Source organism: Bos indicus, chromosome 12 (assembly GCF_029378745.1).
Source record: "Bos indicus isolate NIAB-ARS_2022 breed Sahiwal x Tharparkar chromosome 12, NIAB-ARS_B.indTharparkar_mat_pri_1.0, whole genome shotgun sequence".
NCBI classification, from domain to species: domain Eukaryota; kingdom Metazoa; phylum Chordata; class Mammalia; order Artiodactyla; family Bovidae; genus Bos; species Bos indicus.
The window spans coordinates 24,435,894-24,724,251 of NC_091771.1; the positions used below are offsets into that span (position 1 = coordinate 24,435,894).

The 288,358-nt window shown below is 40.2% G+C and overlaps 6 protein-coding genes, 2 long non-coding RNA genes and 1 pseudogene across 27 annotated transcripts; 5 read left to right on the top strand and 4 right to left on the bottom strand.

Moving 5' to 3' along the window:
• Positions 1 to 680: 680 nt before the first annotated feature.
• Positions 681 to 65,904, bottom strand: LOC139186195 (uncharacterized). The gene is made up of 3 exons (XR_011569731.1): positions 65,743 to 65,904; positions 49,660 to 51,036; positions 681 to 1,070 (listed from the first exon to the last, which is right to left on the bottom strand). It is a non-coding gene; the product is annotated as an uncharacterized lncRNA (long non-coding RNA).
• A 101-nt stretch (positions 65,905 to 66,005) lies between these two features.
• Positions 66,006 to 105,499, top strand: SUPT20H (SPT20 homolog, SAGA complex component). 12 transcript variants are annotated; one of them, XM_070800174.1, is made up of 26 exons: positions 66,006 to 66,137; positions 68,337 to 68,433; positions 70,919 to 70,954; positions 71,613 to 71,671; positions 72,128 to 72,194; positions 74,637 to 74,766; positions 75,762 to 75,865; positions 77,171 to 77,287; positions 77,404 to 77,457; positions 78,867 to 79,006; positions 83,504 to 83,660; positions 83,753 to 83,809; positions 85,599 to 85,670; positions 85,954 to 86,111; positions 87,946 to 87,972; positions 88,487 to 88,519; positions 89,068 to 89,185; positions 89,783 to 89,885; positions 90,057 to 90,215; positions 91,921 to 92,227; positions 92,692 to 92,846; positions 95,556 to 95,611; positions 97,529 to 97,666; positions 102,693 to 102,798; positions 104,130 to 104,233; positions 104,991 to 105,499. In XM_070800174.1, the coding sequence occupies exons 2-26, from the start codon at positions 68,431 to 68,433 to the stop codon at positions 105,126 to 105,128; spliced, it is 2,598 nt and encodes an 865-aa protein (XP_070656275.1). In that variant the 5' UTR covers positions 66,006 to 66,137; positions 68,337 to 68,430; the 3' UTR covers positions 105,129 to 105,499. The 12 variants fall into 12 exon arrangements, with proteins under 12 accessions (XP_070656275.1, XP_019826939.2, XP_019826937.2 ...); XM_019971380.2 differs by lacking the exon at positions 66,006 to 66,137 and adding an exon at positions 66,239 to 66,401 and having other exon boundaries at positions 89,786 to 89,885; XM_019971378.2 differs by lacking the exon at positions 66,006 to 66,137 and adding an exon at positions 66,240 to 66,401.
• Positions 93,686 to 95,261, bottom strand: LOC139186173 (protein SPO16 homolog pseudogene; annotated as a pseudogene).
• Positions 105,411 to 114,742, bottom strand: EXOSC8 (exosome component 8). 4 transcript variants are annotated; one of them, XM_019971386.2, is made up of 11 exons: positions 114,630 to 114,741; positions 112,688 to 112,724; positions 112,389 to 112,452; positions 111,314 to 111,387; positions 108,875 to 108,920; positions 107,910 to 108,015; positions 107,782 to 107,827; positions 106,920 to 107,016; positions 106,215 to 106,335; positions 105,901 to 106,007; positions 105,411 to 105,624 (listed from the first exon to the last, which is right to left on the bottom strand). In XM_019971386.2, exons 1-11 carry the CDS (start codon positions 114,644 to 114,646, stop codon positions 105,509 to 105,511), a joined length of 831 nt encoding a protein of 276 aa, XP_019826945.1. In that variant the 5' UTR covers positions 114,647 to 114,741; the 3' UTR covers positions 105,411 to 105,508. The 4 variants fall into 4 exon arrangements, with proteins under 4 accessions (XP_019826945.1, XP_070656282.1, XP_070656283.1 ...); XM_070800181.1 differs by having other exon boundaries at positions 107,910 to 108,033; XM_070800182.1 differs by lacking the exon at positions 111,314 to 111,387 and having other exon boundaries at positions 107,910 to 108,033; positions 112,393 to 112,452; positions 114,630 to 114,742.
• Positions 114,743 to 114,957: 215 nt separating this feature from the next.
• Positions 114,958 to 142,380, top strand: ALG5 (ALG5 dolichyl-phosphate beta-glucosyltransferase). Of its 6 annotated transcripts, none has more exons than XR_011569730.1 (12): positions 116,272 to 116,404; positions 119,882 to 120,053; positions 120,447 to 120,493; positions 120,829 to 120,897; positions 121,438 to 121,530; positions 123,091 to 123,204; positions 125,996 to 126,028; positions 128,112 to 128,171; positions 133,020 to 133,171; positions 137,820 to 137,889; positions 140,044 to 140,129; positions 142,182 to 142,380. XR_011569730.1 is itself a non-coding variant. In XM_070800180.1 (12 exons), the coding sequence occupies exons 2-12, from the start codon at positions 118,555 to 118,557 to the stop codon at positions 142,295 to 142,297; spliced, it is 966 nt and encodes a 321-aa protein (XP_070656281.1). In that variant the 5' UTR covers positions 116,324 to 116,404; positions 118,521 to 118,554; the 3' UTR covers positions 142,298 to 142,380. The 6 variants fall into 6 exon arrangements, 5 of the variants coding, with proteins under 5 accessions (XP_070656280.1, XP_070656279.1, XP_019826946.2 ...); XM_070800180.1 differs by lacking the exon at positions 137,820 to 137,889 and adding an exon at positions 118,521 to 118,578 and having other exon boundaries at positions 116,324 to 116,404; XM_070800179.1 differs by lacking the exons at positions 116,272 to 116,404; positions 137,820 to 137,889 and adding an exon at positions 114,958 to 115,279.
• A 9,182-nt stretch (positions 142,381 to 151,562) lies between these two features.
• SMAD9 (SMAD family member 9) lies at positions 151,563 to 217,872 on the top strand. The gene is made up of 6 exons (XM_019971390.2): positions 151,563 to 151,700; positions 190,833 to 191,469; positions 198,537 to 198,794; positions 202,405 to 202,626; positions 211,714 to 211,970; positions 214,395 to 217,872. The coding sequence occupies exons 2-6, from the start codon at positions 191,058 to 191,060 to the stop codon at positions 214,536 to 214,538; spliced, it is 1,293 nt and encodes a 430-aa protein (XP_019826949.2). The 5' UTR covers positions 151,563 to 151,700; positions 190,833 to 191,057; the 3' UTR covers positions 214,539 to 217,872.
• A 7,337-nt stretch (positions 217,873 to 225,209) lies between these two features.
• RFXAP (regulatory factor X associated protein) lies at positions 225,210 to 235,174 on the bottom strand (the record flags this gene model as incomplete). The annotated part of the gene is made up of 3 exons (XM_019971391.2): positions 225,210 to 226,678; positions 229,007 to 229,114; positions 234,491 to 235,174. Coding segments are annotated over 3 exons (903 nt in total), but the record flags the coding sequence as incomplete, so codon positions are not given.
• LOC109566964 (protein SET-like) lies at positions 230,787 to 232,261 on the top strand. The gene is made up of 2 exons (XM_070800554.1): positions 230,787 to 230,828; positions 231,154 to 232,261. The coding sequence occupies exons 1-2, from the start codon at positions 230,787 to 230,789 to the stop codon at positions 231,745 to 231,747; spliced, it is 636 nt and encodes a 211-aa protein (XP_070656655.1). The 3' UTR covers positions 231,748 to 232,261.
• A 42,970-nt stretch (positions 235,175 to 278,144) lies between the features above and the next one.
• On the top strand, positions 278,145 to 280,658 carry LOC139186135 (uncharacterized). The gene is made up of 3 exons (XR_011569638.1): positions 278,145 to 278,961; positions 279,142 to 279,222; positions 279,768 to 280,658. It is a non-coding gene; the product is annotated as an uncharacterized lncRNA (long non-coding RNA).
• The last annotated feature ends 7,700 nt before the right edge of the window (positions 280,659 to 288,358 follow it).

Genomic DNA, 288,358 nt, shown 5'->3' on the forward strand with positions numbered 1-288,358 from the left:
ATGGCAACCCACTCTAGTATTCTTGCCTGGAGAATTCCATGGACAGAGGAGCCTGCTGGGCTTCAGTCCATAGGGTCACAAAGAGTCAGACATGACTGAGTGACTAACACTTTCACTTTCATATAATGCATGATAGTAGAGCTGAAAGAATTTCTGAAGAGATCAGTGTTAGAACTTCAAGGAATTAAATATTCAAACATTTTATACTAGGGAAAGAAGATAAAGAACAATGCATAATGTTAGATTTGCATTTTTATGTTTTTCTCAAGAAGTTTCTAACTTCACACCTTTGGATTTGTTATTCAGTCTAACTCTCTTGAAATAAATATATTATAATTCTGATTATTCAAACTATTATATTGAACTTGTGAAAAGCTTCTGAAGATGATGTATGACTTACCAGTTAGAAAGTGAATTATTTCTCAAAAAAAGAATTAGCCCTCAGCCACTCTAAACTGAAGATTACAATGTGATCATCTGAGTCACATACTTGAGTTTGAAATATTATCAAATTCTGGACTAACAAATCAGATGACTATTCTAAACTCCATGTTCATAAATATATTTATGATAAAAAAAAATGGTGACCCAAATATACCTACACACGTTCAGAAAGTTCATGGGGAAGATACACTTTTAAATTTGTTCCTAGATTTTACAAGGATTGAAGTGGACCTCTCCAGAAGGAACCACCTTTCCATTTTGGGAGGTCTTCTTCCAGCTGCGTCACCTCACCATTGAGATCATACCTTTCTGTATGTGACCTGAATAGAGCAATGGCACCACAAGACCAATTTCAGCACAATATCACATCCACAACAAACAAAGAAACAAACAAAAATTGGATAAAAGTTGTTTTGTTTTCCTTTTTGTCTTAGTTCTCTTTTCTCTGTTTGTTGCACAACAAAGTACCCCAAATTTACTACAAAGTACCACAAAAAACGAAAATTCTAAATTCACTCACAATTCCGTAGTTCTGACATCCAGCGTGGTATGACTGGGTCCTCAACTCAGTGCATCATGAGGCAGAAATGAAGGTGTCAGCTGAGCTGAGTTTTCATCTGGAGGCTCTGAAAAAAAGAAAATCCACTTCTAAGCTCATTCTATTGTTGATAGAATTTAGTTCCTGAAGGTTTTACGACTGAAATCTCTGTTTCCTTGTTGGCTGCAGACCAGGGCATCTGTAACTTGTAGAGGCCTCTCACTGTTCCCTGACAAGCGGCCCTTTCCATAGTGAGGCACTGGTTTCTTTAAGACCAGCAGAAGTATGTCTCTGTTGCTCTGAAACTCTGTGTTCTGAAACCAGCTGGAGAAAACTCTCTGCTCTTAAAGGGCTTCCCTGATTAGTCCAGGCCCACCCAAGATAATCTTTCTTTTGCCATATGTATAATCACCTCATCATGTTCACAGGTGCCCCCTTACCCCCAGGGGAGGGTATTATATATGGGTGAGGGTCGTTAGAAATTATCTTAGAAATCTACCTGCCAGTTTTGTTTTAATTTTATTCACACTACAGAGTTGGTGATGCTGTCATGACACATGTACTGTCATATGGCCAAAAACTAGCCTCTCAGAAACTTCTCAACATAATAATCCTCCATCAAACATGGCAGTAATTGTTCTGAAAACACAGTAGCTGGAAAGACATCAGCTGGTAAAATCAGGATCTTACAAAAGAAAAGGCGATTGGGGGAACTATGAAAAAGTCATTAAGTGTGTTAGGGTCAGTGTATTCTTTATTAAGGCATTTGCTTCCTAAACAAACTATATTAGTTGACATTGCTGCTGCTGCTGCTAAGTCACTTCAGTCGTGTCCAACTCTGTGCGACCTCATAGACGGCAGCCCACCAGGCTCCCCAGTCCCTGGGATTCTCCAGGCAAGAACACTGGAGTGGGTTGCCATTGCCTTCTCCAATGCATGAAAGTAAAAAGTTAAAGTGAAGTCACTCAGATGTGTCCAACTCTTAGCGACCCCACAGACTACAGCCTACCAGGCTCCTCCATCCATGGGATTTTCCAGGCAAGAGTACTGGAGTGGGGTGCCATTGCCTTCTCAGATTAGTTGACATTAAGCTGTTTGAATAAACAGTTGTTCTGACTCATCTTTGATTATTCAGGGAACAAGTCTGCATACATCATGATTTGCTAAGATCTGTAAACTTTGGTTGGTTTAATTTGCTTATAAAATTTTATGCTTTTATAAAGTTTTTAAAATCAACTCTTGCAATCTTATAAATCTAGTATCTTTTGCACTTGCAATTTCCTTTACTTATTTTCCCAAGTTACAACAAAGTGCTTGTGTTGCTCCTTAGCTTAACACATTTTTGGGGGGTCTGGATCTGATATTGTATCAATATCACTGCATTAGTCTCAGTGCCTGTATCTTCAATAAACGCTTGTTGAAAGACTGACTGAATGAATAAATGAATACTGAGAGGGCACAGCATAAATAGATGTCTCTGCTGCTGCTGCTGCTGCTAAGTCGCTTCAGTCGTGTCCAACTCTGTGTGACCCCATAGACGGCAGCCCACCAGGCTCCACCGTCCCTGGGATTCTCGAGGCAAGAACACTGGAGTGGGTTGCCATTTCCTTCTCCAATGCATAAAAGTGAAAAGTGAAATCGAAGTCGCTCAGTCGTGTCAGACTCTTCACGACCCCATGGACCACAGTCTACCAGGCTCCTCTATCCATGGGATTCTCTAGGCAAGAGTACTGGAGTGGGTTGCCATTGCCTTCTCCAGAGATGTCTCTACTCTTTCCTAAATCTAAAGGAGAAGGGAAAAATAATTATCACACTCTTTGTTTTAAAAGAGTTGGACTAAACTGTTTATAATATATAAAAATAGATCATGAATTTTTAATTTGGGGCATATTTTTGTTTATTTCAGAACCGCATCTAACAGTAGTGGAACTCCTCAGGTGTAAATGAAGAAGGGGACGTGTGATGTTAATTTTTTGTGTCAACTTGGCTGGGCCACACTGCCCAGATGTTTGGTCAAGCGTGTTTCTGATGAGCCTGACATTCACATCAGTGGACTATGAGTAAAGGAGATTGCCCTCCACAATGTGGGTAGGTTTAATCCAATTAGATGAAGATCTGAATAGAACAATATCTGACCTCCCCTGAGCAAGAAGGAATTCTGCCAGCTCTCCCCTGGATCTCTAAGCCAATAGCCCTGCAGATTTTAGACTTGCCAGCCTCCATGATCACACAGGCCGATTCCTTAAAATAAATCTGTCTCCATTTCTGCACACACATGCACACGCATATCCCTATTGGTTCTATCTCTCCAGAGAACCCTGGCTACCGCAAGAAGCCTCAAGGAGGCACACCCACACTCTCAAAGTGGGAGCCTGCTCCTGTTCTCTAGGAACCCTCCCTCCCTCACAGCAGCTGGGGCTGTGCTGCTGACCCACAGTCACCATCTAGGCTGGACTGTCCCTTTGTCAACTTGACATCACAGCCATCCTCTCCGGAAGTCTCTTCTGCATCCACAGAAGAGAAACTGGGAACTGCATTTCCAGACTCCACTTCCTTGTATAATTACAAGTTAAGAGTCTACCAGCAGCAGGCATTAGTGTGAGCTCTAGGGGACAGAAGAGATGGAGAGGCTGTTACCCTCTGGAGGCAGCTGCAGATAGACACATGAGCTGACATGAGGATCAAAGTCACTTGAGCTTCTTTCAGAATCGTGGAAATCACTTCTGCCGGATGAGATCATCTGTCCAGCTTTCCTGCCCTTTGCCCCCACAGTGCTTCAACAGTTACATAAGCCTCTATTTCCCTGTATTGAAACTCTTCCTATTCAGAACACATACAACGACTCTGTGTTCTGACCAGACCCAGACTCCATCACTGATACATTCTTTGGAATTAGAAGGGGAGGAAGCTCTTCATTGTCCCATTATCCTAATGTATCAGATGGGGTATAATCACACTGAACTCCAGAAACAATCATAACCCTTTTCCACCCAGAAATTCCCATGACTCCTATGAAAGTGAGTCAACTCCTCATCCTCCTGTCTAAATCCATGGGCCTGAGATCCCTGGGCAGAAGCAGCAGAGCAAGAATGAGGTGATTCCCCTGGAAACATATTTTCCATTACACATCCCTTGGAACAGCAGGTTTCAACGTGTCTTCTATGATCGCGATTGAGACACTAAAACAGTTCTTCCCAGAATGAAGAAGATGAACTCATAGTTCCACCTTTAAAAATAAAATTTCTGACAATATTAGAACAGTTTATGCTTCTTAAATATCTGTGTGCATTGTGTCTGATTTCTTCAGTACCACTTCATAGGCATCCTCTTACGACAGGATAAACCTTAAACTCTTAACCTAGCTATAACAAACCAGTCCATCTGGCCTCTGCATACCATCGCAAACTTCCTTCACTCGCTCTGAATTCAGGCCTCATTAGCCTCTTTAAAAGTCAATCCCATTCCTTTTGGTCTTAGGGCCTTTGTACATTCCATTCTCTCTGCCTGAAAAAACTCCCATGGAGTCCTAACCTCACACCCTTTGTCTCCATAATTTCTACTCACTCTCCAGATCTCCTTTTAAACATCACTTCCACAGGCAGGGTACCTCATCCTGTTATTTACACATATATTATCCACTTTGCAGTGCTTGTTACAACTACAATTGACTAATTTTAAAATCTTTCCTCCCTTCGAGACTAGAGCTTCCTTGTGTGGTGTTTTCACCATGGTATCCTTGGCACCTGATGTGTGTTAAGCAAATAGACCTTAAATATGTGTTGAATAAAAGAAAAAAGAAAGGGAGAGAACAAGTAAGAAAGAAATGAAAGAACAAATGAAGGAAAGGAAGGAGGAGACCTGATGGTTATAATGAAATTCACCATAAATCAGTGACATTTCAGGTAGAAATGTAGAAAAAGGAATCTATGGATTGACTCCAGTTCAGTTCAGTTCAGTCGCTCAGTTGTGTCTGACTCTTTGCAACCCCATGAGCTGCAGCACACCAGGCCTCCCTGTCCATCACCAACTGCCGGAGTCCACCCAAATCCATGTCTATTGAGTCGGTGATGCCATCCAACCATCTCATCCTCTGTTGTCCCCTTCTCCTCCTGCCCTCAATCTTTTCCAGCATCAGGGTCTTTCCCAATGAGTCAGCTCTTCGCATCAGGTGGCCAAAGTATTGGAGTTTCAGCTTCAACATCAGTTCTTCCAATGAACACCCAGGACTGATCTCCTGTAGGATGGACTGGCTGGATCTCCTTGCAGTCCAAGGGACTCTCAAGAGTCTTCTCCAACACCACAGTTCAAAAGCATCAATTCTTTGGTGCTCAGCTTTCTTTAAAGTCCAATTCTCACATCCATGCATGACCACTGGAAAAACCATAGCCTTGACTAGACGGACCTTTGTTGACAAAGTAATGTCTCTGCTTTTTAATATGCTGTCTAGGTTGGTCATAACTTTCCTTCCAAAGAGCTAGCGTCTTTTAATTTCATGGCTCCAATCACCACCTGCAGTGATTTTGGAGCCCCGAAAAATAAAGTCAGGCACTGTTTTCACTGTTTCCCCATCTATTGCCCATGAAGTGATGGGACCAGATGCCATGATCTTCATTTTCTGAATGTTGAGCTTTAAGCCAACTTTTTCACTCTCCTCTTTCACTTTCATCAAGAGGTTCTTTAGTTCTTCTTCACTTTCTGCCATAAGGGTGGTGTCATCTGCATATCTGAGGTTATCGATATTTCTCCCGGCAATCTTGATTCCAGCTTGTGCTTCTTCCAGTCCAGCGTTTCTCATGATGTACTCTGCATAGAAGTTAAATAAGCAGGGTGACAATATACAGCCTTGACGTACTCCTTTTCCTATTTGGAACCAGTCTGTTGTTCCATGTCCAGTTCTAATGGTTGCTTCCTGACCTGCATATGGATTGACTGGACAGGAAAAAAGACCTTCACGGAAGGATACAGAGTGTTCTTTCTGGCAAAAAATTAATGTCGTGCTGGATCACTGAAAGAAAGCATGTTCTTTTAAGATGGTGATGATGACAGAAACTGGTTCCGTTTGCAGTCTGGGGAAGGTAACTAAGTCTTTAAGGAAAGTAGGCGGACATGGTGGGCCAGCGGAAACCGCACTACCTCCATTTGTGGAAGCATTTGGCTGCAACTGTTCCCAACGGAACTCCGGGGACTGTGTCAGTGCACAATGGCTCCAGGCTTTTCTGGTTCCTGGCAATATAAAATAGCCTGAATCAAAGGACAGGAAACAAAGCAGACTGGACTGTTCTCCCCTGTGCACAGAAGTAGCCACTTGCCGCATGAAAAGGAAAGAAATGGATACATTATGACGCCCACTCAGAATATAATGAGAGGAGCTCCTCTGTTTGAATCAATTTGTTCAGCAACATCTACTCAAGTCCTATACGGTTCCTCTCCAACTTCTTTATTCTACCTTTATAACCACCCCCTCCCCCACTAAGAGTCAACATAGTAACTTTTCCCAGGGATTTGTGTGCATGTGTGTGGGGTGGGACACACATATAGGCAGAACAGTCACAATGAGATAAAATCAAATGAGGTCAAAGAGAAAGGTCAGGTCAAGAGGAAATGGGAGAAACACAGTGAAGGGTTCATTTCTTTGGAACTAGATTTATGGATGCTTGCCAGTGCTGCACAACTGCTTATTGTGTGGAAGAAAGGCAAAATGTGACAGCAAGACATTTCCACAAGTAAGACAATAAGAGAGTCTCCCTCTTTGAGGGCTTAATGCACTGAAAAATAAAAACAAATTCAGTTTTACAGCTTTAAATTATAGGAAAGACAACTGAGTGAAAAAAGAGAAATAAAGCTTAAAAATGATGTGTACTGAGGAAAAAACATCCAATCCATGCTACATAGAACAAACGTGCTGCACTCAAGGCGTGTAATGTTCTAAAGTGCAAAGCTTTTAAATTTTTCCAATTATCTGGAGATGAAAGAATCAAATGTACACATATGGATACACAAATAAACATTGATTTTTTTGTTGCTGTTCATCATGAGCTTTTTTGCATCAATTTTTATTTTTAGTTATTTCTTGGCCACACCCCCAGGCATGTGGGATCTTAGTTCCTCGATCAGGGATCAAACCCATGTTCCCTGCAGTGCAGGCAGAGTCTTACCCACTCCAGGGAAGTCTCACAAATACACTTTGATGTCACAAGAAAAATAAGGGGAAACTCAGCTTCATGAGGATTTTTATGAGAATTCTTGACCATCAGACTACATTTCAGCTTTCAGAACTGTATTCTCAAATTGATTGCTCTTTCCTAATTTTCTTACATGACTCTGTGTTAATTCAGGGCATCACTTGAGTCTTGATCACCTTCATTCATAAGTCTGTACAACCTTCCAAGATATTTTCTCTGCTAGGAACCGTTTTCCTTTCTTTATAGTAACTGCCATTATCTAATCTATTTCTTTATATGTTTCAGTTCCTTAATATTCCCCAAGCCATGATAAGTCATCTTTCAGAAAGACCAGAGGAAAAAAAGCATTTAAAATTTTTCTTTAAATATCTATTTATTCCAGGTTACCTACACATCATTTGGAAATTTTGTCCAGAAGTCCCACTTATAGTAATTATTCTTTTTTTTCCCCCTCAAACCATGAAGTCTGGCTTTGTCTGTAGTTCACTGTGCTGTTGCCTCTGATGCAATATTGTGTAGACTGATTAGGCAGAATGATTGATCCTCTCCTAATTTTTACCCATTGTAATAAATAACTTTTTCAGTTTCCGTCAGTGGGCTAGTAGAAATACATGGAGGAAATATAATTGCACATTTTTTTCTTCTGTAGATCACAGCTTTTCCCATGTTTTTGGTAACAGATGATTTTGAAAAACGGACACTGAAACACACTGTTCCCAACCTCTGGTGCAACTTTGCACTATTTTTTTAAAAAGCCCTGGAGGAATTATTCAAAGAATTAATGCATCACTGTATGTTAATAGCAGTTGCTCAATAAATATGAATAAACATGTCATGAATGGATTAATAAATTAAGATAGAGAGAGAGAGAGAGTGTGTGTGTGTGTGTGTGCGTGCGTGTGCATGTGTCTTTGTCTGTTTGGCAGCTATAACAAAATACTATAAGCTGGGTAGCTTATGAACAACAAACATTTTTTTCTTATGGTTGTGGAAACTGAAAAGCCCAAAGTCATGGTGCCTGCAGATTTAGCATCTGATCAGAGCTCATTTCCTAGATGATCATTTTTGCAATAAACTTACAGGACAGGAAAGGGACAGGGAAGCTTCCTAAGGCCAATTTTAAGAGCACTAATTCCATTCTTGAGGGCTCTGCTTTCACGACGGTATCAACTTCCAAAGGCCCCTACCCAATACCATCACCTTCTTGGGTTAGGATTTCAACACATGAATTTGGGGTGGGCTGGCGGGGAACACAAAAGTTTGATCTAAAATGGACAGACCAAGAGCTACATAACAGATGATAGATGGATAGGTAGATAGATAGGATTTGCTAAAAATCCAAATGCCTGGGACAAACTTATGGAAATAGTGATTAGGTAGGTGAACCTGAGAATCCACTGACTCTAATGACCCTTCTGGTCAAAGATAGAAAGATATAGGGAGAGAACCACTCTCTTTGGTAAAGTCTCTGAACACACACATCTAACTTTAAGGGCAAAAGAACTATGAAAGTGAAAGTCACTCAGTCGTGTCTGACTCTTTATGACCCCATGGACTATACATGGAATTCTACAGTCCAGAATACTGGAGTGGGTAGCCTTTCCCTTCTCCAGGGGATCTTCCCAACCCAGGGATAGAACCCAGGCTTCCCGCATTGCAGGCGGATTCTTTTACCAGCTGAGCCACAAGGGAAGCCCAAGAATACTGGAGTGGGTAGCTGATCCCTTCTCCAGTGGATCTTCCAGACCCAGGAATTGAACCAGGGTCTCCTGCATTGCAGGCAGATTCTTTACCAACTGAGCTATTGGGGAAGCCCCAAAAGAACCATAAGCAGTAAGAAAAAGTGGCTTCCCTCAGAATACATTCAGTTCAGTTCAGTTCAGTCTCTCAGTCGTGTCCAACTCTTTGCGATCCCATGGACTGCAGCACGCCAGGCCTCCCTGTCCATCACCAACTCCTGGAGTTTACTCAAACTCATGTCCATTGAGTCAGTGAAGCAACCCAACTATCTCATCCTCTGTCATCCCCTTCTCCTGCCTTCAATCTTTCCCAGCATCAGGGGCTTTTCAAATTAGTCAGTTCTTCCAATCAGGTGGCCAAAGTATTGCAGTTTCAGCTTCAGCATCAGTCCTTCCAATGAATATTCAGGACTGATTTCCTTTAGGATGGACTGGTTGGATCTCTTTGCAGTCCAAGGGATTCTCAAGAGTCTCCTCCAGCACCACAGTTTGAAAGCATCAATTCTTTGGCGCTAAGCTTTCTTTATAGTGCAACTTCCACATCCATACATGACTATTGGAAAAACCATAGCCTTGAATAGACAGAACTTTGTTGGCAAAGTAATGTCTCTGCTTTTAATATGAAGTCTAGGTTGGTCATAGCTTTTCTCCCAAGGAGCAAGCATCTTTTAATTTCATGGCTGCAGTCACCATCCGCAGTGATTTGGGAGTCCAAAAAAATAAAGTCTGACACTGTTTCCACTGTTTCCCCATCTCTTTGCCATGAGGTGATGGGACCAGATGCCATGATCTTCGTTTTCTGAATGCTGAGCTTTAATCCAACTTTTTCACTCTCCTGTTTCACTTTCATCAAGATGCTCTTTAGTTCTTCTTCACTTTCTGCCATAAGGGTAGTATCATCTGCATATCTGAGGTTATTGATATTTCTCCCGGCAATCTTGATTCCAGCTTGTGCTTCATCCAGCCCAGCGTTTCTCATGATGTACTCTGCATAGGAGTTCAATAAGCAGGGTGACAGTATGCAGCCTTGACAAACTCCTTTCCCAATTTGGAATCAGTCTATTGTTCCATAGCAGTTCTAACTGTTGCTTCCTGACCTGCATACAGATTTCTCAAGAGGCAGGTCAGGTGGTCTGGTATTCCCATCTCTTTCAGAATTTGCCACAGTTTGTGGTGATCCACGCAGTCAAAGGCTTTGGCATAGTCAATAAGGCAAAAATAGATGTTGTTCTGGAACTCTCTTGCTTTTTTAATGATGCAACGGATGCTGGCAATTTGATCTCTGGTTCCTCTGCCTTTTCTAAAACCAGCTTGAACATCTGGAAGTTCACAGTTCATGTATTGCTGAAGCTTGGCTTAGAGAATTTTGAGCATTACTTTACTAGCGTGTGAGATCCCTTGGTATCGCTCATTTTCTTGAAGAGATCTCTATTCTTTCCTATTCTATTGTTTTCCTCTATTTCTTTGCACTGATCACTGAGGAAGGCTTTCTTATCTCTACTTGTATTCTTTGGAACTCTGCATTCAAATGGGTATATCTTTCCTTTCTCCTTTGCTTTTCACTTCTCTTCTTTTTACAACTATTTGTAAGGCCTCCTCAGACAGCCATTTTGCTTTTTTTTTGCATTTCTTTTTCTTGGGAATGGTCTTGCGCCTTGTCTCCTATACAATGTCATGAATCTCCGGCCATAGTTCATCATTCACTCTATCTATCAGATATAGTCCCTTAAATATTTCTCACTTCCACTGTATAATCATAAGGGATTTGATTTAGGTCATACCTGAATGGTATGGTTTTTCCCTACTTTCTTCCATTTAAGTCTGAGTTTGGCAATAAGGAGCTCATGATCTGAGCCACAGTCAGCTCCTGGTCTTGTTTATGCTAACTGTATAGAGCTTCTCCATCTTTGGCTGCAAAGAATACAATCAATCTGATTTCTGTATTGACCATCTGGTGATGACCATGTGTAGAGTCTTCTCTTGTGTTGTTGGAAGAGAGTGTTTGCTATGACACTCTCTTGCGTTCTCTTGGCAAAACTCTATTAGCCTTTTCCCTGCTTCGTTCTGTACTCCAAGGCCAAATTTGCCTGTTACCCCAGGTGTTTCCTGACTTCCTACTTTTGCATCCAGTCCCCTATAATGAAAAGGACATCTTTTTTGGGTGTTTGTTCTAGAAGGTCTTGTACACTGGGGGCCTAAGAAAATCAGCTCTATGAGCCCTCCAACAGATCCTAACACAAAAGCAGAGAGAATCCTTCAGTCTCATTGCCCATTTCAGCATGAATCATCTCAGTCTGAGAGCTCTGGGCCATGGTCTTTGGAAAAAAACTAGACTCAGGAGCACATTCTGCCTGGAGTGAGGAAATCACTGCCAAGTCAGTGGGGTTTGGGGAGCAGCCCCAGCAGCCACCACATTCACCAAGGACAGATTTAGGTATGCAGTGGAGTGGCACAAGGTTGTAAAACGCTGCCCAGCTCCTGGAAACACTCTCTGGGAGTCACAGGAAGGCTTAGGAGGACTGTCTTGGGGTTTGAGCACCTCTTCTGAGCAGAGGGGGGTTAGGACTGGAGTGATAAATTATATACGTGCTCAAGAAAAGAATCTGTGAAATATTTCTCTGAAGAAAGTCCTTACTTTTACTCCTATCCCATACATAAGAAAATAACAGTTTTTAGAAGTAGTATATCAGAGTCAGATAGATAGATAATCCATCTTTGCATTAGGATCATGCAAAAATAGCTCCTCTCCTTTTTATAAAAGACATTGTTCATCTGGATAATAAATAAGACAAATAAAAGACTTTTCTTTTCAAGTAAAATGTAAAGTAGCATGTCAGAAAAGATTTTCTTAGTTAAAAACCAGATGAACCTATGACTCCCTGGTCTGAATAATTCAAGAGGAAAATTATCTTATATTTATCTCCTTTTCAATTTCAGTTTTATAATCTAAGTTGTCCACAAGCCAACTATTTTGGTTATGTTTGCTTTTAATAAAGCACTAACATTCATTTGTCATTTCTCTAATGTTTCAGACTATAGTTCACACCACTTAAAGGTGAAGGGGGATATTTAAAGCATCGATGTGGGGGGTGCTATTTCTAGTTCTCTTCCTCACACTCAGGCCCACTGTTTCAACACAACCTTGCTCCACTCCAGCTAGTCCATATCTCTGGCCTCACCTTCAAAGCTACACTTCTTGAAAGCACTGTGAACACCATCGCCTTCATTTCCTCACCCTTCATTCACTCCTCAACCCACTCCAGTCCGGCTTCTCCTACCAAAACCACCCTCCCAAAGATCATCAATTATCTCCCACCTCCGATGACACCATTTCTCTGAAGAATTTTAGAACGCTGACGCACGCTGACCCCTTCTTTCTCTCCTGCTTGTATGACTCCACCCTTTTTCCTCCCCAGCCACTCCTTTCCTACCTCAGAGTTCCCATCTACCAGCCTTTACATGTTGGATTTCCTCCAGTTTTTAGTCATAGGTCCCTTCCTCCTCCCACCCTACAGCAGTGACTGCACTCCCAGATGCCTCGAGAGTGAGGCAGGTAATGGAATCCGGTGAAACAGATCAGGAAAAACCCTCCAGTGAAGGAAAACTCTACCATCTGAAAGGGAAACCCAGCCCCAGTTTATCATGGACTTGCAGGAATGCGACGGAAATGTGGCTTCCTAGCTTCAGTTACTAAAGAAACATCAACTCCTAATTACTTATTGCTAGTGTAGACTTCCTTTCAAAATGCTAGCATCAGAGATAGTCACTCAGTCATGTCCAAATCTTTGCAATCCCAGGGGCTGTAGCCCACCAGGCTGCTTTGTCCATGGAACTTCCCGGCAAGAACACCGGAGTGGGTTGCCACTTCCTTCTCCACAAAACTCTAGATATATACATTCAAACACCTACCGACTGTTTTCTTCCAGATGTGTCAAAAGGGTTTCATACCCAACACGTCCAAAACAGAATTCATGATCTCCCAATGCAGTTCTCTTGGACAGCAGACTCGTTTTACTCTCTAATTGGCGTCATTATGGTTACTAAAAGCTACGTGCTGAGTACAGTGGGGCATCATTGAGCCAATTATTAACAACATATTCTCAGATCACTTAAAGGACATGTTTTCAGAATGTATCTATATATTACATATGCACATGAATATGTGCATAAATATAAATTAGAGCCTTGCATGTATGTTATTAAGTATCAATGTATTACAATTATTAATATTTATATTAATGATTATATTAATATATTGATAATTAATGTTATAGTAGTGGTTAATAATACATTAATACTGTAAATATATCAATATATTGATGGTTATAACTTATCATATAATATTGTTATTAATATGATTGATATATTAATATTAATATATAACACATATATAAATCACTTATATATGTAAAATACATGCATCAGTATTACAGAACAAGTGCTTCCAGAATATAGTAAAGAATTATGTAAGAAAATATTGGTAAGACTTGGAATTGACTCTGAGGAGAGTAACTTACACGACAGTCACAGTGAGAAAGGTTTCCACCCAATAGAGGGCTGAATATTTTACCTACAGGGCTCATCTGATAGAAGCAGTGATGCCCAGCTGTCCCTTGGTGACGGAAAGACTTCTTCCCTTTAGTTGCAGGAGTAGATAACCTTCAGTTCTTAACTCTTTTTGAGGACTGCCTCAGTCTAAAACAACTGCCTCACCCAAGATCCAGTGATTGGTCAACACAAGAACATCAAAGTCCAGCCCTCTGGCCCAAATTCGTGACCACTCTGGTGGCCCGCTGCAGCCCGAGCTGGCCCTGGGTTGCTGGGAAGCATTCACGGGGACTGCACGACAGCTTGACTTCTCCCTCTGCCCCGTCCTGCCTCGCCTCTCCCTCCCTCAGGTACTGGTGTGAAGAGCACCCTTTGATAAATGACCGTCACCCTAATTCCTTCTCTGAGTTTGCATGTGAGGAACCTGACCTGCGATTCTTGCCAAATACAGAAAGACCTGCTTCCTAGAGAATATGGGCCCATTGCCGGAAATGTCCAAAAATGGGACAATTATTTTTAAATGCTACAGAAAAGGTGCATCGAGTGGATGTTGTCTATACATAATTTTATCTTCTAAGTTTTGTACATTAGAAACCATACAGCTAATATACTTTGTATGTAGAGTATTTTACAGCTTGTATATTACTTCATTCAAGCACAAAACCAGATAAAGTAGGGAGAGTATCAGCTCCATTTTACAGAAGAAGAAACTGAGGTTCAGAAATATTATTTGGCCCGAAGTCATATATTCATCAAATACATGATCTGGTGCTTGAACGGCGTTTTTCTCAGTTCTCAGCTTACAACCAAGGTTTCTTTCACTGTGTTAATTATGAGAAAGAACTATGGGTTTTCATAAAAAGGACTGTCTAACCAAAAATTATATTAACTTTTTAATTTGCTCTGCTATTGCCAGTGTTTTAATGAGTATTTTTTTTTTTTAATCATTGAAAATGCAGCTGTGTTTCTACTTGCCAGGTATAAGTAATTCCTTCCAAGAATTTTGATGGGATCTTTGAGACTTATAGGAGTCCTTTATTATTTCATTTGGTTCCACATGAGAGCCTGCCTTTCTGCCCAGTTGTATAGGCATGTCCTATGACATACCTGGCAGCACACATTTCACAGCCTCCAGACTGCCAGGACCAAAGCCAGAGGTCTTGGAGCACAATTTTGGATGTTCATAAGAACATTGCAATAGCAGATGAGGGAAGCTTTGTACCAAATATTTCTGAAATTAAAAGTTAGCATATAGACTCTATCCTAGCACCCTCCACGCTGGACAAAGAAAAGACTAGCCCTTTGGGTTGCTGGAACTTAACACTGCATGGTCAAAAGACACTTGAACAAAGACTGGCAAAGACCACAGTCATCTTGAGAGTTACATTAGAGTCCCGGAATGGGCAAAGCATTGGACTGCACTCTGAAGAGAGGCAATAACATCTTTCTCTAGCTTCACATTATGTCCTTTGAAACAACGGTATAATCCAAATTAATCTGTGTGCATGCATGATGTCACTTCAGCCATGTCTGACTCTTTGCGACCCCATGGACTGCAGCCTGCCAGGCTCCTCTGTCCATGGGATTCTCCAGGCAAGAATACTGGAGTGGGTTGCCATGCCTCCTCCAGGGGAGCTTCCCAATCCAGGGATAGAACCTGCATCTCTTATGTCTCCTGCATTGTCAGGTCAGTTCTTTACCACTAGTATCACCACCAGGAAGCCATTTACCATTCTAGAGGATGTGAAAGATAATCTCACTATTCTTACAGTTTTAATAGATGTGTTTGTGTCTCCTCGTCTGTAAATTGTCTCTATGTGCCCTTAGGTCATTAATAGGGTGATGGTGGTGATGATATAATGACAAAACCTACTGCGTGGGATTTGGAGCAGACACTCTCAGCTGAAGTAGACTAATTCATTCAGCATGTATTGTCTCAATGTCCACTCTACGCCAAGCTAGTTACAGTCTCTGGACGTGAGTGTAACAAGGTACTATAAACTTTATGAGTAAAAACAAACAAACAAACAAAAACTCTATGGGGTGCTTTTGGGGTACAGAGGGTGATCAGTAATATATCCAGACAGGAGGAAGAAGTTTTATAATCCAAGTGTATATTTATAGTCAAAGTATACATTGCTACAGTTTAAGCCAAGTTAAGGGCTTTGCAGGCATTATTTCAATTATCCTAGCTGAAATTTTGTCTGGTAGTATTACCTCCTCTATGCAAATGAAAAAAGTGAAGTTCATTTTTTCTAGGATCACTTGGCTTTTAGGTGTCAGACCCAGAATCTGAGCTCTTAAATGATGTTTGACTTGCTATTTCTAAGATCTATACAATGAAAAATATTCCATTGGAAGTCATCTGAGAGCTTCACAAATTGTACAAAAACCAATCTGTGAACTATGAAAACGGAGCAAATCTCATCTAGCATAGCAGCAATAACTCTAGCTGAAAAGAATTGGAGGATTCTTACAACGTACTATGTACATGGCAACCTGTGCTATAGAGGAGAGGGACTGTGTCCGAAACTTTACCCTAGAGTGGGCTTGCCTACTAAGGAGTCAAAGGAGATAACCTCATTGACTATAATTTTGAGTTTCCTTGAAGAGCAAAAGAGAGTAATAGTTTAAGGGGCCAAGAATCAAAACTGCTAAAGAAGTTGTGGTAATAATCAAAATGCACATTTTCCAAACATACCAGAGTCCAGAGGCTTAGGAAAATAAGCAAGTCAAACATTAGTAATCAACATTATTCTAAATTCATTTAATGCAAACGATTTGTCAAATAAAGTGAAAATAGTCTAGCTGTGCATAGCTTACAATCTCTTGAGGAAACCAGAGAAAGAAAGCCAGGAAGACTTTCCCAGAAATAAATCAAAGCTTTAGCAATGATATTCACTACTGAAATATGGGACAAAAGTATGAGGCCAAAGAAGAGGCAGAACTAATTTAAATGGTTTCTGTCAGGAGCCAGAGTTATTGTAAATAGATTTGAAACGGAGAATTAAAAGGCTATTACAGAAACATATGGCTTATAATACCACATGCTATTCAAGGGAAATAGAAATAAATAAAGCAGTTCAATTCTCTGTGCAATATAAAATATTTCTGTAGGTGGAGTAAAAGAATGAGGTATGATTATACTACTAATTCCTTCCAGTTGCATAAGGCACTCCACCTCTATTGCAAACCACCAGGCAGAGGCTGCAGTAATTACAACTGCTTGTCAGTTATCTACCTACCCCCCAGAGTCACTGAAAACCATGACATGATTAGAAACACAATTTTTTAACAAGTGCTGATATATGAGAGAAAATGTTATATATGAAAGATGAGCCCAGATCTTTAGAATAGTGGAGCTATTCTGTATGAAACTATCATGGGGCATACATGTCATTTTACATTTGTCAAAACCCATATAATATACAGCACTGATTTGTGGCTCAGTCACTCAGCCGTGTCCAAGTCTTTGCGACACTTGGACTGCAGCACACAGGCTCCTCTGTAGGGTTTTTCAGGCAGGCAAGAATACTGGAGAGGGCTGCTATTTCCTCTTCCAGGGGATCTTCCCGACCCAGGGATCAAACCTGAGTCTCCTGTGTTTCCTGCAATGGCAGACGGATTCTTTACCTGGTGTGCCATCAGAGGGGGATGGGGTGAAGCTCATACAAGTTTGCAGGTTCATCAGTTGTAAACTATGGACTTTGCAGGTTCATCGATTGTAACAAGTGAACCAGTCTGGTGGAGGATGTCCCTAGTAGGGGAAGTTGTGCATGTAGGAGCAGGGGTTATATTGAGTTGGCCAAAAAGTTCATTTAGGTTTTTCCATAAGATGTTATGGAAAAAAAAAAAAAGAAAGAACTTTTTGGCCAATCCAATATATGGGAACTCTCTATACTTGCCACTCAGCTTTTCTGCAGTGAATCTAAAACTGCTACAAAAATTAGCCTTAAAAAAAATTAAGAAGAAGGCTAACTCACTGGTCACTGACGCACGCACAGAGTCCGTAGACAACACCTTAAAGAAAAAGGAGGATGAACAAAACAAATTCTGCAGCTCCACCCTACTGCACTGGAGTTGTTTGTTCTGTTACGCCAAGATAGTGGAATACCTCCACCTGCCTGCTCCTTCTACTCCTCATGCAATTTGCACAGAGTTATTTGTTTTTGAAAACATATCATCAGTGTGTCCATTTCAAAAGGAAATATTTATAGAATAACAAGTTAGTAAAAGCCATTATTAAAAAAGTTTAATTACAAATTTGAAACTTATCTGTATTTACTCTACCAAAGTCAGTCTATAACTATGTCCCTTTTGTAGTGAAGATGAGCATGGCAAGCAGAAATTTTAGCATTCACAGAAAAAGCTCAAAGCTGTGTGATGGGGACATACATGAAGGATCATGATATTATTATCTACTTTTGTATCTGTCTGAAAGTCACCTTAATATAAAGTGTTTTTGTAAAGGTTCAACTAGAAAGTTAAAATATATACCTGCTTAATGGACCAATAACTCTACATAGGGCCATTTGCTTGCTATCAGATTGCATTATTATAGTTGCAGAAAAAATATTTTATATTATATAGCATCAACATTTGAAAATTTAGCCTAGTGTTTAAGGATATGAATCCAGAAATGAGATTGTCTTCAGGTGCATTTCACCTGTTCTGCTGCTTAGCTGTTGTAACCTTGGAAAAGGAATGTATTCTACTTATATTCCAATCTCCCCATTCAGAAATGGGGATAATACTACCATGGGTGATTGCAGAATTAAATGACATTAAAAAGTACCAAATCAGCACAGCATCGAGCTGATAATAGGTGCTCAATTAGCTATTATTAACATTCCAAAATTCTCTATTGATATTAATGATATCTAACACTGACAGAAACACTAAAGGTAATCAAGAATTCTATTTTGTAGGTGGGGAAAGAGATATCAGAGATTCACAACTCAGCTTAAAAAACTCTTCCCTAGTCTAGTGTATTTCTAGGTTAAATATTTAGAAATTACAGAATTTACAGACATAGAAGACATTATATATTCCTATCTTGGCCTTTGAAAGTGAAAGTGAAGTTGCTCAGTCGTGTCTGACTCTGCGACCCCATGGACGGTAACCTACCGGGCTCCGCGGTCCATGGGATTTTCAAGGCAAGAATACTGGAGTGGGCTGCCTTTCCTTCTCCAGGGGATCTTCCCAACCCAGGGATCGAACCCAGGTCTCCTGCATTGCAGGCAGACGCTTTACCGTCTGAGCCACTAGGGTAACCTAAAGAAAGTTTTGCCACTGGATTAATCAATCAGTTTTCAAGACCTCCCTGGCTTTTACCTCCCACCATGTCTTCTACACTGGAGAAGGAAATAACAACGCACTCCAATATTCTTGCCTGGACAAGTCCATGAACAGAGGAACCTGACAAGCTACAGTCCATGAGGTTGCAAAGAGTCAGACATGACTGAGTTGACCATCACTCCCACCCACTCAGGCCTTCTGCACAGGTGTATGGTCTCACACATAGCCAGGGATATATGGATCTAGGGGACTTCTCCAGTCTCTCCCGAGTGGATATGTGGAGAGGTTTTCAAGACCCTCTATGGCTATCTCGGAGAAGGCAATGGCAAGCCACTCCAGTACTCTTGCCTAGAAAATCCCATGGATGAAGGTACCTGGTAGGCTGCAGTACATGGGGTCACTTCAAGTTGCACGCGACTGGGCAACTTCACTTTCACTTTTCACTTTCACGCAATGGAGAAGGAAATGGCAACCCACTCCAGTGTTCTTGCCTGGAGAATCCCAGGGACGGCAGAGCCGGGTGGGCTGCCGTCTATGGGGTCGCACAGAGTCGGACACGAATGAAGTGACTTAGCAGCAGCATGGCTATCTCATTTCCCAGATCTCCCAGTTAAATTCCAGGCTAGTCCACCAGTCCACCAATTTGTTTCAAGCTGTGCTACAGCCTTAGTCTACCTGAGTCATTGGTCTCCCCTATTCCTTTGCCTCCGAAATTAAGACTTCACTGACAACACTCCTGGATGTGAGGTTTCCCACCCTCAGCTCCAAGCCAAGTGAGCCCCCTCTGGCAAAGAATCGTCTGCTGTTCTGGTTCTGCAGAGCCCTCTTCATTTCTGCTGAGATTCACCTTGTGGGTAGGAGTCGATGAGAGAAGCCCCATGCAAGAACGCCAGAGACTCCCACCATTCATAGCTGACATATGGTATTTTTGTCATGAATAAACTTCATCTCAATTTGTTGTATGCCTTCGGTCAATCTTAAGAGCCCCGAAATGGTGATTTTTTATCATTTTGTCTAGTTTTATTGTTGTATAATGCTTTATCCGAAAACACAATCAGAATATACCTTGTTTTATCACAAAAAGTAAATAGTAGGGAGTGACCTAAATTGTCTAACTGGTAACGATCATTATTCACATTTTGTTTTGGGGATCACAAAAAATATATGCAAAATAAAATGTTCATCTAATCTCAATAAAATATTTGCCCTTTTCTATATAATGTTTATAATGTTCATATTTTTTCTATAGAAAGTATACGGGGGCCCATGTCTATATAACATTTCTATTTAATACCTATATTTTTATGTTTCCATATTATCTTTATGATTCAATAGAATGTTAATGTTCATCTAATCTCAATAAAAAATTAGCCCTTTCTTATATAATATTATGTGAGAGTTGGACTGTGAAGAAGGCTGAGCACCAAAGAATTGATGCTTTTGAACGGTGGTGTTGGAGAAGACTCTTGAGAGTCCCTTGGACTGCAAGGAGATCCAACCAGTCCATTCCGAAGGAGATCAGCCCTGGGATTTCTTTGGAAGGAATGATGCTAAAGCTGAAACTCCAGTACTTTGGCCACCTCATGCGAAGAGTTAACTCATTGGAAAAGACTCTGATGCTGGGAGGGATTGGGAGCAGGAGGAGAAGGGGACGACAGAGGATGAGATGGCTGGATGGCATCACTGACTCGATGGATGTGAGTCTGAGTAAACTCCGGGAGTTGGTGATGGACAGGGAGGCCTGGCATGCTGCGATTCATGGAGTCTCAGAGTGGGACATGACTGAGTGACTGAACTGAATTGACCGAACTGAATAGTTAGATTATTTCAGCTCTTCAAAAAGCAAGGATTCTGAAAGCTGGAAACGAACAATAATCCATTTTTCTGAAATTCTCTTTCATCTAAAGACAAGTCCTTTCTAAAGGATGATTAGAATCTGTTTTTTAAGCAGGATTTTAGAGATGTACTTTGAGAGTTGGGTAAGATGAAAAGTCTCTGTTAACATAATGATATTATTACATTATAATAACCAGGTTGAGACTCCAAAAACAGGTATATTTGACTACAGAACCCATAATTATCAAAGGTACTTGTGGTCTGCAAGAGACACTCTCACCTAAACAATAGTGCTAAAAAGAAACTCACTAGGATTAAGTGCAAACCCATGTCTATCTATTCAGAGTGCACTGAACTGTAGTTTGACCAATTCTCTTATTTTCTGTGCCATTATCCTTCCTGACCATAGTCAAACCAATAGCAAGATGAACCCATAGAATCATTAAGGCAGGCTTAATTAACGTCACCTGTACTCAACCCCATTCCTTTTGAACATCTGACATAGCTATAATCTACAACTTTTCTTTTCTTTTAATTATGGGAAATAACTTTGTTAGGACTTGAGGACAATTAGCTGAAAGGCAACTGAAAGATATGTGTGAAATTATGTTATGAACTCTTGCCATGCAATTTTTCTCATCTGTGAATAAAGTAAAATAACTTGCCTGAATGTGTTTTCATAACAATCTGCTAACAAATTGAATGGTCTTAATAAAAACAGTAACAGCCTGAAAGAAAAAGCAAAAGAGAGTATACAATTCTTCACTGCTTGTAGTGAAGTGAAGAAAGTGAAGTGAAGAAGTGAAGAAAGATGTCAAAATTTCAACATCTTCACAGGAACCAAGAAGAAACATAATGGCTTTTAGGGCTTAAATTGCACTCTACATTCCCAATCTAGTAAAATTGGTATTTAAAAAAATTTTTTCCCACATAAACATACTGCAAGTTTCAAAATGAGAACAGATGCAGAGCAATAGAGAGAAAAATTCTTTCATGAAGAAAAATCTAGCACATTGCAATGAGGCCCTCTGCTGCCATTTTCTTAATACTACACTGCTGCTGCTGCTGCTGCTAAGTCTCTTCAGTCATGTCCCGACTCTGTGCAACCCCATAGACGGCAGCCCACCAGACTACACTAAAAAGCCTAATTTCCAGTGGTATCTCATTGTCTTTGCAGGAGCCAATACTTCAACAAAGCTTCAAGGGAAAAATGACTTAACTTCTTAAGCAAAGCTTAGTCATTCCCAAGATTTTTAAAAATGGAAGTGACAATTCTAGGTAATGCTATTCTGAACATAGTGTCAGCCACATAAACCTCAGCTAAATCCCTTAGTGACAACATTATTGACTTAAGAACCGATTTTCACTACTTCTTTTGTATTCTATTTAAACGTTTCCAAAATGAAATTATGTTCATGCCAAATGGCTCTATGAAGTAGTCTAACCAATGCTATGGCTAAAAAAAATTTTTTTATAAAGAAATCCTTGTATTTGAAAAGGCTATCCCCTAGTAAAATATCTCCATTTGTTGAGAAAGAGTACCAAGGAGTCCAAAAATTAACTCAAAAACTTATATGAGACTAAAATCAATTGCATTTGACTGTAGTTTTTGAATTGCCAGGACCAGAAGTGGACTTACGGGAAATGAACAAAGCCTCGTGTGCAGGGTCATTGTGAGTGTTGGGTGAGGCCAGGAGTTATGAAGCGCCCTGGGTGAGTGGGGAGGAGAAGCCCAGTGATCAGGTGGCAATAAGGAAGCACGTTTGTAAGTATTTCTGGTACACTGCCTCAGATAGATTAGAAAAACAGAAGTTGAACCTCCAACACTCAAGTAAATTATCTTGATTTCTTTTCCTACACTAAATATGTCATGCTTATTTTTATGTTTATACTTTTATCTTCATTTTCTTAAAGAAAGCCAAAAAGTTCTATAAGCTCAGGACCCAAAAAACCTGAATCTACCCTAGGCAGTACAATTTACTCAATACAGTCCACCCAGAAAATGTTATTTCACCTTTCATGGGATCATCTTGGATTCATATGGACCAAAAAAAAAGGTTTTAATGACAATTTTTAAACTAAAACTAATAGGAGTTTAAAAAGGCATTGGTGAAATACTTCATACAATTTTTTTAAAAAAAGAAATAAAATTAATAGCTGCCCAACAGTGAAGCCACCTAGCATTCAGGAACCTCTAGCTATTGATATCTATATAATGATTAAGTGTACTGGTTGTGGAGTTGGGCAGTTCTGGATTTCAACCCTGAATCAGTTGGTCTACATAGCCATGTCACCTTTAGCGAGTCAATTGAAAACAATAGTTTTAAAAATTGCAATGAAAGGTGTTGAATAACTACTTGTTGAAGAAACAAGAACACACATCAACTCCATACACTGTCCAGAAGACTTTCAATTTAGCAAATGTAACAATTTTTAAAACTATTTGTTGCACATCTTTTAGAGGAAAGGTATTGGGCAAAAGAGTCAGTTCAGTTCAGTTCAGTCGCTTAGTCGTATCTGACTCTTTGAGACCCCCATGGACTGCAGCATGTCAAGATTTCCTGTCCATCACCAACTCCCGTAGCTTGCTCAAACTCAAGTCCATCGAGTCGGTGATGCCATCCAACCATCTCATCCTCTGTCGTCCCCCTTTTCTCCTGCCTTCAACCTTTCCCAGCATCAGGGTCTTTTCCATTCTTTGCATCAGGTGGCCAAATTATTGGAGTTTCAGCTTCAGCATCAGTCCTTCCAATGAATATTCAGGACTGATTTCTTTTAGGATGGACTGGTTTGATCTCTTTGCAGTCCAAGGGACTCTCAAGAGTCTTCTCCAACACCACAGTTCAAAAGCATCAATTCTGCACTGCTTAGCTTTCTTTATAGTCCAACTCTCACATCCATACATGACTACTGGAAAAAACATAGATTTAAGTAGACATACCTTTGTTGGCAAAGTAATATCTCTGCTTTTTAATATGCTGTCTAGGTTTATCATAGTTTAGTAAGAAGGAATACTGGAGTTTATGCAAAGAATTGTTTGGATTTTTTTTTTTTACTGGGATGTGTACTTGTATTTGATGAGATTGGGAAAGTCCTGCCTGGAGCAGAAAGCATTTAAGGATAGAGCCTGAAAAATTATCAAGATTAGACCTGGGTGATGGAAAAGGTGGAGCAGGCTGGAAGCATTTCAGGCTGAGACAACAATAGACTAAGCCAAGACCCAGAGACAAGAAAAGGCAGAATCTAAGGCTTCTGGGAAAAGTCAGCAGCCCTGATGCCTTAAAGTTTAGAGAACTTGTGGGAGGCTGGAAACAATTCAGGGTCATATCACCACTTTCATTAACAAAGCACTTCAATCTGGAGATGCTTGCAAAATTCCTATTCACTAAAAATCCACACAACCAGCACTATAAATTATATTTGGCTTTAACTGATACAATGTCTTTAATTAATGCAAAGAAATTTGAGATTTAGGATTGCTAAAGGAAAATTAAGTTAATCTAGTTCCAGTGTTGAAAAGGGATTTTATTTTTTAATTTAAGCTTTCATCCAAGAATGGACTATGGGTAACTTACAAAATATTTCTCTCATGTGGAACACATTTGCATTTCAAAGTCATTTTAAAGCCATTTATTGGAGAATTGAAAGGGAAGGAAGCGTAATGGGCACTGGGTTAACTACTTTCCTAGGAAGTCATTACGAGGAAAACTGTTCTCAAGACAAACAGCAACAAAGATGGATGAGTAAATGAAGCTGCCATTTTTGTTGCTATAATACAAAAAAAGTAATGGCCTTGGGTCAAAATTTGAGATTCCAAGTTGGCTTCTGCCAGTTGTCAGTGGTGTGAACTTGGGCAGTTTAACCTCTCTAAGCACTGGTTTCCACCTCTGTAAAATAAGAAGCACAATCACAATAATAAACTTTCCAGTGGTGTGCTGCATTTTATTGTACACTTTCAACATGGGATTCCCTGATAGCTCAGTTGGTAAAGAATCTGCCTATAATGCCAGAGCCCCTGGTTCAATTCCTGGGTTGGGAAGATCTGCTGGAGAAGGAACAGGCCATCCACTCCAGTATTCTTGGGCTTCCCTTGTGGCTCAGCTGGTAAAGAATCTGCCTGCAATGCGGGAGACCCAGGTTCGATCCCTGGGTTGGGAAGATCGCCTGGAGAAGGGAACAGCTACCCACTCCAGTATTCTGGCCTGGAGAATACCATGGACTGTGTAGTCTGTGGGGTCGTAGAGAGTCGGACATGACTTAATGATGTTCACTTTCACTTTCTGTCACTTTCAACCCACTGTCTTTGGATTTGATCATATGATGTGTCCACTGGAATGTGATGCTTGTCCCATCTCTTTGTTATTACAACAGTGTGCCTGTGAGGAAGCTGCTCTTTCAGTTGGAATTCTAAAATGACGAGGACATGGGAAGCAGAGATGCAGCTGATCTACAGCCTACACTAAATGTAAATGTTCAATCAACTTTGTTGTTGTAAGTCACTCAGATTTGAGGGTAAGCCAAGTAATATGCTGTGCTACCCACTTCACACACGTGTTACAAAGATTGAATAAAATAATATATTTTAAAGCACCTTGTAACTTTCTATGCCCACTCATACCTCAAACTATCTTCTTCTTTCCCTTCAGGTTGCTGCGGATCAGAAACTTGTGATGTGACAGAATAAGGAAGAATGGGATACCAAGTGTCAAAGCTGCACCTCCCTCTCCTGCCTCTCTGCCACTGCCTCCTGAAATTCAATGCTACTGCCCCATTAGCAGTATACTCAAATCCTGTCCCATCTGCTTACCGTACCTCATAAAACAGAAGAATCTTGGGTTTTTTGTTTTTTGTTTTTAGTTTTTAGTTTTGATGTGAATTCCCATGAGAATAATGAAGCGGGGATATCTTTCAAATGATATAGGCTTTCATGTTAGTGCTTGCCCCAATTCTTCTGAGAAAATGTTCAGAATCACTTACATCTGGTTTCCCTTTGAATTTTGGTGAACTCTTACGCAATTCTTTGTTTAGCCAGAGTTTTATCAGAACTTCTCTATGGAACCCTGTTTAACTTGAAGGATCCCATGGTGGGTGGGGGGAGGGGAGGAAGGGGCATTTAAAAGATACCTTTAAAAAAAAAAAAAAAGACATTTCAATTTCAAGTTAACTAGCAGTTTAAAAAAAAAAAAAACTTTGAGTAAATTCAACAAGGAAGTAATAAAAGAGATGGCAGAGGAAAAACCCAAGAGATGGTACTATGATTCTCAATAAACCAGGAAAAGATGAGGGCTAGGGAAGTAGGTGAGTTCATGACTGGGCAAGAAAACAAGAAAATCTACCCCCCCACCCCCGACAAGCCCCTGGGACTCCCATTTCTGTGTGAGGAAGTTGAAAGAACACAAAGTTCAGAGTTACACAAGCCTCAGTCACACAGCTCAGTTACACAGCTGTGTACACAGCTCATTCACAATCTCTGTACAACCTTAGGCTAGTTATGCAATTTGAGACTTACCCTCCTTATCCAGTAAGTTAAGGGAAATAACAGCTACTGGATAAGATTGCTGTTAAGTAATAAATGGATTAAGGTGAGTGGAGCACTAAAATAGCCTTTGGACAGTAACAGCTTCTCAAAAAATTCCCATTCTTGGCTCTTTGACATTAACTCTTCTCTCCATACCCTGAATCAATCTTCAACAATCCATGTGCAATCCGCCACAGGTATACATGTGTTCCCCATCCTGAACCCTCCTCCCTCCTCCCTCCCCACACCATCCCTCTGGGTCGTCCCAGTGCACTAGCCCCAAGCATCCAGTATCGTGTGGAACACATGTATACCTGTGGTGGATTCATTTTGATATTTGGCAAAACTAATACAATTATGTAAAGTTTAAAAATAAAATTAAATTAAATAAAAAACAAAAACAAAAACAATCCATGTGCAAGTCCTTTTGTGTCCAGGTTGGGAATCTCTTATAGAGTACTAAGCGAAAGTTGCTAAGTCGTGTCCAACTTTTTGCGATCCCATGGACTATATAGGCCATGGAATTCTCCAGGCCAGAATACTGGAGTGGGTAGCCTTTCCCTTCTCCAACAGAGTAGTAAAAATGACTTTAATCTACCACATAAAGATGGATGATAATGAAACATTTTATGTTTTAAAGTTCACAGCATTTTTTTAAGTATGCACACATTTATATGTAGATATTTTTCTTAACATATTGATATCTTTACACGGGTCACCAAAAAAGCACTTATCTGAAATACGTAGAAATAAAATTACACATTTTCCAAAAGCATATCATCAGTTGTCTGTTTATTTGACTTTCAACTCTGAAATCCCCAGGAACTAGAAAAGTGAGAGATGGAGCCCTCACTCATCAAGAGGTCATACTGAGTGATTCCAAGGAATAGCAGAAAACCTATACTGAATCCAAGTTTTTAACTGCCAGGTTTTTAACTCCTGGCCACAGTTCCCAAGTATGATATAATTTAGAAACTTGGCGTAGGCACAGGATAATCATGGAATTTAGAAGTGTCCCTCAACATGTAAAATTTTAATGAAAAACCCAGAAAAGTCATAAATTATCATAAAGAAATTCAGAAACAAACAAAAAATTTACAAAATGCTAGGGGGAACTTTTTAAACCAAAAAAGAGGAAAAAAGGAAGGATAGCTGTTTGATTCATGTGTAGGTTGAATGGAGGGCTTCCCAGGTGGCTCAGTGGTAAAGAACTCACCGGCTAATGCAAGACACATTAGTTCGATCCCTGGGTCAGGATGATCCTCTGGAGTAGGAAATGGCAACCCACTCCAATATGCTTGCCTGAGAAATCTCATGAACAAAGGACACTGGCAGGCTACAGTCCAGGGGGCCGCAAAAGAGTTGGACACAGCTTACCGACTAAACAACAAGTTGAATGGAATCTTCCTTGTCCCTTCACCCTCTTCCTGTTCTCCAGGCATCTCCTGCACCAGTGATTCCTGAGGGCCATTATGCCACCTATTATGAAGATGGAACAGCCAAGAATGGTGCTATATTTCCAACCCAAGTTGATCACAGAAGTTTGAAAATACACATTTTTCACCCCAATCCTACAGTACAAGCATGACTACCCACAACAGTTGCACACATAAGGACTTGTTCATATAAACCCTGGGGAAAAAATCCCAAAGGCTTCCTGCTGCATTTCTTTGAACCCATTTGTTGACTCTTAGTCTGATATTTGACTTGAAAATTGTAGATAAAATTAATTTTTACTGCAAGTCTCATATTTACCCCTCAAATCCCTTATGGTCAATCTCAGTTATCCTTGTCACAGAAAGGAGAATGCACACAGGAGAATCTATCAATTCAGACAAAATAGGTTTCCTCTGCCCCTATTAACATTTAACCTTAGACATATTCTGATAGATAAACACCTATATGGGCATGAGTGTTGTTCTCCATGGTCAGGGAAATAGTTCCAGAATTAAACAGTGGAGAGAAGAGCACACAGTCATGTTCCAGCACAGTTCATTCACATCTTCATTTATTCATTCAGTATTCATTTATTGAATACCCACTACAGGCCAAATAATGTTCTGGTTGCTGGGGTCATATCAGTGAACAAAAAGACAAAAATCCCTACTCTCACAGAATCTGTACTCTAGTGGGGGCAAATAAATAAAAGAAACAAGTAAATTAAATTACTTATAATTGTGGTGAAAAATAACTTAGTGAAGGGGATAAGGAGTATTGTACACAGTTACAGACATAAATGCATTGGAAAAGGAAATGGCAACCCACTCCAGTGTTCTTGCCTGGAGAATCCCAGGGATGGAGGAGCCTGGTGGGCTGCCGTCTATGGGGTCACACAGAGTCGGACACGACTGAAGCAACTTAGCAGCAGCAGCACAGACATAAATAGGGTAGTCATGAATACCTCGCTTAGAAAATTCCATTTGAGCAAAGACATGGAGCTGAAGGAGCATTTCAATAAGTGCGAAAGTTCTGAAGCAGGCACAGGCTAAGAGTATCAGAAATGGCAGGGCTTCCCAGGTGGTGCTAGTGGTAAAGAATCCACCTGCCAATGCAGGGGACGCAAGAGACACAGGTTGGATCCCTGGGTTGGGAAGATCCCCTGGAATAGGCACCCCACTCCAATATTCTTGTCTGGAAAATTCCATGGACAGAGGAGCGTGGCAGGCTACAGTCCATAGGCCACAGAGTCAAACACAACAGAGCAACTGAGCACAAGAAGGCTGCTAAGGCTAGAAAGTAGAGCAACAGGGGGATAAGGTCAGAGAACTGGAAGTAGAGGAGAGGAGGTAAAGAATGAGATGAAGAAAGGTTACAGGGTTTTAGGCAGAGGAGCGGCATGACCTGATGAAGGTTTAATGGAATCAGTTTGGTGTGTGGAAAAGAGCTTGAAGGAAGGAAGGCAAGCTTGGAAGCAGAAATCCCATTCAGTTTCTACCACAAAAATCTAGGTACTCAGGTGACCGTGGTTAGGATCAGGCTGAGAAAGAATAAGAAGTTATTGGATTCTGGATGTACTTGAAAAGTAGAGCCAATGGTGTTCTTTATCCATATGGGGAAAAAAAAGATAAAGATGCCTTACTGATGTTTGGACTGAGTAACCAGCAGAAGACAGTCACTGTAAACTGAGATGGAGAAGACCTAGGCAGGGTGTATTAGGGGCAGGGCAAGATCGGGAATTCAGTTTTGTGTGTTGTTATATGTTTGAGATTACTGTGAGATATAGATACCTAATGAAGCCTGCTGACTGCTAATACCTACAGGGATACCTAACAGGCAGCAGTCAACATGGCTGACTCTTCCTCTACAGCGATGTAGCTTTTCTACCTCCAGGGGTCCTTGATGGTCTCTCTAAATACTTTTACCTTTTCTCACTTAGGGGATTGAGACAGCACAGAACTTTTCATTGCTGATTCCATCCGTGAGTCAAGATTTCCTTTATGCTTTGCTTAGGCAATACTGTGAAAGATAAAACACAGTAAGGGACAAGCAGGAAATTCAATTATCCTGGAAATAAGTCAGAATTCTATAATCACATGCAAAAAATAAAAAACCTAAAAGTACATTGAGAAACCAGCTATGGCTGAAACATGGTGACCATTAAGGCCACTGTTCAGTGTGAGATATTTGCATAACTGATACTTTATAAGATCAAACTTTTCCCTGCCTTTATTATTAAATTAATGCATTTCAGCTGCTGTGTCCTGTGGTTTACAAATCATCAGGAGCTTGGAAAATTCATGGTCATATGAAGAGCCAAAAAACATGACATTTCTCAAATTAAAAACTGATCTTAATAGGAACAAACATAAATATGATGAGCAAAGAAGCAAACCACAAACAGGTTTACTGCAGATCTGTAAACTTTCCACTAGGGCCAAGTTCCAACAGGGGTGATGCTTTAAATTAGATGACAATTCTAACATTTGAGTGGGTAAAGATTTGTTCTAACATTGAGTATTTAAAGACACAGTGTGCCATTGTTAACTGACTATATTCCAATACAAAATTTTAAAAATTTAATAGAAAAAAAAAAGATATACAGTGTGGACCCTGCCTGCTAGTAGAGTACATTCTAAATCTTAAGAGTAAAGACATATATAAGTATATATATCTTATATAATATATATTTTGTTGTTCAGTCACTCAGTCGTATCTGACCCTTTGTGACCACACAGATGGCAGCACACCAGTCTTCTCTGTCCTTCACGATCTCCCGGAGTTTGCTCAAACTCATGTCCATTGAGTCGATGATGCCATCCAGCTATCTCACCCTCTATCGTCCCCTTCTCCTCCTGCCTTCAATCTTTCCCAGCATCAGGGTCTTTTCCAATGAGTCAGCTCTTTGCATCAGGTGGCTGAAGTACTGGAGCTTCAGCTTTAGCATCAGTCCATCCAATGAATATTCAGGGTTGATTTCCTTTAGGATTGATACATAACATATATATCACATATAATATATATCATATGTATAACAAATATATCATATATAACAATATATATAGAGAGAGAATTCTTGAGCACTGTCATTCTATCTCAAGATAAGCAAAAGTCTACCTTTCCCATACCTATTAACACTTCTGAATAAGTGGTACGGAGCTACTTCCATTCAGGTTTCAAGTAGATTCTTTCCATTCCTTTGCTCGTTTATTTGAAGAAACTCCCATCTGAACAAGATTACCCACTCTTTCCATTGTGTAGTTATATTACTTAAGGCAGAACTAATTACAGGTTAATGTAAGCAGTTTTTACAATTAGTCTCATGTCTGAAAAGGCAAATCTTGGAGTCTGAGAAATTTGTTGCAGATTCCTAGACGATTATTATCTCCAGACAACCTCACTACTTGTGGTTAATGAGTCTGTTTTATTCACTTCAAAATAAATGTGGATCACAATTGCCATTTTAATAGCTCTACAGAAGCTAAGAGTTCAGTCTCTGAGGCAGTAGCCCCATTCCAGGCCCAGTTCTGACTCTTCTGAGCTGGGAGACGTTTGACAAAGTTACTTAACATCTCCGTGTTTCAAGTTTTATTGTGTGTAAACTGAGGTCAGCAATAGGACCTATCAATTGGCTAGTATGTGGATCATATGATAAATGACACTTGGCACTGTGACAGGCAAATAATAAATGCTTGGTAAAAAGCCCACCCCTAATTTCTGTGGATGTGAGAGTTAGACCATAAAGAAGGCTGAGTGCTGAAGAATTGATGCTTTCAAATTGTAGTGCTGGAGAACATTCTTGAGAATCCCTTGGATTACAAGAAGATCAAACCAGTCAATCCTAAAGGAAATCAACTCTGAATATTCATTGGAAAGACTGATGCTGAAGCTGAAGCTACAACACTTTGGCCACCTGATGTGAAGAGCCGACTTACTGATGCTGGGAAAGACCGAAGGCAAAAGGAGAATAGGGCGACAGATGATGAGATGGTTGGATGGCATCAACCGACTTCAATGGACATGAACTTGAGCAAACTGGGACATAGTGAAGGACAGGGAAACCTGGTGTGCTGCAGCCCATGGGGTCACAAACAGTTGGATATGACTTAGTGACTGAGCAACAACAACAAGATCTGTGGGGTCTGGAGAGGACTATAAATGAAGATTCTTAAAACTGTCAAAGAGACCTGAAGCCAAATACTGATCAAGTTGGTGAAGTAGGATTTTATTCAGAAACTATTATAATCGAGGAAAAGGAGACTTCAGTATAGTATAAGAAGGATATGCAGTAATTTATAGCCAAAGAACAAGATGAGGAGGTCAGTCGATGAAAGTTACTATGAGGAATCAGACATCAAGAGTAGGGGGATTCTTGTTAAATCAATATAACAGGATTCTTGCTGAAGGCAAGCCAGGGAGATCATATATCAAAGGTAGGGAAATTATAAACTGACTTAGAAAGATTCTTCTTGTCTTTGTGTGCTTAGCTTAGTTTACTTAACATAATGCCTTCTAGATTCAACCGTGTTGTCCCAAATGGCAGGATTTCCTTCTTTTTTAAGGTCAGATGTATACCACATTGGAATATATTTCCATTGTGTTTACATATACCACATTTTCTTATTCATTCATTCATCAATGGACACTCAGTCTGTTTACATGCCTTTGCTATTGTGAATAAGGCTGCAATGCACATGGGAATGCAGAAGAACGAAAATTCAGAATCCTCCTATATTGCCATCCTGGTGATGTCTTTTCTAAAAGGTTAGTAGTTGCCCAAGTTAGAATTAAGTAGGGTTATTCATTCCCGCCTCCTCAATCTTACTACCAGGTAGCATGTTACAATGAAAACAAGTCCCCAGGTGAATTAAACCATCCTCTCCAGATTCAAAATTGATCAAGAAATATAGAAAAAATATAGAAATCAAAATATAGTCTTTATTATTATTGGAAAAACAACATTGGGACCTCAAGCAGTACTGTGTAAGAATGAGGTTTGACATTTTATTTTAACTTGACAACCAGCAGGAAGAAATATCTAGGCAAAGAGTTTCAAATATATTCCTGTCCAAAGAGAATTTACAAAGTTTAAATACAGAGAGGGTCAATTTTATTAAGATCAATGAGGTCACAGTCAGTGGGTTAATTATCACAAAGCTGGTGAGCAAATTCAATTTCCTAGGACAAACATAGCTTACAACTTTAGTGAGCGAACACAATTTCCTATAGCAAACATTTGAATAAGCTTTGAGATTAACATGGTCATAACATTATAGGTTCAACATGAAATCAACAATAAAATTCTGTCCTTCCTTAATCATTCTTATCTGAAGTGAAACAGTAAACATCGTAAACTTACACTTTGAATTCTTAAAGCACTTATGTCAACAATGTTTATTCTGATGCTGTTTCTTCCATATTAAACAAAGCTGAATTTACCTGCTCAATTTGGACCATCCCAGGCTTGTCTAATATGCTTCCTTTCAAGGAAAAGAATATCACAGAAGACTTGGAAACAGAAGGTGAAAAGAAGAGGAATGGGTAAGAAGGAAAGAGACAGAGGAACAGAGGGAGGGAGAACTCTAGCAATCCAAAAGCTACGTTTACACACAGAGTCCCCTTTTCCCAATGTCATCAAAAAGTAAAGTCATTTCCACTTCTAGGCATAAAAGCAGTTTGGAGGAATGGAGAAGATGGAAGCTTGCTTCCAAATGAGTGCTTCTGTGTGTGTGAAAGTGTGGGTGGAAGTTCCTGTTTATGACCCAAAGGAACTTCTGGAAAGGAAAGAATAGCTTCCCTGGTGATAATATTTCTCAGGCAGAGTATGGCAAATGGGAAGAGGAAACCCATGATGGAATCTCAGGGAAAATAAAGAATAGAGAAGCAGCAAAGGTAAGGGGCAGCCAGAAAGATAAATCGAGAAATGAGGGTGGTGTCTCAGAAATGTAAATCAGACAAATATGGACTAGAGAAAGTTTGGACAAGGAGAAAACACGTTCAAGCTACCAATAAAGACCATGTGTTGTGAGTCCCTATGTATCAGGCACAGTGGGACACGTGCACCTCAGCCAATCCTCCAAATAAGAGGTCGTCCTACTTCACAGAGAAGAAAAGTAAGGTTAAGACAACTTCAGTAACTCTTAACAAAGTTGGGCTTTGAACTTCTTTCTGACCATGGGGTCTATTGGGTCTTCACCATGTTGTAAAGCCTCTAAGAATGGGGAATTTGGCAAATTCATCATCTTCATCTTATGCATCCTTGGGGGTCTACTGAGGCCATTACTAGACTCTCTAGCGCTTGCTCCTTTCCAGTTATCCTACAGCTGCTCCTGTCATGACCTGGCCTATCAACTCCACTGGGCTTCCCATGAGTCCCACTGCCTGGAGTTGATGTGTTGCTTGCCCAGTGTACCGGCTATTTATTGCCACATAGAGAATAGCTTTTAATTTTATAGTTTCTGTGGGTCAGGAGTCTGGGCTGTCTCTGGCTTCAGAACTCTCCAAGGGCTGAAATTAAGGTGTTGCGTTTTTCTTAAATTCCTCTGTAATTGATGAGCATTTATTGGATGTCTCTCCTCCCCCCATCTCCCAAACACCTTTTTTTTTTTTTTTTTTTTTGCTTTAATGTTTCTATCCTACCAATAACTTTAAGCCTACCTGAGGTTGCTTTCAGCCTCTCATCATTTCCTCTCAGGAGCCCCACTTCCTCCATTCCATGGAATGCCACGGGGGCTGCTAATCATCAGACATCACCTCTCTCGTCCCGGCAATATGGACAAGATCAGACCTGTCGATCAGAGACACTTCTGCTCCCTAAGACTCAATGACTGGTATACTTAACTTCAGGGAAGATCACTTGGAGCCTTCTTTGTCTTTAAGGGACTGATTTGTTGTTGTTCACTCAGTCGTGTCCAACTCTGTGACCCCATGGACTGTAGCACACCAGGCTTCCCTGTCCTCACTATCTCCCAGAGTTTGCTCATGTCCACTGAGTTGGTGATGCTATCTAACCATCTCATCCTCTGCCACTCTCTTCTCCTTTGGGCTTCAATCTTTCCCAGCATGAGGGAATGAGTCGGTTCTTCCATCAGGTGGCCAAATGGATTCATAAAAAGTAGAATACTCCAGGGTAGAGTTATAAGAGCTATTTTGATCCAAATATACGTGAAACCATCTTTCCTATCATTTGAAAAAGAACCTGACACAGAAATACAGCCAACAGAAAGAAAAATAGAGCCAAGAGATGTAAAAAATAAACAGACGCCTGACAACATTATTTAAGTAACTGGGGACTGTCATGTCTGAAGAAGTGAATCCCTGAACTTTTCAAGTTATATGAACCAATAAATTATCTTCTTTTCCCTAAGATGGTTCAAGTTAGATTTCTGTCACTTGTAAGAAAAACAACCGAACCAATTTATCTCCATTTCCACAGAGCAACTCCACAGTCACTTTTAGGGAAGGGAAAATATTTTACTGCCATTATGTGGCTCAGTGGTAAAAGAATCTGCCTGCTAATGTAGGAAACGTGGGATATATGGGTTTGATCTCTAGGTTGGGAAGATCTCCTGGAGTAGGAAATGGCAACCCACTCCAGTCTTCTTGCCTGGAAAATCCCCTAGACAGAGGAGCCTGGTGGGCTGCAGTCCACTGGGTCACAAAGAGTCAGACACGACTGAGCACACACACCACCATATATTTTACAGTATCACAGAAACTATGTTCTTCCTTTTTGAACCTCAACCTGCTAAATAACTGTGACGAGCTTCTCACTGGTGGCTCAGAGGTTAAAGCGTCTGCCTGGAATGCGGGAGACCCAGGTTCAATCCCTGGTCGGGAAGATCCCCTGGAGAAGGAAATGGCAACCCACTCCAGTACTCTTGCCTGGAGAATCCCATGGAGGGAGGAGCCTGGTAGGCTACAGTCCATGAGGTCACAAAGAGTCAGACATGACTGAGCAACTTCACTTTCACTTTCACTTTTTCACTTTATTTTATTTTTAAACCTACACTGCCTTCAGGTATCTGTGGAGAGGTGTGGTCACAGGTGCAGAGTGACTGGCTTGTTCCCAGCACAGAGGTAAGCCCACCTTCTATCTGTCAGCACGGCCATTCTCACTGTTTCATGGTTAGGCCGTGACACACACACAAAACCTGTATATTAGTGGCCTGAAACTTAGAGGAAAACCACACACCACCAATCTCAACTAATAATCATCCCTTCCCAATTTCCTCATTCCTATCAAAGTTACCCTTTCTCCTTTGCCAGCTACCTTTGATCTATTATTATGGTCTGTTGCTTCTTTTTTCATGAGGCCTCTCAGGTGTGATGCTGTCTTTTTATATTCACAGTCACATCCTTTTAGGGTCTGGTTATAAGCACCCTCAGTCACCCTTCATCGCATGGGTCCTGGGAATGTGCTAAAATGTGTTCCCAAATCCACTGCTGCTGTATTCCATTCAGGTTCCTCACCACTTAGCACTTCCTCCTTCTCCTCTCACCTACCTCCAATCTCTCACCTCCATTCTCTTTTTTGATCCTCTTCTATTTTTTAAATATCCATTTATGACACTATCCTATGTGGGGTCTTCCCTGTCAAAATCTGTTTTTTTAATTTTTCAAAAAGAAAATCATGTTTAGAAAATGCAGATGTTATATTAATTACACAATTCCTAGGAGCAATTTTATGCTGAGTGAAAAGGAAAAAAACTGTGTGGTTTGATATTTTAACTTGATAAAAAAAAAAGCGCTTTCTAGGTTTCACTGTTCCAATGTATTAGTTAAATAATACACTAAGTGCTTCCATATGACAATGACCTCATTTCTGTGAACAAATAAACTGACCTAAATACATGCCAAGAGAGCTTGCTCAACTAATCCATGAATGTTGGATCACAAAATATAATGAAACTCTAGCCAAGAAGAGTAGATGCTGAGAATATAAAATACTGTATATAGTCCAGGTCATATATAAATGTGGTTTATTATTTCTAAATCCTCTTTAAACAATTAAAAAATAAAAAAAACAGGAGTGTGCTCCTGCGAGAGTCAATCAACTGAAAGGTGTTTTTACCACATTTTAAAGTTCATTGTCCTTCAAGTTCATTCTACCTGAAGAAGTAGGTGTTTTGAACAGATACCCTTAAAAACTCTTGCCAGAAGTCTCACCAAAAAATAGTTAAGATACATAAATTACCCTACATGTATGAGCCACCAAACTCTAAGAATAGTTATTTGCTGAATCCTGAGATTCTGATTTTACAGTCTTCTTGCGAACTTATTTTAAATGGTATCTCCCCATTGAAACAAAAAAAAAAAAGAATACTGAATTAACTGCAAAGGCTAAATTTCAGACTATGAACAATTTACAAGGTCAACAATATGACTTGCAAGGTAATCACCAAGCAAATAATTTGACTTCACAGTCTACACAGTTAAGATTATTGAGGTTCATCTTATTAACTCAAACCAGATCTGAACATGAGGATATTTACAGTCTTTGTTGTTTTTATTTACCCACTTATTGTGAAATATTAATGAGGAGCACTACCTCAATGAAGAGGAAATATTCTAAGTTCTAAAACAATCTGGCTCCAAGGGTTCTGGAAGAGGAACGGGGACCTATCCCTTTATTTTGAAATACTGGAAAAGTTGATCCTGTTTCTCCGTTGTGTGTAGACTTTAGAAACTAGATTTAACATCAGTATCTTCAACAGAAAATTCCATAAGTGATGAGATAATAGCCATTTTCTCACCTCCCTCATTACCAAATATTATTTATTACTGACCAGCTTCTCTAAAAAGAGCACTGTTCCAGGCATTGAGGTGACAAAGAGGGAAAAGGCATGATCCCAGATGCTCACAAAGTAGTTGAGGGGTTGTGGGACATGCACTTTTTTTTTAAATCCATCAAATCTGTAAGTAAATTCTTTAGGATTTCCAAGGAAAAAATGGTCACTCAAGCCTTTAATCTCCTGGGGACTCTATGAAAGAAGTGAGATTCATGCTGGAGCTGGAAGGATACATAAGAATTACTCAAATGGAAAAGAGAAAGTGCATTCCAAAATAAGAGAAATGGTATAAACACAAGAAATTGGAATGTGTGGGGCCAGTTCCGAGAACAATGAGATGACCAATTTAGGTAGAATGGAAGAGAGAGGGGATTTATTTAATACTTCTCTATTTTTTTTTTTTTTTTTTGCCAGCACTCAACTAGAAACTTGAAATACAACTGATAAATAAAAGAGTGTCTATGCTCTAGAAGAGCTATAATATAGAAAAATCTATATAAAAAATTTGTCCTAAAATTTTATACATTTGTGGTGATAGTGTGACATGACCATACACAGAAAGAAATAATCAAATCTTTGTAGATGGCTAAGGAAAGGCTTCTTAGTGATGGTACTGATAGAACTGGGTCATAGGAAATATACTAGGATAACCACATGTGCAAAGTCAGAGGCTGTTCTAAAACTTTCTTAACTTAAATGGATCTATGTCATACGTTTAAAGCTCTCAAAACATAAAAATTCTGCAACTTCTTTTGATAGTCCATTCTAGCATTCAATAGCCTTACAATATTCTTGCTTACAAAATTCTTTTTGCTCACCGTGTTGATGCCTCTCCTCTGATACAGCTCACCCTGGAGTATTTTATAACTTCTGGTTTATGTGTCTCCCATTCATAGTAACCTTTTCTGTATGGGACAGTTAAGCGGAAAGATAAATTGCTTAAAGCCCAAGACAGACAATATTAAGTCTGTGACTTTGATACAGAAAAATACCTGATTTAGCACCAAAATACTGGAAATTTACCTTTGTTTGGCTTCCATGGGCTGCTATACAAATATGGAGAACATTACTGCTTTGGGAAATAGGATTAACTACAATTCAGGTGCTTACATACTCCCCAGTGCAAATATAAACAGCCAGAGGAGTTTCCAAGCACTCTTTACAGGCTATTTTATGTCCCACTTTAGTTTACTCTTTGTAATCCCTTCTGAACGTACTCAGACACCCCATTAAACAATAACAAAGATTTTTCTCTTTCTGGTAGATGGAATCTCTCTCTTGCCATTGATAGACTACAAACATACACAAATCCCTTTAAATTTTAAGATAATCTTACTGCTTAAGAGTCAACCTCCCCCAACTATCTTCTTAATAGACTTGGTGTATTTTTTTTAATACTTGGTCCATGAGCCCCCAATTTTCTTACAGTAATCACACTCCTGGTTTTCATGTACTCAGAGAAAGAACGTTCCCATATTTTCCAAAGAAAACATCTTCTTTTTTGTTCACATCCCCATATGAATGGATCCATTCTACCATATATATTTAGAATTTTATCATAGCTGATTCTTCAAAACAGAAGATCCCCTTTTCATTCTTATGCCTACAGTACAACTTCTGGTACATAATAGTGCTGTCTAAATAGTTGTTCGCTGAATTAATTAAAGAAATAAAATTAATGAACTTACATTGTTATGTGTAACACTATTTTAAACCTATAGTGCAAATATTAAAATTAAAAGCTCAATATTTTATAAATTTCAAAACCATTAACAAAATAAACTATGTCTAGAATTTTGAGCTTTTTTGTGAAAAAGTTACTTGAAAGAGAAAATACCAGTTTAGTTTTACTTTCTGGGAACTAGGAACCCTGCAGAAATGGGGCGGCGGGGAAAGTCTGTGCACATTGAGTGATCTGGTATCTCCCTACCTTCAGTGTTCCAGGAACTGTTTTTATCTTAAAACCAAATAACATTTTTGACAAATTTATAACTATTAGCTCATCTGTCACTAATCAAAATGTGCCAAGGAATATGGATAAGATGTTTTGGGGCAGAGCTGCTTTCCCAAGAGACCTGGCAAGAAGGATGGTACTGACGAATCTATCTGCAGGGCAGCAATGGAGATGCAGACATAGAGAACGGGCTGTGGACACAGTAGGGGAAGGAGGGGGTGGGACGATAAAAGCAAGTAGCACGGAAACATGCACATCACTGTATGAAAAAGGGATCGCCATTAGGAATGTGCTGTATGACGCAGGGAACTCAAATCCCGTGCTCTGTGACAACCTAGAAGGGTGGGATGGGCAGGAGGTGGAAGGGAGGTTCAAGAAGGAGGGGGATGTATACATTCCTATGGCTGAATCATGTTAATATATGACAAAAACCAACACAATACTGTAAAGCAACTATCCTCCAGCTAAAAATACATAAATTTAAATTAAAAAAATTTTTTTTAAATAGAGGAGCCTCAGGGCAGTTTTCTGTGCTGCTAATCCTTCCTGTTTCTAGAAGCCAACTCTAGAAATGCTATTTTCTTCCCAGCATTTACAACTCCTGTACTGGCTCCATAGTTCCTGACTCAAGCTCATTTCATTATTTTCCTAGGAGTTAGGTACACTCAGTAACTTTGGTTCTAGGTTTCTGCCACCCAGATTATTGTCTATTTTAGTTCATTATGTGTGCTGTGCTTAGTCGCTCAGTGGTGTCTAACTCTTTTCGACACCATGGACTGTTTATGGTCTGCCAGGTTCCTCTGTCCACAGGGATTCTCCAGGCAAGAACACTGGAGTGGGTTGCCATGCCCTACTCCAGGGGCTCTTCCCAACCCAGGGATCGAACCCAGGTCTCCTGCATTGCATGCAGGGTCTTTACCATCTGAGCCACCCCCTGCTTCTAATCTGGTGGAGCCATGTACTGTGCTGTGGTTGAAATTGCTCTATGGGAGTAGAATGCAAATTTAGGTTAGTGAAGAGAACTCAGTATGACAGATTCCTTCCAGAACCGACGATAACATGTTTTCTGAGAATTTTACTATTAACAAAGCGTTTTCAGAAATAGATACCTAATTCAATGCTTTTTCTTTAGAGATGTGCCTTCATCGTGTCTTTCCAAAGATCTATTTATTTTTCAGAAAAATAACTTTTCCTACTCTTTATTTCATGCATTACACAATACATAACTAAATTATATCACTGCAATCACAAATACAAGGACAAAAAAGACTGATTCACGGTAAGAGCATCACTTGTCTTAGTCACCTTGTGAAGTGAAGGTTGCTCAGTTGTGTACAGTTCTTTGCAACCCCATGGACTATATAATCCATGGGATTCTCCAGGCCAGAATACTGGAGTAGGTAGTCTTTCCCTTCTCCAGGGGATCTTCCCAATCCAGGGATCGAACCCAGGTCTCCCACACTGCAGGCAGATTCTTTACCAGCTGAGCCAAAAGGGAAGCATTAGTCACCTTGGGATGCCATAAAAATACCACAGATTCAGTGGTTTAAACAATAGAAATTAAAAATAAACTTTTAAAAGGCAACAGAAGTCTATTTTCTCACAGTTCTGGATGCTAGGAAGTTCAAGATCAAGGCACAGCCAATTCAGTTTCTGGGTACAGCTCTCCTCTGACTTATAGATGGACAACTTCTCCCTGGGTCTTCATAGGTGAGAGGAAAGATGAAGAGAGAGCTCCCTGGTGACTCCTCTCATAAGAACATAAATCCTATCAGATCAGGGCTCCATCATAGCCTCATATAACCTTAATTACTTCCTCACTCCAAATCTAGCCACAATGAGGGGGCTTCAACATATGAATCTGGCATTCCCTAAAGAATCTGCCCACAATGTGGGAGACCTGGGTTTTATTCCTGGGTGGGGAAGATCCCTTGGAGAAGGGAATGGCAACCCACTCCAGTATTCTTGCCTGGAGAATTCCATAGACAGAGGAGCCTGGTGGACTACAGTTCCTGGGGTCTCGATGAGTCAACACGACCGAGTGACTAACACTTACTTACTTAAAGAGGTTAAATACAGAGTTATTAAATGACTTAATAATCCTATCCCTGAATAAATCCCCAAGGGGGCGGGGGAAACATGTGCACCATAAAACTTATACGTAAGTGTTTATAACAACATTCATCAGAATAACCAAAACATGAAAACAAACCAAATTACCCTGAACTGGTTAATAAATAAATGCAATAGATCCATAAGATGGAATATTCAACAATAAAAAGAAACGAGGGAACTTCCCTGGCAGTCCAGTGATTAAGACTCTGCGCTTCCACTGCAGGAAGCACCAAGATCCCCCATGCAGTGTGACCACAAAAAAAAAGAAAGAAATGAGGCTGGGACTCTACAAGGATCCAGCAAGGGAATTTGAACAGAAGCAACCAATGAAATAAGATGAAAACCCAGTTCTTGCAACCACCCAGGCAGCTCTAGGTCTCATTGGTCCCGCTTTACATACAGGTAAACAGAAGCTCAACGGAGAAGGCAATGGCACCCCACTCCAGTACTCTTGTCTGGAAAATCCCATGGATGGAGGGGCCTGATGGGCTGCAGTCCATGGGGTCGCTAGGAGTCAGACACGACTGAGCGACTTCACTTTCACTTTTCACTTTCATGCATTGGAGAGGGAAATGGCAACCCACTCCAGTGTTCTTGCCTGGAGAATCCCAGGGACGGGGGAGCCTGGTGGGCTGCCATCTATGGGGTCGCACAGAGTCGGACACGACTGAAGCGACTTAGCAGCAGCAGCAAACAGAAGCTCGAAGTGGTCATGGTACAAGATGCCATAATGAAGAAGAGCCAGAATCTAAACCCTGAGCTCTCCAGGTTAGTCCATGCTTTTCTACCCCTATAAGATTGTTCACTGGAGAAAAGATGCGATTCTAACAATGTACTGCTGTTATCATACTCATCTATTGTTTTGGTGTAAGGTTTGGGGCCAGTAATTTATCCTAACAGTTACACTGCTGAGTTAAATTTCTCCCACTTGTGAAAACCCAGACAATGCATAGCAGCAACCCCAAACAAAACTCTTAAAATGATTAGACTGAGGAACTTCTGTGCACACAAGGCTACCCATAGCAGGGCATGACATAGTGCTGGAGATAGCACCGGGAAGCAGCCCGTCCCAGAGAGGAAGCCGCCTTGGGCTGCCACGGCAGCCACGGGTAACACAAATTTACTTCTTCCTCTCCCTCACGGCTCAGTGCTTGGTATTCCACGTTTGGTTTCACCAGTATTTTCCCTTCTGTCCTATATTTCCTGTTTTTCCATTTTATCCGGAGTACTATATTGAGTTAAAGCAGCATGTAAAGTGACTTGAACTTCTAGGGTAAAGGAGTATTTAAATCTAAGAAACAAAATTTTAGCACAGTAATAATGGTTAAACATAGAAAAATTATATTGCAAAAAAAAAAAGTATTCAGTCCTTCAAAGTGACATTCGTATTTCAGTCAAGAAAATTTACCCATAAATTCCTAAAGAGGACACCTTATAAACATAATTTTTTTTACTCGTTTATAAAACTTCAGTCTAGATCCTTCATGAAGCACTTATTTTTAAAATAAAGTCCTGACCTCTAGTGGCTAAACTGAATTAATTCAATGCCCGAATCTACTGAACAATCTTGACATCAGGAAGAGAGACAGCCGGACATTATAGCCTCTCATTAATGTAATGTAATAGGCAAAATACAAACACATCCATCTAGACTCAGATCTAATCTAATAGCAGGCTAGGGGGAATAAACAGATGATAAACATGTTAAACAATATTAATCTAGAAACAGAAATTCTACCTCGCAAAAGGCCCAATCCGTTTTCTTTTTTTTAAAACAAAGAACATGAAAAAAAAGAGACAGAACTTCATAGAGAGAGGAGCAACCCCACGTCCAAGGAGCAGTGGCTGCATGGGCACAGGAGGGCCTAGAGGAGCTACTCCACGTTCAAGGTCAGGAGGGGCGACCGTGAGGAGATACCCCTCGTCTAAGGTAAGAGAAACCCAAGTAAGACGGTAGGTGTTGCGAGAGGCATCAGAGGGCAGACACACAAACCATAATCACAGAAAACTAGTCAATCTAATCACACGGACCACAGCCTTGTCTAACTCAATGAAACTAAGCCATGCCCTGTGGGGCCACCCAAGACGGACGGGTCATGGTGGAGAGGTCTGACAAAACGTGGTCCACTGGAGAAGGGAATGGAAAACCACTTCAGTATTCTTGCCTTGAGAACCCCATGAACAGTATGAAAAGGCAAAATGATAGGATACTGAAAGAGGAACTCCCCAGGTCAGTAGGTGCCCAATATGCTACTGGAGATCCGTGGAGAAATAACTCCAGAAAGAATGAAGGGAAGGAGCCAAAGCAAAAACAATACCCAGTTGTGGATGTGACCGGTGATAGAAGCAAGGTCCAATGCTGTAAAGAGCAATATTGCATAGGAACCTGGAATGTCAGGTCCATGAATCAAGGCAAATTGGAAGTGGTCAAACAGGAGATGGTAAGACTGAATGTCGACATTCTAGGAATCAGCGAACTAAAATGGACTGGAATGGGTGAATTTAACTCAGATAACCATTATATCTACTACTGTGGACAGGAATCCCTTAGAAGAAATGGAGTAGCCATCATGGTCAACAGAAGAGTCCGAAATTCAGTACTTGGATGCAATCTCAAAAACAACAGAATGATCTCTGTTCGTTTCCAAAGCAAACCATTCAATATCACAGTAATCTAAGTCTATGCTCCAACCACTAATGCTGAAGAAACTGAACAATTCTATGAAGACCTACAAGACCTTTTAACTAATACCCAAAAAAGATGTCCTTTTCATTATAGGGGACTGGAATGCAAACGTAGGAAATCAAGAAACACCTGGAGTAACAAGCAAATTTGGCCTTGGAGTACAGAATGAAGCAGGGCAAAGGCTAATAGAGTTTTGCCAAGAGAACGCACTGGTCATAGCAAACACCCTCTTCTAACAACAAAAGAGAAGACTCTACACATGGACATCACCAGATGGTCAACAGCGAAATCAGACTAATTATATTCTTTGCAGCCAAAGATGGAGAAGCTCTATACAGTCAGCAAAAATAAGACCGGGAGCTGACTGTGGCTCAGATCATGAACTCCTTATTGCCAAATTCAGACTAAAATTGACGAAAGTAGGGAAAACCACTAGACCATTCAGGTATGACCTAAATCAAATTCCTTATGATTATACAGTGGAAGTGAGAAATAGATTTAAGGGCCTAGATCTGATAGAGTGCCTGATGAACTAGGGACAGAGGTTCGTGACATTGTACAGGAGACAGGGATCAAGACCATCCCCATGGAAAAGAAATGCAAAAAAGCAAAATGGCTGTCTAGGGAGGCCTTACAAATAGCTGTGAAAAGAAAAGAAGTGAAAAGCAAAGGAGAAAAGGAAAGATATAAGCATCTGAATGTAGAGTTCCAAAGAATAGCAAGAAGAGATAAGAAAGCCTTCTTCAGTGATCAAGGCAAAGAAATAGAGGAAAACAACAGAATGGGAAAGACTAGAGATCTCTTCAAGAATATTAGAGATACCAAGGGAATATTTCATGCAAAGATGGGCTCGATAAAGGACAGAAATTGTATGGACCTAACAGAAGCAGAAGATATTAATAAGAGGTGGCAAGAATACACAGAAGAACTGTACAAAAAAGATCTTCATGACCCAGATAATCACGATGGTGTGACCACTGACCTAGAGACAGACATCCTGGAATGTGAAGTCAAGTGGGCCTTAGAAAGCATCACTACGAACAAAGCTAGTGGAGGTGATGGAATTCCAGTTGAGCTATTTCAAATCCTGGAAGATGATGCTGTGAAAGTGCTGCACTCAATATGTCAGCAAATCTGGAAAAGTCAGCAGTGGCCACAGGACTGGAAAAGGTCAGTTTTCATTCCAATCTCAAACAAAGGCAATGCCAAAGAATGCTCAAACTACCACACAATTGCACTCATCTCACACGCTAGTAAAGTAATGCTCAAAATTCTGCAAGCTAGGCTTCAGCAATACGTGAACCGTGAACTTCCAGATGTTCAAGCTGGTTTTAGAAAAGGCAGAGGAACCAGAGATCAAATTGCCAACATCCGCTGGATCATCGAAAAAGCAAGAGTTCCAGAAAAATATGTATTTCTGCTTTATTGACTATGTTCAGAGTTAGACTGGTTCAAATATGCTTGCCTGAGGAAAGGAAGAGAGGGGCAGAGACAGAAAGTCAAATTCTACACTGGGGACTGCTGTGTAACTCTTCTTTCCATTCTTGCTTTTTTTTTTTTTTCTTTGCTTTCTTTCCTTATCAGGGTTATCCTTAGGAGAAAGTCAGACACAGTGTCAGGTAAAAACAACCAGGTACTTCAGTGCCAGGTAAAAAAAAAAAACTACGGTTTTTCCTGCACCAATGAGAACTGAACATGCTATGCAATCTTCATGCCAAATCCATAAAGTGTAGTCTTTATGGCCTCACTGAGATAATAATTCAAGAATGAGAGTCATTCATTGTAATTTAGAAACGCTTCTAATGCTTTTTAAGTTTCATGGCATGTAAGAATCCATTGAGGAGTTAGAAAAGGAGACTACTTTTAATCAAATCAAAATTTACCAAGTTTATAATAAAATAAGTACCTTGAGTTTAAAGGCCTAAAAGATCTAAGTTGAATATTCATTAAAACAATGGCAACTGTAAATAGTTTTTTCAAGCACAAAATCTTCCCTCAAGACAATTAGCAAGCCTTGTGCCTCTGCAACCAACACACATACTTCTCCTTTTTCTTGGTTTCAACTATCACCTTATGTCAGTTATTAATAAATTAATCATTATTACTTAGAGACTCTCTTAAAAGTGTGATGACTTTCCCGACCTGGTTGGGGCTGTGGAACTGTCCCAGGTAGGCTCCAGCCACGGAACAAAAGCCTCCTTTAGCAATACCATTATCCTTTTACCCCAAATGCACAATGCTTACTTGGGGTAATTTTTTAAAAGATATATAAGATCCAGATTTTTTAAAGGAGAACAATTTGAGAAAAATACTGATGGAGTATTCGCAATTCCATTTGTTGCCACAAGATGTCACCTGTATACAAGAAAACTCTCCATGTACAACAGAACAATTTAAATTGTATTCAGAAAAATGTTCTGAGGCTCTAATTTGTAAGGACACCAGAATGTGCATTCTGGATGATGAAAACATGAACACAGCATGGTTCCTGACCTCAAGGGGCTTAAAATGCCACATAGAAACAGACGTGTGCTCAAACAACTATACACAATGCATGGAACACACAAGGCAACGCCAGAACTGCTGCTCCTGCTGCTGCTGTTAGACGCTTCAGTCGTGTCCGACTCTGTGCGACCCCATAGACAGCAGCCCACCAGGCTCTGCCATCCCTGGGATTCTCCCGGCAAGAACATTGGAGTGGGTTGCCATTTCCTTCTCCATTGCCTGAAAGTGAAAAGTGAAAGTGAAGTCGCTCGGTCGCGACCGACTCGTGGCGACCCCATGGACTGCAGCCCACCAGGCTCCTCCATCCATGGGATTTTCTAGGCAAGAGTTCTGGAGTGGCTTGCCATTGTCTTCTCCACATGCCAGAACTACAAACTGTCAAAGCAAAACTTCCCCCAACAAAGCTAAAAAGGGTAGGAAGACTTCACTCAAGACTGTCTAAATAGTTACAAGAGATCAGAACACAGTCTGAACTCACCTCTACTGAAATGAAGAATCGGAAAGTTGTTTTGGTGGCTTTTAAACATTTTTCATTATAGTAAAGTACACATAACATTTACTACTATAACCTATTTTAAATATATAATTCAGTGGCACTGAGTACATTCACAGTTGTTGTGCATCAGAATTATCTATTTCTAAATCCCGTGGATGGAGGAGCCTGGTAGGCTGCAGTCCATGGGGTTGCTGAGTCGGACACGACTGAGCAACTTCACCTTCACTTTTCACTTTAATGCATTGGAGAAGGAAATGGCAACCCACTCCAGTGTTCTTGCCTGGAGAATCCCAGGGATGGGGGAGCCTGGTGGGCTGCCGTCTATGGGGTCACACAGAGTCGGACACAACTGAAGTGACTTAGCATAGCACAGCATAGCATAGAACATTTTCATCCTCCAGAATGAAACTCAGTACCCATTAAACAATAAATTTCCCATTCCTTCTATCCCACAGTCCCTGATAAACTGTTTTATTTTCTGTCTCTATACACAGTTAAATAGAATTTAACTACTTTAGGTATCTCATTAGAAGGAATCATACAATTATTGTCCTTCTGCGTTTGGCTTATTTCACTTCGTATAATGTTATCAAGTTTCATCCAGCTTATAGTGTGTGTCAAAATTTTATTCCTTTCTAAAGCTGAAAAATATTGTTGAATATATACACCACAGTTTATGAATTTATCTGTTGATGGACACTGGGTTGTTTCCACCTTTTAACTGCTGTGAATAATATTACTATAAACACTGGTGTACAAGTATCTCTTCCAGGCTCTGCTTTCAGTTCTTTGGGGAATATACCTAGAAGTGAAATTGCTGGATCACATGATGATTCTATGTTGAACTTTTTTAGGAACCACAATACTGTTTTTTGGGCTTCCCTGGTGGTTCAGCAATAAAGAATCCACCTGCAATGCAGGAGATGCAGGAGACACAGGTTCAATCCCTGGGTCGGGAAGATTCCCTAGAGGAAGAAATGGCAACTCACTCCAGTATTCTTGCCTGGAAAATCCAATGGACAGAGGAGCCTGGAGGGCTACAGTCCATAGGGTTGCGAAGAGTCGGATGCAACTGAGCATGCAATATTGTTTTCCAGTACATCTGCGCCATTTCACATGCCCACCCTCAAAGTCCAGAGCTTCTGATTTCTTCACATCCTGACCAGTACTTATAATAATTTTGATTTGGGGGGGGGGGGTGATAGCCATCCCAAGGAGTGTGAAGGTGGTATTTCCCTAATGATTAGTGATGTTGAACATCTGCTGTATATCTTTGGAGAAATATCTATTCAAGTCTTTTGCCCATTTTTTTTTCAAGTTTCTTATAGCAATTTGAGTTATAGAACAGAAATTTAAGTGGCTATCTAATTGCTTTGAATACAAATATCATATTATTTCACTGGATTGGTATTTACATAAGATTAGTCCTCTTAATAGTTGAAAGAAGCTATCAACACTAAAGAAACAATTAACAGTTTATTTCTGATCCTCTGAGGCACATGCTAGTAAAACTACTCCCTCTTGGGAGGAAAGTACTTGTCCATATTAGGTAAACTGTCTAAAGGAGCCAAATAATGATTTTAAAAGGTCAAGTAATAATTGAATGATAAATAAAATTTTTCCATAGCAAGTATGAGTTTGGAGTGTTTATAAATTCCCTATATATATATATATAGCAAATGGCCAATAATTTGCTATTTTCTAAACCTAAATGTATTTACCTAACATGTAGCTAGTTATTAGAGCTCACAGCAGTATTTATGACATGAGTGTTGGCTCTGTAGGGGTATATACCAATATAGTCTTTATGGCATCATTTAAAACTTTAAAATGTAGTATATCAGGATATGAACTATTGAGTATCATACACACTCAGAGTAACAGCTGAATAATTACAGGTTACACACATCTATTCCCTCTTAAGGATATAGCTAAAAATCAGTCAGAAATGTTGCTACTTGTCATAAAATGTTTTCCTTTGTTTTTGATCATGGAACTAGCCACAGTAGATGCTGAGGTCAGTGATAACAGAAGTATATTTGTTTTCAGCATTTTCTCCAGGTCCTTCTTCATCATTTGCAGGTCTTTCAAATAAATGTACAGATCTCTATAGGGTTGACAGACAATTACGTCCATGGGCTGTGGGTACTTCACATGGTGGGAGGCACTATGATTTCTCTGCCAAGATGTGCTTAGTTCCAGTATAGTCACTAAAAGAGTAAACATGGCTAAGTCTTCAAAGAACCTAAGACGGGCTTCAATATTACACTGATGGAAGTACAAAGGTGCAAGGCCAAAATAGCTAAATATACAGGGGAAAACAATAGTACATGTTCTCAAGTAATGAAAAAATATATCAATCTATCACACAATTTTTTCTGCATTTGACTTTCAGTTTTTATAAAAACAGAAATAAAGTGCAGATATCTTTAAAGGCAATTTAAGAAACTATTGCAAACTCATCTTAGGCACTAGTCCTGCCATCGCCTTCATTTTATTTTCTCATTCTCTCCAAACAGCATTCTCTTGTATTTCCTCCATACACAGACAAAACAAAAAATCCCTTACATACCTTCAGTTCAGTTCAGTCGCTCAGTCGTGTCCGACTCTTTGCGACCCCATGAATCTCAGCACGCCAGGCCTCCCTGTCCATCACCGTCTCCCGGAGTTCACTCAGACTCACATCCATCAAGTCAAAAATGCCATCCAGCCATCTCATCCTCTGTCGTTCCCTTCTCCTCCTGCCCCCAATCCCTCCCAGCATCAGAGTCTTTTCCAATGAGTCGACTCTTCGCATGAGGTGGCCAAAGTACTGGAGTTTCAGCTTTAGCATCATTCCTTCCAAAGAAATCCCAGGGCTGATCTCCTTCAGAATGGACTGGTTGGATCTCCTTGCAGTCCAAGGGACTCTCAAGAGTCTTCTCCAACACCACAGTTCAAAAGCATCAATTTTTCAGTGCTCAGCTTTCTTCACAGTCCAGCTCTCACATCCATACATCCATACATGACCACTGGAAAAGCCATAGCCTTGACTAGAAGGACCTTTGTTGGCAAAGTAATGTCTCTGCTTTTGAATATGCTATCTAGGTTGGTCATAACTTTCCTTCCAAGGAGTAAGCGTCTTTTAATTTCATGGCTGCAGTCACCATTTGTGGTGATTTTGGAGCCCAGAAAAATAAAGTCTGACACTGTTTCCACTGTTTCCCCATCTATTTCCCATGAAGTGATGGGACCGGATGCCATGATCTTCATTTTCTGAATGTTGAGTAAGCTCTCATAATTCCAAATGCCCTTTGAAACAATCTCTTGCTTGATAAAATGACACAAATGACGATCCAGAAGAACAAGAGTATAGGAATCAGAAGAAAGATCCTTTACCCGTTTACGGTGAAGGATATTGTAAAGGATACAGAAGAACAGCCAGATGAAGAGGTACACAGGATGGAGTACAGAAGGGTTTTAGGCCCAGGACCAAGGAATCGAGGTGGCCACACCCTCCTGGCACGTGGATGCATTCACCAAAACCAGAAGCTCCTCCTTTGGCCATTTTGCAATTAAATTGTTTGGGGTTTTTTGGTGTTAAGTTGTAGGAGTTCGTACTATACTCCAGATATTAACACCACATCAGATGTGTGATCTGAATAGTTTCTTCCAGTCCACGAGTGCCTTTTCACTCTATTGACTGTTGATTCTTTTCAATCCTTTGAAATACAGACGTTCATAGCAGGAAAGGTTTCAAGAGCTGGGATGAGGACTTTTTGATCACTTGTGTTAACTGGCCATACCCAAAGGAAGAGTACATCTTCTTTTATCTTCATGATTGTGGATGTTTTACAACCTGGAGCTAGGCAGCCTTGCTAACTCTCCCAGCAGGCACCTTCCTACTCTCCCAGCAGACAATGGGAGATGGGACCGTATCTTCCTTGATGACTGCATTTCAAATGGATGGCTGAGGGAGAGAGGAGGTTAAAGGCTTTTTTAAAATGTGTATCTTTGCAGGTTCCTTAAAAAATAAAAATAGAGTCACGTACGATCCAGCAATCCCACTTCTGAGCATATATTCAGAAAAGATGAAAACTTTAACTCAAAAAGATACATGCACCCCAATGATTTTAACATGGTGAAAATCTGGTCCTACCAGTCCTTCTGCATTTATTAGCCTTCATACTTCTTTAAAAGGAAATGCCGCTCATGAATTAATCGGATCCCTTGAGGTATTATAAAAACAATTATAAAAATAAGATAAATGCTTAATTCTATTTATTTACCAGTTTTCATTAGTATTAGTAACAGGAGATATAAGTATTTCTCTGTATTTATTACTTTTTTTTGATGTGGAAAATTTTTAAAGTTTTTATTGAGTTTGTTACAATATTCCTTCTGTGTTATGTTTTTTGGGGGTTTTTTTTGGTCACAAGGCATGTGGGATCTCAGCTCTGTGACCAGGGATCGAACGCGCACCCTCTATACTAGAAAGTGAAGTCTCAACCACTGCACCGCCAGGGAAGTCCCCTGTATCTATTATATTGTATAATATGTTAAATGGCAGAATTAAGCAAAAAACTAAAACATAATGGTTACCAATTGAGGGAAGGACAAACAGAATGAAAAACTGGAATGGAAAATAAAATTTCTGACTTCAATTTTATTTTGTAGATTTGCTTTGAAACTATATGATTATTTTAAATACTTACAAAAATAAACTATAAAATAATTGCTAAGAACCCCAAAATTTTCAATTTCTAAAAGCAAAAACAAACACCTCTGTGTATCAAGTTGCTGATAGAGATAACCAGAGAGAAATTATTTTAAACAACTTTAAAAACTCATAATTTGTGTATATATATTCCCAGTAGTATACAATCTAAGGTCAAAAAACCTTCCATAAAAATCTTTAAATGTCCCAGAGATCATCCTGTTGATGGTAAGCATTTCTGTTGTCATTCTGAGATGGCAGCAAATGTTACATGGGATAAAGCAATCATGATTTTGATGCAGTTGGGGACCAATATCTTCAGTGTGAGAAAAAGGCTATCAGATCTAGGAGCTAGAGTTTAAATAAAAATCTTATAGTACCGAATTTTTTATATGACAAATCTTGTTTTATTACCTCCCTACCTTATTAATGTTTTTATTTAATTAAGCCTAAAAGTATAATAATAATTTTAAGGCACTGTTCTATACAACCATTTATCTACCAGGCTTAAGCTCTGAAATACATTTTTTGGACATATTAAATATTTAGTACAGGTTTGAAGTTGCCTCCTTTTTTTTTCAAGGAATATAAAATATACAGATAATTGGGTTTGTGTATAAACAGAATGTACTTGGCTTATTAATGTAAAAAGGATTTAAAATTCTAACAGAATTTTATTTTCTCCTTTTATTTACTTACTTGTAAATGCTGCATTTTGTATCTCTAAAAAATAAAGTCCATTTTTTCTTATTCTCATAACGAAAAAATCCCTATTCCATCTAATGTCACTGTATTAGTTTGCCACAGCTGCCACAACAACATACTGCAGGCTAGGAGATTTAAATAACAGGAGTTAATTTTTTCAGCATTTGGAGGCTGACATCCAAGATCAAGGGGAGAGCAGATCTGGTTTCCTCTCTGGGCTCTCTGATTGGCTTGCAAATAGCCCCTTATTGATGTACCCTCAGAAGGTCTATTGTTTGTGTGTTGGCAGTCATACTGGATTAGGGCCCACCCTAACAACCTCATTTAATTTAAAGGCCCTATCTTCACAATGTGATTGTGAGGTACCAGGCATTAGGGCTTCAATATATTAATTTGGGGAATGGCACAATTTAGCCTGTAACAGTTAACAGTAATCCCTTAGTATTAATATCACATAGCCAATTCACTGGAGAAAGCAATGGCACCCTACTCCAGTACTCTTGCCTGGAAAATCCCATGGATGGAGGAGCCTGGTAGGCTGCAGTCCATGGGGTCGTTGAGTCAGACACGACTGAGTGACTTCACTTTCACTTTTCACTTCCATGCATTGGAGGAGGAAACGGCAACTCACTCCAGTGTTCTTGCCTGGAGAATCCCAGGGATGGTGGGGCCTGGTGGGCTGCCGTCTATGGGGTCACACAGAGTCGGACACGACTGAAGCGACTTAGCAGCTGCAGCAGCAGCAGCCAATTCACATCCAATTTTCCTACATTTTACTACACAATGCATTGGGCAGAGTGGAAACACTGTCAGACTTTATTTTTCTGGGCTCCAAAATCACTGCAGATGGTGACTGCAGCCATGAAATTAAAAGACACTTACTCCTTGGAAAGAAAGTTATGACCAACCTAGACAGCATATTCAAAAGCAGAGACATTATTTTGCCAACAAAGTTTCGTCTAGTCACGGCTATGGTTTTTCCTGTGGTCATGTATGGATGTGAGAGTTGGACTGTGAAGAAGGCTGAGCACCGAAGAATTGATGCTTTTGAACTGTGGTGTTGGAGAAGACTCTTGAGAGTCCCTTGGACTGCAAGGAGATCCAACCAGTCCATTCTGAAAGAGATCAGCCCTGGGATTTCTTTGGAAGGAATGATGCTAAAGCTGAAACTCCAGTACTTTGGCCACCTCATGTGAAGAGCTGACTCATTGGAAAAGACTCTGATGCTGGGAGGGATTGGGGGCAGGAGGAGAAGGGAACGACAGAGGATGAGATGGCTGGATGGTATCACTGACTCGATGGACGTGAGTCTAAGTGAACTCCAGGAATTGGTGATGGACAGGGAGGCCTGGCGTGCTGTGATTCATGGGGTCGCAGAGTCGGACACGACTGAGCGACTGATCTGATCTGATCTGGGCAGATTGTATTATCATGCTGTTGCTTTAACCTGTTACCCTGTGACTCTTTTTCTTAGTATACTGATAATTAGACCCAGGGGCTTGATTCAGTTCAGTTTCAATTGCTCTTTCTTGTGAAGATATTTCATAAACAGTAATAGTATGGAGTACCCTATGTCAAGAGGTATATAATACTTGACCAGCTCACTTTTTGTATTGCAAAGATTGATAAAATATTGTCAGCCTGATCCATTCCTTATAAAGGTCCCTTTCACACTTCCACTAATGGAAACCATTAGTTATTATTTCCTCAGTCATATCCAGTCTATTAATATGTCCATCAAAGGAATGCTTCATCTCTGTTGCATTTTTTTTTTATCTCTACCATTTCTTTTTAGTTCTTTCTTAGGATTTTCATCTTTCTGCACACATTACCTATCAGATCTTGCATGCTGTCTATCCCTTAGAGTTCTTAGCATATAAATCATAGTTTATATATTGAATATTATATATTGAAGTACAGTTTATGTGTTGTTCATTATATTAGTCACAGGTGTACAATACAGTGATTCATTATTTTTAAAGGTTATACTTCATTTATAGTTATTATAAAATGTTGGCTATATTCCCAGTGTTGTACAAAATATTCTTGTAGCTTATTTTGTCCATAACAGTTTGTATCTCATTAATCATAGTTTTACATTGCCAGTCTGATAATCCCAACATCCATGTCACATCTGGTTGTGATACTTGTTCTATTTCTTTAAACTGTATTTTTGGCCTTTCAGTATGCCTTGTAATTTTTCTTGATAGTCAGAAATGATTTAGTGGATAAAAGGAACTACCGTAAATAAGCTGTTAGTTATGTGGTGGTGGGACTTCCCTGGTGGCTCAAACAGTAAAGCATCTGCCTACAATGTGGGAGACCCAGGTTCAATCCCTGGGTTGGGAAGATCTCCTGGAGAAGGAAATGGCAACCCACTCGAGTATTCTTGCCTGGAAAATCCCATAGACGGAGGAGGCTGGTAGGCTACAGTCCATGGGGTCACAAAGAGTCGGACACGACTGAGTGACTTCACTTAGCACTTATGTGGTGGGGAGGTGTGGGAGGGGAAGCAGTCTACAGCCCTTTGATTAGGTCTCAATCTTTTAGTGAGTCTGTGTCCCTGAAGTGTTTTTCAGACTTCCCAAGTGTTTCTCAGACTCCCCTGCCCGTAGGTGAGAGAAGACAGCTACAGTAGATTGGATTCAGGTATTTCCTTTCCCTCAGGTCAGCTTCTTGTTTAGTCACTAAGTCATGTCTGAATCTCTTTTGACCCCATGACTGCAGCTCACCAGGCTCCTCTGTCCATGGAATTTTCCAGGCAAGAATACTGAGTAGGTTGCCATTCCCTTCTCCAGGGGATAAAACTCCATCAGATCAGGCTCTGGTTAACTAGTTTCCCCTGCGGGCAGCTCTTGTTAAAACAACAAAGAGACCTGGTATTTTCATCCTACCAGCTTGCCTTATAGATTTCACACCTGCCAGCCTCTACAATTGCACGAACCAATTCTTTAAAATGAAGGGATGACTAGCCAGAGCAATTAGGCAAGGAAAGGAAATAAAAGGCACCCCAATTGTAAGGAATAAGTAAAACTTGCTCAATTTTTAACAGACGACATGATTTCATATATTAAAAATATTAAAGAACACATACACACAGCACATACAACTATTAGCACTAATAAATGTGGCAAGTTTTCAGAGTGCAAGATCAATACTCAAAAATCCATTCTTTTTTAATACATCAACAATGAATAATCTGAAAAGAAAATTCAGTAGTGATTTTATTTATAACTGAATTTACTATAGTTTGGTGACATGATGCGAAGAGCCAACTCACTGGAAAAGACCCTGATACTGGAAAAGATTGAGGGCAGGAGGAGAAAGAGGGCAACAGAGGATGAGATGGTTGGATGGCATCACCAACTCAATGGACATGAGTTTGAGCAAACTCTGGGAGATGGTGAAGGAGAGGGAAGCCTGGCGTGCTGCAGTCCATGGGATCACGAAGAGTCAGACGTGACTGAGTGACAAAACAACAACTAGAGACTAAGTTGTGTCCCCCAAAGTTCAGATGTTGAAGCCCTATTCTGCAGTGGGATTGTTTTTGGAGAGAGGGCCTAGTATCCTTACAAGAAGAGTTACCGAGGATCCCTTTCTCTCCTTCACCATCACGTGAGGAGAAGACAGCTTTCTACAAGCCAGGAAGAGAACTCTCACCAGAAACCAAGTCTGTCAGCATCTTGATATTTGGACTTCCCAAGAAGAACTGTGAGAAAGAGATTTCTGTTGTTTAAGGCATCCAGTCTGTGGCATTTTGCTACAGCGACCCTGAGACTAAGATAGCATTCAAAAATGAAAAGAAATATACAGGAATAAATTATCTAAAGAGATGAAAGACTTGTACCCTGGAAACTATAAATATTGCAAAAAAATTAAAAAGGATCTAAATAAATGAAAAGACATCATGTTCACAGATTTGAGGACTTAATGTTTTAAGATAACAACACTTGTCAAAGAGACCTACTGCTTTGATGCCTAATTCAATCCCTATCAAAATCCCAGTTCCTTTTTTTTTTTTTTTTTGCACAAATGAAAAAGCTGATCTCAAACTCATATAAAATTGCAAGGGGGCTGAAGAGCCAAAATAATATTGGAAAAGAAGAACAAAACTGGAGCACTTACACTTCCCAATTTCAAAACTCAGTACAAAGCTACAGTGTGGTACTGGCATAGGACAGACATATAGAACAATGGAGTAGAATTAACAGTCCAGAAACAAACCCATACATCTATGGCAAACTGATTTTTGACAAGGATGTCAAGTTCATTCATTGAGGATAAGAACATTCTCTTCAACAAATGGTTCAGGGACAACATGCAAAAGAATGAAATGGAATGCCTGCCACAGAACAGATACAAAAATAAACTCAAAATGGATTAATAACTTAATATAAGAGCTAAAGCTATAAAAATCTTAGAAGAAAATAGGGATAAATCCTGCAGAACCCAAACTAAAGTGATGTCATACTGGGGACAAAATGGAGGACAACAAAGATGCATTAAAGAAAAACAAAACATTATCGAATGTAATTGGCAAGAATTTACACCCTTCTCAGAAATCGGCAGAGGATGCCAGTCATCCTCAAAGACCAAGTCTGTTCATGCTATCTTTGGACTTCCTTGTTCCCCTGACACAACTACCCTGATCCAAATAAAGATCAGCTGAAAAAGTCAAATTACTTCTGCATATACCCTATATACACACTTTCGTCTGTGAGGAACTCAGAACTCCCATAGCCTGGAGTTTCTTGGCTTGCAGGTTGAAACCCTTGGGATAAACTCACTTTCTGCTTTGTATAAAATAAAATACAAAGATGGTTTTCAACAATCCTTATGACCTTGGATTTGGCAATGGATTCTTAAATATGACACCAAAATCACAATTCACAACAGGAAAAAAAAAAAAAAAACACATAGACTTCATCAAAAATTTAAGTTTGTATATCAAAAAAATATCAGAAAAGTGAAAAGACAGTCTACAGAACTAGAGAAAATACTTGTAAATCATATATCTGATAAGAGTCTAGTATCTAGAATATACAAAGAACTCATAATTTAGACAACATAAGGACAAACAACTCAATTTAATAATGGGCAAATGACTTGAATAGACATTTCTGCAAAGAATATAGACAAATGGCCAATTAGAACATGAAAAGACTGCCAATATCACTGGCCATCAGAGAACTGCACATCAAGACCACAGTTCAGTTCAGTTCAGTTGCTCAGTTGTGTCCTTGACTCTTTGCAACCCCATGGACTGCAGCACACCAGGCCTCCCTGCCCATCACCAACTCCCGGAGTTTACTCAAACTCATGTCCACCGAGTCAGTGATGCCATCCACCATCTCATCCTCTGTCATCCCCTTCTCCTTACACCTTCAAACTTTCCCAGCATCAGGGCCTTTTCCAATGAGTCAGTTCTTTGCATCAGGTGGCCAAAGTATTGGAGTTTCAGCTTCAGCATCAGTCCTTCCAATGAACATTCAGAACTGATTTCCTTTAGGATGGACTCGTTAGATCTTCTTGCAGTCCAAGGGAGCCTCAAGAGTCTTCTCCAACACCGCAGTTCAAAAGCATCAATTCTTCCACACTCAGCTTTCTTTATAGTCCAACTCTTACATTCATACATGACTACTGGACAAACGATAGCTTTGACTAGATGGATCTTTGTTGGCAAAGTAATGTCTCTGCTTTTTAATGTGCTGTCTAGGTTGGTCATAGCTTTTCTTCCAAGGAACAGGCGTCTTTTAATTTCATGGCTGCAGTCACCATATGCAGTGATTTTGGAGCCCAGAAAAATAAAGTCTGTCACACTTTCCATTGTTTCCCCATTTATTTGCCATGAAGTGATGGGACGAGATGCCATGATCTTCGTTTTCTGAATGTTGAGTTTTAAGCCACTTTTTCACTCTCCTTTTTCACTTTCATCCAGAGGCTCTTTAGTTCTTCACATTTTGCCATAAGGGTGGTGTCATCTGCATATTTGAGGTTATTGATATTTCTCCTGGCAATCTTGATTCCAGCTTGTGCTTCTTCCAGCCCAGCGTTTCTCATGATGTACTCTGCATAGAAGTTAAATAAGCACAGTGACCGTATACAGCCTTGATGTACTCCTTTCCCTATTTGGAACCAGTCTGTTGTTCCATGTCCAGTTATAACTGTTGCTTCTTGACCTGCATACAGGTTTCTCAGGAGACAGGTCAGGTTGTCTGGTATTCCCATCTCTTTAAGAATTTTCCAGTTTGTTGTGATCCACACAATCAAAGGCTTTGGCTTAGTCAATAAAGCAGAAGTTGATGTCTTTCTGGAACTCTCTTGTGTTTTCAATGATCCAATATCAAAAAATTGATGGCAATTTGATCTCTGGTTCCTCTGCCTTTTCTAAATCCAGCTTGAACATCTGGAAGTTCATGGTTCACATACTGCTGAAGCCTGGCTTGGAGAATTTTGAGTATCATTTTGCTCAATTGTGCAATTATGTGGTAGTTTGAGCATTCTTCGGCATTGCCTTTCTTTGGGATTGGAATGAAAACCTACTTTTTCCAGTCCTGTGGCCACTGCTGAGTTTTCCAAATTTGCTGGCATATTGAGTGCAGCACTTTCACAGCATCATCTTTTAGGATTTGAAATAGCTCAACTGGAATTCCATCACCTCCACTAGCTTTGTTCCTAGTAATGCTTCCTAAGACCCACTTGACTTCACATTCCAGGATGTCTGGCTCTAGATGACTGATCCCACCGTCGTGATTATCTGGTATGTAATCAAAACCTTCTGAATCTATGCCCTGACCAGTAATGCTGAAGAAGCTGAAGTTGAATGGTTCTATGAAGACCTACAAGACCTTCTAGAACTAAAACTCAAAAAAGATGTCCTTTTCATTATAGGGAACTGGGATGTAAAAGTAGGAAGTCAAGAGATACCTGGAGTAACAGGCAAATTTGGCCTTGGAGTACAGAATGAAGCAGGGCAAAGGCCAATAGAGTTTTGCCAAGAGAACGCACTGGTCATAGCAAACGCCCTCTTCCAGAAACACAAGAGAAGACTCTACACATGGACATCAGCACATGGTCAATACCAAAATCAGATTGATTATATTCTTTGTGGCCATAGATGGAGAAGCTCTATACAGTCAGCAAAAACAAGACTGGGAGTTGACTGTGGCTCAGATCATGAACTGAACCTTGTGCACACCAGGACCCAGGCGATAGGAGCAGTGACCCCACAAGAGACTGACCCAGACTTGCCCATGAGTGTCCAGGAGTCTCCCGCAGAGGCGTGGGTTGGTGTGGCCTGCTGCAGGGTTGGGGGCACTGAGTATAGCATGTGTGCATGGGACCTTTTGAAGGAGGTTGCCATTATCTTCATTATGTCCACCATAGTTTGGCCTGAGGTCAAGTAACAGGGAGGGAACACAGCCCTGCCCATCGATAGAAAACTGGATTACAGATTTACTGAACATGGCCCCGCCCATCAGAACAAGACTCAGTTTCCCCTTTAATCAGTCTCTCCCATCAGGAAGCTTCCATAAGCCTCTTATCCTTCTTAAACAGAGGTCAGACAAACTGACCACATCACAGAAAACTGACCAATCTGATCACATGAACCAAAGCCTTGTCTAACTCAATGAAACTATGAACCATGCCATGTAGGGACACCCAAGGTGAATGAGTCATGGTGGAGAGTTCTGACAAAGTGTGGTCCACTGGAGAAGGGAATGGCAAATCAGTTCAGTATTCTTGCCTTGAGAACCCCATGAACAGTATGAAAAGGCAAAAAGACAGGACACTGAAAGATGAACTCCCAAGGATAGGTGCCCAATATGCTACTGGAGATCAGTGGAGAAATAACTCCGGAAAGAATGAAGAGACGAAGCCAAAGCAAAAACACCACCCAGTTGTGGACGTGACTGGTGATGGAGGTAAAGTCCAATGCTGTAAAGAGCAATATTGAATAGGAACCTGGAATATTAGGTCCATGAATCAAGGCAAATTGGAAGTGGTCAAACAGGAGATGGCAAGAGTGAACATCAACATTTTAGGAGTCAGCAAACTAAAACGGACTGGAATGGGTGAATTTAACTCAGATGACCATTATATCTATTACTGTGGGCAAGAATCCCTTAGAAAAAATGCAGTAGCCATCATAGTCAACAAAAGAGTCCAAAGTGCAGTACTTGGATGTGTTAGGTAGGTAGAATAGGGAAAAGGAGTTCAAAATGGCAGTGGCTAAAAGACAAGGAAGGTCAAAGGAAGGTCCGAGGACCAGAGTGAAGACTTCAGGCAGAACAAACAGGACTCCTGGCTAAGCCCAATTTGCATAGGGCAGGCCCAGGTGGAGGAAAACATATAAAAGGAGGAGCCAAAGCGCTTTCTCATGGACTCTCTCTCTCCTGAGTGCCTGCGCGCACTCTCTCTCTCTCTCTCTCTCTCTCTCTCTCTCTCACTCTCTCTCTCCCTCCCCTGCACGCTCCTCCACTCTCTTCTCTTCGAGTCTTGGATTCTCCTGCTATCTTCTAACTAAAATGGAGCTGTAATACTGATTTGCCTAAGAGCTGTAGCACGGTTTGTCCAAGACCTGAGAGCTGTGATGCGCCAAGGGCTTTAATGTCCGTTGCTCCAAATTTTTGTTGTGATGAGACAAAGAACTGAGGAACATACACTTGCGTGACAGATGCAATCTCAAAAACGACAGAATGCTCTCTGTTCGTTTCCAAGGCAAACCATTCAAGACCACAATGAGACCACAATTTCATACCCACGAGGCTGGTTATGCATGTGTGCTCAGTGGTGTCCAAGTCTTTGCAACTGTATAGACTACAGCCAGCCAGGCTCTTCTGTTCATGGGAATTTCCAGGCAATACTGGAGTTGGTTGCCATTTCCTCCTCCAGCGACCTTCCTGACCCAGGGATCCAACAACCCAAGTCTCTTGCATGTCCTGCATTGGCAGGCAGAGTCTTTACCACTGAGCCACCTGGGAAGACCCAAGGATGGCTTTCAAAAACAAAACAAGACAAAACTATTGGTGAGGATGTGGAGAAATTGAAACTGTCATACATTGCTATCAGTATGTAAAACACCTCTGCCACTGTGGAAAACAGTTTATTGATTCTGCAAATATTTAAGCATGGAATTACCACATGACCCAGCAGTTCCATTCCTGATTATTGACAAGGAGTGTTTCCTTGACTTTAGTCAGGGTCCTCTAAGCTCTCTCAGCCTCTACTTTAGTATTGGTCTTGTGGGACCTGCATCAACTAGTTGTCATAAGAATCAAGTCAGGTCGGTTTAGAGAGAACCCTTACCAGGATAACTTATCATCCTCAACCTGGTCTGCCTTCAATTAAGAAACCTGTTAAAATGGTTTGGCCAGAATTTAGCCCTTATATATAGTGTTTCATTTTAGGAAATTTCCACCCGCTGGCTATAGGGCCTCACTTGTTTATGATGTTTTTAACTGACTCCAGTTCTATACTAAGGTCTCTTTTCTCTATTGCAATAATTCCTAAGTAAAATCTGCTTTGTTTTTATTCGCTGATTGAATTACTGTCAGATTCTGGTTTTCTTCAACAGTATATACCCCAAAGCATTGAAAACAGGGTTTAAACAAATACTTCCACACACATATTCATAGCAGCAGTATTCACAATAGCTCAAAGGTGCAAATAACCCAAATGTCCATCGCTGGATGGATGGGTAAATTGTGGTTGCTGCTGCTGCTGCTAAGTCGCTTCAGTCATGTCCGACTCTGTGCAACCCCAGAGACGGCAGCCCGCCAGGCTCCCCCGTCCCTGGGATTCTCCAGGCAAGAACACTGGAGTGGGTTGCCATTTCCTTCTCCAATGCATGAAAGTGAAAAGTGAAAGGGAAGTCACTCAGTCGTGTCTGACTCTTAGCGACCCCATGGACTGCAGCCTTCCAGGCTCCTCTGTCCATGGGATTTTCCAGGCAAGAGTACTGGAGTGGGGTGCTATTGCCTTCTCTGTAAATTGTGGTATATACATACAAATAAGATGGAGTATTAGCCATAAAAAATAATGAAATACTGATATTTGCTATAAGGTGGATGAACCTGGAAATCACCTTTATGTGAAAGCAGACAGCACAAAATGATCATATAAATCCATTTATGTGAAATACTCAGATTAGGTAAACCCTTATGAAAAGGCAAAATGATAGGATACTGAAAGAGGAACTACCCAGGTCAGTAGGGGCCCAATATGCTACTGGAGATCCGTGGAGAAATAACTCCAGAAAGAATGAAGGGATGGAGCCAAATCAAAAACAATACCCAGTTGTGGATGTGACTGGTGATAGAATCAAGGTCCAATGCTGTAAAGAGCAATATTGCATAGGAACCTGGAATGTCAGGTCCATGAATCAAGGCAAACTGGAAGTGGTCAAACAGCAGATGGCAAGAGTGAATGTCGACATTCTAGGAATCAGTGAACTAAAATGGACCGGAATGGGTGAATTTAACTCAGATGACCATTATATCTACTACTGCGGGCAGGAATCCCTCAAAAGAAATGGAGTAGCCATCATGGTCAACAAAAGAGTCCGAAATGCAGTACTTGGATGCAATCTCAAAAACAACAGAATGATCTCTATTCGTTTCCAAGGCAAAGCATTCAATATCACAGTAATCCAAGTCTATGCCCCAACCAGTAATGCTGAAGAAGCTGAAGTTGAACGGTTCTACGAAGACCTACAAGACTTTTTAGAACTAATACCCCAAAAAGATGTCCTTTTCATTATAGGGGACTGGAATGCAAAAGTAGGAAGTCAAGAAACACCTGGAGTAACAGGCAAATTTGGCCTTGGAATACAGAATGAAGCAGGGCAAAGACTAATAGAGTTTTGCCAAGAAAATGCACTGGTCATAGAAAACATCCTCTTCCAACAACACAAGAGAAGACTCTACACAGGGGCATCACCAGATGGTCAACACAGAAATCAGATTGATTATATTCTTTGTGGCCATAGATGGAGAAGCTCTATACAGTCAGCAAAAACAAGACCAGGAGCTGACTATGGCTCAGACCATGAACTCCTTATTGCCAAATTCAGACTGAAATTGAAGAAAGTAGGGAAAACCACTAGACCATTCAGGTATGACCTAAATCAAATCCCTTATGATTACACAATGGAAGTGAGAAATAGATTTAAGGGACTAGATCTGATAGAGTGCCTGATGAACTAGGGACAGAGGTTTGTGGCATTGTACAGGAGACAGGGATCAAGACCATCCCCATGGAAAAGAAATGCAAAAAAGCAAAATGGCTGTCTGGGGAGGCCTTACAAATAGCTGTGAAAAGAAGAGAAGCGAAAAGCTGCACTCAAGACGCCAGCAAATTAGGAAAACTCAGCAGTGGCCACAGGACTGGAAAAGGTCAGTTTTCACTCCAATCCCAAAGAAAGGCAATGCCAAAGAACGTTCAAACCACGGCACAATTGCACTCATCTCACACACAAGTAAATTAATGCTCAAAATTCTCCAAACCAAGCTTCAGCAATACGTGAACTGTGAACTTCCTGATGTTCAAGCTGGTTTTAGAAAAGGCAGAGGAACCAGAGATCAAATTGCCAACATCCGCTGGATCATGCAAAAAGCAAGAGAGTTCCAGAAAAACATCTATTTCTGCCTTATTGACTATGCCAAAGCCTTTGACTGTGTGGATCACAATAAACTGTGGAAATTTCGGAAAGAGATGGGAATACCAGGGAATACCAGGTGGAATACCAGATGGAATATCAGGGAATACCAGGTGGAATACCAGGGAATATCTGCCTCTTGAGAAACCTGTGTGCAGGTCAGGAAGCAACAGTTAGAACTGGACATGGAACAACAGACTGGTTCCGAATAGGAAAAGGAGTACATCAAGGCTGTATATTGTCGCCCTGCTTATTTAACTTCTATGCAGAGTACATCATGAGAAACGCTGGGCTGGAAGAAGCACAAGCTGGAATCAAGATTGCCGGGAGAAATACCAATAACCTCAGATATACAGATGACACCACCCTTATGGCAGAAAGTGAAGAGGAACTAAAGAGCCTCTTGATGAGAGTGAAAGAGGAGAGTGAAAAAGTCAGCTTAAAGCTCAACATTCAGAAAACAAACATCATGGCATCTGGTCCATCACTTCATGGGAAATAGATGGGGAAACAGCGTCAGACTGTATTTTTTGGGGCTCCAAAATCACTGCAGATGGTGACTGCAGCCATGAAATTAAAAGACACTTACTCCTTGGAAGAAAAGTTATGACCAACCTAGATAGCATATTCAAAAGCAGAGACATTACTTTGCCAACAAAGGTTCGTCTAGTCAAGGCTATGGTTTTTCCAGTGGTCATGTATGTATGTGAGAGTTGGACTGTGAAGAAAGCTGAGCACTTAAGAATTGATGGTTTTGAACTGTGGTGTTGGAGAAGACTCTGAGAGTCCCTTTGACTGCAAGGAGATCCAACCAGTCCATTCTGAAGGAGATCAGCCCTGGGATTTCTTTGGAAGGAATGATGCTAAAGCTGAAACTCCAGTACTTTGGCCACCTCATGTGAAGAGTTGACTCATTGGAAAAGACTCTGATGCTGGAAGGGATTGGGGGCAGGAGGAGAAGGGGACGACAGAGGATGAGATGGCTGGATGGCATCACTGACTCGATGGACGTGAGTCTGAGTGAACTCCGGGAGTTGGTGATGGACAGGGAGACCTGGTGTGCTGCGATTCATGGGGTCGCAAAGAGTCGGAGACGACTGAGCGACTTCACTTTTTTTAGAGTCTGAAAGCTCTTAGGTTCCAGGAGTGAGAAGAATAGAATGTAATTATTAACAGGAATGAAGAAAATGGTTTGCAACTAGACATTGTTAGTGGTTTCACAACATTGCGATTATACTACATGCACCGAATTGTGTATTTAAAGATGTTTCATTTTACGTTTTTTGAGTTTCAATAATGTATTTTTTTAAAGCTTATAACCCAACAGCTGAAGTTGTTCAAAAGTGAAGAATTACAATCAGACACTGCAATATGCGCTGGTTATTCCGCTTCTGAAGGTTTAGAACTCTTCAGTGAGGTGTTTTGTTTTTTAACATTGCATTCATTGGCACTTGACTGGTACACCATCATAGACTGCAAGGCCGGCACCAGTATAGGCAGAAATGGTGTCGTTCCCTAGCATGAGAATGGACAGAGCAACAAGGAAAGTTCGTTACAAGCTTCTTTCACTGTAGTACTTCAACCGGGCTTCCTACCTCACAAATAGTCAACAGGCTACCTCGCCTTTTAAGGACCTGGACGCCGGGTCGGCGAAGGCGCTCGTGGACCTCGCCCTGTCACCGGGCTCGAGTCACTACGGGGCTCGCGGGGGCGGACCCAGGCGGGAGCATCCCGGCGTCGAGCCCGCTGGCCGCGGCCCAGTCTTCCCACCTCCACCACTTCCGCCCGCGGCCAGCCGCCCGCACCGCCCAGCGCGCCAGTCGGAAGTGTGGGCGCCGGAACAGGCGGTCGGCGGGGCTGCGGCGCCGCGCGGGCCAGAGCGGGGGCGGGGCGTGCGGGGACAGCGCGCAGCAGCCAGCACGGGGCCGACGTCTGTGCGTCGCGTTCTGGCCGAGCGGAGGGCGAGGTCAAGAGTTGGCCGTCTGCACAGGTGGGCCGCGGCGGGAGGGCAGGGGCGCGCCCGCGGCGGGCCGGGTAGGCGCGCGAGACTCGGGGCGGGGTCAGAGGGGAACGAACGGCTTCCTGAGTGGCTTTTCGCCGCTTCCGGGGCCTGGCGCCCGCGCGAGGAAGACGGTGTTCTTGGAGACGCGGCGGGCCGGGCCGAGCCGAGCCGAGCCAGCATCCCCCTCGGCGGTCGCCTTCGTCTCCTCTCGTGTTTTTCATTTTAGTGTTGACGTTTGGTTTGCAGCTACAGGTATTTCCAGAAATTCGCTAGAATTTGGCGTAGCGCTTTTTGTGGGGAGGGTGGCGGGGCGGGGGCGGGGTTTTTGGTGTCCATATTGAATAAGGCTGTCAGCTGGGCTGTGGAATTGGGGCGTTTTTCAGGTAAAGTCCAAGTTGTTAACAAAGCTCGAGCAGTTACAGGAGACTCAGGTCCATCAGGGAAGTCAGTGGGATTGATGGCGGTATTTAGAATTGGATTGATGACCGATCCTCGCCGTGGTTCCTGGGAGTTCAGAAATAAACTTGGCGAAGAGCCACCCCTGGAAGCCATCTCCGATAACCACCACCGGAGAGGGGCAGCGCGTATCGTAAATAGTCTCTGTTAGGACTCGGGATAGAAAGTGATTAGCGCGGTTTTCCGAGTTAGATTGAGTACAGTGAAAAATGGTTGATAACCATGATGTAAAAATAGATCAAAATTAAGACAAAGTATTAACTTGAGCAGAATCAAGTCCTTATTTTAAATGCTTTTAAAAATTCAAAAACGAGTGCTGGGTTGAGTGGTCTGAAGGTTGTTAAGATTTAATAATAAAAATCTGAAGATTAAAAAGAGGAGTCTGAATTCCGGTCTAGTTGTGTGATCCTGAGAAAATCACTAGTTCTGAGAGCCTTATTCTGTAAAATGGCTACGATAATAATTACAGTGGTATTCTCACCGTTCTAGTAGATTCTGTATTACGGTCAGAATGTTTGGATTTGTAAGTGGTTATGGGGTTTTGTAGTACTTAAATATTTAAAGTCACTAAGCCCTCCTGTCCTCCATCCCCCACAGTTTAGTGACAAGAGATCTGATTTTAAAGTCATCACATTTTGCCTGTACCTAGTGTATCTTCATCTTTAGATTCAGTGGTCAGAAAAATTTCACCTTAAGTTCATGTTAAATCTCGCATGAACTTTTGTAGAATAGGATTAACGTCTTATTCATTTGTGAAATGTTTATTCCTGGAACCTGTACGGTGCTTGTCATTTTTGGTGGGTTTGTGAATTTTTTCCTGTCTTCTACCTTCTTTTTCAAGACTGACCTGGCAAAACTTAAGCTTTGGGTTCACCGAAAACAAACCAAAACAATTTTACATGGAAAATGCTGTTTTCTGTTGCTTAAAGGTGTGCTCAGTTCTGTATAGACACACGGGGTGATTACAAGGAGTTAGGTAAAGAATTAGATTACAAATAATCTTGATTTAGCATCACTTTCAGAGCAAACAGCATCTCTGTGAGAGGCAGAGAAGATCTAGCAGTAGACTTCAACATTGGCAGCGCTTTTGAATTGCTTAGGGAGAGTCAAAAATGCTGACCGCTGGGCCCTAATCCAGACCAATTAATGAGAATTTCTGGAGGAGCGTGGGTATCCCACCTGTTAACAGTTTCCAGGGATACTGTGTTGTGCAGCCAGGATGAGAGTTTGTGTATTAGAGGAATGAGGTTCTTCTAGAGTGTGTCTTGTTTGCTTGGAGGGGACAAGCTGGAAGGACTGGAGCTACATTGGACAGTGTAGCCTGAGGCATTTGGGAGAATGTTAAAGAGGACTTTTACCTGCAGGTGTGATGAAATGTTTTGATTTGTAAAATGAACTGTGCAGTGACCAAGGCCAAAGGGCAGGCTGTTAAAATCCTGAGTAACAGCAGTGACTGTGAAGAAAGAAGAAATTAAACAAACGTTCTCTCCTGGATGTTAAATATTTTTAACAAATTGAGTAATGATTTTAACTTGCAAACTTTTTTTTGCTCTACCTAGTTAAAACTGTGTTTTCCAGAATGAGTGAATAGACTGTCAAATGTGAATTTGTGACTGGTTATTTTTAAAGTGTCATACAAATATACATACTTCAGTTTTCCTTGTTAATTACTAAGTAATCTCATATGTTGATTTATGTTAATTTAGGGGTTTTGTCATTTTTGTTTTTCAGTACTCTTAAGATTGATTTCTAAAGATATGGTTTTCATCCAGCTTCATCAACGCACATAAATTTTCTCCTTTTTGGACTCCTGTTTTATATCACAATGGTGAGCTACAAATCAGTATGTTAATATTCTTAGAATATTCTCTTCCTTCAAAAAATATCAGTATGAAACAAATAATCCTGATAGCTACCCTAGTTACTCTAACTGGGAAATTACTTAGCAATTGCATGCAAAATCTTAAAATATGAAGCTCATCTCTCAATTCAGTATTATAATCATATCCAGGTTACACAGATAATCTATCTGTCCTTATTCTTGTGAAGTAGTAAAAAGAAAAAATTTCTTGCATAGAATTTTCCAGGCAAAAATAATGGAGTGGGTAGTCATTCCCTTCTCCAGGGGATCTTAACCAACCCACAGATCGAATCCTGGTCTCCTGCATTGCAGGCAGATTCTTTACCATCTGAGCCACCAGGGAAGTCCTCTATTTACCATAGTCCAAATCACTGGCAAGAACCTTGGGTATAAGTATAAATAGTTTTGGGGGTACAGGTTTCTCATGTTTTGAAGTTCTTGTTAGTACAGATTTTTTAAAAAAATTAACAAGAAGTATAACCTGCTTACTGCAATTAACATTTAAACAGCATTAGGATTAGCCTTCTAATGGCACATTTCTGCTTACCACTTACAGTCACTAAACATATGTAGGGCTGGGCGTTTAACTTTAAACGTTAAAAAATTAAAAACGGAAGAAAAAGATCACTTTCTAATGTTATAAACAGCATTTGACAGAGAATAAATGAGCACTGACTACCCTGTTGAATAAACTTCAGAAAACATGTGTCTTCTCTTGTTGGGATCTTGCCTGTGTACCCTCGCCTTTTTAGAGAAAAGTGGAGCTATCACAGTGGGGTTCTTACCTTATATTTTGCTTTCATATTGTCTTAAGTATTTGAATGCAGTAGTGAATAAATGATAACTGGCATTTACATATGCAGGTATATCTCACTAGACCTTTTACAGTTTTGATATCAGAAGATTAAATATTTGAGAAGAGTGGCTGTTTGAAATGGTCTTGGAATATACATTTGATTGTGTTTTATACTTTTTTGATAAGTTATAAACTTACTCTATAAGGTTTTATAGCCAAAATAAAAGAACCTTGTGTTTTTGTGAAGAGTATATATTGGAAAATAGTTTATGCTCAAGAATCTAGTTTTGAGTTCTTGGGGAACAGTTTCACTGAATTCTGCCCATGAGATTTTTTAAGTAAATTGTTATAAATTTAACAATGTTTTGAAGTAATGGCATATTTCAGACTTTCTTTTACCTACTCCATTTAGATGCTTGGTAATGTACAGGTTCTATTGCTCTTCTAAAAGGCTGGTGGTTTTTGTAATATTAATTCTCCATCCTTATAACTAGGATGACAGGGTCACTTCAACCTTCATGATTTCTGAAATCTGGCAATATATAGTCTTACTCCTGCCCTCTTGGGATTTTGATGGGTACTAGGAGTTTTTACTCCATGGAACTTGGTAGATTGAATTGTTGGAGAGTCCAAAATAACAGAAAAATATGAAAATTCTTTGCCTCTCAGTGAAATTAAAAGTGATTGTCATTGTGAATGAAAAATGGTTTATCTCTGTGTGATACCCAAACCACAAAACTAGAAAGAAATTATTGGTGGTATATTGGCTTAAGTTTTTTTTAATCTAGTATTTTTTATTCTTGGGTATCATTACAAAAGAATACTGTACAAATAAAGAAGACAGAGTTTACCCTTATTAATCTCTCTTGCCTTATAAGACAGGTCTCTGAGAAATCAAAGAAGGATGGGGATCTACTAGTAGATCTCAAACTACATGTAATAATAATACTGTATTTTCATCAGTTCTAAGGTGCATCTGCTTTTGCTTTTACATTTTAATTACTGAATTGATAATGTAACTATGATACAGTTAGTGACATCTTAAACTTATTATTGGCAGCATACTCTTCTTCCCTAATGTTAAATAATAATTCAGGCATGTAACTGATGGTATCTTAAATTCATTAAAAATCGGTAAAGGTAGCCATCATTTATTCTGTTTCTTCTAGGCACTGGCCTAGTTTCTGTTCATAATGTTAAGAATGTCTAAGTTGATATTAGGCACCAACATAATAGCCCCCTCAGTTTTTAGGATTCCTAGCAGCTTAAGGGATTTCAGTTTTTGCTTCACTTTAATTGCATACCTGATGGCCAGTGTATTTTCCTAAATGATGCTCTTAAAATGCTGAAGTTTATAAAATGGTAATAGTTGCCATATCAAACCTTCAGCCCTGTATCAGCTGTACAAGCATGACCAGAGAAAATCATTGTAACATTTCTTAACTAATTTGTAGTCAGAATCAGGTGTCTGAGATAACCATATTTTTTCCTGTAATATGTCTTGAGCATGCAGTGGGGTGGGTGGAGGAGAGAAAGAAAGGAAAATGTTAGACCTATTTTAAAAAATAAAACACTTAATTAGAAAATGTTATATGATATTGTTATTTTTGTGTGAAAATAACTAATATAATAAAATACACCATTTACTTTTTACAGCAACAAGCTTTAGAACTAGCTTTGGATCGTGCAGAGGTGAGGCATGACTAAGTTACATATTGAAATAGTGTTGTCTTTAATTGACAAAACTCAGTTTCAAGAGATTTTTGTATGTGACTGTCCAGGGCATACATTAATATTAGGATGAGTATACTGTCTGTAAATATATATATAAGGATACCAGATGATGTTTGAATCATCTATTACTTGGAATGCTCAGATAGTAATGCTGTGGAGTAAAAACTGAACAGTATTGTGAGTTAAATGTTTGAACAAGGACATAGAGTTTCTGAAACTCTGTTTTCTGTTTTAACAAATTTTCTATTTGCTTAATTAAAGGGGAAATAGCTCAAATATGTAGAGTCTTTGTAATTGGGTATGCTATATATATTCTGAACAACTATAAAACATTGAAAATATTATTGACTGTGAAATCACAGTGGTGAAATGGTATGATTTTGCTTATAACATGCAAGTAAATATTGAGCTAAATTTTACTGCAGTTTAAATTTCACTTGTTTATTACACATATTTAGAAGTTTAGTAGGTTTCCCTAAAAGGTATGATTTAATATGCATGCAAGACTTGAATGACTGAATAGTCTTTAGCCTTACACATGATTTAAATATACTTAATGCAGTTGTTCATGCACTAAGCAAAAGGCCAGCTGTTTTCTTAAACTTTTCTTTTTTAGTATGTCATTGAAAGTGCCCGGCAGAGACCTCCTAAAAGGAAATACCTATCTAGTGGAAGGTATGAATACTTAATTGATGGTAACTTAGATATGCTGAAATGTGATGATAGCCACCATTTATTTCTTACTAGACACTGAGCTAGAAATGTTGTATCATGGGTACTTTGCATATACAGTTGACCCGTAAACAGTGTGGGTTTGAACTGTGCAGGTCCATTTATTTGCAGATGTTTTACAGTAAACACTACTGTACTTCATGGTAGAATCTGTGGATGCAGAGGAACCACAGATGCAGAGGGCCAGCTATAAGTTACCTGAGGATTAACCTCCATGTTGTACAGGGGTCAGCTGTATTAGTAATTTCTAAACTGATGTAGCAGCAGCAGCCATGTCCAGCCTCTTTTCACCACCCAGTTTTTGGGAAATTGTGGGGGGAATGACAGGAAGATTCAAAATGTTTATTTTATGATTATTATATTCACAATACTTTGTATGTTGTTTTTATTTTATTTTAGAAAATCTATATTTCAAAAACTTTATGACTTATATATTGAAGAATGTGAAAAAGAGCCTGAGGTTAAGGTAAGTATAATTTTTTTATATTATTATGGCTTTTGAAATATAGTGGAAGAAGGGAAGTTTGAAAGAATTAGATTTGAAGCAGGTAACGGTTTGTATTTTTGTTAGTGAACAAATATAGTACTTTCTAACCAGACTACCTGATTCTGCAGCTAAACCAGAGCTCTGGCTAATCTGGTACCAGGCAGATAGCCTACTTGGGTAGGAGAGGTGAGCAAACTCAACATGTTTGCTGAGTAGCAGACTGTCTCATTGGGAAGTTAGAAGAAGCAAAACCACCATGTATATTGTCTTTTGCTTCTTTTTCTTCCTGAGAAGTTATCTGTAGACCAAAGATCAGGAGAAAAGTAACCTATCTCCTCATGGTAATTTGCACTGGAAAGTTAAAACTATTGCAGGACATGTAGGAAATTTAGATAGACAATAATAAAAGGTGAATTTGGTCACAAAAATTAGTTCATGGCCAAATTAAATTTATTTTTATTGAGCATGAACATATGGGCAGTAGAAATATAATAGAAATTGATTTCTTGAAATTTTTTGGACCCTTGAGTTATAAGGGCCTTAAAGGCTCTAGTGAGCTTCTGTTGTGTGTCTTTAATTTAAAAATGAATACCTCTTAGGCAAAAAATTAGTGGAATTCTAACAGTATCTGTTTTAAAATATTTAGGAAAAACATGGTTGTGAAACCATGAGTTTTATGGCATGTTTTCCATACATTTTATTGGGGAATAATTGACCTACAATAATTTGTGTATGTTTGAAGTATGTAACACATTTTGTAAGTTTTGACATGCATTGTTTTAAAAAATATTGAGTAAATTTGAAGATCTAACTGGCCTTATTAAACGACTCATGAATTGGACAGCATCTCATCAGACAGAGATACTCTGAGGAGTTAACACAACATGGAAGAGGTATATTGTTAAGGAGGGCAGGACAAGGAAAGAAAGTCTGAGTTCACTGGAGGAAAGTAAAACTTGAGGAGATGCTGGCTTTTCGTTGGCTAAGCTACAGGTGTTTTCCATTGGCTGGGCTGCAGTCCTTTCCCACTCACTGAGCTTATTGCTGGGCAAGAAGAAAGTCTTCCCCTAGTTGGGGAAGGAAAATAGTTGCATTTCCTGTTTAGGAGTGCAAGGTAATTCTCTTCCTGGTGGGATCAGTAATTGATGTCTTCCCGGGGGGTAATGGATGATGAGTGGTGGAGCAGGAGAGTTCCCTCTGCAGGCCTTCCCCACTCGAGTTTTAATTGAGGTTTCCTTTTATTAATTTTCACATTATACACCCATCAGTTATCACCACAGTCTGTATGATGAGCATACATAGAACTAAGGTAGGAGAGATACATAAAAGATTCCAGATTGGTGTTGACAGCCACTGTCCACCAGCCAGATCTGGCTCACGGCATGTTTTTGTAAATGAACTTTTACTGGAATCCAGCAACACCCCTTGTTTTATGTCTTGTCAATGGCTGATTCTGAGATAATAGCATAGTTGAATAGTTGCAACACAGACCTTATGGCCCACAGGCTAAAGTGCTATGTGGTCCTTTAAGAATAAAGATATTTTCCAGCTTTGCATCACAGTGGTTAAAAGTTGCTTTGCTTTGCTTTTTAAATATTTATTTATTATTTTCAAAATACAGTTTTTTGTTTCTATGTTGACTATAGGTTAAGAATTCATAATTTTTGCATATGACTATATATATACATGTTGAAAATAAGGTACTGTAAACAGGCTTGTATTTTGAGGTCATGAAAAATATTCTATTAACTGATAACTTTTCACAAATAAGATTTGATGAAAGAAATTATTATAAGTGGGTTTCACTTTAAATTGTATGAGTTTCTAAAGAATGGATTTTGATGTATATATGTTTCCTGATAGTTTTCTGTTTTTTGGTTTTGTTTTTAGCAAAGTGGTTTCTAGGAAGCTGTTCAATTCAATTTACAGAAAATTACTTAAATCACTTTCATCCTCTTAACTAGTTGCATATCTTTGAATTTAACATTTCAGCTAATTAGAGCTGTTGAGCTTATTTGGATCTAATTTAGGCCATAAAATGTTTAAGAAATGTGCTCTGTAACAGTACAACCAAAGAGAATGCCTCATATTATTTATGCACATTTAAACTTAATAGAAACTAACTATACATTATAGCCTCTTTGAAAAAAAATTACATTTAATGGTTTTCCTTTCTAAATATTTTTAATATTTGCTACTTGTGTACTCAGGTACATATATTTGTATTTAGGTGGTTTTATTTTATGGATCACTTTTTCTTGGTGATATTCATTTGCATAAAACAGTAATAGATCAACATTAATTTTATATAGATGTGGAAGGAGCATCAAAGATTAACTAACTCAGGTCTAGTTTCGTTAAGTGATTGCATTATTTGAAATTATGCTGGATTATTTTCATGAGCTCTGCCTCTTTCTAAAGCAGAAATTAAGAAGAAATGTGAACTTATTAGAGAAGCTTGTTATGCAAGAGACATTGTCATGTTTAGTGGTCAACCTATACCCAGGAAATGAGGGATATTCTCTGATGCTCAGGGGAAAAAATGGATCAGGTAAGACCCTCCAGAGGGCAGCAGCCACGAAACTGCATCTGCTGGGCAGGATGTGTTGTCTTTTAGAAAGAGCCTTCACCCTGCTGAATGATCTGTCCTTTACATCAGTGATGCCTTGACAACAGAAAACTTTGATTTCAAATTTTCTTCTTTATGATGTTTTGTTACAATATGAGAAGTTAACTCTCCTGTGATTAGCCTTGCTGAATTTGAGAAATATTCTAATTGAGAAAGGTCTTTGAAATTAAATCATAAAAGATGTAATTTTAAAATGTGTCAATTTCCTTTCATTCTGTTGCTGTTAATGTATTTAAGATGGTGTAAGGTGTTTTAATCTGTTTTTCTTCTATGCTTTGAATATATTTTGAGTGTGAAACTTTCAAAGTTAAGCAGACTCACTACCTTTTGAATAGTCTTCAACATCTTATTCTGATTAATGTGAATGTCAGAATAGAATTCTAAAGTATTAACACTCTGAGATTTCACCAAAGAGGCCTTTAAATTTTGATTTGGTGATGATACTATAAGTTCTGTAAGGAACTTACCCAGTTAAAGATTTTTAAGGATTTTTTTTCTTGTATTGGTCGTTAATTGTAAACTGTAACACCAAGAGAAGTTTGGCTTGTAAGTAGTCATTTTTCGAAGCTATACCAGATTATCAGTCTGACTTCCAGATTAGCTTAAGGGAGTTTTAGTTAACGGTTGGAATTTTATCACACTCTGATTATTGAACTGCTGGCTGGGATTTGTTTTGTGATTGTTGTGCCAGATGTTTTCCATAGGATGTTAGGTATTTTTCTCTCTTCCAGTCTAAAACTGTTTATATACAGTTTATCAAGATTTTTATGAGGTGATTTATTTTTTAGATAAGTGAAGGACTTCAGCAGAGCTTTTAGTTTTATTCTCTTTATTTTTATGAAAAGTTACTTAAATTATTGCCTAAGCTTTTTGGTGAGCCTGATCACTTTCAGAAACTTTTATGTTTAAAAATTAAGATTCTGAGACCATTCGACTGCCTTATGAAGAAGGAGAATTGCTTGAATACTTGGATGCAGAAGAATTACCTCCAATTTTGGTTGATCTCCTAGAAAAATCTCAGGTACAAAATTTTTCTCCATAAAATGTCCTTAGATTTGCCAAATACATGTTGTTTTGTGATAAAGAATATTTCGTTTTATTCTCATTAGTTCTTGGAAAGGGAAGTGAGACCTAATATATATATGCCTGTATGAAAATTGATATATTGTGGGATATTTATCCTTTAGGCTATATACTGAAATGTATAGATGTAGTTGATTAAGCTTCCAAAACAAAAACAGAAAACAACAACAAAGTTCCCTGCTTAGAGTTCTCCAGTGTCCTCTCACGGTACAAAACCCCTGTGTTTGTATTTGTCTTCACCTCCTGGTTCTCATCCCCACTCACTACACTCCAGCCACCCATTCCATTTTTATAGATTAAAACACACCAAGCTTATTCCTATCTTATTGATCTGCTCTTCTATCTGGCCCTTTGTTGTGATTCAAGTCTCAGCTGAAAATTACTCAATCAGAGAGTTCTACCTGAGCACACAGTCTGAGTTAGTCACTCCCTGTTTTATTTCCTCTGTAGCATTAGTCTCTCAAGTTACCTCATTTTTGTTTACATGTTTATTGCCTGTCTTTCCACACTGAGAGCAAGTTACCTCACCACTTTATCTGTGAAACTTCTTGGATATTTGGATAGTGCGTAACAGGTCACATTGTAGTAGCTCAGTAAATATTGGTTAAAAAGCACGAGCAGAAAAATGACTGATAACATGGAAGTCACAGTACTCACTCGAGTTCTAAATGGTGAAAAAAAAAAAAAACACAAAAGACCAAAGCAACTGTAGCAAGTGATAATTTGCAAGACTTGAGTGATACAGTTCCTTACCTTTGGACTTAGAACTAGAAAATAATATCATTAGCAGGAGATTATTATTTGAATTAATGTTAGCTTTCTTCCTGTTATTAGTGAAACCTGTCTCCTGGAAGTTTTAGCAGAGCAGATATAGCAGTTGTATCTGTAAGCTGCAATTCTGGCATGGTTTATTAACAAATTTATAACAGTGACAGTGTTAGCAGAGTACAACAGTGACCCAGTGAGTGTCAAGAACAGCAGTTCCAGTGATCTGTAACATTAATAGTAAATAAATGCCAAATGTCATTCTGTAACTAGGAAACAGTGTTAAACTGCTTCCTGAGTCACAGTGATGAACATAAAACAGTTCTCTTTTCAAAGAGTTTATGTGATGGTTAGTTCACCAAGGAATTTTGAGTATGTAAATGGTCAGAAATTCCATTGCATGGGAATGCTAAGAACCTGAAACACTCAATATAAACCTACGTACTTAGGTTTACTTAAATATTTTCACTCAAAACAGGTTAATATTTTTCATTGTGGATGCGTCATAGCAGAAATACGTGACTATAGGCAGTCCAGTAACATGAAATCTCCTGGTTACCAAAGTAGGCACATTCTGTTACGTCCAACAATGCAGGTAAGGAATGTTTAATTCAGAAATATTTCAGATTTCATTTTGAGTTTTACCTATTCAATGTTCTCATGTGTTCTCATGCCTATATATTAATATTTTTTAATCATTATTTCTTTTAGACTTTAATCTGTGATGTACATTCAATAACAAGTGATAACCATAAGTGGACCCAGGTTAGTTGTTGTGTTGTTTTTTTAATCCCAAACAGGTAATATATAGGATGAAGCAATGCTTACTAAGTTAAGCAAAAGATATTTCCTGCTCATAATTTGATTTATGAGTAAAGTATCTGGTTCATTATGAGCTCTACAAAGATGCGTTAATCCTGCAAGAAATTAAACCAATTCAGTTCCAGTTGCTCTAGGACATGGTAAACTAGGGTGAGGTTGACCTAATCTACCCAGTGTGAAACTTCGTTTTTTTATCCTCTCTCAAGTAGAATCAGAAAAGGCAGTGGCACCCCACTCCACTACTTTTGCCTGGAAAATCCCATGGACGGAGGAGCCTGGTAGGCTGCAGTCCATGGGGTCGCTAAGAGTCGGACACGACTGAGTGACTTCACTTTGACTTTTCACTTTCCTGCATTGGAGAAGGAAATGGCAACCCACTCCAGTGTTCTTGCCTGGAGAATCCCAGGGACGGGGGAGCCTGGTGGGCTGCCGTCTATGGGGTCACACAGAATTGGACATGACTGAAGCGACTTAGCAGCAAGTAGAATGTTTTGTTTGCACAGTGGATACAAATACATGCTGATACTCTGTCATCTTGGGTTCTAAAGCACACCTAACCTGTGTTTTTGCTGTCTGCACTGGGTAGAGCCCTAGGGACTGACCTCTTACTCAAGAGAATAGCCAGTTAGTCCTCCAGTGCTGATTCAGTGAGGTGCCCATTCACAAGGGTGTTCACTTATTTCTGTATTACTATAAAAAGGAATAGTTACTAAAGAAAATGTCAGTAGTGAAATTTATTGTAGCTGTGAAATAGGATTATAAAATAAGATTCAGTTCATCAGTAACTGTTAAGCATTGTGTTGTAGTTTGGGCTGTAATCTTTTCATTTATAAGGTTAAAAGCTCTTAAAGGAATGTTCAAACAAAATTGTTGGTCATGTGGAGGTTCCAAGGGTATTGATTTCTAACTCTGACAATTGGTAAATAAAGTGAGAGGCTATATCCTTTATTGTACCTTTTCAAGGAAAATTCTTCAGAAAAATATCATTTTCATTTGAAAATGTCATCAACCTGAAAATATTAATGAGTCTAGACAGCTGTATTTCTTAGATGTGAAAAACCTATAGTCTAAACAAAGACTCTCTGACATCTAGGACAGCGCCTCACATATTATAGGTGCTTAGTAAATATATGTTGGGCTAACAGGCATTCTTACAGCTTGCCCACTTTGTCCAAATTGCTGAAATTCCATTAGTGATGTCATGCTGTTCAGTTTGTAAAGTTTACACCCTGAAGTTGGTACTATTCCTTGGCAGAAATACTCCCAGGAATATTTCTAGATTAAGTGATATATATGATTTGAAAATCTTAAATCTTAAAGCTAGTATTGGTATTTACTCTTACCCATTTCAGGAAGACAAACTTTTGCTTGAGAGCCAATTGATTCTGGCTACAGCGGAACCACTGTGTCTTGATCCTTCCATTGCTGTAACCTGCACTGCAAACAGACTGCTCTATAACAGGCAGAAGATGAACACGCGCCCGATGAAACGGTAATCACCTTTGTGGAAGGATAAACCAAAAGAGAGCTAGAGAGAGAGCTCTGAATATTGACATTTATGGTATCTTTTCCCTCTACAGAGTAAAAGTGTAAGAATTAGGGGTTTTTTAATACTCTGCTTTATTTTGAAATGATGTGCTCTGTGCATTCTTTTGAAGAACAAACTCCCTATAAATTTGGACTCTTTGATTGACGATGATGGCTACTCCATTGCTTTTGAGGGATTCCTGCCCGCAGTAGTAGATATAATGGTCATCTGAGTTAAATTCACCCATTCCAGTCCATTTTAGTTCGCTGATTCCTAGAATGTCGACATTCACTCTTGGCATCTTGTTTGACCACTTCCAGTTTGCCTTGATTCATGGACCTGACATTCCAGGTTCCTATGCAGTATTGCTCTTTACCGCATCGGACCTTGCTTCTATCACCAGTCACATCCACAGCTGGGTATTCTTTTTGCTTTGACTCCATCCCTTCATTCTTTCTAGAGTTATTTCTCCACTAATCTCCAGTAGTATATTGGGCACCTACTGACCTGGGGAGTTCCTCTTTCAGTATCCTATCATTTTGCCTTTTCCTACTGTTCATGGGGTTCTCAAGGCAAGAACACTGAAGTGGGTTGCCATTCCCTTCTCCAGTGGACCACGTTCTTTTGGATGCAATCTCAAAAATGACAGAATGATCTCTGTTCGTTGCCAAGGCAAACCATTCAATATCACAGTAATCCAAGCCTATGCCCCAACCAGTAATGCTGAAGAAGCTGAGACCTACAAGACCTTTTAGAACTAACACCCAAAAAAGATGTTCTTTTCATTATAGGGGACTGGAATGCAAAAGTAGGAAGTCAAGAAACACCTGGAGTAACAGGCAAATTTGGCCTTGGAATACAGAATGAAGCAGGGCAAAGACTAATAGAGTTTTGCCAAGAAAATGCATGGTCATATCAAACACCCTCTTCCAACAACACAAGAGAAGACTCTACACATGGACATCACCAGATGGTCAACACCAAAATCAGATTGATTATATTCTTTGCAGCCAAAGATGGAGAAATTCTATACAGTCAACAAAAACAAGACCAGGAGCTGACTGTGGCTCAGATCATGAACTCCTTATTGCCAAATTCAGACTGAAATTGAAGAAAGTAGGGAAAACCACTAGACCATTCAGGTATGACCTAAATCAAATTCCTTATGATTATACAGTGGAAGTGAGAAATAGATTTAAGGGCCTAGATCTGATAGATAGAGTGCCTGATGAACTAGGGACAGAGGTTCGTGACATTGTACAGGAGACAGGGATCAAGACCATCCCCATGGAAAAGAAATGCAAAACAGCAAAATGGCTGTCTGGGGAGGCCTTACAAATAGCTGTGAAAAGAAGAGAAGCAAAAAGCAAAGGAGAAAAGGAAACATAAGCATCTGAATGCAGAGTTCCAAAGAATAGCAAGAAGAGATAAGAAAGCCTTCTTCAGTGATCAAGGCAAAGAAATAGAGGAAAACAACAGAATGGGAAAGACTAGAGATCTCTTCAAGAAAATTAGAGATACCAAGGGAACATTTCATGCAAAGATGGGCTCGATAAAGGACAGAAACGGTATGGACCTAACAGAAGCAGAAGATATTAAGAAGAGATGGCAAAAATACACAGAAGAACTGTACAGAAAAGATCTTCACGACCCATATAATCACGATGGTGTGACCACTCATAGAGCCAGACATCCTGGAATGTGAAGTCAAGTGGGCCTTAGAAAGCATCACTACGAACAAAGCTAGTGGAGGTGATGGAATTCCAGTTGAGCTATTTCAAATCCTCAAAGATGATGCTGTGAAAGTGCTACTCTCAATATGCCAGCAAATTTGGAAAACTCAGCAGTGGCCACAGGACTGGAAAAAGTCAGTTTTCATTCCGGTCCCAAAGAAAGGCAATGTCAAAGAATGCTCAAACTACCACACAATTGCACTAATCTCACACGCTAGTAAAGTAACGCTCAAAATTCTCCAAGCCAGGCTTCAGCAATATGTGAACCATGAACTTCCTAATGTTCAAGGTGGTTTTAGAAAAGGCAGAGGAACCAGAGATCAAATTGCCAACATCTGCTGGATCATAGAAAAAGCAAGAGAGTTCCAGAAAAACATCTATTTCTGCTTTATTGACTATGCCAAAGCCTTTGACTGTGTGGATCACAAAAAACTGAAAAATTCTGAAAGAGATGGGAATACCAGACCACCTGATCTGCATCTTGAGAAATTTGTATGCAGGTCAGGAAGCAACAGTTAGAACTGGACGTGGAACAACAGACTGGTTCCAAATAGGAAAAGGAGTACGTCCAGGCTGTATATTGTCACCCTGCTTATTTAACTTCTATGCAGAGTACATCATGAGAAACGCTGGGCTGGAAGAAACACAAGCTGGAATCAAGATTGCCGGGAGAAATATCAATAACCTCAGATATGCAGATGACACCACCCTTATGGCAGAAAGTGAAGAGGAACTAAAAAGCCTCTTGATGAAAGTGGAGAGTGAAAAAGTTGGCTTAAAGCTCAACATTCAGAAAACGAAGATCATGGCATCCGGTCCCATCACTTCATGGGAAATAGATGGGGAAACAGTGGAAAAGTGTCAGGCTGTATTTTTTTGGGCTCCAAAATCACTGCAGATGGTGACTGCAACCATGAAATTAAAAGACATTTACTCCTTGGAAGGAAAGTTAGGACCAACCTAGATAGCATATTCAAAAGCAGAGACATTACTTTGCCAACAAAGGTCCGTCTAGTCAAGGCTATGGCTTTTCCTGTGGTCATGTATGGATGTGAGAGTTGGACTGTGAAGAAGGCTGAGCGCTGAAGAATTGATGCTTTTGAACTGTGGTGTTGGGGAAGACTCCTGAGAGTCCCTTGGACTGCAAGGAGATCCAGCCAGTCCATTCTGAAGGAGATCAGCCCTGGGATTTCTTTGGAAGGAATGATGCTAAAGCTCAAACTCCAGTACTTTGGCCACCTCATGCAAAGAGTTGACTCATTGGAAAAGACTGTGATGCTGGGAGGGATTGGGGGCAGGAGGAGAAGGGGACGACAGAGGATGAGATGGCTGGATGGCATCACTGACTAGATGGACGTGAGTCTAGGTGCACTCCAGGAGTTGGTGATGGACAGGGAGGCCTGGCATGCTGCGATTCATGGGGTCTCAAATAATTGGACACAACTGAGTGACTGAACTGAACTGAACCTATAAATTTAGAGTCTGTTCACCAAAAAGAAATTCTGAGCAGAGACGAGTATAAGAATAAAGAATAATTTATCCCTTCCTAATACCAGTGTAATTTTTGTTAATGTTACCTTTAAAAAAATCAATTTGTAATTTCTTTTACAGATCTGGGGAAAAGCGATAATAGTTTTAGAAGTCAGTTTATAACTAAATGCCCCTTTATAACATGGTAACTTGTCTTTGAATATTTTAGCCCTCTCAATAAAGTAAAAGAATACATATTAATTTAGATTGCAGTTATAGTTGGCTCATCATGAAGTTCTCTTTGACTATTTCCATTGTCCACTTTGGATCTTCAAGTTTGAAGGGGCTGAAATAACCTACCCATTTTCTAAATTCTCTGTTTTACTGTTGAAGTAATATATGCTGAGGAAAAGGTGCAGCTTTGGAAATAGTGAAATAAGTCCATAGAGAATCCGTCAGCAGTCCCATAAAGTGCCCTAGAACCTCTTTCCACATCTCTCCACACCCACCGCCAGTACCTTAGACCAAACCACTGTCATCTTCATCTTGACTTCTGTGATAAACGCCTTCCTACCTGGTCTGACTGCTTCACCTTTGCTCCCTTTTGGTCTGTTTACCACGCAGGCAAACCAAAGTAATGTTTTAAAAACCTCAAAGCAGATCATGCCACCACTTGCTTAAATTCCTCTACAACCATCCCATTGTACTTTATGTTATCATTCATCTGCAAGGAAGGCCCTTGCCTTGCTCTTTGACCTCATTTCCTGCTGGTGCTCTAGTCCCACCTATGTTTTTCCTTTTTGAAACAAGCCAGCTTTGTTCCTGCCTCAGAAACTTTTAAAATTCTCTGCTTCAAATACTCACTCCCTTATCCCTCCACAGGTGGTTTCTTCTTGTCATGTCTTGGCTCACACATTTTCTTCAGAGTCCTTCCTGCCCTCCCCTAGTGTTGCCCTCCGTATCACTTACTCCTCCCAGGACCCTGCTTTTCACTCGTACTCTGCTGTTATCTGGAGTGATCTGACCTGTTCCTTTGTGAATGTATATGTGTCTTCTCTTCTTGACTGTCAGCTCCATGGGAGCAGGAATTGTGTTCGTCGTGTTCATTTTTATTTCACCAGTGCCTGGAACATTGCTTGGCAAGTGACAGTGTTCTACAAATATTTGTGATTTAATTACACATTTTTTAAACCGTATTTATTCTGAGTTTCTTTTATTAGCTTGGTGTATCAATAATTCTAATCTCTTAATATTTCAGATGTTTCAAGAGATATTCCAGGTCCTCTCTGAATCGGCAACAGGATCTGTCTCATTGTCCACCTCCTCCTCAGCTAAAATTACTTGATTTCTTACAAAAAAGAAAGGAAAGAAAAGCAGGTCAGCATTATGACCTCAAAATTTCTAAAGCAGGAAATGTAAGTATGTGTTTTTAAATGAAGCTTATTATACCAAATGCCTTATTGTGCATTTTAAGTATATTTATTTATACTGTTTTTAATTTTTTTAGTGTGTAGATATGTGGAAACGGAGTCCCTGTAATTTGGCTGTACCTTCTGAGGTGGATGTAAGTCAGTTCATGAATTGCACTTATTTTCATATGTAAGATTCCTAAATCTCACTAATAGTATCTTATACTTTGGGAAAATGAAGATTCTTATTACCGCTACTTTTCTCTTTTAATTTTATTGAATGAAAGATTCTTTATGTAGTGCTTTATAGTTTTCGAAATTTTATCACACATGATTTTATATAATCCCATAATAACCCCCTTTTTTTCCCCTAGTTTTAACCACTAGTTCATTCTCCATGTTTGTGCAAAAACACTTCTTAAGTCAACTGTGCATTTTCAGAAGCTGGTCTTTCATATTATTTGTCTAAGTTATGTAACTCCTTAATATAAATTTGTTTTAGAGCAGGAAAAATAAGCAAGGTATTTCCAAATGTGTAAAAAAATGGTACATATTACATAATATGCATAAAATGCCTCTGATTTTTTTTTCATAATATTTTGTCATAATTTCCTGATAATACTTCTCATTGGTTAAATTTAAAAATTAACAATACTGGAGCAGTGGCCAAGGTTCTCATCCTTGAGTAGTAGTCTTTGCTGGTCTATAATGTACATGAACTATAAATGAGCAAAGAAAGAGATCTTTTGATAGGAGGTCCCGTATTTCTTTTATTTTCCTATTTCTCCTGTTTTTATTATTCGTTAAACTCTGTAGAAGTGGTTAGTTATTTTAACAGATGTTTGCTCTGTGCATACTTCCTTGGCTAGCACATGTGTAGATCTTATTATCTGTAATTTAAAAAAAATTTTCAAAAGCACAAAGCCAGAAGCATTAGAAGTAGACTATATACAACTCAAGAAAGTAAGCCACATTATCTTTCAGTGTGTATCTATCTATACACCCCTCAAGGAACATGGCCTGAGAAGAGATGTTTGGTGCAAATACCAAAGGGAGGAATTGACTTCAGAGGGCGATCTGGGTATATATAAAGCAGCGCTTCCCAAACCTTTATGTACATAAGAATCATGTGGGTTGCTTCTTAAAATGCAGATTCCAATTCGGCAAGTCTGGGCTAGGGCCTGGTCTCTTGCAGTACTTGACAGGCTTTTAGGTTGCATGGTACTGGGCTCTGCAGACCTTGCTTTGAATAGAAAAGCCCTAATACAAAGTTTCTCAGTCTGACTGATCAGTTGAAACATCTAGGATACCAGTTAAGGCCCCACTTCAGTCCAACTTACTGAGTCAGGTCTCCAGGGGAGGGACATGGGAATCTGAATTTTTACCAGATGCGCAAGTGAGTCTATTACTCTTAAAAATCGTGGTTACCAGAAAGAAGAGAACTTTCAGTTCATGGAGTCTGATAGAAAATACATGGAAAATATGGTTTGAGTTTGACGAGAAAATGGAGATTTACAAAAATTTTACCAATTTTAATATAATTTCCGTAGTCTCTTTCTAGTTTTGTCCACACTGTTACGTGACAATTCCAGTAAAGACCCAGCCAAAAGAAAAGATCCTGGTCCTGCTCACCTCTCTGACATCCCAGTTTTCCTAAAAGACAAATATGATACCTACTTATGGAGTAAAAGGAAGAGGCATTTGTGTTTATTACATTTGTTTAATGGCAAAAGAGATCCTAATTTTGTTTTATTGTAAAACCAGTTGGTCTAGTTAAATATACATCAGGAGAATTTGAAACTACTTAAGCATAAATAGTTGATGTTATTAGTGATTCAAGAATTCTTGTGCTAAAGAGCATATTGTATTAAGTTACTTAGGTTTTTGTCTATTGTCATAATACTGGTTTCATTATATCTGATGTCTCTTGATTTGGTTGCTTAGGTGGAAAAATATGCCAAAGTAGAAAAATCTATCAAATCTGATGACTCACAACCAACAGTCTGGCCAGCCCATGTAAGTAACCATTGCAGGCTCCGTTTCTTTTGATGTTGTTTCTAATCTGGGATCTGAATTTATTACTTTGGGATCTCCTTCTGTTTTTAAAGAATGGCAGGCGGATTCTTTGTCACTGAGTCACCAGGAAGGCCCTTTTAGACAGTTTTAAATAGGTCTACAGACTATGTTCCATGTGTCTTAATTGCTAGATATAAGTTAGTGTGTTATTTATTCCTGGTTTTTGTTAATTCTGATAATGTATTTTCGGAAGAGGGTATTTATTTGGGATGCTTTTTTTCAGGATGTAAAAGATGATTATATATTTGAATGTGAAGCTGGTAATCAGTATCAGAAAACAAAGCTGACCATTTTGCAGTCACTTGGTGATCCACTTTACTATGGTAAAATCCAGCCATGTAAAGAAGACGAGGAGAGTGACAGTCCAATGTCGCCATCCCAGTGAGTTCTGTTAAATACATGTATTTGACCAAGTAAACCATCAAGAGTTTATTCAGTGACTACTCATGAGCTTTTGATGAATAAAAATTTCCCTTTTTTGTTAGTTAACTTCAGTTAGATTTGGCAGCAGACCTCAGTAAACTTAAATTGTAGTTACCATTGTTGTCCATGAGTTCTTTAAAATAGTAATTTCTTTTTTAAAAACTATGCTTAGTTATTTTTATATTTGCTATAAAATCTATGCCTGTGCTGTTCCTTTTGATATATTTATATGCTGCCACTTACGACTTTGAGGGGCTTCCCTGGTAACTCAGACAGTAAAGAACCCACCTGCAATGCAGGAGACCTGGGTTCGACCTGAGTAGGGAAGAGTCCCTGGAGAAGGGAATAGCAACCCATGCCAGTTTTCTTGCCTGGAGAATTCCATGGACAGAGGAGCCTGGTGGCTACAATCCATGGGGTTGCAAAGAGTCAGACATGATGGAGTGACTAACACTTGCACTTTCACTTATGACTTTAACCTCAGTGAGCATAAAGTGCTTCTGGCAATAATTGGTTTTAAGTGGGAAGCAAGGTTACTGTAACTGTAAAAGCTGTTTAAAATGCTTGATATTTCAGCACTGCCTGTAAGGACACGGACTCAGTGCTTCATGTAGTTACTGGCTCTATAAATATGTCTACATGGGACTTGCCTGCAGTCCAGTGGATAGGACTCCATGCTACCATTGCGGGGCCAAAGATTTGATCCCTGGTGATGGAACCAGGATCCTGCATGCTGCGCGGTGTGGCCAAAAATAATAGAAAGCAATAAGTATAAAGTTGGTCCTCACTATCTGCAGGGCACTGATCCCATGACCCCTTGGGTACCAAAATCTGCAGATGGTCATGTCTCTTACATCAAAATAGTACATATTTGCAACTTACGCATATCCTCCCACATACTCTAGTTTACAATACCTAATACAATGTAAATGCCATGTAAATAAGTAGTAAATACAACTTAAATGTTGTGTAAATAGTTGCCAGCCCATAGCAACTTCAAGTTTTACTTTTCAGAACTTTCTGGAATATTTCCGCCCCCCACCCCCCAAATATTTTCACTCCATGATGGCTGAATCTGAGAATACAGAATCCACAGATATAGAAGGCCAACTGTAGTTGAACTTCCTAAACTTATGGGTTGCATATGTTTACTACAAGGTATCCAGTATTTAGTTTTGTTTTCATGTTTTATTATTAGTTCTCTTCTTTTAGTCAAGTTGATGGTGTTTTGAAAAGAAGGAAAAAGAGAACCTGAGCAGAAAAAAAAAGCAAGAGCCAGCTCTATATTAAATCATAACAAAATACGAGTTGAAATTACAGCAGAAAGATGGATTTTAAAGAATAACCTCACCAATACCTAAGTAAAAGTCATTAGGAGAAAACAGTAGCAGTCAGGGGATCCTCAGCTACTATTTTGTTTATACTTAGTAGAAAGACCAGATATTTTGATTAGCCATATTTTTTTTAACTCTTCCCTTTAGAAACACATGTTGGTCATTTTAAATAGTTAGTTACTAACTTTTCTGAAACACAGTGAAATGACATATCTCTCATTTTAAAAAAAACTGGTTCAGAAAGCCAACTGATTATATATTTGTTTGATAATTATAGAGAATTGAATTTTTTGCCTTTTGCTTTACGACATTGCTGCAGAAATGCTCCATGGCTTATTACCTTCCAGTCATTCTCCCATATTCATAAATTACTTGATTTAATAGCTATGAAGTTAAAAGTTTGAGCTGCATTAACAAGTTTTTTCTTCTTTTTTTTTTTTTTACATTTTATATTTCAGCTTCTCCACAGATGATCATTCAAATTGGTAATTAAAAAATAAACAAACTCACTATTTTAATCTGTTAAGAAATCATATAAATGTCAGATCCTTTTAAGAGAGTCGGTAAAGACTTTATTTGAGTTGGTGATAAACTCTTCTTTGTCAAAATGTAGTCTAAGGTCCTGCTCTGTAAACATTAATAATGACTTCCAAAATCAAAAGTGTAAAGCGAGAGGAAGGCCACAGGCCTTGCACAAGGTAGGTCAGTGACTTTTGCTGTGGGACAGACACTTGTAAGGGTGTGTAGCACTTAGCAACTTTCAGCCCCAAATAAATCTCCCTTAAATTAAATCAGCCAATTTATTCACAGAATTATTTTGTAATGCATGCAAGACTTGATCATCTAATATTTTTTAATGTGTTTTCAATATTTTTTTCATGATATCTTAATAGATTTTAATTCTATATTTAAAATTACTAAAAGACTTCAAAAGTAATCTCGGGGCTCCCTAAAACAAGTCTATTTAATACTTTTCTCTTTTCTTAAAAAACAATTTAGGTTCATTATTGGATCAAAGACTGATGCTGAGAGGTAAAAATATTTGTATCTTTATTTTTGATTGGATAGGTATGATAAACTTTACTCTTGTAGGATAGAGAATACTCCGTTAGGAGTCAAAGCTTTGATTTTAATTATATCTTAGGTATTCCTAGGAGTTTTAAATAGAATTAAGAAAGTAACAAAAGGATAATGTTTAAAATACAGCTGTATTTTAAATAAAACTTAGATATATGTATAGTAGCTAAGGAAAATGAGTTTTCGGTAGTACTTTAATCAGAATATAAGTCAGAGTCAGTGGTTAATTCTTTTGGCTGCTTATTGGTGGAATAATACCTGTAATTTTATATTAGAGACAAGATACTGAAAGGATCTTTTAAATTGTTAATTAGCAAAATGTTTTCAGTTTTAGCTTGTTACTGAACATATTAAAAGACTGTGCTTTTATCAAAGATAAATTGTCTTAATTTTTGTGTTATTTTTCATAGAACTTTTTTCATTAAGTTATTCATTTCCTATGTAATAAATTTGTTTAAAATAGAGTTAGCTAATCATTGCTTGTTTTCCCCCTAATATTTCAGAGTAGTCAATCAGTACCAGGAATTGGTCCAGAATGAAGCCAAATGTCCAGTGAAGATGTCGCATAGCTCCAGTGGCTCAGCCAGCTTGAGTCAGCTTTCTCCAGGGAAAGAAACAGAAGTGCGTTTGGTTAACTTTTTTGTGCTATTACTTTTTCCTGCCTGATTGTTCTCAAGGAATCTGAGAAATATTAAGGACTAGTTTTTGAGGGATTGTTGCCATCCAGTCGCTAAGTCATATCTAACTACAACCCCATGAACTGCAGCACACCAGGCTTCCCTATCCTTTACCATTTCCTGGAATGTGTTCAAACTCATGTCCATTGTTTAGTTTTGTATTTACTTTTAACTTTAATTTTCTTTTCATGATTTAACTTTATATAATGGAAATTTTCAAATGTACACAGAGATATAAAACAAAAAGCGTAATGAACATCTGTGTATACTGATCACCTGCCTGGCTTCTACAGCTGTCATTTTTCTGGGGAAGATTTAAGGGTGAAGCTTTGCTGTCATCTTACTCTGCTCTTCTCCTTCAAACTCTTCACCTTTTTACTCAGAAATATTTCTCCCTTTGTAAAGGTGCAGTCTTTTGAAATATGTGTAATACCTAATCTTTTTAAACTGTGTTTTCATCCATAAGTTACAGTGTTTTGAATTTGTGAATTTCTGAGTTGACATCATTTTAATGAGTATGCTTAATATCATTGTCTCTCAGCAGCCTGAGACCGTGTCAGTTCAGTCTTCAGTACTGGGAAAGGGAGTGAAACATCGACCTCCACCCATCAAACTTCCCTCAACCTCAGGAAATAGTTCCTCAGGTATTGCATTCCTTAATTTTCTATAATCTAGAGTAAGAAACAGATGATCATAATCCATTTATTCATATTTTGATTTGCTCAGAATTTTTAATTATAAATCTAAGAAATAGCAGAATTCATCAAATCCTAAATTGTAAACCTAGCAAATAACTTCTATATTTTTTTCCCTAGGTAACTATTTTACACCACAACAGGCCAGCAGCTTTCTTAAATCTCCAACTCCTCCTCCTGCTTCTAAGCCACCAAGTCTTTCTCGGAAGTCATCCGTGGATCTTAATCAAGTTAGCATGCTTTCTCCAGCTGCCCTGTCACCTGCCAGTTCATCACAAAGTAAGTTGTAACTTAAATGCTTCATTAACTCTTCATAAGCTTTTGCATTAGTGTTTCTTAAGATAGTTCTTCCAGTGAAATAGTGAAATCTGAATGTACTGTCTACCCAAAATGTTCAAGTTTTAAGAAGCTTCAGGCAGATCTCTTGTTGACTGTATGTATTATGTGTTTATTGTAATTGTATTTGTTTTTCTGTATTTATGTATGCAGCTTGTGTATACCTTTCTTATAGACTTGCAACCTACACATCTCCTGAAAAAAATAATCTGATAGCTAAATGTAGCAGTAAGATTCCAAATTATTTTTTGTAGCAGTGTACCTTAGGACATTTTACATTTTATGTAAACTATGCAGCTGATATGGAAAAAAATGTCATGTGAGTTGTTGCTGCAGTCCTGTCTTCGTAAATGTAAGAAGTAGACTGAAAGCTAGTTTTTTTAATAATACCCGTACACTCTCATTAATTGCTGTCAGTTACTAAAATGTGGGATGATCATAAAGCATTCTGAAGATAATAAAATGTAATTTTTACTACTGAATACTTTTTTTTAAACATCAAGAATAATTGCTCAAGAATTTTAGCATTAGTTTGAATTTCTTCAAATTAACAAATATCTGAGATATTTAGGTACCAACTTGCAAATAAAAAAAGCATTCCAGTTTTTTAGATTTTTTAATAAATGACGAATATGTGCTGAAAGTTTTAGTACACTGCACAGTGACAGGGTGGTCTTTGCATTAGATGTAAACATCTTCATCTTGATAGCTCAAAAGGTGTAATTTTTCTGCCTTCTTGTTTTGCACAAAGAAAAAATTTATAAATTTCCTGAAAGTCTTATTCACACTTTTTATGTTGTGGGTATGGATTATTATGTTAATCTACTGCACACAGTTGTTACTTTAAGTAAGGGTTGAGTGACAGCTTCTGGACATTCACATTTCTTTCCTTTCTTTCTGCAGGACATGAAAGCTAAAAAAGAAAACACCTCAAGAGCTTTTGGTTTTATTTTTCTGGTTTTGTTTTTTTTATTTTTTTATTTTTTATTTTTTTTAAAGTTGATAAACTGTGCATACTTCATTCACAACAGATTTTCTATACATTCTACATTTAAACCGAAGTACACAGTTACTGTTAAAGATGCAGTATTATCTATCAAATACTTGCTTTATTACTGTGTTTTGTAAAATTTGTCTGTCAGGGTAAACTTGATGTGTTAGGAATTAAATATGTATATTTAGGTGCCAAATACAATAGTTAACTGTATGTGATTTATTAAATATGTTCAGAGTTTTATCTCAGACTGTTAACAGAAAATAAGCAATATTTCTAAGTGATGTCCTAAATTAGTGAAATCATAAATAACAAAAATTAATTTGAATTCCTTTTAAAGTTTTTAGGCCAAAGATAGCATGGTAGGAAACTAACTTTTAAATGGGTTTTGTGATAGAATACGAATGTATATTTTTACTGTTACTGTAATAGCATCTCTGATGGCATTTGTAGGTGATATACTGCATCCTTAATTGTAATTGAGTGTAGCAACACTCAGTATCATGTGTAGAAATTAACACTTGCAGTTAACTGCTTTTAAAAAAAAAAAACTGGAACAGACTGTCAGTGCTAAATAAGATTCCATTAACCTTATTTGAAAAAGGACTGGCCATTTATAACAAACTAGCAATTTTTATTTTTCTCAATGAGCAGGATCTGGAACTCCTAAGCCATCTACTCCTACACCAACCCCTTCATCGACCCCACACCCTCCTGATGCTCAGAGCTCAACTCCTATTACCCCTTCAGCTACCCCTACTCCCCAAGATTCAGGCTTCACCCCTCAGCCCACTTTGTTAACTCAGTTTGCTCAGCAGCAAAAGTCTCTGAGCCAGGCAATGCCTGTAACGACCATTCCTCTTTCCACCATGGTAACATCTATAACTACAGGAACCACAGCCACCCAGGTCATGGCAAACTCTGCTGGACTTAACTTCATCAATGTAGTGGGCTCTGTTTGGTAAGTTTGCATCGAAGCCCTGATTTTTTTTTTTTTTAAGATAATCTCACCAATCTAAAGAAATTATTTGTGAAATTAAAAACAATTTGTATATTGTTGAAACTGAAAAAAAAAGGTTTCTGCGTAACTAGTATTTATCTCAACAAGTATGTTTGAATTTTAGGTAGTAATACATCCATTATAGGCACTAAGGTGGTACTACTGATTTCACGTTGACAGCAGCTTAGATTTTTCCTGTTTATCCTGTGTTACCATCTTTTAATCCATTGATGAGTATGTTACTCTACCAGATAATATTTTAAACCTTAGTAGACACATAGTACTTAATTTTTGCCAACCTCGCTGTTGATATGTAAGACGAAGTATCTGTGTTTGTGGAGCAGTTTGTTTTTTAATCCAAGGATTTATGTAGTGGATTTTTCCTTTACAGCACTAGCCTAATGCTTTGTCTTATTCTCCTGCAGTGGAGCTCAAGCTTTGATGAGTGGTTCAAACCCTATGCTGGGCTGTAACACTGGTGCCATAACTCCTGCAGGAGTAAACCTGAGTGGCCTTCTACCCTCAGGAGGTCTGCTACCAAACGCATTGCCGGGTGCAATGCAGACAGCCTCTCAAGCAGGTCAGAATATTGGAAATAATAATCTCTAACAAAATTACACTCCATGCTTATGTTAAAATGTCATTTAAGTGATAAACATTTAATATCCTTTTTAAATGAAATATTATGTTGAATATATTTCCTATCAAAAGCTTTTAAAATTCTGATACTTGAATTAAAAACCATCTGGCTATCAAATTCTCTGAAGAAACTTGGTAAGCCTGTAAGTCTCTGCAGATTTTATCTTTGACTTCCAAACATTATTATAAAAGAAACTAATGGTTACCAGTGTAGTCCTGCTCCAGGTAAAAGAAACATATTTTGAAAACATGTAAGCAAGAAAAGCAACATAGCGTGACATTTTAAAGCCTCAGTTCTGAAGCCGGACTGCCTGGATTGAATCCTTCTTGTGCAACCTACCATAACTGCATAATCATAGCAAAGTTACCTTTGGGCCTCATTTTCCTCATAAATAAGAATAATAATAACACTTTACCTCACAGTTGTGAAGATTACATGGATAAATACAGATGAGGTGTTTATGCCTGAGACGTGATAAACATTCAAAAATGACTGCTGTCCCCATCATTAGTAGTAGTTCATTGTGGTGGTTGTAGTAATGTAATTACATGTACTGGGAAAATGTTGTAACAACTTGTGCTACTTTTAAAGTTCTTTAAGAGAATGTATCCTAGAACAGTCTCATTTCTTACTCAGAAAAAAAAGATGAACAGAAAAACAAACTCAGCATAGTAAGAAGAACTGACTATAAGTTATGAGAAACTTTCTATGAGTAGGAGAAAGAGAACCCAAAGAATATAATTTAAATATGTTTAAATTAAACATTTATAGTTGATAATCTAATTTGGGTTAAATGTATCACTACTCAGTTTTATCTTTTGAAGTGTTTTCCACACAGGACTTTGCTCAATGATGTAAGCTTTAGTTGTTATCATTCTGTAGCAGATGCTATCTATGTATGATTTGGAGGTGATCTTAGCTATGGTGCACATAAGGTTAATCGTATTTACTGTGTTGTGTACTGGAAGTATCCATAAGTTACTACCCAGGAATCTCTGCTGAATCCTGAACATCAGTTTCCATTCTTCAGGTCCATGCAGGGCAGCAGACAGAACCAAAAAACTATTTTGGTAGATGTTAATAAACTTCTCAATTTTGGCTAGAAATGTTTCTTTAGCAGACATAAAGCATTCTCTAGCATCCATCAATAAAAATGCAACTCCAGAAAGAGAAAATATAATTGATCCATTTTCCGCTGAATCTGAATACTGAACCTTGTGGCTTCGATTTTCTAGAGCAGCTGCAACTTCATAACTCTTAAGAGATGAGCTAATAATAATGGTGGTTGTCCATTTTATTTTTCCTTTTCCATCAACTTTCAGCCATCTCTTTGGATCAAATCAGCTTCTGGTGGTGCCAACAATATATTGCAGTGATTTTCTGATTCTAGCTGATATTCTTATTTTACTGTGTATAAGTATGCTTTAGTGGTAGGAGCCCTGGAAAATGGAATCAGTGTTGAATTTGGGATATTACATTTACATATAATTCTTCTAATTACTGGTAGCTCCAAATGCTTACTGTAGGGCCTGGAAGAAGTCACTTAATAGTTCCCCCTAAACCTCAGTTTCATCTGTTCTAAAGCCAGAGTAGAAGTAGCTAACTTAAGTTGTTACTTGCAAGAAAATAAATGAAGTGATATGGAAATGCCTTTAATAAGCTATAAAGCATTACCCAGATGTCATCCACCCTTAAAGGGAGTTATCTTTTTTTTTTTTTTTTTTTTAATGAGAATTCCTGGAGAGGCTATCCATATTGTCACATTTTTTTTCCATTTTTCAGACAAGCCTTTCATACTGTCTTTTGTGCGTTATCTACCCTATATCTTTTTTAAATATAATTACCTGCTTAGAGGACTAGTTACCTTTTAAACTAGAGTTCAAATTGGTATATTTAGTGAGGAAGATATATACATACTTGAAGACTGCCATCAGCAAACTGTAACACACAGTTCAAGCTAAGAATAGTTTTACATTTTTTAAGGTTTGTTTTCTTAAAGATACGAGGAACAATAAGGGACAGAGTCTCTGTGGCCCACAAAGCCTACTGGACAAGTTTGGCAACGCCTGCTTTAGGATTTGGTCTGTGTTGTGTCACAAATTTGGGGGAATAAGTTCAGAATTAACAAAGCATTGTTTACTGACTTTCAGCTTGATCCTTACACACAAAATTTGGTGTTCTTCAGCATTATTAATATTAGCATTTGCACTTTAAGAAATAGCACAAAGCACACTGGTTCTCAGAGACAGGATTGTTCCCACATACTGTTTGGCACTGAGAAATATAAGTAGATACCAATATGTGAAATGTGTTTGCACAGTAGTGACAGTCTTATCATACCTGTGGTATCTGCATGCTGCTAGATTACTTTTCCAACCAGTAGTTTAAGTAGTTATAAAGAAGTCTCAGTTTCTGAAATACAGAATACAAGGTATATCTGGTGCTTCACATCTTTGAATAAGATCTCGTTATCAACAAATAGTGATGAAATTGGAGGGCTGGTTTTAAGAAAATTTTAAAGTATAGAAAATACGCATGCCTGTGCAGAGAGTACTTAAAATGTTGTATTTTTATATGCTAAAGTATAAAGTACCTCCAAATATAATAAAGTTTTAATTTCCTGTTTTAACCATGAGTTTTATTTAATAGGTGTTCCATTTGGTTTAAAAAATACTTCAAGTCTCAGGCCCTTAAATCTACTCCAGGTAAACCTGAAACACTGCTTTTGATAGTTTGTTTGTTTTTTTAAGTTTCTTATAGTGCTTTTTATTTTTTAACCATGTATGTTTGCACATTTTAGCATTTGAAGTTCTGAGGTTGTTGAGAATCATCTAAAAGTATGATTAAGTGGATAAGCAGGAAAAAATTGGTACCCATGTACCACACTTCTGTTGGCTCTGACAGCCCTGCCAAATTAAGAACTATTTCCAGAGGGGAGAGTTCACAGCTGCCAAGAAGAATAACTTGCCTACAGTAGTAGCAGCAAATACACTTAGAAATTAATTGTTCTGTAACAGATTTTTTATGTACATACATAAGTATTGCTGTTTGCTTACAATAGATTTTATACATGAATAGAAGCTTTTTAGAGAAGGTATGTGTGTTCTTTTCCTGAGGAGAATATGACTTAACAGCACAGTGCCAGGCAGGTGACTGTTCAATCGCTATTAAATAGTCATGCAGTAAATGTCCATTAGGTTACAGTTTGTGTCGAGTGATGAGACTTTTCTTATACATTTTCTCAGTATTAACATATAAAGAGAAAATGTAGGTAGAGAATATTTAGTACATGTTGTGAATTTAGAGTATTCTGGGCTGTGCTTGGTCCTTTAAGGATCGCACTCAGTGTTAAGCCTAGTAGGTTGGAAATGGATGAGATTGTCTACAGAGAATTGTTAGAAAAGGTAGACATGAAAATAAAGATTTGGAGACACAGAATGGCAGAGCTAGGGATTATTGGAAAATAATAATCACATCCATCCAACCTGATATTCAGAAATAATAAATCAGGAAATACATTTAGAACTAAAACCTAACTTACTTCCTGTACAGCATGCAGACAGTGTCAGTATTTACATACGCATCGCAGAATAATCCACTTATAATATGGACACATTGGGATAGCTTGTTTAGCCTGCTTTCCTGCGTTTTGCTGTAGGGATTTCTGTAGGGATCAAGCTCAGTGTTAAGAGTAGTGGCATTCCTTAATAGCACTGATAATAAGGGCAAAAACCTCCTTACAAATTATATTCTGCTACATTTTTATTATCTAACTAATTGAGAAGGAAACACTTGACCTGTGCTTTGTCCAGATTTACTTAACAATGAGCTCTGCTGGGTGTAGAGCTTTTGACGCTAGACACCTCTTTTTTGACTGTACAGATCTAAGAGTTTCTCACCAGGTATTTGCTTGGACTTTGCCCCAAAACTTCAAAGTGCTTTTAACTTAAACCTCTATAGAATAAAATGGAAAAACATTTGTTTTCTGATGCATTTGGAATGCATAGTTTTCGTGTTTAATATGGAATTTTCTGGATGCTTCTTGTAAAAACATTTTTTTATTATTAATTTAGATTCATAATGACAGAGTTTGTAATGTCTCCAAACTAAATATGGGCATCTAATGCATTTTCTTTTCAGCTTTGGACTTCCTGGCTATGTTATATAAAAACCCATGCACCTCTGGATTTGGGCAAAGCTAGACCAAATTTAGGGAAATGAGCTTTTTTAACATATATCCCTCATTATCACTAGCTTTTTTTTATACTTGCAAATGCATTTAGTGCTGTTTTGTGTTGATGTATAAACAGTTAAGCCAAAGCAGTATGTTTATTTAGACAGCTAAGTATTAACTTGAAGTAGAAAGATTTATGTTTGAGATTACTAATGTATTTGAGAGCCAGAGTAATAGCACTTGAAAATTGTATTTAAAGAGATTGTCCCTTTTTTTTTTTTTTTTTAAAGAGCAGGGAGTTTGTTTTGTTTTCAGTTTTGTTGACTTCGTTTTCCTCATCCCTGGAAGACTACCTGACGGGTAGGGAATGCCCCAGAAACATTTGTAGAATAAGGAAATTTAAATAATCCAAAATTGCCTAATTATTTCTTGCTCAAATTCTTAATAGCTTCCAGGCGGCTCGCTCATTTTTAACACTCTGCAGCAACAGCAGCAGCAGCAGCAGCAGCTCTCCCAGTTTACACCACAGCAGCCTCAGCAGCCCCAGCAACCCACAACTTCTAGTCCTCAACAACCTGGGGAGCAGGTATGTCCTTTCTACCTTCCATATGATATCATAGAATTATATCTTTTTTTGGTATGTTTCAGGCCTATTTCAAGTGTTTTTAGACTGTTTGAACAAACTTTTCATATGCTTTCCTTTCTTTATTAACAGCAGTAGCTATCAGTTATCAAGGCCTATTTCTAACTCTCACAACAGGCACACTGAACAGATGATGTCACTTCCATCTTGCATAGTCTGCAGTAGACTCAAGTGACCAGCGCGCTCACAACAACACAGCGTCAGAGTCAGGGTTCACATCCAGGTCTTTCTGCCTCTATGATAGGCCATGTATTTTCCACCCCATTGTCATCTTTCTGTTTATAGTATTTTGTTTCTGTTAGAATAGAGAAATTCTTTTTATTGTGAAGCTTAAAACAGAAAATAGACAAAAACGAACACTCTGTATATTGCCAAAGAGAAATTGAATAAGAACTGCAGTAAAGTAGTAAAAGGAACTTTACTTTTAAAATGTTCAGGGTTTTCTGAACATTTGCTGCACTTTGGAGTCATCTGGGAAGCTAAAAAAATACTGATTCCTGAGTCCCACCTGCAGCATTTCCTTTCAGTTCAGTTCAGGCGCTCAGTCATGTCTGACTTTTTGCAACCCCATGAACTGCAGCATGCCAGGCCTCCCTGTCTATCACCAACTGCTGGAGTCCATCCAAACCCATGTCCATTGTGTCGGTGATGCCATCCAGCCATCTCATCCTCTGTTGTCCCCTTCTTCTCCTGCCCTTAATCTTTCCCAGCGTCAGGGTCTTTTCAAATGAGTCAGCTCTCCGCATGAGGTGGCCAAAGTATTGGAGTTTCAGCTTCAACATCAGTCCCTCCAATGAACACCCAGGACTGATCTCCTTTAGGATGGACTGGTTGGATCTCCTTGCAGTCCAAGGGACTCTCAGGAGTCTTCTCCAACACTACAGTTCAAAAGCATCAATTCTTCGACTCTCAGCTTTCTTCACACTCCAACTCTTATATCCATACATGACCATTGGAAAAACCATAGCCTTGACTAGACGGACCTTTGTTGGCCAAGTAATATCTCCATTTTTTAATATGCTGTCTAGGTTGGTCATAACTTTCCTTCCAAGGAGCTAGCGTCTTTTAATTTCATGGCTGCAGTCACCATCTGCAGTGATTTTGGAGCCCAGAGAAATAAAGTCAGCCACTGTTTCCCCATCTATTTGCCATGAAGTGATGGGACTGGATGCCATGATCTTCGTTTTCTGAATGTTGACCTTTAAGCCAACTTTTTCACTCTCCTCTTTCACTTTCATCAAGAGGCTCTTTAGTTCTTTGCTTTCTGCCATAAGGGTGGTGTCATCTGCATATCTGAGGTTATTGATATTTCTCCCGGCAATCTTGATTCCAGCTTGTGCTTCGTGCAGCCCAGCATTTCTCATGATGTACTCTGTATATAAGTTAAATAAGCAGGGTGACAATATATAGCCTTGATGTACTCCTTTTCCTATTTGGAACCAGTCTATTGTTCCATGTCCAGTTCTAACTGTTGCTTCCTGACCTGCATACAGGTTTCTCAACAGGCAGGTCAGGTTAGCTCACTATTAAACATATGAAATGTTCACCATCAGTCCTTCTGCCAAAGATTGCCCAGTCAAGTCTTGGTTGGATAATGCTCATCCCCTATTAGACTTCTCAAGAATGGTGTACTTAAAACTATTTATTTTTTGGACACATGTATATGTATGGCTGAGTCCCATTGCTGTTCACTTGAAACTGCCACAGCATTGTTCATTGGCTGTGCCCCAATACAAAATAAAAGATTCTTTAAAAAAAAAGAGAACTAAGTCAAAAGAAGAAAAAAAAAAAAAAACAAACAAAACCTCGTTTTATTAACACATGAAGGATTACTTAGCTCGATAAAAAATTCTTGATTTGTACTTTTCTTTACAAAATTGTGGTAAAATACCTGTAATACAAAATTCACCATCCTACCCATTTCTAAGTGTGCGCTTTGGTAGTGTTAGATATATTCTTACCGTTGTGCAACTAATCTTCAGAACTCTCTCATCTTGCAAAACTAAAATGGTATACCCATTAAGGAATTCCCTATTTCCCCCTCCTCCTAGCCTACTTTTTGTTTCTATGGGTTTGACTACTCCAGGCACCTCATACGTGAAATTTTACAGTATTTGTCTGTTTGTGACTGACCTATTTCATTTAGCATAATATCCAAAAGGTTCATCCATGTTGTAGTGTGTGTCAGAATTTCCCTTCTAAGACTGAGTAGTATTTGATTTATATATCACATTGTTTATCCATTAATCCATTGATGGACATTTGGGTTGCTTCCACTTTTGATGGAAGTCTGAGTTACTTTTTTTTTTTTTTAGTGAATTTTGCTTTAGGTGTGAAGTGTTAAGAACTCCTCTCTGGCTTCTCTGCCCAAAAGAATCCATTTTAAATCTATGATCCATTTTCAGTTAATTTCGTATAAGGTGTGAGACATTGGTCCGGGTTCATTTATGGGGGAAAACTGTTGGCCATTTGCTCCAGCGCCATTTGTTATAAAAGCCATCCTTCTCAGTTGAATTACTTTTGCACCTTTGTCAGAGGTCATAGTAAATCTTAAAATCAAAGGGAAAATCCTCTTGTGTTCTTCTTTTTCAAAATTGTTTAGCTATTCTAGATCCTTTGCTTTTCCTTGTAAATTTTGGAATCACCTTGTCTATATCTCCAAAAAACCTTGCTGGGATTTTTAAAGGAATTGAGTTTAAACCTATAGGTCATCTTGGGAGAGGTTTACCATGTTTATGTGAGTTTTCTAGTCCATGAATATGGTATGTCTCTAGGCTAAAATCAGCTAGTTTTCAGCATGCAAGTCCTGTATGTGTATTATAGACTTACACCTAAGTTTTGTTTTTGTGCTTTATCCATTTGGCGGGTGGCGGGGGGGAGGCGGGGATTGTTAATGGTACTGTTTTTCATTTTCTACATGTTTATCACTAGTATGCACAATTGGTGTTGACCTTGTGTTCTGTGATCTTACTGACCTCACTTATTCTGTTTTTTCTGTAGATTGCTTAGGGATTTTTTTCTTTCAGTAATAGTCTTGCCATTTGCAAATAAGAATGGGTTTTTTTCCCTTTATTATCTGTCTGTCTGTTTCCTTTTCTTGATCTAATTTGCTCACTAGAAACTAGTATTGTGTTCAAAGAGTGTTTTAAGCTTTTTAAAAAATGTTTTGATGAAGCTTTATAGAAGCAGTATCAAAAAAACAAGCAGCCCTATCAAAAAATGGGCAGACCTAAATAGACATATGTACAACAAAGATGTACAGGTGACCAACAGGCAGATGAAAAGATGCTCTTAACATTGCTAATGATTAGAGAAATGCAAATCAAAACCACAATGAGGTATCACTTTACATCGGTCAGAATGTTCATCATCAAAAAGTCTACAAATAATGCTGGAGAGGCTGTGGAGAAAAGGGAGCCTTTGTGCACTGTTGGTGGGAATGTAAATTGGTGCAGCCACTGAGTTACTTTGCTGTACACCTGAAACTAACACAGTATTGCAAATCAGCTATACCTCAAAAAAAGATAGTTCTGATGAAGCTTTCTAGATGCCTTAGTAATTATTAATACAGCATCAAATAACCAGTTCAGTTCAGTCGCTCAGTCATGTCTGATTCTTTGCGACCCCATGAATTGCAGCACTCTAGGCCTCCCTGTCCATCACCAACTCCCGGAGTTCACTCAGACTTATGTCCATTGAGTCAGTGATGCCATCCAGCCATCTCATCCTCAGTCGTCCCCTTCTCTTCCTGCCCCCAATCCCTCCCAGCATCAGAGTCTTTTCCAATGAGTCAACTCTTTGCTTGAGGTAGCCAATGTATTGGAGTTTCAGCTTTAGCATCAGTCCTTCCAAGGAACACCCAGGGCTGATCTCCTTCAGAATGGACTGGTTGGATCCCCTTGCAGTCCAAGGGACTCTCAAGAGTCTTCTCCAACACCACAGTTCAAAAGCATCAATTCTTCAGTGCTCAGCTTTCTTCACAGTCCAACTCTCACATCCATACATGACCCCAGGAAAAACCATAGCCTTGACTAGACGGACCTTTGTTGGCCAAGTAATATCCACTTTTTAGTATGCTGTCTAGGTTGGTCATAACTTTCCTTCCAAGGAGTATGTGTCTTTTAATTTCATGGCTGCAGTCACCATCTGCAGTGATTTTGGAGCCCCAAGTCTGGCACTGTTTCCACTGTTTCTCCATCTATTTCCCATGAAGTAATGGGACCAGGTGCCATGATCTTTGTTTTCTGAATGTTGAGCTTTAAACCAACTTTTTCACTCTCCTCTTTCACTTTCATCAAGAGGCTTTTTAGTTCCTCTTCACTTTCTGCCATAAGGGTGCTATCATCTGCATATCTGAGGTTATTGATATTTCTGCCGGCAATCTTGATTCCAGCTTGTGCTTCTTCCAGTCCAGCGTTTCTCATGATGTACTCTGTATGTAAGTTAAATAAGCAGGGTGACAATATGCAGCCTTGACGTACTCCTTTTCCTATTTGGAACCAGTCTGTTGTTCCATGTCCAGTTCTAACTGTTGCTTTCTAACCTGCATACAGGTTTCTCAAGAGGCAGGTCAGGTGGTCTGGTACTCCCGTCTCTTTCAGAATTTGCCACAGTTTATTGTGATCCACATAGTCAAAGGCTTTGGCATAGTCAGTAAGGCAGAAATAGATGTTTTTCTGGAGCTCTCTTGCTTTTTCGATGATCCAGCAGATGTTGGCAATTTGATCTCTGGTTCCTCTGCCTTTTAACCAATACAGAATCAATTCTGAAAATTAGGTTTCTTGCTTTTGAAATACTGTTTATTCTTGCTAATTCTAAATACCTTTGAAGGCTTTTCCTTGTTACTGTTTTTATAAGACTGAGTCTAATGTTGATTTTTAATACGGGAAAAAATACCAGTCCTTCCCACTAACCCAAAATTGGTTTTTTTCTTTTTGTACATGTCATATATTTTTTTTTCTTAATTCAGGGTTCTGAACAAAGTTTGACAAGTCAAGAACAAGCCTTATCTGCTCAGCACGCTGCAGTTATTAACCTTGCCGGAGTAGGAAGTTTTATGCATTCACAGGCAGCTGGTTGGTATCTTCATAACTAAGTAATGTTGAATTTATTAAAAGTATCTCTTGGGATCTCACCACTGAAACTTTTTCATTTTTGCAAGCAAAAACAAGAAAAAATTTCACTTATATTTAATGTGTGAACTATTGAGACACAGATTTTTTTCATTATTTTGATAAAAGTGCTTTGACCTACATTATTAATAGCAATTGTTTACCTCATGCTATATTTTGTTAGCAAAATTTTGTACAATTACCCAACTTAGTAGGATGCTTCCAAGCAGTTGACTCTAGTTTATCATGGTTATCTAGACTGCACTTTTCTAGATTGCAGTTTTTTGTCTCATTCTAGTAGCTTATAGTGCATGAATTAGGACTTAATAGTCAAGTAGCAAAGCTTAAGACAATTGTTAAGAAAAAAGAGAGATATACTAAATGACTGCTCACCACTTCTAGTAATAAATGGTGAATCAAAGATTTACCTTTAGTGAAGATTATCTCATCAATTTAAGACAGCAGTTATAAGTTCATATTTAATTAAAATCAGTAAGTCACATGTCTGCGGAATCTGAGATAGTGTGTCAAGACTAATGAGTGAACTTGTGAATATTTTGAATTATCACTGGGCTTACTATGAATTCAGTATAATTTCCAGTGTCTGGAATAGCTACATAAGGTTCTAATTTAGAGCTAGTGAATTCCCAAGTGGAAATTCATTATTAATAAACCTTTACCCTACAAACTATAAATTTCCTAAAATGGCAGTAGTGTAATTTTAATGGAAAGAACGTTTGTTCCAGACTTGCCACTAAATTACCTTGTAGTGAGTCCCTCAGACCATTGAGGCCTGCAATTTCCTCATCTGTACAGATAGTTGAACTTAACACCTGATCCCACTCAGCTCTAAAAGGTTCACCACCTCTGTTGCTAATAGTGTGGTCTGATAGTCATTGTACTGTCTTCTGGCATTTGTCTACCAGTTTTGTCCTTACGGTAGTTTGGGTTTCTCCCACTGCATTTCCTACTTGACTGGTTGTATTTTAAACTTGGCATAGTCAGCATTTTGCTAGAAAGCCTTCTCAGGGAAATGGCAGTGAGATGCAGGAAGAGAGAGGGCACAGTGCTCCGGCCACATGCCCTCCCCTCTTCGTGTCCAGGAAGTCCTGCAGGCAGTGGTTCCCCTCAACTAACAGGATACTGTACTAAATTTATTCTGAAATGTCTGTGATTTGATACTTAAGATTAATCATACTGATACTTTTCTATTTCATTTTCTGTGTTGTCCTTTTCTAACCCTGGTAGCCTTCAAACTTTCTGACTGGCCTGCTTTCCCCTTCTCCTCTCTGTAGTGTTGTCTCAGCTTGGCTCTGCCGAGAACAGACCTGAGCAAAGCCTTCCTCAGCAGAGACTCCAGCTCTCCTCTGCCTTTCAACAGCAGCAGCAACAGATCCAAGTAATCCAGCAACTTCACTCTGCTTACATTTTTAAAGACACTTTGCTCCAAAAGTACTTCAAAATACCTTACTTCAGTTTTATGTTACTGTCTTTTGAGACTATACAGTAATTGGTAAATAATTTAGCAAATTTATTTAAAAGTCTGACAACTTTAGCAAGTCAACTTGGAGCACTGCATCTATTTTGTACATTTAAGTCATACTCTCTGCCTAATTTAAAATCTTTCTTGAAGTGCTGGTGGCACATTAACATACATTTTTAGATTCCTTTATATTTTGAAATAGTCATTTGTAAGTGCCAATGGTTAACTCCTTAATACTGTACTGCAGAAAAAGGCAAGTATACCAGTGTTCCTATTTGTAAATTGTCCTACCTGTTTTAGAAAGGTGTTATTCCATTCTTAGGAAGTCAGAATAGTATACTTGACTATCTTTAATTTGCAGGGTGGTTTTATACTGCTATAAACTATCATACAACACAATGGTAACTGAAGTTGCTGAGTTACTGCAATATAGACTGGCCAGGCAAAGTAACAGAGCTTCTTCTCAAGTTTAAAAGCCCTGTCTTTAAAGCCCTCAGCAGGCTTCTGTACCACTGGTGCTGTTTGACTGTGCATTGTCTCGACGTGGTATAGTCCCTTTTTGTTATCTTGGTGCTCTCTCCCTTTCAGTTTTGTTCTCATCACTCTCAGGAAAATCATCTTTCCATACCTACCTACGTTTAACCTAACTAGATTTTTTTCCCTCTCTTTGCAGCAGTTACGATTCTTGCAGCATCAAATGGCTATGGCAGCAGCAGCAGCACAAACAGCTCAGCTACATCGTCATCGGCATACAGGCAGCCAGTCAAAAAGTAAAATGAAGAGAGGCACGTCAACCACTCCAAAATTCTGAGTCTTGAATAGTTTTCCTTTTTAAAAACATAAGAGCATTGAATCAAAAGGATTCGGAGTTTCTACTTCATTTTTGTTTTTTAAAATGTGTCAGTATTTTACATTGTTAGACATACAAACTTTATACAGAAATTTGATTTTTAAATAAAAACAAATAGTTTTTAAATAAAAACAGGGAAATGGTTTAACAAACCATTAGGGTTGGTTTGCCTAAGTCATTGTTTCTTAAAAATGGTTTCACGGTACATAATACAGAAGTGACCTGAGAAATACTAGAAACATCTTTCAAAAGAATGTAGTTTGGTATTTATTTAGTATAAAAGGTTTGTGCACAGTGTAACAAATACAGTTTTTATAAATCTGTTTTGAAAACGTGGTTGCTCATTTGGGTTTCATACTCTTAAATACTTCATCCATCAGTTTTTTTACTTCTTTGTGTCTTGTAACTGCTCGGCTCATACAGTCTTGAAGTTTAGCTCCAGTCAGTCCACTTCCACCTGAAAAATTGTGCCAACACTTAATTCTTACATGACCTATATCATGTCAAGTTAGAAAACAAAATTTGAATAATATAAACCAGTGATATGGTCTCAAGATTTGTAGGTATGTATTAACAAGACCTCCTGAAGTTTAAGAACCACTAACATATAAGATGCAAGGCATCTTGAGTAAATAAAACATCCCACATTCCATTTGGCCCTCCCTAATGTAAGGAAGCTCACTCTGGATTTTCATCTACATGTTTAGTACTGAGATGGAAGAAAAGTGCGTGCCTGGTTTGTGAAGACAACAGAGCCTGCCTTCCTCGTCCATTACAACTGTTAGGGTTCCAGTTGCCAGATGTTCCTCCTCTTCAGTAGGATCAACTATAAGCAGAGTGCTATTTTAAAAATAAAAAGGTATACATTATCAACCCATTAGACACATTTTATGTTAGAAAAGTAAGTTAAACTTACTACCTGCATTTTAGCTTAGATGGGAGCTAGACAGAACCGGTAGAAACCAGAAAAGCTAGTAGCAAGCTGAAGATTGTACTTGTAAGAATCTTTGCCCTTCAGTTAAATACACAACCTTTTGATTAACTTACTCATCAAACACAGCAAAGGAAGTTGCAACTGGATGAGTTCTAATATTCAAATAACTTTTCTTCTTTAAATTAACTTCTGCTAAAGCAGTTTCTTCATTTATAGTAACTTCAGGCAACTGTACTACAAAAAGGCAAATATGTTAAGTCAGTTTCTCACTCCAGTTAAACAGGGCATTCTATGCTTGATTAATTCACTTTTCCCTCTGTTTAAACTTGTCCAGAAGTATTTTTTGTTTTAAACTTTATTTTGTATTGAGGTATAGGAGGGCACGGCAACCCTCTCCAGTAGTCTTGCCTGGAGAATCCCAGAGGAGCCTGGTGGGCTGCAGTCCGAAGGGCTGCACAGAGTTGGACGCGACTGAAGAGACTTAGCACTCACACTCACACAACCAATTAACAAACAATGTTGGCACAGTTTCAGGTGAACAGGGAAGGGACTCGGCCATACATATACATGTATCCATTCTCCCCCAAATCCCCTCCCAGCCAGGCTTCCACATTAATACTGAGCAGAGTTCCATATGCTATACAGTAGCAGAAGTATTACTTAACAAAACAAAGCAAATATGGTGGATACAAATACTGTTTTTCTTTAATTTAGAAACATGTGGATAGATAAGTCCTCACAAAAACCTTTAGAAAATTTTACCAAAACAGAACACTGGCGTTTAAGTAGGAATATTCCCTTTTATTAAAGTTGCTTACCATTTTTTAAAGCTGCTAACAAAGCAAAGGTACAAGCATCCAAAATGTTTCCATCATGGTTGAGGCAAATGAGATCACAGTACAAAACCCAAGCAAGCTAAAACGGAGTTGACAAAGAAATTAAAGCTTTCTGATAGGTATAATGTGGTATTTGTTTCTACTCACAAACCACATCCTTGGTTAAACAATCAACTTTTGAAGCAAAAACTTAAATTAACCTTTATAAAGTAAAAAAGTGAGCAAGTTTGGTAAAAGCTGGCTTCTAACTACCAAAAGCTGAACAAGTGAACATCTCCATTTCCCCTCAAGGGAGCTACAGATGTAGGAGGAATTTCCATTCTTACTGCTAAATTAGCAGATGAGGGAATTGCTTCTGAAAAGCCCAAATGAGACTCAAAATGTGTTCTACCACAGAAACCTTAATACATGAAATTTTTAGGTCTCACACTGCTTAATAAATCAATATAATCAAACATGAAAAGCCTCTAGGTACTTGTCAATGTAGTTCAAAGTTTTCAGACAGACTTGAAATTTATAATGTGGATTCACCTTAAACATGTTAGCTGATCAGATATTAACCATCTGCTGGAAAAAAATTTTAAATGACTGCATTATTAGTTGAAAAAAGATTACATCAGCTTAAAAGATAGTTTCTAGCCAGGCAATGAAGTAAACAAAATTTACTGGGTTTTTTGGTGAACTATATCTAGATAGTTACAGAGTAGGAGTGATTTTTTTTTTCTTTAATTCCATCTAGAAACAAGATATCTGTATTTAAGGCTTCTGTGTTTTTTATATTTTCCCCACCCCAAAAAACACTTCAGAATTAATAAAAGCTCACAGCTTCTTTACTCCCTCTTACCTTTCCTGAAGAGATGCATAAGTCTTCTTTCTGAATTATCTGTGAACTTGATTTAAAGACAGCACAGTAAACAAAAGTTCAGAAACTCTAAAGTGAATGACAGTCAAACTTTATCACGATAATCTTACTTTTCAATGACATCTGCAATGAACTGGCTGGCCACTTGGGCCTCTTCTCCAGGAGGGCCAGACCGAAATCTCGAGGAACACAGAGGTGATAGATCCACATTAGGAACTGAAAGAAACACTGCAGCTGTGAACCAAATTTCACCTCTGGTTTAGTTTCAAAGGTGTTATCCACTGCAAAGGCAAGTGGAAAGCATATAACACATCAATTACATTCTTTTCCATTTTTCGTGAAAGTCTTGCTGCTGCTGCTGCTAAGTAGCTTCAGTCGTGTCCGACTCTGTGCGACCCCATAGACGGCAGCCCACCAGGCTCCTCTGTCCCTGGGATTCTCCAGGCAAGAATACTGGAGTGGGTTGCCATTTCCTTCTCCACGTGAAAATCTTAGGCTTAGATAAAATTTATATTTTTTTTGACTTTTTCTGCACAAAAAAATACACTACCACACAGCACCCCAAGCATCTATTTAAGACTTCCTTCAATTGTAAATTATTCACAAAAGTTTTTAGGTTTCTTTCAAAGTACCCCAATCTGGAACAGTATATAGCCTCACTAATCATACCAGCTGTTGTGCATTTTTAAAATGTTGGTTCCCACCATAAAGAAAAGATGGTCCAAGTTAAGAAAAAGAAAATCATAGTGGTATAAAGTAAGTTTATGAAAATAGAAAAGTTCGCAATTACACCCCTTTGCCTAAGAGTCAAAGGTTGATGCTTGATGACACCTGTATAAACTGATCAAACAAGTTTGACAAAGGTATTTACAAAATTCTGTACCTTGCTGTTGTACTATCTTCTTTTAACAATTTCAATATTTAACAGGATTATTTAATTTACACTATCTTCTAACATACATACATTAAACTTTTCAGGTCTGAAGCTTCTGAATAATTTTCAATTCACCCACTAAGATTTAACTATAATAGTAATAAAGTATTTATTAAAAAATTACAAAACCATTTAACTTACCAACATATCCTTTATCAGGGGCATCTGTTGGTGGTGCTCCAAATTCCTAGAAGCATATAAATGTTTCCATGTGAAAGAAGCTACTAGAAAATTGTGAAGACAGCAATCAGTCAAGGAAGGCTCTACCAAAGACCATCTTAGCTAGTTGGCAACATCACGAGCATCCACTGTGCCTGGGAAGGTGGGTCAGGGGCTCTGGAGACATCAGCACCACTCGCACTAGCTCCGCAAGGCAAGAAGGCGGTATGGCAAAGCTGACTAGTGCACCTCAGCAAAATGACCGGAGGTTCTTAAAAGTTCTGCCCCACCTCTCTTCTCCCTACTCAGTAGCCAAGAATCTGAATTTAAACCCCAACCTCAAATGAGACAATATTAAGCCCCTAACCTGGCAAGTCTTGTGAAATGTCACCCCACCTTTATTGGGGAAGAATCTCAACTTAGCCTGAGTAACTCAGAGCTCAGTGTAGTCAAAGCAGAGACTTTGGAGTCAGCTTAAACTGAAGTATCTGGAGAGAAAAATTTCCAGTGACTCTTCAGAGGATTGAGTTCAATTCAGTCGCTCGATCGTGTCCGACTCTGCGACCCCATGAATCGCAGCATGCCAGGCCTCCTTGTCCATCACCAACTCCCGGAGTTTACCCAAACTCATGTCCATCAAGTTGTTGATGCCATCCAGCCATCTCATTCTCAGTCGTCCCCTTCTCCTCCTCTGCCCAATTCCTCCCAGCATGAGGGTCTTTTCCAGTAAGTCAACTCTTCGCTTGAGGTGGCCAAAGTACTGGAGTTTCAGCTTAAGCATCAGTCCTTCCAATGAACACCCAGGACTAATCTCCTTTAGGATGGACTGGTTGGATCTCCTTGCAGTCCAAGGGACTTTTTTTTTTTTTTTTAAACTTTACAATATTGTATTAGTTTTGCCAAGTATCAAAATGAATCCACCACGGGTATACCTGCGTTCCCCATCCTGAACCCTCCTCCCTCCTCCCTCCCCTACCCTCCCTCTGGGTCATCCCAGTGCACCAGCCCCAAGCATCCAGTACCGTGCATTGAACCTGGACTGGCGACTCGTTTCACACATGATATTATACATGTTTCAATGCTATTCTCCCAAATCTCCCCACCCTCTCCCTCTCCCACAGAGTCCATAAGACTGATCTATACATCGGTGTCTCTTTTGCTGTCTCGTACACAGGGTTATTGTTACCATCTTTCTAAACTCCATATATATGCGTTAGTATACTGTATTGGTGTTTTTCTTTCTGGCTTACTTCACTCTGTATAATAGGTTCCAGTTTCATCCATCTCATTAGAATTGATTCAAATGTATTCTTTTTAATGGCTGAGTAATACTCCATTGTGTATATGTACCACAGCTTTCTTATCCATTCATCTGCTGATGGGCATCTAGGTTGCTTCCATGTCCTGGCTATTATAAACAGTGCTGCGATGAACATTGGGGTACACGTGTCTCTTAAGAGTCTTCTCCAACACCACAGTTCAAAAGCATCAATTCTTCGGTGCTCAGCCTTCTTCACAGTCCAACTCTTACATCCATATATGACTACTGGAAAAACCATAGCTTTGACTAGACAGACCTTTGTTGGCAAAGTAATGTCTCTGCTTTTTTAATCTGCTATCTAGGTTGGTCATAACTTTCCTTCCAAGGAGTAAGCGTCTTTTAATTTCATGGCTGCAGTCACCATCTGCAGTGATTTTGGAGCCCCCCAAAATAAAGTCTGACACTGTTTCCACTGTTTCCCCATCTATTTCCCATGAAGTGATGGGACCAGATGCCATAATCTTAGTTTTCTGAATGTTGAGCTTTAAACCAACTTCTTCACTCTCCTCTTTCACTTTCATCAAGAGGCTTTTTAGTGCCTCTTCACTTTCTGCCATAAGGGTGGTGTCATCTGCATATCTGAGGTTATTGATATTTCTGCCGGCAATCTTGATTCCAGCTTGTGCTTCTTCCAGCCCAGCGTTTCTCGTGATTAAACTGGGCAATTCTGAAAGTACCCAACATAAAGTGCTAGAAACAGCAAGTACTCAGTAAATGGTAGCTCTTACTCCCTCAGACTTTTAAGCAGTTTTCTACCCATTTGCACAGATTAAATGCCATCACTGTATAAAAATGTGTCACCAAAAACCTCTTAAAATTTCTCAAATTACAACCAAATTCTTTAAAAATTAAAGGCAGTGAGGATTTTTTTAAAAATTGTTTCATTTCAGCAGATTTGCAAATGTTCACAAATTATAATTAAGTCATTAAACTTGGGTTGTATTATCTAAAATTCAAAGGTGAAAACTTGGGAAATGAAAATAAATACTAAAATACCTGACTGCCTAATCAACAGTAGAATTATAGATGTATATTATAATCTAATGTATATGAAGCTAACTTAGTAACTCAAATCTTGGTAATAAGTATATTAAACCTACCGCTTTAATTCCACAAATTACTGTAGTATTTCCCAGCTTCACTAAAGCAGAACCATCTGCGGTACCAATCGAACCTGAAAAGTATTTTAAAAAAATGAAAAAGTTTTCTTCTTTTACGTATGATTTTTGTCTCTAAATATCTAAGTTGTCCATGAAAATGTACTCCTTCCTTGAGTCTCTGTAAAATTACAGTTGACCCTTGAACAACATGGGCTTGAACTATACTGGTCCACTTATACAAAGATTATTTTCAATAAATACTTCCATAGTACTACATGATCCACAGTTGGTTGAATCTAAGGATGCTGAACCTTGGATATGGAGTGCCAATCCATAACAGTAAGATTATACTCGGATTTTCAACTCTGTGAAGGCCGGTGCTCCTAACCCTCTCAGTGTTCAAGGGTCAACCAAATTGTTTTAGGATTATTATTCATTTTCTTGATTTTGAGTGAGTCATTTGTCATTCAATCACAGGGCTGTTATAAAAATTAAAATCTCTTGACAGAAAAATCACTGTGATCCCTTACACATGGTAGAATTTATCTGAAATACTGTTTAAATGGCTCAGAGGCTAAAACCTGGGAATGTCATATGGGTAAAATTGGAAAATTCCATGTTTGCAACAGAAGATTTAATAAGTGTAAGGTATAGAAGGAAACCAAACCTTACAACTTTTGAAGGAAGGGGGGAAAACACTTCAGAGTTACTTTAAATTTAACATGAACATAAAAACTGAAAGGATGTGCTTAGTTGCTCAGTCGTATGCGACTCTTTTGTGACCCCATGCACTGTAGCCTGCCAGGGTCCTCTGTCTATAGGATTTTTCAGGCAAGAATACTGGAGTGGGTTGCTATTTCCTTCCCCTGGAGATCTTCCCCACCCAAGGACTGAACCTGTCTCCTGCACTGCAGATAGATTCTTCATGCACTGAGACATTTGGGAAGCCCACTAGTGAGAGGAGAGTGAGTTAAAAAAAACTCTACAAATAAAAACTTGCTATTAAGAAAAAAGATTCTATTTTCAGAACTGAAGCAACTTCAACATTCTCTTTTAGAATTCAATGTACTCTCACCTACGTTGACAGTTGTGGTTCTGAATTCACCAAGTTCTCTTCCATCAGGACGGCAATTCTCTTTCTAAGTAAATATATGAAAGTAGATTACAGCTACATGTATATCTTACACAGACCAGGGAAAACACACTGAACCTCATTAATTCAAATAAATTAATCTGTATTACTTTAAAACTGTCTTTTAAAAACTGAAGTATACTTGACACATTAGATGTATAACATAATGATCAATACTTGTATTTATGAAAAAAGCATATGATACCATTATCGAAAGGCATCACATAATCACCTTTACTTACCAGAAATCTCCTGTAATACTCCAGAGGTTCCACAGTTCTGAAAGACATGTGAAAAATATGAGATAAATTATAAATCAATATAAATCCAGAAACAATAATCTTAATGGTGGGGTGATGGAGCAGAAATCTCCAAAATTTGTAACTAAGTTTCTGTTATGAATTCTAGTTTATATTGCCACATGTTGCTAATTATAAAAAGTAGCTACCTTTGCAATAACAATCACACTCAAAGACTGACTTTAATTCTGCTTTAAACAAGTGTAAGTAAGGAGACCAAAATCCTAGGTCTCTTTAAAAAGATAATTAATCCAGGTGTGCATCACTCACACTTTGATGCAGGAATACTTTGTTAGTAGGAAAAAAAAATTACGTATTTATTTTCACTATCCCGTGACTTAAATTTAGCATATTCTTCGATTACGAGCATAGGCAATAAACCACTATAATATTAGCCCTACCTGCGACTTCAACAACTACAGATTAAATGTTTTTGTTTTTACTTTATAGTTGCCTAAGGTAAGTGTAAGGCGTATCATTACTTTGAAATTTCAGGAGTTACTTTAGACTTCCCACTAGGCCTTCTCTAAGAAAGTTAATTTCAAAACAGGTATTTCACTGTGTCAAAAGCCCAGAGTTTATAAAAATACATGGTCGTTTCAATATAACTGGTTTCCTTTGGAATCCTATTTATTTTATCCATTTAAAACTGGACTCAGAATGAAAAGCTATAGCCTTCCCCAGAGAGTAGCACCAAAAACGCTTAAGGAAAACCTTTCTAACAAGGCAGAATCCTTTTACACATAAACTACTGGGCAGGGAAAGCAGGGTGCCCTGAGATTTTGACGCAAAGCTTTTTACAAGATTACAAGTGTCAGATGTGCAGATGACACCACCCTTATGGCAGAAAGTGAAGAGGAACTAAAGAGCCTCTTGATGAAAGTGAAAGTGGAGAGTGAAAAAGTTGGCTTAAAGCTCAACATTTAGAAAACTAAGATCATGGCATCCGGTCCCATCACTTCATGGGAAACAGAAGGGGAAACAGTGGAAACAGTGTCAGACTTTATTTTGGGGGGCTCTAAAATCACTGCAGATGGTGATTGCAGCCATGAAATTAAAAGACGCTTACTCCTTGGAAGGCAAGTTACGACCATCCTAGATAGCATATTCAAAAGCAGAGACATTACAACAAAGGTCCGTCTAGTCAAGGCTATGGTTTTTCCAGTGGTCATGTATGGATGTGAGAGTTGGACTGTGAAGAAAGCTGAGCACTGAAGAATTGATGCTTTTGAACTGTGGTGTTGGAGAAGACTCTTAAGAATCTCTTGGACTGCAAGGAGATCCAACCAGTCCATTCTGAAGGAGATCAGTCCTGGGATTTCTTTGGAAGGAATGATGCTAAAGCTCAAACTCCAGTATTTTGGCCACCTCATGCGAAGAGTTGACTCATTGGAAAAGACTCTGATGCTGGGAGGGATTGGGAGCAGGAGGAGAAGGGGACGACACAGGATGAGATGGCTGGATGGCATCACTGACTCGATGGACATGAGTCTGAGTGAACTCCGGGAGTTGGTGATGGACAGGGAGGCCTGGCGTGCTGAGATTCATGGGGTCGCAAAGAGTCGGATACGACTGAACGACTGAACTAAACTGAACTGAACTGAACAAGTGTCTCCTGGGCAGCAAAGTCCACTACACACCAAGCCTAGCGTTCGCACCGGGTACCGGCTCAGCACAGTCCTTCCTATCGCCCGCCTCAGTGTGAAGAAGATGCGCCCTTTCCCTTCAGAAAGGGAGACGTTCAGTTCTCCCGCCCAACGTCTGCTTCTGCGGTGGAAACAAATGGGAACCAGGTTGGGTGGCCTCCCGATGAGAAAATCCCAAGGGTAGAGTAGCCACCGACCGGTAGGCTACAAACTCGCGCCCGCCAGCCTACCGCACTCACTTGAACCCAGCCGCCATCTTCCGCCCGCGGATCTGCGCATGTGCCGCGTCTGCGCCTGCGTATCACCGCCGCTCCGGCCCGCGCTGCTTTTTCGCTTCAGCACTTTCAACATTGATTCTGCTACCTTATATCTAGAAGGCAGGGTTGTATGGGCCAGAGTAGAGGTAGAAGAAGTGAGGACGGTTTCCCGCATGGCTTCGCTTCGACAACCCTCTAGCCAGACGCCCCTTTAGGTTTTCTTGAGCTTGACGTTTTCTAGCGAATCGGCTTTTACGGAAGTTACGAGTGTTTGTTTAGAAACAGTTTGATAGTTCAAGCGTGCGTGCTTAGTCTCTTCTGTAGAATCAGACTTTTCGCGACCTGATGGACTATGACCCACCAGCCTCTTCTGTCCTTGGAATTCTCCAGGCAAGAATACTGGAGTGGGAGGATCTTCCCAAACCAGGGGTGGAACCCATGTCTCCTGTGTCTTCTGCACTGAAGGCGGATTCTTTATCGCTGAACCACCAGGGAAGCCCACCATTCAAGAGTTTCAGAGAAAACCGACCTTATAGCAAAGAATCAAGTGTTGAGCGTGGAGCATTATTCCAATGTTTCAGCGTCCTTTTCCCCTCCTCCTTAGGCTGAGCCCTGGGCTTGCCTTCTTCCAGGTAAAAGCCTCCTGCTCGAGCACCGAAAATTTAAAAATTCAATGCGTTCGTTATCCACGTCAGGTTACATTACGCAGCTGCCAAGAGTGGGCTCCAAACAAACAACTTTCGTTGTGGCCTGCGTCGTGGCTCAAAACCTCCACTCCACCTCCTTCCTAGAAAGGGTTGCCGATAAAACGCAGGGCATCCGATTCAATTTGAATGTCAGGTGAACAAAGAGTACACGCAAAATTGTTCATGTTACTAGTTGTTACCAGAAGCTGGGGGAGAACTGGGAAAGTTTTAGAAATACACAGTAGTGATTGTTGGAGGAAGCTGTGAATGCAATCAATGTCCCTGTAGTAGACACATAAACTGGTTAAAATGGGAAATTTTATCAGTATTTCAAAGTTAATATAACAAAAGGCTCTTAAATGGGTGAATTTTATATTTTAATAATGCTGTTATGTCCTGTATGATGAAATCAAGAAGTTCACCTAAGTTATTTCCTAGTTTTTCTCCTGTGACTAGGCATGTTGTATTATATAACATATCTTGAGCATTCCTGACAGACTGTTAACTGTCTATTTATCAATGGCAACTATTTACTGGTTGAAAATGGGAAGCAATAATATTCACATGACCAGTTTTCTCTTAAAGCCATTTCCATGATGACGATGGGACCCAATTTTTTTATTTCAGTCACTCCTGGCAAATAACAAATTTGAAGAAATAAAAAATACCTGGAATAAAAAAAAATAATGCTGTTAAAAACCGATCCGTTGCTATCTGAAATTCAATTTAAGTGGACATCCGTTTATTTCTCCTTGCTGATTCTGACAACGCTACTGGGTTTGAACAGAGGAGCTCGCACACAACATAGTCATTCGTCCTGTCACGCGGTGGCGCTGTGGGCATCGCGGGTCCCCGGGCGTGACCGGGTCTGGCCGCGAGGTGACGCTGTGGGCGGCGGGCGCCCAGCTGGCGTTGCCTCTCTGCGGGCAGGAGGCGGGGCTGCGCGACCGCACTTCCGCGTGTGTGTAGGCGCGGGATAGGGCGGCTGGCGGCCCGGCATGGAGGATGGCTCCGCTCTTGCTGCAGCTGGCGGCGCTCGGCGCGGCGCTGGTCGCTGCGGCCCTGATTCTGGTGAGGAGGGGATGGGGACAGACGCGGGCCTGGGCTCACTGCGCGTCTGGAGGCACGGCCCCCAGGCATCCTCTCCTCCGAGCTGTCCGCTCTTTGACGTGTCCTTGCACCACGTTTCCCCAAGCCTAGACCCCAGAATTTCACACCCCCTTTCCTTCCGTTATTTATTTTTATTTTGGAGCTCCTTCTCCCTGCGTGCTGAGAACCTGACACTTGCGTTCACTGGGACATGCCCACCCTGTCTTCTCTTAGTCCCCTGGTTCCCGGACCTTCTGCCCATCCGCCCTCTCAGCCCTGACCTCTCCAAGATTCCCTCCCGGGTCTGCAGTTCTGGCCCAGCCTGGGGAGGTCCTGAGCCCCCCCCCAGAAAGTGTGTGCTTTCTAGACACTCTCTTTCCTGGTATAGTTAAGCAAATAGAAAGTGGTGACAGGACTGACCAAAGCCAGCTATTAGCAGAATAGATAAATCAGCGGATCAAGAAGACCAAGCTGGTCAAGGCTTGGTGTTACCGTATGGTTAGGGGTCGTTATGTCCCAGAATTCAGCACCCTAAGTTTACTGCATCTGCACGAAACAGTACAATGGTATTCAAACTCAGATTTTCTTTTGCCACTACTGTGGAAACACAGAAACGTAACACTTCCTGATCCATAAGTAGAAAATTTGCCAAGTGAACTTTCTTCCATATAATTTGGAATGGGCCCGCCATCTAGTTAGTAAAGGGAGAGATTTCCGCTTCCTTGACGTTGAGATTAGCAGCCTCGGTAGTAGCATTGCCAGGGAGGCCACTGGGCCAGCTTCTCAGAATTTACAGCTTAGAGGTAGTTTAGGTAGAGAACAAGCAATGTATCCTGACATGTTTAGTGTTTGTGTCTGCGTGAGTGAAGAGGTCTATTTTCCCTTAGTCGTATATGGAGATTTGTTGGGGTTTTTTTTTCAGGTTTTTGGTGGAGCAGAGTGTGACAGAATCCTAGGTTGAATCTGTCTTGTGTTGACCCTGTTAAATGTGCACTTCAAGAGGTTGTACTAGAAGTTTTTGATCCTAGTAGCTCAAAGTGATTATAAGAGCTTCCATTTATTGAATACTTCCAATATGTTGGATATTGTATTCAGCTTTTAACCAGGATTATCTCTTTTGATCTTTAAAACAACATCTGACAGAAATGTTATCATTAGTTTCCCTTGACTGGTGAGGAAGCTGATGTTGGAAACATGGACTCATGAAGGCAAATGTCACCCAACTAGTGGAACTTCACTTTTTTAGATGCCAGAGCAGGGAATCATTACACATCAGTCTTGTTTCATACATAATCTTTGCACTGTCTCTTTACCCACTTCTTTTCTGAGTTAATTTTGAAGCAAATCCAAGACATAACATTTTATCTGTAAATGTTAAGCATTTTTCTCTGAAGTTACGACCCCCTTCTAAAAACATAATCACAATAAGGTTATCGCAGTTTTAAGTTTAACGTTGTTAAGTGATTTAAAATACACTGTTGGTTCAAATGCCTTTGTATTAGTATAACTGGTTTGTATTTGTATAACTGGTTTGTTTCATTCAGTATCCACACACACACAGCACTAGATCAGTTTGTCTCAAGTCTCTTAAACAATTTCTCTCTTTTTTTTTTTCTTGTCTCTCATAAACAGTCATTTGTTCTGTTGAATTTCTCACAATCTGGATTTTACTAACTGCATCCCTTAGGTGACTTTTAACATTTTGCTCTGTCCCCTGAATTTCCTGTGAACTCCTGGTTACAGCTGCAATTTGATGAAATGCATATTTGTGTTTTAATCAAGAGAAGTGTGTGAATGATGCTGATCACTCCTTTTGTGTCGTATCAGGAAGCATGTGATGTCTGATTTTCTTTGGTGTCTAGTGGGATTCACAGCTTCAGGAGTTACTAGCTTGACCCACCAATCATTAACTTTGTCATTAACCTAATGGTTTTAGCAGCCATTGATGATCACTGCCTAAATCCACTGTTTCATTGGGGGTTGCAGAGTAGAATATTCTAATTGTATCTTTCCTTCATGTGTTACCTAGAATTTTATAATGAAAAAAACTCACCCTCAGCTATTCAGTTATCCTAAAATACCTTTCATATTTTAAAAGGTAAAGATAAAAGGCAAGTTTTGAAAATAATGAGATGGTTCCCTGGCTTCTTACAAAGGTGATTAATTAATTTTTTATTTTCAGTATTGTTAAGAACCCATGATATAAAGTTTTTCCTGTGTTTTGATACACTGCGCTAGTTACTCTTTTTGAAGCTTCAATTCTTCCCTGTCAAGTTGGAGCCTGTCAAGTTGGTTACTTTGTCATTATGTTTGTAGCTTCCTAGCCTGACTGCTATTCCACTTGAATCAGCCATTTCTCTTAGGAGCATTGGTTACTTTTAGTAGGAAATTGAATTTAGTAACCACAATCCGGAGCTTGGAGTACAGAGCAGGAACTCTTTAACCACTAGGCGGCACACTGCCTTCGTACTCATGCTAACCAGGAGCACATTCAATTTCAGTATGTTTCCAGTGGGATGTTATAAATGGTCATTGAATTACAAATGAGTTGCATTCCAAAAGTTGGTAGGTTGATTGTTTTGAAAGCAGAAAGTATATCAGTAGAAACAGTGCTACAAAGAATGGTTATTTCCAAAGCCAGCTCCCTAGTGAATCTGGAAGAGGGCTATATAATGTTAGCAGTTCATAGTGCCTATAGGCTCCAAATTTGATACTTGACTCCAAAAAACTCTGTGTTCTGAACTGAAATCTGGGATGAGTATATATTCTTCAGCTTTTTTGTCCTTATTCTGGGGCCGGCAGATGCTTTCCTTGCAACCCTGGATCAGCCTGGTCCTGAGTGAGAGGTCTGCCCTCACCCACAGCCTCTCCCTGTAATGTGTCCTTTGTCACAGAGGCTCTGGGGGGAGTGGGGCAAGGGGTTGGGTTTCAGGGCATCTCGGGGTAGGTGTCACTTCCGTAGTGACTGTTCCTTCTTAGATCTGAGATGACAGAAGCCTGGGGCATGACAGGACACAGAGCGCCTCCTGGGCTTAGTAAGGGAAGAAAGGACAACAGTAATCAGTTTACAAGAGGTGAAGGCTTGGAGTTTTGAAGTCACCTCCAGAGCATTGTTAATGGACTAAAAACAGTAAATATTTCACCTCCTGGGGGAAGCATCATGTAAACGATGTATTCTAATGTCACTGTTAGTCACTCAGTCGTGTCCGACTCTTTGCGACCCCATGGACTGTGGCCCACCAGGCTCCTCTGTCCGTGGAATTCTCCAGGCAGGGATGCTGGAGTAGGTTGCCATGCCCTCCTCCAGGGGATCTTCCTGACCAGGGATCAAACTCAGGTCTCGTGCATTGCAGGCAGATCCTTTACAATCCAAGCCACCAGGGAAGCCCCTATTCTAACATAACAGGTGTTTTAAAAGGTCACCACAATGCAATCTCTTATTAACATATCTGCTTTTAGATTTCCTTTGTTGCATTTATAACTGCTACAGAAATGCCACAGCTTCATCGACATGAAGAAGAGAAGTTCTTCTTAAATGTCAGGGGCCAGAGGGAAGCCTTACCCAGCATTCAGGACTCACCTACCAAACAGCTTTCTGTGGTCGTGCCTTCATACAATGAAGAAAAACGGTGTAAGCCCTTCTTGATTCTTCTGGTAAGGGGTAGTTTGGGAAGAAAAGGAAATTGAAAGTCTGGACTTGGCCAGAGCCTTGATACTTGTGGGATGTAGAGAGTGTGCATGGTTGGTGGTTGTGGATTAGACGAGAAAGGATGAGTGTGGATTAGACGAGAAAGGAGCATCCAGTCTGAGGCTGAAGTGTTGAAGAGAAGTGATGAGCAAGAGAGGAGCAGAAGACAGATGTTCCAGATTGAAATAGCCTCTGGGGGGACAGCCCGGGAGGGCTTAGTTAGCCAGGCTTCTTTGATACATAAGCTGTGTGCTGGGATAAAGTGATTTCCAAAAGCAATTTATATATGTGTGTGTGTATATATATATATATATTTTTTTTTTTTTTTCCTTTAAGTGCCTGTAATGATGGATGAAGCTCTGGGTTATCTGGAAGACAGACAGGTATCATGTTTTCTCTGATGTCTAATTAATACTAGAACGGGTCACCAAGCTGTGAACCCCAGGCTGGATCCGCGATGAGAGGTGGTGCCGGCCATTCTCAGGCTGTCAAGGTCCTGGCCTCTGTGCTCAGCCTGTTGCCTTGGCCTTTTTACACGTTATACACTTTGTACAGTTACATTCTGTAAGTGTCCTTTGTACACTTAAATTTATATTCATATTTATACACATAAACAGTAAAAAAAACACTAGTAGTTTTTTTAGCTTTCTTACAACTTGATTAGAAATCTTGATGTCGGCCATGCCAAATGGTGGTATTTTATTTTTGCTTTTTGCAGAAACAAGATCCCACCTTCACTTATGAGGTGATAATAGTTGACGATGGCAGCAAAGACCAGACTTCAAAGGTAAGTTTGCTGAGGAGCCAGCAGAGAGAAAGAGGTTGAAGACTCAGAAGAGGACAAGTCTGGTGGGATTCTCTGCTGTGAGTAAGGAATTCAAGGAGAAGATTTGGGGGAAATGGTGTAGGATACAGACAGCTTCTCTGGGGAGTAAGGTTGGCTGCTGACAAGTAAACAGGTCTTTAAGCAGTTCTGGGAACCCAGTCACAAATGTGTAACAGTCAAGGAGCACGTGGCTTTTATTTTTATTTTCTCTAGAAGCTCTGTAGCTTAGGCAGAGGAGTCAAGAAAAAAGAGACAGCCACTACCTGCTCTGGTGTCTCCTCTGCAGGAAAGGGAGCTGTGACCTCAGCAGTCAGGCTCGGATCTTGGCCCCAGGAATTCAGCAGCTTCTCTAGGCCACCAGAACCCGCTGTGGGTGTCACCCGGTCACAAAGAGGCAGCAACTAGAATATCAAGTGTTTAAGCCAAAATCAGAAACCCAGTTTCTGTTACTGTCTTGGAATTCAAATTTGTTTTAATTCTGACTTTTATGTAATTTGACAGGTAGCTTTTAAATACTGCCAGAAATACGGAAGTGACAAAGTGAGAGTGATAACGCTGGTGAAGAACCGTGGAAAGGGCGGAGCGATTAGGATGGTAATAACGTAATTTCTACATTTTTATCTGAAATATGAAGGTATTTTGAATAGCCTCTTTTGTCGATTACAGCACATGTATATTCTGCAACTTGGTGGTTCAATACCAGCCTTTCAAGTAAGGCTGGTAAATTGCTTTTAATAATAACTTCTTACATATATGTATATATAATGTGATCATAATAAAAAGAAAATATCATGCCATAGCTATAATGTGCTGGGTGATTCAGAAAGAAGTATTCATCTTGATCTAGCAGTGAGGTGGAGGCCCTCAGTGGTAGAATCAGGAGGGTCACCCACATTCAAGAAACCCCCTTATCGTGTATCACTGAGTTACTCCTTTATTATTATTATTTTTTTAATCGCAAACATATAGCTACAGATTTTGTAGCTTGTAATGTTTCTCTTTTTGAAAACTTAATATATGATGTTCAGATGTTAAATACAACTTTTTATTTCTGCTTTTTCACCCATATTCTAGTGAGTATGATAAAAAGACATCACATTTACTAATAAGTGGCTTAATGGTGTAGAATAGATGATCCAATTTCTGTCTAGATTTGTATGTGCTGTGCTGTGCTTAGTCACTCAGTTGTGTTCCAGCTCTTTGTGATCCCATGGATTGTAGCCCACCAGCCTCCTCTGTCCATGGAATTCTTCTGGCAAGAATACTGGAGTGGGTTGCCATGCCCTCCTCCAGGGGATCTTCCCAACCCAGGGATCAAACTGGGATCTCCTGCATTGCAGGCGGTTCTTTGCCAGTTGAGCTACTGAGGAAGCCCCCTAGATTTGTATATGTGTGTCTTATCTATAGGCACACTGTTAAGTGACAGTATATTTATACTTAAGAAACAATGTGTTCACTCAAATGCACCGTGAAATTAAGAGTTGATGCATAGTTTCTGTGTGAAGTATGCACTGGTAGGGCCATATTCTGCCCAAAGATTGATCAGTTCACAATTGGGTGGCATAAGTTTGCTAAGTGTCAGATGCCTAAAGTAATGTTTGAAGATATCCACACTCCCTAAATTTTAGTGGCATTCTACATTTCTTTATTGAACAATTAATTTTAAACATTTTAGATCCCATAGTAAAAAATACCAAAGCTCTGTCATGTTATGATGCATTCCACAGCAAAGCTGTCTCTATTATATTTGTTCAATCTCTCCACAAATATCTTCTCCATATACTCCTCTAAGGAGCCCCTGGTCCCTGTTAAGTGCCACTGTACTTACATAATACAGATATAATTTTTATAGAAGGTATTTTACATTTTTATTCTTACTGGTGCAGCATATCTTTATCCAAATCTATTTTCTCATCTCGGTATTTTCCAAGGTATTAGTAGTATGACCTCACAAAGTTTTTAAAATCATGAAGTAGACACTGGATACTTCTGGAATGATCTTATCAATTGTTTTCAGGGAACTTTGGCCTCCTGCCATGTCATACCTAATATTTCTTTCTTGGATATTTTAAGTAAAGCAGAACAAATTGCTATGTCAGCAAATTTAACTTTGATTTTAAGCAACTTTCTTTTAATTGAAATGTTGACATACAGGGTGTATTCAGTTCTCGAGGTAAAAAGATCCTTATGGCAGATGCTGATGGAGCCACCAAGTTTCCAGATATTGAGAAATTAGAAAAAGGACTGAATGATCTACAGCCTTGGCCAGTGAGTATAGAATATAGTTTAAATGATATTCAGTAAAGAACAGAGGGGGCCTAAAGTAAAATCAAAATGGTGTTTTTAAGTTAAACAGTTGGGGAATTTTTTTTTTTTGGGGGGGGTGTGAAATTCCTATATGCAGTCCCACAGAAGAGCTAATTACTTTCACTGATTTTCTGAGAGTCACTTCACAATTACTTATTTAATATTCTGTCCATCTCTCTCAATTTTAAATTGCTTTACTCCCACCAGAGTTTTAACATTTATCATGCATATTCAGCTAAATCTTTTATGTAAAAGCACAGATGGACCTTTCTAGGTGGAGATATGAAATGACACTGGATCACAGAATCTTATTTTTATGAAACAAAAACAAAATACAAGCAACAACTACTCGAAAAAGATTACGTGTCTGTTTGTGCCACAATTTCAAAAAGTGGACGTTGACTTTCACTCAGCATAACGCATCTGAGATTCATCCCAGTTGCTGTGTATCAGTGATTTGTGCCTTTTAACTGCTAAGTGGTATTCCATTGTGGGCTGTACCACAGCTTGTTTATCCATTCAACTGTTGGAGGACATTTGGACAGTTTTCCAGCATTTGGCAATTATGAATAAAGGCAGTATCAACATTTGTTTTAAAAGAAAAAAAAAAGTAAAGGTTGAGGAAAGAAAGAAAATCCTGGTGCCATTTCTAGCCCTTAAAAGCCATTTAGAGAAAAGAGATAACTTTACCATATTCTGAGCTTTTTACCAAATACTCCTGATCTAGAAAGATTCAGACTTTGAGGATGAGTTAGTGCCTATGGACACCATTCACTGACACACTGTATCCCAGGATTTAGCAGAAGTTCCTAGGGCTCCCCATTGTCAGGGCTTCAAGCTGGGTGTGGATCCATCCCTCAGAGGAATGACAAAAATCGCACAACAGCAAGGCACCCAGGTAACCCAACAAAGCTGCATAGAACTTTATCTGTTTTCCATGTGTCTTCTCGACTTTGGCCTGTCAATAGTTATTTCAGATTTTAAATAGCAGATTTCTTTTTCTTATCATCCTGGTCATTTTCTGCCAAAGTTGGGGAGGATCCAGTTACGACATGACACTGTTACCTAACAGATCTTGCCACTGCACCCTGACTCCATCCTTACACTGGTGCCTCTGTACCTCTTGAGAGGTGTTACCTCTGTCTCTGTATTTCTTTTGCTTTGTTAAGAAATGGAAATGTGGCTCTGAGTTTATTACACATCAGCATGTTCAATTTCAGTTTCTCAGGATACAGGCTCTTGTTCTATCTTTCATGTAATTGGTACTCCCTTTTCAATCCATTTGAGCCACAAAGCCCATAAGCATGCCTCACATGTATCTCCTTAAACCCTAATGAAAACTGACTAGAATATTTCTGAAAATACTGAAGCCGGAACATGAATTGCAAAGTAGTCAAGTTCTCTAATGAACACACAACTGACTCACTAGATGGCAGAAGTTAACTTAAATGTCTTTCACCACATTGGTTTGACAGGATTGCCAGCATGTTCTTCAGTGGCTTCCACTGGTCTCTCTATTCTTGGCTGGTTTTATTTTTAATTGCAGCAATAAGAAATCTGCTGCTCCAGCTGACCCTTGAACAACAAAAAGGATGTAGGAGTGCCTACACCGCACCTCCCTCCACCCGCCCGGGTCAACCCTGTGTTGTTCAAGGGTCAGCTGTACTGATTTCTTGCGTATCCTCTTAGAGTAACCAGGGCACATGTTCTAGGCTAATTATTCTTACCTGGTGAACTTTAAAGTTTCCTACAGTCCCTTCTCTGAAGATGATTATTCTTTTAAGGTTGTGAACTAAATGTGTATAATGCAAGTAGAGCTTTATATGACAAACAAATGAAATAGGGATCTACAGTTCCAAGTAGTTTATCTTTTTTTTTTTTTTTAATGTAAAGCTTTTCAGTTTCCTAACCTGTAGTGTCCTACCTCAATAAAATTGATCTTATAAAATAATTTTTTGAGCAAAGTATATGATGACCACTTGTTTAGTAGTTTGGCCACCTGATGTGAAGAGCTGACTCATTTGAAAAGACCCTGATGCTGGGAAAGATTGAGGGCAGGAGGAGACAGGGATGACAGGATGAGATGGTTGGATGGCATCACCGACTCAATGGACATGGGTTTGGGTGAACTCCGGGAGTTGGTGATGGATAGGGAGGCCTGGAATGCTGCGGTTCGTGGGGTCGCAAAGAGTCAGACATGACTAAGCGACTGAACTGAACTGTTCAGTAGTTTAACTATTCTAAATAGAATCAACTGGGACTAGCATCAGGGAGTGATTTCTTAAGCCAGTTTTGTGGGTTTCCCCCCCAGACTGGGGTAAATAGTACTTGAGAAAGGAGAGCAAAAGCAAAAAAAACACAAGGAAATAATACAAATGTTAGCAATGGCTGCTTTTAGGTAGCGAGATTATGCATGAGTTTTTATAATAAGTTTTTTTCCGTATGCATGTAAATTTATATGTTTCCCAATTTCTTTACAATGAACACTTTTTTTTAAATTTATTCTGATTAATGGTTCAAAGTTCAAATAGTATAAGAAGGTATGCAGTGAACCTCGCTCTGCCTTTCTCAGTCACCCAGTCACTCTCAGAAGTTAGAGTCATCCATTTCCACATGTCCACCTAGAAGATGGGTGTTGTATTCTTTATTTTTTAAATACACCCTGTGCATTGTTCCTGTTGTTTGCATTTCACAACCTATTTGGGAGAGTGAGCCATCTGTGTACATCAGAATCCTTCTTATTCTTTCACAGCTCCATAGCCAGTCCCTTTGGATGGACGTACAGGTTTGCTTCTTCAAACAATACTGAAGTGTTCAACCTTAGATCGGTGTCATTTTACACATATGCAAGTTTATTATGGGAAGAATCCCTAGCTGTTAAATTGCTGCATCAAATTATGTACATATTTGTAATTGAGGTAACAGTTTTCAAATTGCTGTCTATATAGAACGTGTGTGTACAATATGGTAAAACATTAATAGATTTTATTTACATTGCTCTTGGTATAAGTATGATTGCGGTAGGAATCTTCTCAGTGATTTAAAAGGTATTTCCACTTCCTATTTTTGTGAATTTGTGTTTATAACCTTCACCTCTTTCCAAATCAGTTGTTGAGTACTTTTCTTAATAATTTGTAGGAGCACTTTATTTGGAAATTACCCTTTTGTCTGTAATATAAATTGCTGTATTTTGCCCCAATTTATTTGTCTTTTAATTTTTAATGTGGTTGGATTTTTCTTGTTTTGCCACACAATAATCTTTAAGATTTTCTTGTCAAGTTGATAAATTCTTCTGGGATTTGTATATTTGTGCCTTCCTTGGGATCATTTGGAGAAGGAAATGGCAACCCACTCCAGTATTCTTACCTGAGAAATTCCATTCACAGAAGAGCCTGGTGGGCTGCAGTCCCTGGAGTCACAGAGTCGGACGCAACAGAGTGACTAACACACACACCTTAGTTTTTCGGGCTCCCTGGTAGCTCAGCTGGTAAAGAATCTGCCTGCAATGCAGGAGACCCTGGTTGATTCCTGGCTCAGGATGTTTCCCTGGAGAAGGGAAAAGCTACCCACTCCAGTATTCTTGGGCTTCCTGGTGGCTCAGACAGTAAAGAATCTGCCTACAATGTGGGAAACCTGGGTTCAATCCCTGGGTTGGAAAGATCCCCTGGAGGAGGGTGTGGCAGCCGACTCCAGTATTCTTGCCTGGAGAATCCCATGGACAGAGGAGCCTGGCAGGCTACAGTCCATGGGGTCTCAGAGTCGGACACGACTAAGTGACTAAGCACAGCATAGCACCTTGGTTTTTCTAGCTTCCCTGGTGGCTCAGTGGTAAAGATTCCCCCTGCACTGCAGAAGACATGGGTTCAATCCCTGGGTTGGGAAGATCTCCTGAAGAAGGAAATGGCACTCCAGTATTCTTGCCTGCGAGATCCCATGGACAGAGGGATCTGTGGGGACTACAGTCCATGGGGTTGTGAAAGAGTCAGACACACTTAGTGACTAAACAACAACTTTAGTTTTAATTATTTTTAGCTTTCTAATGTAACTTTAAATCCTCTGGCACTAGTCTTTTCTCACTCTTAGAATATTCTTGGCTCTTCTTGGTTCTTTATTTTTCAATATTAACTTCCAAATTAGCTTATGTAAATCAGTGAAAAAATATTTTTATGTTTCTATTGATATGGCTTTAAATTTAAAGGTTAGCTTAGGGAGTTGCCTTTTTAATACTGTAATCACATCCTCTCATCCATGGTCATGGTCTGCCCTCTGTGATTGGATATTTTTCTTTCCTTTGGTTGCATTTGTATGTTTCCTTTATTTAGATCTTGCTACATTTCTTGTAAAGATTATAAATTTTTCCTTTTTATTCGTGTTATTAATATTGTCTTTGCTTCCATTATGATTATCTGATCATTGTATCTACATATAAGACTAAAATATTATACACATATTCATTTTGTGCCCACTCATCTTTTACATTCTCGTAATACATTCTCTTATTCGTAATCAGTTTTCAGTTGATATTCTTGGGTTTTCCATAATGCAGTGATTACATATAAAATCACACTATCTACAGATAACCCTTTTCTTTCTAATACTACTAGTTTTTCTTATAATTATATTGACAAAGTATTTTCAGTTAGAAAAATCGCTTAAATATATGAATTCTGAAATAATCCATGCCTCTTATATTTAGAGGGAAAACTGTCATCTCAGTAAATACAATTAGACTTCTTTAAGATTCCGAACTCCTCAGTAAACCTTTAAAGATATTTAACATTAAAAAAATAGTTTCTAAAAAATATGATATTTACATTGAAAGCAAATGTTTTTATTAGTGATACTGATTTCATTGCTTCTTCCTTCAGGATCAAATGGCTATCGCTTGTGGATCTCGAGCTCATTTGGAAAAAGAATCCATTGCTCAGGTGAGGCTTTCATCAATCATGCATCCTTTTTTTTTTTTCTTTCTTTTTTACATATACATTAGCATGAAATAAGCTTAAGCTTTCATAATTAATCTCATAAAAATGAGGTTCCTTTCAAAAGGAAATACTAGCACATACAGGAATTGATTTTTTTTTTTTTTTCTTTTTCATGAGTGTAAAGGGAGACTATAGACTTCACTTTGATTTAGGATGCAGGCAGCTCTTTTTTGAAGACACAAAGAGCGTCCCCATTCAGTTATAAGGCAAATTTCTCCAAATGATGCGTTTTGGAACCAATGAACTTGCCTTTAGTTTTTCTCATGTCAGCACACTGAAATACTATATTTTAAATTTTATTCAAAGTTTAAATTTTTAAAACCTGTTTCCCTTAGGAAAGCAACATAACTTCACGTGAGTAAAGTTGTGCTGCCCTTTTCAATATATTAAAAAAATCAGTGAAGACATTAACTTCTTCAGGTGGTAATTTACAGATTAGACTAAGAAGCTGGAGTGACTTCAAGGAAAAAATATAACAAAGAATCATTCTATGCAGTGTTTTTTATTTTAATTCTTTTTCATGTAAAAATGTAGACCTAATGAATCAGGCTCAGTAATTATCCATTATATTCTTTTATGTTCATCTGCTAGAGTGGTCACGTAGATTGAGCATAAAGCGGTAGTTTTCAGAGGAAGGTCATAATCATCTGGGGCGCGTTTTCTTTGTGTTTTTCTTTAATGCACTTTCCTAGGCCAGTCTCAGACACTAAATCAGATTCTAGCCAAGAGTCTGCAGTTTTAAGTTTCCCAGGTCACCCTATGCAACCAGAATTTGAGAACCAATGGAATATAAGATTGACCCTTTCCCTCAGTGATTCTCAAATAGGACATGAAAAAATTCTAATTCTTTCCCAAGGTATACTGATAGCAGAACCATTAAATCCCTTAAGGATTTTGCTCAAATGTGAAAACTTGAACTCTCCTTTTTTTTTATTTAAGAAATAAATTATTGTATCTTCTTCAGCATTTTGTCCAAATATAACTCTGTAACCCTATGAAATCCTACTGGTATTTGGAAAAGATTAATCTGTTAACCATAGAGAATATCAAACTCCTAGAAGTTTAGTGCTGAAAGAAGTTAGAGGCTAGCTAGTCCAACTTCATCAGTTCACTGATACACAAGAGATAAGGAAAGGAAAAGTGTATGTGCAAGATGTTCAGAACATGACTTTTAATTGTGAAATATTAGAAACTATAAAATATTGTATCCTGATGCTAGAAGCTGTATATATTTCCCCTGGATGAAATGGCATACAGCAACAAAATAGATGCTAGTGGGCTTCCCTGGTGGCTCAGCTGGTAAAGAATCCGCCTGCAATGTGGGAGACCTGGGTTCAACCCCTGGGTTGGGAAGATCCCCTGGAGAAAGGAAAGGCTACCACTCCAGTATTCTGGCCTGGAGAATTCCATGAACTATGTAGTCCATGGGGTCACAAAGAGTCAGACACGACTAAGCGACTTTCACTTCACTTCACAGTGGAGACTGTATAATAATGTAGGGAAATACTAAAATGTTAGGTTGTATGAAAAACAGTATGATACTATAAATGCAGTATACTTGTTTGTGTAAAAAATCTATTCAAACAAAAATACTTAATGAAAACAGACATATTAATTTAAGGGTTTTGTGAGTAAATTTTTTCCTTTTTTAAAAAAAATATATAAATGGGGAAAAATTATAATCAACTTGGAAAGGAAAAACATTGGAGAAATAGGAAGCAGTTGAAGTAATCTAGAAAAGAAATGGTTGGGACCTGTTATTGTTTGTTGGCAATAGAAGGGAATTATGGTTTTTGGTTTTGTTTTTAACGATGTAAATTCTTTTCACTTCCATTAGTTGAAAACTCTTTGAATTTTTTCAAAATAGTATTTAGAATGGGATTGTGCTATGATCTGGACCTTCTTCTACTTAGTGCTGCTTTTAACCAGTCATCAAGGGATCTACCCCAGGATCTCTTTTCTCTTGTCATCTGTCCATCCCTTCCTCCGTCCCTAAAACTTAGTGACTGACATAGTGCTTTGGGGCTCTATAGAACTGGCAGCTGCTCCAGAGAGAAAGGGTAAACTGATCAGCAGTTATCCACTGGAGCCACTGTGTATAACTCCTGCTGAGTAGGCTTGTAGTTCAAGTCCAGGTGAGTCTCATAGAAGTGTGTCTGTCATAGAGAAGGTCATCTCCAAGGGGCAACACATCCATTGGCCACATGTCCAGGAAACTGCGGTACGACCATCCACTTCTTGGACACTTGGGTTCTTTTAATGTCCTATAGGTGATGCAAATCCTCCATGGTGATCGATCTGTGGACAGTGAGAAAGTTACAGGAGTATTAATTAACACAGTAAACAGCAACTTTGGTAGCTAAACTGTGTAGTTTTCAGACTTACCTTTCCTAAACACCTTTATACATATTCTCAGTTAATCCTACCATCTGTTCTGTTGCCCTCTTGGAAGACAAACGTGCATGATACAGCATCGGTGGGGTCATTTAAGCATCCTTAAATGTGTTCATATGCCCATATGTTCTGTGTAACAGTTGAAACAGTTGTGTTTATACTGTCTCGGTATTCTCAAATTTATCATTTTTAAAGGATTCAAAATAGAATCCATTACTGCTTGTTTGATCTCTTTAGGTTATATTTTGAAGAGTCTTTGCTTAAATCTTGAGACTTCTTTAACTTCTCTTTTTAAGATAATAAAATAACCAGTCAGCTTTAAATTTCACCTGAATTCCTTATGTTTCATAAATATTAGAAATTATTAATATTAAAATAGTAAATATTTTAAAATATCTACTTCAGAAGTTCATATAATGCTCTCCTATGACTTTGTTTCCTTCTTTTAACTAAATAGGTCTGTGTTTTTATATGTCTTCTAAACTTTAAGAGACTTTTTCAAGTTTTAAAAATTAAAGATCCTGTTTATATTGTTACGCTTTTCAATATGTTAGAAACCAAATAACTTAAAGTCCTCATGTGAACTCCACATGTTTGTGTTTTGTTTTGGTTTTCTTTTAGATAGCCATTATCCTAAAACAAACAAAAATCTTCTATTAACATCCAAGCAAAAGCAGTCATGAATATTTTTATTTGGCTCCTAGTAAGCTCATCTCAGTCACATTAAAAATCATTCAAGAACTTGTTTATAGGTATTGTTTTTCTACCTTTTAATTTTTATTTTTCTGTCTTTCGATTTCTATTTGTTCCTTTCCTGGGCATAAGTGCTCTTTTGGAGGTTTAGTCAGCCAACCAGTCTTTATTGGAAATATTTTAAATGGAAGGCACTGAGCAAGCTGTTGTGAGATTCCCAGAGTATGTTAAGATGAGGGTTTTGCCCTATCTGCTTAGTGAGGTAAGACATACTTACATCAAAACGTAACTCATGATTCTAGGTGACCAGGGAGAAGTGTCAGAGCTTTCCAAAGACTTTGTTTCAGTACCATCTAGATAAGTTTGATATTTTATTCTTCCTTCCCTTCTTGTCCTATTTAATACACAAGTGAAATTCGGTCAGGAGGTTAAAGTGAGCTTTCAAACCTCCTTCCCTTATTAAAAGCATTTATTAAGTGTCTGTTACTTCCTGTACCAAACACCAGGCTAAAGACTTTAATATTATACCATTTAATCTTTAACTTTGTGAGGCAGGCATTTTTATTCTAGATGAGGGAAGTGGGATTTAGAGAGTGGAAGTAACATGCTCAAGGTCAGCCTAATTATTAATGGAGCCAGGATTCAAATACAGGCCTGCTCAGTGCAGTGGCTTTTCTCTTAGGTCATCTTATGTGACTGTTGAGTCATGATTTTGTTCCTTGGTGATAGAAAAAGTCATGTGAATGAAGAACGATCCTAAAGATTACAGTAATGAAAAAGAAAAGCCAAAAGGAGGGAAGGACCTTGATTTACTAGGATGAGATATTATTTTGCATAGACTTTTACTGGGTTTCTTACGTGCATATGTAATATATCATTCCATGGGTTTCTATTACCATAATTATAGAAAATTTTAAGAGATCTTATCCTTTTTTAATCCTAAATGTGAAAGTCTTGACTGCCAAGATAATTACTGATCTGTTTTTCTTATGCTTTTAAGTTTTCATTGTTTTAAGAATAAAATACATGTTGTGTTACTACTAATAATAAAATTAATGACTGCTAAGAATAGGGAATACTTAGACAAAAGACTACTTAAATTTAATTTCCAAAATATTAAAGAACTTAGCCTGTTAAAGTATATTTTATCAAAAATATCTGTCATACTTAATTAGGGAGACTGGGTATTTGTTTCAAACTCCTTGATGGTCTGTGGCTTCTGCAACACTCTTGCTGACCCCTGCTGTTGTATTCTCATTAGCCAGGTATCAAACTTCAGGTTAACTTCATTTTTCATTTTTCCAAGATATTCTGGTAACTCACCTTTTTTGAAACTAAAATATGTTTGGGGCACAGAGGCACAAAAGACAGTGGAGGAGATGTTCCTCTTGCTCATAGCAGCGCCCCCAACTGCTGTGCAGGTTTCTGAAGCCTCAGCTCTCACAGTCACTGTGGTTCTCCTTGTCTGACTAAACCTCCAGGAAGGAAGGAACTACTTCTCTAGCCCCTGCCCAGCTCCAAGCAGTAGGCATCCTCAGTGTCTAGAATAGACTTCACCAGGGCAGCTAATGGGATGGTGGTGTTCATGTGTGAGAGCTACCCAGTCAGTTAAACATTAAATTGCAGTTCTCTGCAGTCAGATTGTTTTCAATGTCTCCTTTATAGATAAATGCAAAAGTCATTTATATTTTGTCTTTGTTGCAGCGTTCTTACTTCCGTACTCTTCTCATGTATGGGTTCCACTTTCTGGTGTGGTTCCTTTGTGTCAAAGGAATCAGGGACACACAGTGTGGGTTCAAATTATTAACTCGAGAAGCAGCGTCACGGACGTTTTCATCTCTCCACATTGAACGATGGTAGGTTCCTAACCGGCATGTGTCTGGTATGTCTTCTTATGCAGCAGTTACTCCAGCTAATGGGAAGCAACCCTGTATTCTCATAATGAACCTCCAGGTTTAAACAAAATTCATACTTATATCTGTAAACTTAATCTGTGCCTATACTGGTTTGGTTCTTATTTTTAAAATCTCAAATCCCATATAGGGTATGAAGTTATATATTCACCTTAATTGTAGACAGTATCAATCAAGAGGCCTGAAAACATCCTATTTCCTTAAGCTTCCTTTTTTCCTTTGAAGAAAAATTTAGAAATATCAAAGCAGAAAAGGGTATCTAGTTTCTCTTTTTTCTTTGACAGGAGTGAGTTCCCTCTCCTGCCTAAGGCCAGTTCTTGGGTCCCTGCATCCCCTTCCACCTTCTAAGAACCCAGGCCTGTTCACTTACTTTCTCTCTCGTGTCTTTAGCCTTTTCTCTCAACCATGTTTTTCTCATCAGTTTTTTCAAGTTTAAATTTCCCTCACCATTAGAAAAACATGGTCTCCATTGACACCAGCCACCAGCACCCCTCCAGCCCCAGCCCTCTTTCCTTCCACAGCCAACTTTCTCCTGGAAAAATGGTCTGTATTCATTGTCTCCATCTTCCTACTTGCCATTCCTCACCTGTCCCCCCATCTAGACATCTCGTTACCCTCCTATCATTAAATCCAGCTATCTTATTTAATATGACTACTTACCATCTTGATGAACCATCAGCAACATTCAGTACTTCAGAGCACTCTATCTTAAAATACACTGTTCTCTCAGCCTCTCTTCATCCCAGACCTCACGTCAGCTCTCAGCCTGTTTAGGGACTAACAGTATGACACAGAAGCCTGAAACCTGGAGTCATTCTAACTGTCCCTTCATTTCTCTTCCTCTTCACCACCATCAGTTTGGTCATTTTAATTCTGAAACTCCAGTTTCAGAATTAAAAGCTCCATAGAACATCAGTTACTGTGCTGCAGCCAGGAGGATCTCTTCAAAAATTAGAAATGATCAGACACAGCTCTTTGCTTCCCATTGCCTTTGAGTGCCTTCCCTGGGCCTTGAGAATGATAATGATATCAGCATCAATATTTATTTTATAATTTTGCCCACCTGAGTCTCCACATGCAGTTTCTTCCCTTCTCACCACCCACTGCCTCTCCGTCAGCATCCACTTATCCTTCAGATCTTCCTTAGGACAACCTGCCCTCACTCTCTGTAGTAGACCAGATGCCCCTACTGTATGCTGTTGGAGCACCATAAACCTTTGCACCTGTCACATCTGTAGTGTTTTATTTGTGTAATGTTTCTTTTTCTCTATTAAAACATAAGCTCCACAAGAGCAGAAAATCCTAGTTGGTTGCACACTTTAAAAACAAAAAAGTAAATGGATTAGCAATGATTAAATGTCATAACATTTATGACAGAATATAAAATATTAACATATGGTATAGTTCACTAAGAGAGTGCCTGACCCATCATAGCTACTCAGTAAATATTGTTGTAAGAATTAATACTCAGTGCTAGTTCTGGGTTCTGTGTGAATTCTGTTTGTGGCAGGAGTCTGCATAATTATTCCAGTAGATATTCACTCATGTAGTCTATATAACTTTCATGCATGTGTTTGCAAATATTTGTTACCCCCTAGAAATAGATGTCATCTAATCTTCCCAAATAACTTTAAAGAAACTGGAGTTTCAGAATTAAAATGTTTTTAAATCCTTTTTCCCTAGGTTAAATTTGCTTTTTTAAGTACTTATATTTGGTCTTTTAATTTAAATGCATGTTTCTGTTATGTTGTTGGAGAAGAAAATATACTGATAGTTAATGGACTTCAAAATCAGAGACTCTAAGAAGCCACTCCAGAAACACACCTCTGCTGTAGGTATTTTTCATTAAGCGGTTATGTCCAAATCTAGGGTTAAAGAGCTAGGTTCTTTGTAGTTTGAAAGGAAGGATTTAAAAATGGAGAGCAGTAGGGTTTTAGGCTTGATGACTTTAAAATCATGAAATTTCCTTGTCAGGATTGTTCTAAGGCAGCACTGTCCAACAGAAATACAATAGAAGACACAAATGCAAGCCATATGTGTAATTTTAAACTTTGTAGTAGCCACATTAAAAAGTAGAAAGATCAAATTTAATGTTATCTTTAGCACAATATAAGCATGGTCATTTTGGCATGCATTCAGTATGAAAAAGATATTGAACTATTTTACGTTCTTTTCTTTGTACTGTGCCTTGAGAGTGTAGTACCTGTCGGTTCAGGCCAGCCACACGTGGATAGTGGCTGCCCTATTGGCCAGCACCATTCCCAGGTTTTATGTGTTTTTAAGTTAAAGAATGTGTTTTGTTTTTTTTTCTTCTGTAAATTTTATGTTCATGTGCACGCCTTTCTAATTACTTGAGATTTGATTGACTTAAAACTTTAACCTCTCACATCTCTCTTTAGGATCCAATAATGTTTCTTTTGTACCCATAAAGGAGAACCATCAAATAGGCATGTATCAGCCTGATAAGCAGTAATGTCTCATTGTTTTTATTTAAACATCTCTGTTCTTAAACTTCAATCAGGAAACACTATAGAGCTGATGTGGGTTTTTTCTTATGCAGTGTAAGTTTTAGAAATTAAATTGTGCATCTACTCGTTTCCATGTAGGTGTCACCTTAGACAGTTTTCTTAAGAGGACTTAGTCTAAAGATTCACTGAAATTTTTCTCGTAACTTTCAGAAAATCCAAGTAGAGTTTCTAGGTGTTAGAAAACATCAAGGTATAGTACACACTGTATTGCTCAAGTTGAAAGACTGCAGCCATCTCTTTGATTCAGAATTGCTTGAGTATGAGTAGCATTAAATGTTAAATATAAATATATATAATCTCCATCCTCTGAACTCTACCTCACCTGAAGTCTTCCCAGTTAACGTTAAGGTATAATTTGACCCCGTTTATGAGTAATTTTTGAAATGGATTCTTTGTACCTTCTTCTAGTAAATAATATTTTTTATTTTTAATCAGTGTTATTCATGTTTATAATTTGAAACCATTCCGTCGGGTTTATAAGAAGTCTGCTGTCCTTGGCCCCACCTCCTTTTGCCCCCCTGCCCCCGCCCCGGTTCAGCTCCCTCCTTGGCCCCACCTCCTTTTCCTCCCCCGCCCCGGTTCCGCTCCCTCACTGTAGCCACGGTCATTTCTCTACTGCTTGCTTGTGGCATTTGCTTCATGCTCAGAACAAAGTGTCTGCATAGCTGCGTCTCAGTTTTTCAGTTTTAGTTATTACTTTCCAAAGTAGGAAGTGAATGTTTAAGTATTCTCTTAAATTCCTGTTTACCCTCCACACTTACGTGCCTACTGAAGTTTTAAAGTAATTTTGCTCAGCTCAGCGTTGATTATTCTAGCTGGGTAAGGAGAATTCAGATTTGATCTGTAGCGTGCCATGAGATTATAGACCCATGTAATTGTAGTACTTTTTGTTTTTCCTGAAGGTAATAACTGCCTGGAGCTTTTTGTTGGCATTTCTTGATGGATCTGACATTTCCTCATGCTCACTCTGACAGGAGCGTGAATTCCCAGAGGCATCAGATTATGCCTCAATTCCATCCTTTTCTCAGAGACACCTCGTCGGCTCTTCCTTTCTAGTTGTTTCCTGGTCTGCTGCAGCTCCTGTCCTCCATCTCGTCCTCCTTGGCTTCCCCCCTATTTTAGTAGAGCGGATCCTCTATGAAACTTGCTGAAAATGTGAAGCAGGCACTGCAAGACCCCGCGTGCGGAGACGTGCCTTTACTCCACCCTCATGCTCGTTTACCATTTAGCTGGAGAAAGAGTTACAGGTTGGAAATCATTTTTCCTCAGGATTTGGAAAGCGTTGCTCTGTTTTCTTTGGCATTCTGTGTTTCTGTGGAAAAGTCCAGTTCTGTCGATAATGTAATCTTGATTCTCTTCTGTGGCATATTGTTTCCACCCCGCTTTGGAAGCCTTTTTTTCCTCTAGAGTGTTTTGAAATGTCATGATTCAGCGACTTAATATGGCTCTTTTCCATGCATTTTGTTGAGAACTCAGTGGGCCTCTAACTCTGGAAACCCATGTCCTTTGTTCCTCAGAAATGTCCTTTAATCCTTTCTTCAACAATTTCCTCTCTCTTCTCATTTGTAAAACACATGTAGAACTTCCCTGTTGATCCTCTAATTTTATTTTCTCTTCTCCTTCCTATTTTTCTATTGAGGTTTCCTTGATTTTACCATCTAACCTTCCTTTTGAATTTTTATCTCTGCTATCAAAACTGCAATTTCCTACAACTCTTGTATTCCAGTATTCATTCTTCTCTGTTTTACGACTATAGTATCTTCCGCTACGTCTCTTAATGTCTCATTTAACACTTTGAGATTTTCTTCTTTCCGTGCCTTGTTTCTTTTGCTCCAGTTTTTTTATGTTTATTTCTATCATTAAAGTTTACCTTCAGGTATCTTTAGTATGACCCTGTAAAGCTCATCAGTAGCTGTGTGCATGGTCAAAGAACTCTGACCAACTGGTAGATGTCACTGTGGACTAAACGAGTGGGGCCACTTTGTATGGGTAACTCCCAGCTGTCACTGTGTTTGGGGGCTGGTCATTTTCACTAAAGTGAGATCCTTCAATCTCCTGCCTAGGACACATGAGCCTGGCTGCCAGCATTTACAGAACCAGTTGGAAGAAAGGAGAATCTCATACAGATTTTCAGTGAGTCCTCCAGTTTGCAGCCCACTGCACCTCCACTTAACAGAGGTCCCTCGAGGCCCCTGATGCCTGAACCTCAGGGGCCTCTGTGACCATTAGCTGCTCTGGGCTTCTCCCTCTGCCGCTGTCCACTCTGCCTGATTACTTGTGCAGCTGCTTTCCAACATTCATATGTTTGGTTTTTTTTTGGCTACTCTCATCATCTTTTGTTCTTGTCTTACTATCCTTTCATTGTCGTTTTAATTTTAGTGGTCTTTCAGGAGGGAGCAGGAGGGTATGTGTGTATCTGCCGTTTAACAAAGTCAGCACACTCTTCATTCTCCAGAAATAGATCTGTTCATAAGGGAACAGATATACCAGGAACTAAGTCACAAAAGAAAACACAGCGGCTTTGCCCTCTCCACACTTAAAAAGCTCAAGAAGTCACTTAGTTGGAGAATAACCCTTCTCTTTATTATCCAGCTAGAAGGACTTGGTATTTTAATTATAATGTTTGCTTTGGTACTAGATTGGTCTTTTATTGATAATAATGGTAATGTGTTTTGTTTTAATAAACACCTCATATCTAAAGTGTTTAAGGGGTGAAGGCTATATAAAAATAATAGTTTAGAAGATGAATAGCACTTTCAGTTTTTTTAATATAAATTCAGTTATTCAGCTGCATTTTCACCCCACTCCTTTTCATTCATCATTCTTGTGTTGTGCCTTTGATGAGTCAGTGATTCTGTACTGATATCCTTGGAGAAATATTTAATAATCTTGATCAGATTATTGAATATCATTAGAACCAACTCAGAAGCCCATTAGGTAATTTTTGGGTTTTGTGTTGAGAGAGTGAAGGATTAAGCACACAGCTTAATATTCAAATTGTTTCCTTCTTTCATGAGTATCACAATTCTATTTAACGGAAGTTTTACATAGTCCTTTTAGAAACACAAAGAACACTTTTGTAGATGGTTTTATCATCTTAAGTAAATATTTTATTAGGATAAGAAAAAGCACTACATGTTTTTAAAAAAAAAAGTTTTCGTATTGAATTATCCAGACACTTGGGATTTAAACTAGTTGCATAATGGACATTGGTAGTATTGCAGCCAAGAAAACAAAACTCCAAATTCAGATTGCTTGGGATCAGGGAAATCAAATGGAAATGGATTTGAGGCGTTTTGCTATTTGTGCTAATATTTTAAAATCAAGCTTGGGAAGTTTGAAGTATGTTCTGTGCAGTCGAGAAAGTGGAGTGAGAAGAGGGTGTTAATGTCTCAAGAATGAAAGCAAAACAGTGAAAGACTTGAGTGCCTTTAGAGACAGGCAAAAGCACGGAGAAGTGCAGCACAGGGAGTGGTACTAATGCCAGTGCAAGGAAGCAACTGGTGGAGAATGCTGGAAGAATCCAACATATCAGGATTCAGAAATGTTAAGGGAAGCAGATTTGACCCAAATCAAAGGACTGACTGAAGAGGATCTTTAAGAACCTTTCACAGGTAGAAGGAAGGCTGAGCTGGGAATTGAAACTGGAGATGATTTCTCTGTACGTATGTAGTTATACCCACCAGGCCTTTCACACCAGCCGAAAGTGGCTTTTCACTTGTGCCAGCTGCCTCTACTGTGCAGTCCGGGACAGCACTGGGAAGGGGAAGGCGGAAGGTAGGCCACAGGGACTCTGTACTTGGAGATGAAACCTTGGTTCTTGGATGGTAGAAGAACATAATCAAGCAGCTCTAAAGTGATTGAGAACATTCCTAGTGCTTCTCAGTGGTTGTTTTATCAGCTCTCTTAATCAGTTTAAAATGCTATCAGTTCTGTATCTTGAGCTAGCTAAAGCTGGGATGTGAAAACCATCAATCTTAAAAATTTCTCTTGGATTAAATTTTCTCTTAGACACCAAGAGAACATTTTTACCTCTGCGCGTTTCGGCATTGTGAGAGAGGCCATATTTCTCATTTAAATGTTATGCAGTGACACACAACATTTTTATTTGCCTTGAAACTCCTCCACTCCTTGACTTTTATTTGACCTTACATTTATCTGACCTTCACTTTTACAATATAAGCTTTTATAATCTGCCATGTAAGCTTCTTTAAAACATGCCAAGGTAGAGATTTAGTTACACTCTGTTTGTCTTTTTAATAAATAGCCATATATTTTCTATTTCAGGGCATTTGATGTAGAACTGCTTTACATAGCACAGTTCTTTAAAATCCCAATAGCAGAAATTGCTGTCAACTGGACTGAAATTGAAGGTGAGCATATTGTTTATGTTACAGCTGATCTTAAGTCAGGGGAAGACCTAGACCATACAGTTGCCCAGTGACGTCAGCTGGCTTTCCTGTCACCCCTCGCCCCCCTTCAGGGCCCGCTCAGCTGTCCTGACTCAGAGAGGCAGTTTCACAGACAGTATTGCCTACTGATCCCCACTACCTGCCTCCAGCTGGCTTACTGCCTTCTGGATTTTTTTAGTCTCTTTTTAGGGTCTTCATTAGGCCTACTGGCTTGCCTAAGAAATTCAATAAAAACTTGTACAGTAGACAGCATCGTGATGACTTCGGGCTACAAGCAAGGTGGATAGTCTTGGAGTAAACTTTACTTTTTATAATACCTTTTTTTTAGTATTGTGTTATATCATTGCTCAGTGAGTTTAGAATACCTGCAAACCACTTTGCAAAGCTAAATGAAGAATTATAGCTGCTTTTACTCCAAATATCCATAATCCATTCACAGCTGGTTTTTAGCTAGTATCTGTATATACATCCAAAAATGTAAAGATCTCTAAGGTTTATAATAATGTGAAATCTATCATAATTCCTGATAATTTTTATTCAGAAGTGCTTAAACAGATCTCACTGTTTAGAATTCAAAATATATTCTAGTGTTCTCCTTTGCTTACCTTAGAATGATCCCAAATTAATTCACCGTGTGGGAGGAGCATTACTGGAGACTTTCAGTTACCTCTCCTCCAGGTGAGCATGGCTTCCTCTTGAAAAGTCAGTGTGGTATTAAGCAAATTGAGATGTTTAGGGACAGAAAAAGCTTAAGAACCAGTCTAGAAACCATACAAACTATGCACACCTCTGGGAGTCTTGCTGAATCATACTGAGTTTACAGCGGTTTGACTCCTCTCCATGGTAGCAGCGCAGACCACCTGGGAAGGGAAGCAGGTGAGAGGATGCTCAGACCCGTTGTGATCGGCTCCATCGAAGTGTCTGTGTTGCTCTGTGCCCAGCATAGACTCTGTGGGAAGCTGAAGTGGGGGAAAGTACACTACGTTTCAGTTTAGATCATTTGCTCACTTTGCATTTCTCAGGTAGCTGAGTATTAAATCTCATTAACCATTTCACTCAGTGAGCAGGTTTTGTGTTCATCATCTGCAGACCCCTCTGCTCGAGACTCCCTGCTCGAGCAGGGGCCATCTGAAATTCTCAGTTTAGAGCCTCCCAAGTTTTATTTCACATCAAGGTGTTTTGTTTTTATTGTTTTTAGAGAAACCATTCACTTTGGTTTTAAAGATGTTTAACTGTCTTGTCCACAATTTAAATAAAATTACGGTGGATATGTTAACTTGATTGTGGTAATCATTTCACAGTGTATCTGGGTATCAGATCATCGCACTGTGCACCTTAAATACATTTCAATTTTATTTGTCAATTATACTTCAGTAAAGTTGGGCAGGGCAGGGGGGAGAAAAAGAGAAAGCCAGAGCATTTGGCCTTAAATCTGGAAACTGTCAGTGACTGTCCTGTGGTCCTGACCAGGTCACTTTACCACCCAGCACCCCAGTTAACGGAAGCTGGAGGGGAGGGAGGCCCTACTGCTGACTTACTTAAAAAACAATTCCAAGGGGTAAAATAAAGGAATCTAAGCTTTAAAACACGCTCAAGGGGGCAAATCTCATGGAGTCAACTGGGCTTGACATATTGCCATTTGACAACCACTGGACAAGAAGGCGGCCTAGCTAAGATGTATTTCTTTTATCTGATTTAGAATCTTTAGTAGAAATAGAGTAAAATTTGGATTTCTGTCTTGGCTTTCTTATTTCAGATTATTAATCTGTACTTGTATTATGTACAAGGTGTGCCCAGTTCTCTAGTGCATGAAACTGAAAAGCAGTGTGTACAACATGAAGACTTACCCCCCAAAAAATCATTTTTACATGTACAAATTATATTTTACATACAGATAATACAAATTATGGTGACTAGAAGCTCACAAAGATGGTGTAGGTTGACTTCTAAAATACAGTTCTGTTACATTTTCCTCTGAAATTATTTTTATTTTTAATTACTTTTAAATTACAGGTTCTAAATTAGTTCCCTTTTGGAGCTGGCTACAGATGGGAAAGGATCTACTTTTTATACGACTTCGATATTTGACTGGTGCCTGGAGGCTTGAACAAACCAGGAAAATGAATTAGGTTATCTGCCATCTTTGATTGTATACTTATGTATCAGTGTCACATTATTTCATTTAAAATTAAAATTTTAAAGCTGGAATAAACCTGTGTATTGTCTGCCTTTTAATAATTTTGAAGAATTTATTGTCAGAAGTAAAAATCTTTATACCTCTTTTGGAGAAAAATTTTTAAGGTATTTATAGCAAAAGTCAGATTTCCTTTTGCTTTAGCAATTTTGTTAATTTATTAGTAGGTCAATTATTATGATTCTGACAAGTATAAACAGAAGATACAAGCATTCTTATTCTAAAATGTCTATATAATTCTCATGAATTTAAATATAAACAGTAATCATATAACAGTGTTCAGGGATTTAAAAATAAATATTTAAATGTATATAAATTTATATTAAACTCATATTTGATCCTATTAAAAAGTATAGGAAATTGTATTTTAAAGAAAGGATATAGGCTTGTTCACAAAGGTATCCACGTGCTTAATACTTTAGTCTTATTTATCTTCTGCCTAAGTTTTCTTATATATACCATACTTTCTTACCTCCTGTCAGCCTTTCTCTCTTGAATTTTTGTTAATAAAAATTAGCAATTCTCTATTAAAAGAAAGTTTTATGATATTAGTAAATATTTACTTAACATCAGAACCCTAATGTGTTTTTAAGAAGCTAAAGACTAAAAAACAGCCATTATAATGATCCCCTGAAACTCAGAATTTGATTGTTTCTGATGTTTTAGAGAAAGTAATGATAATACCTACCATTTATTGAGTGTTGACTATCTGCTGACCACTGTTGTAAGCACTTAGTACATAATCACTCACCTAACTTTTACAAAAGGAGATGAAACTGAGGCACAGAGCAGTCACCTGCCCAGCTCACAGTGCTAGGAGATGGAGGAGTGTGATTCCAGCCCACAAAGCCCGGATCCGGGGCTTACGCTCTTTCATGACCGTGCTACTTCAGTTTCTGAAGGTATGATAACTGGGGACGTGTAAATAGAAAGCTTCAGAAGCACATTAAATACAGCATTATAAGTTATGTGGAAAAGTAAATAAGCTAAAAATGACTCCAGTAGTTTCAACAACAGTGATACTGTTACATCTGCATTAGACTGGAAGCTCTCATAAAACAGAAACCATTTCTTATTCACATTAGTATTCTCACGGACTTCCCAGGCGGTCCAGGGGTTAAGAATCCATACTTCCATTGCAGGGGCCTGGTCGAGGAACTTAGATCCCGCGTGTCACTCAGCGTAGCCAAAAAATAGATAAATAAAAATAAATGTTTTTAAAAACTAGTATTCCCAGTACAGTGCTTAGCATAAACACTTAATTATTTATCAAGTGAATAAACAAATTATTCACTACCAGGTTTCGAGAACCTTTAAATCACTTAAATAGAACAAGAACAGAACAAGTCACTTCAACAGAACAAGGCTTATGCAAGTAGAAATGAGAGAAAACAAACAGAATGACCTTGAGCATTTATAAGAATTTAAAGTTATAAGCCTTGAGCCAAAAATAAGATCCTTAATGAAACTATAATAAGACAATAAAATAATTTATTGCTGTTTGCAAGTTAGTGGTAAAAATGTGTTTGAAGCATAGGGGAAGTTTCAGGAAAAGTGTCAGTACTTTTTTAGGCAGCTCACCCCCGAGCACTGTTACAGGCTTCTGATATGCTTGATATGAAGCACAGGTTCACCTAAGCTAACAGTGTGGTACAGACTCGGAGGCACTCTGTAAGAGAAAACATGTATCGTATATAGGTATGGTTTTCCACATTGCAGAAATGACGCAGGCTTAGACAAGTGGTTGGCCCGTGATCACACATAGCCAGTGTCCTGCTTCTACAAAAATAAAACAATAGGAAACATATATGGGTGAGATTAAACTGAAGACACAGTTTCATTATAATCAGACATTACCATTTACTTTCAACCGTCCGACTGTTCTTACAGAATATGTATGTATACATGAGTTAGACTCAAGATTATGTCTGAATGTCTCTTGCCATCTGTAATGCTGTATCTGTGTCACCGTGTATTTCCACTGTTCATAGTTGATTCCCCAGTTCTGTTTTCCAATTTGTTTTCATTCACTTGTAATAGCCTTGCCTTTTATTTGTGTGTCTCCACAGCATCCTAAATTGTGATTGTTCAGTAAAGGTTCCCCAAATGGTTAGATAATGCCACCATTACAATTCATTTGCTGAAGAAAAGAACTACATGAATGAAGTTATCCATTTTATCGACAGCTAAATCCCCTGAAGTAGTCTAATGGGTTGCTTTGTTTTTGTGCAAACTCAAAAGCACCAAATCTACAAACTAATGATTTTAACATGTCCATCCTATATTGGACTCATTTACAATGCTCTGATTTTGAATTAAAACTCATTAGTATTTTGATGATCTCAAAAAGCAATACCTTACAGATTTGATCCTTTAGACAATAACTGCTGTTCTACAACCAAACACTACAGAAAAGAATGGTAGCCTCACACCTGCCGACAACGGCAAAGGCTGAGTGAGGAGCCTAGATGCACACCCTCATAAGGCTGGAATCAGGCACCTGGACACCCTGACCTGGGCGATGTCACAGAAGGCCCAGCAGCAAGCAGGACTTTCACCCCCAACAGCCAACCCTTAGTCTTCACCGGGGGTGCCTGGACTTGCGCTCCCTCACTGCTGGGATGGGGTCAGAGGAGGCACTTCCTCCCGTGGCTGAGCAGCAATGAAGCCACCCCACCGTGGTGACAATGAAGACCATGTAGTGAGCCAGAACTCCTACCCCTACCCAAGTGTAATGAACAGTCCCCCTTCCTTTGAGTGTCAGTGGGGGCCAAGTGGGGAGCCCATACGTACACCTGCCCCAGCAGTGTAACAAGATGGTGCTTCTCCTTATCAACCAGAGTAGCATCTGCTAAAACAAAAGGTCTGAATAAGATCCAGAGTCTCACAACGTAATAAAAAATGTCTGTGTTTCAAAAGAAAATCACTCGTCAAAGCAGGAACCAGAAAAACCTCAACTTGAGTGAAAAAAGACGAGATGCTGACACAGATCACAGAGATGTTAGGATTCTCTGAGAAGGATTCTACAGCAGCCATGATAAAGCTTCCACGTAATTACAAACGGGCTTGAAATTAATGAAAAAATCAGAAAGCTTCAGCAGAGAAACAAACTCAGCAAAGAAAAAGAAGAGACTGAGAAGAACCAAACGGAAATTTTAGAACTGAATAAAAAGCTTTGTGGATAAGCTCAACAGTAGAATGGGAGTGACAAAAGAATCAGTAAACTCAAGATAGCACAATAGAAATTATTCAGTCTGATCAAGAGAGAGAAAATAGAATAATAATAAAAAAAAACTGCTCAGTGAAACTAATAAGATCTAACAGTATTATCAAAAAAAAAAAAATACTAACTGAAAACTCCTCAAACTTGGTAAAAGGCATAGAATCTCAGAATCAGATTCCTTATAGGATAAACCCAAAGAAATCTATAACAAGACACGTGGTTAAACTTTGGAAAACTAAAGACAGAACAAATCTAGAAAGCCACCAAAAAAAAAAAAGAAGAAGAAGAAGACAGCATCCCTATAATAGGGAAACAATCAGAATGACTGGATTTACCATCAGAAAGTATGCTGGTCAGAAGGATGTGGCACACTATTTTTAAAGTACCTAAAATAAGAAACTGTCAGTGCAGAATCTCAGAAAAAAAATAATAACCTTCAAGTATAAAGGGGAAATAAAGACAATCTCAGATGCTTAAGAGAACTGGACACCCACAGACCTACCCTAAAACAATGGCTAAACAGAAAACATCAAAGGAAGGAAACTTGGAACCCTAGGAAGGAAGAAAATACATGGTAAGAATATTGATGAATACAAAAGACTTTCCTTCTTTTCAAGAGTTTTATATTATGTTTGATGGTGGAAGCAAACACTATAAAAGTCTGATGTGGTTCTAAATGTATATAGCAGAATTTATAAGACAGTTTATTATAGATGAGGGAGGGTAAAGGGGCAAAAACAGAGGTTACAGGCATTGCAATCCCCTAAGCAATCTTCTGACATCACAGCTGGGAAGCTATGACCCACTGCTGGAGAATCAGTAAGCTAAGTGTGCAATTACAGCCCAATCTGTCTTTTTTAAGATAAAAAGTATTAGCAGAGGGTAACAGGTTCTCATACTGAAGAAGGTAGGGTAAGCGTTTGACCCAGTATTTTCCACTATGATTACTATTCTCTTTCCATTAAAGAGAAGAGAGAATCAAGATTATATAAAGAAAGAAATGAATCGAGATTGTAAAATTTAAAATCCTGTTTCAGTTCATTCAGTTGCTTAGTTGTGTACGACTCTTTGTGACCCCATGAATCGCAGCACGCCAAGCCTCCCTGTCCATCACCAACTCCCAGAGTTCACTCAGACTCATGTCCATCGAGTCAGTGATGCCATCCAGCCGTCTCATCCTCTGTCGTCCCCTTCTCCTCCTGCCCCCAATCCCTCCCAGCATCAGTCTTTTCCAATGAGTCACTCTTCACATAAAGTGGCCAAAGTACTGGAGTTTCAGCTTTAGCATCATTCCTTCCAAAGAAATCCCAGGGCTTATCTCCTTCAGAATGGACTGGTTGGATCTCCTTGCAGTCCAAGGAACTCTCAAGAGTCTTCTCCAACACCACAGTTCAAAAGCATCAATTCTTTGGTGCTCAGACTTCTACACAGTCCAACTCTCACATCCATACATGACCACTGGAAAAACCATAGCCTTTTTAGTGAAGTCCCATACAGTTTTTTAAATTTCTCAAATACCTGTGCGTTCACCATTGCAGATGATTAAATCAGTGCACAACAGCTGAGTTTTAGCTGCAATTACATCACATTCAATGTTTTTAAATGACCATTTCAGAAAACATACTTCCAAAAAACTGAAACTTATTTACATTTCTTATAGGAAATATATGTCAGAAATTGAAATTTCATTAAAAATATGGTTTCTTGCACATCATTCTTCCCTCTGGATAGACAACAGATGTGGATGGATACTGTTCAGGTGAATCATGAGACATTTTTCCAGTGATGAAAGCTGTGTGCATCACAGTTTTCTTATCTATGAAGTGATAAGACAGAGATAGTACACGAGCTGCCTCCCTATAGGGTTACTTCTGAATTAAATGAAATAATGCAAGCCTAAGCTTTAAAAAGAAAAGTTTTATGGAAATGTAAAATAATACATATGCACACATCAAAAAGAATATTTTTGTACTTGGTAAATGCAGAATGGCTCAGCAGTGAAGAATGCACCTACCAATGCAGGAGATGCAGATTCTATCCCTGGGTGGAGAAGATCCCCTCAAAAAGGAAATGGCAACCCACTCCAGTATTCTTGCCTGGGAAAACCTATGGACAGAGGAGCCTGGTGCGCTACAGTCCATGGGGTCGCAAAGATCCAGACACGACTTAGTGACTAAACAATAATAGATGCAGAATAATATCTCATATTTTATTGTTTGTTTATGACCTTTATTCTAAGGTAATATGACTTTTTTTTCCCTCCACCCAAACTTCTCTCTTAAAGAGGAAAGCCAAAAGTAATGAATCTGTTTTCTTCTATGCTTAACTATTTTCAATAGAGGTCTCAAAAGTAGACTAAGGCTTACCAAACAATATGCAGTATGATAGAAGCACAGACACGATTAAGATCCTTTATTAATCTTAAATTCTGTATGAACATGAAACATTATATTTGTACAGAAAATGCTTTCAGAGATGTTCTTTTAGTCTCATTTAAAGAGTTTTGAATATCTCTTCTATTTCTCCTAGGATTCATTCCATCAGAAGTCATCTATAAATTAAAAATAAAGAGCAGTGTGTATGTGATAAACTTTATCAAGCCCTTATAAAAAAGAAAATGTCACAGAGCATGGCAAAAAGTCAACCTGTTGATAAACACCAGGGAGAAACTTGCATCTTCCAGCCAGGCAACTTGCTGGTCTAGTGGGCTCAGCCTGTCCTTTAAAATAGAAAGGGAGAAACTTTTCCTCATCAATTTGAGTTAAAGGCAAAAACTTGACTTGAAGCGTTTGGTTAAAGGGATGGTATTAGGAGGTGGGGCCTTTGGGGATGATTAGGTTTAGATAAGGTCATGAGGGAACCTGAGGTCACATGGAAGCCCCCATGACAGAGTCAGTGTCCTTACAAAAGAGAAAGAGAGGAGAGCTTGCTCTCTTGGGCACATGAGGCTATAACGCAAAGACAACCATGTGCAAACAAGGAAAAAGGGTTCTCACCACACACCGAATCTGCCAACACCCTGATCTTGGACTTCTAGAACTGCTGTGAGAAATAAATTTCAGTTGGTTAAGACACCCGTGCTTAATAGCAAAACTCAACCATAACTCTGTGATGCCTTAGGATACTGCCTTCTATTTCAGAACATATTCACAAAGTTCCCAAATCAAAACTAAATTTATCTTCATCTTAAACTCCTGCTATTCAAAAAGAATGGGACCCCATAGAGTTCTGGAGGGATCAGATGCCACAAAATCAAGCACCACAACCCACAAAAATGATACTGAAATAAGTGGATGATATTTAAATGAAAAAGTCATTATAACTGGTTTGGAGTGTATGTAAAATATACCATCAAATAATTAACTTCTACATAAAAATAAGAATAAACCTTATCCTTACTATAAAGGTAAGTTTTGTGAACTATATGACTCTCTCTCCAAGTCCTTCAACGTGCCCACCGCTTCCCCAAAACGACCATGAATCGCCTCTAACTTCACCCCTCAACACACACACAAACACACAATTATTTTAGATTTTCAAAAAGAAGACCAGAGGCAGGCATTGGTACAACAGATGTACAAAGCAGGATCTTTGCATCTATGGTTTACTGCAGACTTGGTCACGACCTTGCACTGTGCTGGGCATATGACAAGTGAAAAGAATGAACCTTCTCACGGGTGAGGGGGCTACCCTACCACCAGTTTATGGGCTGCAGAAGCTCACGTTCTGCCAAGTTCTTGTAATTCAGAAAAGGGAGGGGGGTTTCATTTTGCCATGGTTTTCAGGTTTTGAACCAAAATCTTACTGGCATTTCTACCAAATCACAACCCATGACCTGTAGTGTAGTTTTTTGGTGGAAGCTGTAATGCGTGTGCATGCTCACCCAGTCCTGTCCAACTCCTTGTGATCCCATGGACTGTAGCCCGTCAAGCTCCTCTGTCTGTGGAATTTTCCAGGCAAGAACACTGAAGTGGGCTGCCATGCTCTCCTCCAGGGGATCTTCCCAAACCAGGGATCGAATCCGTGTCTCCTGTGTCACCTGCTCTAACCAGCAATACAATTGCAGCCAAACAAAAAATCAAAAGGAGAGAAATAGTGTTTAGATTTCCTGTTGCAAGAATATTCAGCTTCTGAAAAATGGGGTGTCAACTCTGAGCCTTCCTTCCCAGAGTTAGCATTTTCTCCCCCAGATCTGATTGTTCAGGGGGTCTAAAGGATTATTAACCTGCTCTCCTAGGTTTAGGGGATACATGATAGGCATGGAATAAGTGACAGGCTAACTTCTGGATGCCAAAATTTCTTGGCATGTAAACGAGAATGTACAGAAAACACAGACTCCACATACTCAAAGAATCTGCAGAAGCAAGTCCTGCCAAGAGCCCAGAGAACTCGGAGAACCTATAAAGACTGTGCTGGAAGCCCAAGCCAGCACTGCAGAGGTTATGGCTTCTTGCTCTGCGTTGAGTCCTCTGCCTTGTCTAATGCACCTAAGGGAAGAAAACAGTGGCTGGGTCATTTCTTAACAACATTAAAAAAACAAATAAGCTACAGGGTATCAATTCTGAGGATCTAATTAGTTTACCTGCAGTAAAATGCCCAGGAGGTGCCATTGGTAGCAGTCCAAAGGTTCCCTGGACTTTCACACCCAGAGCGATCTCAAACTTAACACCTAGCCTGGAGCACAGGTGTATAAAGATGATTCAAGTGCTAACACAAATGCTGTTTTACACAGGGTCGTTGCTCAGCGGACAACAGTGTGATAATGCAAACATGGCATCTGCCACAGGAAGAAAGTGCAGTGCTTTGAGGACAAGAAAAGGCAGTTCAATTCACGGCCTTGTGTTTCAGGGGTATCAGGACCTTGTGGAGGACCGATTTTCCTACATACAGGAGCAAACTGAATACTGTCCCTTGTGGCTTTATTCTCCTTTCTAGTATTTTTTCATCCCTGTAGTAAATGCCTTCTCTATGAAGAACCGCTGGCTGATGGGGGTCAAAGGCCATCAGTAAGCTAGTGGCATTTCTTACACATATTCTGAGCGGGTTCGAGGGGCCCACTGCTGCTGCTACTGCTAAGTCGCTTCAGTCGTGTCCGACTCTGTGCGACCCCATGGACTGCGGCCCACCAGGCTCCTCCGTCCATGGGATTTTCCAGGCAAGAGGGCTGGAGTGGGGTGCCATTGCCTTCTCTGAGGGGCCCACAGCGACCTCCAAAGGCAGGCTATCCAGGGAGATAGCCAGGCCGTGAGCAAGGAAGGTTGTCCATTAACCCATTAACGTTGCTCAGTGCCCATAAGGTTGTACCTTTATTAGATTAGATAACAGTATATATTATAGGCTAGGCTGTTAAGCAAATAAATACGGGTAAGGAAACGACAACCCACAAAATTACATACCTAGTTTTAACCACCACTCACCACTCTGAGTGAGTCGATTTTCATCCGCTTATGCAGGGGCAAACCAGTTACTCTGGCGCTGTCGGTTGGGGGTAATGACCCCCTTTACTCTTGCAAAGCAAGTAAGAGACAAACAGCAAGGAACAGCCACCCTCGGGGCCCAGAAACACTTCGGGAAGAGCCACTTGTTGGGGGTGGCGGTTTCCAAACCGATTTGTCGGTCCCACACCTCGAGTTCTGGAAACGGTACTCCGGCCTCGGGCTCCAGGTGGGGAGGCAGGACGTCTCGGGGAGAGAGACGCGAGGTGCCCCCGCCGCCCAGCCGAGGGGGCCGAGCCGCGGACAAGGGGAGTCGGGTCCCACGGGAGGACGAGGACGCCGCCCGGGGGCCCGGGAGACCCCGCGCCGGGACGTCCCCGAGGCGCCCCCGCCGCGGGCTTCCGCGCACGTGGCCGCGGGGCGGGCCGCGCTCCCCCTCCTCGCGGGCTCCCCAAGCGGCTCTGGGCGCGCGGCGGCGGCGGGCGGGGGCGGACCCGCGAGCAGGGCTCCTGGCGGCTTTCCAGGTCGGCGCACTAATACGGGCGATGAGGCTTCGCGGCTCCAGTCTGACTGACGCCGGCTGGGGCCGCCGCCGCCGCCGCTGCTGCAGCCGCTGTCTCGGTCCCCGCCGCCGCCGCCGCCGCCGGGCCCTGCAGGCGCTGGGCGCGCGCAGCCAGGCAGTGAGTGCAGCTGCTCCGAGCGGGCGGCCGGGGGACCCACCAAGGGGCGGGGGGCGGCCAGACCTCCGTGGGTGGGTCGGTGAGGGGGGGCGATGAGTAGCTGCGCGGGGACAGGTAAGAGATGCCCTCCCCGGCGCGCGCCGGGCGTGTGAGTGTCTGGACGCGTGTGCAGCGAAGTTTTTCTTCCACAGGGAAGGGTCTGGCGTGTGGCCGGGGCTCTTTGTGCTCCCCGTCCCTGTGTCTCCTTGGTGGGGCCTGTCTGAGGTGGGGCGGGAGGGGACGGCTCCGGGGAGACGGCCGCGCGGGCCGCCGGCACCTGGGACCTGTCAGCGAAGGCTCGGCCCGCCGGCGTGCGGGGCTGTGGCCCGGGGAGCGGGCAGAGGTGCGCGCTAGCCGTCCGTCCCCTCCACCCCTTCCCGCCCCCGGCCCGGGGACAGGCTCCGTGGAGACCCAGACTCGCAGCTGAGTAACCGTTTGCCGTGGCCGGAGGGCTTGGGGAGGACACTGGAGAAATCGGGGTGCATGCAGGGCAGCGAATGTGACTCAGCTGGCCTCCTCGGCCTCCTGTCTCATACCGTTTTTACTCTGCTTACCTTTGAGGCGCGCGAAATGAGCAAGGGAAAAAAAAAAAGTTAGGAATGTTGTTCAAGTGTCTCTAGGCTAACGCTTGGATTGTGTTGGGAGCCGGGGTGTTTGTCTTTTTCCTTCGCCTGCCATTCGGTGCCAAGTCTCCGCAGAGGGGAGGGGGGCGAGGTGGGGAACAGATACAGGAGACGAAGTGACGCCAGCATTGTGATGGGAAGCAGGGGAGTGCGTTTTTATGGATGGCTAATCGCTGACAAGTCTTCCCGTTACTATTCCTTCCTCCTCCCACCCTTGACAGTGGAAATTGGAAATGATGGTTTAGAAATACTCCGTTGACTTGTTTCTGGGCGGGAACTGGGTACTCGTGAGAAATAAGCTACAAATGAGGTAAAATCGAGTTTGGGAATGAAATTGCACGTAAATTCTTTACCCAGTAATTCACAGTCGGATACACACCCACAGGTCACTGTGGATGGCTTTGAACGGATCCAGTTTACAAGTACCATTTTCAGTGGCTTGCCAGATTTCTCGGATGATCTTTTGGAAGCGTTGCTGAACAGGAATATAGAGGATAGCTGTAAATTCATAAGGCACTTAATAATGCTAGCTCCTTGGCCATAACTGAGCCAGACATTTGAGGCATCCTTCTGGGTGGGTGATAAATTAATCCTACAGCGTATCTTCTGCCTTGGGATTCCTGTCGCTGTGAGGGAATGCCATTGAATGTTTACATTGTAGAAATAGTGATCTATATTTAAAAAGGAAGTAAAAGTAAAACCCAAACACATTCTTCTAACTCCAGATAGACAGTTCAATTAGTAAGTGCCCCTATGTTTGTAGGAAACCATGAGCAAGATTTTGGACCGCTTTCAAGTTTGTGGTTATCCAAGAAGGACGCTGCAGATAAGAAAATGATGTAATCATTTATAAATAAGGAGTGTTTAAAATATATTATGATAGAAGTTGCAAATAACATATCAGAAAAGTAACTTTTAGTGACAATGATCGCCTTCATTGATGGCAAGACAACTGTCTTTAGCGGACAGCCTTCAGCCTGTTAATCTATTCTGACACAACCAACTCCCATTTTTATGCTTGACTGGCCATCTTTGTCAGAGCTGTTTTTTGCTTGGGCTCTGTGGTTTCAAGCTATGTTTAAGAAAATGCCAACATACTCTTGATCTGAGCAAACTCATTTTTATCAGTACAGCGTTTGCTAAAAATCAAAGATACAAACAAATTTTAGGCTAAACCTCTAAATACTTTGTAATTCTCACATCTTTGTTATTTGTTAAAGTCAGCATGAGCTATTTGACTTTGCTTCTTTTAAAATTTTCTTCTTTTTTGATATATTTCCATTTAATGAGTAATCAGAAAATATTCACAAATGTCAACTACTACTCTCTGATTGCCCAAGACCATGCATGGGATGAGACAGAAAGGTTTTTGTTGTTAATGAAACATTGCTAAGGATTCTAGAAGTAATAAACAACTGGTAAATTTGTTTATCCTTTCTAATCATGTGGTCAGTTGGAGGAAAAAACTCTGTCCAGAAATTATTTCATAAAGATTAAAAGTCAATTTCAATTTTACAAACAGTTTCATTCTTCTTAAAGAGAGTACAATTTTCCTTTGCTGTATTTGAAGAGTTGGTATTTAATAAGTGGTCACCATAGCACTTAGGCAACTAACTAGTTTATATCTGACATCCCCTCTGCAATAAATGAAACAGCAATTTCATCATGTTTGGCTTAAGTATGTTGGAAATAATACTTATACACAAAATGTACTCTGATATAAGGAAAGCTAAAAGTTATGAAAATGAAGAAGTGTTTTTTCTTAAATTTGGAAAACATACTACCTTGAATTTTAAAGCTCTAACGAGGCATAGTGCAGATTTTCTGCTCATCACATCTAACATTTAGTGAGAAATTCAGAAGCGGGAAATAGTCTGGAATGAAACTATAAATGTAACAGTACATCGAAAGCATGAGTCTCTTCAAATAGTTGTAATTCTAGGCTGTTGGATTTATATTTCCTTGGTTACTGTTGCCAGTGAGTTGAAAAGTTATTCTAAAAGGGGGAAAAAAGCAAACAGTAAATTTGTGAGTGAATTTAATGGTATGAGCACGTTAGAACATTGACCTAGTGAACTGTCCATGACAAGAGTAGGGGTATAACAACAAGAAAAAAATAAATATCTTTTGGATATAAACTAACCTTTAAAAATAGTCCTATAAAATTATGTCTCTCAAGAAACGTGGGCTAACTAGAGTTAAGATTTCAAGATGTTTGTTAGTGTTAGAAACCATCAGACCCATAGAAGCTGAGTGTTCTTGCCAGTGGCCCACAGCCTGACACTTGCCACCCCAAACCACCTGAACAGCACCCACTGCTCTCTGTGTCGGCATTGAGCTGACCCCAGACCAATTTCCAGGCTTATCTTCTCACTTCTTCCATATTTTATGCTGCAGTTAAAATAAAGAATTGTGATTTCCCCTGCTCATTGCCCTGGCTTTCCGCTCCTCTGCACGTGTCCTCACGCCAAGGCCTAGATCGCCTCCCTCTGCCTCCTCACCTCTCGCCAGATCTACAGACCTGCCAGCACCTTCCTCATCTTTTACAGTCCTGTCCAGGTGCGTCTTCCTTTGACACCTAATGGCCCTTGGCATTTTGCACCCTTGTATCTTGCCTCTTGGTGAATTCCTCATTTGCTAATTTCATTCTTCTCCTCAGACAGTCCTGTCAAAACTTTACGAAGGAAGGGACCTTGTTTTATCTATCTTTTCCATTTGTTTCATGCCAACTACAGTGCCCTGTCTAGTGCTTTGTCAATAAATATTAATTCAATGGCACGTCTTTCACTGAACCCATGGTCTGAAATAAAATCTGTAAAGGAGTTTCCTCTAAATGATAGGTGTTAACGGTCCATCTTTACGAAGCCAGTGTTGAGCTGGGGCTGAGGACTGAGGACCTGTGGAGAGACTGTGGAAAGTGACCCCACCCCCTACCCCTGGCCAGTGGAGCCTCTTTCTCCTGAAAATTGTGGTTGAGTGTTAGAGTCAGGAAAGCTTCTATGATACTCTTATTGCATTAGCAATTTTCCATATCAGATTCACTACACACACAATGGAAACCATTTAGCAAAGAAAAACCCAGATTTTTAATGTGATACGGCTACCACAATGAAACCCTAATTCGATTCCACAGAAAATTGCTAACACAATATGCCGACCCCCTTCCCCCACCAGCAGTAGCCACAGAAAAACTGTTTTTAGTGTATATGTTTCAAACTCTGCTCACAAAAGAAGCTGACTGCTGCTGAGATGAGCTTCTGTTTTGATCAGGTTGGATGTAGAAGGGGTCTCATCAGGCTTGTCAGAAGACCTGAATCCCCTTTCTGTCTATTACTCATTACGTTACCAAAAGATACTAAACCCCGTCTTAACATGCATCACGTTCTGTTTAGTGGTTCGAATTAATAGAGTTAACATAATGTAAAAAATACAATTTGTATATAAATATCATGCCTGTATAATATAGTTGATTATACAGTTTTAATTGGGAAGTCTAATGAACTCAAAACCAGTTTTCTAAACTCAAGAGACCTGAAATAAAGTTTAAATGCAAAATTTAAAGTGAAAAATGCATGAATATTAAGATACAGATGATAAATGTGGATGTGCAGAGCTGTATCATGTCAGAAGTCCTAACCACCAAAGAGCTGTCGGTTCTCGTGCTTCATTCCCTAAACCATTTTTAATTCAAAGACAAAACTTTAATCCATGAAATCAGTGTAAAGGAGTTCTCCAAAGTCCTGATTTTTCCAAAAAGACAGCTTTTATTTTCTTTTTTGGTGGGGGTAAATACTATCAAAATCGTTCTCTCTCTCCCTTCTGATTATCTGATATCACTGGTGGGGATTATTTTTATATATAAATTTCTCTTAGGGAAATTTAATATTTCATATCCGATGACTTCCTTTTTCCCCCTTTGTCACGTTGCCTTTGAGGAACTGTACATAGGAAACATGTATTCTTCAATCACACAGTGGGTTTAGGGCTGCAGTTGTACAAAGCTGTCTCTGTTTACAAACACTGGGATTATCGGGGATGGCCATCTACTTTCCTTCGCACTAGACAGATAAGAGTTCACATGTGCTCTAGGGGCCACCCAGATGTGTTGATGGCCTTGGGGATTCGTCCTGAAGCAAATGAGAAGGTTTGGAAGTGGTGGAGGTGTCAACACTCTGAAGGAGCAACGGCTTCACCTGATCGATTCTGAGAGCACCTCCCCAGCCGGGTGGGCAGTGGGGCTCCTGCCTTCATAAACCCTTCTTAACCCATGAGATATCTTCTTCCGTGTAGCCTAATATTTTTCATTTTTTAATCTGTTAAACTGCTTGGAAGCTGATCGATTGTAGATTTGCTCTAGTTAATGTGTGTGTGTGTGTGTTTGTTTTTAGAAACTACAGTCCATTGTGAAATAGGTATTTGAGGCAGTTTATCAAAAGCCTGGAAGGACTTTGTCCTAAGCACTTATGGGCTTTGGAAGGTTTAGAGCAGATTTGCAGATTTTTTTTCTTAAGGAGAGGGTGATGGATAGTAGAGTTCATCTAAAGTGGTACAAGTTGCTTTCTGAGTTGTTTAGTTGCTAAGTCATGTCCAACTCTTTATGACCCCATGGACTATAGCCCGCCAGGCTCTTCTGTCCATAGGTTTTCCCAGGCAAGAATACTGGAGTGGGTTGCCATTTCCTTCTTCAGGGGATCTTCCTGACCCAGGGATCGAACCCATGTCTCCTGTATTGGCTGGCTGGCTGGCAGATTCTTCACTGCTGAGCCACCAGGGAAGCCCTGCTTTCTGAATACTTGTATCTAATTTAATTGACTTGGTAGTACCACATTTCAGAAAACAACTCGGATAAAGATGACATATTCCATCAGAATTCTCCATCTCTTGGTAGAATATTTAATATCTCCTGTTAATCACACTTCATTATAAATCCATTCATTCATCTTACCTTTTTATTTACTAAGACTCACACTTGACAGAATTGGAGTTCTGTAGGAAGAGTAGGTCATTTAAAAGCTGGTGCATTAGGACAGGTGCAAGGATTGGAGGCACCTGAGCTTGAGAGCAGAGAAGGCAATGGCACCCCACTCCAGTACTCTTGCCTGGAAAATCCCATGGATGGAGGAGCCTGGTAGGCTGCAGTCCATGGGGTCGCTAAGAGTCGGACACGACTGAGCGACTTCACTTCCACTTTTCACTTTCATGCATTGGAGAAGGAAATGGCAACCCACTCCAGTATTCTTGCCTGGAGAATCCCAGGGATGGTGGAGCCTGTTGGGCTGCCGTCTATGGGGTCGCACAGAGTCAGACACGACTGAAGCGACTTAGCAGCAGCAGCAGCAGAGCTTGAGAGGGTGCAGCAGAAAGCAGGTCGGCAGATGCCAAAGGTGGACATCACCTATTTGGGTTAGTTTTAGCAATATTAGAGGCCACCTATACCAGGAGTACAGGTGAATATTCATTGGAAGGACTGATGCTGAAGCTGAAACTCCAATCGTTTGGCCACCTGATGCGAAAAACTGGCTCATTGGAAAAGACCCTGATGCTGGGCAAGATTGAAGACAGGAGGAGAAGGGGACAACAGAGGATGAGATGGTTGGATGGCATCACCGACTTGATGGACATGAGTTTTACCAAGCTGTGGAGTTGGTGATGGACAGGGAAGCCTGGCATGCTGTAGTCCATGGGGTCGCAAAGAGTTGGACACAACTGAGCGACTGAACTGAATCGTACCAGGAGTGGAGAGCCTCTTGGTGGGTTGGCCAGCGAATTTATCATCTCTCAGGACATCGTTTCTCTGGGGAAAGGAATTCCAATTTTCCGATGACCACACAGAAATGAATATGACTTGTTTGTAAAGTGGGACCGCCAGGGGTTAAAGACATGAGTGATTATTATTAATGATATGAGTGATTATTAGAAGCCAGTGAGTGTGAAAAATGAGAAAATGTGTTACGTTAAAAAGATATGCTGCCCCAAATGCTTTTCTTTCCCTTGTTGACACCTTTATATCATTCTTGCCCTATCTCCTAGTGAAGTGAAGTGCAAGTCGCTTAGTCGTGTCCAACTCTTTGTGACCCCGTGGACTACATAGTCCATGGAATTCTCCAGGCCAGAATACTGGAGTGGGTACCTTTTCCCTTCTCCAGGGGATCTTCCTGACCCAGGAATCAGACTGGGGTCTTCTGCATTGCAAGCGGATTCTTTCCCAGCTGAATTACCAGGGAAGAATCCATTTCTATTTCCTAGGAGTAGTTGGATTTCATTTTTAGGAGCAAAAGTTGAATGTGATGTTTGTCAAAGACAAACCCTTGTGTACATATATGCTTTCCTTAGGATTTATTATTTATTTTGTGTTTCCCAAGGCAGTTGTTAGGTGTTGGATGCTTGCAAACAGTGACAGATTGGTGCCTGGGTGTTATTTCAAAGGAGTGTTACCTTCTTTGTGTGATAATTGAACTACATTGACTGCAAACAGTCATTTAAAAAATGTTTTTAAATACTGTATTGATTATGTTTTGGGGTCTTCTTAAAATGTGATTTGTGGCTGTAAAAGTTGCTCTGGAAAGTGGGACTGACACATTTGGTCTTTCACTGAGTGTTATTTTCTCTATGTCTCTTGTACCTATACTGCCTGTGAGGCCCCAAACCAGGCCCTCGGGACCATATAAAAAGGTGACCACATACAGTAACATAACAAAGTAAAACTCTGGTCTCCAGGACTTCTTAGCCTAATGAAGAGAGAGAGAGGTCAGGAAAGCAAATATCAAAATGTTTACCCAAGACCTTTTATACCAAAAATTGTCATCTGATTTTTGTATTCTGATTTCTCGCCTCTTTTTCTGGCTAAAATTCCATTGTAACTGTGTGTGAATTTTGAGTCATTCTTGACAAGGATAATTAGGACCACAGTATGGTCCTTACAGTCCAAAGCCCCATATAAATAAAGAAGGCTGAGTGCCAAAGAATTGATGCTTTTGAACTGTGTAGTGTTGGAGAAGACTCTTGAGAGTCCCTTGGACTGCAAGGAGATCCAACCAGTCCATCCTAAAGAAAATCAGTCCTGAATATTCATTGGAAGGACTGATGATGAAGCTGAAACTCCCATATTTTGGCCACCTGATGTGAAGAACTGACTTATTGGAAAAGACCCTGCTGCTGGGAAAGATTGAAGGCAGAAGGAGAAGGGGACGACAGAGGACGAGATGGTTGGATGGCATCACCGACTCCATGGACATAAGTTTCAGCAAGCTCCGGGAGACGGTGAAGAACAGGGAAACCTGGCATGCTGCAGTCCATGGGGTCACAAAGGGTCGGACATGACTGAGCAACTGAACAGCAACAGAGGACCGTAAGCAGAGATGAAACAGAAGGCATCATGGGAGTAGTGATGCTGTCAGCAAGTCCCTGTGAAAATCTAAGGATGCTGAGGGCATCCCTGGGCCTGGAATTGCACCCCTGTGTCTTTCAGGAAAAGGACACTTTACCACTCTGATTTCCCCCGTTATCCTCTGCTGTCTCAAGAGGGAGTTTGCATGGCCCCTCCTATAGGAAACCTTCCTCAGCCCTTTTAGTAACAGTTATAATAATGCGCCTGTCACCTGTCTGATGACAATGTGTTTAGATTTCTGTCTCCCTCTGAATACTGTAATGTCTAGAGGAAAGGTACCACGTTTTTATTTTGAGATACTCAGCGCCTGGCACCATGTCTGGTTCCTCATCACTATTTGATGAATTCAGTTCTTCCTTTGACCTTGTCCTTTTCTTTTCCCCTAAGATAGATTGGTGCTTTGTAGAGTAAAGGAAGAAAGCGTTTGGATTTTAATCTCCAGGCACAAGAGAACGATTCCATTTTAACCTTTGGTCAAAAGAGAAGTACTTAAGTGTTTGAACAGGTGAATCGCATACTCAAAGGGGTTTGAAGGAAGGTGAAGACCAGTTGTAGAGGCATGGTGCATGTGAATTAGCCCACATTAGGACCCGGTGAAGCTGGTGAGTTGGTTGATACACCATGATTGCCTTGGGCCATTAAAAATCTGCCTTTCCCCAAACTTCAATGCATAACACACCTCATTAGTGATTCTCCTCTATTGGTTTTTAATCTCATCCTTCAGGCAGCCTGTGGCCAGGAAACTCAACCTCCCACAATACGCACACATCAATAAAACGTTTTAAATTTCCCACGCATCATTATTAAAAACACTTGAAATGATCTTCACAGACACTGAACACTTTGTGAGTATTCAAGTACAGGTTGATGTTCTCTGTAATGTCACCTTAAGTAGACAGATGATTAACCAGAACAGGAAGGAGGGAGTGCATTCTATAACTCTGCCTTTTGGAAGAATTTATTGTATCACATCAACAAAGCAGTTGGAGAAGGCAATGGCAACCCACTGCAATACTCTTGCCTGGAAAATCCCATGGACGGAGGAGCCTGGTAGGCTACAGTCCATGGGGTCACAGAGTCAGACACTGAGCGACTTCACTTTCACTTTCAGCAGTTAGACTAATAGTATACGGCCTAATAATAAAATAGTTACTATTAGTGATAAAACTAGAATTTACCTTCACTCATGCAACATTTATTGTAGTACAGACCTGGTGTGAAGCTGTCCAGACCACAGCCTGTGCCCTTTAGAAGGAGCTTGGCATCTCTGGGGAAAACAAGCAACATATAAGGTGTCAGGAGTGAAGGTCAGTGTCAGGTGATGGGGAAGCCCAGGGGCGCTGTGGAGGCTGATCCATGTTAGTGCCCAGGCCTCAGGGATGGTTTCCAGGAAATCTTCCAGCTCGGTTTTTAGTGAGCAGAAGGCAGCTGCATACAGGCCTCCTGGGGAGAGGGAAGGGAGTCAAGGGCAAAGGGCACGAGGATTGTTGAGGCTGGAACATATAGTTGGGGAGGCCAGATTGTGACGAGCCTGATTTGAAACAGTGCCAAAAGCATCAAATCATACCCCACTCCACAGTAATATTTACTGTTATGTTTTTATATAAAATAAGTAAATACTTACTGAGAGGAGAAATTTGGATAAAACTCTTTTTAAGAGCCAACTCACTGAAAAAGACTGATGTTGGGAAAGATTGAGGGCAGGAGGAGAAGAGGTCAACAGAGGATGAGGTGATTGGATGGCATCACCGACTCAATGGACATGAGTTTCAGCAGACTTCAGGAGGAGATAGTGAAGGACAGGGAAGCCTGTCCTTCAGCCGTGCTGCAGTCCACGGGGTTGCAGAGTCGGGCACGACTGAGCGACTGAACAAGAAATTTTAAAGCACAAACAAAGCAGTTTTAATCCCCACTGCTGTAAACAGTTCCTGGCCATTTGGCTGCAGACTCACAGCAGGGTGTCACTCAGGACTGGGAAGGACATCCCATGAGAGCCCCACGGGGAGGAGGCTGTCACGGGGGTGGGTTGCTGGGGGCGGGGAGGCACAGTCCATGACAGCTGCCTGGAGTGATTCGGACTCACTGAGGATGTCTAGGACGGGACATACTCAGTAGGGCGTGGCAGGGCCCAGCTCAGGATCTGGTGACCTGTGGATTCAGGAAGACGAAGGGATAGAATTTCTGTAGGACTGTTCAGGGTCAAGGGTGGCTCCTGGTTCCTAGTATAGACTAGTGGTTAGAGAGTGGTGCTCCCAGCAGGGAGAAGAACAGGGCTTTAAGAGACCTGCTGCTGCTGCTGCTGCTGCTGCTAAGTCGCTTCAGTCGTGTCTGACTCTGTGCGACCCCATAGACGGCAGCCCACCAGGCTCCCCCGTCCCTGGGATTCTCCAGGCAAGAACACTGGAGTGGGTTGCCATTTTCTTCTCCAGTGCATAAAAGTGAAACTGAAGTCGCTCAGTTGTGTCCGACTCTTAGCCTCCCCATGGACTGCAGCCCACCAGGCTCCTCCGTCCATGGGATTTTCCGGGCAAGTGTACTGGAGTGGGCTGCCATTGCCTTCTCCGTTAAGTGACATAAGAGGGTCTAATTCTCTCTCTCTCTTTTTTTAAACATTAACTTTATTTTTAGAGCAGTTTTAGATTTAGTCGCTAACTCATGTCCGACTCTTGTGATGCCATGGACTGTAGCCCGCCAAGCTCCTCTGTCCATGGGATTTCCCAGGCAAGAATACTGGAGTGAGTTGCCATTTCCTTCTCCAGGGGATCTTCCCAACCCAGCAATCAAACCAGGGTCACCTGCACTGCAGGCAGATTCTTTACCAACTGAGCTATCAAGGAAGCCCAGGAGCAGTTTTAGGTTCACAGCAAAACTGAGTGAAAATTGCAGAGATTTACCATATATATCTGCTTGCACAGCCTCCACGCTGCTGATATCCTGCACTGGAGTGGGTACATTATCACCGCAAGACCACAGTTTACATCCGGGTTCACGCTTAGTGTTGTGCATTTTATGTGTTTAGACAAAAGTGTAATGACCTGCCTCCACCACTGTCCTACCCTACTGAACAGTCTCACTGCCCTGAAAATCGTCTGTGTTCTGCTTGTCACTTCCTCTCTCCAGCACCTGGAATAGATCCCATTTCTGCATTTGGATGTACTGCTCTGGGGGATTCTGGAATTAGCAGTGTGTGTGTGTGTGAAAGTGGTTCAGTCGTGTCCAACTCTTTGCGACCCCGAGGACTGTAGCCTGCCAGGCTCCTCTGTCCGTGGGATTCTCCAGGCAAGAATACCGAATACCGGAGCTGGTTGCCATTTCCTTCTCCAGAGGATCTTCCCAACCCAGAGATCAAACCTAGGTCTCTTGCATTGCAGGCAGATTCTTTACCTTCTGAGACACCAGAGAGTTAGTGGTAGTCATGTATTAATTTTTTTAAAACTCGTTTTTGAGTCAGCAGGCCCTTTCATCATGGAAGCCTCAGGAAGTAAAGGCGAGTGAAGCAGGCCTGCTCTGGTGGAAGGTGGTGTCCACCCGGGGCGGGGCGGGGGACAGAGAATCGTGCATGCCCCCCTCCCTCCCCTGGTGTCTAGCTCCTACCACTCCCCCTCCCCCCTTGTTGCTGTGTCCGAGGCTCCTTCCAGTCTCCAGAATCCTGAGGAACCCCCCTTGGAAACTGCACGTAAGCAGCTCTGCAGCTCAGAGGGAGGGGCTGGTCGTTCCCAGACACACTGACCTCAAACTCTTGGGCTTTTAGAGATCTGATGTCTGTTTCTTGATACATTTTTTTGCTTTGTTTTTTGTTGTTTTAGTTTTCGATTGTTTGCTTGTTTGCTTTGGTCCCCTTCCTCGGGGTCATGCTGCCAGCTTTGATGTCACTTTGCTGTCCTACCTGCTGGTAGCACCTCCTCTTATCCATTTGCAGTTCTGATTCGCTGTAAGCTTGCGACTCCTAGAAACATGCTCATTTAAACCGGGTCGAGAATAGTAGCGAATAGGTCCTGCATGATCTTTTTTTGTGCAGGCTTGATAACACATGTGTTTTGGCAGGCAGGCCTCTTTTTCGCTTGTTGCTGCTTCTCAGTTATGTTTTGTACAAAAGCAATTACTGGATAGTCAGATTTTGTGCAGATTTCACTCCGTCTCTGTCAGCGTCCGTCTGTCTTCTAACCTTCCCTCTCCGTCTGATCCTGGAATTATATAAAAAGTATATATTATGGGCTCAAGAATTTCTAGACACCAACTTTGCTGGGTGAATAGTAGCAGTTGAAGCTGATTAGGAAGGAAATGATGTCATAATTTTGGGGGGAGGGGGGCTGTGTTGGGTCTTAGTCGCTGCATATGAGATCTTTAGTTGCAGCATGTGGGATCTAGTTCCCTGATCAGGGGATCAAACCTGGGCCCTCTTCATTGGGAGCACAAAGTCTTAACCACTGGATTACCAAGGAAGTCCAAATGCCATACCTTTAATTTCTAATGAAATCCTGATATGAGATAGTAGAGATAGTGTTTTTTTTAATGTGAACATTTATCTTCCTTTCTACTTTTTTCCATTTCTTTGTCTCAGATCCATTTCTTAGATTGTTTTTCTTTCCTTTCCCCCCATCTTTTGGACACCTTTTATTTCTATAATGAGGTATGCAGAAAAAATTAGCATAAGTATAACTGTTAATGTAATAATAAAAAGAGTGTCCTTCTATAGTTTGCAGTTTTCAAATTGCTTTTGTTCACACATCCTGTTAGTATGAAAGGTAAGGCCTACTGTTTCAGTTTTACAGAGGAGAAAAATGAGATCAAAGTGGTTAATTATTTAAAGGTCTCAGTTAGCTAGCAGTGGAGCTAGCATTCAGATTCAAGCGTTCTCCCACTAATTCCTGTGTTTTCAATTGCTTACATCATGTAGCCTCTTGTTCGTGGAACCACTGGTTAAATTGTGGGCCCTTCCAAACTTGAATAATAAGGTATCACACTTGTGGGATGGTGTACTTTATTTCCAACTATATGTGGACAGTGTAAAGGATATAGGTTGGAATGCTAGAAACTTATGCCATCATCTTCCCAAAGTAGTGTTGACATTCTCTTATAAATGTTGAGAATTGCTTGCTCTTAAAAGTGTTTGATCTTGCTCTTAATGTTCAGAATACTACCTAAAAAATGGATAGCATTCTAACTCTACCTTAAAAGTGACCTAGCCATTAGGTATGTTCTTTAGATTCCTTCTCTTAACCTTTAAAACAAAAAGGTAGTAAGTAACTTAGCCAGAAAAATCAAGTTTGTTCAGGAATAGCAGAAGAATTGCAATTAAGGACAAACAAACTATAGAAAATTGTAGGCAAGTCTGGAGACCAAAAGAGAGGAGCATTCTTTTATTGAGGAAATGAGGAAGTTGGGAGGGGCTGTTTTGAATGAAAGTTCATTGGAGGAGAGCAAGAGTTTGGGGTTGTGGCAACTTCTCATTGGCTGAGTTACAGCAGTTTCTCATTGGTTGGTTTGTTGCTGGCCAAAGAGAAAATCTTCCTTCTTCCTGCTGGGATATATAAACTAAGCTGCTTGCTGGTATGTATAAAGTAAGCTGCTCAGACTTCCTGACTCCATTGTGAATGAGGTTTTCTTTTACTCATTGTCACGCCTCTTTGATGCTCTAATGCCTGTTCCACTTCCCTTTTATTTTATTTGGCATCAATAAAACACCAAATAGGTCATGGAATAATAATTCCATCTCCAAAGGAAATGACAATGAGCATCAATAAAAATGTATCTTGTCCCTTTAAAAAGTATATAATTCTAAATCTCCAACAATTCTAATTCCAAAATAATTCTGAGACTGAAATTTAGGAAATGATGTCTAACCAACATTGACATTCTAGCTGAAAAACCAGACTTGGAATACCAAGAGAGCTGTGTCTCAGGGATTTAAGTGAACATAGATCAAGACTTCTCAAAGGCTTATTAAGCTTAGGTTCAAATGACATCAGCTTACCTTAGTACTTTCCATCATGACTACAAGGCTGCCTGGTATAACCAACATCTTGGTTTAAGCGAGATACAGCACTTTTTGTTAGGACCTTTGTTTTGTGTGAAATTCAGTATTAATATCAAAAGAAACCAAGCTACTGTTGGAGTTCTGTTTTAAAGTAAGATTGTTTGTATGCTTTATGCATTATTAGGTTTTGACATATTTGTGGGCTTTTATCAGATGAGGCTCAAGCAATCATTATGTCACTTCCTCTGAGCCACACTATACCCGATGATGATTAAAAATACATATATTTAAGTTAACTTCAAATATTCTTATTCTTAGGTGTGGTGTTTGTTGTGGTTTAGTCGCTAAGTCACGTCAGACTCTTTTGCGACCCCAAGGACTATAGTCCACCAGGGTCCTCTGTCCACGGTGTTCTCCAGGCAAGAATGCTGGATTGGGTAGCCATTTCCTTTGCCAGGGGATCTTCCCAACCCAGGGATCAAACCCACGTCACCTGCACTGACAGGTAGATACTTTACCATTGAACCACCAGGGAAGCCCACTTAGGTGTGTAGTATAAGATAAATTTGTTTAACCCAATAGTCTTCCCATGCAGTAGATTCTATTATAGTTCTATTCCAGGAAGGATTATAAAGTCAATTTATGGAAGAATGAATTTCAAATCGTGTGAACCTCCCAATAGATTTGAAGTCATAGAGTTTCTGGAATATTAGTAGGTTTTAATACAACTTTACACATCAGACATGATAGTGCATGAAAAGGAATTCATATTTCTGCTTTCTTTCAAAATGCTTACAGTTGTTGAATCTGTGAATGCTTGTATAATTTATTATGAGTGAAGAAGTTTTATGGTTTTCACTATGAGAATAACTGATTCCAAGAAAATAAAGCTCAGTAATACCAATTAAGGGAGTCCCAGGTGTCGCTAGCTATAAAGAACCCACCTGCCAATGCAGGAGACATAAGAGACATGAGTTCAATCCTTGAGTCAGGAAGATCCCTTGGAAGAGGGCATGGGAACCCACTCCAGCTTTCTTGCTTGGAGAATCTCATGGACAGAGGAGTCTGGTGGACTGCAATCCATAGGGTCTGAGAGTCAGACACGATGGAAGTGACTTAGCACACACACACACAGTATAAATTAGTGGTAAGTAAACTTGCCCTTGGTTGGTTTTGAGAAGGTAGATCTCGTTTTAAAAAATAATCTCTCTAGAGATAGTTCCATATTTTCCTCTTATTCTTAGCATAGAAGGAAATGTTATTTTTAAAACAGTACTTTCCTCTCCCCGGGCCCAACTGCCACTGTCAGAGAAAATTGATATGTTTATATGATTCAGCATTAAGTGGAAGAAAGGATCTGAAAGGCAGGCAGAATGCCAGGACTGCACAAAACTACAGCTGTCCTGCAGTGAGTGTGGCTATTGAAAGGTGAGGAACCTCCACAGTTGGGCCTGGGCTGTATATGAATATTTTCCAGCATTTTATGTTACCAGGAACCCTAGTTTCTTTCAAGGCTTCTACATACCAATGGCACATTATTTTTCATCTCAAAATTAGAGTTTTAAGAAACCGTCTAATTTTGGACTTTATTTGTAAAATCCCTTGAAGGTAGTGATGAAGCAAACTATCATAACATTTTGAGTAAGATTTTTCTTCTGATAAAATATACATAAAATTGACCATTCTGACCATTTCTAAGTATGCAGTTTAGTGGCGTTAAGTGCGTCTACATTGTGCCGTCACCACCACTCTCCATCTCCAGGACTTTGCCATCCTTCCAAACTGGAGTTTATTTAGTACTCTTCCCATTAAACAGAAACTCCCCTTTCCCCTTCCTCGTAGTCCTTGTAACTTCTGCGAGCTTGCCTATTTTATTTACCTCGTGTAAGTGGAATCACAAAATTTACTTTTTGTGCCTGGCTCATTTCATTAGCATAACATCTGTAAGTTTCATTCATGTTGTCGTGTATGTCAGAATTCCCTTCCTTTTAAAGGTCGAATATTCCATCATACACACACACACACACACACACACACACACCACAGTTTGTCCATTCATCTGTTGATGGACACTTAGGTTCTTTCCACCTTTTGAATACTGTTAATAATGCTGCTACAAGCAATAGTTTGAGTACCAATACGTGTCTCAGTACCTGTTTTCAGTTCCTTTGTGTATGTACCTGGATTGCAATTACTGGCTCATATGGTAACTCTACGTTTAATTTTTGAGGAGCTGCCAACTGTTTTCCGTAGCAGCTGAGCCATTTTCCATTCCCATCAACAGTGCACGAAGTTTCTATTTTTTTCACATTCTTGCTAATGCCTGTTAGTTTCTGTTTTGTTGGTAATGTCTATCCTAAAGGGTATGAAGTGCTATCTCATTGTGGTTTAGATTTGAGTTTCCTTAATGACGAATGATGTTGAGCATCTTATCGTGGTGCTCATTAAGTAGCACCTTATTGGCCACTTCTATATTTTCTTTGGAGAAAGAAAATATTTGAGTGCTTTTCCCACTTTGAATTAAGTTGTTTGGTTTTTTATTGTTGTGTTCTTTATATATTCTGGATATGAATTCCTAATCAGATATATATGATTTTCATGGAACATGATTTTTAATGGAAAGAGTCTAAAGAACTACATATATGTAACTTCTCCCTATTGTGTATATACTTTTCATATTTAAAATTCTGTGGAGTTTCACAACATACAGTCATAGAAGTAACAGAGATCAGATATTTAAAAAAATTCTTTGTTTCTAAAACCCACTAGTCTTAGATCTTAACTTCAAATGAATCATAATTAGTTTCTGGCAAGTATGCGAGATAACAGTCTGAGGTGTGATTGACATTCAGTGACACAGCATTTGTCCTGCAAATGAAATTTGAAGGGCCATTTGGTCTTTGTAGCTCTAGAAATTTGGATCACTGAAGAAAAACTAGCTGCCACCCCCTAAGTCTGTTTTTTTCCCCCTCAGTGTTCTCAAAAGCTTTCATCTGAAGCAAGAGAGCTGTCAAGTAGGTGCATTAGAAATAAGAATTTCAAAAACTTGGTTCTGGTTCTGCTTTTGACATAATTATATGTTGACAATTATTTTAAACCAAGTTATTGAAAATCCAGCAAAACTCTTAATTGAAAAATAAAGATTTTTTAAATATGTAAGACCTTTTGAACAGGATAAGGACAATAGTTTTAGTCTTACTTATATGAGGAATCAAAGGAAAAAACAAACAAACCCAAAACAAAAAGGCAAGCTCATAGATACAGAGAACAGATTGATGGTTGCCAGAAGTGGGGTGAGGGGCAAAATAGGTGAAGGAGGTCAAAGGTATAAGTTATAAACTAAATGTCATGAGATGTGATGTATGGCATGGTGACACATGATCATACTATATTTTACTACATATTTGCAAGTTGCTAAGAGAGTTCAAGTTTTCATCGCATGAAAAAAATTATATGACTATATGGTAACTAGACTTACTGTGTTGATTATTTTGCAATATGGACAAATACAAAATCATTATATTGCTCTCCCCAAACTAATATAATGTTATATTTCAGTTATACTTCAATTAGAAAAAAAAGGGATATTTTTGGAAGAACAGAGGAGAGAAAGGGGTAGGAATAGAGTAGAATGATCAGGAGTCAATGTCAAGAAATGAAAGTCTAGGTCAGCATTTCTCGGCCTTCTCTCTACTGCCTTTTGGGCTTGAATAATTCTTTGTTTATGGGGTGCCGTCCTCTGCTTATAGGATGTTTAGATCACCCTTGGCCTCTACCTACTAGATGCCCGTGGCACCTGCTCCCTCCTGTCTGGTCATGACAACCAGAAATGCCTCCAGATATTTCCAGATGTCCTGTGGTGGCAAAATTCCCCCACCCCCTCCTTGAGAACTACTAGTCTAGGGTAGTAAGAGCCTGAGTTGAGTTCTAACAGCAGGATGTGATAAAAAGAGGAAAACAAATGGAATTTTTAGTAAACAAAATTTCCAAAAAAAAAAAAATTTCCAGTAATTAATATTTATTAAGCAGCTACTATTTCCCAGGTGCCAGCACTAGGTGACACAGTCGTTTAACACAAATACTAATAAAGTGTGTATTCAATGCAGATTTTATGCAAGGGATTGGAACTACAGAGAACAAGAAGATAGTTGCTGTCCTTAAAAGACTTCTTTAATAGAGAGACAGATGAACAAATACATTACAATCCCAAGTGAAAATACTAATGTGCACAAGCAACTGAGAAGAGAATTCTCTCAGGGAAGTCACGTGGGCTGAATTTGAGGGATGAACAACAGTATTGCCTCCTGGAGTGGGTTTTGCAAATGAGGCAGTGAATTGCCTGTGGTCTTTTAGTCGCTAAATTGAAGACCAAGTGGACGCAAAGCTCTCTCCAGACTGTTACCTCTGTCCAGGGAATAAAGCTCCCGGAACATAATTAAACCTGGGATGACTGCCCAGGGCAATTGTACACTTTCTCTGAGGCTTTGAATAGAGCAATTAGCACCTGGCAAATCCCAGAGCTGTGCCATTTTAGTGACAGTTTATATACTTCACATATTGTTTTAAATCATTAACAGATAAAGAGGTGTGTATCTCACTCCCTTCATAAATCAGATACACTGCCAAATTATATCAACAACACCTTGTTGATTTTGAAAAAGTTAAATAAGAGGCATGTTTGCATCCTCTGGTTAATAGGTTCTTTATTAACTGGTAGGTGTGCTGTCTTGGAACCTGGAAACAGATGGGGCCGTATGGCTTAATTTTTTAGAATGGCAGTATGTTGCTTCATCTCATAGCAGCAGTATTTGCTGTTAGGTAGGAAAGATGCAATTATTCAGTGGCAATTTACATAATATATATTCAACAGTAGTGGTGGCTCTTCATACTTCCTTAATTATTTACATTTAAAAAATTTTACACAGCAAAAGGAAGCAATGAGCATCAAAGAAAATTGCCAAAGCGTTTATCTTAAACTGCACCACATATTCCAGCTCTGCTTTTTCTTCACTGGCTTCTGTCCCATTAGTCACAATAGTGTTCAGACTTGCTGATGTCACTGCCCACTTATTTAATTTAACTAAATGTGATAAATGTGTTTACTAAAGATTTTGTTCAGAATTTTTTTTAAAGGTCAATACGGTCCTTTTGCATTGCGGTGTATGTTTTCCGATATGATTGTAAAATTACATTAACTTATCAAAAATAATTATTTATGTACACTAAAAGCTATGGAGACAGCTGAGATAAGATGCAAAAGCTCTTTTTCCTCTCAGTTCAGAGAGAGCAATTCATGGTTATTCTACTTCATCTTATCTGATGTCTTGTTTTTGAAAAATATAAAATGTTAATGTGATAGTAACAAAATGATTTTTAGCTTTAGTACATTTGAATTACCAAAGACTGACACATGCACCACGATGGCTGCAGCTCCTTGCGAGCCCTGGCAGTATGGTTTTGAAGGGGTTCCTCGTCACTGCATCCCAAGCTTCAACCACCCACCTTCCTGCCGTCTCAAGTCTGACAGGGCTTGTTCAACCATATTTTCTTCCTCTCTCCTCACACCCCCAGCATTTTCTCTGAGCTGTGGATGATTCTGTCTTCTCAAGACCGCAGTCATCCATTTAGCACATATTAAGCACCTGCGATGGGCTTCCCTGGTGGCTCAGTGGCAAAGAATCTGCCTGCATTGAAGAAAACCTGGGTTCGATTCCTGGGTGGGGAAGATCCCCTGGAGAAGGGCATGGCAACCCACTCCAGTATCCTTGCCTGGAGAATCCCACGGACAAAGGAGCCCTGGTGGGCTACAGTCCATGGGGTAGCAGGGAGTCAGATACAACTGAAGAGACTTAGCAGCAGCATCTAGCACCTGCTACATGCTAAGCCCCATTCTAGGAGTAGGGGTACAGTTGGGAACAAAATGGACAAAAATCCACATCCTAGTATAGCCTGCGTCATGGTGGGAGAAGTGAGACAATAAACAATAAAAATCAATAATATACAAAACAATCTTGAAAGAGGTCAGCAAAGTTGGAGGACTCACACTTCCCAGTTTCAAACTTATTACAAAGCTACAGAAATCAAAATAGTGTGGTATTAGCATAAGGATAGTTAGAACAATGGAATAGAAATTGAAAGCCCTGAAATAAAACCAACCGTCTGTGGATTTATGGCTGGCTGAGTTTTTGACAACGGTGTTAACAGACCACTCCATGGGGAAAGAATAATCTCTTCAACAAATGGTGCTGAGATAACTGGGTATACACATGCAAAAGAATGAAGTTAGACTCCTGTCCCACACTACACAGAATTAACTGAAAATGATCAAAGACCCAAATTAAAAAGCTAACACCACAAAACTCTTAGGAAAAAAATGTAAGGGTAAATAATTATGACCTTGAATTTGGCAACAAGTTCTTAGATAGGACACCAGAAGCACAAGTAATAAAAGAAAAAGTAAATGAAGGGGATGTCATCAAAATAAAAAACTGTGCGTCAAAGAGCATTATCATGAAAGTAAGAAGACAATATACATAAAGGGAGAAATATTTGCATATCATGTAATCTTGATATCTGTATATCCAGGTTATATAAAGAATTCTTACAGGGCTACACAAAAAGACTCACAGTGCAGTTTTAAAATGGGCAAAAGTCTACAAGCAATAAGTGCTGGAGAGGGTGTGGAGAAAAGGGAACCCTCTTACACTGTTGGTGGGAATGCAAACTAGTACAGCCACTATGGAGAATAGTGTGGAGATTCCTTAAAAAACTGGAAATAGAACTGCCTTATGATCCAGCAATCCCACTGCTGGGCATACACACCAAGGAAACCAGAATTGAAAGAGACAACGTGTACCCCAATGTTCATTGCAGCACTGTTTATAATAGCCAGGACATGGAAGCAACCTAGATGTCCATCAGCAGATGAATGGATAAGAAAGCTATGGTACATATACACAATGGAGTGTTACTCAGCCATTAAAAAGAATACATTTGAATCAGTTCTAATGAGGTGGATGAAACTGGAGCCTATTATACAGAGTGAAGTAAGCCAGAAAGAAAAACACCAGTACAGTATACTAATGCATATATATGGAATTTAGAAAGATGGTAACAATAACCCTGTATATGAGACAGCAAAAGAGACACTGATGTATAGAACAGTCTTTTGGACTCTGTGGGAGAGGGAGAGGGTGGGATGATTTGGGAGAATGGCATTGAAATATGTATAATATCATGTATGAAACGAGTCGCCAGTCCAGGTTCGATGCACGATACTGGATGCTTGGGGCTGGTGCACTGGGACGACCCAGAGGGATGGTATGGTGGGGAGGAGGGAGGAGGGTTCAGGATGGGGAACACACGTATACCTGTGGTGGATTCCTTTCGATATATGGCAAAACCAATACAATATTGTAAAGTTAAAAAATAAAATTAAATTTAAAAAAAAATGGGCAAAGGCCGTGAGCAGTCTTTTCCCCAGAGAAGATATATAGATGGCCATCAAGCATGTGAAAAGATGCTCAGCATCATTAATTGTTAGGGAAATGCCAATCAAACCACAGTGAGACAACACTTCACGTCCTCTCAAGATACACCGCATTCTTTAAGTTGATGCCAGTTTTTGAGCAGATAAACATGAATATATTTTAGATTTCCCACACTGTCGTAGATTTTTTTGAATGGGAAGTTGAACCTAAACAGGAAAAGGCTTTGTCGTAATATGGAATACTGTATGCAGCAGTTTAAAAGAATGAAGTAGATTTACATAATGCTCACATAGAAAATGGGCTTCCCTGGTGGTTCAAAGGTAAAGAGTCCACCTGCCAATGCAGGAGACGTGGCTTCGGTCCCTGGGTAGGGAACAGCCCCTGGAGAGGGTGATGGCAACCCACTCCAATATTCTTGTCTGGGAAATTCCATGGACAGAGGAGACCAGCAGGCTGCAGTCCATGGGGTCGCAGAGTCAAACACGCCTTAGTGACTAAACAAGAACAACAACATAGAAAAGACCCTTAAATTGCAGAATGATTAAATGTTTTTAAAAATTAAAACGAATACTGTATTTTTTTTTGTGAGGATCTGTCTATATGTGCACATGCAGAGGAAAATATTAAAAAATAAGCCCAAAGGGGTAATAGTAGTTATACCAGGAAGGGCATGAGGATTTGGAAATTGTAGTTGATGACCAAATGAAATTTAACCTTGTCCATGTTTTAACTTTTGTAAGAATAATAGCTTAATGAGGAACTTATGTAATTAGAGCTGTAAAGTGCCTTGACTTGTTTATGTATGACTAGAAATAAAATGCCTCTGGGTTTATTTTGCTTTCGTTTTAGCAATTACTCTGAAACTGTTGACAACCAGCTGTAAAAATCTGTACAAGGAGTGCTCAAAATCTGTTTTTTTCCTCTTTTACTTCAAACTATGGAACAAGAAAGTATTGTAAGTGAAATAAACATGCAACTTAGAATTAAAATTGAAAGCTTAGTATTACTCTATCACAAAACTTTAAAAACAAAATATTTACCAACATGAAAATACTTACAATATTTCATTCATTGAAATAGGCAAAATATAAGACATATCTTGTGAACTAATCCTATTTTAAAATATATTTAGAACAAAGATTTTTAAATTCTTAAAAATGTTTGCAAGTGATCAGCATTTCTCTGTGATTGAGCAAGGGTTTTTGGGGTTTTCTTTTTAGGAAATTTCTTTGTGTGTGTTTTTAGGTTGTTGTTTGTTTTTGTTTTTCTTTTTCATGAACGTAAAGTGTTTTTAAAATCAAAATGCCCTATCTTAATTAAAATCAAAAGGAAGGAAGAGAGAAGGGAGGAGGAGACACAGGGCAGGGCAAGGCAGAGCAGACGGGAAATCCTTGTGCTGGTCCGCTGCCTCAAGTATGAGTATCGTGAGTGTTGTGTTTTCACTGCTTTGATGTTTAAAATACAGATCGACAACATGTGTGTATCTCCATGATATTTAATTTTGTTCATTTGTTTTTCAACTTTATAAAAATGGTTTAACCCTCCGTGTAGTCTTTTAGGGTCTAATTTGTTTTTCCATTTAACATGGAAGATTAATCTTTGTCAGTATAGTTAGTATATTTTGATGACTATATGATATTTCACTGTGAGATTATTCCATTGTTTATCTGTTCATTCCCTAGCTGATGGATGGGTTGTTTCCAGATTGGTGCTATCCTGAATAGTGCTACTATAAATGTTACAGTATATGCAATAGTGTCACTTAGGACGTGCGTGCTGCGTGTGTGCTACATCGCTTCAGTCGTTTCCAACTCTTTGCAACCCCACAGACTGTAGCCTGCCAGCCTTCCCTGTCCCTGGGATTCTCCAGGCAAGAATACTGGAGTGGGTTGCCATGCCCTCCTCCAGGGGATCTTCCTGACCCAGGGATCGAACCTGCATCTCATGTCTCCTGCATTGGCAGGTAGATTCTTTACCACTAGCACCACCTGGAAAGGCCGTTACTTAGAGTGGTGCCTCCCAAATGGTTTTCACTATAACTCAATAGGAAATACAAATAGCTCTGTCTCTCTCTTACTTCTCTCTGTGTATTTGTGTACCTAACTATCACTTCAAACTTCTAGATATAATATTTTTCCCTACTCTGAGCAACGGAGAAGGCAATGGCACCCCACTCCAGTACTCTTGCCTGGAAAATCCCATGGATGGAGGAGCCTGGTAGGCTGCAGTCCATGGGGTCGCTGAGTCGGACACGACTCAGTGACTTCACTTTCACTTTTCACTTTCATGCATTGGAGGAGGAAATGGCAACCCACTCCAGTGTTCTTGCCTGGAGAATCCCGGGGACGGGGGAGCCTGGTGGGCTGCCGTCTATGGGGTCGCACAGAGTCGGACACGACTGAAGCGACTTAGCATAGCATAGCATACTCTGAGCAATGGTTCTGATAAAAATCCAGTATATTTTTTTAGAATCCTGATAGAAATCCAGTGAACTGATTTTATTAACCATTTCTATCTGAGGTTTGAAAACTAGTCTAGGACATATACCAGGTTGTGGAGTTGCTAGGTCTAAAGATATGCAACTTTCAGCTTCACAAGATGATAGCAAATTGTTCCCAAAGTGCTGATCAGCCTATTCCTATCAATTTTTGTTAATCACGTTTCTTTTTTAACTTTTTATTTTGTATTAGGGTACAGCCAGTTAACGTGTTAATCACATTCTTATCAACACTTGGTATTTCAAACAAAATTAGGTTTTCAACAAGAAGTCTATTAACTTAATGAACAAGTGAGAACATGTTAAGAATTTTGACTTATGTTCTAATCTTATGACTAAAAATTTCTAGCCAAATAAAGTGCCAGAACTTCTAGAAGACTGAACTACACTGAGTTGTTCTGTATTCTTTTTGAGATCTTGCTTGGCAAATGCTTCACATATTCTTTGCTTGAAAGTACATCTTGCTGTTCCTCTATTTGCTTTGCTGCTCAAGTATGCAAACAGTAATCTCTCTCAGTTGTGGTCTCAGTGCTTGATTATTTTAAGGTTCAGCATCCCTGAGATATTATCTGCTAAGTAACAGTTTAACTGACTGAGAAAACAGATACGTTGTCCTTGATATACTATGACACGCTTCATTTGAAAAAGATGAATTTTTATCGGTAGTTTTGATATCAGTTTAAAGCTCAGAGGCTCAGTGAAATAAAAGCAGGCTGTTTGATGAGAATAAAGCAGGCTGTTTGATGAGAAGTTTCGGTTGATTATGTCAAAATGTGTCCTTTTGTAGAACCAACCTGACATCTAAGGCTTCTATTAAGAACCTAGTTTAGCTAGTTTGTGGGTCTTGTCATCACTTGTAAGGTTGAGAATGTCTTTCCTGCTGTTTTTACACTTGCCAGGGGAGTGCCTCTTTTCGTCGGGGCACTTTCCCTTGGCTCCTGCTGTGTTTCATGACCCCTTGGCACATAAAAATCTACTTATTAGTCTAGATTCAGTGACTGAATCTACAAACGGAGAATTTTTGCTCTGCACAGTGATTGATTTCATTATTCACAGCTATCCTCTTGGTTAATGGGCCATCCCCTGTCATCCTGTAAGGCACCTTCCTTATGTCTGTCTGGACTAGGTGACCCCAACAGGAGGTAAACTTCCTCCAGTTTAATCTTTCAAGTCAGTGGTCCAGTTAAGCCTAATCACCCAATAATGCCATGTTGTGTACATTGCAGTGATACTGTCATCATCATTGACAGAATCTTTCCCAGCACTGCTTTGCACCTTCTCATTCTTCTGGGTGTGAGTTTTTCTAGCTTGAAAATGAACAGGGCTCGTTACAGTGGGTGAGCTCACTTTGACTGCAGCACAGATTCCATTTTTTGTTTTGTTTTTAATTTCTGGAATTCTTCCTCATTGGCGAGGATCCAAGCTGTAGACTTAAAGAAGCCCTTGCTTGCAAGGTGGGGCAGTAGCAGTTTACAGATGCCCGATGGAGTGGAAGGAGAAATTGACAACGCAGAACTGTTAGGACTCCTAACATTGTTACACCACCGCCATGGAAGTGGTGTCGTTTCCTCAGTTACATCATAGCTACCTTTTCAGAGATTCCACCTGGAGGAAAATGTAACAGGTTGGAGCAGTTCAAGTTCACGCCTCACGGTCCATCCACAGGTCTTGCAATAGGGAAACTGCCCCAGGGGTGCCAGTTACAGATGGTGGGTCTCCCTGGCCCTGGTTCACTGAAGCAAATAGACTGCTTCTGGGCTGACCCAGAGCTTTAGACTCTCTATGATAAAATCACTCTTTTGTCACCTATGTTTAAAACAAAAATAAAGCAAAACCTTCCCATAAACCATTTGGCAAAGCCAAAAATATCCCCTTCCCCTCCTTGTATTTTTAAGACTCTAAATATTTTGAAATAGTTTAATGGGATGGTTTCCTGACTTAGATTCTTTTAATTCCTTAGGTAAAGAAGACTTTAAATCTGGGAAGCTGTATTATGGTTTTAGCACAGCACAGCACCCATCACACAGTAGAGACTCAATAAAGATGTGTTGACTGATTGAAAGAATGAATGAAAATGTACAAACTACCTACCATTCATAAAATAAATAAATCACATGGATATAATGTACAGCACAGGGAATGTAGTCAGTGGTATTATAACAACTTTGTATGGTGTATAATCTATAAAAATATTGGATCATTATTGCACACCTGAAACTAATATAGTATCGTAAGTCACCTGTACCTCATAGGAAGGAAGGAAGGAAGAGAGAAAGAAAATGTTGAGAATTATTTCAGGATGGCTTCACAGCATATATTTTAGAGGGCTTTTGGGAAATAATCCCTACTTCTAGCAATGCACCTAAGCACAAGGGAGGGTAGTAAGTTGCTTTTGGTCCTACAGGGCAAAGGGCCATTCATTGTGTCGATTTGCGTTTCTCGGAGGAACAGAGTGGGAAGAGGAAAAGGGGAAGGTGACTTGTGTGTTTACCGTAATTACAGGCTGGAGTTTTGGAAATGAACTTAAAAATCTTTTTTCGATTAAGCTCCTTGCACGTTACTTGTGTGTTGACATATGAAACCTTCTGAATGAAAAATAGGGAAAGTTTTGGAGAACCATGTCTCTGTGCTGTGCGTGGTGTGGCTGTCATGCATTGTTCCTGCTGTTTCACCGCACCGCATCCCCTATATTTGGGCCAAACTGCGTTTATTGAGAAACAATAAAAGAGGGAGGGAGGGAGGGAGAAAAAGAGGATGCATGTTTTGGATTTCTATTCCTAAACACTCATCAGGGTTAAAAAATGAATGAGATCCGGGGTGTCCTGGGGTGACTTTATAACAATGAGAAGGTAGAAATATACTTCCTTACCTACAAAAACAATTTCAAAACATCTATTTAGAAAAAAGGAAATATCTGTTTTCTGAGTTTGAACTAAGCTATTCTACATGGATATCATCTGATAGAATAACAGAGTTTTCTGAAGGATACACTGGGAACATTTTTTAAAAGTGGTTTATTAACTGCATCAGTAAAATAATACCATATTGCTTACCCAAAAAGCTGGCACAGTTGTAAAATTCTTGAAGTTTTAAAGATGTTTGGTGTTTTGATGGGCGAAGTATTTAGAAGATAAAGCCTCCCCAAAGCTAATTTGATTTGTTCTGCAGTTTGCTAACAATGGTGTTCTTTAGTGCCTAACCAAAGTGTTCCGATGATGAGATGGCCAGAATACATTTTTAAAGTTAGACTTGCATTTTAAAAGTAGCAATGTAATGTGAGATCTCTTAATTTTACTAAGGTGTCTAGATTGTTACTATCAGATATACTTACAAAAGTAAAGTTTAACAGTTCATTCAAGGAACTGCAACATAGACAACTTGGTAAGTATTTATTGACTGAAAGGATATTTTTCCTGAAAAAGCTGTATGTGAATCAGATTTTTGTCCATTGCATCATAATTTTACATTTAGTATGATTCGTCTTGTAAGAAAAGGAATCTCCCAAATTTATATTTGCATCAAACCCAAATTTTCGTAGATCAGAACTGCCTGGAGTAAGGGCCCCTTTAAGATGCCTGGTGTTGTGTAAGGTCTTGTTTATTCTTTTTGAGGTTGCTAAGGTACAGAAAGTTTGACTTTTTTTAAAGGGCAATAGTTATTCACCAGTTTATAAACAGTTAAGTAAAAATAGATTTCTAAGGATCTTCAATTTGTAAGTAATAAATCATCCACGTTGAAATAGTTGACCTGGATTCTATTTTACTTAAGAATGTGGAATGTTTTATAAACACACCAAAAGTTACAAATATAGAAGAGAGGAAATAAAGAATTGCACTCTCAGTAATATGCAATATACATTGTGCCTATATGAAATTTTAGTCAAAGCATTCTAATACATAACAGTAAAGCATGTTAGAATTGGGTCTAAATTAAGACTAGGCTCTGAATAACACAAAGTCTACTTTGTTGCAACCCTATTTGGTCCTGTGAGTTGTTGTTGTTCAGTCACTCAGTCTGTCCGACTCTTGGGACCCCATGGACTGCAGCACGCCAGGCTTCCCTGTCCTTCACTATCTCCTGGAGTTTGCTCAAACTCATGTCCATTGAGTCAATGATGCCATCCAACCATCTCATCCTCTGTCATCCCCTTCTCCTCTTGCCCTCAATCTTTCCCAGCTTCAGGGTCTTTTCCAATGAGCTGGTTCTTTGCATCTCGTGGCCAAAGTACTGGAGCTTCATTTTCAGCGTTAGTCCTTTCCAGTAACTATTCAGTGTTGATTTTCTTTAGTATTAACTGGTTTGGTCTCCTTTCTGTCCAAAGGACTCTAGAGTCTTCTCCAGCACCACAGTTTGAAAGCATCAGTTCTTCAGGGCTCAGCCTTCTTTATAGTCCAACTCTTGCATCCATACAGGACTACTGGAAAAACCATAGCTTTTGACTGACTTCACCTGCAGTTGCAAGCCTTGAATTGACCAGAGTTCCGAAATAATTACGAGACAGATTCTGCTAGTGTAATAGTTGTCTGGGTGGGGAGACAGTTTCTTGGTGCTTCATACTCTGCCATCTTCTTAGAATCCTCTTCCTTTAGTCTTTTTAAAGACTGTCCCCCATGCCTCTGCCACCACCACCTAATTTAGTTTGAATAGTCAGCTATTTAGTCTCTTCAGCTTTTTCCCCTTCTCTCTCATACTTTCTCCTTCTCCTCTTTCTTCTAATTCAATGGGTCTGTTTTTTTTTTTTAATAAAATCTTTTGGTGGTCACAAGTTCTTTTAAGACTTTGAAGAAAATTACCTATGGATTGATTGCCTTGAAAAATCCATATATCTCCCAGTAAGAGCCGATAGTTGAGACCCATTGTTGTTATTGCTTAGTCACTCAGTCACGTCTGATTCTTTTGAGACCCCATGGACTGTAGCCTACCAGGCTTCTCCATTCATCAAACTTCCCAGGCAAAAATACTGGAGTGGGTTGCTATTTTCTTCTCCAGGGGATCTTCCCGACCCAGGGATCGAACCCGTGTCTCCTGCATTGGTAGGTGAGTTGTTTACCACTGAGCCACCTGGAGGCTCCTCAGAGGTCCATTATTGTTATTGTTTAGTCACTAAATCATGACTGACTCTTTCCAACCCCGTGGACTGTAGCCCATCAGGCTCCTCTGTCCATGGGATTTCCCCGCAAGAATACTGGAGTGGGTTGCCATTTCCTTTTCCAGGGGATCTTCCCGACCTAGAGATCAAACCCTTATCTCCTGCATTGGCAGGCAGGTTCTTTACTGCAGAGACACCAGGGATGCCCTTCAGAGGTGCCCTGAAATCCCACCATGGGAGCCCTTGTTACAACGATGCATGTCTGTCAACTTCCCTTGACACTCTGGGCAGGAGGTATTCTACCCGTGGCTCAGGATGCTCACTAAGGGACTGGTGAATGGAAACTTCCCTCTCATAGACGTGTAGGAAGTCTTTGAATGTTGTTAGAAAAACCTCTTTACCAGAGTGTGAAATCATGACACCGTTTGCATATTTATCCACCAACTGGCATGTTTATCCAATGATATTAAACTGGTATGTGTATGAGGTAGTTACTTATACCTTACAAGACAAACCTGTGACTGCCATTCATTTGGAGCATGTAGGGATGACAGGCTAGTTTAAGTGAGGACTGATCTGAATACGTCTGTGTATTTGTGTATGTGTGTGTTTTAAGTCTGGTTTCTCTTCAATAATATGACATGATATATATGTGATAATAGTAATAATAACAGCCAACTATTTTCTAGATAGATGTTCTTTGGGGTCTCTTTTTACCTTTCAAAGCCATATTAATTACTGATATACGAAAGAGTGATAGAGAAGTAGTCAAGAAAAAGTCTGTTCCTTTAAGGGGGTTAAATGTTCTTTTGGAAAGTGTGTTCAGATTCTAAATTTCTATAGTAAACTGTTCTATGGAGGGGATACCAAGCTGTACTTCATGCTGGCTATGGATCAGAGGATCAGAATTGACAAGGTTACTCAGTACTCTGTGATGACCTGGATGGGTAGGATGGTGGGGATGGGAGGGAGGTCCAAGAGGGAGGGGATATATGCATACATTTAGCTGACTCACTTCATTGTACAGCAGAAATGGACACAACAATTGTAAAGCAATTATACCTCAATTTTTAGAAAATAAAATGAGGCTTCTTCAAAACCCCTAAAAATTAATGAGGTTGAGAAATTAAAAAACAAAACAAATAATGAAATAACAGTGTTCTGTCCTGGATGTTTCCAGAGTGGCCCTTGCAGAGCCTGGTTGGTGATGGAGACTTTTCTTGTCTGGGTTGACCAAGAAGCAGTGCCCTTGAGGGACTGTTCAGTGGTTCCATATGCTCCAGAGCAGACAACCAAGGTATCCACCTTAAGCAGTAATTTTTGAATTTTATCTTCTTCAGGATTGAATTCACCAGTTGGATCTTCCAGTGAGGCCAAGTAAGTGGAAATAAGATTGAGTAACTGGTAACAGAAGTTCAGTTTAAACTAACAACTTAAAGTCTCATTTCTCCCACACTTTTATCCAGCCAAATTAGATCTGAGTGTGGAATAATGTACAGTTAAATCATGGTGAGTACACATGGTTAGTTCTGCTTTATTCCCACCCCCTTTTTTTAAATTTATTTTTTAATTGGAGAACATTTGCTTTACAACGTTGTGTTGATTTCTGCTGTACAACAACGCAGTCAGCCATGTGAAATGTTAGTTGCTCATTCATGTTGTGACCCCTTGGTCTTAACCCGCCAGGCTCCTCTGTCCATGGAATTCTCCAGGCAGGAATACTGGAGTGGGTTGCCATTCCCTTCTCCAGGGGATCTTCCCGACCCAGGAATTGAACCCAGGTCTCCTGCACTGCAGGCTAACTCTTTACCATCTTAGCTGCCAGGGAAAGCTGTTCCCTCCCTCTCTTAAGCCTTCCTCTCCTTCCCTGACTCCACCCCTCTGTCATCTGGGAGCACCAGTGCGCTGCCTGTGTTACAGAGCAGCTTCTCACCGGCTGTCTGTTTCACACGTGGGTAGTGGGTCTATATTGATGCTACTTTGTCCATTCATCCCACTCTCTCCTTCCCCCGCTGTGTCCACAGGTCTGTTTCCTACATCTACGTCTCCATTCCTTCCCTCAAATAGGTTCATCAGTACCGTTTTTCTAGATTTTGTATGTATGCGTTAATATATGAAATTTGTTTTTCTCTTTCTGACTTACTTCACTCTGTATAACAGGCTCTAGGTTCATCCACCTCACTAGAGGTGACTCAAATTGATTCTTTTTATGGCTGAGTAATATTCCATTACTCATTATTCCACACACCACATCTTTCTTTTTTTTTTTTCTAATTTTATTTTATTTTTAAATTTTACATAATTGTATTAGTTTTGCCAAATATCAAAATGAATCCGCCACAGGTATACACGTGTTCCCCATCCTGAACCCTCCTCCCTCCTCCCTCCCCATACCATCCCTCTGGGTCGTCCCAGTGCACTAGCCCCAAGCATCCAGTATCGTGCATCGAACCTGGACTGGCAACTCGTTTCTTACATGATATTTTACATGTTTCAATGCCATTCTCCCAAATCTTCCTACCCTCTCCCTCTCCCACAGAGTCCATAAGACTGTTCTATACATCAGTGTCTCTTTTGCTGTCTCGTACACCGGGTTATTGTTACCATCTTTCTAAATTCCATATATATGCGTTAGTATACTGTATTTATGTTTTTCCTTCTGGCTTACTTCACTCTGTATAATAGGCTCCAGTTTCATCCACCTCATTAGAACTGATTCAAATGTATTCTTTTTAATGGCTGAGTAAAACTCCATTGTGTATATGTACCACAGCTTTCTTATCCATTCATCTGCTGATGGACATCTAGGTTGCTTCCATGTGCTGGCTATTATAAACAGTGCTGCAATGAACATTGGGGTACACGTGTCTCTTTCCCTTCTGGTTTCCTCAGTGTGTATGCCCAGCAGTGGGATTGCTGGATCATAAGGCAGTTCTATTTCCAGTTTTTTAAGGAATCTCCACACTGTTCTCCATAGTGGCTGTACTAGTTTGCATTCCCACCAACAGTGTAAGAGGGTTCCCTTTTCTCTACACCCTCTCCAGCATTTATTATTTGTAGACTTTTGGATCGCAGCCATTCTGATTGGTGTGAAGTGGTACCTCATAGTGGTTTTGATTTGCATTTCTCTGATAATGAGTGATGTTGAGCATCTTTTCATGTGTTTGTTAGCCATCTGTATGTCTTCTTTCGAGAAATGTCTATTTAGTTCTTTGGCCCATTTTTTGATTGGGTCATTTATTTTTCTGGAGTTGAGCTGTAGGAGTTGCTTGTATATTTTTGAGATTAGTTGTTTGTCGGTTGCTTCATTTGCTATTATTTTCTCCCATTCTGAAGGCTGTCTTTTCACCTTGCTAATAGTTGCCTTTGATGTGCAGAAGCTTTTAAGGTTAATTAGGTCCCATTTGTTTATTTTTGCTTTTATTTCCAATATTCTGGGAGGTGGGTCATAGAGGATCCTGCTGTGATGTATGTCGGAGAGTGTTTTGCCTATGTTCTCCTCTAGGAGTTTTATAGTTTCTGGTCTTACGTTTAGATCTTTAATCTATTTTGAGTTTATTTTTGTGAATCACACCACATCTTTCTTATCCATTTATCTATAGATATACATCTAGGTTGCTTCTGTGTCCTGGCTACTGTAAAGAGTGCTGCAGTGAACATTGCGGGTACATAGGTCTTTTAGAATTGTGGCTTCCTCAGGGTATGTTCCCAGTAGTGGAATTTCTGGGTCATATGGTAGATATATTCCTAGTTTTTGTTTTTTTTTTTTAAGAAATCTACATTCTGTTCTCCATAATGGCTGGATCTGTTTAATTCCTACCAACAGTGTAGGAGAGTTAGTTCCCTTTCCTCCACATCCTCTCCAGCCTTTGTAGATTTTTTGATGATGTCCATTCTGACTGGTGTGAGTTGATACCTCATTGTAGTTCTGATTTGCATTTCTCTAATAATTAGTGATATTGAGCATCTTTTCCTGTGTTTATTGGCTGTCCATAGTGCTGTTTCCTTTTAAGTGGTTCTGTTTATTTAAAAAACTTGAAAATGAGAAGTTGTTTTGCTCACTCAGTTCGGGTTTATTGTAAAACTCAGTTGCCAGAAAAAGAGAGTACAGTACTGTTTTTGTGCTGTGAGTGCGTGAAGTGGACCACGAGTGAACCGGAGAAGGCATGGCCCTGCTGCTTTTTTCCTTCCACCCACAGAAGGAAAGCTCTAATGGTCAACAGATGGCGTTTGTGGATGTCTGGCCCCATGAACCCCCGGATGCAGGCGCCAAAAATGGTGGTAGACCCAATCACACCACGCGTATGTTTTCACTCTTATTCCCTGGGGCTGATAAAAATAATGCTGGAAAGAAACAGAAAGCTGGAGAGAAAAGTGGGCACTGTGCTATAATTGGTAGATGACATTTGTCATAAAAAGGACCGGTTTGACAGCCATGGAGAGAAGTTGTTTTGCCCCGGTCCATGTGATATATCTTCATGGGTGAAAAGCTTTACTTTCAGACTCCCCAGTGGTAGCAGCATAGCACCAACAGCTGAGAGAAAAGTACTGTTTCCCCTTTGCACTCATACTTATGCTCCCCTGAAACAGAATTTGAACAAATATTTAAAGGTGCAAAATACTATTTGAAATGAACGTTGTAGTAATATCTTGGCATAATGGCCACAAAATACTTCATTGCTTGGCAGAAGAGAGGTGTAGAGGCAAGTGGCCATTAGCATCGAGGAAGGCTTGTTTCACTCAGTAAAAGCAAGTGCAGTGGACAAAGAAGTATATTCTTCACGCTATTGGAAACGTGTCGTGGAAATGTGGTGTTTCCATTCCTTTAGCACAAACAAATCGTTCGGTTTCACTTTAAAGTGGGAGAAAAACAAGCCATGTGGGGGATTACGTGTGGTGGTTGTGTAATCGCTTGTGACACCACAGCCATGGGATCATGGACCCAGCGCCCAGACCCTCCCCATGAGGCTGAGCCCTTCTTGATCCACAGATGAGGAAATGAGGGGCCCTGGAGAGAATGCAAGACTAGTTCAGGATCACACAGTCGGTCCATGGCAGGGTTACACTTTCCTTACAGAAGTGAGAGTTTAACCACAAAAAGCTTATTATAAAGTTGTCCTCACCTGCCTAGCTAGGTTATCTTTTAACTGTGACTTAAAACCTTCCTCGTGCAGCTCAGAGATCTTCTTTGGAACCTTCCAGAACCCCCTGAGTTGGGCCAAGGGTTCTTCCTCCTACGCCACTTATTGCCTCTCTTCTGTAGCTCTTGTTATATTTTGTAGATGTCATCTGGTTGTTTTTGTGTATCAGTCCTGCGTGTACATTCATCTTCATAGTTTATTCTGTTTCATTCTTCTTTGTACTTTATAGGAATGGAGTACAGACAAGCTTTAGTAACGCCCCCCACCCCCCGGCTCCTATTTGTGTGACAGTTTTTTAATGACTCCCCGGGATGCTATGTGTTAATTACTAAGATTATTATGTGTCTGACCAGTGGTATTTTCAGGAGGTTAGAGCTTGCTCTTGGTTAGAGCATATAGTCTATGCGAACCTAAATTATCTGACAGAAGAAAGCCGTTTTGAGTCAGATTGATGCTATTGGACAGACTTGGGCAGGGTGGGGGTGGCCTGCACGGTGGGTGTCAGTGATGACCAGCTGGAGATAAGTGAGGACCCTTTGTTCTACTAGTGGCTACAGTATTACAGGAATGAGAATGGGATAACCTTTAGGAACCCTAAACTGCACCCCTGGACAAATGGGAACTATTAGCATTGACAGGAACCTGAAGCCTTAGTGTTACTGAGAGTCCAAGTTTAATATGTTTTTTTGCACTTAGTTTTCCTATTAAAAATATATACATCAAACAAGTGTAGAGAATCATATTTTAAACATCTTTGGACCCACCAATCAGCTTTATTAGACCTTAACTTTTCTTAAACAGAACCTGCTGCTGCTGCTGCTAAGTCGCTTCAGTCGTGTCTGACTCTGTGCGACCCCATAGATGGCAGCCCACCAGGCTCCCCCGTCCCCGGGATTCTCCAGGCAAGAACACTGGAGTGGGTTGTCCTTTCCTTCTCCACTGCATGAAAGTGAAAAGTGAAAGTGAAGTCGCTCGGTCGTGTCCAACTCATAGCGACCCCATGGACTGTAGGCCACCAGGCTCCTCCATCCATGGGATTTTCCAGGCAAGAGTACTGAGTGGGGTGCCATTAAACAGAACCTAAATTTATGTATTTTCAATTTAATTTGTTTTTATTAAAAATTTTTATTAAAGTTTGATTCACAATGTTGTGTTAGTTTCAGGTATATAGCAGAGTGATTCGGTTATACACATATATGTGTATATGTATCAGAGAAGGAGATGGCAGCTTATAGTGTTCTTGCCTGGAGAATCCCAGGGACGGGGGAGCCTGGTGGGCTGCTGTCTTTGTGGTCGCACAGAGTCGGATATGACTGAAGTGACTTAGCAGCAGCAGCAGCAGCAGCAGTGTATATGTACGTGTGTGTGTGTGTGTGTGTGTGTATACACACACACATACATACATACATGTACATATGGGCTTCCCCAATGGCTCAGCAGTAAAGAATCCACCTGCCAGTTCAGGAGACGAAGGTTCGATCCCTATGTCTGGAAGATCTCCTGGAGAAGGAAATGGCTGCCCACGCCAGTATTCTTGCCTGGGAAACACCATGGCCAGAAGAGCCTGGCAGGCTACAATCCATGGGGTCACAGAGTCAGACCCAGCTTAGTGACTAAACAACAACTATTTTTATATATTCTTTTCCAGATTCTTTTCCCTTACAGGTTTTTGCAAGATATTAAATTTAATTCCTTAACTATAACCTTTTGGTATTTTGTATTCTTTTCCTTCCCTATCCAGAGGTCACTATTATGAATTTGGCGTTTGTTACTCAGAGATTCTAAAGTTGATTCTTTGGGGCCTCCCCGCTAAGGCAAGGGCTCTGTGTGATGGAACAGGAGCTGTGTCTTGTGCCAATAAAACCATAGTTTTGGAGCCATGGTGAGACTCATAAAGATTTGAAATGTGGCAGTGAAATCAGACTGCAGAACCAGGGTTCTCAGACCCTAGATTCTTGACTAGTTGGAATTTCCCCAGGGGACAAGGAGGGACAGTGGACCCCGAAAGTCACTCATCAGGGTACAGCTCACACAGACATGGCTTGAGGAAATGTATCATTTAGGAGTAATGCTTTTCAAACATTTTTCTACTGTAACCCACAATAACAAATTTTGCAAAGTGACCTTCGATACTTGGCGCACATGCACACACACACACACACACACACACACACACATACACACGGAACACGTACCTCCAAATGAAGCTTTTACATGAAATAATACCTATTGTTTCTTAGCTGCACTGAAATAGGGTCTGTTTTTTTTTTTTTCCACAAACGCAATTTGTTCCAATAAATTGATTTCCCAGGCCATTAGTAGATTGGAGCAGTTAAAACAATAGCAGCAAACCTGGGTTTGCAGAACTGTGATTTGTTTCCTAGAGCAAAAGTTTTTCTAAAGGGTCTTTTAGTTTAACTCTACTGAACATCTTTATAAGCAGCTGTTTTCTACTGATGGCCTAAGCTTCAAGAGTTATGCCACGATTTACTAATAAAAAATTCTGTGTAAAACTAAGCAGAATTCAGAGCTCTTTTGAGGTTCAGGTTATTCTGTGTCATGTTGCTTCTCCTCCTCAGAGCCCTTCATCCTCTTCAACGATTGCTTTAAGGCAGCCTGTCTCAATTAAGTAAACAGAGCTTGAACACAGTGACTTAACTATACTTTATAAATTCATGATTGTTAAGCCACAAAATCAACCTTTCCAAATAAAACTGAGTGTAAGTCAAACTGCCAGGAGAAAAAGAACAGCTATGGAGTCTTTAACTCTCCTTTCACCATAGTTTACCCTCTCTCTGTATACAGGGCTAACTAAAGTCTACACAAGGAATAAAGCGAAGTACGTGTTGCTTCATGTTTATTGAATGTCACCCATTTTTGTGTAATCAGACCACCATCCTCTTCACACAGCTCTGTTATTGTTGTTTAGTTGCTAAGTCATGTCCTACTCTTTTGAGACCCCATGAACAATAGCCCACCAGGCTCATTTGTCCATGGGATTTCCCAGGCAAGAACACTGGAGCGAGTTGCCATTTCCTTCTCCAGGGGATCTTCCTGACCCAGGGATTGAACCCGTGTCTCCTGCATTGGCAGGCCGGTTCTTTACTGTCTGAGCCACCAATAACCCTTCTTCACAGAGCTGCCTGATGATCATCATAAGAGCAGGCGTTGTGACAGCACCTCTGTCCAAAGACGTGTATGTAATTGAACCCAGAAAGGTGCAACTCCAGGGAGGCAAAGGGGAAAAGTACGTCTCATGCGTATTAAACGCGCAGTTGTTGGAGATGATGAACTAGATTGATTCCAAGATGCTAAAATGAGTCAGCTTTCTCCAAAATCCTACCAGCAACCATTTTACAAGGGAAACAAGGGAGCTGGTTTCTAAAATCTGGAAGAAGCAGAGGGTTTTGTTTAAGCCAGCTATTTTTTCACAGAAGAGAAAATGCAGAGCTACCTCAGGAAATTTAAATGGGACTGTTGAAAAACTGGGGAGGAATGTCTCCTTGGGATGAGAAGGCAAAGAAAAGTTCAGCTGATTTTAAGGGAGAATAACAAAAGTGATGGTATGCGTGTTGTGTGTGTGACTGTGTGTAACTTCTAGAACGTTCTGGTCTTATGACCCCTTTCTACTTTTAAGAATTATTGAGAACTCCAAAGAACCTTTGTTGATGTGGCTCATTTTTTTTTTTTTTTGCCCCATTTTAGGAATTAAGACTGAAAAGCTTAGAACGTTTACTGACTTATTAAAGACAATGATAAACTCATTATATATTATGAATAACATAAACATTTTTATTTTTTAAAAATCAGCTTTTACCCCCCAATAGTGAAGAGTGTTATTGTTTTGTATTTTTGCAAGTCTCCTTAATGCCTGGTTGACTATGACACTTGGATTCTCATAACTGCTCCTGCAAACAATCTGTTGTGATCTGTTGTTTGGGTTCAAGTACATGGGGGAAAGTTTAGGGCACCCAGATGTCTTAGTTGGAAAAGAGAGGCTCTCACAGTCCCCTAAAGGGGACTCTGGGACTCCCAGGGGCCCTTGGGTCACATTTTGAGAACCACTATCCTATAAAGTAGTTTGGAAGCATAAACGAGTGGTGAGATTACTGTGTTAATCCCTCCGCTGTGTCCAGCTCTTTACGACCCGGTGGACTGTAGTCTGCCAGGCTCCTCTATCCATGGATTAGAATTGGAAGAGAGGAGCTCCTTCAGAAGTGTTGCAGTGATCAAAGGGAGAGGTCAGGTGGGGCAAGGCTTAGATGTTGGCAGAAATGGAGAGAAACCTCCCAAACTTGAAAGACGTTTTGAAGGCAGAATTACCAAGACTTGGAATAGGGCATAAAACAGAAGGAAGAGTCAAGATGACTAATAAGAGTTTTCTTTTTTTTTTTTTTTTTGGTATCTGCCTTTATTATTTTTAATTAATTAATTTCTGGCTGTCCTGGGGCTTTGTTGCTGCACACGGGCTTTCTTAATTGCATCGAGCCCAAGCTACTCTTTGTGGCGTGCAGGCTTCCTCACTGTGAAGGCTTCTTTTGCCGTGGAGCGTGGGTTCTAGGGCACTCGGGCTTCAGTAGTTGCAGTTCACAGGCTCTGTAGCTGTGGCTCTCGGGCTATCATATGGGTTCAGTAGCTGTGGTGCATGATTTGGCCTGTGGCTGATTTGCCCTGTGGCATGTGGGATCTTCCCAGGGCAGGGATTGAACCCATGTCTCCTGCATTGACAGGTGGATTCTTAATCACTGGAGCACCAGGGAAATCCTAAGTGTTTTCAAGTATAGAACATCTGAAAAATATTTTCTCTCTTACACCCAACCTTTACCCTTTTCTGAAAATTATCCCAGTGAAATTCACTGAAGTCTTTTTTTTTTTTTTCCTCCCCCCAGAGTTGTCCTGCCCACCTCAGGGCTTTGGAGAAAGTCAACTGCTTCCCAGCCTGCATTGGTCATAGTCACTTCCAGAAGAAAGGGAAGACCTATGACGTCCCTGGGGACTTGGGACCTATGACCTCCCAAGGGGCGTCCTTGGTCACTTTGCTCGGTCCCTGCAGGCAGTGAAGGGCTGTGGGTCCAGCTCCTGTGTGCACCGGACGCCTGCAGTTCCCCCCTCTTATGCACTCCAGCACCCCCATCAGCTCCCTCTTCTCCTTCACCAGCCCGGCAGTGAAGAGACTGCTCGGCTGGAAGCAAGGAGATGAAGAGGAAAAGTGGGCGGAGAAGGCAGTGGACTCTCTAGTGAAGAAGTTAAAGAAGAAGAAAGGAGCCATGGATGAGCTGGAGAGGGCGCTCAGCTGCCCGGGGCAGCCCAGCAAGTGCGTGACCATACCCCGCTCCCTGGACGGGCGGCTTCAAGTGTCCCACCGCAAGGGGCTGCCCCACGTCATCTACTGCCGGGTGTGGCGCTGGCCGGACCTGCAGTCCCACCACGAGCTGAAGCCGCTGGAGTGCTGCGAGTTCCCATTCGGCTCCAAGCAGAAAGAGGTGTGCATCAACCCCTACCACTACCGCCGCGTGGAGACGCCAGGTGGGTTTCCTTCATGGTTTAACCGTGACAGGTAAGAGGGCGCATCCCGGTTAGTGGAGAGCCATGGGCCACCGTCAGGAGGAGGAACCCCCTACCACCACTGCAAGAGAGACAGAACGAGGGAGGTTCAGTTTGGAGAGGCCGATCCAAAATTTTGTAGTCGGAATAACCTAGACAGAAGATCTTTCATTTCAGTATAGATGTAAGCTTTGTGTGATTTTGGAAAACGGCATTTTATTTTGATGTATTTTCGAGTCATCGTCCAGTTCTTGAAAGGTCTAAATATGGCCTTGACGTGATCAACTGTTTAAAAAAGAAATCTTTCTCCCCGTTTCCTCCCCTTGAACTCAGCTGTACTGAACTAAACCAGCTGCACTCTCCCCACGCTAAAGTAAGCAGAGGTGTCCTCTAAACTAAGCAGATGATGGCAGAGTTACTGGAAACCCTTCCAAGACTGAAAACAATGGGTGTGAGGGGAGATTGGCAGCTCTTCTTAAATATGACTTTAAATATAGGAAAGTATTAATCCTAAAACGTTTCAGGCACGCACGTGTGTGTTAAGTCCGGTGTTCATCTTTGTTCCTTCACACTGGTGTAACAGTTGGACTGCTTTTCTCTTTGAGTGGAGGGTTCTGCAGCTACAGGGATGCAATTTTTGAGGGAGCTTCCTCTCCCCGTTCCTGGAGGGGCCGGCTCATGCGCTCTGGGAAGCAGCCCATGTCCATCAGGAGGCGGCTCTGTCTAGGAACACAGGTGGTGGGGGAGTCCAGCCTGCTGCCTGGCTCCCTCCTGGATTCAGTTAACCTTGTAGCCATCCCTGTTAAGTCCTGCCCAGCCTAGAGCAATCTTAGTGAGGTGACCTTTCAGGCTCCTGAATCTTGCCATCATGCTGTTACACTGATGTCAAGGATGTTACCCGCCTCAGCGTGGACGCTTCTCACAGTCATGTCACTCAGGATACATTATGAGACCATGATGAGAAAGGCCCACCTTCCTGGTGAATCCAGTGTGTTTTCCCCTACATCATATACCTCTTTGCTTTCTTCTCTTTCTTGCTTCTCTCTGGGCTTTCTTCATCTACTTTAAAAACATGTCATTAAGGAGTTTATGACAGAAACGACTTCTTTTTTGTTTCTAAGTTTGAGTTATAGTAAGCATTCAGAATATATCCCATGAAAAATGTTCATCAGGAAATCATTTTTCTCTTCCTCAGTAATGTAGTTATTAGATGTGTTTGTAAGATGTATCAGGCATTCCTTTTGAACACTCGAAACCCTGATTTTAGAGGATTATTTGATGTTTTCATTTTTCATATTATGTGAGGTTCTTTCAGGAATAATAGAATGAATGTTTTTACATATGGCAGGTTTCATATCTTGGTATTTTAGGTTTGAGTTTCCAAGATGAAAGATGGCTAAATATGGTATTAATTTTAAGGTGATGTTTAAGCTGTCTTTTTTTATTCCTAACTTTGATTTTTTTAATAAAAAGACAAATTTTATATCTAGCTTTCTGTCCGGGCTTAAAGTCAATATTTGGAGAACAATGAAAGATGCTAATGTTCAGCAAGTGTGCTGGGTCCCTAATTACCATAAAACAACTGAAGTTTTGCCTTTGAAATCTCTCATCTTTTGACCACCCATGCTTGGAACCTTGAAGGCTGCATTCTAGATTTTTTTTTTCCTTCTCACAAACTATTAAAATAATCTATTTTAGTGCTTTTCAAACTATCTGCAGTGAAGCACCAGTTTTAAAAAAGCTTCCAATCCGTCAAATATCAATATTTTTACAATACAAATAAATTACTGGGCAGATGAAATTTTTAAAAGACTTAAAAATGAAAGCTTGATTTTAAAAAATACAACCTCAATTTTTTTCTTACTATTCATTTCAACAGATATAAAATTACTCTGTCAAGTGGCTATTAAGTTTCTAAACACAAACTTTCAGTTTGAATACTTGTATCTGGATGGACTGGCACCCAACAGCTGGTAAAGTCTCACCAGTCCTCAGACCTCACTTTGTGTGGCTTGTGTCTCGTAGAAGCCGTGCAAAAATGTTTTTGGGGCTCATAACAATTTTTCTTCATGCAGCCGGAAGTGATTTCAGTATAATTTCTCCTCTGTGTTAAATTCCTACACTTTATCAAAAGCACATGACTTCTGAAAAAGATACAAAAGCTTTTTTCAGCTTTGCTCTGCAGTCCCTTATAAGACAGTTAACTCCTTCCGTGATCTGCCCCCAGGTCATGCTTAGATGGTGTGGTATTTAAAAGGTAGCATTGTGTTGAGGGGCTTCCCAGGTGGTTCAGTGGTAAAGAATCCACCTGCTAGTGGAGGAGATGCCAGAGACTCAGGTTCGATCCCTGGGTTGAGAAGATCCTCTGGAGGAGGAAATGGTGACCCATTCCAGCATTCTCACCTGGGACATCCCATGGACAGAGGAGCCTGGCAGGCTACAGTCCATGGAGTCACAAAGAATCAGATGCGACTGAGCACATGTTGAGACCAATGTCTGTAAGCTCACTAGGTCTTATTTGCAAGCAGCAGTTGTCACACAGAAATAGAACTGAGTGATTAAGAATAGCTATTGCTCTAGATTAAATATCTGTGTCCCCCCAAATTCATATATTGAGAACCTCATGCCCAAGGATGATATCATATTAAGAGGCAGTGCCTTTAGATGGCTAGATCATGAAGCCAGACCCCCATGAGTGGGATTAGTGTCCTTATAAACGGGTCCCCAGAGAGAACCCTTGTCCCTTCCTGTATGAGGACACAGAGAGAAGGCAGCCTACAGCCCTTCTGTAGAGGCTCTGCCCAGAACCTGACCAGGCTGCACCCCCTTCTTGGACTGTCCAGCCTCTGGGACTGTGAGAAAGAAATTTCTGTTGTATATAAGCTTCCCAGTCTATGGTCTAGATGTTCTAGTAGTCCACAGGGGCTAAGACAGCTGTGCTTTGAGTGAAAGTATTTACAAATATGATCAGTGCAATCCTAAGGTTAACGGATCTTGTCAGGCTGAATTACAACTCTGATGATACTATCAGCTTTCCTTACAAATCTCCACTGCCTTTAGTTTTACTCAGATGATAGAAATACATTATCAAGATGTTTATCTCAATAAAGACAAATTCATCTTCTCTTTTGGTGCATCAGATCTGCAGGCCATGGAGGAATGAAGGTCTCTGCTTTCAGATATGAGGAATTCTGTTTATCAATGTTAAGGATACCCTGTAGGTATATTAGAACTGAAGTCACAGAGAGTATTCAAATTCTTCATCCAAAAAAGAAAAGTGAGTGTTTATTTGATCATTGTTAACACTGTGCTCAAGAAGCATCATTGAAAAATAAGCCCTATGTCATTTAGTGTGTCAGCCCCTCACTTTCAGAGTATTCATGAGGCAAGACATCTTTTTATTCCTCTATATTCATCTCACACGCTAGTAAAGTAATGCTCAAAATTCTCCAAGCCAGGCTCACCAGTATGTGAACTGTGAACTTCCTGATGTTCAAGCTGGTTTTAGAAAAGGCAGAGGAACCAGAGATCAAATTGCCAACATCCACTGGATCATAGAAAAAGCAAGAGAGTTCCAGAAAAATATCTATTTCTGCTTTATTGACTATGCCAAAGCCTTTGACTGTGTGGATCACAATAAACTGTGGAAAATTCTGCAAGAGATGGGAATACCAGACCACCTGATCTGCCTCTTGAGAAACCTGTATGCAGGTCAGGAAGCAACAGTTAGAACTGGACATGGAACAACAGACTGGTTCCAAAGAGGAAAAGGAGTACGTCAAGGCTGTATATTGTCACCCTGTTTATTTAACTTATATGCAGAGTACATCATGAGAAACGCTGGACTGGAAGAAACACAAACTGGAATCAAGATTGCCAGGAGAAATATCAGTAACCTCAGATATGCAGATGACACCACCCTTATGGCAGAAAGTGAAGAGGAACTCAAAAGCCTCTTGATGAAACTGAAAGAGGAGAGTGAAAAAGTTGGCTTAAAGCTCAACATTCAGAAAACGAAGATAATTGCATCCGTCCCATCACTTCATGGGAAATAGATGGGGAAACAGTGGAAACAGTGTCAGATTTTATTTTTCTGGGCTCCAAAATCACTGCAGATGGTGACTGCAGCCATGAAATTAAAAGACGCTTACTCCTTGGAAGGAAGATTATGACCAACCTAGATAGCATATTCAAAAGCAGAGACATTACTTTGCCAACAAAGGTCTGTCTAGTCAAGGCTATGGTTTTTCCTGTGGTCATGTATGGATGTGGGAGTTGGACTGTGAAGAAGGCTGAGCACCGAAGAATTGATGCTTTTGAACTGTGGTGTTGGAGAAGACTCTTGAGAGTCCCTTGGACTGCAAGGAGATCCAACCAGTCCATTCTGAAGGAGATCAGCCCTGGGATTTCTTTGGAAGGAATGATGCTAAAGCTGAAACTCCAGTACTTTGGCCACCTCATGTGAAGAGTTGACTCATTGGAAAATACTCTGATGCTGGGAGGGATTGGGGGCAGGAGGAGAAGGGGACGACAGAGGATGAGATGGCTGGATGGCATCACTGACTGGATGGACGTGAGTCTGAGTGAACTCCGGGAGTTGGTGATGGACAGGGAGGCCTGGCGTGCTGCGATTCATGGGGTTGCAAAGAGTCGGACACGACTGAGCGACTGATCTGATCTGATATTCATGGAATAAGTAAAAGGAGATTGAATGGCTTATCGTCTGTGTCATTTTTGCGTCATGATATTGAGGATTGTTCTATAATCTCATAAGGCAATATATGCAAATACTGGCTTTTAAAGGAGGAAGAAATCACTGTTTCCCTGCCACCCTCATTTGTGGTGGTTTAGCTTTAAACTGTTCATCTGCCTCTTGGAGTTTATATTCTATCTGTACAACTGAAAATTATTGCTTGTTAAGAAGAGATATTTTGCATGGTGGCTCAGAGGTTAAAGCATCTGCCTCCAATGCAGGAGACCCAGGTTTGATCCCTGGGTCAGGAAGATCCCCTGGAGAAGGAAATGGCAACCCACTCCAGTATTCTTGCCTGGACAGTCCCATGGATGGAGAAGCCTGGTGGGCTACAGTCCACAGGGCCGCAAAGAGTTGGACACGACTGAACGACTTCACTTTCAAGAAGAGATAAATGTATGATAGTGGGTAAATGGTGAAATTTGTGATGGATATGATTATTACCATACTGTTCTTATTGTCTGTTTACTCCAAAATATTTACTTTTTATGAGAGTTTTTATAGATACTTGCATGTGATGGAAATCCATAGAGTGATTTGAAACAAGTGCTACCTCAGCTATCTCCAGGAACAATTTCTTTTAATCATTCTTGCTTGGTTCTTCTGCTAGCTCTCTCCATTATTACTAAAAAAATAGATAATTCTAAATAATATGCTTATACATCTATTTCCAAATTTATCACTTTTAGCTAATTTCATTGACTCTAACATAAAAGGTGAAGATTTAGTTAATTTATATCACCTTTATAGTTTCTTCCTTTTCTCAATCTATATTTTGGTTTATATTATATTATTATTTAAGTTAATATAACATTGTTGTTTTTTGCTATTGTATATTTCCAGTGTGGGATTTGGGGGTTCAAATTATTTCCCTTTAGAAGATTATTAGTCCATTGCCTTTTAAAAAATTACTTATTTTATGTTTTAGTTGAACCAGATCTTCATTGCAGTGCAAGGCTTCTTATTGCAGAGGCTTCTCTTGTTGCAGAGCATGGGTTCTAGAGCTGGGGCTTCAGGAGCCTTGGCACATGGTCTTAGTTGTTCACATCATGTGGGATCTAGTTGCTGGCTCAAGGATCGAACCCATGTCCCCTGCATCGGCAGGCAGATTGTTAACCACTGGACCGGCAGAGAAATCCAGTCTGCTGTCCAGCATTGATGACGGGATGTCATAAATCAGTTTCTCATGTCCTTGTGGTGACTTTGAGGTGATCCTCTGGGAGCTTTTCAGTTTGTCCTTAGATGTTTGAAATTCAAGATGGTATGACTATGATGGATCTTTTTTTCACTCATTGGGCTGTATCCTCTGTGGCTGTTTTCAATCTGATGACATAGATCCTTCTTCAGGCTCTGAGACATTTTCCCCTGTTGTTTCTTTGATCACTTCCTCTGTCTGTTTCCCCTGCTTCTCCTTCTGCAACTTAGGTTGGTCCCAGCTCACCCCTCAACAACACTCCATGGAATAACTTCTTTCTGCCAAGCCTGGGGACACTTCAGAAGCTAGTGGGCACTAGGGATGTCTGGACAATGCTTGCCTTTGAGAATTGCATCTGTCCTTGTTTTTGTGTTGAGTCAGGAGCAAAAACACTCATGTTCTTTTTAAAGTAGGGAACCCAGAGGGAAACTTACTAAAATGAACAGGTAAGTTCTTATTACTGCTTCATCTTCTACTTCTTCACTTTTATTATTATTCACTGTTTATCTTTTACTTTATAATTTTTAGTTACCTTTAAATCTTTCTGGTAAAGACAAGTAGAATATTTTTACTTAACCAGCACCACGGAGCCTAAAAAATTTAGGCTAGTCATCTAAATAATTCAACACAGTTCCTGAGATATTAATATCTGAATAAAAATATCCAGGGCATGACTTGGGTTTCATCATGAGCAATAGAAACGGATTTTGATTAAAAGAAAGAAAGAAAGAAAAAACACTTTAATGGCAGAATCAGAGGAAGAGGTGAACGATTAGATCCCCACAAGGTCAGGTAACAGGGCTGGCAGCTCTAGTCATTTCTGCTGTGGGAATGAATAGGCAGTTCTTAGACTACTGACATCAGGAGGATTCTCCTCTAAACTTTTCCTAAATTGGCTGCGAGGAGTGAAACCATTGCTTTAGCTTGATTGCCAAGCTCCCTTTTGGAGAAGAGATGGGACCATCTTGGACAGTGCTAGGAGGAGCACACAGAATGATGAACAGGTTGTGGCCCGAGTGGACAGACAGCAGCAGCCCGCGTCCACTCTGTATTTGGGGGCGCCGAGCGGAGGATCTAACGCGTGGGTTCTTCCTCCCCCAGTGCTGCCGCCCGTGCTGGTACCCCGACACAGCGAGTACAACCCGCAGCTCAGCCTCCTGGCCAAGTTCCGCAGCGCGTCCCTGCACAGCGAGCCTCTCATGCCGCACAACGCCACCTACCCCGACTCCTTCCAGCAGCCTCCGTGCCCCACCTTCCCGCCGTCGCCCGGGGCCCCGTTCCCGCCGTCCCCGTGCACGGCCGGCTACCCCCACTCCCCGGGCAGCCCCTCCGAGCCGGAGAGCCCCTTCCAGCACTCAGGTCAGTGCCGGCCGCGGTCTCCTGGGATGCGATCCAACGCGGTTGTGTGGGCGGGGCCATCGTGAGCATCATTTGTCACTTGCAGTTCAAACCACAGGCTCTAGGGGGCCCTTGGACCCTGCCCACCCTCTTGATCAGGACTCAATCCATTTTGGAGCAGTTATGTTTTTTTTCTTTTTAAAAAAATTTTATTGGGGTGTAGTTGATTTACAGTGTTGGTTAATTTCAAGTGTATTGCAAAGTGAATCCCTTACACATATACATATTCCACTCTTTTTTAGATTCTTTCCCCATATAGGTCATTATAGTGTATTGAGTAGAGTTCCTTGTGCTATACAGTAGGTCCTTATTAATTAGCTATTTTATATATAGTCAGTCAGTCAGTTCAGTCGCTCAGTCATGTCCGACTCTTTGCGACCCCATGAATTGCAGCACGCCAGGCCTCCCTGTCCATCACCAACTCCCAGAGTTCACTCAGACTCACGTCCATCCAGTCAGTGATGCCATCCAGCCATCTCATCCTCTGTCGTCCCCTTCTCCTCCTGCCCCCAATCCCTCCCAGCATCAGAGTCTTTTCCAATGAGTCAACTCTTCGCATGAGGTGGCCAAAGTACTGGAGTTTCAGCTTTAGCATCATTCCTTCCAAAGAAATCCCAGGGCTGATCTCCTTCAGAATGGACTGGTTGGATCTCCTTGCAGTCCAAGGGACTCTCAAGAGTCTTCTCCAACACCACAGTTCAAAAGCATCAATTCTTCAGCACTCAGCCTCCTTCACAGTCCAACTCTCACATCCATACATGACCACAGGAAAAACCATAGCCTTGACTAGACGGACCTTTGTTGGCAAAGTAATGTCTCTGCTTTTCAATATGCTATCTAGTAGTGTGTATGTATGTATGTATCAATCCCAATCTTCCCATTAATCCCTCCCCTCTCTGCCCCCAATAACCATAAGTTTTTTTCCATAGGTTTATTTTTTACATATGTGACTCTATTTCTGTTCTATAGATGAGTTCCTTTGGAGCCTTTTTTTAGATGCCACATATAAGCAATATCATATGATATTTGTCTTTCTCTGACTTGCTTCACTTGGTATGAGTTATCAGTTTCTTCTAGTAAAATAAGGAATATCAGGAGCTGACAAGTTCCTGCAGACATGCATGAATGCATTTGGTGCTGGCTGCTGTCATCCACCTCATTCAGGTCTTCCTATGCTCATTTATTTAACAGATATTTTGAGCTCTTTTTATCTGCAAGCCTTGCCTGGGGTGCAGGAGCTCTGAGAAACTAGATGGATTTGAACATCATCCTTTGGAATTTCCAGGGATTTTTCTTTTTTAATTTAAGGAATTAGAAGTAAGATTATAAAATACTTAACCAGGAAGACGTGGCCTGAGGGCAGGCATTGTAGTGGAATCAGTGGTAGGTCTCTTCTCTGACGGCCTTTCTCAGCAATCCAAGGGAGTCCTTTCCTTCGAAAGGTGGATCTAAGTCAGGTAATGAAGGAGAGATTTACATACCTTGTGAGAGTGAGATAAAGAATACCCCCAGCTCACAAGTTCCTAAGGGTGTTGTTATTTGGTTGCTCAGCTGCGTCCGACTCTTTGTGACCCTGTGGACTGTAGCCCACCAGGCTCCTCTGCCCATGGGATTTCCCAGGCAAGAATCCTGGAGTGGGTTGCCATTTCCTTCTTCAAGGGACCTTCTCGACACGGGGATTGAACCCATGTCTCTTGCACTGTCAGGCGGATTCTTCACCACTGCGCCACCTGAGAAGCCCTTTTAAGGGTGTGCACAAATGCATTTGGTGCCAGATGCTGCAACCTGCCTCTCATGTCTTCCCATAGTCATTGGGTTGGCCAAAAAGTTAGTTCAGGTTTTTCCTTAAGATGTTACAGAAAAACCCCAACAAACTTTTTGGCCAACCCACTATTTGACAGTTATTTGTCAAGCTCTTATTGTGTGCAAGCATTGCCTTAGGGTTCAGAAAGGAGAATTAAAATGTTAATTGAAATTATTCCCGTCCTCAGAAAACTTATAAAACGTGGGAAGATAAGGGCTTTGTCCCTCCTCTTCCCTTCTGACTCACACCATCAGTCTTTCCTTTTGCCCTTCAGCAGCACAGCTGCTATTTTCCATGTGTATCTACTGTCATATCTATCACACTGAGTTACACCGTCAGTCACTCCTTTTGCCCTTCAATAGCACAGCTGCTATTTTCCATGTGTATCTACTGTCACATCTGGCACACTGTGTCTTGTCAACCACTCTGAGATCAGTCGCCTTCTCTTTTGTGCGTCCAGCACAAAGAATCTACCTGTGATGCAGGAGACCCCAGTTTGATTCCTGGGTCGGGAAGATCCCCTAGAGAAGGGGTAGGCTACCCACTCCAGGATTCATGGGCTTCCCTGGTGGCTCAGACAGTAAAGAATCCACCTACACAACTGAGCGACTGAACAACAACAACAACAAAGGTTTGTGGTGGATTTCCTTCCAGTTTGTGTCCTTGTAATAAGCTAGGTAAATGTTGCTCAGCTTTAAGGTTCACACAGACCGTGTGGCGATCTTTTATAAATGCAAATTTTGATTCCCTGCATCTGGAGTGGCTTCTAAGAATCTGCATTCCTAAGAAGTTCCTAGGTTGCTGCAGGGGCTGTGGTCCCAGGAACCACACCAAGAAGGGAGGGTCTAAAGGACTTTACTATTCAACATATCTCAGGGGGAATTCTTTCATAAGTGAAGGTCCATTTGGAAACCAAATAACAACCCCCTAATTTATCTGTTTTGTAAGTTTATATTTTAGTGCTTATAAGAACACACTCTAGATACAAGAATTACTAGGATACCAAAGAAAAGAAAGATACTATAATCAATAGAAAGGCAGAAAAAGAACGTGAGTGGCAAAGAAAGAAAGAACTCTGAAATTGGGTTTCTGAATTTACTGGCAACTTACTTTGAAAAATTTGGGGTGGAAACATAACATTCATCAATTTCCTAATGAATTAGATCTCTCCCTTTAAAGTATATTTATGGCATGAAATAATAATCCCATATATACACAAAGAAGAATGTGAGTCTATATGGAATTTTTTTTCTTTCTTAACAATTTTAAATCATATGCAGTATTTTTGCTTTGATTTTTTTATCATATCTGAACAATTATTTTTCATCTTTAGTTCTTTAGAAAAGGATACTCTTTGCTATAGGAATTCAGTTTGGCAGTAAAATGCTGTCTCTCAGCTGTAAAGGTGACATGACCTTCTAACTTCCTTTTAGCCGTGTTTCCTTTGGGTAGGGGGATGAAGTTTACACAGATCCAATCATACCAACGTCGCCTGGCCCCTCAAAAATAATAAACTTATTTACAAAGATTCCAGCCTTGGGAGAGTCATCAGGACATTGGCCCCTGTTCCCAGGTACGTGGACCAGGTGAGCAGCCTGCAGGCAGCTTCCGTGAAAGGCAAGTTTGAAAACAACGCACAGCAGTCCAGTGGCTCTCACAGCCAGCCTTTGGGGGACAGCGGTCACCTCGGTTTCCTGGTGGAGCCGTGGGCTGGGAGGCCCTGGGCACGGTGGTGGTGATGTCCTGTCTGATTCACTTCTGTTTCAGAGTTTCGGCCCGTTTGCTACGAGGAGCCGCAGCACTGGTGCTCTGTCGCCTACTACGAACTGAACAACCGCGTCGGGGAGACATTCCAGGCTTCCTCCCGAAGCGTGCTGATCGATGGATTCACAGATCCTTCAAATAACAGGAACAGATTCTGTCTCGGACTTCTTTCTAATGTAAACAGAAACTCAACGATAGAAAATACCAGAAGACACATAGGAAAGGGTAAAGGCAAATGTGTAATCCACTGCATATGTTCTTCTGAGCTAACAAACACGGCAACAGAAACGAGCCACGGATTGGCTGCGTGGCCCAGTGGGATGTTCCCAGGGCTGGGAGCTGGGAGACTGCTGGGGATTCTGTTGGGGAGAGCGTGAGAGCTTTTGGGGTCTTTTAGTGTCTCCACCTCTGAGGTAGACACAGCATCTTCTGGGGGATGGCGTAGGGTGGGTGTTAGGAAGATGAACAAGACGAGAAATACAAAGACAGGATGAACTGATTGAAGAGATGTAGCAAGAATTATTTTTGAGTTGCCTCAAATGCTAAATAGGATGACTTCTGAAGAGGAGGAATCTGTATCAGGTAAAGTTACTTTTAGAGACTGAAAAGGGAGCTCATTAAAAATTCGATGACTTGTTTGTTTGGAAGCCTTTGGTAGGGGATTGGGGTTTTCTTGTGTCCAGGCACTTTTACAACAGCTGAACCAGCACAGGCCTCACTCGGGTCTGGAAATGACACCTTTGGAACCCACCTCATCGGTGTGATTGTCTCAGCCTAGCCTGAGGCCTGGTTGAGGATCTTTAGTTATTTCTGTTTAGTTTTGACTGTGCTGAGTCTCCTTTGCTGCACGCGCTTTTCTCTAGCTGTGGCGAACAGGGGCTGCTCGCTAGTTTCGGTCCACAGGTCTCTGGTTATGGAGCACGGGCTCTAGGTTGCGAGGGCTTCAGTAGTTGTGGCTCCCAGGCTCTAGAGCACAGGCTGAGTAGTTGTGGAGCACAGGCTTAGTTGCTCCTTGGCGTGTGGAATCTTCCCAGACTAAGGATGGAACCTGTGCCTCCTGCATTGTCAGGAAGGAAGCCACCAGGGAAGCCCTCATATTTTCTTTCCTATCCGAAGAGTTGGCAATCTGAATGATGCCTGGTTGTCCACTGAAATCACAGGTGTAAAGAGGCTTCAGGGCCATTTGATCTTTTCTCTCCCCGTCCAGCACTTACCACCTTGGGAAGTAGCCACAAGACTTTTCTTTCAAGTTTCCAGGGAAGACCATTATTTCATGTGTGATGCAATCTGTGTTTTTCCTAACTATCTCCCAAACGTCTCCTGTTGTCAACCTACAGACCGTCGATTAGAGGCAGGCCGAATTTGTTCACTGATGTTAACCCTTAATGGTGACAGTTACTTTATTTTATCCTGTATCTTCCCATAGTGGCTCTGTGGTGGCTTACGAGAAGCCTTTATAGAGAAATGATAAATCAAAAAGAGAAAGTCAGAAGCTGAGAGTGGGTCGAGGAGATGAGTACAAGTATGTCATCCCTCAGAATTAGCACTGTGATTATGACTGTGGTTAAAATTTTCCCCTAGGCTCCCAGAGAGTTCAGAAAACGGAAACTTAATCTGTAACTTCTATCCCAAGGGGAAAACATAGTCAGTCCTCACAGGAAGTGATACTTTTGACTTCTTAAATTTCTCAGGATGGTTTTACTTTGGAATGATTTTTATAAGAATCGTCAGGTGATCTAAAGATAGAATGTTAAAATGTGCTGCTGTAGAGCCATTTGCTGCAGGGCTTTGCAGATTGGTCCGCAAGAGAGACTTCTACTTAAGCCACTTGATCTAAAAATAGAATTAAAATATGCAGAGAGTGTTGAATACCTTCTGGGAAGCTTTCTGAAAGCAGTTTGTTCAAGGTGCTGCTGATGTGGATGGATAGACGTGGAGGGCTGGTGTCATGTTACTAACTGAGAGATAATCTACAGGGTTAAAAAAACATCAGAGCAAGATCCAGAGAGCCTAGGAAGCACTCACCTGGATGGAGGGACACCCCAGCCTCAACAGGGTACCCAAGGCAAAGGCACAGTTTTCTCAGAAAGCTGCTTTGGAATTGCCTTGATGTGTGGGGTTTGGGGGGCATCATCGACTCGATGGACATGAGTTTGAGTGAACTCCGGGAGTTGATGATGGACAGGGAGGACTGGCGTGCCGTGGCAATTCATGGGGTCGCAAAGAGTCGGACACGATGGAGCAACTGAACTGAACTGGGGGAAAAAAAGGCGGGGTGGAGGGTGGCTACAAGACATGCCATAAAGCATGGCATGGAATATTTCCAAAGCAAGAGTGATTGGTCTTATGTGAGGTCAGGGGGACCTCTCTCAGGGGCTCCTGTGGCTTCCCTGGTTCTTAGCTGCATGGCTTTCTGGAGCACCAGCCTGAGTAAGTTTGCAGCCAAACGCATCCCAAGGTTAGGGAGCAAGTTAGCTTGTTAGTTAACTAACTAATTCCGTTAACTGCGGAGTTAGTTACGGGAGATGCTCAAACTTCAGAGATACACATTCATCTCACAAATATTTATTGAGCATCCACTCTGGGCCAAGCAATTCTGCCACTTGGGATATAGCAATGGGAAACAAGCAAAACAAAACAAAAAACTCCTGGCTTTGTGGATTATCTACTACTAAAGAAAGACAAACAAGAAATTATACACACACACACACACACACATACATGGGGGCTTCCCAGGAGGCACTAGTGGTAAAGAGCTTGCCACCCAATGCTGGAGATGTAAGAAACATGCATTTGATCCGTGGGTCAGGAAGATCCCCTGGAGGAGGGCGTGGCAACCCACTCCAGTATTCTCGCCTGGAGAATCCCGTGGACAGAGGAGTCTGGCTGGTTATAGTCCACAGGGTCACAAACAGTCGGATATGACATGAAGTGACTTAGTACACACGCATGCATACACATACATACATCCACACACACACACACACACACACACACACACACAGTCAAATGGTAAGTATCTAGAGAAAAACAAAGGAGGGGAAGAGAATGGGGGAGGATGGGGGAGCTAGGCAGGCAGGCAGGCTTGCTAAGGAAGTGACATCTGAGTCGAGAGCTAAACAGGGATTCGGCAGTGTGGGTACCTTTCTGAGCAAAGGGAGCAGCATGTGCAAGGGCCCTGGAACCTGCCTGGCACAGTGTGAGGAACAGCAGCAATGCCAGGGCGAGTGGAACAGAGTGAGCAAGGGGGCTAGGAAGTCATAGAGGAGGAGGGGACAGGACCGGGTCACATGGCCTGGGAGCCATGCGGAGTGCTTTAGCTTTGTGTGTGTGATACAAGAAGGTGGAGTTAAGTTGGAGTTTATAGATCTGAGTTTTCACTGTAAAAGGATCCCCTGGCTATTATATCGCAATGAGCCTGTGCGTTGTGGGGGGTGAGACACCTATAAAGATTCTTTTGTTATAGTTAACAATGGGCCATTTCTCCCCTCAGTAGTTATCAGTGGCTTCGAGGTCACTTCTGGCGCGTGTTGCTTGCCACTTATGGAAGATGGCGATCCACTGAAGAGATCCGTGCTGCCGCCCTGTCAGCAGTGCGTGTACTTTGAGCTTTTGTCTGTGGTGGTGATGGTTCACGGGCTGACTCACCGTGCTCTTTCATCCTGTTCTCCATCTAATGCCATGCACCGTGAGGCAGAGGGGTTGGCACGAAGCCTTTCTCTGTAACCTTGCAACAGTTAACACATCTATTGCTTTGACCTCTCTGGCCAAGAGCTTTAAATAGCCATTAGCAAGTTAGCGCTAGAATCTCAGAGGCTGCAGCTTCAGTATCAGAGGCAGGACCTCAAAGAACCTGGAACACTGCCTTCTAACCTGAGGTCTGTCCATACTCCTCCTTAAAAACCAGGCAAACTGCCTGACCTCTCCTGAATGATTCAGCTACCCCCACAGATCCCAGATCCGAGAGGCACCCTGCAGGCACTTCCACATATTACTGCTCTGTAGTCACTCTACAAGTTAGGATTTCTTCGTCCCATTTTACAGGTGAGGCAGCAGAAGCTCAGAAGAGTTCAGTAGCTTACCCATGGTCCCACAAGGGATAGATTTTGCACCCATGGCTCTGTCTCTCAGGCCCAGTTGCTCCCTTCTGCTAGAGGGGAGTGACCCTCCTGGTTTTTCGTCTCAGCACCCCTCTTGGTTCAGTGCTTGAGGAATTGAATCTTTTGATATGGAATGAAAATGGTTGTCGTATGCCACAGCCACAATATGTCATAATCAACTCTGAGATGTGGAAATAAGGCCCTCGTAGTACTGCAGTGTTGAAATTGTACAACCATTTACTTTAAAAATGTAAACCAGAAGATATTTTGTGTTTTCCCCCCAAGAATACTCCAGAAAAGCAGTCCCACACTGAGTTACACTGAGCTCCATGGGAGGATTATTAGCATCATTATTGGGGAAAAAGATGAAGAACTGCTGACATGTCATACCTGTCTGTGATTGCCCAAAATAAAGGCAAGGTTATTTCCTGAGGTTTGGGGAATGATGGAATAGCCAGTTTGGGTCACTGGAGTATACAGCATGCCTGATTTTTTAGAGTGGCTTTTAAGATGGCCCTGATTTCCAAACACTGAGGAAAGCCGCAGTTTTGAAAGGACTGCGTGGGCATACGTGTGCTCTTAAGGTCATCGAGTTCGGGTTATATTTCTTAGACATGCACAACATAATATAATCCTAATCAATAGCAGTGTCCGTTCTGAGCACCTCTGGTTGCGCTGTCACTGCCCACAGCGCCACTGACCCACATGAGGAGCCTGCTCCCAGCTCTTGGTGTGAAAGAACACTTGGGCAGGACGGACATGTTTCTTCTTTGCAGCTGTAGACGAGCTGCGTGTGTCCTGGCTGCTGGCTGTTCTTCCTCCCATGGGAGAAGAGAGGGGTGACTGATAGTTCCTGAGGCATTAGCCCCACGTATTGAACTTTACCGGGGCTTCCCAGGTGGCACTAGTGGTCAACAACCCGCCTGCCAGTGCAGGAGACCTAAGAGACGTGGGTTTGATCCCTGGGTCAGGAAGATCCCCTGGAGAAGGAAATGGCAGCTCACTCCAGTGTTCTTGCCTGGAGAATCCCATGGACAGAGGAGCCTGGTGGGCTACAGTCCGTTGGATTGAAGAGAGTCAGACAAGGCTGAAATGACCTAGCACGCATACGCACGCACTGAATGAGGCAAACCTGGACCTTCCCAGACATAATATCATAGATTTCAAATCATGGAATTGCTTTGAGAAGCAGTTTTTCACTTTTTTATGAAACTTTATTTTCTTGTACATCTCAAGTTGTTCTGTGGAGATCTAGTAATGCTTCCCTTTTTCGTGTAAGGAATTATCCTGAGACAAGGGTTTAGTTTGTCAGTTCCTTAGAAGCAGGGTCTGTACCTCGAGGTGATTTTTTTTTTCATTGTTTAAAAAATTATTTTTGGGGCTATGCTGGGTTTTAGTTATAGCACGAGGGATTTAGTTCCCTGACCAGGGATTGAACCTGGACACCGGGATTGGGAGTGTGGAGTCTTAGCCACTGGATCACCAGGCAAGTCCCTCAAGGTGATTTTTGGATCCCTTCTTTCCCAGTGGATTTAGTTTCCTGGTCTCAAAACATCCTTTCCATTCTGCCTTTGAATGTGTGTGAAGTTTCTCATCCCTGAAAAAGCAAGTCCTAAAAAATATTTAACACAGAACATCATACTGTTGCAGTAATTACACAGGATACTGAAGAATACTTAATATCATGAGAAAATGTTGTCAGTATTTTAATAGTGAAAAAAGGTTATAAAAAAGCCTATAGAGTATGATCCCAATTTTATTTAAAATGTACACATGAAAGACTGAAAGTATATGACAGATGTTAGTACTGATTATTTCTAGGTTGTGGATTTGTGGCTGATCTGTATTCTTTGCATCTCAGTATTTTCAACATTTCTTCTAGTGGGCTTTCCTGCTCCTGTGAGGATGGGGTGGGACCCGGTATGTCCAGGCGAGCTGGGGTTGCTGCAGTCAAGAGTGGTAGTGAGAGAGTAGAGAGAGAGAAAGTAGTGCCAAGGGGCACCCACCTTGGCAGAATCACTGAGTGTGTGCATGCACAGTGGGGCGTTCACTGGGGCTCAGTGCTGTGCTTAGTCACTCAGTCGTGTCGGACTCTTTGCGACCCCATGGACTATAGCCAGCCAGGCTCCTCTGTCCATGGGATTCTCCAGGCAAGAATACTGGAGTGGGTTGCCATTACCTCCTCCTGGGGATCTTCCCAATCCAGGGATTGAACCCAGGTTTTTGAAATTGCAGGCAGATTCTTTACTATCTGAGTAACCAGGGAAGCCCAAGAATACTGGTGTGGGTAGCCTATCCCTTCTCCAAGGAATCTTCCCCACCCAGGTATCAAACTGGGGTCTCTTGCATTACAATTGGATTCTTTACCAGCTGAGCTACCAGGGAAGCCCCAAATCTGCTTGCTTGTTCATCCTATTTGTCCAGAGATGTCTTCAAGTAATAGCTTGAGGGGACTGACTGTGTACCAGCCCGGAGGCGGCTCTGTGTGAATTGAAAGGAGCCCCTGCTGCCATCTGCTGGAGGAGTCTTGTAATAACCATACAAATCTCGGAAGTCTGAGGCACACCCTGGGTTTGTGTAGTGCACAGCTGCGGTCACAGTCTTGGGCAGGCCCACCTCCATCCTCTGGCCCAAAGCCCTGCTGTAGGTCTGGAAACCTTTACTTTTATATTATTTTTATAATTTATTTATTTATTATTTACTTTAGTTTTGTGTTTTCTTGTCAAACTGTGCCGAGTCTTCATTGCTGTGCTGGGCTTTCTCTAATTGCAGCAAGCAGAGGCTACTCTCTAGTTGCTATGCGCAGGCTACTCATTAAGTGGCTTCTCTTACTGCAGGGCACCTGCTCTAGAGCTTCAGTAGTTGTAGCATGTGGGCTCACGAGTTGTGGCACCTTCTTTGGGTGTTTATCTGCTCACTGTTCTCCGTGGCAATTTAGCACCTCGCAGATGTGGTTTAAAGCCAGGCTTCTGGCCTGTCAAATGGATGCGAATAAAATCCCTTGCTTACTTGACTCTTTAGATGCTGCTGTCTCTAGCCTTCTTCATCATGGGGTTGAATATCCCTCCTTGTTCCGGCGACCAGGGCCGGCTCAGGGCTTCTCTGGGCACATCCCATCCGCTCTGCCCCTTCTTCTCACTCAGGATGCTGAACTGCTGCCTCCCCATCCAGGCTCTTCTCTGCTTTCTGTGCTCCGCCAGGATGTCTGTGGTTGCAGATAAGACTTTTAACAGGATTGAAAATCATCCCCTAAATAAAGACCAGAGTCAGATAGCAAAAAAATCTTATCTGTTCTTAGTAAGCTCTAGGAGGATTATGTATTTGAAGGGCATTCAACTCAAAGACATACTGAACACTTAGCAGCCTCATGCTCTGGCAATTTGATGACCTGCTCTCCCGCCACCCCAGAGGCAGGCCTTCCCCTGGGAGTTTTTAATGAAGTCTGGTTGGATTTGCCCCTGTCTCACCTCCCAATATGTGGGTCCAGCCAAGTAAGTCTGGGCTTCCCAGGTGGCTCAGATGGTAAAGAATATGCCTGCAATGCAGGAGACCCTTGTTTAGTCCCCGGGTCCAGAAGATTCCCTTGGAGGAGGGCATGGCAACCCACTCCCAATATTCTTGCCTGGAGAATCCCATGGACAGAGAAGCCTGATGGGCTACATACAGTCCATGGGGTCGCAAAGAGTCAGACGCGACTGAGCAACTAATAACACACACCTCCCACATGTGGGTCCAGTACTGTGTCCCAGCCAATTAGGACCATCCTTCTGCCTACTCCTCAGGCCCAGGGCCATGGGGATCAGACCCCAGGGCGTTCAGGAGAGAGAATCATGGAGGTGAGGCAGAAAAGGAAGGCTGAGCAGAGGAGGGGACCTGGTCTGACTGAGGCAGTGAGAGGGGAACCTTGACCCGAGTATCAAGAGCTTTATCATTGTGACCCTGAATCAGTTTCTTCAGACTGTGTTGGAGTCTGTGGTTTGCATACATGACCCTGAAAGCCATTCTTTTCTAAAATTGTATTAAGGGAAAGGAGATGGGAAAAGGAAACCATAAAGCTGGCAGGAAGTAGTTACATAATAGTGCAAAAATTGCCTCCATTGCTACTTAGATCCTGACAAAGAAACTGAGTGGCTATGTCGGTCAAGTTTCCTAAATGCAGGTCTGAGAAGCCCTGGAAGTCTTTCAGTTGTATTATTTAAAAGTGTGTGTTTGGTTTTTTTTAAGTACTGAAATCTGTCCCTATAAGTAGATTCAAGATAATTTCTACAATCCCCTTGCCACTGCATGGAGATTGTATTTACAACCATGTTGACACCTGGAGATAAGAGATTTTGTTTCTGCTAAAAGGTTGGGGAACAGTTGTTCTGGTACTTAATATTCCCTAGACTAGAACATCTTCACCTCACCTAACTCCAGTCCCTTGTTACAAATTTATGTTGAGTCTTAAACCCAGAATTTGGAGGAAGAGCATCAACTAAAATGTACTTTGAGCAACAACATTCTCAAGACCCTCTTCACCTTTTAGTTCTAAGAACATGAGATGAAATAGCATAAACTACATTTTGATTGAGTCTTTATATTTTATCTGAAAATGTGGCATGAATTTCACTGTAGGTAAAAATAGGCATTATTTCTATGACCTGTAAATGTAGGTGATAAGCTTTAAAATGGAATAGGTCTCTTTGAGGTACTAAGAGAAAAGGATTTATAATTGTTAGTAAAATAAAATGTAGACTTCATTTATCATGTCCTCTGAAGTGGATTTAGTATATTCATGTAAGTAACATTACCGTGGTACTTACTGTGTCAAGTTCTTTACTTCTACATGTCCTGAAGGACTATTTGATGTTTTCTGCATTATGTTGTTATTTTGCCTCTAATAGTATGAGATCTGCCTTTTAGAATGAACAAGCATGAGGCTGCAAGTGACAGGAGCAGTATTAATACATGCCAGCCTCCTTCTTTGTTCTTGGCTATGCAAACCTGAGTTGCAATATACTTTTAAATGCACTCATGGAGAAAATACAGGTGATAATTAAAGCAGGTCAACCTTGGGGGCACTCGTGGTACTAATCAATGATTGGTGATATTAAAATTAACCTCACAGTTGATAGTCACGTCTCTTTAGGTGACAGAGGCGGATGAGATGGGAAGGGGGCTAAGTCTAAGTGGAATTCAGTGCTGGTGTTGGAAGACTGTTTTTGCCTCACAGGCGTGCACCTGTACTACGTCGGGGGAGAGGTCTATGCCGAGTGTGTGAGTGACAGCAGCATCTTCGTGCAGAGCCGGAACTGCAACTATCAGCACGGCTTCCACCCAGCCACCGTCTGCAAGATCCCCAGCGGCTGCAGCCTCAAGATCTTCAACAACCAGCTGTTCGCTCAGCTGCTCGCCCAGTCTGTGCACCACGGATTTGAAGTCGTCTACGAGCTGACCAAGATGTGCACCATCAGGATGAGTTTTGTCAAGGTAAGGAGTGCTCACTTCCCGAGTGTAAGAAAGAGACCAAGAGCACAGGACTTCCGGAGCAGTCCAGTGGCTAAGACTCCCTGCTCTCAGTGCAGGGGCCCCACGTTCGATCCCTAGTCAGGGAACTAGATCCCACGTGGGTCAACTAAATATCCTGTGTGCCACAACTAAGACCCAGTACAGCCAAATAAGAAAATAAATAAGTAAAAAATATATATATTTTTAAACAGTCTTCGACTGATGTGACAGTTGGACAGCCAGGGCAAGTAGACAGCATTTTGGGAGGAAAACTCTCAATTGTTTTTCAGAAGAGCTCCTCCGTGAGTATGACATCTCTTGTTTAGCATTTTTAAGAAAATTCTTAAGTATATTACTTTTGGAGGAAATCCAAGTTAAGACAGTTACCTGATTTTTCTTTAAATAAAGAAGATAAAGTGACTATGATGGTTGTATAGGACTTAATGCTACAGAGATTTTTTTTTTCTTCCCTCAAATTGCTGAGCACTATGGTCACTCAGTAAATGGTGAATTTACCTGAAATTGAATAAGACACTCTCCTTACTCTTACAAAGCAGACAGGCAAACAGAGGCGATTGTATTTATAAATAAGCTACAAAACAGGACTGGGTCTAATACAAGGGAGTATGAATTAAGTGCTGTTTACAAAGGAATAAACAGGTTGGGGTAAAAACATTATGGGGCTCATGATTAATTCTCATGCAGTAGTAGATGTTCTGCTTATGAATATTTGTGAATTTCTCAATTAGTTCTTTAATTAAAGTTGATGTGAAGGTTGGAGAATGGAGGGAGTTAACTTAGTGGGAAGGAAAAACTGGATTTGCGTGTTGAAGCTAAGCCCTCAGCTTATCATCTGTTTCATTCCTCACAAAGCACTTGCAAATAATTCTGGTGTTTCCAAATCTGAGCTTGTTTGTCAAACTGAGTATATGTGACAGTTTTCCCATGGTGACCTATCTATTCAAGGGGTATCAGTATGGCTTGTTCCAGATTTTTTCAAAGAAAAAATTTATTTATTAATTCTGTAAAATTACCATTTTACAGAATTACAGAAAAATGTATTTATTAGTTCTGTAAAATTACCATTTTACAGAATTACAGAAAAATGTGTCCCATTTTTCAACACTCTTATTTATAATTTCAGTATTTAAAAAATGAGAATCAAGAATAGAGTTTCCAGTTTAGAAAATGACTTCTTGAATTCATTTTTTTCATGGTGACAAAACAGTTTCATTCAAATTTGCATGCGTGCTAAGTCGTTTCAGTTGTGTCCGACTCTTTGTGACCCCTTGGACTGTAGCCCCCCAGGCTCCTCTGTCCATGGAATTCTCCAGGCAAGAATACTGGAGTGGGTAGCCATTCCTTTCTCCAGGGATCTTCCTGACCCAGGGATCGAACCGAGATCCCCTGCATTGCAGGCAGATTCTTTACCATCTAAGGGCCACCAGGGAAGCCCTTATTCAAATTTACTGTTAAGCTTTAAAAGCATTTTTACACCGTCAGGCAATTAACAAATACCTGAAAGTCTTTTCAAACATTCTGATGCTTTAGAGCCAGCAGAGGGCAATAATAAGCAACCATTTGACGTACTTTTTTCTAGGCCTGTTTTAAAAATTGGGATGAGATGGCCAATGTCTCAGACATAATAATTTTACTGTATTATAAACTTGTATAGGAATTTGACTTTCCTAAGATCAACTAGATGTACTTCTCATATATGTAGCCTTTAAATTCATAAAACCACATAATTCACAAAATAAACTGTTACTAATATTGCAGGGACTTAAAAAAAAAGATTCCTAGCAAATATAACTATAGGTGATCAGTGTAAAAGAAATTGGTAAGTTCTCACCACAATAAAAAATTGCAACCATGTGAGGTCATGGATGTTAACAAAACTTATTTTTTGTGATCTCTCCTGGGGATGGTCACCAAAGGCAAATTGCCATAAGTGAGCCAGCATGGGAGAGGGGAAACAAGCTTTCTTCATCAACCCTGAGTAACAGAGAGCACCTTCAGCTCTCACTTAACAACTTTCAGATCCAGCCATTGTTCTGTTTCATGCAAAACACGGACTTCAGCATTAAGGGGGTGAACATGCATTCAAGCTCCCTTCCCTGGGGAAGACAGCATGATTTCCCAGTGTCTCTGACGTGGCTGGAACCCAGGCCCTCTCTAGGTCCATGGATTTAGTTGCGAGCCCAGGAGGATACCTGGGATGGGGACTCATCTTAGGGTGTCTGGCTGATGAAAAGGTTGTCTTGTACTTGCAGGAATGCAGAGTTCATGTTCTCAGGTCCCAGAAGCTGCCCTGGTGGGTGGGCTGTGTCCAGCAGGCCTGTTTCGTGCCCCTGGAGGCTGCCTGGAAATCTGGCACAATCACGTGGCTCCGTTTTTGCTTTTCAGGGCTGGGGAGCCGAGTACCATCGCCAGGATGTCACAAGCACGCCCTGCTGGATTGAGATCCACCTTCATGGACCGCTGCAGTGGCTGGACAAAGTTCTGACTCAGATGGGCTCCCCACACAACCCGATTTCTTCGGTGTCTTAACAGTCCTGTCTCACCACACATTTCTATAGGGTAGATGCTGTTGCAAGCAGTGGCTTATATCATTTCAGATTCACGACTAACTGAAGTTTCTAAGTACACATGTAAATACATTTAATATATACTCTTCATATTTTGTATCACCATCTTGGTTTGTGCTTTCTAGTTAACCTGATGCCACTACAACGCAATGAGAAAAGCAGGTTTTTCGCGCCTACGCTCTAATAAGCAGCAGCTTCTTTTGTGGGAGAGAACAAATGAGAGGCAAGTCTGTGGACAGTGTTTGAAGGGTGCTGGCAGAACAAAGGCAGCTTCCGTCTGCCGTGTCACATAAGGCATATTGTGTGGCCAGTCCAGAAAAATACTAAAACTGTTTACGTAGCAAAAATCAGGTACTAGCAGCACTAGGGCAAATAACACTTTGGACAAAACAAACCTGTAACATTTAAATAACCTCACTTCAAATGCTGACAAAAAAAGAAAATCAAGCTTGTAAAATCAGTTATGTAAAACAAGTCATATAAGCTTTATTTCTGAAGTTGAAATACCTGTAGGTAGACTGTTGTGCTGATATGAATGGTACCTTTTAAACAAATTAAAACTGTGATTGGAAAAGAAAGAAACTGTGAAGCTGAGAGCCAGGTTGCCTCATTATCTTACCACTGTACAGAAAAAATAGAATAAATGACTCTAATATGGGAAGATATTATAAATATGAAAATAGCATGAAATGAGCTATATCCCCCAACTGCAAAATAAGACCAGCACTTTCTTAATCCATGCATCACCCACAGAGATGCCTGCCTTCCACGTAGGAAATCACATTAAGTTCCACGTAAGTTCTCCTGGTGACTCAGGGCAGGCAGCTCTGCAGATCTTAGTCTGCACAGCATGCTTGCTGGCCTCGTGTTTAAGTCCCATGTGTGTGTGTAGAAGCAGCAGTAGAATAAGAGCATCGGACAAAAACACCCTGTGTTTACTTATTCCTTCTCACATTCCCACGTTCACAGTCTCTAGGCGAGGGCACATTTTGCCGCATGTTCCTCACACATTGGTAAATACTAACTCTTCACAGATGACTCAACGTTCACTGAAGCCTCTGAGAAAACCTAGACACGTTGCTGCAATCCATGTGAGTTCTTTAACTTAGTGTCTCTACTGATTAAGTGACCTGCTGGTCATAGGTGGTAGCCTCTTATAAAACTAAAGCCTCATACCTGGAAATAAGTTCCCAAATAAGAGTAATTCCATAATCCCTATCATTTCTGACGAACAGTGGTCCTGAATAACAGGACATTTTAAAAAATGCATACAAAATACCAAAACCTGTTATTTACCCTTGGATGATAAAGAGAGGGCCATTTACCAAATTTCTAGGTACTTTGATATATATATATATATATATTTCTGACCCACTAAACACTGCATTGCTTGGAAAATTATTTCACACCCTCTTTAAAATGTATAATTTAAGAAGGTAATTATGCTTGTTAACAGACGGTACTTCAGTGATCCAGGAGGTTTCTTCATTTATACATTCTGTCTCAACTCTTTCTAGCATTAGTATATAGTAGCTGTTTCTCATTAAATTGTATTCAAGGTAGGAATGATCATATGAAAACAATGTATGCGTGAGCTACTGCCGTCACCTCTTGTAATGACTAGTGTTACCTAGAAGCTTTCATATATACAATAGAAAATATCACATTTTACAGTAAAGTTAGGTGGTCCGTTTAGTGTTTAGAGAATGCTGTAGTTTGTTGGTTCACCAACTATGTATGTGCCTGGCACAGTGTTAGGTACTGTGGAGTCAATGTGCACAAGAAACCGTCCCAGCCCTCTGGAGCTGAGAGTCTACACGGAAATCTGTAGAATCATCCTCATGTTTCAAGAACTATTAAAACAAAACATGCGCTCTTTCTTATGCTTGAAAAAAGTGTAATTGCTTTCCTAATTCTCTATTTTGAAACTGATTTTCTTGCTCTTCTGAGCAATCAAGTCATGGATGAAGACATCCTTGGATAAATGAGGCTTTTCTTGTGTCTCAAAGCTGGATTTTTCTCCTCTTGCTTCCCTGTTTTCCAGTAATTCCCTATGTCCCCTTTCCTTGGAAAAGGCATTAGTGTGGTGAAGTCTTCCTCAAACGAGTCCTGCTGCACAAAACAGCATGAGGTACATGTGGTCTGGGCTCCAGGGATCAAACATCGCTTTATCCGTCAGTGGTCAGACTCCTCCTCTGGTAATCTTACACCTTTACAGAATTAATCGGTACTAGTTGCTTATAAGTGACATGAAAAGATACACTGGCTTTCCACGCAGCTTTGGGAAACCAGGACATCTTCAAAAAATAAATGATTAAAGTGGTACGTATGCATCACTACCAGGTCTATCTCACCAAAAGCCTTTATCAAGATACTGTGAAATTCAGAGAATTTAGAAGTGATGGGAAATTAACCCTTAAGTCATTGTAACATAGTCACATTTTAGATCAGGCTTTTACATTTTTTTCTGGTAAGAATTGTTAAAAATTGTAATGCAAGGATTTGATTTCTGACTTCTAAATGTGCTTATTTAACATTCAATCCTTGAGGTAGACAGTCCAAACGATGTCTTCACATTCTTTTATAGGCTCGTGAGCAAAGTGGACATGCTGAGCCATTAATTGCATCAGCAATTGCCAAACATGTTTAAGGTTGCCGTAGACAAGGCAATAGAGAACAGTAACATCTGGCCTGCTGACAAGACTCAGAACATTTATAGTGCTGTTCAAGTCTGGGTTTTGTTTTTTCTCCTGTTAAAAATTTGAGATGTAAAAATTTTTAGTTAGATGATATTTTAATACCTACCAGTGCTTTGGAACTATTAAGATGTCAATTCTCAATACATTTACTTTATATTTTTTTTACACTCAGTTTAAATCAGAAAAGGTTGGACAACCACCTAGCATTTAGAATCTCCTTTTCATTGTCTTCTTAGGAAGTGAATACCCTGTCACAGCAACAAAAACATTTTTTAGGTATTGCCTGTTAAGACTTCAAGCACCGGCTTAACTTTGAGTATGTCCTGAATATTCGGTATACGTAGTCAACAAATAAAGCAAAATGGAACATGCATTCCAAATTTTGTCTGCTCTTGTTAACGATTTAATGGCCGAACTATATGACAAATTACATGATCTTGGCATATGTTAAGTTCAAATTAATGTAAAACAAACTAACAAAAAAGAAACTATTTCTATTTAAGTCATCTTTTTTATTATAGCTAGGCCTCAATTATCCTTCAAATGCACACTTACACTGTTATCTGATTGTTTATAATAAAGAATACTGTACCTAAATGTCTTTTGGCTCATTATTCCCTACAAACCTCATAGAAGGATTCGTTGTATATGGGTCCTTAAGATGATCTTATACAATCCTGTTTTGAAAATTGGATTTTTTGAAATCCAACATCCTATAGAGAAATTAGATAACAGTTTTGAATTAAGCATCTTAGAATAACTGGCATTAAATATAGAACCTTGGAAGGGGAGGCATAAATTAGGTTTGGATTAACATATACACTACTGTATATAAAGTAGAAAAAAATATAGAACCTTGATATTTTGCAGTAATTTTAGAAAGGATATGCATAGAAGCTTTTTTTTTCCTGTGTATTGGCAAATATTAAGTGATATTACAGTATATGGGAATGAACCATTACTGTAAATATCTGTACATTGCTATATAATACCTGTTAGAAAAGTGTTAAAGGCAACTCAGGACAAATGAAGATGGAATCCAGGAGGAATATGAAAATATCTAAAAATGTAAATTTTCTGTTCTCTCCATTAAATTTCCTTCCAGTCTAAATGCGGTGGGGAGGGGGGGGGGTAGAATATGTAAGTATTTTGAGAAAACTTGGTCTTTTATTGATTAAAGTTTTCTTTTTTTTAAAAAAATGGAGCCCTTTATTCAAAATGTAAACAGATGAAAGACAAGCTATTCTGGGTGCACAGAGGAGGGCTCAGTCAGTTTAGTCGCTTAGTCATGTCCGACTCTGCGACCCTGTGGACTGCAGCACGCCAGGCATCCCTGTCCATCACCAACTCCCGGAGCTCGCTCACACTCATGTCCATTGAGTCAATGATGCCATCCAACCATCTCATCTTACTTAAGCTGGAAGTTTATGGAGAGCAGTGATTGTGTCTTGCTTGTCTTTGCATCTCCTATTTTTCCTGACCCTGTTCTTGCATCCAAAATTTGGTATTGGCACTTCAACCACAAACTAGTACATATTTTTAAATATACCATTGTATAGACATAAAATATTTTCTTTAAACATTAGCCTAAGAGACAGAATATTTTCATTAGCCTAGAAACTTCCACATATTCACTTATTAGATGATTCTTGATCATCAGTTACTACCAGGCAGGCACTGCAGATAACAATGACAGATGACAGTTTCTGCCTTAAAGAAACTTCCAAGTCTGTGGAGAAAGATGAACAAGTAAACTGATAAAGGTCAATGTGCTATCAGCTGGGACAGGCTGCTGGAGGGCCTAGCAATGAGCTCTCCACCAGGCCTGGGTGTGTACCCTCTGGGCTGATCCACCTTGCCTTCCTTCCCATTGGTTCCCATTAGCAAGGCTCCCAGACATTTCTAGACCAGCTTAGGTGCCCAGTCTCTGTGCCCCCATCGTAATTTGTGCTCATCAACGATCCACTATCAATCCCTATACCATAATGTCTTCTTGTCCATTCATCTCTACAAGGCCGGGAACTTTTTAAAGGCAAGGATTCTGTGTTCAGCATTTTCCAGCTGTTGTTTATTTAGAAAGGCATTTGGGGTTCCCATTATGAAGGCAGAAATGGTATTTGTTTCTGATTCCTTTTTTAAAATCAGCAATTATTTAATTTCTTCCCAAAATAAAAATAATCGCAAGCTTCCAACTGCATGTCTGGTGACCATGCTGCAGCTGGTGGGGAAGACAGAAGCATGCTTATGACTTAGATTGCAAATACTCAGCTGTACAGTAGTAGCAAGGAAAGGCAGCTTTGACAGTTAAAACTGTTAAAATCATTTCTATTCTAAGCATTTATTTTCAGAATGTGAATTTGAGTAAAGAAGCATAAGAATTCTCATAGAATAAGTCAACATGGCATATAAAGAAGATAACACTTCTGAATGTTTATCTCTGTATGATCATCATAGATGGTTCTATTATTTGCATACATCGATAAAAATGTTAACTGTGGCCTCAGATTTACTCCAGTAATCTGAAAGATGATGTTAAGATGGAGTACATATAATGAAAATTATATTCACGGTTGTCTTAAGCCCCAAATTACTCACACCTGCACGCAGTACATTATTTGGAGATAATGCTTGCAAGTGACAAGCTGGATTCTCTCTGGCCTCATCATTTAGAAAGAAAAAAACTAAACATTCTCAAAATAACCCACTGATGGTTAATGAAGTTGTCTGTAGAGAGACACTTAGGAGTAGGGGTCAGAAGACTTTCCATCCAGGGCCAGATAGTAAAAATTTTCCGCTTGTAACTACACAATTCTGCCACCACAGTGCAAAAGCCGCCATAAACTATGTATGTGGCCAGGGGTGGCTCTGTGCCAGTGAAATCTTACAGATGTCGAAATGTGAATTTCATGTAATTTTCACATGTCATGAGATGATTTTTCTTTTGGTTTTCCAACCCTTTAAAAATGTAAAAACTATTCTTAGCCTGTGGCAGTACAGAAATGAACTGTGGGTTGGATTTGGCCTGGAGTGGGCCCCCAGTTCGCTGAGACCTGAGGATAGAGCGTCTTGAATGTTACCAACCACAGCTGTGCCCTCACCTGAATCCCTCCTCAAGGAGATACCCTTGAGCCTGACCACCAGAAGCCTTCTAGTAAGCTCAGCCAACCCTTAACACTATTGCAGGGGAGGTGATTATTGTGAACCACTATGCTTCGGGGTGGTGTGCTAGATAACTGACACAGTCGCCATCAACGTGCGGGAAGCTCATGCAGCTCTGTCTCTGGTTCGTCCTGAACCCTCAGGTGGGAAGAGTGGCTTCTTGTCACAAAGTGCAGGCAAGCCTGTTTGGAAGCACCTGTAATTTGTGATACAACTGCTATTTTGGTTCTGAACACTACCCTGGCTCCATCTGCTCTGCCAGTGCAACAGCTGTTTAAGAGATCTGTGTTCAAAATACTCCTCTTTTTCAGGCTCTGTGGGAAGGCTTGCCAGTTTGGTTGCTAGAGGTTAAGCATTCAATTCCTGGCTCCTGTTACTAACGCCAGAGGTGAGCCCTGGCATTGTCCAGTGAGGGCACAGTGCAGGCAGTTAGGCAGCACTGGCCTCTGAGGACCCACGTGGTGGGGAGCACCACGGTGATCCCAGGCTTCATCTTGTGGCTGGAGAAGAGGCTAGAGCCCAGCGCTCTGCTGGCCCCAAAACACCCAGCCCTCCTCTCCAAACTGGGTACCTGTGAGTTACTCAGTGAGTTTTGGTCTTTTTTTTTTTTTTTTTCAAATACGATTATGTTTTTTATTCTCTTCATTCATGTTTGTTCAGAACATTACAGTAGTCATGAAGGGAAAAATAACTACAGCTTTAAATCTTCGGACACAATCTGTCTGAAATATATGAAACCATGCCATTATTTCTTAGGGGAAAAAAAAAGCATTCAAAAATGCATTTGATATTTTAGGTCAAAGATTAAGATCCATGTCCAAGTAAGCCATGTGTAAGGTTTAAGTGTAAGTCATGTTTTCATTCGGTGAGTTTACAGAAATGCTGGCGTGACGTGAATGATTTGAAATAGTCAAATCCTTGAAGGTTTCTGCACTAGGATTTAAATAATTCTCATTGCCCTTCAGAATAGGCAGTGCCTGGCCTGGGCAGGGGCTGTGGTCATTTTCCAATTGCTAACAAAGCAGGAAATGTTCAAGGTCTTAGATGGACTTTATACACCATTTAAAGGTAGTGAATGTCTGCGACTAGGGAGCAAAGGGCAATTCTGATGGTTGCTGGTGCTAAAGGGGTGAATAGGAAAAAGAAGAGACACAGGAAACATGGCCACGGAGCATTTGGGCATGAAGAAAGAAAGGTACCTGGATAAGGGAGGGAGGCTTGGCTTTTCTCACATTGGCAGACCCCTGACCCCAGGAGGGTCCACTCACTGGCACAAAAAGCAGGGTGTCAGAGCCCTGAAGGGTCTTTTAGAAAGGAAAGGCCAGCTCTGCAAGCATCACAGGAGCCTGGAAACAGGGTCCTTGAGTACGACATGGAGCTTCCATACTGGCAGACAACTTTGGGTGATCTTAGAAATATATGGCTTTCTCTAAGACTCATTTTCTGAAAGAAAATAATGCTGTCACAATTAACCCTCACCTGCCACCCACAGAGATGATCCTAATCAACATGATGGTGAAGTACACCTAAGTATGTGTATTTTACTTAATATATTACCTCAATAAACAGTAATATAATTTTGTGCAAATATCTGATGTTAATATACCCTGCTCCTTATTAGATTTTCAAAGGCAACCACTATAAAATCTTAACAGTGGACAGTGGTCTCCAACCAAAGACAGTAAACGACCCAGACTGCAATTATAAGAGAGGAAAACAGATAGAAAATCTCACTAGTTGTTACTTCTTTTATGCTTGTTTTCCTTAGCTCTCTGATTTTGCTTTCCTGCTGCATATACTCTTGGGCCCTTTTAAGCCCAAACTACAAACAGCTAATGAAAATCAGTATCTGTGCTCAATGACTACATTGTAAGAAAGGCTGCATGCATTTCTGTATTACTAGGGTAAAGCTATGAATAGAAAGTATCATTTAATTTGCTGCAGTTTATAATAATAAAAGCTTACCTTTGCTGCATTAGAATAATACAAATGATTATTTGGAGGGTGGAGCAATATAACATAAGGAGAACAGGGAAAAGCAGCCCATGTCCTGATTAGAAGATGAGATCAACTCAATTATTAAACATGTCAAGTATTTTCACTAAAAAGTTCTGAAAATATTCAGTTTAAACTCAGTAAAAGCAGCATTTTAATTAGTATTTTAATAATAATTTTTTTCTACAGTGAAACAAGTCTGCTCAACAAATGAGAGTTCAGCCCATCTCTAAATCATAAGCTAGACTATCTGAATGCAGTCTTAATGCATGCACCATTCAACAACATCTGTAATCATGATTATAATACTCATTTTCATAGCTACATAAAGTTAGAAACTGAGGGGGTAATGATGATAGGAATACTAAAATTTCCATGTCAATTAGTTACACAAAGGAAATCAGGACTACCTGCCCACAGCTGTACTAATTACATTTTCTAATTCTAGAAAAAGAAACAGGAAGTTTTAAATCAACAATCACGTCAAAGATCCCAAATTGAGACCTTTTAAACCAAAAGCCATAAAAGAAGTGTCAGATATGTCCAAATATTCAAAATTTGAAAACCCACATGGGCAAGAGATACCATAAAAAGGTAAATACACCAATGTTAGACATGAAAAAAGAAAAATGACAGGGTTCATTTTCGTAACAGTCACCAGACTTTTTGCACATTTTAGGAAAAAAGGAGGCTAATGGAAAAAAATAGACAAAAGACAGGACTAGCTAATGCAGCGAAGAGCCAAATCTAAGTAGCCAATAAGCATAGGAAAAGGTTCTCAAATTTACCAGGATTCATGGAAATGCTAGTAAATGCAACAGTCAACAGTAATATAGCTATCAGAAAGGCAAGAGGTAAAAAAAAAAAAGAACAGCAATTCCTACTGCTGGTAGAAATGCGAGGAAAAGAAATTCTACCAGGGACTTCCCTGGGTAAGCCTCCATGCTCCCAATGCAGGGGGCCAGAGTTCAATCCCTGATCAGGAAACTAAGATCTCACATGGATGGGAAGAAACTCTCAGAGGGGACTCTCACAATAAATAAGTGCTACATATTCAGAAATACAGATTTGGCAGTAAAAACATATTTCTTTCTATAAACTGAACTAGAAAGCCAAGGAAAAAGCATAGCCTATCTACTGTTTTCACTTTGTAATAGGACTTCAGTTTGTAATAACAAAAACACTTTGGAAAGAGTCATCTGTGCGTGGTAAAAATTTAAGCGTTCAAAGGATTATTTTGATAAAAGATCTCCCAACCACTGAACACCCCATTCTTCTACCCCATGACACCAGTGACCCAATTTTCCTTTACCACTTCCAATTTTGCATATGAGCTTGCATGAGCATTTAATTATACATTTACATATAATTTTGGTAACATTATTTATGATCTTTTGTTTTTGCCTATTCAAAACTAACTGTAGTCCCCTCACAATTTTTGATTAATACAATCTTTGATGGACACCTCTTTTGAAGACCATCTTGTTTGGATTAACTACTTCTGATGCAAAACATCTGTTTCATCGTTTTCTTTCTTTCCCTTTCCTTTTCTGATTGCTTGTCAACAAGTTTTGGTGGTGCACTAGAGCTGCTGGTTGATGAGCTGAAGCAAAGCCCTGTGGGTTTCTCCCTGAGTTGAGAGCCATCCCTGAGTTATTTACTTGCCACTAAATCCTACAGGCTTGTTTATTCAATCCCTCCAAATCCCACTCTTCAAGTGGAAGTCTGGGAATGGTCTTAGAACCAAGGCATAAAGAAGCTTGAGTTATTGATATACTCACTGTTACAGAGTGTTATAAAGACTGGGGCAGTTGCTAACTCATTGTAATGAGTACTGCTAGTTTCCTAGATGAAGTACCCCGTGTTCTCGGATTCTTCCTACACTTGCTCTGCAATGTCATAGTAAACTCCACTTCCTGTTGGCCTCATTTCTTCTCTGTTCAGCAAGAACTCTAGCTCCCATTACTGAGTACTCTCACAAAGGCAACCTAACTTCCTCCACTTCTTCCACTAAATGAATTTGAGCTCAGGCTTGCAATTTATCGTTCTTCCTCTATGTCTGTTGGAGCCCTGTGAAACTGTCACCTGATTGCAGATTGCCATTATTGGTTCCTGGTTTCCAGACCAAATCTTCAATGCTGCTCATCAACCCTCTTACATACAGTATTACTGAGGATAATACTAATATTATTGAGGATATTGGTTTGGCTGGATGTCACAGAACACCTGAATAACCATGGCAGATACAAGAAATACAAGATCTACTGCCTCTCACACAGCAGTCCAAAACAGGGGGTCCCAGGCTAGGATGGTGTCTCTGCTCCCTGAGGCCATCCAAGGATACACACACAAGGCCAGTTCTCCAGATTTAAAGGATAAATAAACTCAACCCCTCAGTGGGACGAACAGTGAAGCCACATTACAAAAGTTACACATACATGGAGGGGTAAAACAAAGTTGGGGGCAAACTGCAATAAACCTACCCCAAATAAGTAAAAACTTGATTGTTTTTTATATATTAAGTAGTTCCTTTCTTTTAATATATTTTAAGTTCCTTCAGCTTTTACTGACCTATTACTTTCTAATTTCCTCATCCTGTTTCACTTGAAGAAGGATAAGCTGCTTTTTAACTACAGATGTTAACTTATACTCTAGGGATTCAAAAAAAGCTCCCAGCTCCACAATTAAGAAAACAAGCGAACAGTGGATAACAAATGTAAATGAATTCCTCTGCATCTGGTGTAGAGCAACTGAAGAAGAGAATTAGTGAATCAGACAACTCAAAGGTCGATAATGACTTTAATGAGTAATTCTGGTAAAAGTGTTTCTGCACAGATATGCAGGTATAAAAACAGATAAAAAAAGTCAACAAAAAGATTCCTTCTCTCCTTAAGGTTATCTTAGAACATTCATGACTAAATTTCAACTTGATATATATTTCATAGCTTAAAACTCAAGAGACTGTAACAACTTTCTGCACAGTTTTAACTTTCAGGCCTATGCACTTATTATTCTAACACTAGAAATACTTTCTTGACATTTGATTTGGCACTCTTATTGGTAAGCTTTGCCTTTTAAAAGTTTTACTAGGAGAAAATACAAGAAAAAAGTATCTATCCAGATTGCCCATCACTCTCTGAACATTATCTAGGAATAATACGATCTTCTGACAAAAATGCTGGAGTGTTATTTTGGGGATCTCTTTTTGAAAAAGAAATGAGTATAAAAAAGTAGTTTTGTTCTGACACTGGTAAGAGGACATACGTTTGTACTGTTCACAAATTCAGTACACAAAAGTTGTTTGCTTTAAAAGAGAACACTGATAGAAGCAGAGAGGCCGACTCTAGGAGGCGCACTCATTCCAGGGTACTTAGTTAATACCTCCTGGGTTTTACCAGCACGTCTTTGAGAAGAGGTGCACATCCTACTCTCTCAGATATTTAATAATGATCCCTTTCTTTACACATAAAAAATATGCTTACCACCTTGACAGCTCCAGTCTTAACCGGAAAGAAAAGGTTATTATGAGAACCCAACTCCAGGTGCCCTAACTACATTTTATCAACACAAATAGCTCTCAGTGTTTCTTAAGAGGAGGGTTATTGGCACCGAGTGTAAGATAATTCTGAACTGTGGGGGACCATTTCAGACACTTAGCATTCCTGGCCCACTCACTAAAAAACAGCAAGTTTTCAAGGTCACCGTGACAAAACATACCCATCCATTTCCAACTGGATGGCTGGCTGGCCCTTGTACTGCCATGGATTGCCCCTTGATGAGAACCACTGGTTAGATGATCCAAGATTAATATCTATTAACTTCATGACTTCCACAGAAAGCAACTGCTGTATTACCTTCAGTAACAATGACTGAAGAGAAACTTAGTTTTTTAAAAAAAAACCTTGTATTTAAATACTACCCTGGAAAGATAAGCTGATTTCCTCAAATCCATGGTGATCTGAAAGGACTAGACGCACAATGTGCAATGCTTATTTGTCTCCAAATGCACACATACATTCACAGGAAAATGTTTACCATCTGCTGGCATGTCTTACTCCATTTATCTGTAGTATAAAAATATGTCCGTCTGTCTACTACAGTAAGATAAAAAACGTGTAGATCTTCTTAATAAATTTCCTCACACCGATGTTCCTGGAAACTGCTGTTGTCTTTGTTCCAAAACTTGCTGATTTAATAGCTGCTGCTGTTTCTGTAAAAACTGCACCACTTCTGGACTTCTTAGTAATGACTTAAAAAGGAGAAAGAGAAAATATGTTTATTAATAGCAGTATTCTTATGAGATTGTATTCATGCTGTAAAATTACTCTGCTATATCCTTATACCCGATATAATATACTTACAAAAAAAATTCCTGAACTGAATTCATTTCTTCATTTGATGTACTGCAGTTAAACTTCAAACTAATAATAATAAAATCTGGTATCATGCATCAAATACTAAAATCTAAAACTCATGTGGGAAGCCTGATTTTATTGGTGACTTTGCACACAAAGGAAATGCTTTTATGATATGCCAGCATGTATAGTCTTTATGAAACCTAAGGGCCAAAAAGAGCGCTGGCCCAAGATTACAGCAAGGGGAAAAAAAAAAAGGAAATGAAAAGATACCCCATGTAAACATGGCAGTTAAAATTCCAGTTTAGAAACATATACATTTTTGACAAGTACTGGAGCTCAAGTTCCTCCCACTAGCTCACTAAGTCTTTTGGAAGAAATTAAAAATGATGTATGATTGTGTGTATAGGTATGTGTGTTTAAATATAGGTATACATGTATAATAAAACTAATATTAGCACGCTACTAAAAGTTCAGAAAAGAAATACAACTGCTCTAAAAGAACTAATAAGTTTTATACATTGACCATTTTTAAATATAGTTATACTCACATAACAAATATAAGACTGTTTTTATTAAAGTATTTATATAAATTGATAAGGAAGAAAAACCTTGAGCCTAATATACTGAACTCTTTGCGACCCCATGAATCACAACATGCCAGGAACTGAACCGAATATACTGAACAAGATAAACCAAATAAGATGGAAGTACCATCATTAAATACTGATTTTAAAATTTAACATTACGGCATAGTATATTTCCTATTTATTAAATGCTTTTGTTTAAAATTTATTCGTAAAGACTGCTGCTGCTGCTGCTAAGTCGCTTCAGTCCTGTCTGACTCTGTGCGACCCCACAGACGGCAGCCCACCAGGCTCCTCTGTCCCTGGGATTCTCCAGGCAATACTGGAGTGGGTTGCCATTTCCTTCTCCAATGCATGCATGCCCACTAAGTCACTTCAGTCGTGTCCAACTCTTGTAAAGACTGCCCAACCTTTATTAAGTAAATGTACAACAGTCTACTTAGCTGTTATGAGGCTACTGAACAATGAAGTTGTTTAAATTACTATTTTACTATTTGTGATAAATACATTTCTGGGAATGTCCTTACGCTTAACTTTATCTATACTTAGGATTCATTTCCTGCGTATGTCTTCACAGTAAAATGATTTCTGAGTGAAGGAATGACCATTTTAAGGACTCTTGATACAGACTGTCCAACTGCTTTCTTTTATTAATATTATAATAAATATTATATTAGTGTTGTACTAATGTAAGATGCCATCAGAATGAGAGTCCCTTTCATGGGAGTCCTCAACATCACTGTGTTTTATCATTTAAATAATTTTCACTTATTGAACTGTTTATTATGTGATTTTTTTACTGATATGAAATACATTTCCATATCATATAAGGGAAGCATTTCTGCTTTTTTCCGTTTATATTTTTTTTGCAATGTATTGAGGGCAAAATTCTTCATCAATCTGTATGAGAAAAATGTCAACCGTATCAAACATCATCTTTTATATATTTATTGCAACTCTTTTTCCTGTTATTTTCAAGTTTGCATTTTTATTTTTATGCTGCCATTTTTTTACTACAGTATTCATTTTTATGTAGCTAAAAGTCATGTATGGATATGAGAATTGGACTGTAAAGACGGCTGAGTGCTGAAGAATTGATGCTTTTGAACTGTGGTGTTGGAGAAGACTCTTGAGAGTCCCACGGACTCCAAGGAGATCCAACCAGTCCACCCTAAAGCAGATCAGTCCTGGGTGTTCATTGGAAAAGACTGATGTTGAAGCTGAAACTCCAATACTTTGGCCACCTCATGCGAAGAGCTGAATCACGTGAAAAGACCCTGATGCTGGGAAAGACTGAGGGCAGGAGGAGAAGGGGACGACAAAGGATGAGATGGCTGGATGGCATCACCAACTCGATGGACACGGGTTTGGGTGGACTCTGGGAGTTGGTGATGGACAGGAAGGCCTGGCGTGCTGCAATTCATGGGGTTGCAAAGAGTTGGACACGACTGAGCGACTGAATTGAACTGAAATTATATTTTCTCCGTAATTTTGTCTTTATGAGATTCCAATGTATACTGGCAGAGGCACAGTTATAACTGTGATAACCAGCTTAAAAATCTCAAAAGTTGAACAGTTTCATTTATAACAAACAAATGTGTCAGGTTTGGAACTACTGTACAAACAGATATTTACCAGTCTTTTTTGATTTAACACTTGTTCTAAAAGGGTAGGTCTTGCAGGTCGATCTCCAAAGGATCCCGTTTTTTGTTTTACAATGGAGAGTATGTTGTCTGCACTTTCCTGCGATAAAAGACAAAATGCAAATAGGATTAAGAGTTGATATAATAATCCATGATTACAGGCATTTCAATGATGCTTTGCTTCTCTTCCTTATTGCCCAGTTCCTGGGAGCCTTTGGGAAAGTCCCTCTTTAAGTCACTAGGCAAAGTATTGACATTACAAAACACGCCTCACTCCCTCACCCTCCAGAATTTCCAATCTGGGATCTTCAGTCTCCAGAAGTTCTCAAAAATCAACAGAGGGGCAGGGGTAGAGGAAGGGGACCTATTTTAATAGCTGTGAGCGATTTTCAACATTACAAAACAATGCCAAGTGGAAACGGAACACTGTCTTCAGATAAAGCTATCCAGGTCAAATTGTCTGCCTGCCTTTGGATGGAGTATGTGAATGCAAAGGCCATTTATATAGTGCTAATGAAACACTCTTCACTGCTTTTTTTGCCCAACAAACAACAACCACCACCAACCAAAAAATGGGGTGGGCAGTAAAATATTACTTAAAGAAAAGCAATTGATACACAAAGATTTCAAAATTTGGAAGTCACCAGGAGAAAAATGACAAACTGGCTTTGAAAAGACTGAGAAGCACTGGTGTAAGTAATCTCTTGCCACCGGTATAGACAAAACAGGTAGTCCTGAAATCACACCATACCCTGAGGCATCCTTACTCAAAATCAGCAGCACTTACTACCAATTATGTTCCCCCAGTTACCTGGTAGGATCTTAAATACTTACAATTTTCCTGGCCAACAAAATGTTAAGTTTACTGAAACATTCTGACTCTTATAAAATGCTGACTATATACAAAAATTCTGACAAATATAAAGTCACATAAGCCATGCCTTGTATAAATTTACTCTTATTCTGCTCTTCATCTAAAGATTATTTAGATGTTAAGCTGTTTTTTTCTCTTGATCTTTTTTTTAAAACGTTTCCAATTTTATTTTATTTATTTTTGGCCATGCCATGTGGGATCTTAGTTCCCCAGCCAGGGATCAAATCCATGCTCCCTGCATTGGAAGTGCAGAGTCTTAACGACTGCACCACCAGGGAAATCCTTTGACTTTCTTTCTACTGGTTTCTGAGTTATCTATTAGACTATTCGCCTTATCTCTTTCACTATGAGAAGTTTATCAATTTAATGTTAAAAAAAATTCAACCCCTAAACATTTTAAGCCTCACAAATACACACACACACACACACACCTGTAAAAAGGAGACTCTAATACTCAGAGAAAACAAAAATAATTTCTTTCTCTCTCCCCACAAGATTAACTACTTATGGGACTGATTGATTCTTATGTGCACTAGAAATGGGATGTTGAAATTGACGTGGAGTTCCCGTATTCTCACCACCTCACACACATCACTGTGCATTAATACATTCAGAATGTTAGTAAGACAAAATCATAGAAGCTTGTAGTGAAAATAACCTTCAGTCATCCAGTCCTAACTTCTGCAAGTGCTGGAATTATAGAAATCTTCAACACTTTTTGTTCTAAGGAGTTACCAATTTTTGAGGCTACCCATCCTGAATATTCATTGGAAGGACTGATGCTAAAGCTGAAACTCCAATACTTTGGCCACCTAATGCGAAGAACTGACTCATTGGAAAAGACCCTGATGCTGGGAAAGACTGAAGGCGGGAGGAGAAGGGGACGACACAGGATGAGATGGTTGGATGGCATCACCGATTCAAAGGACAACGAGTCTGGGTAAACTCCAGAATTTGGTGATGGACAGGGAGGCCTGGTGTGCTGCAATCCATGGGGTCGCAGAGTCAGACACGACTGAGCGACTGAACTGAACTGATTTGGTTTTGAGTAACTAACGTTTAGGTGGCATTTCCTTAGGTTGGGCTGAAACACATAACCCTTGTGACTCACCTGAGTCCTGGTTACTTCAGAACTATGCAAAATAACTCTACTGCTTCTTCCAAATGACAGTGTTCTTAGACATTTTATGATAATAATCAATCCCACAGGTCACTGCTTTCATCCCTGGTTCCTTTCTGTGTCACTCACACAGCACCATTTTTAGATACATGGACTAAACATTATAACATTTGTTAACCATCCACAAGTGTCTGCACTGCTTGGGGAGGAGGATGAAGAGGCACTGCATTATTTGACAAGAGTTGAAGTGACAGAATTTGAAGACATTAAATCAGGTTACAGAATAGATTTTTATTTTGATGAAAACCCTTACTTCGAAAATAAAATTCTCTCCAAAGAATTTCATCTGAATGAGAGTGGTGATCCATCTTCAAAGTCCACTGAAATCAAATGGAAATCTGGAAAGGATTTGACGAAACGATCAAGTCAAACACAGAATAAAGCCAGCAGGAAGAGACAGCATGAGGAACCAGAAAGCTTCTTCACCTGGTTTACTGATCATTCTGATGCAGGTGCAGATGAGTTAGGAGAGGTCATCAAAGATGATATTTGGCCAAATCCATTACAGTACTACTTGGTTCCTGACATGGATGATGAGGAAGGGGAAGGAGAAGAGGATGACGACGACGACGAAGAGGAAGAAGGATTGGAAGACATTGATGAAGAAGGGGATGAGGATGAAGGTGAAGAAGATGATGAGGGGGAGGAAGGAGAGGAAGATGAAGGAGAAGATGACTAATGGAACACTGATGGATTCCAACCTTTTTTAATTTTCTCCAGTCCCTGGGAGCAAGTTGCAGTCTTTTTTTTTTTTTCCTCCTCTTGTGGTCAGTCGCCCTGTTTTTGAGGTCTCTTTTCTCCTTTATACCATGGTTCACAACTTATTTGGGGGGGGAAATACCTTGAGCAGAATTCAGTGGGACAAGAATTTCTACCCCTTTCTGTTCCAAATTCATTTTTATCCCTTCCTGTCTCAACAAAAACTATGGAATCAACACCACCATGCTCTGTGGGAAAAAAAGAAAAACCTTCTGCTCCCTTAGCTCTGCTGGAAGCTGGAGGGTGCTAGGCCCCTGTGTAGTAGTGCATAGAATTCTAGCTTTTTTCCTCCTTTCTCTGTATATTGGGCTCAGAGATTACACTGTGTCTCTATGTGAATATGGACAGTTAGCATTTACCAACATGTATCTGTCTACTTTCTCTTGTTTAAAAAAAGAAAAAAAAAAACCTTAAAAAAATGGGGTTATAGAAGGTCAGCAAAGGGTGGGTTTGAGATGTTTGGGTGGGTTAAGTGGGCATTTTGACAACATGGCTTCTTCTTTGGCATGTTTAATTGTGATGTTTAATGGACATCCTTGCAGTTTAAGATGACACTTTTAAAATAAAATTCTCTCCTAATGATGACTTGAGCCCTGCCACTCGATGGGAGAATCAGCAGAACCTGTAGGATCTTATTTGCAATTGACATTCTCTATTGTAATTTTGTTCCTGTTTATTTTTAAATTTTTCTTTTTGTTTCACTGGAAAGGAAAGATGATGCTCAGTTTTAAACATTAAAAGTGTACAAGTTGCTTTGTTATAATAAAACTAAATGTGTACACAAAGAAAAAATAAATAAATAAACATTATATACATCTGTTCATTTAACCTTGATTTGTGTCAGAAATACTGATTTTTATTTTTTTTAAGGAATACTGATTTTTAAATACCTTAATTTCTAATCTTGCTACTCATACTATGGCAGCACACCCCGTCACCACCTACCAGTCCTTCTATAGCTATCTCCTAAAAATCTCTACATCTAGAGGCCCTTGACTTTAACCCACACCATTACAATAGGAGCCCTTGTTACTGCCTAACTAGGAACTTTCTTTTGAAGCCTCCAAATTCAAATCCCAATGCCTGGCATTCAGTATCATACAAAAACTGGCTTCAAACTCTTTCCAAATTTATCTTTTGTGAATTTACCACACAGATACTCCACTTTAGTCTTCCGAAAAGTAGCTCCTGTATTCCCACTTCTCCTTCCTTTACTAAGACGTGCTTCTCTTTCTTTTTACCACCAAAATTCTAGGGAAGCAGGATAGCATGTGGATAAGACTGAAGGTTCTAGAACCAGACTGCTTGGGTTTGAGTACTTGCTGGCTGCATGATCTGGGCCAAGTTACTTAACCTCTCTTTGCCTCAGCTTCCACTTATGGAAAGTAAAGTATCTATCTCACTGCTGAAGGGGGTGAGACTCCATTTATAGCTGAGCACTGTGCCTGGCATATAAGAAACTGAGCTGATAAACTATTAGCCGTCCTTTCTAGCTTATACTGAGTTGCATTTTCTCTGCAAAGCCTTTCTAGAATATCTCAGCCTACAGTGATCTATCCTCTCCACTACTAAAGAAAGCAGCACTTACAGTTGGCCCTTATTGTATCCTGACTGTTGCCGTTAGTTCTTTTCTTTCCACTCAGTTCAACAAAGACTTAGAGCTTCTGATTCTTCAAACTGATAGTGTCCTTTAAGTAAATGGCTATTATTTGTTGAGTATAGAAATTCTCTTTCCTAAGAAATCATGCAAGTTATTTCAGAATAGGAAAAAATTTAAGTTTCTTTTTGTAGGGATTGGATGGAGAGATTCTAATTCAGGTATCTACTTGCCTTTTATGTATTTTCCTCAAACTGTAGGTGTAAATGCTTGACAATTAAAAAAAGAAAGAAAGAAAAAGAAAGTGGTTACAGGTAAAACATTTCCTTCCTGAAAAGAAGTGTATCATCTTCTCAGTCTGTAAAGAATTCTGAAGTGAATGAGTACCTTTGGAACAAACAGAGGGTCAAACGACTACCCTTACTTTCATTCTTGAATAAGAGAGATGCTTATTTACTGAGAACTGGAGTATTAAAAATAAAGTTAACTGAGAGAAAGACACTGAGAACAGAACTAAGCACTATTAATAAGAACAGAGTACTGAGATAAGATTAAGAATATAACACAAAGAATACTAACCAAAGTACTCTTTTTTCCACTTTAGCTAGTGGAAAGGTGCTGAGAACAGGGTACTAAGATTAGGTATACTCAAGAAAAGGATACTGAGAATAGGGTAGTGAAAAAAGGAAGAGATTACCTTCTCTAAAGGACCGATTTCAGTTGGGTTCCTAATGCTCTTTGCCTACTCCTCCAGTGATGAATCAGCTCAATTTACTACCTGCCCTTCCAGCCCATATCCCAGATCTTTGAAATTACAGCTTTGCTACCATGTCACACCATTTTCATCGAGATTTACTCATCTCTACAAGGGTGTACCAAAACTGTTCAGGCTTGCCTACGTCTGCATAAACTTTTTGAGGGCAAGCACTCGCTAACTTTCAGCCACAAGTCCAGCCACGGAAACCCGGCCCCTTTGGGAGCCGGTGGGCAGGCGCTGAAGCTGCGGTCTGCGGCAGGAGTTGGGTCTCTTTTTTCACCTCCCACTCCCCCAGACCCCAGGCCATACCTCCAGTTTGACGTTTCCTGAGCTGCCAGCCGCGGCGGCCCCACCGCAGTTCAGGGCCTGGTCGCTTTTCTTCTTCTTGTACTTGTCCTTGTACATCTTGTTGCGGTGTTTCTTGCACATCCACGGTTTGCGCTGCTTGGCCACCTGGCTCGTGGTCTCGCTGCAGCCCTCGTACGTGCATGTCTTGCTCAGGCCGCCGCCGCCGCCGCCACCACCGCTGCCCCGTCTCCGGGCTCCCCCGCCGCCGCCCTCGCCCCCCGAGTGGGTCTCCTCGTCCTCCAGATCCTCCAAACTGGCTGTGCTCTCGCCTCCTCCCGGGGGGTCCGAGGTGTCCAGCAGGTCGGCCTCGTCCTCCCCCGCCTCCTCCTCGCCATCCCCCGCCACTTCGCACAGGTACCGAACGGGCTTGCCGGGCCCGCCGATGCCCCCCAGGGCCGGAGCCGGCCGCAGGACGCCCTCGGCCGCGGCTTCGTCCTGCCCTCCACAGGGGTGCATCACCAGAAGCGCGAACTGCGAGGCCGAGGCGCCCGGGACGGGGGCTGGAGTCAGGGCCTGGCCCGGTGCAGGGGCGGGGGCTCCGGGGCGGAGCGCGCCGCTGGCGGCGCCCGGCCCCGCGCCTTCGGTGACACCCTGAACCTCCGTGCTGCTGAGACTTAGGTGTTGGGGATCCACGAGCCCGGCCTTTCAGCACCTGACGGGCCCAACTGCACCTAGCAAACCAGCTTCCCTGGACCGCGAGAAACACCCGAGAGGGCTCCGCGATAGCCCCCCACTGCGCCTGCGCGTCTGCCGCCGGCGCGTGAGCGTCTCTACGCTCCGTGGCTTCAGGAAACCCTGCGTCTCTGAGGGGTGGGGCTGAGCAGTCGCCCGAGGGGCTGACTGCGCATGTGGGATTCGCGGTGGCGGGAGATTGCTGCGTGGCGCTCTGTCCTGCGTCTGGTGCTGCCTGCCCTTGAGGTTTTGAGGAGCTGGGCCTGGCCGCGCTTTTTGACTGGAACCGACTCTGCCTAAATGTTTCGAAGCACTTTTTTTTTTTTTTTTACTGAAACTCCACAGTGTAAATTCACATTGTTCATGAGCCTTCTTATGCGGCATCAGGACTGCATTATAATATTTCACCCCACTCTGACAGGAATGGGAGCTGAGAGGCTGAGCAGTGGCCGTGTCACGACCAGGCCCCACTAGATAGCAGTCAGTGAAGGCAGAGGCGGCCGATGTGAAAATGGTACCACGGAGGAGAAGGAGTGAACCAGACCCGGGCCGGGATGTATTTCTGTGGAGAACTAAATGGTTTACTCTTGAAACCTTTTTCTTTCTTGGAAATTGGTTAAAATACGTGGTCTTTGGGTTTCCCAGGCGGCTCAGTGGTAAAGAATCCGCCTGCCAATGCAGGAGACAAAGGAGACTTGGGTTGGGAAGATCCTCTGGAGGAGGAAATGGCAACCCACTCCAATATTTTTGCCTGGAAGATCCAGGAAACAGAGGAGCCTGATGGGCTAGTCCAGGGGGTCGCAAAGAGTCGTTGGTGACTGAGGACGCACAGCACGTGGCCTTTGCTAAGACCTCTAAGGTAAGTCTTCAGTACAGTTTTCACGAACTATAGTGACGGGAATGTGTGAATAGGATTATCAAATGGCAAACGTTAGAAAGACAATGATCTATCATTCCTACCAGTTGTTATGCAATTGCTGGTCACTGAATCTGGACTCAGTCAAATCGGATCCTTCCTTGCCCTTAGCAAAACTGTCAGGTAGATGTGCTCTCTCCTTTTTTTTCTTCCTCCTTCTCTAGTCAGAGTTCCCATTCCACCCATTGGAAAGGAAAGCAGTGGTTACCCAACAAATGATAAATCTGTTCACAGGAAAGTGTTTGGATGTTGCTATGTGGGTAGGTCTTAATTACATTAAAAAATTTTTTTAAAAACATTTTATTTCTAAAAAAATTATTAACTATCATCTGAGCCTTCAGCAAGTTAGTCTTTTCATGTGACTAGAGGTAGTTGATGGAAGCCGGCTGTGGTGGAGGGTCTTGCCCCAGTGTTGATGGCTACTGGTTGATGCCTGTAGTAGTTGCTAAAACCAGCTACATTTTAAGGAGAGGAAGAAGGTTTGAAATAGACCGACCTGGGTGGCACTGTCCTGTGTGACCAGGGCTAGTTAGTGACAATCTCTGTGAGCTTCAGTTTTCTTGCTGGAAAAATGGGCAGTTGGTTGTGTGTTAGAACCAGTGGATGGAAGCTCATTGTTATACTTTATACTATTAATTGTTGCATTAAATTACATAAATATATTTAATATATTAAATTACATAAATTTACAATTAATTTATGTTAAAAACAAAGATCACAAAACTCAAAACTCATCTCTTCATAATTGTTTTACTCTTAGCTACGCTGATAAGATAAATTATGTTGGTTGTATCTGTATGTGGAAATACTGTTTACTGGTCTGATACTGCCTATCTCTTCTCAGCTCTGCATTAAGAGATGTGGTGGTAGCTTGAAACCAGCCATTGTGGAAGTATTAACACCATGGAAATTGTCAAATGCTACAAAGCAGGGCTTAAATTTATTGTTGGTTGTCTCTAGATTTAAGAAAGTGATAGCAAAAATGTTAATGAAGATTAAAGTTAAAATGTTTCATGTCTGTGGCTGTCATATAGTCAATACCACCCATCCATAATTGAGAAAATATTCTTTCATTCTTTGACAACTGTCATGATTGATTTCAGCAAAGAAGCTTCTTACCTCAGTGAAGAACAAGTGAAGTTCTGGCATACATCTTCATTGTTTCACTTTTCTCCTGAAAGTAAATAAAAATATCAGTCAACATTCTTGTCAGAACTACACTGTTGGTCAATAATGTGCACAGCTTCTTTGCTGTATTAGCCAGATATCAAGCATTTATTTATTGTTTGAATTTGTGACGCTATTGTTGGTGAAATAATTTTAAAAACTGATAGTGGGTTTTGCAAGAAATGGCAAGTCACACCGAAGTATAAGTGTTTGGAGTTTACAATTAAGAGTCATGTATTGTATTATTGATTGTAAATTGTGTGCTAAGCATTCTTTATATCAGTTAACTGGTTTAAAAAAATACTAGCACATCACTGAGGGAAGTACTATTTAAATCCTAGTACAAATTCCTTTTATATAGTATTCAATAAATGACATCAGATTGGTTTTTTTTTAAAGTTTTATTGAGACATAATTTACACACCATTAAAGAACCTATTATGATACTACCCTTATGGCAGAAAGTAAAGAGGAATTAAAAAGCCTATTGATGAAAGTGAAAGTGGAGAGTGAAAAAGCTGGCTTAAACCTCAACATTCAGAAAACGAAGATCATGGCATCTGGTCCCATCACTTCATGGGAAATAGATGGGGAAACAGTGCAAACAGTGTCAGACTTTATTTTTGGGGGGCTCCAAACTCACTGCAGATGGTGACTGCAGCCATGAAATTAAAAGACGCTTACTCCTTGGAAGGAAAGTTATGACCAACCTAGACAGCATATTCAAAAGCAGAGACATTATTTTGCTAACAAAGGTCCGTCTAGTCAAGGCTATGGTTTTTCCAGTGGTCATGTATGGATGAGAGAGTTGGACTATAAAGAAAGCTGAGTGCTGAAGAATTGATGCTTTTGAACTGTGGTGAACAAAGACTCTTGGGAGTCCCTTGGACTGCAAGGAAATCCAACCAGTCCATCCTACAGGAGATCAGTCCCAGGTGTTCATTGGAGGGACTGACGTTGAAGCTGAAACTCCAAGAGTTTGGCTACCTGATGTGGAGAGCTGACTCATTTGAAAAGACCCTGATGCTGGGAAAGATTGAGAGTGAGAGAAGGGGACGACAGAGGATGAGATGGTTGGATGGCGTCACTGACACAATGGACATGGGTTTGGGTGGACTCTGGGAGTTGGTGATGGACAGGGAGGCCAGGCATGCTGCTGTTCATGGGGTCGCAAAGAGTCGGACACAACTGAGCGACTGAATCATATAATACATGGTCTTTTGTACCTGGCTTCTTTCACTTAGCATAAATGTTTTTAAAATTCATTTACTTTGTTAATTGTATCAGTAGTTTGTTTCTTTTTATTGCAGAGTGTTATTTCATTGCCTTGTTTGTCTGTTCACCATTGGAGGACATTTGGATTCTTTTCAGCAATGTTCCATAATAGCAACAAGTTTTTTATCTAAGATTTAGCCTTGAATGGGCTCTCAAACTATTTCCTGAATGAATATATTAAGAAGTGAATGAGTCAAGGTGAAAGAAGAAACCTGGATGGACACAAGACTTTTGGGCTCTAGGCCTGGCTCTGTCCCTAAGTGTTAGTGCGACTGACCTGGTGGGGACCTGGACTCTCTGGGCTCTGGGTCTCTGGGCTTTTGTTTCTCAGCTATAAAATGATCAAGTTGGTCTAAATGATCTGTAAGCTCTGTCCTGAGTTTAGATTATAATATACTGTAACAGTCAGTGTTTAAGCCCACTCCTTGGGATCCTGATTCTATTGGTCTGGTGTAGGACTGGGCATGTATACTTTTAGAAAGCTCTCTAAGTAATTCTAATCAGTAGTCAAGAGTGAGAGCCACTGATTTATCTGCTAAAGCTAAAATGTAATCTAGTAATTTATGTATGCAAACATAATCCTTGCTATGAGATTCATTAACATAGTATATTTGTCACCAACCAATAAGATTTTGCGTATATAGTACTTTAAAATGGTAGAAACTCAGATTATAGTCAAAGTAAAATTTTAACAATATTTCTATCCATTTATCTTCTTTGAAAAACTTACTACTAAAGACAAGGCATTGTATAAATTCTGAGGGGCTTTTTCATTTCCTCTGTTGATTGCTTTACTATTTCTCCATAACCGTGTACATTCTTTCTTCTGTGTTTTTGAAAAAATGCTTATCTGTGATCAAGAGAGTTCCTTTAAATGGGAAACGGAGATGAAGATGTGAAGGTTTTCTTACATGGTATTTGGTATCTGTGGGCTTTTTGGCTGCCTGTTAAAGGGGATTCACGCTCTGAGAGGGAATATACTGCCTGTTAGGAGGATCTGCTGAAACATAGAAGAAGGTAGTGAACATGAGGATTCCAAGAGGGAAGCTGAGCCTATGAAGCTGGATTGGAGACATAGCTTGAACAAGTTAAACTGGGAACAGGGACCTTCTGCCTAAAAATAATTGATTGCATATGGAAGTAGACATGAACCAAAGGAAAGTTTGAAATACAGTATTCAGAAGACTCCCAGGAGACTTGAGTGTGAGAGGATAATATTGTATAAAGTGATTGAAGAGCAATTACAAAAATATGTCAGGGACCTGGGTACAAACAGCTCCAATGAAGGTTAGAGAGAGTGCAACATGTCTTCGTTGTTAGCAAGTATTTAAATGAAGTTTCCTACTTTATATAAGTGATTTGAGGATCATGGCAATGATCCATAGAAGTATGCCCTACAGTCTTTGGTGTTTGTCCTCGAAGTGTGTTTTGGCACCCCTCAGTCTCACTGCTGTGACAGGTGAGCCCACGAACCACCTATTTCGCATGGGAATGACTCATCACATGGCGAATCTAGGTCATCCCAGGAGCCTTGACAGACTGTGAGAGGCTCTTTGATGTCCAGCAACTCCTTACCTGTGCCCTCAGCCCATCTTACTGGCTGACTTTGTCCTTTAAAGTGCTCAGAATGCAGTACACAGAGAACAGTAGTCCATTTCTTCTAGAATAGAATCACCAGTGCTTTATGGACACTTTGCAGATCAGTGTGCTTAAATCAGAGAAGGTGATGGCAACCCACTCCAGTACTCTTGCCTGGAAAATCCCATGGACGGAGGGGCCTGGTGGGCTGCAGTCCATGGGGTCGCTAGGAGTTGGACATGACTGAGCGACTTCACTTTCACTTTTCACTTTCATGCACTGGAGAAGGAAATGGCAACCCACTCCAGTGTTCTTGCCTGGAGAATCCCAGGGACGGGGGAGCCTGGTGGGCTGCCGTCTATGGGGTCGCACAGAGTCGGACACACTGAAGCGACTTAGCAGCAGTAGCAGTAGCAGTGCTTAAATCATTTCTAAAGCTGTAGTGTACAACTTATGAATATACTTTTTCTTAAATTATGGAACACTAGTTCTATGCCTAGCCAAAAAGGTTTTATCTGCATAAGGTTATTTTAGGTTTGCTAGTCTGAGCTTGATTGACATTTATGGTCAGTGAAAATCTACTTATTCTATAGGTATCCCCTTCTGTGTGGCTAACTTCAGCTTCTGTCTCAGGAGGGCCATCTAGACCTGTTGTAATGTAACCCCAGGGAACACGACTTCTTAAAAAAAAAAAAACAGGTTGAATCAATTCAGGAGTCATGCAAATAAAGTTAAAAAATACAAGGAGAATTGTTGATAGAAGTGCCTTTTTCAAATAAGGTAAAAAACAGAGCTAGATTTCACACCATCTGTATTATGTATATTCACCACTGCTTTTAATGAACCGCTGTGTAACATTTTAAGATTAGAAGACAAAAACTATACTAAATTCAAGGCTGTATCCTCTGGGAGAGCAATAAAAATACTTTTGAGTTGAGAATACAACTTTAAGTGCTAGTGAAATTCAGCAGAAAAATTAAGTCAAAGTGCCAGCTTATTAACCAAGTATTAATAACAGAAGTATTTAATTATTTCCAAAAGGAAACAAAAAAAGGAAAAGTAATTGTCAGGTAACTTCTAGCTGGGCAGTAACTCCAAGGTGATGTTTAACACTACATACATTCATACTAAATGCATTCGTAACACTCAGTACATCTGTATTTACTCAATATGGTAAGGGACTATCTTGGATTTTTCTTTTCTTTAACAAAGTGACTAAATATTAAAAACTAACTGAATATACAAACTAATATACATAAAATAGATAAGCAACAAGGATTTACTGTATAGCACAGGGAGCTATAATATCTTGTAATAATCTTAAAAGGAAAATAATCTGAAAAAAATATATATATATAACTGGATCATTTTGCTATATACCTGAAACTAACACAATACTGTGATTTAAAAAATTGAACAGTATTTAAAATCTTTTCCCCTTCCAGCCTTAGTAATACATATAGGACAAATAAAGAGTATACTAATGGTATGTCAATATAGCAAAGGACCAAGCTGGAAAGGCAGCAAGCCTTCTGGAACAGTGATGAGCTGGGCATGGGTTGCAACAGTATTTCTGTCATTCCCCTGTTGTCCACTGCCTTCTGAGGGTCAGATGTTAGGTTCTGGGAGAGGAATCCAACTGAGGCCCTTGGGCTATGGAGCTTTAAACTGCAAGCATAGGGTAGCATCAGCCCCTCCCCTGGCATGGTAAGGAACTAAGATCCAAAAGCAGAACCTTGACTGCAGCCCTAATCTGCCAGCTCAGCTAGGGAAGCACTAGCTATTTCCCAGGTGAGATCAGGTGCCAGGGTCCAATCCTTGATACTGACCAGGGTTTATTCCTTATATAGTTGGCTGACATATGTTCTATGAAGCTCTGCCTGCAAGGGATCCACCTTGGACAAGTTATCCCTTACCTCTAAGGTATCATTTGCTTGTTTAATTGAGCTTAATGTGAGTTGCCAATATAGGAAGAAATATCAGTATTTCCCTTCTTTTGAATTTACACTATACTGCTGATTTGGAGCCTGGTAGGCCACAGTCCATGGGGTTACAAAGAGTAGGACACGATTTAGCAAACAAACAATAACAAAGCTGAGTTGGTGTCTTGAATAAAAATTGTTCTGATGGTTAAATAAAATAGTAACTTTTGTTTTGGATATAAAATGCATTTGTATATCTGATATTCTGAAAATACCTAGCATTTCAAAGGAAAGTATAAAATCAAAATTGGCTGAACATTTGATAAAGGCCTATGATTTGTCAAGGATGGGAACTATGAATTTTAAGATTTATTCAATCAATCCATCATTCTTTAAAAAAAAAAAAAAACTGTATTGAGATAGTTCATGTATGGATATGAGAGTTGGACTATAAAGAAAGCTGAGCGCTGAAGAATTGATGCTTTTGAACTGTGGTGTTGGAGAAAACTCTTTAGAGTCCCTTGGACTGCAAGGAGATCCAACCAGTCCATCCTAAAGGAGATCAGTCCCGGGTGTTCATTGGAGGGACTGATGTTGAAGCTGAAACTCCAATACTTTGGCCACCTCATGCGAAGAGCTGACTCATTTGAAAAGACCCTGATGCTGGAAAAGATTGAAGGCAGGAAGAGAAGGGGATGACAGAGGAAGAGATGGCTGGATGGCATCACCGACTCCATGGACATGGGTTTGGGTGGACTCTGGGAATTGGTGATTGACAGGGAGGCCTGACGTGCTGTGGTTCATGGGGTCGCAAAGAGTCGGACACGACTGAGTGACTGAACTGAACTAAACTGAGATAGTTCCATATTATAAAGTTCACCTACTTAAAGTATACAATTCAGAGTTTTAAAATATATCTATGGAGTTGTGCAACCATCACAATTATATAATTTTAGAGCATATTCAACTCAAAAAAAAACCCTTACACTTATTAACAATCATCCCCCATTCTCTGTTTTCCCTCCCCCAGCCCTTGGTAACCACTAGTTTCTATGTCTATTCATTTGTGTATTTTTGACAGTTCATTAAATAGTATCATAAAATATGTATTCTTTTCTGAGTTTTTCCTCTCCAATCCATTTCATTTAGCATATCATTCTTTTTTTTCAATAAACATTTGTTGAGCTTCTATTATTACATAGTGCTATACATAGGCCCTGGAAATAGCAAAATAAATAAAACACTCTTCTTTCAAGTAGCTTAGAGTAGTGGTCCTTGACACTGTTATTAAGTCAGGATTCTCCAGAGAAACAGAACTAATAGGATACATATATATAGTGAGAACAAAAAAGAATAAAGAGTGTCACTCGTTATCCATTTCTAGAAGAGTAAGTCACAATCCATTGTCGCTACCCACCAACACTGCACCCTGAGGGGAATTCAGGATGATAAAAAGGATGAGGCATTCTGTGCTTGGAATAATTATATATATGTATCTCAGGAAGAATTTCAGTGACCTCATTCTTTCCCCTCCTCATACACAGAAAAGCACTGAAATTATTAACTTGAGATATTTGTTCTTTGTGATCAGCAATAATTTTTACCAAGTTGTGTGTTTGACTATATGTATTTCCCAGCTAAACAATTCAGATATATGCTGGCTCCTCCCCTACCTCTGGGGAGTTGTTCCTCAGAACTGTCTCCCAGGTTAGAGTCTTCACTAAGCCCCTGAGTAAAACTTGAAGGCACAATTCTCCTGGTGTGCATTCTTCTTTAAGTCAACTATATATATATATATATAAAGAGATTTATTATAGAAATTGGCTCACCCAGTTGTGGAGGCTGAGAAGTCCCATGATAATCTACAAAGTCGAGAAATCAGGTGGTGTATTCAGTCCAAACCCAGAGGCCTGAGAACCAAGAGCGCTGACCTAGAACAGAAGAAGATGGATGTCCCAGCTTGAGCAGAGGGCAAATTCGCCCTCCCTCAGCCTTTCTATGCTATTCAGTCCCTCAATAGATGTTGTGATGCCCACCCACATCAGTGAAAGCAGTCTTCTTTACTCAGTTGATTTAAATGCTGATTTCGTGTAGAAACGTTCTCACAGACACATCCAGAAACAATGTTTTTCCAGCTATCTGGGCATCTCTTAGCCTAGTTCAGTTAACACATAAAAATAATTACCACATATAAGATCCAAAGGTCCCTCGTATTTTATCAAATATTTTATAAAATCCCTTATCCAAAAATAAAGTTCACATTTAATATAATATACTTATGCACATAATTTAAGAATCAACATTGTCCTGAGAAGCTAGAGACAGGGAAGAATGGGAATTGTTGTTTAATGAGTATGGACTTTTAGTTTTGGAAGATAGAAATGTTCGGGAAATTTGTTGGACAACAATGTGAATGTATTTAACACTACTAAAACAGATGGTCAATACCGAAATCAGATTGATTGTATTCTTTGCAGCCAAAGATGGAGAAGTTCTATACGGTCAGCAAAAACAAGACTGGGAGCTGACTGTGGCTCAGATCATGAACTCCTTATTGCCAAATTCAGACTTCAATTGAAGAAAGTAGGGAAAACCACTAGACCATTCAGGTATGACCTAAATCAAACCCTTACGATTATACAGTGGAAATGAGAAATTGATTCAAGGGGTTAGATCTGATAGAGTGCCTGAAGAATCATGGATGGAGGTTCTTGACATTGTATGGGAGGCAGGGATCAAGACGATCCCCAAGGGAAAAAAGTGCAAAAAAGCAAAATGGCTGTCTGAAGAGGCCTTACAAATAGCTGTGAAAAGAAGAGAAGTGAAAAGCAAAGGAGAAAAGCAAAGAAATACCCATTTGAATGCAGACTTCCAAAGAATAGCAAGGAGAGATAAGAAAGCCTTCCTCAAAGATCAGTGCAAAGAAATAGAGGAAAACAATACAATGGGGAAGGCTGGAGATCTCTTCAAGAAAATCAGAGATACCAAGGGAACATTTCATGCAAAGATGGGCTTAATAAAGGAAAGAAATGGTATGGACCTAACAGAAGCAGTAGATACTAAGAAGAGGTGGCAAGAATACACAGAAGAACTATTCAAAAAAGATCTTCATGACCCAGATAATCGTGATGGCATGATCACTAACCTAGAGCCAGACATCCTGGAATGCGAAGTTAAGTGGGCCTTAGGAAGCATCAATACGAACAAAGCTAGTGGAGGTGATGGAATTCCAGTTGAGCTATTTCAAATCCTAAAAGATGATGCTGTGAAAGTGCTGCACTCAGTATGCCAGCAAATCTGGAACACTCAGCAGTGGCCACAGGACTGGAAAAGGTATTCCAACCCCAAAGAAAGGCAATGCCAAAGAATGCTCAAACTACCGCACAATTGCACTCATCTCACACTCTAGTAAAGTAATGCTCAAAGTTCTCCAAGCCAGGCTTCAACAATACATGAACCGTGAACTTCCTGATGTTCAAGCTGGTTTTAGAAAAGGCAGAGGAACCAAAGATCAAATTGTCAACATCTGTTGAATTATTGAAAAGCAAGAGAGTTCCGGAAAAACATCTGTGTCTGCATTATTGACTGTGCCAAAGCCTTTGACTGTGTGGATCACCACAAACTGGAAAATTCTTTAAGAGATGGGAATACCAGACCACCTGAACTGCCTCTTGAGAAATCTGTATGCAGATCAGGAAGCAACAGTTAGAACTGAACATGGAACAACAGACTGGTTCCAAATCGGGAAAAGAGTACGTAAAGGCTGTATATTGTCAACCTGCTTATTTAACTTATATGCAGAGTACATCATGAGAAGCGCTGGGCTGAATGAAGCACAAGCTGGAATCAAGATTGCCAGGAGAAATATCCATAACCTCAGATATACAGATGAAAACACCCTTATGGCAGAAAGTGAAGAACAGAAGAGCCTCTTGATGAAAGTGAAAGAGGCGAGTGAAAAAGTTGACTTAAAACTCAGCGTTCAAAAAACTAAGATCATGGCATTTGGTCCCATCACTACATGGCAAGTAGATGGGGAAACAGTGGAAACAGTGACAGACTTAATTTTTGGGGGCTCCAAAATCACTGCAGATGGTGACTACAACCATGAAATTAAAAGACACTTCCTCCTTGGAAGGAAAGTTATGAACAACCTAGACAGCATATTAAAAAGCAGAGATATTATTTTGTCAACAAAGTTCCGTCTAGTCAAGGCTATGATTTTTCTGGTAGTCATGTATGAATGTTAGAGTTGGACTATAAAGAAACCTGAGCACCGAAGAATTGATGCTTTTAACTGTGGTGTTGAGAAGACTCTTGAGAGTCCCTTGGACTGCAAGGAGATCCAACTAGTCAATCCTAAAGGGAATAAGTCCTGAATATTCATTGGCAGGACTGATGCTGAAGCTTAAACTCCAGTATTTTGGCCACCTGATGCGAAGAACTGACTCGTTGGAAAAGACCCTGATACTGGGAAAGATTGACAGCAGGAGGAGAAGGGGACTACAGAGGATGAGATGGTTGGATGACATCACCGACTCGATGGACATGAGTTTGAGTAAACTCTAGGAGTTGGTGATGGATAGGGAGACCTGGTGTGCTGTAGTCCATGGGGTCGCAAAGAGTCAGACACGACTGAGGGACTGAACTGAACTGAACTGAACCTGTACATTTAGATAGGGCATGCCATATTTTTAAATGTGTAAGGTGGAAATTTCTTACGTGTATTTTAGCACATTTTTTGGAAAAAATCAACATTGCCCTAAAGGTAATATAAAGGAAACATAAAAAGTTGTTTATAATCAAATAATGTGTGTACCTAACAGGTTAGTTTTCAGGCAGTTAGGCTGGAAAATAAAATGATCTAGTCAGATGTCTTCATCTGTTAAAAATGGACAAGAACATTAGAAGTCTTTTGTTCAAAGGGTACAGGACAGAGAAAGAACAGAGGCATTGGAGGACACCAGAATAGAAATAATTTAGGATAAGTTAAAACAGATAATTTCATGTGATAAGAAAGAGGGGAAAACATTTAATTGAAGTAGGGAAAATACTCAAAGACAAATTATGGACTGCCAAAGGAAGGAAGCAATGAAGAATAAGTTGGACATTATTTATAAATGAAAGGCAAAATTTTTTTTTATATTATGACATGGGATACAGATAAGATTATCTCAGATAACATTTCTTCTATCTAAAAATCCTACAATTTATTGGGTGCTGCATCTAGCCTCTAGAACTTAAAAACATGTGAAAGAACATCCTCTAATAAGTAATGAAGAATAAAAAATGGGAAAAAAAACCAGTCATGAATAGGCTATGGAGAGATTATGCTAGATCTCTTGGGAGTCTTGAGTATCAGAAATATATAGAAAAAAACCCAAGTAACCAAAAAATAAATGCATAGCTTCAAAATGTAAGTTTCATAACATAAATATCAAAATACTTAGAAATTTTTTGTTATATAAAAAACGAAATATTTGAAAAAAATCTTTCATTAAAATTCAGTGACATGTTTTCCTATGTCTATGTTTTAACATTTTTATACTACTAAATTAGTTTAAAACATCCTGTAGACTTTTACAATAAGTGCACAGGCTGAAACCATTCTCAACTATATAGATGGGAGGAAATGCTGCCATAACTTTGATTCTTTTCAAACAAGTGGGTGTGAAAGTCTTAACTGGATCCCAAACATCTTTAATTAGACTGATTAAATCATGCTTTGTCCTCAAAGTTCTTTTGAAGCTCGATTAATTTTTCTTGAAAATTCTGGCTAACATGTTCCACATCTGCTTAAAACCACCCCATCTGGTGTTGTAAAATGTTAACTGATCTTTAAATCTAATCATCACAGCTTCCACATGAGAGCAATGTATTTCTGAGTATCCTTTCATCTCTCTTCATGTTAGATTGACTATAGTGCAAAGCTGGAAACTATTAAAATCCTTAGTGAACACGGTTATTTTAAAATATTTGATTTGTTGAAAAAGTCAAGATAATTCCTTGCACTGTAATAAGATTGATTCCCTTTCTTCTAAGAGGGACCTAATAATTTGGGACTTCCCCAGTGGCTCAGTATTCTTGCCTGGAGAATCCCATGAACAGAGAAGCCTGGTAGGCTACAGTCCATAGGGTCACAAAGAGTTGGACACGACTGAAGTCACTTAGTGCTGTCAGTCAGTTCAGTCACTCAGTCGTGTCCAACTCTGCGACCCCGTGAATCACAGCATGCCAGGCCTCCCTGTCCATCACCAACTCCCAGAGTTTGCTCAAACTTGTGTCCATCAAGTCAGTGATGCCATCCAACCATCTCATCCTCTGCCGTCCCCTTCTCCTCCCGCCTTCAATCTTTCCCAGCATCAGGGTCTTTTCCAGTGAGTCAGTTCTTTGCATCAGGTGGCCAAAGTATTGGAGCTTCAGCTTCAGCATCAGTCCTTCCAATGAATATTCAGGACTGATTTCCTTTAGGATTGACTGGTTTGATCTCCTTGCAGTCCAGGGGACTCTCAAGAGTCTTCTCCAACACCACAGTTCAAAAGCATCAATTCTTTGGCGCGCAGCTTTCTTTATGGTCCAGCTCTCACATCCGTACATGACTATTGGAAAAAGCTCAGTGGTAAAGAACCTGCCTGCCAATACAGGAGACACAGGAGATGTGGGTTTGATCCCTGGTTGGGAAGATCCCCTGGAAGAGGAGCCTGGTGGGCTACAGACCATTGGGTTGCAAAAAGTGTGACACAACTGAGCACAAAGCACACACAATTTACACTGTAAATGTACATATACATTGGGGACATCTGACTGCTCCTCCTTAACCACATTGCTGTATTAGTAATGAGGAGAGAGTAGACCTCTCAGGCCTCCTACATGAGTGAATAGAAAGTGCCAACATCACACAGGATGTATTCTTACCAAAAGTATTTAACGTGAATCAAATGAAGCTTATAATTTTCAATTTATAGGAGAGGAAGCAAGGAATAAGTTAAAGTACACAATGAGGAGACACTTGGAAACATCTAGAAAATGGAAATTCTAAAAGATGACTGGTCTGGTGGAAAATCAATGTAAAAAAATTTTTTTTAAAAGATAGTGTCGAACATTTTTTTGCATTTAAAGAGTCATACAGAAAACAAATGCAGTGTGTGAAACAATTAGATGACCACTGAAAACAACAACAAAAATCAATAATAAAAGGTGTCTGGGGGACAACTGGAAACATTTGAATGTGGACTATTAGATGATATTAATTATTTCAGTATTTTTTGGATGTGATAATGACATTGTGGTTATGTATGGGAATATATATTTAGGAGATTTATGCTTGAGAATACAGGGATGAAGTAGCATGATATGTATATTTTATTTTGAAATGTTTTAGCCAAAATGTACATACATATAAGAAGCAATTATGGCAAAATAAATTATTGAATCTAGGTAGTGAAAATAAAGATGCTTATTGTCCTAGTCTTTCTGTATAATTAAAAATAGGCATGTTGCTACTGCTGTCTAGTCACTCGTTCACGTCTAACTCTTTGCAACTGCATGGACTGTAGCCTGCCAGGCTCCTCTGTCCATGGGATTTCCCAGGAAAGAATACTGGAGTGCCATTTTCCTATTCCAGGAGATCATTCTGACCCAGGGACTGAACTCACATCTCCTGCTTGGCAGACAGATTCTTTGCCATAGAGCCACCTGGGAAGCCAAAAATATGCATAGTAATATACAAAATATAAAATATTTATTAATTGAATAAAGAGAAATATCATCTTTTGCTTAAAAGATAAACCTGTTTTGCAGTATTTCAAATTTGATATTTATTTTTTCATTGATTATATAAAAAATTCCACAAAAGTCCATAATGTAAGGCAAATCTTTACAAAACAAAATATTGAACCATTTTATTTGGACAAGACATTCAAACTCTTCACTGACATTTGGTAAATTATGGGTAATCTATCACTGAAGGTATTACTTTTAAACATTCATTGATCTATGGTGTCTTTCTCTGAGATTCTTGGTTTTGTAAGTATTGTTGATGAATAATGAAGTGACTTTAAAAACATTTGGTGCTTCTTTTGTAAATTGGCTCTGAACTAACATTACTGATGCTTCATCTGTTAAATAAGCAATGGTGAGGATTTCAAATATTGAAAATTCTCTTGTATTCATTGTCAGTCATTTCAAAAATAACATTTTTTCTACAATTTTTTTCTGGCCTTGGAAACTTTCTATATGCAAATAGTAAAGCTTCTTTATCATAAAGGATGCTTTCATCTACTTGTTTACTTTATGCAGTTGATTTCAATGTCTTTTGTATCCTTTTTAAAGCAACATTGCAGTGGAATAAAGGAAATGATTTAATTTGATTTTCCCATCCTTTTTGTAGTTATCGTTTTTATAGCTAAGACTAATTTTTCTTGAGTACTGTGTGGCATGCCATATTTCATGATCATTAATGTTCTGTAGAAAACAATGAGACTCGTCTCCTTCTGCGTAGAACACTGTCAAACAGTCCAGTGACAGTATTGCAGTTTTTAGTATTCTTTAAATATCGGAAATATATATATATGTATGTATCATTTCCAATTTGATCAACATGTTCCTTTATAAAATGTTCGCTTAATCTTGGTGTGTTCATTGGCTTAATTAGAAAAAGTGCATTGGCAGAGTCAGCACACTGGTGACTGTTCATTTGTACAAAAACCTGTAAAACCCAGCTTCACATATTTAACTGAATATTTGCCGACATTTAAAATTTATATTTGACATTTTGAAAGAAGAGCTAAATGAGGAAATCTGTACATTTACTTTTAGAATCACTATAATTATATAGGTACAAATGCAGACCAATGCAGTTGTGTTCCCTAGACACAGTATTTTTAAATGATCAGCCTTTTTATTTGCCTTGGGTCAGCAACAGTTTATTTCAGCTATTTCACTAGTGTAAACTAAGAAGATGGATTTTTTTTCACTGCAGATACTCATTTATTCTTGTTGTAAATCTACCAGCCTTTAATGGTTGAATCTATGATTTTAGTCTGAAATCTAAAGCCTTCATTTGAATTTATGGAATTAACAAATTCAAGCCAACTTGAGTTTGCACAATTGAAGGTGACTCACTGGAGAAGGAAATGGCACCCCACTCCAGTGTTCTTGCCTGGAGAATCCCAGGGACGGGGGAGCCTGGTGGGCTGCCATCTATGGGGTTGCACAGAGTCGGACACGACTAAAGCAACTCAGCAGCAGCAGCAGCAGCAAGACTGTTGACATGTCACATGAATTTAAGATTAATCCCTCTGGCTCTGATTAAAGAATAGAATTTGGGCAATAAAATCTGATACTACCTACCTGAGCTTAATGTTAACTATTTAAAGCTAGAATCTTACATGCTATTTCTCAGTGACTCATGAGGAACTTAACATCTTTGCTGACCTGGATGAAAACCGCAGTAGAAGCAGGAAAATATGCTGCTGAAACTGACTCTTAAGGCATAAACTTCACCTTACCTTGAAGATTCAAGGCTCTCTCTTGATGGTTTAATCCCCATATAAGCCCTATCTTTGGGCACAGACCTTCCTGGACATGTGTTGTTCAAGGTCATCTGTAGCTGCCCAGAGAGTAAATTTTACCTCAACCCAGGTTTGCTTGTTAAGACCTATATGGGTAACGTTATAGGCCACCAAGATCACCTGAAGTGATCCGTACCTGTAGTTCAGGCAATATAGAGAGAGCCCCTTGCCTGTATACAAAGTCACCAGATCAAGATCTTTATGCAGCTGAGGCTTAATCTCACTCACACAGGCTGAAGCAACTAAGAACCAACTTCATGAAAAACCAAGCACCAAATATTAGCTGTGAAAAAACTTTTCAATGATTTAAAATCCCCGCAGGTCCTGAGCTGTATAGTCCTCTCAAAACTGAAATTATCCCAATCAATTCCTCCAGCTTTCAGAAGCCTCACTTTCCACATGTTTTAGTTTTGGTCTTCAAATTGATTCAGTTGTGTGGCAACAATAGAATTCCTGATACCAAACCCTGGGGCTAGATCTGGGCTTGCCCATCCTGAATAGCCCCAGCACTCCACTTTTCTCTTACCTTCCCCAGGCACAAGGCCTCTAAAACAAGCTTATGCCAAGGCTAAGAGAGGCCCAGAGCGCATGTTTTCAGCAGGCAGGCAGACCAAGGAGAATGCTGGGGGGGAAAGAGGCTGAGCTCCAGCTCCCAAATCTACCACTTGGATTATTCACTCCTCTCCTCACTCCATGAGTGAGAAGCCAGGGGTATCTGGGACCTGGGAAGAAATATGAAGCAAAGTAGACCCTCACACCCCACTCATATGTGCACTCAATTTAGAAGATTCTATGTTCATAGCTTTTTTATAGTATAATATACTGAGAGGAAATCTTTAATGCTAGAATGGTTTGAGCTTAATTTATTAGCTCTGGTGCATCATTAGAGTTTTACAGCAGGAAAGTAAAACTAATCAGAATTTAGTATGGAAATGATACAGAGTCAGAAGATGTGAAGAAACTGGGTAGAAGGCTGATGGAATTTTTAAGCAAGAGGAAAAGATTAAACTCATAGCAAGAATGAAAAGTAGGGAACTAACCGACTTAAAAAATTCTTCATGTGTAGATAATCTGATTATGAGCAACTCAGGAGAAATGGCAGGGGAGAGTCACTGCTAGTTGATGAGATCTGAAAGCTGCCACAGTTAAACCTTTGGATCAGGGATTGGCCAACTGACTCCCCACGCCAACCAGCCTGCTACCTATTTTTGTAAATAAAGCTGTCCTGGGGTACAGCCACAACCATTTGTACATGTATTATCCATGGCTGCTTTTGCCCCTTCAAAGCAGAGTTGAGTAGTTGCAACAAAAACTGTGCGGCCCACAGAATTGACAATATTTGTTACCTGGCCTTCAGAGGAAAAGATTGCAGACCACTGCTGCCATTTTAACTGCAACCTCATGGGACAGAAACACCCACTAAACAGATTGCCGGTCTACCCAAACTGTGTGAAACAGTAAGTGTTTCTCTTGTTTTGAGGTAGTTTGTCGTGCAGCCATAGATAACAAATACATTGCCCTTATATCATTGTGGCAGCTGACTAGAAAGTCTAAGTTGATGTTTCTGTACCTGGTGCTGGGGCTTGGCATGCAGGGGGCAGGGGGCCGGAAAGGGAAGATGGATGTGAACTGGAACCTGCAAGGCTCAACTGAAGCCCCCAGGGAAGGGCTGGGATGCATATTGGTCACTTCCTGCCTCCAAGCCTCCACCCCTGATGACGAGGCCATCCTGTAGGAGGTGATGGTGTCCTTTGTCAAGAAGGAAGAACATGCACCTGGCTTGAAAGTTGGAGAAGCTGAGGAAGGATCCTATGGGCGCTGAATGTTGTGGGCCCCACTCTGGCCCCCATCAGCCAGGTGAGATGATGTGCTTGAGTGCCCAGTTCTCTGCCCCAACCTTTTGAGCATAAAAAGATGGCCCCTACTTCACTTCTGCCTTGTGAATCTCTGGCAAAGTGTCCCTTATTGCCTGTGCTGACATAGAACAAGGCAGGGAAGAGAATGTAGGGAATAAAAGCTCCAGCATACCCATCCTCTGTACAGTCTTATCTTCAAAAGGTCAACACTTTTATTTAATTAACATCATTACTAGGTGATATGGACTTTCCCAGGTAGTGGTAAAGAATCTTCCTGCCAGTGCAGGAGACACAAGAGACCCGGGGTCCATCCCTGGGTCAGGAAGATCCCATGGACGAGGAAATGGCAATCCACTCCAGTATTGCCTGGTGGGCTACAGTTCTTGGGACTGCAAAGAGCGACTTAGTATACACACATTAGGTGATGTATCTTTCTGCCCTCTCCACTCCCAATTACAAGTGGTTTGAGAAGCTGTGTGCCAAAGGTCTGACCCAGTTTGCAGTTCTTTAAGGGCTTCAGAAGATTTAACACACAGTCCCTCTACTCACTGGCTCTGGCATTACTATGTGAGAGTCTACTGTGTAGAGACTGAAATGTTTTCAGTATTGTGGGCTGGCTCCACCCTTCTAGAATGAAGAAATAAAAAAACATTAGATACAGCTGTGTGCCAAGGTCTTAGAACCTCAGATACCTGAGCCAAGATCATGGGGTCCGTGTTGCACAAGGTAGGAGAAAGTTGCCACAATGACCCTCGAATTGTTCATGATTCCCTCTGTCTACACCCTCAGGTAGTCTTCTCTCACACGGGCTCTGACCTCTGTGCAACTTGCTATCTCCAATGAGACAGTAGCAAACATGACACAATCATAAACCTGAAAAGTGCTGGTAAACTAGTTTTTTATGCTGCTGAGAAAATACTGCCAGGCTTTAATGTGAAGTAAACAAGGCGAAGAAAAGACGGGTATGTATAGGTTACTAATAGCATAACAAGGAGAGCAAATACTGTACTAATTTATTTACAAGAAATGCACAAGTAAATTTAAAAATGCAGGTATCCCTCAAATTGCTTCTTGAATCTTACATTCTCTCTTTTTGAAGTTTACCCTTTAAAAAAGTATCTTTTTAGTGAGAGTAGGTTGAAAACATTCTCAGTTGTTGTTTGTTTCAACTGTTCTTGTTTCATTCTTGTTCTTAAAGTATGCTTTAGTTGGGTGTATGTTTTAGATTGGCAGTTACTTTCTCTCAGAACTCTGAGGGTGTTATTCCACTGTCTCTGGATTCTGACATTGCTGTTGAGAAGTCAGTTGTCAGCCTAACAGTTGTCCTTTTGTAAATAGTTTGTCTTCTCTCTCCAGCTGCTTTTAAAACTTCCTGCTTGTCTTCAGTGTTCTGCAGTTTCCCTGTGAAATCTCTTAGTGTGCATTTCCTTGATTTGTCTTGCTTAAGGATCTTTGTACTTCTAGAACCTAAGGATTTATATCTTCCATCAACTCTGGAAAAGTCTCAGTCATAAATGCTTCAAATATGTACTTACTCCCACATAATTTGTCTGCTCAGTTAATAAATCTTGAAAAATTCTACCACTTTTTGGACAGTTACTCCTTTTTTTTTTCCTGACTTATGTGTTTTTACCCAATAGCACAGTAAATGCAGTTAATTTTAAATCCATTTCAGGCAAAAACACATTCATCAATTGACACAACAGTTCATAGTCAGAGGATATCAAAAGAACAAGTGTGAACTTCACACTTTTGATGAATTCAAAACTGTTCCCTGTAAGAGAATTGAGGTGGAAGGATCTTGCTTTACATGTGCACCATCTTTGCATTTTGACGCACTACTAAGTTTACCCATAATTTTGCACTAAAGATATTTTTCTGTGCTATATTCAGTACAAAATAATCACAAACTCTCCGAAAGGTGAGGGAAATGTTGTAGAGAGAATAATGCACCATCCAAAGTGTACCTTTCTTAGGAACTTCCCTGACAGTCCGGCGGTTAAGACTCCACCGGCATGCATGTTCAGCCTCTGGTTGGAGAACAAGATCCAGCAGGCTGCGTGGTATGACAAAAAGTAAAATGAAGCAAAGTGTGCCTTTCTTGCACTCCTCTGCCATCAACTGCCACCTCCTCAAAAGTCTTCTCCCGTTAGCAGATATAAATGCAAATAGTTGATGAGCAGACTGTTTTTGTTTCCTTTTAAATTATAGTTTGTCATGTATAAAAACTTGTTTTCACTAACAGTATAGATGCCAGGTGAAAGCAGCTTGTTTTTTTTTTTTTTTTACTTTGAAATCTCTGCCTCTGAGGACTAGGTAGGTGGAGAGTAGGTGGTGACCATTCTTGGTGCTGGAGAAAAGCCTGTCTGAGGGTGAAGCTACACGCAGAGGAAAGCAGGGCTGAGGAAGGAAAGAGATAGTCTAGATAATATTGTTTGAACTTCTAACTTCAACCTGCCACGTGTGCCTCTTGACTTTTCACTTTTGTGAGCCAATAAGGTTGATTTTTTCAAAATCTAGCATGTTAGGTTAACACCAATGGAATCCTGACAAATGCATAGCATGACTTCTTGCCTGATGTCAATCATGTCTTTTTCAGTGAAGACCCATGGTGTGCACACAAAGGGCTGGGAATTGGGAATATAGCTGGTGGGGGCTTTTCCATTTCTTTGACAATTTCCTAAGGTTTATCAATTTCCTAAGCCCACACTATGTGACAGCAATACCTATCTATAAGGGGATGGCCATCTTCACTCTTTAGGTTAACTCTCCATGTTAATACTTATACCATTTTAACTAGATCTTTTTTAAAAAATTACCCTTTTTAAAAAAGTTAATGGGTCAAATGTTGAAGATATCAAAATATAAGTAACAAAATATTATGTATATGTCTTAATTTTTATTTATATATAAACATAAAATATTTAAAACATGATTTTGCACTACAGGAAGCAAATGACCACAGTCATTTCAGGCATTTAAATATTCAAAATATGAAATAACTAGAAAAAAATCAGGAAGTTGCACTATGCAAGCTTTATTTTTTTGAAGGGTAGAGATGCTTCTAGTTTCCTGACAATTCATTTTATTTCACAGCTTGATTGGTCCTTCCAGGAGAACATCTGTTAGAGGAGAAATAAGATTAGACTTTTCAAGAGTGTGAGGGCCTTTTTATAACCTGAGTCAGGTGTGCACGGCTGCTGTGGGGGCTGTGATAGAAATTCCAGAACCGAGCAAGGCAAGTGCAGGTGGGAGAGCTGAAATGTGCTGAGCGCAGTTCCTATCATCTCAGGTGCTGAAGTTCCAGAGCAGCGACCTATTGTTGGGGAGAGAGCTGGCTTGAAAATTCAGGTTGTTCGCTGTAGTGATAATCTTTCTCCAAGAGGTACAACACCAGAAAGCCCAAGAACATTAAACAGTCAGCTCTGTTTGATGATACACATCAAAACAAAAACAATGTAAGTGGAGGATGATGTGGGCTCCCACATCATACCAGGGGTTCATCCCCCAAGAATCACTTCGTGTATGCCACACCCATTTGCAGCAGATTTTAATTCATCTAGAATATGATCCACATGTGGCAGAGAAGAAAAGGCTAAAGCAAAATTAAGATGTCTAGAAGAGAACTGCCTGATTGCGAATGTATGATTTTTAACTGCAGCAGCATGAATATCCCTTTTTTAAAAATTATGTTTTCTGATCACCTTCTCCAGAGGCAGAAGCATCCATATTAATGGCCAGATCATCAGACTTTTGCACTTTTATAATAGCAGACTAAGGCCACAGTCTCTCAACAACTTCTGTCCATATATGTTTATTCTAGAATACCACAAGGTGGTTCTTCCTTCTCTTGTGGAGCATTCAGATATGTCTGTGAATGACATCAGATTTAGGAGATTTATACTTTCAGCACACTGAGAAGCCTCCACTTGCCCTTAGGGAGTTCTTCCTTTTGAAAGCCAGATATATTGCTGAACATTAAAAATTGAAACGTATTGAGAATTACAGAACTGAAAAATCACCTTACTCCAATCACTATTGTTGTAATTGATACAGACAAGAATCATCATTTGAGGCTAAAACTATCAGGAGAAAAGTTGTGGGAAAACAAGATATTCATAGTCTCAAAACATCATCCCACAAACTGCTTAAAAAAAAATAATGAGGTATGACTGACACACAAAAAGCTGTACATATTTGATATATACAGCTTGAGGAGCTTGGAGATAAGTATACATCCGTGAAACCAGCACCATAACCTATGCCATAAACACATCAATCTCCTCCAGATACTTCCTCCTGTCTCCTTTTGTTTATTATTACTGTTTTAATATATGCATGATAAGAAAGCAACATAAAATCTACCCTGTCAGCCCATTTTTCAGTATACAGTACACTAAGGTTAACTATAGGCACTGGGCTATACAGTGGATGTCTAGGACTTACTGATTTTTTCTAACTTGAACTTTTCTAACTTGAACGACTAATATCTTCCAGTACCTTCCTCCTTCTCCAGCCTCTGGCTACCACCATTCTACTGTCTGCTTCTAGAAGTTAGGCAATTTCATATTTATCTTCTGAGGTAATTTTTTAACTTAATGTGTTATGACAAAGATGTGCTGATCTTTAATCAAGCACTACTATGTTAATGCTGTAATATCAAAATACCATTGCATTGTGTAAACAATTCAAATTGAACACATTAAAAGGAAGTTTTTTGTTTTTTATTTAATGGTGCAGTTGCTGTGGAAAACAGTATGGTGGTTCCTCAAACCCATAGGGTTGTTGTGAGGATTAAATGAATTAATATACGTATAATGGCAACCACTGTTCATACTATAAAGCTAATATTCAATGCCTGTTAGCAGTCATTTCTCTTATTTAAGTAAATGCAGATCCTTCATAAGTTACTTTAAGAGTAGTGTCTGCTTATGCTGTTATCGATGCAATTCATTTTACTTCATACCTCACCGTCTTATGTTAATGGTTTCTCACATGAAGGTGTTTTTAAAGACGTTCACGTTTTCTGACAGATTTGTGCCTGCATTTTTGCACCCATGATTCACAAGTATGAATAAGGAGTGCTTAAGCAATTCAGAGAAAATGCCTTTCTTGGACTGGAATCAGCATTCCTTTATAAAAAAAACTGAAACAAAAGTTCAGCTTATAAAACAGTAATGGAGTTGGCTTTTACTGGCAAGTGTGAAAACTTGCTGCAATTCAAAAATAAAAATTATTCATGTATTCAGATTTGGGGGTTGGAAGGAATGGTATAGAGGGTTTTAAGATAGCAATACATGAAAAAAAGTTCAGCTCTCACAATGACATTTATATGGTCACCATCAAAAGTTCTTGGAGGATAAAGATAGACAAGATTCTCCTATCTCTATGGGAAGTTTCTGTTTATCTAGCCCATGATTCCATACATAAAATTACTTATTTGAATCTTGCCTGTTTAAACTGTTTACTAAAAATAAAAAATAAATATCTGTGACTGAAGCTCCAATACTTTGGCCATCTGATGCAAAAAGCCAACTCATTGGAAAATACCCTGGTGCTGGGAAGGATTGAAGACAGTAGGAGAAGAGGGCAACAGAGGATAAGATGGCTGGATGGCATCACCAATTCCATGGACATGAACTTGGGCAAACTCCAGAAGATGGTGAGGGTCAGAGATTCCTGGCATGCCACAGTCCATGGGTCACAAAGAGTTGGACACAACTTGGCAACTGAACAACAACAACATTTGTGACTTACAATTTTAGCTTACAAAATACCACCAAGCAGACTGTTGGCCTACTTTACCTGAGAAGAAATTCTGGGACTGTTTACGTGGAACTGTGATTTATGTCTGTTATAAATAGTAAAAGCATAAGGAAAGTATCAGCTGTAACATGAGGTGGGGGTGTACTCTCTCCTGTGAATATCCAAACCACTCTATTGGGACCTTTCTCGCTCTAATTACCATATTCCATCATATGGAGTCTTATCATTTCAAAGGCACTTTGACATATCTTGTCTAATTTTCATAAAATGTTTTTGAAGAAAGTATTATTATCTCCATTAGATAGGTGATCAGGTTAGGTATATTGTCCAACTTCACAAAATTTGCTGAATGGCATAGCTAGGGCTCGCACCCAGGCCTTCTTACTCCATCTCCAGGGCTCTCTTTCCCCTTTGCCCTCAGCTGTCATTGTCCCTTTACATGAAGAACATTTTGATATGCTCCCTTGGCATTGAACTCAGGGCTTTGCTCAAGCACATATACTCTGAATATGAAAGTGGTGCATGAAGGAAGGGAGATAGTGGAGGAGACTTTTGATGGTTCTAGAAGAAGGTGGCTGGTAAGAAAGAGCAAATGGGACACCAAGAGTAGTTAGATCTCTTTCTTGACCCTTGTTGTACTGTTGCAAATTTTTGAAAAATTGGAATGAAGGAAAAAACCAAGCACCTCCTCTAATGATGGCACCTCCCCATGTAAGCCACCCTCTTAGGCATCCACTGACCTCCCCTTCTCTCCACCCCTATCAATTACCATTCCTTGGCTTCTGGGGCATCAAGATGGGATTCTTGATCTATCTTCAAAGAAGCCAAGTTGGCAAAGGCAAGTTGGTTTTATAAAACAGGAGCTGTGATAGTGATTCAAAGGGAAAAAGGAACCCTGAGGGGACAGAAAGGATGTGCAAATGCTGAAATGGACTCCTAGTGTCTGTAGCATTCTTCACCTAACCATCTGTTGACTTAAAAACATGTGCAATGTAAAAGCCATGTGTCCAGTTTACTCAATGTCAGATTAAGGACTGTAGCCTGAGAGACAGCCTCTGAGAGAACTCTGAGGAACTGTTTCAGCGGGTAAGGGAGGAGGTCAGTGTGTGTGTGTGTGTGTGTGTGTGTGTGTGTGTGTATATATATATGTATATATATATATATATATATATATATATATGATTTTGGTGAAGGAGGTACATGCAACCAAATACAGATCTCAATAGAAGGTTGCTACTAGTTACTGAGGAACAATGATCTTTGTTAATGATTTTAATGCTTTTCTAAAAATGGAGAGATGCAAGCATATAGGTTCATAAAAAAAAAAATTCTCCTGAAAATATCCAGCTATCTGAAGCTCTGTTCTGCCAGTTTTCCCAGAGGACGGAGTATCTCATTCTGATCTTCACCATGAACTCCTTTCAGGATGTACTGAAGGTCAGTGGCTGCAGTGTCTTATAACTCAGTCCCTATAGAGCAAGATGGCAAGCAGAGTTTTAGTTATCATGTCCTAAGGACAAAATTCTCTTAATTATCAAATCTCACTTCTAACCATTTTCTCTGAGCAAACAAAGACACCCAGCCAGGAAGCTATGAGTATGGCCCATCCCTCCCACTGCATCCAGGTCCCAGAATGCCAGGTCCATTCAGACACCCAAACAGCCTGTGCCTGAGTCTGGGTATTGAGGTCAGTCAGTTCCATCTCTGTGCTCTCCACCTCTCATCCCCACCACCTACCATCTCCTCCATGGGTACCCTCTACTCTTCAGCTCAGTGTCTTCCCTCTGACTTTTACACTTTTTTGACCCACAGTCTTTGTGACTCAGTACTAGAGAATCATAATAAATTTTAAGGAACCCCCTCTTTTGCTTTAACACCTTCATAGAGCATTCACTTCACCCTTCGTTCCTACAAGATACCATATCTCTTTCAGCCCTTTCCAACTGGGGGAACTTGTTCTCCCACACCCAGTATTTCAGGTCTGCTGCTGGTGGTGGGGAGTGGGATTGTTCAGCATCAACCAGGCTCCCCACTTGCTGATGTCCATTATCTTACCCATCCCCTCAAGTCAGTGGCTCTCCTCTTTTAAGGCTTAGAAAGTGTTACCACACCACCTTCTATGCCTCCCTCCCAACTCTTTTTTTTTTTTTTGGCCATTCTGCAGGGCATGTGGGATCTTAGTTTGCTGACCAGGGGTGGACCCCTGCCCCTGCAGTGGAATCTCAGAGTCCTAACCACTGGATCACAGGGGAGTCCCCCTCCCTCCTAAATATTAGTAGGTGGGCCAGGCATCTGCAACATCCCCTGGAGATTTTGATACTTCATTCAGTGATTCCCACTGACATAAACAGCCATCTGGGTATATTTCTTTTTTTATGTTTATTTATAGGTTTATTTATTTGGCTGTGCTAGGTCTTAGGTGCAGCATATGGGTTTTTGTTTTGTTTTGTTTTTCAGTTGCAGTACATGGAATATTTACTTGCGGCATGCACTATCTAGTTCCCAGGGATGGAACCCAGGACCCCAGCATTGGGAGCTCAGAGTCTTAGCCACTTGACCACCAGGGAAGTACCCATCCTGGAATATTTCAACCACACATTTAGTTTTATGTTCTGTGACCTTAACTCTATTGATCTCGACTTTCTGTTTTAGCACCCTACTCCTTAGGCATGACCCTCTCTCCACTGGATTTTATTATCATTGGAGTTTTCTATTTCAAATATCTTAAATTCTAACTTTCCACACAGTCTATCAATCTGCCCTGGGTTGGTTTCCCAAGGACTTCTTAGTTGCTAAGTTCAAAGGATTCTTTTAAGTCCTCTGCTTATCAGTCCTCTCTGTGGAATGTGAATTTCTTCTTCTTGAAATTCTGTTTTCCCTCATACCACTTAGTTGGTTTTCTAATGTCTCTGGCCTCCTTTATCATTTGTGTTGTGGGCCTTTCCATGGTATTCCCCAGAATTCTACCCATGACCTTCTTCTTGTCTCATGTCCATACTCTCTGGTTGCTGTCTTCTGCTCTCATAGATCTAATATACACTCGGAGACTGGTGACTCCAAATACCTTCAACTCAGCTAGGCCTTTTTTAAAATTAATTTTTATTGGAGTATATTTTATTTACAGTGTTGCATTTGTTTCTCCTAAAGTGTATCAGTTATAACATATATGTATATCTACTCTGTTTTAGATTCTTCTCTCGTGTAGGCCATTACAGAGTATTGAGTCGAGTTCCCTGTTCTATACAGCATGTCCTTATTAGTTATCTATTTTATGTTTAGTAGTGTGTATGTATGCCAGTCTCAATATCCCAACTTATCCCTCTCCTCCCTTTCCCCTTGGTAACTATAAGTTTGTTTTCTACATCTGTGACTCCATTTCTGCTTTGTAAATAAGTTCATTTGTACCAGTTTTTTAGATTCCACATATAAGTGATATCATATGATATTTGTCTTTCTCTGTCGAGTTATTTCACTCAGTATGACAATCTCTAGGTCCATCCAGGTTGCTGCTAATGGCATTATTTCATTCTTTTTTATGGATGAGTAGTATTCCATGGCAGAGAAGGCAATGGCACCCCACTCCAGTACTCTTGCCTGGAAGATCCCATGGACGGAGGAGCCTGGTAGGCTGCAGTCCATGAGGTCGCTAAGAGTCGGACACGACTGAGTGACTTCACTTTCACTTTTCACGTTCATGCATTGGAGAAGGAAATGGCAGCCCACTCTGGTGTTCTTGCCTGGAGAATGCCAGGGACAGAGGAGCCTGGTAGGAGGCCGTCTCTGGGGTCGCACAGAGTCGGACATGACTGAAGCGACTTAGCAGCAGCAGCAGCAGCAGTATTCCATGGTATGTATGTACCACATCTTCTTTATCCATTCATCTGTTGATGAACATTTAGGTTGCTTCCATGTCCTGGCTATGGTAAATAATGCTTCAGTGAACACTGGGGAAGACCTTTCCTTCACATATCAAACTCATACACCCTACTGTCAGATCTACATCCTTCCATGAATATCCCACAGCCACTCAATCATATTCCAAACTAAATTCTTCATCTTCTCCTGCAAACTCACTTCTGCTCTTTATTCTCTACCTCAGCTATTGGCAGATACCTCATCCATGGAACTAAAAACCTGGAAATCATTACTCTGTTCCGTTTTCTTTCCTTCTCACTCCCATAAACAATAAATCGGAAAGCCATACTGTATTACTTCTTCATATATTTCTCTATTCTTTTCTTTAATTCTCTTCCTTTTCATTAATTCTCTGCACTGTCTCCACTTTACCTCTATTGCCCGAACTCCAGCCTACATGTTCCCTGCGCTTGCCATCTTTCCCTTAACCCACTGCGTAGTTTTTGGTCCATAGCTGCCTTCTGTCTGCTTCATCTGCTCTGTTCAGCAGCTGAGCTCTCACCCATCATCTACTGCATTACTTCAGCACCAACTTCCTCAGAGACCAGAACCAGTCCTAACTCCTTCCATTTGTTTCACTTCATCCTGTCTATTCCTGTGAAGCTTAGGAATCATACGAAGCAAGGGGTCTCGCTTTTAATCTGGGCTTTTATTTAGAAACTTGGAGATGCTAAACATAGAAGCAGAGACTTTGGGATGAGGGGAGGAGGTAAGTGACCACAAACTAATTTACCACCATGGAGAATTAGTTACTGATGGTAGGTAATTTGGTCTTGATAATGGTGTATTGGAATGATACAGACACACCTCTAGATTCATGGTCCATACTCCTTCACACATACCTCTTCTTCAAAACTTTCTGGTACAACTTGCAATCTAATCCAAGCTATACTAAGGATCCCTTTTGGGAAAGGGAACTCAGGCTGGACATATATTCAAAAGGAGTGACAAGTGTATTCAGTATATTTAAAAGGAGTGACAAGATACCAAAGACTTGGAACTGAACAAATGAACCATGTGAGCATATCTATAGAGATTACAGCAATAGAAATGTCCTCCTCCACATACTGCAAGGTTTTAAAGTATGGGAAGATGCTCATCAGTGTTTCCAAGCTTTGTGGTGGGAGGTGTAAAATCAATGCACAAACAGACAGCTAGAAATTCTGAATAGAATAGAACATAGAATGCATTATAATGAACATGTTGATGAGACAATGTATCAGACAACATAATACTTTATTATGTCAAATTTCTACAGTCTTCATTATGTGTACTTATATTTTCCGTTCTTTTATCTCAGGACTTGGCAGTTCTATTTTGTCTCAAAAAATATGACATGTGCAGTCACAACTTTCCATCTCATATGTTGTGCTAAACATCCCACAAGACAGACTCAAAATGTACCCACAGTATTCAAAGCAATAACAGTTCTTTCTGCTTAGTAAGACCCCTAAATTTATGGTTCATTCTTTCCTCAGATTTTTCAAAGTGGGAAATAGCTGTTAGTTGGTCAAAGGTCTTGATGTTTTCAGTCCAAGTTTGACACTAAAGAGTTTGAATAATCATATGAGAAATTGGTCCCATATTTTCCCTTCAAATATAACTTTCAAAGCTTTTCACCTGACAGCTGACCTTGACCCTGGAAGGATGACTTTTTACTAGTAATAATTTGCTTTTGGAGGCAATGACACCTTTAAGGACCCAATCACTGCCTCTTATTGCATCTTTATATTTCATACCATGGCAGGTAAGTTTTTCATTGACAAGCACATGGGAGGTTTGGTGGAAAAAAACGTAACCGTTTCTTTTTATTATATAAGTCTGATAAGAAAAATAGAATGAAAACCTCCAAAAATATTTTTAAGAAACTTTTTTTTGAGAAACTGGAGTTTGCTTCTGTGAATATAACTTCTTTAGAACATGTTTAATGCTTGAGTGGCTTGCATTCAGTTCCTAGTCAAGACTTTAAAATGGCAGTCTCTTCAAATTCTTGGTGGCCACCATGGAACAGTGCAGGTTCTACAGGGAACTTCATGAGATCTCACTTCACTTTAGAGTTCAGACTGAAGCTGCCCATGCCTGGAGGTGACTTAGGAACTCTGACCACTCAAGAGCCTTGCAGGATCAGTTTCTCACAACAGACCTGCAGCCCATTGAAGGCACAGTGCTGTGGGGATGCTGGTTGGAAAGCTGAATCTATACCATTTCCTCTCTGCCTTGTTTCTCTTCCACACACCCAAGGGTTGCAGCAGTGACATGATGAATCACAAAGCCATATCTTTGAAAAATCCTTCTGACTAATTCTGTGATAGTCCCCAAGGACTATCTTTTAAGAACCTGTTTTATCGCCTTTCTTAGAAGTCTGGAATTTCTTCGAGAGAAAACTACATCCTGGGTTTCTGTGGCTGCTGTAACAAATGACCGCAAACTTGGTGACTTAAAACAATAGAAATTTACTATTCTCTCAAAGTTCTGGAGGCTAGAGGTCTGAAATCATAGTGTTGGCAAGGCCATGCTCCCTCTGGAGACTAGAGAAGAACCCTCTCTCGCCTTTTCTAGCAGGAGCCAGCATTCCTTGGCTCATGGCTGCATCACTCCAGTCTCTGCTCCATCTTTACATTACTTTTCTCTCCAAGTGTCTGTCTCTAATCTCTCTCTCTTAAGGATACATTTAAGTCTTACTGGGATGTGATATCAGTTAGTGCCCAACTACATAATCCAGGATAACCTCCCCATCTCCAAGTTCTTAACTTAATCACATCTGCAAAGACCTTTTGTTCCTAAATAAGATAACATTCATAAATTCTAGGCATGGGGACTTGAACATCTCTTAAGAAGTCATTTTTCAACCTACCATAACATCTTTGAGGAAATCATCTTAAGAGCCACAAGGGGTGTTTTCAAGAAACGAGTCGCCAGTCCAGGTTCGATGCACGATACTGGATGCTTGGGGCTGGTGCACTGGGACGACCCAGAGGGAGGGTATGGGGAGGGAGGAGGGAGGAGGGTTCAGGATGGGGAACACAGGTATACCTGTGGTGGATTCATTTCGATATTTGGCAAAACTAATACAATATTGTCAAGTTTAAAAATAAAATAAAATTTAAAAAAAATAAAATGTTTGAAACATGAAAAAAAAAAAAAGAAATACTTTGGTTTGCCTCAGGATTGGTAATATAGAGAGAACTAGTGTTAAGTCAACATATACAAAGCAAAAGCCATACCTAATCAATGATCTGTTCAGTAACTATTACAATTTAGAGATATGATGTCAGACAGGGCTTCCCTGGTGGCTCAGATGGTAAAGAATCTACCTGTAATGCAGGAGACCTGGGTTTGATCCCTGGGTTGGGAAGATCCCTTAGAGAAGGGAATGGCCATGCGCTCCAGCATTCTTGCCTGGAGACTTCTGTGGACAGAGGAGCCTGGCAGGCTACAGTCTGTGGGTTCCCAAAGAATTGGACACGACTAAACAACTAACACTTTCACTTTTCACATGATGTCAGACAAACGAATTCGAGGACTGTCTGTATGTTCAGAGCAGACTCAAACCCAGCCTGCTGCTTTTCCTGCAGTTTGTCTGCATCATTGCAGGATCAGGACACATTCACCTCATTATTCTGGAACCATCTTTCTAAGCCACAGTGAATCAAAATTTCTGACATGTTTATTACCCATTAATTCTATCTTTTGCGGAAAACTTCTGATTTTGCTTTATTTTGTTTTTAAAATATTTAATTCTTATCACTGTCAAGGATATTGATTTATTCAATTTGCCAAACACTTATGGAGTGCTTAGATTTGTGAAAGATTAAATAGGCAGGCAAAAATGAATTATGTATGTTAAACAAAAGTATGAAGTAAAGTATTTGTGGGTGTAGATTTATTTTTCCAAAACAGTTTGACCCTTTAGGTATTTAGTTCTTTCAGAGTGGGCAAATATATATGAGTCAAATATTATTTTAATATAAAGCACTGTATTACATAAGGCCACACTGACAGACTTCTTCAGAAAGAAAAACTTTATCTTAGACTCTAGCTCTCAATTTTTCAGGCTTTCAAAAGAGGTAGTAGTGGTATTAGTTTTGAGAAGGGAAGCATACCCCATAGGTGGTCTGAATAAATAGATGATTACTTTAGGCATGAATACAGCCCTGCTTCTGATGACCACAATTCATATAAATAGAAAGACATGTCTTAAATTTGACTCTGAGACTATATTAAACTGAAGAAGGAAACCAAAACAGGATGAGAAAGAAGAAAATGTCTTAGTTTATTATTTCAGAAAATTAACGTGCATTTTATTTTTTCCTTCCCTCTAACTAATTGGAAGTTTTAGTGCCTGGTCTGTCCTTTGTACTTGAGCAGAGAAGCGGGCAAAGCCATTGGCAGTTCTGCAGTGGTATCAGCAGCGTGGTGAGACCGCCACTCTAAGGCTGCCGGAGGGCAATGAGAGAGCTGAGCCAAGTGAGGAGTCACTGATCATCGGTGATATTAGCTCGTTTACATAGAGCAATATCACAGCTCCTAAGTCCTTAACCCTGAATACTCATTTAGATCTGTATGTCTGACTTCATAAAATGTACCACTCTACAATGGTCTGATACTTATTTAAAAATCAATATTTTTTTTTCTTTCCCTAAAAAAATAATACTGGAAAAAAAAAATCAGCTTCTTGCTAATTAGTCTTCAAGGGTCAAGAAAGAGAATCTAGTAATAGAGAAGTAGAATCGTAAAACAGTGACTCACCAGTGGGTGGAAGAATATGTGTGTAGATTTCATACTGTGTGATGTTTATATATCTAATAGAGTTAAAAATAAAAGTGAAATTTTCTCTATACCTTAATTGGGTGTTTGGCCAGTTCCTGGGTGATTCAAATATCATATGGAAAACCAGGTGTTGATTACCAGTATTCTGTAACATCTTGTTGACATTAAACTCCTCCCTTCCCACTCTGTATCACTTCTGTTACGTGAAAACTCTTCATTCATCCATCAGTTTCTTCAACAAGTATTTATAGGGTACCTCCTATGCAGAAAGCCTTGTGAAAGACACAAGTGAAGTGTGGGGAGAGCTGAAGCACCAAAGTCCAAGCACCAAGAACCTAGACCCCAGGGCAGGCAGTGACGTCACCCAGGCCAGGGAGCCCAGAGGGGCCTTTCCCAGGCGGGCCAGTGGCTCTGCCTCAGAGGCTTGACTGCGAAGGCGCAGAGAGCGAGCTAGGCACTCTTTAGGGGCTTAATTCCAGGGAAGTAAGGGAAGAAACTGCAGATTTAGACAGGAACCATTTTTACAAGCCCAAGTCAGAATTTGGTATTGTGTCCTTCAGTTCAGTTCAGTTCAGTTCAGTTGCTCAGTCGTGTCTGACTCTTTGCGACCCCATTAATTGCAGCACACCAGGCCTCCCTGTCCATCACCAACTCCCAGAGTTCACTCAAACTCAGGTCCATCAAGTCGGTGATGCCATCCAGCCATTTCATCCTCTGTTGTCCCCTTCTCCTCCTGCCCCCAATCCCTCCCAGCACCAGAGTCTTTTCCAATGAGTCAACTCTTCACATGAAGTGGCCAAAGTACTGGAGTTTCAGCTTTAGCATCATTCCTTCCAAAGAACACCCAGGGCTGATCTCCTTTAGAATGGATTGGTTGGATCTCCTTGCAGTCCAAGGGACTCTCAAGAGTCTTCTCCAACACCACAGTTCAAAAGCATCAATTCTGCGGCGCTCAGCCTTCTTCACAGTCCAACTCTCACATCCATACATTACCACAGGAAAAACCATAGCCTTGACTAGACAGACCTTTGTTGGCAAAGTAATGTCTCTTAAAATACCCTAAAATATTTTAAAACTGCTGACAGATTTTGATTAGGGAAGTAATATGATAAATTGATTTCCACTAAGGTGATTCTTGTTTAGTTGCTAAGTCCCATCCGACTCTCGTGCAACCCCATGGACTGTAGCCCTCCAGGCTTCTCTGTCTATGGGATTCTCCAGGCAAGAATAATGGAGTGGAGCCATTTCCTTCAGGGGATCTTCCCCACCCAGGGATTGAACCTGCATCTATCTGCTTTGGCAGGTGGATTCTTTACCACTGAGCCATCAGGGAAGCCCTTCCACTAAGGAGTTAGAGCTAAGAAGGGCTTGAGTTGCCTTTTCTGACACAGGTGGAGAGGGAAGTACATCCCCTTCCCATGGTACTTTGAAGTGAAAAAATGCCCCAAATTTTGGAAAACATTTCTTTTTAGATCACCTTCTTGGAGATTCTCTATTTACATTAGCACATTAAAGGAGTCTGAAAAACTGGTGTCAAAGAAACCATTCTAATTTTCTTTCAGCCAGGGTCTTTCACACTTTATAATTACAGATTTTGTTTTGCTTATAGCACCTATTAACATTCTTTGTTAGATAGACTTTGAGAAGGATCAGCCAGCACCACAGCCTCTGCTGTATAGAAAGAGAATCTGAACCAAATACCCCTGGTGAGGAAAATAACAAAACGCACTTGTTGAGTGTATGTTGGGAGGATGGCACCCCATCTTTGTATCGAATAGGCTGCAAGGCCCTTGTTTCCTTGGGAACAGTTCTCATTTTCACTAACAACCCTCCCTACCCCCATAAAGATTACTGTGAAGACTAAATACTTGCAATATAAAAGAAAAGTACCATTGTATTCTTCCCTCATGCCTGAACTCTGTGCTTATTTTCATGACTGAATTAGCAAATCTTGCATCCCAGATGACTCAGTGATAAAGAATCTGCCTACAGTCCAGGAGCTGCAGGAGACATGGGTTCAGTCCCTGGGTCTGGAAGATCCCCTGCAGAAGGAAATAGCAACCCACTCTAGTATTCTTGCCTGGAAAATTCCATGGACAGAGGAGCCTGGCGGGTTACAGTCCATGGGGTCACAAAGAGTTGGACACGACTAAGTGACTGAGCATGCCATCTGCTGCTGATAAATCTCAACATTAGCTCTATAAACACTGAAGAGATGGCAGAAGAACGGAGATAGTTTTTCTGCCATGCACACCTACCAGAGCTTTCTAACTAGATCATCGCTTTTTATAATTCATTTAAAAACACATTCTTCCTCTTTTCTGGATCTAAGTATTATTGTGTTTTAGAATTGTTTTTTCCCCCTCTTCCATGTTTTTGAGCAACTTTGGAAACTTATTTTTTTCTGTTCAGTAAAGTTAAACTTTTGTGTGTGTGTGTGTGTGTGTGTGTGTGTGGTCAGTTGTGTCTGATTCTTTTGCAACAAAGTAAAAGTTGCTTAGTCTTTTTAGAAAGCCTTAGACTGTTTCCTAAAAAAACTGTAGTTGGAAGACAAATCCTAATTTTATGAAGCATTATTTTTGGCTTGGTGTATAGCAGTGCATGTGCTTAAGGCTCAATAATATGGTATGCATTTGATACAGAAAAAAATACTTAGGATTGTATTCAGTTCTTTGATATTGAAAGTTAGTACTAAGAGGGACCCCGTAGAATGTTAAATCAGAGTGGATGAAACAAATTGTGAAATCGGTGGTGAATCCCCAGATCAGATAAGGATGTCTCCCTGTACCCGCCTCTTCTTCTTCCTTGCTGTTTCAGGATCTGCTACCTCTTCTGTTGAAGTTTTCCCTTTTCCATTCTTCCTAGTGGGAGAGGAGATCTGGGGGCTCCATCCTCCACTTTCCAATTTTCTATCTCAGCTGTTGGGCAATTGCTACCGAAGAGCTTGATACCACAGTATAAAGGATCAGGCTGCACTTGGCCCTCGTTAAGTTTAAGTGACTTTAGCACCAATTTCAGGGGAGAGGAATGCAGAGACTAGTCTAAGTTTAGACTCTGCCACTAACTAGTCATGGTCCAAGCATGTCCTTCTAGTGAGATGGAGTTTCAGTTCTGCAACTAAACAACTTTTCAGCCTATTTTGGGAATTTTCCTTTGAAATGCAATTAATGGATGCCTAACTTTGTTCTTTTATTTATCCACTTAACAATAATGATGAAATACCTACCATGTGCCAGGCATTGTTGAAAGGTTCTGAGGATATGGAAATGAGCAAAAATGATAGAATCCCTGCCCTATGGAATTACTTTCTAATGAGAGAAATTTAAAATAATGGTAAAACAAGGATTCTTCAACCCCATATTCCCGTGACATTTTATTTTCTCCCTGTGCAATTAAATTTTGTATCCTAGCTAGGAGAGCTGCTTGACATCAGTTTTTATTTTTTGTAAAATAAAAGGCATTAATATTTATATAAGAATGTACTGTCATAATATCCTTTTTTAAAAAGGAAGATTCTACTAACTTCTATATCTGGAGATTAGCTTGCTGTTTTGATGAATGATGTTTTATTGGTTTTTTAGTGTTTAAACACTGAGATACCACAGATTCTAACAGCAGCCTTTTGATATTTTTTCTTTGTAGATTTACCATCACACATACTAAATATTATCTGTCTTCTGAATGATCTTTAACAAAAGGAGACTGTTGTTTTTGACTCTTACCCTAGGCATAGAATGATATTTTAAGCTGAAAGCATTACAGGGTTGTAAATATCATTCTCTTTTAGAAGAATTACCCCATATTGTATATGACACTGTTAGTAACATTTAGGTCCAAAGATTTCCATTAAAGTAAGTTCCCAAACTGTTCATGGGATTAGGCAAGAGTACTGAAGTGGTTTGCCATTCCCTTTTCCAGTGGACCGCATTTTGTCAGAACTCTCCACCATGACTCGTCCATCTTGGGTGGCCCTACATGGCATGGCTCATAGTTTCATCGAGTTAGACAAGGCTGTGGTCCATGTGATCAGACTGGTTAGTTTCCCGTGATTGTGGTTTTCAGTCTGTCTTCCCTCTGATGGAGAAGGATAAGAGGCTTATGGAAGCTTCCTGATGGGAGAGACTGACTGAGGGGGAAAACTGGGTCTTGTTCTGATGGGCAGAGCCATGCTCAGTAAATCTTTAATCCAATTTTCTGTTGATGGTCAGGGGGCTGTGTTCCCTCCCTGTTATTTGACCTGAGGCCGAACTATGATGGAGGTAATGAAGATAATAGCGACTTCCTTCAAAAGGTTCCATGCACACACTGCTACACTTAGTGCCCCCAGCCCTGCAACAGGCCACCGCCAACTCACACCTCCGCCAGAGACTCCTGGACACTCTCGGGCAAGTCTGGGTCAGTCTCTTATGGGGTCATTGCTCCTTTCTCCTGGTCCTGGTGTCCACAAGGGTCTCTTTGTGCCCTCCCTTAGTCTGTTTCCCAGTCCTGTGTAAGTTCTGGCAGCTCGATGGTAGAGTTAATGGCAACCTCCTCCAAGAGGGCTTGTGCCATGCCCAGGTCTGCTGCACCCAGAGCCCCTGCCCCTGCAACAGTCCACTGCTGACTCGTACCTCCCTAGGAGACACCCAAACAGAGTTCTGTCTCAGTCTCTGTGGAGTCTCTGGGTCCTGGAGCGCACAAGGTATGTTTGAACCTTCTGAGCATCTCTGGCGAGTATGGGCTGTGCTTCTAAATGTGATTTTTCCCCTCCTACTTCCTTGCTGGGGTTTCTCTGCCCTTAGATATGGGGTATCTCCTCAGATTCGCTCCAGCACCATGGCTATGTGGATCACAACAAACTGTGGAAAGTTCTTAAAGAGATGGGAATACCAGACCACCTGACCTGCCTCCTGAGAAATCTATATGCAGGTCAAGAAGCAACAGTTAGAACTGGACATGAAACAACAGACTGGTTCCAAATCATGAAAAGAGTACATCAAGGCTGTATACTGTCACCCTGCTTATTTAACTTATATGCAGAGTACATCATGAGAAATGCTGGACTGGATGAAGCACAAGCTGGAATCAAGATTTCCAGGAGAAATACCAATAACCTCAGATATGCAGATGACACCATGCTTATGGCAAAAAGTGAATAAGAACTAAAGAACCTCTTGATGAAAGTGAAAGAGGAGAGTGAAAAAAATGGCTTAAAACTCAACATTCAGAAAACTAAGATCATGGCATCTGGTCTCATCACTTCATAGCAAATAGATGGGGAAATAGTGACAGACTGTATTTTTTTGGGCTCCAAAAATCACTGCAGATGGTGACTGCAGCCATGAAATTAAAAGACACCTGCTCCTTGAAAGAAAAGTTATGACCAAACTAGACAGCATGTTAAAAAGCAGAGACATTACTTTGCAAACAAAGGTCTGTCTAGTCAAAGCTATGGTTTTTCCATTGGTCATGTATGAATGTGAGAGTTGGACTATAAAAAAAGCTGAGCACCGAAGAATTGATGCTTTTGAACTGTGGTGTTGGAGAAGACTCTTGAGAGTCCCTTGGACAGCAAGGAGATCCAACCAGTCCATCCTAAAGGAAATCAGTCCTGAGTGTTCACTGGAAGGACTGATGTTGAAACTGAAACTCCAATACTTTGGCCACCTGATGCAAAGAACTGACTGATTTGAAAAGACCCTGATTCTGGGAAAAATTGAAGGTGGGAGAAGGGGATGACAGAGGATGAGATGGTTGGATGGCATCACCGACTCAATGGACATGAGTTTGAGTAAATTCCGGGAGTTGGTGATGGACAAGGAAGCCTGGCATGCTGTAGTCCATGGAGTCACAAAGAGTTAGACACGACTGAACGACTAAACTGAACTGAAAGTACCAAAAATAGGCTTTGGGGGACGAAAACTGAGCAAGCAAAATTTGCTCGTGGTATTTCATCATAACCAGGCTCTGGGTCTTGGTTTAGCAGACTTACTTCATTGAGCCTGATGGTCATTGTGACGCGGTGTTAGGCACACGGATAGAATTTTCTTTTACATATGAGTTCCATGGGAGACTTTTACCTGAATGTAGCTCCTTTTGCGTGCTTAGGAAAGATGGCACAGGTTTCTCCTACCACACTCACTGCTGCGTGCTTGTCAGTTATCAGAAGTTCCACTTAGCATTTGCAAGTTTGACAGCTGCTGTGAAGTTGAAAACACTGTGGGGACAGCATTTGGCAAGGAGAAGGGCAGGATAGATGGAGAAGAGTCTCTGTGTACTAGGAGAATATGTGACTGGTATCGCCCAGGGTGCCCAGCAGTCGTTTCTTTCAAAGACACACACAGGAAATAAGCCTCCATGTCTTATTTCCAAGCCAGACTTCTTTCTCTCTCCTGTCTTCCTTCCAAAAGAACTAATTGAACAGGTGTTGTGCTGAGGATGAAGTCATCTCCATTGTTTTCCCTTAATGTCTATCTGTTTTTCAGATATACATACATTTTTGTCCTGGACTCTTTTTTTATTTTCATATAGCACAAAAGGTATCATTTTAAGTGTACAGTTCAGTGACTTTAAGAGCATTTCTATTGTTCAGCCAACTCTTCCCAAGCTGAACTTAAACAGTAACTTCCCCTTCTCTCCTACCTCAGCTCTGGACAACCACCGTCTTCTTTCTGTCTGTATAAATCTGACTGCTCTAGGTACCTGAGATAAGTGGAATCATACAGTATTTGTCCTTCTGTGTCTGACTTATTTCACTTTGCATAATGTACTCAAGGTTCATTCATATCGTAGCATGTCTCAGAATATCTAATTGAAGCCTGAATAGTATTGCATTGTTTGTATATATCATATTTATCTATTCATCCATCAGTGGACATTTGGGTTCTTTCTCCCTTTTGGCTATTGTGAATAATGCTTCCATGGATATTGGTGTACAGGTATTGCTCAAGTCCCTGTTTTCAACTTCTCTGGGTATATATCTAGGAATGGGATTGCTGGGTCATATGATCATTCTATATTTAAATTTCTGAGGAGCTTCCATACTGTTTTTCACAGTGGTTGTACCATTTTACATTCCCATCAGCAATGTATGAGGGTTCCAATTTCTCTATATTCTCAAAAACACCTGTTATTTTCCATTTATTTGTTTTTTTCTAATAATAATCATCTTAATGGATATGAAGTGACATCTCATTGTGGTTGTGATTTACATTTCCCTAATGACTAGGGCTGTTGAGCATCTTTTCATGTGTTTATTGGCCATTTGTGTGTTTTCTTTGGAGAAATATTTATCCACATATTTTACCCATTTTTAAATTGCATTCTTTGGGGGGTTTTTGTCATTGTTGTTGGGTTACAGAAGTTAAAAAAATTATTCTGGCTCTTCATTCCTTATATATGATTTGCAAATATTCTTTCTCATTCCATAGGTTGCCTTTTCACTCTTTTGATATAGTCTCTTTTTTTGGCCGTGCTGCCTACCCTGGGAAATTTACCAGGGATTGAACCTGGACCCATGACAGTGAAAGCACTGAGCCCTAACCACTGAACCACCAGGGCACCCCGTCGATATTGTCTACTGATACACAAAAGTTTGTTGTTTGGTGAAGTCCAGTTTAATCTCTTTTTTTCCTTTTGTTTCCTGTGCTTTTGGTGTCACATCCAAGAAATTGTTGCCTAATAGTCATGTATATTTATTTATTATATACATGACTTATCTACCAAACAAGAAAAAATTGAAATTTTGGAAGGATAAGACAAAGATGAAAAAAGCAGTTATGTTAGACGATTTTCACTGCATATCCCTGTGATTGAATATGCTACATTGTTTTTGAAAAACGTGGTTTTAACTTCTGGTTCTAAATTCATTTTCTTTCCATAGTTGCTTCTAGTGGTGGTCCTAGTGAAAAAGTTACCTTACAAAGATATATGTGTCCAAATTGGAGATGTTCATTGTTGGTTGTGCCTTCTAGGTCGTTATGCTGGTTTTTCAATTCCATTCACAGATTATGCAAAGATTTTAGTTGAAAATCCCCCACCAGGTGTCCATCTTCCCTGATATTAGTCAGGTTTTTGTTCAAAGTCATCAAAAGTTTCTGAATTTTGTATTTTTATAAACAGATGTTGGTTCACTGAAATCTCACATGTGGATGATTTCAAAAGTAGGTTTGAAATATTTATTTCAACTTTTTAAAAGTGAGCACATAAGAGAATTGTTACAGGTGGCACATATTGTTTTTAGTTGTCTCATCATGTAATGAATGATGTGAAATCATTTCAAACATCTGTTTTTCAAAATATCCTCTGCTGAGTATGTGTCTTTCAAGAACCAGTTATTTTCTCACTCATCACTGAAATAGAAATTATCAAAATGGCAGCTCTGCCTTGAAGGGAGTGATTAAGGGTGTTTATGTCTTTGAAAATATCTTCCAAACAGCATATATCCTGATAGCCATTCATCATCCCAGAGAAAGACAGCAGATCTGTAGCATGGTGTTTTGTAGAGATGTATAATATAATACCTTTATAGTCAACAGGTCTTTTATGTCTTTTGCTGCAAATAGCTCCCTAAAACTCTGTCATTTAAAAGATGACCATGGTTATTCCCCACATCACTGCAAAGTACTGTGAGTCTACTCTATTTTAGAGGTCTTGTCTTCATAGAAAGTAGCTACATTTTTGACATCTAGCACTTGATGCACTTCTGGCTTCAGCTTCTTTGCTGTAACATTTTGACTATGAATGAAGCAGTGCAGAATTTCATATGTGGAAATGTCTCTGTGACTTTATCCCAGAATATATTTTATTCCTTTAAAGTAGCTATTCCATTAAGCATATTTTTCCATAAATCATTGTTTTTATTAAAGAAATTACTGTTGAGAATATATCTTCTTTAGTACATGTTTTTCTTTAGTTGTTCATAAGAAAATGAGTTATTTGTGTATTTTTTTTTTTTTGAACCAGACTAGAAGTCTCATACATTGACATGTCAGGAATATCTTTACTGTTTTTTATCTATACAAAAAACCTCTTGTAGTGTACAATTTAATTTTTTATTTCTTTACATTTTCAATGTTTGTTGAGAATCTTTCAGTGATATTTGCTGATAGATAAATGTGTTTTGGATTCTCTCCACATTTGTTTCCTTGTTTTTCAAGTATTTTTACCATGATAGGAGAAGTGTTTATCCAGTCATATGTGGTTTGTTGTCTTTTTCATCTTTCAGTATAAAGCAAGTGTACTCAAAAGAGGCTTCTAAATATTCTCATTCATTTTAACGATGTTATGTGAAGTACTGGACTGACTGTTATCTGACTCGACTCATGGCATGATTGGAAGTTCACAGAGGGAGTGGCTAGGGGAGCACTATTCAGGCAGAGGAAAGAGCAGATGCAGTCAGATGATGCTGTGAAAAAAGGAGCAGCTCAGAAACCCTCAGTTATTCTGCCTGGTTTACCAAGGGATGGGAGTAGGGGAACATCAGGTAATGAGACTGAAAGTGTCAGCAGGAGCCAGACCTGAGGTTTTCTTTAGGTAGAGTAAAGCTGTTCAATGAGACTTAGTCCAGGTTCTTTTCCATACAGAACCCAAGGCAAGGATTAAGTGCTGATGCGATCCTGGGAAGGGTAATCTCAGGGAGTGAGACACAGAGACAGTGAAATGAGTCACAGGCAGATGGGAGGTCGCACAAGGTCTGACATCATGGTGCTGACTGTTGCTTCATGAAGAGATGGCCAGTTTCTTAGCCACATGAAACACCCCCAGATGGGCTGACCCAAAAACCCACACTTCAGAGTCTTCCATAAGAGGGTGTATAGAGAGGGAATTCACCTGCTGGCACCTTCCCTTCTGTTGTCTCTCACTGAACAGAGTTCACCCACAGAGTGTTAACGCCCTGCCCTTCTGGCTTGCGTCACCAGGCACCTTCCAGAGAGCCAGACTCCATGCATCGTATTTGTAGTGCTTCATCTGGGTCTAGGAATAGAAAGAGGGGCCAGAGACTCCAGGGGTCAGCCTCAACAGCGGGACTGCATGGGCCCACATGGAACTGGTCATTGTGGCAGAACAAACGGCCCAGGGTTGGTTGACAGGTGAGGCTGAGAGAATCTGAGGCTCTGCCCATTATAGGTGAGCTCGTGTGCTCTCAGAGCTGCTTGTGGTCGTCCATTGCGTGTGGCTCCTAAATCCGCGACAGGGCTTCCACTGCTGTCTTCCTGCTTCCCCAAGTCTCCCACTCAGTGTGGTTACTGTTTAGAGTAACTGGGAAGATGTTTGTTTGTTTGTTTGTTTTTAAATAAAGCCTTTCTGGGGATTCCCTAACAATTCAGTGGTTAGAACTCTGCCCTCTCACTGCCAGGGAACCACGTTCAATCCCAGTTCAGGGTACAAAGGTCCCACTAGTGCTAAGTGCCTAGCCTCTCAGTTGTAACCCCATGGACTGTAGTCCCCCAGGCTCTTCTCTTCATGGGGTTCTCCAGACAAGAATACTGGAGTAGGTTGCCATTCCCTTCTCCTGGGGTTCTTTCCCACCCAGGAATTGAACCCACATTTCCTGCATTGCAGGTGGATTCTTTATCATCTGAGCCACTAGGGAATCTCCTTAAGATCCCACATGCATGGTCAATAAATAAATAAAGCCTTTCTGGTCACATTGAGTTTGAGGTGTCTATAGAACATCTATGTGAGGATGGATGAGGAGAGAGTTTGAATAGTGCATAACAGATTTTGGAATTCACAGCCTTAACAGGGAGGAGAAAGGACCTTGTAATGGAAATCTGGGGCTCACTACTGTTTAAAGGGAGTATTGATGAAGAGGAACAGTGAGTGGGACAGAGAGTGAGTGAGATGCAGCAAGAGAAGTGGGGTCCTTGAGGGCAAGGAACTAAAGAACCTCCAGAAGAAAGGAAGTGAGTCATCAATGGAGCTGGGTGCCCTGGAGATAGTCAGCCAGGTAAGGACTGAGACATCGCCAGCCTGTTGCTGTTGGTGATCTTGGCAAGAGGAGTATCCCAGCTGATTCCAGACAGAAGCCAGACTGCAGTGGGTTTGAGAATGAAAGGGGAATGTGAAAGGGAAGATGTGGAAATGTATAACTCTTTTAGTGAGCTGAGTGTGGAGGGACAGAGTGAGAAACTTATCTCCAAGTGGATAGGCAGAATTCAAAGTGGACTTCCTTTGTTTTGTTTTTGGCTAATTCCTTTTTTGTTTGTTTGTTTGTTTTGAGATGGGAGATACATGTGTGCAGATTTAGGCTCGTGAGAGGGAGCTAGCTGAAAGGGAGAGATAGATGTTACAGGAGAGAGAGGTGAGTGAGGCGGGGGAAGGCTCAGTCACAATGTTTCTGCCTGTTTTATAAGGGTTTCTAGATGAAGAGAGTGAGAATAAAGGACTTTCTTTTGGAGGAGCTACTTGATGTAAATAAACCAATGCAATAATATCAATGTCTAGGCCTCAGCTCCCTGAGGTTGCTGAGCCCCTCTGCAGATAATAGCGATGGCTGATGGATGGGTTTTCACAGCCTCCGCTGAGCTTTCATGAATTAGTCAGGTTGAATCTGCATAACTCATCCATAAAAAATTCCTGCAGCAATCTGATCCTATTGCCATCCCAGTCCCAGTGTAAGCATCTCAATTGGACATTTTATTAATTAGAGGCAGAGTTTATCTTCTCCCGGTGTCACATTTCATCATGACAGATGTCTCATTCTGGGTTCCTATTTACATAGCACACAGACATATTGTCATTACAGATAATTAGTCTTAAAAGCACCAGCTTTTAAAACACCCAAGTCTTAAGTTTCCCATTCATCCATCAGCATTTTAAACAAAAATATGTCTCCTCTCCCATTAGGTTCTGTGTCTGGTTTTATTTCTGCTCAAACTTTCTGTCCTCATGTCTGCCAGTGGAGGGGAAGCACAAAGGGGCTCAGACAAGGATATTTGGTTCCAGTATTCCCAAACTGCTGACATTCTTTCCTATGAAGATAACTAAATCACCGAACTTGATGAAATTTCATAAAAGAGATGTTCTGTGGAGTCTATGAATACAACTATTAATTTAAAAGTCAAAGATCTTGGATTTTTTTTTTCAGCTTGGCTGTTTCTTCACTGAAAAACAATTAAAATAAATTATTGCATATTAACAAAAGATATGATAACATGGGGATCTTTTTTGTCAAAGAAACACATTACAATAAAAAAATCTAAGTATTAATAATATAAATTGTCTTGAACATTTTCTAAGAGATTTTACTTAATATACTCTGGAGGGTCTTGATCATTCTGATTCACTTGGTCTAGTGTAGGGGCTGAGAGCTACATTTCCAACAAGCTCTCTAGACCACCCTGTAGGTGGCTGTGCTGATTAGTGAGAGAGCTGATTTTTTTGAACATCAACAACATCAACAACTGAGGTCCTAAGATGGAGAACAATATTTTCAAAACACTGAAAGAAAAGAAAAAAGATTTATCCATCTGGTAATATATGTCTAGTTAAAATTGCATTCAAGAATGAGAGCAAAATAAAGACATTTTCAACAAACAAATTTGGAGGCTTTATTACCAACAGATCCTCATTAAAGCTTCAAAAATAACTTTAGGAAGAATAAAAAATAAACTAAAGGTGTGTCTGAGATGCAGGAAGGAATGATGAGCAAAGATTAACATGGATAAATCTAAAATGCTAAGTCCCTGACAAAAATATTTAATTTTGCAGGTAAAAATATATTAAGATCAAAATGTAAATGGGGTAAGAATATCTGGCAAATAAGTGGTTTTACATAAAACTTCCTTAGATCTTTGCTTGTTAAATGAAGGTGAAAATATTAACTTTAAAGTTACATATGAAGATGAGCTTATTAAGGGTTAGATACAATAAAAATATAGTGAATAGCTTTCAAAATTTCAGACGGAAATGAGATACATTTTAAAAATTGAATCAATCAAAAGGTAAAAAGTTAGAAAGAGAAAAAGCATCAAAATAGCAGGACAAATAGAAGACACAAAATAGGACAATAGAAATATTTTGAACTTTACTGCAGTAAAAGTGTGCATTTCCATTTGGACCAAACTTGCCAGTTAAAAAGAGAGTTCAGATTAGAAAATAAATCAGGATTCCCAATTGGGGCAGCAGCTGTGATGGACCTCATAGGGCTGGGTGTAAGCAGCCATGGTGGGGAGCTGTCCCCACTCCCAGTGGCTATGCAGGAACTTCCCCAAGGTGCTTCTCCCTGCGTGTCCAAGCTGCCACTTTGCTCACAACAAGGAGGTGCCCCAGGTCTGTATGTACAAGGCTCATGCTTGCGTGAAGATCAATGCAGCTCTCAGGACCTGCAGCCTCTAGTTGCTGGAGTGGTGCAGCTACCATTCAGAACCATGTGTCACCTTGCCAGGGTCCCAGCTGGTGCTGACCCACAGAAACTTGAGCTCACCTTCCTGCCCTCTGTGACATCAAGAATTGTGCCTTATACTTTGTCACACTATTCTGGTCAGTAATTTATAATGCTCAGATGTTTAAAAAATGTATGAGAAACTTCAAGTATATTAATCCAATTAAGTTTGTGCGTGCATGGTGAAAAAGAGTGGAACAAACTATCCAATGCTTTGGACACAATCTTTCTATTATACAAAAGTCATTTGGAAAGACGGCTATAGCTCTGTACATCACTCAAAACTATCTGAAAAAAATTAAATATAAATATGTATGAGTGAGCTAAGTCACTCAGTCATATCTGATCTTTGTGACCCTATGGACTGTAGCCTGCCAAGCTCCTCTGTCCATGAGATTGCCAGGCAAGAATACTGGAGTGGGTTGCCATGCCGTCCTCCAGGGAATCTTCCCGAACCAGGGATTGAAACCACGTCTGTATGTCTCCTGCATTGGTTGGTGGGTTCTTTACCACTGGTGCCACATGGAAAGCCCTGATATAAATACAGCAGTTAACAAAGAGTATTCAAGATAAGCAGACAGATTGAACACACAGACATGTAACTGAATGCTGTTTTTTTTTTTTTTTAATTTTATTTTAGTTTTAAACTTTACATAATTGTATTAGTTTTGCCAAATATCAAAATGAATCCGCCACAGGTATACATGTGTTCCCCATCCTGAACCCTCCTCCCTCCTCCCTCCCCATACCATCCCTCTGGGTCGTCCCAGTGCACCAGCCCCAAGCATCCAGTATTGTGCATCGAACCTGGATTGGCCATTCGTTTCTTACATGATATTTTACATGTTTCAATATCATTCTCCCAAATCTTCCCACCCTCTCCCTCTCCCACAGAGTCCATAAGACTGTTCTATACATCAGTGTCTCTTTTGCTGTCTCGTACACCGGGTTATTGTTACCATCTTTCTAAATTTGATATATATGCGTTAGTATACTGTATTGGTGTTTTTCCTTCTGGCTTACTTCACTGTGTATAATAGGCTCCAGTTTCATCCACCTCATTAGAACTGATTCAAATGTATTCTTTTTAATGGCTGAGTAATACTCCATTGTGTATATGTACCACAGCTTTCTTATCCATTCATCTGCTGATGGACATCTAGGTTGCTTCCATGTCCTGGCTATTATAAACAGTGCTGCAATGAACACTGGGGTACACATGTCTCTTTCCCTTCTGGTTTCCTCAGTGTGTATGCCCAGCAGTGGGATTGCTGGATCATAAGGCAGTTCTATTTCCAGTTTTTTAAGGAATCTCCACACTATTCTCCATAGTGGCTGTACTAGTTTTCATTCCCACCAACAGTGTAAGAGGGTTCCCTTTTCTCCACACCCTCTCCAGCATTTATTATTTGTAGACTTTTGGATTGCAGCCATTCTGATTGGTGTGAAATGGTACCTCATAGTGGTTTTGATTTGTATTTCTCTGATAATGAGTGATGTTGAGCATCTTTTCATGTGTTTGTTAGCCATCTGTATGTCTTCTTTGGAGAAATGTCTATTTAGTTCTTTGGCCCATTTTTTGATTGGGTCATTTATTTTTCTGGAGTTGAGCTGTAGGAATTGCTTGTATATTTTTGAGATTAGTTGTTTGTCAGTTGCTTCATTTGCTATTATTTTCTCCCATTCTGAAGGCTGTCTTTTCACCTTGCTAATAGTTTCCTTTGATGTGCAGAAGCTTTTAAGGTTAATTAGGTCCCATTTGTTTATTTTTGCTTTTATTTCCAATATTCTGGGAGGTGGGTCATAGAGGATCCTGCTGTGATGTATGTCAGAGAGTGTTTTGCCTATGTTCTCCTCTAGGAGTTTTATAGTTTCTGGTCTTACGTTGAGATCTTTAATCCATTTTGAGTTTATTTTTGTGTATGGTGTTAGAAAGTGTTCTAGTTTCATTCTTTTACAAGTGGTTGACCAGATTTCCCAGCACCACTTGTTAAAGAGATTGTCTTTAATCCATTGTATATTCTTGCCTCCTTTGTCAAAGATAAGGTGTCCATATGTGCGTGGATTTATCTCTGGGCTTTCTATTTTGTTCCATTGATCTATATTTCTGTCTTTGTGCCAGTACCATACTGTCTTGATAACTGTGGCTTTGTAGTAGAGCCTGAAGTCAGGTAGGTTGATTCCTCCAGTTCCATTCTTCTTTCTCAAGATCGCTTTGGCTATTCGAGGTTTTTTGTATTTCCATACAAATTGTGAAATTATTTGTTCTAGCTCTGTGAAGAATACTGTTGGTAGCTTGATAGGGATTGCGTTGAATCTATAAATTGCTTTGGGTAGAGCCAGCCCACCTAGGGCCGACAGCAGCAGCATGAGACTCCCCTACTGTCCCACATGGAACCTTTAATAATAGGCTTTTTAAAATTATCTTAGATCTTTTGTAAGGTCTGAAGCCTTACCTGTGTGGATTGATGTCTTTAATACTTTAGTTTCTTCATTAAACAGAATTTGAGGAATAGAGGTTATGTTAAAAATTAAACTCCTCCAACTGATAATGAGCAATTACTGGTTTTGTTTTAGTTTGTTTGATTTGTGCTAAGCTGTTCTCCAGTCATATCAAGGAGAACTTAAACTTTTATAAAGGTGACAAGTGAGATAATTAATCACTTTAGTTTGGTGTGAATGCTGTGGATTATCATTGGAAATGTCAGTGTTATTAGTCTTGAAAAGAGAAATGAGCCTTATTTTCCTCTTGTGGTTCTCTCCTGATAGTTTCTGTGAGATTTTGATTTTCTTGGAGAGGATGATTCAGATGTTTTGGGGTTCTCTCCCAGGAGTTTGGTTCTTCTTTCCTGTTGTTAGGGCTGACCTGAAAGCCACGATGGTGTTGAACATACTTGACTGCTGTGCCCTAGAGTGGATGAAAGGAATCCTTGTTTGAGGTTAGTGAGGTCATTGGTCCTCTGGTAGAACAGTCTGTCCTGGAGACCTACAGCAGGAAGCTGTTGAAAGGCAGATGGGCTTTGAAGACATAGCAGCCTTAAAACTGGTTTATGACCTTGTCCGGCTGGGATTGTCCCAGAAAGAGGCCATTGTGGGGAGGGACAGGGCAGAGGGGATTGTCCAGTTACTCCTGGTCAACACGTCTTTGCTTCTTTCCTTCTTTCTCAACCTCCACTGCGACATAAACTTTAGAATTGCCTTTCATTCCTGTTTATCTTATCAGATCAGATCAGTCACTCAGTCGTGTCCGACTCTTTGCGACCCCATGAATCGCAGCACGCCAGGCCTCCCTGTCCATCACCAACTCCCGGAGTTCACCCAGACTCACGTCCATCGAGTCAGTGATGCCATCCAGCCATCTCATCCCCTGTCGTCCCCTTTTCCTCTTGCCCTCAATCCCTCCCAGCATCAGAGTCTTTTCCAATGAGTCAACTCTTCCCATGAGGTGGCCAAAGTACTGGAGTTTCAGCTTTAGCATCATTCCTTCCAAAGAAATCCCAGGGCTGATCTCCTTCAGAATGGACTGGTTGGATCTCCTTGCAGTCCAAGGGACTCTCAAGAGCCTTCTCCAGCACCACAGTTCAAAAGCATCAATTCCTCGGTGCTCAGCCTTCTTCACAGTCCAACTCTCACATCCGTACGTGACCACAGGAAAAACCATAGCCTTGACTAGATGGACCTTTGTTGGCAAAGTAATGTCTCTTCTTTTCAATATCCTATCTAGGTTGGTCATAACCTTCCTTCCAAGGAGTAGGCGTCTTTTAATTTCATGGCTCCAATCACCATCTGCATTGATTTTGGAGCCCAGAAAAATAAAGTCTGACACTGTTTCCACTGTTTCCCCATCTATCTCCCATGAAGTGATGGGACTGGATGCCATGATCTTCGTTTTCTGAATATTGAGCTTTAAGCCAACTTTTTCACTCTCCACTTTCACTTTCATCATCTTATAGAACCAAAATAACATAGCTTACATTTCCTTTATTCAAAATCTGAGACTATTTGGAAAGCAGATAGTTTGAGTAGCCTCTAGGTCAACATGAATAACACTTAGTGCCTGAGAGATTCCTTTAAATGGAAATGGAAAATTGTTATTCACTCCTGATCAGTTTTCATTTTCACTTTTTTCATTCTCACTTTAATTACTGAGCTTCCTTTCTCTAAAATCAAGTGTCTGAAACAGACCTTAATTATCCATTTTTAACTGCAGGAAGATTTATTATTCAAAGATCAGCCTTCAATCCAGAATAGATGTTATTTTGTTAAGAGTTTAAAGGGTTGGTCAAATATTTCTTCTAATGGAAACATTTTGTACCAAAAGCCTCTAGACGAAAAGGTAGACAGCTGAAGAGATAAAGATTTAAAGCAAATCTGTAACAGAGAAAGGTGACTAAATCTTTTGAAATATTTAGGGCATGATCCCCATGGAGTAAATGGATTAAATTAATATAGTTAGAATGAAACAGTCTTTGCATTCATACAGCATCTTATTTTTCCAAGATCTCTTTTTGCATTATATCTTACATAAATGATCCCTCTGAGATAAATACTCTTAAGCCTGTCTTGTCTTTTAAAGAGTCTATCTAAGCCTCTTTATATGCTTCCTTAGAAGGGATTTCCTTTGTAAAATAAGCCTTTTTTGATCTATAGCCTTAATATATAGAACTCTATCTACCTTAAGATGTAAATGGATCATCATTTTTCTTCAGTTCTCTGTAGCCTGGTTTATAAAGTTTGTTTACCAGAGAAACTTAGAAAATTATCATTTTTGAAAACCTGTAATTTCATTTTTTGGGGTGCCATGCCATGTGGCACTTGGGATCTTAGTTCCCTGACCAGGGAACAAATCCATGCCCCCTGCAGTGGAAACAGAGTCTTAACTGCTGGACCACCAGGGGAGTCTCTTGGAAGCCTTTTAAAGTGGCAGAGATCTTTGTCTCTTGGTCATGATTCTATTGTGGTTCTTCTGGAAGGGAAATGTAAGACATAGACACAAAGGTGTCTTTGGAAAAGAAATAATGAAAAATAGCTGTAGAGATGTCATCCCAGGTGTTGGTGGTATCCATAAGTAGATAGATCAGTTGGTAAAGAATCCACCTGCAATGCAGGAGACCCCAGTTTGATTCCTGGGTCAGGAAGATCCACTAGAGAAGGGATAGGCTACCCACTCCAGTATTCTTGGGCTTCCCTTGTGGCTCAGCTGGTAAAGAATCCGCCAGCAAGGCAGGAGACCTGGGTTTGATCCCTGGGTTGGGGAGATCCCCTGTAGAAGGAAAAGGCTACCCACTCCAGTATTCTGGCCTGGAGAATTCCATGGAATGTATAGTCCATGGGGTCTCAAAGAGTTGGACAGGGCTGAGTGACTTTCACTTCACTTCACTTCATAAGTGGAAGAATCCCACAGGCAGATAGAAGTCAGAAGCAGAACTTGGTAGAAAGATCAAGACTTACATATGAGACTGTTCCATACAAGAATGATGGTTAAACTTGTGAAAATAAAATATCTATTAAAGAGATGAGAGTCAAGAATGTATGTAGGGTGAAGCAGGAGGAAGAGGGAGAAATCCAGGTGAGAGTCTGAAGGATGTGCTTGGAAAACTAGGAGAACACAAGGGTGTTCTGGTGTCCTGAAAGATGAAGATGGGGAGGAGAGCATCTCAAGAGCTGGATGATCACCTATGCCAAATAGAAATTAAAGTAATTGCAGTTGGAATTTCAATTTATTTTTGCTTAGATAAACTTGAAGGAACTAGGATAAGAGTGGAAGGGGTGATAGAGGATTCTGAAAGGGGCTGTGGAGAAATACCTTAATAACAAAACAGATGACATACCAGCCAGTGTATTCCCTGCCAGAATTGCTGAGTGAGAAAGTTTAGAAATAATGATGTTAGCTAAAAGGGCACTAAGGTCAAGTGATTCAGGGTGGGGGCATCTGTGCACATTTGTATTGGATTGGCCAAAAGGTTCCTTTGGGTTTTTCCATGAGATGTTACTCAAAGGAACCTTTTGGTCAATCCAGTAGCTAGACTGGAAGACTCCAATAAAGAGGGAAGGATTAATATCTTATAAGGACTAAGAGAAGCAGCTGGATGGAATGGAATCCTCAGTAAACCTTAGAAGTGAAGAAACTTCATTTCTTTTTTAGAACCTTAGGAATGAAGGAACTCCAAGTGATGGCTTAGGTTTATCATTTAAATAGAGGAGGAAATAATTCTAGCAGGGAGATATTTTATTAGGAGGTAGGGAATGGGGATAGGGGAAATGAAGAAGAGGTGATATTTGGGTTATGCCTCTTCAGTAACATCATATGTATAGCTATTTCACAACCAACAATCATGAATGACAGGGATCAAGACCATCCCCATGGAAAAGAAATGCAAAAAAGCAAAATGGCTATCTGGGGAGGCCTTACAAATAGCTGTGAAAAGAAGAGAAGTGAAAAGCAAAGGAGTAAAGGAAAGATATAAACATCTGAATGCAGAGTTCCAAAGAATAGCAAGAAGAGATAAGAAAGCCTTCTTCAGCGATCAATGTAAAGAAATAGAGGAAAACAACAGAATGGGAAAGACTAGAGATCTCTTCAAGAAAATCAGAGATACCAAAGGAATATTTCATGCAAAGATGGGCTCGATAAAGGACAGTAATGGTATGGACCTAACAGAAGCAGAAGATATTAAGAAGAGATGACACGAATACACAGAAGAACTGTACAAAAAAGATCTTCATGACCCAGATAATCACGATGGTGTGATCACTGACCTAGAGACAGACATCCTGGAATGTGAAGTCAAGTGGGCCTTAGAAAGCATCACTACGAACAAAGCTAGTGGAGGTGATGGAATTCCAGTTGAGCTATTTCAAATCCTGAAAGATGATGCTGTGAAAGTGCTGCACTCAATATGCCAGCAAATTTGGAAAACTCAGCAGTGGCCACAGGACTGGAAAAGGTCAGTTTTCATTCCAGTCCCAAAGAAAGGCAATGCCAAAGAATGCTCAAACTACCGCACAGTTGTACTCATCTCACACGCTAGTAAAGTAATGCTCAAAATTCTCC

What these genes read in the sequence shown, in the direction of transcription:
- ALG5 (XM_070800178.1), top strand. Translation starts at nt 116,339, where the DNA reads ATGGCTCCGCTCTTGCTGCAGCTGGCGGCGCTCGGCGCGGCGCTGGTC. An exon ending in CCCTTTGGATGGACGTACAG is followed by an intron (nt 126,029 to 128,111) that starts GTTTGCTTCTTC and finishes TTCTTCCTTCAG; the next exon opens with GATCAAATGGCTATCGCTTG. An exon ending in TCTCTCCACATTGAACGATG is followed by an intron (nt 133,172 to 140,043) that starts GTAGGTTCCTAA and finishes TTTCTATTTCAG; the next exon opens with GGCATTTGATGTAGAACTGC.
- SMAD9 (XM_019971390.2), top strand. Translation starts at nt 191,058, where the DNA reads ATGCACTCCAGCACCCCCATCAGCTCCCTCTTCTCCTTCACCAGCCCG. An exon ending in CAGAAGACACATAGGAAAGG is followed by an intron (nt 202,627 to 211,713) that starts GTAAAGGCAAAT and finishes TTTGCCTCACAG; the next exon opens with GCGTGCACCTGTACTACGTC. An exon ending in TCAGGATGAGTTTTGTCAAG is followed by an intron (nt 211,971 to 214,394) that starts GTAAGGAGTGCT and finishes TTTGCTTTTCAG; the next exon opens with GGCTGGGGAGCCGAGTACCA.
- SUPT20H (XM_070800174.1), top strand. An exon ending in TGTTACGTCCAACAATGCAG is followed by an intron (nt 77,288 to 77,403) that starts GTAAGGAATGTT and finishes TATTTCTTTTAG; the next exon opens with ACTTTAATCTGTGATGTACA. An exon ending in CTCAGGAAATAGTTCCTCAG is followed by an intron (nt 89,886 to 90,056) that starts GTATTGCATTCC and finishes TTTTTTCCCTAG; the next exon opens with GTAACTATTTTACACCACAA.
- EXOSC8 (XM_070800181.1), bottom strand. An exon ending in CCCTGATAAAGGATATGTTG is followed by an intron (nt 108,034 to 108,874) that starts GTAAGTTAAATG and finishes TTTGGTTCACAG; the next exon opens with CTGCAGTGTTTCTTTCAGTT. An exon ending in TATGCATCTCTTCAGGAAAG is followed by an intron (nt 107,017 to 107,781) that starts GTAAGAGGGAGT and finishes ACTCCGTTTTAG; the next exon opens with CTTGCTTGGGTTTTGTACTG.
- LOC109566964 (XM_070800554.1), top strand. Translation starts at nt 230,787, where the DNA reads ATGGTTGGATGGCATCACCGATTCAAAGGACAACGAGTCTGG. An exon ending in TCAAAGGACAACGAGTCTGG is followed by an intron (nt 230,829 to 231,153) that starts GTAAACTCCAGA and finishes CACCATTTTTAG; the next exon opens with ATACATGGACTAAACATTAT.